Source organism: Salvelinus alpinus, chromosome 6, assembly GCF_045679555.1.
Source record: "Salvelinus alpinus chromosome 6, SLU_Salpinus.1, whole genome shotgun sequence".
Taxonomy (NCBI): domain Eukaryota; kingdom Metazoa; phylum Chordata; class Actinopteri; order Salmoniformes; family Salmonidae; genus Salvelinus; species Salvelinus alpinus.
The window spans coordinates 36,514,465-36,802,822 of NC_092091.1; the positions used below are offsets into that span (position 1 = coordinate 36,514,465).

Sequence of the window (288,358 nt, forward strand, 5' to 3'; positions counted from 1 at the left end):
CACCAAGGCACCTGCAAGTTCCTGGACATTTCTGGGGGGAATGGCCCTAGACCCTCACCCTCTGATACAACAGGTCCCAGACGTGCTCAATGGGATTGAGATCCGGGATCTTCGCTGGCCATGGCAAAACACTGACATTCCTGTCTTGCAGGAAATCATGCACAGAACGAGCAGTGTAGCTGGTTGCATTGTCATGCTGGAGTGTCCAGAAACGGTGGGTTTGAGGCGACGTTGTTGCCAGTGATGTCTGCTGAGGACCTGCCTAACAATAGGCCTACAAGCCCTTAATCCTGCTTCTCTGCGCCTATTGCGGACAGTCTGAGCACTGATGGAGGGATTGTGCGTTCCTGGTGTAACTCGGGCAGTTGTAGTTGTCATCCTGTACCTGTGTGATGTTCGAATGTACCGATCCTGTGCAGGTGTTGTTACACGTGGTCTGCCACTGCGAGGACGATCGGCTGTCCGTCCTGTCTCCCTGTAGTGCTGTCTTAGGCATCTCACAGTACGGAGATTGCAATGTATTGCCCTGGCCACATCTGCAGTCTTCATGCCTTCTTGCAGTATGCCTAAGGCATGTTCACGCAGATGAGCAGGGACACTGGGCATCTTTCTTTTGGTGTTTTTCAGAGTCAGTAGAAAGGCCTCTTTAGTGTCCTAAGATTTCAGAACTGTGACCTTAATTGCCTACTGTCTGCAAGTTTTCTTAACAACCGTTCCACAGGTGCATGTTCATTAATTGTTTATGGTTCATTGAACAAGCATGGGAAACAGTGTTTAAACCCTTTACAATGAAGATCTGTGAAGTCATTTGGATTTTTATGAATTATCTTTGAAAGACAGGGTCCTGAAAAAGATACATTTATTTTTTTGCTGAGTTTATCTGTGGTAGAACTGCAAAAGTTTTGCTCTCCACTTTCTGAAGGACCGAGTTTTGAAATCAGTGGAATGACCGGTAGAATTAAAGTATGATATCTAAGGAGATGGAGAAAATGTAGACATTTGATTGCAAATATGCAGAGGGAGTCAAAAAGAGAACAAACCCGAATGCTGTTGTATATAACACGTCTCTGGATTACATCTTCAAACTAAGGGCAACTATGGCATTCGTGACATAGAGGGAGGTCCATCCATGTATATGGGTAAGATAGTCTAGCTAACTACATTTTCAGATATTATACGTTTCTAATTTTGTCAGAAAGTCATTTTCATTTAAAGTTAAAGCATACTGTTAGCTAGCTAATGTTAGCTGGCTGGCTCGCTAGTTAACTTTACATGTATGATCTGTGTAGTAATATTATTTGTATCTCAGAGCCATTTGCATTGCTAGTTATATCCTAATGTTAGCTAGGTAGCTAACATTGAACCTGGTTGGTTAGCTACCTGCAGATTCATGTAGGGTGGTAACGTTATGAGTTGTCATTATGGTTCATTGTTTAGCTAGCTACATGTCTAAACAAAAGACTCCACTATGCAAGTAACCATTTCACTACACCTTCTGTGTCCTGTGCATGTGACAAATAAACTTTGATTTTATTTGATATAGTATGTGTTTACCAGAGACGGTAATGTGAAGACCATGCCCTGCACTAAAGTCAGACTAGGATATGACTTTAGGCCAACGAGAAAGTATACAAGTTTGAAAATTATCCGGTAGAATGCCCTGCTTTTATTTCATCACTCTCACAACCCTAAGTTATTTTCTGTAATTGGCTTGACATTAACTTGTAAATAATGATCTTGCTGGGAATTTATTTTGCTCTAATAATGAAGACAAATTAGCTAAAGTGAAGACATTCTCAGCTACATGATATGGTCATTATTTGAACTGGCTAGCCAGTGAACTGGTAATTATTTCGCCACTATGGCCTATTTATTGCCTTAACTCCCTAATCTTACTACATTTGCACACACTGTATATAGATTTTTCTATTGTGTTATTGACTGTACGTTTGTTTATCCCATGTGTAACTCTGTGTTTGTGTCGCACTGCTTTGCTTTATCTTGGCCAGGTCGCAGTTGTAAATGAGAACTTGTTCTCAACTGGCCTACCTGGTTAAATAAAGGTGAAATATATATATATATATTTTTTTTTACGGATGCGCTTATTGGTGTTAATACCCCACAATAGAATGTTCCTGACGTCACTGCAACAACTGTCGATAGAAATATTATAAACCAGCATTTAGTCTTGAAATCTTTGGTTGTTTAGTACATGGCCTCACATGTGAATCCTAAAAGAGATGGGTGGGGCTAAGGCTTAAGAGGGTGTGAACGATGCTGAATGGGTGTAGACACGGAAGAGCTCTCCAGTAGGTGTACCAAAACATTCAAGGTCCCTTTTCTCAAAAGTGAGGTTAAAAGTTGATAAACTTTCAAAGCAGAATTACTTTCCCATTGTTCTTCAACTGTAGTGTATGATATACTATTTTCTAGCCCTTAGTCTCTACTTTTATCCAATGTAAAAAACACAATTTCAAATTTTGCTACATGAGACCAAATCGAGCCGGTCAGTCACATATGACAACATGTAAAAGCAACATGAAACGACACGTGAAAACATTTGAGCACATGTGAAAACATGTTGTGTGTTTAGTTCTATTCCATAAATTTTTTCCTAAAAATCTCCCTAGTCCTTGCCGATGACAAGCATACCCTTACTTAACATGATGCTTGAAAATATGTGAAGTGGTATTCAGTGATGTGTCATTAAGCTTCATTAATTAGTACCCACAAAACACCAGTATCAACGTCAACAGTGAAGAGGCGACTCCGGGATGCTGGCCTTCTAGGCAGAGTTGCAAAGCAAAAAACACATCTCAGACTGGCCAATAAAAAAGAAAAGATTAAGATGTGCAAAAGAACACAGACACAGGACAGAGGAACGCTGCCTAGAAGGCCAGCATCCCGGAGTCGCCTCTTCACTGTTGACGTTGAGACTGGTGTTTTGCGGGTACTATTTAATGAAGCTGCCAGTTGAGGACTTGTGAGGTGTCTGTTTCTCAAACTAGACACTCTAATGTACTTGTCCTCTTGAACAGTTGTGCACCGGGGCCTCTCACTCCTCTTTCTATTCTGGTTAGAGCCTGTTTGCGCTGTTCTGTGAAGTGAGTAGTACACAGCGTTGTACCAGATCTTCAGTTTCTTGGCAATTTCTCACAAGGAATAGCCTTAATTTCACAGACAAGAATAGACTGACGAGTTTCAGAAGAAAGGTCTTTGTTTCTGGCCATTTTTAGCCTGAAATCGAACCCACAAATGCTGATGCTCCAGATACTCAACTAGTCTAAAGAAGGCCAGTTTTATTGCTTCTTTAATCAGAACAACAGTTTTCAGCTGTACTAACATAATTGCAAAAGGGTTTTCTTATGATCAATTAACCTTTTAAAAGGATAAACTTGGATTAGCTGACACAACGTGCCATTGGGCTGGCGTGATGGTTGCTGATAATGGGCCTCTGTACGCCTATAAATATTCCATAAAAAATCTGCCGTTTCCAGCTCAATAGTCATTTACAACATTAACATTGTCTACACTGTATTTCTGATCAATTTGATGTTATATTAATGGTAAAATGTTTTGCTTTTCTTTCAAAAACAAAGACATTTCTAAGTGACCCCAAACTTTTGAACTGTAGTGTATATTGTAACCACAGATTACATAAATTAAGTAAAGTATGATGAGAGAGAAAGGGGGAGAATGGGTTGATGAGTTGATGAGTGAGGGGAAGCAAACAATGCATTATAATGTAATCATCGATTGTGAATGAAGAACATGGTGGGCCATTCTATTGTATTGATATATTCTAATTATAATGTGAAAATGGTATGTACCCCATATCAGTCCACCAAATCAGTCTACTCTGGCCTACTTGGAGGACACAGTGAGAGTGTACATAATTTACAATGGCAAGAAGACCAAGACTTATGGATGCACACAAGACGCAACAAGATCTGAATGAAAATTACTCAGATGGTGGGGAAGAAATTAATCATGACATCTCTGATGTTTATTCTTCTGATTCTGAGCCTCAGCCTGAACCTACACCTCCGAGGCCATGGTCATTGGCGAACAAGTAGCTTACAAATAAAACAAGTCTGGCCGGCACCATGAACAAAGTGAGATGGGAGCTCCCTCCGCGCAATATAAGGCACCTGCACAGCCATTGTATTGACGAATGACAAGACAAAAACCGGATACTATTACGCACTACAATCAAACAAAGTTTTGTCAAAGTAAAGCTCATAAAGTGTATGAGCATCTACAATGATTCATACTGGACACACTCCACCCTCCCCCCTCATCATGCCTTACTCCTGCCTCAGAGGGGTGATTATGAGGGGCCACAATGTATAGGATGGAATCCTTTTAAATCCTGAGAAATCAAATTTTCTTTATCATTTCTACATGATAGTATGTAAATGACAGAGGGCTAATCCTGCTTGCTATATTTCTAAATTTCTATGTTCCTATCTTTCCTTGTCTCTTGTCTCTGCTCTTTACAGTGCATTCAGGAAAGTACTGAGACCCCTTCTCTTTCTCCACATTTTGTTACGTTACAGCCTTATTCTAAAATGGATTAAATAAATAAAAATCCTCATCAATCTACACACCATACCCCAAAATGACAAAGCAAAAATAGGTTTTTAGAACTCTTTGCACATTTATTAAAAATGAAAAAACAGAAATACCATATTTACATAAGTATTCAGACCCTTTGCTATAAGACTTGAAATTGAGCTCAGGTGCATCCTGTTTCCATTGATCATCCTTGAGATGTTTCTACAACTTGATTTGAGTCCACATGTGGTAAATTCAATTGATTAGACTTCATTTGGAAAGGCATTACCTGTCAATATAAGGTCCCACAGTTGACAGTGCATGTCAGAGCAAAAGCCAAGCCATGAGGTGGAAGAAATTGTCCATAGAGCTCCGAGAAAGGATTGTGTCGAGGCACCTATCTGGGGAAGGGTACCAAAACATTTTTGCAGCATTGAAGGTCCACAAGAACACAGTGGACTCCATCATTCTTAAATGGAAGAAGATTGGAACCACCAAGACTCTTCCTAGAGCTGGCCACACGACCAAACTGAGCAATCGGGGAAGAAGGGCCTTGGTCAGGGAGGTGACCAAGAACCTGATGGTCACTCTGACAGAGCTCCAGAGTTCCTCTGTGGAGATGGGAGAACCTTCCAGAAGGACAACCATCTCTGCAGCACTCCACCAATCAGGCCTTTATGGTAGAGTGGCCAGACGGAAGCCAGTCCTCAGTAGAAGGCACATGACAGCCCGCTTGGAGTTTCCCAAAAGGCACCTAAAGGACTCTCGGACCATGAGAAACAAGATTCTCTTGTCTGATGAAACCAAGACTGAACTCTCACATCTGGAGGAAATCGGGAGGAAATCATCATGCTCTGGGGATCTTTTTCAGAGTCAGGGACTGGGAGACTGGTTCGGATCGAGGGAAAGATGAACGGAGCAAAGAACAGAGAGATCCTTGATGAAAACCTGTTCCAGAGTGCTCAGGACCTCAGACTGGGGTGAAGGTTCACCTTCCAACAGGACAATGACCCTAAGCACACAGCCAGGATAACGCAGGAGTGGCTTCGGGACAAGTCTCTGAATGTTATTGAGCGGCCCAGCCAAAGCCCGGACATGAATCCGATCTAACATCTCTGGATAGACCTCAAAATAGCTGTGCATTGACCCTCCCATCCAACCTGACAGAGCTTGAGAGGATCTGCAGAGAAGAATGTGAGAAACTCCCCAAATACATATGTGCCTAGCTTGTAGCATCATCGCTGCCAAAGGTGCTTTAAGAAAGTACTGAGTAAAGTTTCTGAATACTTATGTAAATGTCCTATTTCAGTTTTTTTTATTTTATACATTTGCAAAATATTCTAAAAACCTGTTTTTGCTTTGTCATTATTGGGTATTGTGTGTAGATTGATGAGGGGTAAAAAACGATTTATTCAATTTTAGATTAAGGCTTTAACGTAACAAAATATGGAAAAAGTCAAGGGGTCTGTATACTTTCCGAATGCAGTGTATATGGGAAACTTTTATAACGACTACTGATATTTGGGTCGTTCCACGAAATGAGTGCTGATATTTTTTGTAGACATTTTAAAAGCCTGTTATATTTAATGAAGTGTCCTTTAAATTAACACTCAGTGGTATAAAATAACCCCATTATTAGTATTAATAACCTGAGTTGAACCAAAACCATGCCCATCATTATCATATTTCCCAGCATGCTCTATTGCTGGTTGATTTTTAGAATTGTTTGTTTCAATATCTATGTTTTTGCATGTACATTGATTGATTCATTAATCGTTTGCTACTCAAATGTAAATAACATACAATTTTTGTAAACTATTCCAATCTGTTACTTGGACATTTTGCTCATGTTACTGAAATGGTTGTGCCAGTTAACATGGTTAAGGTAGTCTCATAGTCTTCCTAACACTGGTAGTCATTATTAATGCAGGTTGAGGATGAGTAAATGTTGGCTAACCCCACTGTCTGGATTCCATTAGGAAATACACATCACCTTGCAAGCAAGCATAATGTGCCATATAAATCATGAGTTTCAAACTGTATTGGGATAAAATAAAACCCCAAAAGAAGGATTTATTTAATAAGTATTGTTGTAAAGAACATAATATAATGACAACATTTTCACAATCATGTCTCTGTCACTAGCAAACACAGTAATGGGTGGTACTGGTAACTAAAACATTTACTTGAAAAGGACCCTGGGAAATATGCAAATAAGGCTTAAAACCCTACAGCAGGGCTATTCAATTCCAGTCCTGAAGAACCATCCCACTTATGATTCTTCAGAGACCGCTCTCAATAACCTTATTTGCTTCCAACTTGCACCTTTATTTTCAATCTGTCCTTCAACACATTCTAATGAAACAGTGTACATGTATTGACATGTTTTTTATTATCCGTCTGTCATAAATGGTGGGCAAGAGTTTGTTTGGAGACTATCTATCGATCCATTGCTAAACACTTGACTTTTAATCAATCCATTTTTATTTAATACAATGCCGTTTAGCATTTTAGATACAGTAGATCATGTTAGAATCTGATATGAGATCAGAGTGGTGATTATATTGATGTTGAGGTATATGACAATGTGATGCAACACATTTGACAGGGTATTCATGTATATTCATTTTCTTATAAGCCCTCATTACCGGAGCGCCAAGTCTAGTTCCAAGAGACATCTAAACAGCTTCTACCCCGAAGCCATAAGACTCCTGAACATCTAATCAAATGGCTACCCAGACTGTTTGCATTGCCCCCCCTTTTACACCGCTGCTACTCTCTGTTGTTATAATCTATGCGTAGTCACTTTAATAACTCTACCTACATGTACATATTACCTCGACTAACCGGTGCCCCCGCACACTGACTCTGTACCGGTACCTCCCTGTATATAGTCTCGCTGTTGTTATTTTACTGCTGCTCTTTAATTACTTGTTACTTTTATTTCTTATTCTTATTCATATTTTTTTTTCAACTGCATTGTTGGTTAGGGGCTCGTGAGTAAGCATTTCACTGTAAGGTTTACTACACCTGTCGTATTCGGCGCATGTGACTAATAACATTTGATTTGATTATATAAATATGTAATACAGCTTATATCTGCCACTGTGTATTGTACATTTTTATTGTGGTAATTTTAGTAGTCGTAGAATCATAACTGCAGTCATTACAATTTTAACCGTTTTTTTTTTTAGTATAGCACTAAATTGCCGATTCTGTTTATGCAAGCCCATTTTCAAATGTGTAGGACACACACACACACACACACACACACACACACAGACACAGACACAGACACAGACACAGACACAGACACCCACACCCACACCCACACCCACACCCACACCCACACACACACACACACACACACACACACACACACACACACACACACACGCACACACACACACGCACGCACGCACACACACGCACGGGCCTCTACAGCACATCACAAACACACAGCTGAAGCCCAGGTGGATTGGGGAACAAGCTGTTTTCACCAGCATCCTTCCCCTCCTCCTCCCCTCCCTCCCCCTCCCCCAGTCAGCAGAGCTGTCAGACAGGCAGCACTTATAACGAAGGATAAAATATTTTATTCAGATTTATTAATTTGAAAATAAAGCATGCCTGTCGACAGAGGGACAGTTCTTCTCAATCTGTCATCGTGGAGCCACTCGGCACTGACACCGGGATTCATTTGTCTTGTCGGCTCTGACAGTCGGATTCTCCCGGCGGTCCGAGGAGAGGGATCGCCCAGGGATTGTGTGAGCCGGATAAAACACATTCCGACAAGGAACAGCCTCTTCATTAATGCAAATGAGACCAGAAAAATGCTGGCTACTCCAGCTCCTGCAACAGTTACTTGGCTGCACACTCCTGGATCCGTCTCTGTTATTTTGGGTGGGTATGGAGAGTGGCTCTGGGTATGTAAGGGCCTAGAGCTGTGACACTCAAACACTCTGCAGCTGTGACACTCAAACACAGAAATGGACATCAGGACAAACTTCTGGATCTCTTACTTCACTTTTACTAGTCCTTTCCAGGTAGGCTAGTGTTATTTGCGTATTTAGGAAAATATGACACGAAAAACCTCTGTTCTTTCGTGAGATTTAAAAAAAGAATGAATATTAGAAAAAAGCTCACAGAGACATGCCAACTCCACAATATAACACCTAAGAGTATGCACACATTTTCTCATGTCTCCCCATTCTCCCTAACTGGATACAGACCCATTTCAATTGACGGGTTCCTCTTGATCCTTGTTTACACTGTGATTGAATATCATATATTGTGTAACATGTCAAGGGTTTTCATGTTGCTGTGACTGTGTCTCCATTTTAAAAAAGGGCAGGGGACTCAGAGGCTGTGGTTGCGTGGTGCCTCGCTGTAAAGGGCTGGATGAGCAGAGAGCAGGAGGAGTTGTATTTTATTTTGCCGAGAGTCCTTTGACATTTATCTCTCTCCACCTGCTCTGTGACGCTGATTCCAAGTGACAGGCTCTCCTTTCTCACCCTCTCTGTCTTTCTCTCCATCCTCTCTGTCTCTCTGTCCTGCTGTCTCTCTTCCTCTCTGTTTCTCTCCATCCATCCTCTCTCTCGCCCTCTCTTACTGTCTTTCTCTCTATCATCTCTGTCTTTCATTCTCTCGCTCTCTTTTTCTCTCCATCCTCTGCTTGTCCTCCCTGTCTTCAGTATCTCTCATTGCCCCTCTTCCGCATCACTTTTTCTCTACCCCCCGCCCCCCATGGCTCAGGTAGTTTGTACTTCTCAACCCCCTCATGCCCCCTCCACTCCAACTAGCCACTCAAATCACAATAACATAAATATAACCCAGTGGGGATGTGGGAGGATAGTTAAAAATAAATAGCTGTCAATCAAATATCATGTGACAGGAGAAAGAGAAAGTCTGCATCCCGAACGGCATTCTATTCCCTATATAGTGCACTACTTTGGGTCAAAAGTAGTGCACTTTATAGGGAATAGGGTGTCATTTAGGACACATCCTCAGAGAAAGTTGGGGATGGTCATGGCGAAGACATGCGTGATGGGATTGCTTGCTCCTCTCCATTCCTAAGGTTTAAAGTGGGATAGCTTTTCCAATCCTTCAATTATCTAAATGGAGGAGATGGGGATAGAGCAGGCCTTGCCACTGTAGCTATCCTATAATGCTCAGATTGGTTAATTGGTTATCTGCTGAAACAAGGGCTGAGTCCCAAATGGCACCTTATTCCCTATATAGTGCACTACTTTTGACCAGAGAGCTTGGTCGAAAGTAGTGCACTACATATGGAATAGGGTGCCATTTGGGGCACAATCGAGGTAGCAGCAGTATTTCACTCAGAGGCCTCTCCTTGTCAATAACACAGACAGGAGGAGAGTGCAGGGGGCCTCTCAACACAATCTCTCTGTATCTCTGGGTGACCTGTATGTACAGTTGGTTTCATAAGTATTCACCACAATCTGATTTATTTTTACCTGTTGTTGCATTAAAAAGTGGGATTGAAATAGATTTAAAGGTTTTTGTTTTTTTGTCATTGATCTACACAAGATACTCCATAATGTCAGAGTGAAAATAAAATTATACACATTTTTACACATTAATACAAATGCAATAACTCAAATATAGTTGTTGCATAAGTATTCAACCATTTTGTTTAGGCAAGGAGTAAAATGTGGCTTAACAAATCACATAATAAGTTAGATGTAAAAGGGGTGACAATAATAGGGTTTGACATGATTTTTTAATAACTACCTCTTCCTTTGTCCCCCATACATACAACATCTGTAAGGTCCCTAAAGACCAGGGAGCTTTTCGAAAGCCTAATAAAGAAAAGCAGTGTGTCACGCCCTGACCTTAGAGAGCCTTTTTTATGTCTCTTTTTGGTTTGGTCAGGGTGTGATTTAGGTGGGCATTCTATGTCCTTTACTTCTATGATTTTGTGTTTCTATGTTTTGGCCGGGTATGGTTCTCAATCAGGGACAGCTGTCTATTGTTGTCTCTGATTGGGAACCATACTTAGGTAGCCCTTTTTCCCTCCTTTCGAGGTGGGTAGTTGTCTTTGTTTGTGGCACTATAGCCCTTAAGCTTCACGGTCGTTTTTGTATTGTTTTTGTTGGTGTCATACCAAAATAAAAGGAATATGTACGCTGACCACGCTGCACCTTGGTCCGCTTCTTACGACGGCCGTGACACAGTGATTGGTAGTTGGGTTACAATAACAAATCAGACATTGAATATCTCTTTAAGCACGGTCACGTTAATTATGCTGCGGATTATGTATAAATTGAGGTTTTACGGTAATCAAAATCATGGACAATATCATGTCTGCTGGGGTTATTTTTTCTACAATGATTCACAGTGGGTATGTACAGTGGGTATCATAAGTGTTCACCCCCTTGGATTTCTTCACATTTTATTGTTACAAAGTGGGATTAAAAGTTATTTAATTGTCATTTTATGTCGACGATCTACACACAAAATATTCCAATGTCAAAGTGGAAGACACTAATATATCTTGATTAGATAATTATTCACCCCCTGAGTCAAAACACCTTTGGAAGCTATTACAGACGTGAGTCTTCTTGGGTCTCTACGAGCTTTGCACACCTGAATTGTACAATATTTGCGTATTATTATTTTCAAAATTCTTCAAGGTCTCTGAAAATGTGAAGTTATCATAGCTAGACAGCAATGTTCAAGTCTTGCCAAAGAAATTCAAGCAGATTTAAGTCAAAACTGAAACTTGGGCACTCAGGAACATTCACTATGTACTTGGTAAGCAACTCCAGTGTAGATTTGGCTTTGTAGGTTATTGTCCTGCTGAAAGGTGAATTCCTCTCCCAGTTTCTGATGTAAACCAGACTGAAGCAGGTTTTCCTCTAGGATTTGGCTGTGCTTAGCTCCATCCCATTTATTTTTATCCTAAAAACTTCTCAGTCTTTGCCAATGTCAATCATACCCATACCATGATGCAGCCACCACCATGCTTTAAAATGAGGCAGTTACTCAGTGATGTGTTTTGTTGGATTTGCCCCAGTTATTAGGTTTCGTATATAGGTGAATTTCTTTGCTGTCTTTTTTTGCAGTATTACTTTAGTGCCTTGTTGCATACAGATGCATGTTTTGGAAAATTTTTATTCTGTATATTTGTATTCTTGTTTTTACTATGTAATTTATTGTGTAATCACCACAATTTTGTCGATCCATCCTCAGTTTTCTCCATCACAGCCCTTGAATTTAAAATCACCAATGGCCTTATGGTGACATCCTTGAGCAGTTTCATTTCTTTCCCGCAACTCCGTTCAGAAGGACGACTGTATCTTTGATGTGTCTGGGTGTCCCGCAAGATGATCAGGGTGAACGCGAAAGGAGATCTACTCCACCGTGAGTGACAGTGGGGCCTCTGTAACGGCAGCCTTCCTCCTCTTCGTCCGAAGAGGAGGTGTAGCAAGGATCGGACCAAGACGCAGCGTAGTTCGTGTTCAACATGTTTAATAAAAGATGATAAACGTGAACACTACACAAATACAAAATAACAAACGTGGCAAAACCGAAACAGTCCTATCTGGTGCAGAGAACACAAAGACAGAAGACAACCACCCACAAACCCCAACACAAAACAAGCTACCTAAATATGGTTCCCAATCAGAGACAATGACTAACACCTGCCTCTGATTGAGAACCATATCAGGCCATACATAGAAACGGACAAACTAGACACACAACATAGAATGCCCACCCAGCTCACGTCCTGACCAACACTAAAACAAAGAAAACACAAAAGAACTATGGTCAGAACGTGACAGCCTCTGACTTTGCTGCTAGCGCAGGCTGGCTTGACAAATTCCTAGAGCGCAATGGGTTTTCAGTATGATGGCACACTACTGTTAGAAATAGACACTGGCTCAAATTGAAGCCTGTTTCTAATAAGCGTCAGTTGTGTTCAGTGATCGAAGCAAATAAACGGCAGGCTATTAATTGAAGTTTTACGGTGTGTCAACATTTTGTTCAGATACCTTTTTCAATACAGCGGCCGTATGAACATCCTGTGCACACAGTACACCTAGGTTACATGCCAATGTCCAAAAATGTATCAACATGTGCAAATTATTAAAACACGTGAAATTAAACATATTTTCCAACAGGGTGTTTTTCACCCTGTGTTCATTGTGATTTGAACGTAGCTACCTTGAAGAGTCATCTTAATTGCAAAGGCTTCAACACTTGACCCTCCCCATCAGTTCATTAACCTGACAATAAAATAAGTTCTCATGCTTCCAAAACGGCATCCAGTCTGCCCATTCAAAAACCATCTAATACCCTCCTCCTCCTCCTTACACATTCCCCTATTGAGCAAATGACTCCACCGGCCACTTACTTCATCAATTGCCTTCATAATTTTAAAAGCCTTTTTTATGTTGTTGTTTTTCCTCTCGTATAGTAAATGGTGCCATAATTTAACATTTTTAACGCATGTTAATGTGTTGTTTAACCTTCTAGCAACAATCAGGCGTCTCTAAAAGGTTAACCTTGAACGTGAGCCAGTGCAGGCAGCGGTACAATAATGCGTCAATCTTTGAAAAACATCTCTGTCTAATGGATTGGTGGTTGATTGCCCGGCCCCATCTCGAGGTAGATGCCGTATATATTGGATAGGCATTAAAACCAGCATTTCTCAATTTTCTCCCTGCCACCCCTCAGGGTCAATGGATCGCTGGGGAGACGAAAGGCTGAGTCAGCTGTACTGTTCTGTTGCCTCTGAATTTATCTCCGGGTTAGATTAGAGCTTCATTTAAGGCTCCACCACTCTACTACCACCACAGGCGGGAAATGAAAGAAGATTTGTTTTTGAACTAAGAGACATTTTGCAATGTTTGGGATGCATGCAAGCAGTGTTAAGATGTGCGTCAAATGGAGCTCAAGTCGACATATTATTTCATTAAAGGTCTTTCTACAGGGAAAGGGAAAGGGGGATACCTAGTCAGTTGTACAACTGAATACATTCAACTGAAATGTGTCTTCCGCATTTAACCCAACCCCTTTGTGATATAGATTACTTTCTATTGCTTAAGTCAACAACAAAAATAGTAGCTACCATACAAGAAAATATATCCTTTGTGTCTATCAGCAACATGAATGCTATGTGTTGCTGGAAGCTACAGAATGTGAATGGACGCTATGTCACACACACTTTGTGCAAAGCCTTCTCTGCAACTGGGGAAACACTATCAACACTGCAAATAAACAACGTCATGATGTATGTCACAGGCAGCTTGTACAGACACCCTCAGACTTCAATGGCTAAACGAAAGAAAGTAAAGGCTCTCCCTGTGTATAACTGGTTTCTAATGGTACATAACAACACATACAGTATCTGACAGAGAATGTCGCTCAATGGTTAAGTTATTAGAAGTCACAATGATGCCCCATTTCAGCTACGTTAACAAGCTTTAACCACCAAGCCACAGCATCAATCGTCCATCCCCAGGTTTCCTGGTGTGTTCCACAGCTCGTTCACTCATACAGTTGTCTGTCTTCATCCTAGACTATTTACTGAGACCCAAATGACACCATAAAGTGCACTTTATATAGAATAGGGTGCCATTTGGGACACAGGTTGTGTGTAACAGGGGCCTCTAAGCTGTGAAAGGTACATGTGAGATGCCTGTGATACACTACTGTGACAGTGGTTGAGCTGGTTGAGAAATGGGGCCTGTCGTGTTCTGGAGCCCCTGTCCAAATACAGTTCCCTTTTGTTCCATGATGTATCGATCCTTTCAGACCTCCCTTCCGCAATGTACTCCACACTCTGGTTCTCTCTCTCTCTCATTCTCTCACTCTGCTCCAATTCCAGCTTCTGTCGTGTCTCCCATTTTAGACCTCCCTTATATACTCCTCTCGTTCTCGCTCATTCTCTCTCTGGTTCTCTCACTCCGTTCCAACCAGTTTTTAAATTCCTCCTTCATTTTCATTCACAGTTCACACCTCAGCAGCCTTCCCCACAAAACAGACCCCACGTGGCTTAACTTCCTCAACGGGAGATCCCCTGCTTCCTTTGTTTTTCTGCTCCACTATGTGACCGATGGGCTGTATCTCCCAAGACTCCTGGCAGTATGGTTGTGGAATGGTGGGTCTTTTTGCTTTTATCAAAAGCAATTAATGCACAGAAACTATTACATAACATAAAGGTGAATCTAGTTGTCCTGATGACTCATAGGCTACAGTTTTTATATTTGTTCTGTGTGATGTCCAATATTAGTCTCTGGTGACAGACTGTTAGATTTGTTTCTGGGTTCCAGTATTTGTCCGATATCTATAGTTCTATCTTGAACATACAGTAGTTTCAGTAGCTGCAGGGATATAGATCTGTCTCCCCGATACTGACTGTAGATGACACTGTTCCTATTTCTTGTTATCATTGATGGATGAATTACTCCATTATTTGCTCATCGATTGATAGGCTCAGCCCCATCCCTGTCTTGTAAAAGAATGTACCATGTACCAATGTATATATATCTGTTACTGCCTCAGGGGAGGGTTAGGGGAGGGCAGACATCAATGTGTTCACCTCGCCATCTTTTGTTTTGAGAAATAAGGACAGTATGTTATGTTTTTCTGTAGTCAACTCCAGACAAGAAAAGTCAAACGTCAGAAAGATGAAGAAGATGACTTTGAGAGTCAGCCGTCCGTCGTCTTAGTTAACATAGAAGCAGTGAATAGATGAGGCCTCATTCTCACACTGTGTCACACGGACTCTCTCTCTCCTATCCCATGTCAATAGAAGGACCGATCAGTCTGAAGAATTGTAAAGTGACTGTTCTGCAGTGCTGTCTGATAAAATGTTCTTCCATACTTTGGGGTAGATCTCAATCCTTTTATTTCCTTTTTCACCTTACAATATCCTACATGGCATGCCACAAGAATCAAAGACAAACATGAAAATGCAGGGAAGGGAAGTCCTAAAGCCTTTCGGAGTGAGACAGAGAGATGTATCTACATAACCTCATCACATGAGTTGACCTGAAGCCAAGAGTAGAGGGGAAAGAACAGCACTGTGTCTCAGCTACTATGCACTAGGCCAGGGTTTCCCAACTGGCGGTCCGTGGGTGGTTTTATTTGCCCCACGCATAATAGAGAGACAAATGATCATATACAAATGTAAGCAAGGTTTAAAATGATTATGTTTTAGTCAAATATTATTATTACGATCAATTTGTAGTCTATAGAATTATTTGTAATTATGTTCTAGCCCCTCGACCATCTGCTCCAGAATCTAGTTGATGAGCCCTGCACTAGGCACTAGCTTGGGGACCTACACTACACTAGCTAGGGGAACTAGGGCAGCAGGTAGCCTAGTGTTTAGGGCATTGGGCTAGTAACCGAAAGGTTGCTGGTTCGAATGCCCAAGCTGACAAAGTGAAAAATCTGTCGATGTTCTCTTGAGCAACCCTAATTTGTTCCAGGAGCACTTTACTACTATGGCTGACCCTGTTAAAAAAAACACATTTCACTGCACCTATACGTTATATGTGACAATAAAATGATTGAACTTACACTGCAGCACTGTGAGCTCCCATTTGCTTCAGCCATATTTGAGCCTAACAAACAGGGGTGAGCACGGCACACACACACAATATGTGGCTGATAATGGTAGAGAGTGTGTTTGCTGTTGCATTGTGTTGTCTCCCTGGCGTGATTAACATTGAGGCTCTTTCATAGACGAGAAACGTGATATAAGGCATGTCATGAATTATTGTCTACTGAAATGCAGCGATAGTACTGTTAAAGTCAATATTTTTCAAATGCTACCTGTCAGGTGTCTCTCTTCATGTTTTATCAGAGAGAACTGATACCACATAATACCTCATTTGTTTAATTTTATTCATTTTATATAATTTCAGCCAGTAGTTTAAAAACTGGTGGTCACGAGCATAAATGGGTCCCTGTTTTTTTGTGTTCGAATTTCTTGTGCTTATTATCCCGAAGTGCATCTTTAAGTAATCTGAGAGTGATACACTATAGGTAATGGTACAAGTCAAATAAATCTACAGAATGCGAATTAATTTCATAGAGTCTTTGGATTACACTTTCTACATAGAAAATACATTATGTTATGTTCTTCTAAACACAATCTAGAGATAAAAAGTCAACTCTCTTGCAAAAGAGATTAAAAAAAAATGTATGTTATCGACAGAAGAAGCAAAGCAAAGTCACTGAAGTTCTATATGTACTTGTGAGGGGCTAGGGTTGCTGCTCCCCCCATGCTGTTATATTTGACAGGACTGTTAGAAGCTGCTGCCGTCGTAATTTATAATAACTGGGATTATATTACAGAGAATCATATTAGCCAGGGCAATATTGTCTCATATGAAATGAACAAATACATTGCAAAGACAATCCTTATTATACAACTGATCACTGCTGCAATTAATGTCGCCATTTTGGTTTATTAGCATTTTATTTCAATTGGTTTGTGCATGAATGATCACGTGTTCTTCCTTATGGTTTCGAGATTGTGGTTTTACCTATACTACCGTTCAAAAGTTTGGGGTCACTTAGAAATGTCCTTGTTTTTTAAAGATAAGTACATTTTTGGTCCATTAAATTAACATTACAACACCAGTTTCAACGTCAACAGTGAAGAAGCGACTCCGGGACGCTGGCCTTCCAGGCAGAGTTGCAAAGAAAAAGCCATATCTCAGACTGGCCAATAAAAATAAAAGATTAAGATGTGCAAACGAACACAGACACTGGACAGAGGAACTCTGCCTAGAAGGCCAGCATCCCGGAGTTGCCTCTTCACTGTTGACGTTGAGACTGGTATTGTGCGGGTACTATTTAATGAAGCTGCCAGTTGAGGACTTGTGAGGCGCCTGTTTCTCAATCTAGACACTCTAATGTACTTGTCCTCTTGCTCAGTTGTGCACCGGGGCCTCCCACTCCTCTTTCTATTCTGGTTAGAGCCTGTTTGCGCTGTTCTGTGAAGGGAGTAGTACACAGCGTTGTACGAGATCTTCAGTTTCTTGGCAATTTCTCGCATGGAATAGCCTTCATTTCTCAGAACAAGAATAGATGGCCGAGTTTCGGAAGAAAGGTCTTTGTTTCTGCCCATTTTGAGCCTGTAATCGAAACCACAAATGCTGATGCTCCAGATACTCAACTAGTCTAAAGAAGGCCAGTTTTATTGCTTCTTTAATCAGAACTGTCATGACTTCCACCGAAGTCGGCTTCTCTCCTTGTTCGGGCGGCGTTCGGCGATCGACGTCACCGGCTTTCTAGCCACCGCCACTCCATTTTTCATCTTTACATTTGTTTTCTCTTGTTCCATACAAACCTGGTTTTCATTCCCTAATCATACTGAATGTATTTAGTCCTCTGTTCCCCTACTTGTCTTCGTGTGTAATTGTTTATTGTTAGATGGTGTTTTTATCTGGCGCTATACTTTATTATTGTTTCCGTGTTATTTGCCACGTTGATTTTTCATGTATGTCATTTGTGGAACGCAATTAAAGTGCGCCTATTTATTTCACTCTGCTCTCCTGCACCTGACTTTGCCTCCCTTATACACACCTAACAAGAACAATGGTTTTCAGCTGTGCTAACATAATTGCAAAATGATTTTCTAATGATCAATTATCCTTTTAAAATTATTAACTTGGATTAGCTAACACAACGTTCCATTGGAACACAGGAGTGATGGTTGCTGATAATGGGCCTTTGGTTTGGACAACAATGGAGGCCAAAATTGGGCAGAGAGTAAGAGGGGTGAGAACTAGAGGAGGGCGAGGAGGACGAGGAGGAGGACGAAGAGGTGAAGAAATAAGAGGAGGAAGAGGTGAAGTAGGACGGGGGAGAAGGAGAGGACGGGGAAGAGGAAGAGGAAGGCGAGTCAGGAACACAATAACTGATGAAATCAGAGCTACTGTGGTTGACCATGTTGTCAACCATGGGATGAGCATGAGGGAGGCTGGCCAACGGGTTCAACCAAATCTGAGCCGCTATACTGTTGCAGGTATCAACCGGATATTTCGAAATGAGAACTGGCAAGCAACTGTAAGTGCTGTAGTCTTACTGGTACAGTAATATGTACTGTACTTTCATAATGAGAAGGATCTATCACTAAAACCACTCAAATGTTTTTACAGAACTGCAAGAAAACCAGTATCTGGTGGAAGAGGTCGACTGTTCACCCCAGAGCAGGAGACCCACATTGTAAATATGGTCATTGCAAATCATTGCATCAGACTCAGAGACCTGCAGGCCCACATAATGGCAGATAACACCATGTTCCAAAACGTCAACAGAGTGAGTCTCTCTGCACTGTGTCGTCTACTGAAACGCAAAAGAATTAGGATGAAGCAGCTGTACAGATTCCCTTTCAAAAGAAACTCAGACTGTGTAAAACAACTGAGATATGAATATGTGCAGGTAAGCTATACTATCCTATCATTGGTACTGGATCTGGAAGTGTATGGTGCTACATCATATTGACTGATCCCTGTCTTTTCGTACTGTGTTACATTGTTTTGTCTTGTCTCTTTCAGAGAGTCATGGAGCTAGAAGCAGATGCAGTGCATCATGAGCTAATATATGTGGACGAGGCAGGTTTCAACCCTGCAAAAACAGCAGAAATATCATCAGACACCGTGCCATCATCAACGTCCCGGGACAACACGGTGGCAACATAACAATGTATTAGTAAAAACGGCGTCCTTCACCATCATGCCATCCTAGACCCATACAACACTGCACACATGACCACATTTCTGGACACCCTCCACAACAGACTAATCCCTAATGACCAGGGGCCAGAGCAGCCCAGCTACGTTATCATCTGAGACAATGTTAGTTTCTACCGGGCTGCTGTGGTTCGCAATTGGTTCACAGGTCACCCACTTTTCATCGCACTCAATCTCCCCCATACTCTTTGTTCTTGAATCCTATTGAAGAATTCTTCTCTGCATGGCGTTGGAAGGTGTATGATCGCCAGCCCCACGGACTCTCTCGCCAGCCCCTTCTACAGGCAATGGAGGAGGCTTGTGGAGACATGGATCAGGGGTCATGCCAGGCCTGGATACGGCACTCCAGGCGATACTTCCCACGATGCCTAGCTCAAGACAACATCGCATGTGATGTGGATTAAGTATTATGGACAGACCCACAAAGAAGAAGAGATGTAGCCTCATTTTTTTCTGTTCTATTTTTTCTAGTCAAATGTTTTTGTTTTCTTCTACTGCACTGTTGTTTGAGGAGTGTTAGAACATTTTGAGAGAAAAAATATCTAACTTTTCCCCCTTATTTGTATTGACAGTGTGTGACGTTCGGTATACACATCCGTACTTTACACACTCGGATACGTTTGTGTATGTGTGTTTACTACATGTATGACAAAACCTTATTGCAAACAGCCATTCCCTGCACACAGAAAAAGCAAAAGTCACAAGTTATTAATTTATACTATCAGTATGTAGTTGGTGCTTTGTGTGCTTATTCAAATTATGGTTTGTGTGTACTGTATTGACGCAACAACACCATTTATTTAAAGAGTTTGAAGAGTTTTTCAAGAATTTTTGCTTTTGCAAGAGATGTATAATGTTTTGCTGGTTTGAGTGTGTAGAGTTTTGTAAAAATAGCCTATAGTTTCAAAGATAGTGCCTAAGCACTCAGAAAAAACTGTAAATAAGAATGTATTATTGGTTAATGTGTCTTGTGGCCATGCATAGAACAGAATAGAATAACATCAGCATATGTTTAGCTAGCTAAATGTCTTGGCTGATAAGAGAGCTCGGCAGATGTTACTTAGTGTAAGGATGTCTGGTGCTGCAACAACATACACCCCCTCAGGTATTCTCATTTTTCTCTCACTTAGCAGATGGCAGGAAAACTTGCTACACTTACCACTTCTACATCATACATATTCTGACTTCTATTTACATAGCCACTGACTCAGAGGCAGCTGAGGCGAGTAAGAGAGAGAGAGAGAGAGAGTGTGTGTGTGTGTGTGTGTGTGTGTGTGTGTGTGTGTGTGTGTGTGTGTGTGTGTGTGTGTGTGTGTGTGTGTGTGTGTGTGTGTGTGTGTGTGTGTGTGTGTGTGTGTGTGTGTGTGTGTGTGTGTGTGTGTGTGTGTGTGTGTGTGTGTGGTTGTTTGTGTGTTGTGTGTGCACACAGCAAGAGACAGTACCAAGCTCAAGGATACAACTGCAGCTTGCTGGCTTCACCTGGGACTGTGGGAGAAGAGAGTCTGACATGTCACTGTCAGTACAGCTCAAACTTGATATGCTAAACAGCTGTATTCCAATGGGCTCAGCTCATTTGTATATTTTTGATTGTACTGTATATGTTATTCTTGTTATAAAAACAACCCCCTGACCCGATGATAGTCAAGAAAAATATTTGACACAGCACATTCAGCTTAGAACACTGTTGGGTTCTAGGGAACATGTCGGATTTTATTGAAAAATGAAGTGGTTTGTTACTCTAGACAATTTTCGCCTACCTGAGTATTCTATTCCATTCTATTCAATTCCTAAAAATCTCCCTTTTTAACCTGAGTGCAAATCTAGCTTTCTGAATAGTACAGCATTGTTCATACTTTACTTCCACACTAGAGAGCTTTGGCTCTCCCCCTAGCATCCTCCCTTAGCTGTGTATGCCCACTACAGCAGCAGGAGGAGTGGTACTAAAGGACTGAGGGCTGTGCTGTGGGTTGCGTCCCAAATGCCCCCCATTCCCCATAGGGCTCTGGTCAAAAGTAGTGTACTATATAGGGAATAGGGTGTCATTTGGGACAAACCCCTGTGCTGTGCAGCCTGGGCCTTAAGGGCACTTTTCAGCCGGGCCAGACGCACGCGGGCCTTACTGCTTGGCTGCGCACCATGGGTCACCGGCTTACATTAGGAGCACCCAGCCAAACCCAGCCATGCGGGGCCCTCCAACATACAGACAGCACTGTAGACCTACCTACCTGAAATACTAACAAACAATGTGAGAGCAGTGTGTAGTCTCAGTGCACCAAAATGCAAGTGTAAATTTGCACAGATACAAGCATGGTTATAGGCTATTCTAAATAAAATGTTACATTGTATCAAAATAAATATAAATAACATATGGTAATGTTGTTATTAAAATGTTGCCTCCAATGTATTTCAGTGTGATCATTCTACTTAGTAGGTGGATTCTTCTTCTCTGGTGTTAATCTTTAAATAAGTAGGCCTACCTTATCTATCTAATCATTTTCCTAAATGAAGGGGATTGTCAATTGTTTTAATTCATGTAGGCTACCTTGGCAACAGGCAGGGGAAATGAAATGGACTGGTGTGGAGAGAAAATGGAGACACGTCTGTGGTCAGAGGGGAAAAATACAGCCAACCTCTTGTGTCAACCACTATTATTTATTTGTAGTTCAGGTTCTATCCATCACATGGTTGCCACTCTGAACAGCCTAGTCTCATAGACTAGACGTAACATAACAAAAGTATATCCAGGACACTCGAATTAGCATGACATGTTACATTTGGTATGGTTACATAAGACAGAAGATTACTTAAGTCAAAAACTAAAGGAGGTTGGTTGGTCGGGTGTATAACGAGAAAGTCTAGTAACCGAAAGGTTGTGTGTTGGAATCTCATCACGGAGAACTTTAGCATTTTAGAAACTTCGTAACGACTTACTACTTTTTTAGCTACTTTGCAACTACATAGCATGTTAGCTAACCCTTCCCCTAACCTTAAACGTTTCACACGCGAGTCCAAATATCTCTAACGGTCGCCCCAGCGTGAGTTGTTTTATGCACGTGAAGTAAGAATGCAGTCACTGTCCAAAATTTGATTGTTACGCAACAGGACAGTTAACACGGGCTACCTATTAATTATCTATAGGCTATGTTTCAACTTGTCAATTTACAATTATTTTCAAACAAGTTGTATTTTCTAACAACAGTTTGAATTGAGGTGTGTTCTGCCTCCTCATTAATTCACATAGAAGTATCCCATTTCAGTGTTGAGGACAATTTATGTTTGAGGCTTTACTGAGTCAGACAAACTTCCCTCTTCTAGAAGAGTCCTTTCCCATTTTTTCTGCACATCAAGTATGCAGACATTTGCGCAGTCTTGCACGAACTGGCACATTTTCTGGCTGACGCTCGCATTGTTGCATTGTTGTTTTCTTTACAAATAAAAGCTTTGGACATGTGTGCGTTCCTATCAAAATAAGTGCCTTATTTTCTGTATATCGTGTTGTCGTTTGTACTGTAGCATACAGTATGTATGTATGTATGTATGTATGTATGTATGTATGTATGTATGTATGTATGTATGGAGCATAATGTATTTATAGTTTTATTCACATTTTCAAGTACTGGTGACAAATAATGCATTCTGAATATTGCATAGATTGGAATGGACACCTATGGTCTGTGTAAAATACTTTTGGGGTATTTTGTTGCACTGATTATAATGAGCTAATGCTAAGCTATTTGCCAGCTATGTGTAGCGCCATGTTTATTGACATGATACAATGCATTCTGGGTGTCACTTAAACATATGTCAGACCAAAGATGTTATAATGAGGTGAAGGAATGGTTCACTTATCTTTTGAGTAAACTTCCGGAAGTGAATGAAGGAAAGAGAAGTATTGTAGACGACACAACCCCCTTCAACATGCATACTGCAAACTGACCAAAATCATCTTGTCTCATCTTATTATCTTTGGTTGAAGCGGGAAAAAAACATGGCGGTGCGCACAAACTACCATTGTCAGATTACTTTTGATTTTTTAGAAAGTGTTTATTTCGATCAATGTTGAGCTCACCCGTGATGTTATGAATTATAAATATGAATTGCTATTAGCTATTTCATATTGTGGTTTCTGTCAGACCAGGGTTCTCTAAATATGACCGCTTATGTTACGGCAATCTTTCTTCAGTTAGCGGTAGACCTAATGTAGACTACATTTTCCAGTTTGGATGATTGTGTATGCTGTAGCTACTTCTGTGAATGTCTGAACATTCCCAGCTAGCACAGTGGATCTGGGGCAATTCCGGCTGAGAGTCGGGGCACTCAGCTGAGTGTCAGACTCGGCCGAAGTCATGTGGCCCGAGTCTGGGCCGCCTTAAGCAGTATTACTTATGGCTAGGATGTGGGGATTGAGTTCGGGCTGATTCCGGTGTGAGTTATCTGGCCCAAATGTATTCCTTGGGGCTCGGAACAATTCCAGAGTGAGTTATCTGGCCCAAATGTATTACTAGGGTCCCGGGCTGATTTGGGCTACTCTCTGGTAGATGATTACACGGACCGCTTTATATAACATTTCATTCCCCCCCCCCACATTTTCTCATTGTTTCTGTGATCAAAAAATACAATTAACATTTAAATTCAATTCTTTAAGAGTCCTGTTTAAGTAGTATTTTAGTATTTTGATACTTCGTACAAGGCAATTGATAAACATTCAAAACTTTGTGGATGGAGCCTCCCGAGTGGCGGAGCCGTCTAAGACACTGCATCGCGGTGCAAACTGCGTTGCTACAGATGCTAGTGTGATACCCATGTCGGCAGCGACCCGGGAGAACCATGAGGCGACGCACAATTGGCCCAGCGTCATCGAGTAAGGTCAAGGTTTGGCCGGCCGGGATGTCCTTGTCCCATCGCACTGTAGCAACTCCTGTGGCGGGCCAGGAGCATTCAGGCTGACACGGTCACCAGGTGTACAGTGTTTCCATTTTTTGGGGGGGTGGATGGGTATAATTTGTATGCATAAAATGTATAATAGCAATATTTACAATTTCTAAATCTGGTAATTTTGTATACATTTATTTACATTTGCATCGGGCTGCTTCTGGGGGGATTCTGGTAAGATGCTGGCAAAGTCGACTGAATTCCTGTAGACGGAAACGGCCCGATGTACTTGGGCCGATTCTGGGCAGTCATTCATTTTGATCCCGGGCCGAGTCTGACACCCAATTCCGGGGCCGATTCAATCAATTCCGGCCCCCTGGAATAGAGCTGCTTCTGGGCCGATTCCTCATTGCTAGCTGGGTTGCATCCAAAAATAAACTGGTCATATTCAGGACATAACTTTGTAAGGACTGTGATTGTGCAAAATGTTTCTGTGTGGCTAGCTCAAATGCTCACTGCTGCGTCAATCGAAACTGGACGTTCTAAATAAGCATTTTAATCATACCCGGTTTGAGCGTAAGCTGCAGGGACCACTGTAGAATGATCACACCCGTTTGTTGGTACATGTGAAAAGGTTAACCCTTTTAGCTAACCCTTCCCCTAACCTTAACCTTTTAACCTAACTCCTAACCTTAACCCTAATCCTTAACCATAACCCCTAGCTTAGCTAACATTAGCCGGCTAGCTAACGTGTTCCACCTAGCCACCTAGCTAATGTTAGACACAACACTTTGTAGGATTTGCAATGCGTAACAAATCATACGATTTACATATCTTGGTTTAACGTACATAATAATACGAAATGCTCTGAAACCAGGTTGCTCCCAGTGCTTGCATGTGGCAACATCTGTGGCAACATCTCCTGCATCCCTCCTTCACACAGCGCTATGATTGAAGTTTCACGAGAGGCACCTCAAGGTGGGGCTAAATGGTCTCTATTCCCAATAATTTCGCGTAGGCGGAGTCTCACTTTCATACTCTAGCTATGTGCTGCCTTTCAGTGACTACCGTGTCGTACTGTAGGCTACTCAGCAAAAGCAGGCGGATGGAATAAGTCGAAATAGCTTGCACTTCAGGTTTCCAAAACCCTCCTTCGATACCGCCCAGTCTCTCGGAGAAAAAGTGATTGTGTTTCGGGAAGACACAGGCTCTGATACATGAAAGGAAGACGCATACAGATTCCAATGTTGTAGTTGAAGACAGTTTATCTTTTCCACGCACAGTCTGATCTGCTAAAGGGAGTATTTCATATCAGATTTCACGTTCAGTTCTGACCAGCTGGGAGAGCAGAGAGAGGGAGAGAGAGGGCTTGTTTCTCTTCCCCTCCGACTCTGGGTCTTGGAACTCAGGAGCGCAGGAACGCGAACCACGGCGTGGAACCCTAAACCTGTGTAGGCAAGATAAAACGTCCGTCGGAATTTGTTAAGGATTCTCTTTTGCGAGATTGACACATAGGTGAGAGCAAATAGATCGTAAGAGATGGACGAGCAGCCGCGGTTGATGCACTCTCATGCGGGAGTAGGGATGGCAGGGCATCCCGGCTTGTCTCAACATATGGAAGGCACCGGAGGGACGGACGGCGATGGGAGAAAACAGGACATTGGAGACATTTTACAGCAAATAATGACCATCACAGATCAAAGTCTGGACGAAGCTCAAGCTAGGTAAGGTGCTCGGGACCTACCTGGTCAAAATGCACAGCGAATCGTTATGGCAAACTACTCTATGCATTCAATAACGATGGATAATAAGACATTTCAAGAAAGTCAGATTTCTAGTGAAAAATATTATATTGATGAATTGAAAATAATTCGGTTTTCGCGCCCAACAGCCTACAATAATGATACGCGGGCAAGCGGGCATTTGGAAAAATGATGACATCCAAAGTGCACCAGTTACTAAATGTACACTTTGAAGTTCTATTATTATTAATATTTAGAAAACAGATCATTTTCCTCCTGACTTTCCAGAAATTATACACAGTAGAATTGCAGCAGTTTAGTCTACAGGCTGCAACTATAGATTCAAAGTGTTTTCACACTACTGACAAATCAATAAAGACTCGCAAATTTGACATCTCAAGTTTGTGCATGCGATTTGTCATCAAAATAACAAGCATCACATTGATTGACAACATCATCATTTTGATGAACTTTTGTGCAAACACAGCTCTCTGTGTCACTCCAGGCAAAATATAACTGATAAGGCATAGCCTTAAATCTAATATAAATCGAGACTAAACTATTAGGTTATCATTTGTTATTTACATGGTAAATACAATGGGCTATTGATAGTAATTGCAGAAAATAATTTGCATTCTGTTATTACATATTTTGTTGACTCAGACGCTAAAGAGAAGTGCTCAGACGGGCACGGTGCGCGTGTTTAGCCTACATCGTCGAGAACGAGGAGCAGAGAGGAATCTGTTAAAATGCTATTAAACTCTTTGGACAACCTTTTCCGCTGTCGCCTGTTTCACTGCAATATACATGACTGTAATTTATACAAAGTCAACAACAAACAAGACATATAATAATTGTTGATAAAACTTTACCTTTCTAAACAACAAAAATACATCTTCAAAGCTGTTGTATAAATTGTTGTTGGTATTGTTGCTCAATCAGTCCATAACTCAGCATGATTTTTTTTGCATGATATTTTTAGGCAGTAACAAGTAGCCATATATTCTAGTTTACTTTCTTTACTTGCGTCCAGTAATAATAATAATATCATTATTAATAATAATAGGCCTATACATATTAACTTGTCATTTTTAAATAGTACATATGCTATTTTACTTTTGAAATTAAGCATGCATATAAAAAACACATCAGGCTATCAAAAAAAGGTTGATGCGATGCGCAATTGTATCACACAATTGCCAGTCTCCATAATTTGCGGCCCATGCTTCAATAAACCCGTTATAGCATACATATGTTTTTAAGATATAACACTTTTGTGATTTACGATCATTTTTTAATTGACTTTGTTTTGTTTTAGGAAACACGCCTTGAATTGCCACAGGATGAAGCCTGCTCTCTTCAACGTCTTGTGTGAAATCAAAGAAAAGACAGGTAGGCCCAATGCGTTTAATAAAGTTATCTACTGGTAAGATATTGATTGCACATCAAATATAGACCTAGCCTGCACAATTTGAAGGGAAACTATTTATACTATTGGCTACAGAAGCCCACGTAAAGGGGATATATTGTATGCGCTCTGATGCGCGCATAGGACTCAGAAATGTCTTCACCGAAAGCGCGTTTTTCAATTCACAGCCATTCCTATCCACAAACTTGTTGCAGGACATGAATGATCGTTTTTCGATGTGCTTTGAATTACATATGAGGTGTACAAATGGTTTATTATACTTGTGTTTTTGCCTTGTGTTGTCGTGTAATCCATTTTATGCTGTTACACACTATGTAGGCCTACAGTCAGTGCTACTACATTGGAAATCCTTATCAATTATTGTGTCAAACATCTGAGCGCTAAATTACCATCTGCATCATCATTTTCCCCCCTTGTGTGTTAGCTGTCAAGTCTCTCTGCTGAGTGTGTCTCATTTAATTCACTTGTGTCTGTTTTTTCATTTGTCTGTGCTGTTGTGAGAGACCTTGTCGCTAGAATAATTTCACCAAGAGCAGATGCAGTGACATTAGGCTTAGGGAGAGGCATAACATACGTCCTCTTTCCAGAATACAATCCCCTTTTCCCTTGACATTTCTGAAATTGGCACAGATAGAATTCAGCGTTGTTTAGTGTGTATATAAAGTACGGTGCCTATAGAAAGTATACACCCTCTTGAACTTTTTTCACATTTTGTTGTGTTACAAAGTGGGATTGAAATATATTTAATTGTACATCTTTGTCATTGATCTGCACAAAATACTCCATAATGTCGAAGTGAAAATAAAATTCCACAAATGTTCACACACTTATAAACATGTAATGACTAAAATATAGTTGTTGCATAAGTATTCACCCCCTGTGTTTAGGCAAGCTGAAATTAGTTCAAAAGTCAAATTTGGCTTAACAAATTACATAATAAGGTAGATGGACTCACTCTGTGTGAAATAATAAGGGTTGACATCGGTGGCAGTCAGTGCCGTTTTAGATTAGGAGGCCAATTTTTTTACGAGCATAGTCTTATTTCTATTACATCATATTGGATCACTGTCATTCATATTCCATTCACCCAGCTCAATGTAACACCGATAGGTTTAGGTTACTATATGATACTCGAATTTGCCCTATACCCATCATGTGGTTGCTACAACCTAGCCTACAAATGGAAGTTTATAACGTAGGTGCAGAGGTCCCAAACCAAATTGGATGAGTCAAGGTGACTGACAATGGGGCCTTCTGAGTGGCGCAGCGGTCTAAGGCAATGCATCGCAGTGCTTGAGGAGACCCATGAGGCGGTGCACAATCTGCCCAGCGTCGTCCGGGTTAGGGGAGGGTTTGCCCGGAAGAGATGGCCTTGTCCCATCACGCTCTACCTTCTCCTGTGGCGGGCCGTGCGCATGCACGCTGACACAGCCGCCAGTTGTACGGTGTTTCCTCCGACACATTGGTGCGGCTGGCTTCCGAGTTAAGCGAGCAGTGTGTCAAGAAGCAGTGCAACTTGGCAGGGTCGTGTTTCGGAGAACGCATGGCTCTCGACCTTCGCTTCTCCCGAGTCCGTATGGGAGTTGCAGCGATGGGACAAGACTGTACTACCAATTGGGGTGAAAAAGGGGTAAAAAAAAAAACTGCACTGACTATTTGTGATGTAAATTGAGTATATAGTATGCTTATTGGTCATAGTATGGATATAGTTTGTATGCCAAAAATTCCCGGATGTCATACATACTACATTCTCCAAAATACGAAGTATACCAACTATGGACACTATTTCAGTGCTTTTAGGGCCCATAATGCAATTCTTCAGACAATGGGCGTGGCTTCACATCGTTTTCAAATTTGAAGAAAATGGCAGAAAATATGCAGCCGAAGTATGAGTGCGGATACAAATTAATTGCTTTAACTAATTATGACAAATGTTAAGAAAATGTTGAGCAATGTAATAAAGTAATGACTTTTCAAATAAGTTACCTTACACGTTATGTTGGCTAACAATTTGTTTGCTACTCTATCCTTACGAACCACATAATATATCATTACAGCAGTATGTACCGATATGTTAGCTAGCTGCCTAACGTTATTTAGCTACTAATACATCAACTTACCAGCATATTAACTATATGCTATCTAACTACCCAATGTTTATTGACGTGATTATTCCCGTCATTCTTAGCTTAGCTGTGTGGTATAGTCGTTGTGTGTTCTCAATGGACATTCGGGTGCTTTCGTATATTCACTCTGGCTATCTACTCTGATTTCAGAGCACTCTCATTCATCTGAGTGTACCAGGGCGCAGAATAACTGATGATGACTTTACAAGCGCTCAACACCCGTTGAACATGCCCGGTGTCAAAAAAGCGTAATTAAATTGTTGCCAGCAGCACAGTTACAGTCACCAACACTCTGGATCAGTGGTGTAAAGCACTTAAGAAAAATACTTTAAAGTACTACTTATTTCGTTTTTTGGGGTATCTGTACTTTACTATTTATATTTTTGGCAACTTTTACTTTTACTCCACTACATTCCTAAAGAAAATAATGTACTTTTTACTCCACACATTTTCCCTGACACCCAAAAGTACTAGTTACAATTTGACAGGAAAATGGTCCAATTCACACACTTATCAAGAGAACATCCCTGGTCATCCCTACTGCCTCTGATCTGGCAGACTCACTAAACACAAATGCTTCGTTTGTAAATTATGTCTGAGTGTTGGAGTGTGCCCCTGTCTATCCATCAATTTAAAAGAAACAATTAGAAAATTGTGCCGTATGGTTTGCTTTATATAAGGAATTGGAAATGATTTATACTTTTACGTTAACTTTTGATAAGTACATTTTAGCAAATTAATTTACTTTTGATACTTAAGTATATTTACAACCAACTACTTAGACTTAGACTTTTACTCAAGTAGGATTTTACTGCATGACTTTCACTTTTACTTGAGTCATTTTCTATTAAGATATATTTACTTTTACTCAAGTATGACAATTTAGTACTTTTTCTACCACTGATCTGGATAACATGAAAACTGCCTTACCAGCTCTGCTAGGGCGAGTAAAATGGTCAGAGTGAGGTCATTTGTGTCTGGAAGTAGCTAGAAAGCTAGCCAACGTTAGCTTGGGTGCTTGACTGCCATTGTAAGGCCAGAATGCTCGAATCAACCCTACTGCTAGGCCCGAGCATCTAGTGTGCGCTCCGAGAGCGCACTGCTAGTGTGTTTTAATCAGTTATTTGGTGACGTGAATATATTTTGTATAGTTTTATCTAAAAAGGATAACTTTTTAAATGTTTCACTATTTATATTTTTATAAAATTCACTGAGTAAGATGGTCCCCCACTTCCTCCTCTGAGGAGCCACCCCTGGTTGATCTGATTTTTGAATGACTACCCCTTCCTCTGTTCCCAATACATATAGCATCTGTAAGGTCCCTCAGTCAAGTATTGAAATTCAAACACAGAGACAACTACAAAGACCAGGGAGCTTTTCAAAAGCCTTAAAGAAGGGCTGTGATTGGTAGATGGGTAACAATAACAAATCAGACATTGAATATATATTTAAGCATGGTCAAGTTAATTATTATGCTGTGGATGATGTATTAAACCACCAAGACACATCAAAGATGCAGTCGTACTTCTGAACTGAGCTGCAGGACAGGAAGGAAACTGCTTAGGGATGTCACCATGAGGCCATTGGTGATTTTAAAACAGCTACAGAGTTCAATGGCTGTAATGGAAGAAAAATGACGTTGTAGTGTCTCCACAATAATGACCTAAATGACAGAGGGAAAATAAGAATAAAAATATACAGAATATTCCAAAAAATGCTTATACTGGATGTATGCAACAAGGCACTAAAGTAATACTGCAAAAAACATGGCAAAATAGTGCACTTTTTGGCCTATATGCAAAGGCTTATCTTTGGGGCAAACTCAACACAACACATCACTGAGTAACTGCCTCCTTATGGTGAATGAAGCATGGTGGTGGCTGCATCATGTTATGTGTATGGTTGACATCAGCAAAGACTGGGGAGTTTTTTGGGATGAAAAGAAACAGAATGGAGCTAAGCGCAGGCAAAATCCTGGAGGAAACCCTGCTTCAGTCTGCTCTACACCAGACACTGGGAGAGGATTTGACCTTTCAGCAGGACAATAACCTACAACACAAAGCCAGATCTACACTGGAGTTGCTTACCAAGAAGACAGTGAAAGTTTCTGAGTGGCCAAGTTAAAGTTTTGACTTAAATCTGCTTGACAATCTAAGGCAAGACTTGAAAATTGCTGTCTAGCCATGATCCCCAACACCTTGACAGAGCTTGAAGAATTCTGAAAAGAATAATGGGCAAATATTGCACATTCCAGGTGTGCAAGGCTCGTATGAGACTTACCCCAGAAGATTCACAGCTGTAATCGCTGCCAGAGGTGTTTCTAGCATGTACTATATTGGGGTTATATTTTTCATTAATCGTACCAACAAAAAGAAAATCACTTTGACATTACATTTTGTGTAAATCGTTGACAAAAAATTGCAATTAAATCCATTTGAATCCCACTTTGTAACACAATACAATGTTAATGAATACAAGGGGCCTTGTAGACTTTCTATAGGCACTGTGTCTTGTCCAATGTTTTCCCTTTCTAAGACATGGCGTGGAATAGGGACTCATTTCAATTTATTGAGATTCTATCGCTGTGTGCGTTTAATATGGAAGCATGTCCACTGTGTTTCATTGTCATTAGTGCATTAAATAAAATTGGATAGATAGATAGATAGATAGGTAGATAGATAGAGGCCACCACCTTCCACCTCCACCCTCCCACCAACCCAGTCCTTCTGCCCCATGTAGCTCACTCTCAATCTGGCCAGTGTCTCAGGAGAGCAGGGGGGCTTTTGAGGCCTGCTGGCTCTCTCTCCTTTCTCTGTTCTCTCGGTAGGGTTTTGGAGGGGGAGTGAGTGGCACAAGTTATGCATAGTGTTTTACTCCCTGGCGTTTCTCTGAGTTCATCCAAAGTTCGTCTCTGCATGGAGCACAAAGTAACTTGGATCTGGTCCTGGCTGGGAGTGCTGTGCACCCTGTGCTTATTTTCTCTCAGTCTCGCTCTAAGCCGGCTACGACCCCAACAACCCAATAGCCCAGGTTTCTGTTTCTCCTGAAGGAGAATACTCTGACTCTGACCTCCTCTTCTCAGAGGAGGTTTAGTTACACATACCCACTCTGGGTGGAGAACATTAGGGTTCATTACATCAAGTGAATATAGATATATGGATGTACAAGATAGATGGTTTTGTACATCTCTACTCTTTTATATACTGTGTGAGATACTGTGTTATATACTGTGTGCTGTATAAGGTGTTAGAATTAAATTGTCACCAGTAGTTTTGATAATATTTTGGGGAAATGTCTTCTGCTGAAACCTGGAGTATATCTCTGTCGAGTAAACCTCGACTGGGTCCTCTTGGCTGGGTGCCAAAGTATTAAAAACGTTATGATGATTCTCCATGTAAAAAGAGCCTACCTGTTTTTAAAAACATTATTACGACTCTACCTGCCACAGTACAGACTACAGACTAGCCCTAGTGAGGCTGTGTAGGGTTGAGCCGGTTTGTCGGTGAGCACGGTTACTGTTAGGTCTTAAAGTAAATAAAGCTCAGCGCAGGACCTACTGACTGCACAGACCTCTGCTGCTGCAGCTCTGGAATCTGTCTTGTTTTTAACCATTAAATATGTATGAATGCACCAGATGCATTAGAAAGGCTATTTTGTAGTCTGGTTTTTACACCACATGATTTTCACTTAGGATAACTGTGTTGTTAATATCTTATTGTAACATTTATTTATTTGTATAATTTTGTCATAGCAAAATTTGAGTGCTAAGAATTGATATAAGTGCATATAGCACATTACATTATATTTGTTTTTATTAAATGAAAAGTGGCCTAGTTTTTAGTCAGAACCTTCATTCACAGTTTTTTGATTTTGTGAATATATCAATATTCGTGGAATTTAGTTTCAGCAAATGGAAATCTTTCCCCTCAATGTCCACTACGCGTTTTACGTCTCTGACTGTCCCCAGTACAAGAGCAACTCACCTGCAGGAGTCAGGACAGGATATAATGCCATGCTCAGGGAGGCAGGACAGGCAGGCAGCGCTGATTAAGCCAGTGCCTGAACTCCTGACCGACTCTATGTATTTGTACTTGGATATTGCGGTGTGGTGTGGTTAGCGAACGGTGCCTAGCAGAATGACTGCTCACTATAAACAAGCACAATCCTGTGCTCAGCTCACACCCCACAGGAAAGGAGAAGAAGATTGAACAGTTGATTTTTTTTCCCCCTGCCAGGCATTTTTCTTTTTCTTTTTTAAAATTCTCACAGACACTGGTTTATTTTTTCCCTCCTTGACTGCATGTTTTGGTTGTCTTTCTCTACTGAAAGGAATGCTGCTGTTCACTAAAAGGCCTACCGTGTGTGCATGTGTGGGTCTGTGTGTGTGTGTGTCTCTGTCTGTAATACGTTATAAAAAGAGACAAGAAAATGTCTAATTTACTTCCATAGATTCTTAGAACTAAACATTGTTTGACCACTTACCCCCAAGGTCACTTTGAAGTACAGTCAGACTAAGGAAGATAAGTTAAAATTAGTCTTAGTGTCTTGTCTATGACAGTAGGCTACATGTCCCAGCAATACCCACCCAGAACCATGTAATAAGAGGTTTTGGCACAGGGTACTTTCCACAAATATACCCAAACAATTTGACTCCAATGCTATTGTGCCATGAAACCTTAACCTTCTGCAAACTCAACGCATTATAACATATACAAATGTAACACAACTCAATCTAACATCAGGGTTTTTAAAAGAAATAACATATTTTAAGTGTCATTCATTTCCTATCTTAAACACAAAATTAATGAATCACAAAACCTGAATGTAGAAGATTGCAAAAATATATGTTTCAATCATGTTTGAAAAACATTTCCACAGTTTGTTTTTAGAATGATCTAAAGAACTGTCCTTCTCTTTTTGATAAGCAAACAGTTGACATCGAAAATTGTGCTTTAGAACATTTTAGAAAACTAATTGACTTCTGTAAACACCTCAGCAACGTCATAAATCTCCACCAGTGTCAAACAACCTCTCTGTGACTGAGATGCTCGCTCAGTAAATCTAGTGTGTGTCCCAAATGGCACGCCCAACATTTGTTCCCGACTACTAAAAGTAGTGCACTATATATGGAGTAGGGTGCCATTTGAGACTCATCCCTACTGCTCTGACTGGCTGTTTAGTTTTTTTCCCTCTCAACCTCAACAAAAGGCTAGTTTTCTGGTGGCCCGTGTTTGAATAGTGTAAGGTTTCACGCCTGGGGGATGCTCCATTTATAAAAATGTCTAGTGGAATGATGTAATGTTATTTTTTGAAGGGTGAAAATGGGGTGTTTTACAGAGGGCAGCGGAGTAATATTTGACGTGGGTGAAATGAGCCAGAGATCTGATTATAGATAGGTGTATTGTACAGTACATTACATTGAGTTGTCAGTCCATTCAGATGGCTTGGCATCTGCCTATTTTTACTAGAGAATGTAGAGTCCATTCAGAACCCTACACACTATAGCACACCATCGTCATATAAACAATTTATGTCAGCCGTCATGATCCACAGAAGAAAATATCATATTTATTTTACCTTCGAAAACCAATGTGGTATAGAAACTCATAGGAATTAACAATTTGACTGTATATACAGTATTTTGTGTTTTTTTTAAGATTAGCACAATGGTGTATTTTGAGTGTGTATCTAAGTGTATTGCCAATGCCAAACTGATGGTAGTCGAAAGATTAATGTTGACATATCAGTTCGCTCTCTATCTAAATCCCCCTGGTGTCACTTTGGTATGGTGGTTCCTTCTATAGTGCACTACTTGACCAGGGCCCCAGCATTTGGGATGCTGACATAGGCTAAGCTGGGGCCTGTTCAGAGTTAATGTTAACTAGCAGCCTGTAACAGTTTATTTTCCTTCCTATCAATGCAGGAGGATGTAAATGTCTACTCAGAGTGTTGTGTCACGGTGATATGCATCCCCCTCCCATCACTAGCTGGGATTGTTGCTAATACAGCAGCTTTTGTCGTTCCTTTTATCCAGCCTACTCTTCTATGCTGATGCTGCAGCATTCCGTGTGTGTGTGTGTGTGTGCTTGCAGCACTCACAGGAGAAACAGAAACACAAAGCTGTACTCTCCTCCACAGCTGTTTCCCTCCTATCCCTCTGTTTAATCATCCATCCAGCTGAAGCTCTACTTCTACTGCTCACAGAGTCACAGAAACACAGGCAGTGGCAAAGTAGGAAAATGTGACTGTGCGTTCTTTGAGAAGCCTTCAAAAAGCTTTGCTCTTCACCTCTTTTTGTTAGTAGCGTTATTATGAACACAGTATGAAGGGATTCGTCGTATTATTGAGTCCCATGCTATGTTAGGTTTGTGTTTTTTTCCTCCAATCTTACAGGATCATTTAGTTACCTTATCAATTATGGAAATGACCAGAGGCCTAACTGATACATGTTAATCACATTAAGGGGCTTAATCATAGAATTATTAGTGTGATGTGATTGGGTCATTAACAATGGCATCACAATGGTGGTGACTGTGAAATTGATCTTGCTGTTTCGCGTTGATCTGTTGTTTTTCCCCTCGTTGTTTTTTTGTGATATTATCCCAGTGATGATAACAGGGAGCAACCTTCTATGTTGTGTGTGAACGTGAGTAGCGAAGACAGAAAGACAGAGAGGCCTGAGAAAAAATAAACACAAGTGGAATGACTAACATAAGTCGAACTCCTATTTCATAGGCTGGTGACCTAGCTACTAAAAGCACTGTAATTTGTTCCTATTATAGCATCAGCGGCAATGCTAAATGCTATTCATTAAAAATGCAGATTATGTGCTTGTGATCTCCAAAATAAAGCATATTCCAGTCGGGGTAGTGAATGAAATTGATCAAATGGATAGCTGTTTGGTTGGATTTAGCCCTCATGCCTCACCAGACTGAATTAACAGACCACAGTATCCACTGCTTTTAAGATGGGGATATGGTAGCTTAAATCTGACTCTGCTTGCTTTTAAAAGAGCTCTGTTTGCAATAAGGTTTGGTCTGCCATAGCTTCCTCTAATATGTTCTGAATTTAATCAAATCTGCAAATTTGTTATGTACATTAAATTGAACATGCAATGGCACTTTCGAATGCGGTTGCCATACCAACCCCCCAGGAGTTCATTTTTCTTAATGCAGGGCTCGGAATCTCATTTCATACACTCTCCCCTGCTGCTAGGAGCTGCTCCGAGCAGGCGCTAGCTCAAGGCTTCCACGGTACCACTGACAGAGCCTCGGTCTACTATCACAGCCTTCAAACACTGGAGCTGTTATAGAGAGAGATGGTGAGAGGGGGGGGGGGAGAAAGGGGGGGGTGAGAGAGGGAGAGAGATAGAGAGCAAGAGCGAGGGAGAGGGAGAGCAGAGAGAGAGAGTGACAGAGCAAAGAGAGCGAGAGAGAGAGGAAGATGTCTCTCTCCACGTAGTGGAAATGACACAAATTAATATACACTACTTAAACCAGACTAAGATTAATGGTTGCCTTTCGCGGCAGCTTAGTCCCACTGTCAGTTGCAGAGTGCTCGTTGGACAAAATCAACACTAATCAACATTTATTCCACTTTTGCCCTGGGCCCTCAGGAGTCTTGCAGGCAGCAGGACTGTGTTACTCCTCTCCCCCCCTCGCCTTCCCCCGTCCGTCTTGCTACGCTTTTCACCTCCAATCCAGCTCCTTCATACATCACCCTGCTCCCTCCCTCCTTCCCGCCCCCCGGCCTGGCTCCTCGCAGGGGAGATCGCCCCCTCCCATCAGGACACATTACAGTCATGATAGATTTTCTCTTTTCATTTGCCTCTGATATTTAACACTTTAAAGCAGTTGCTCTGGCACTTTACATTGCAGGAGGTGTGTGTGTGTGTGTGTGTGTGTGTGTGTGTGTGTGTGTGTGTGTGTGTGTGTGTGTGTGTGTGTGTGTGTGTGTGTGTGTGTGTGTGTGTGTGTGTGTGTGTGTGTGTGTGTGTGTGTGTGTGTGTGTGTGTGTGTGTGTGTGTGTGTGTGTGTGCATCTGAGTATATTTTGTAATCAGAGTGATCTGTGACATTATCTGTCCTCAATCTCACATTGAATTATCACTAGCAAGATGTGTGTTGTGTTGTGTGTATGCATTATGTACATATTTGAGTGGGTTTTTCTGAAAGTAACAAACATTATGTATGTGTATGGCCCATGACTAGGAAACTGAGCACCTCTTTCTCTCCCAATAGGGCTTGTATTTCCTTCAGAGTGAAAGACAAGGCAATCTCCCGTGTATATTTGTGTCCTCATTTCAAAGAAACATAATATCCATTTCTGTGAAGTCATCAGATTGCCTTGCTGTCTTTCATTCTAGTGTTGCCCTCAATTTTGTTGTACTACATATTATATACACTATGCAGACCTAGACCAACTATCTATCCGTGTTTGACTAAAATTGAATTATTGTAAGGATATGGATTTTTTTTCAGCATTCATTAGATTAAACAGACTACCTTTCACATCACTTGTGACATTGATCATTGTACAGATAACATTGCTACTGTTTCATCTGTGTTCATGCAGAGTAGGGATGTGACAAATTGAACATTTTCTTCATGTTTTAAAGTTTTTGGGTTTTCCGTTAAAACGATACAAAATATTGATAAAATTCCATGTGAATTCACAATGCATAAAAAAGTCCTATTGCGCAATCACAGATATATACCGCAGTTCTATATAGTCATAGATAGATACATTAGGCTTTCTGTAATCAGCGCTGTGATTTTCTTACGCCGTCTCTTATTGCACATAGCCTACAATGCATCATCTAAAAAGTAACATATGCCTACACATAGTGGCTCCATTTTTTTTATCCTAAAACACCAAACTAGGCCTACATTATTATAAATTAGGCCATCATCACTTCCAAACGTGAATGATAATTCTTCACGTTTTATGTGTGAAACGTTCATGCATCGGCATGCCAACCATTTGATCCCAATCAGTTTCATGGGAATATGCATTTTGATCTTATTCTGCTTGAATGATGTAAGTAGCCTAACTATTGTATAATCAACGTTTAAAGCAGAGGGAGTTAAGAAGTTACACTTCCACCTGTATTTTGTTTCAATCAAATCATAGGGTACTAGGGGGTATCTAGCCCCCCCCCCCTAAGGACTAGTTGTCTAATTGCTGACACAAAAAAAGCTACATTTGGGAAATAATTGGTATGTGGATGAAGGTCATGCTTAGGTGAATAATCTATAAAGGGAAATAAATGGTTACAGTTTACACTTTTTTAGTTATTTCATTAAATGTTGTTTTTAGAAAAGGGGAGGTTTTTTTTACCCCCGGGGGTGCCAGTTACCCCAGTAGAATATATATATATTTTTTTATTTCACCTTTATTTAACCAGGTAGGCCAGTTGAAAACAACTTCTCATTTACAACTGCGACCTGGCCAAGATAAAGCAAAGCAGTGCAACAAAAACAACAACACAGAGTAACACATGGGATAAACAATTTGCTGAGTAGAGTGTTGGAGGCTATTTTGTAAATGACACCGCCGAAGTCAAGGATCGGTAGGATAGTCAGTTTTACGAGGGTATGTTTGGCAGAAAGAGTGAAGGAGGTTTTGTTGCAAAATAGGAAGCCGATTCTGGATTTAACTTTGAATTGGAGATGCTTAATGTGAGTCTGGAAGGAGAGTTTAAAGTCTAGCCAGACACCTAGGTATTTATAGTTGTCCACATATTCTAAGTCAGAACCATCCAGAGTAGTGATACTAGTCGGGCGGGCGGGTGCAGGAAGCGATCGGTTGAAGAGCATGCATTTAGTTTTACTAGCATTTAAGAGCAGTTGGAGGCCACGGAAGGAGTGTTGTATGGCGTTGAAGCTCGTTTGGAGGTTTGTTAACACGGTGTCCAAAGAAGGGCCAGATGTATACAGAATGGTGTCGTCTGCGTAGAGGTGGATCAAAGAATCACCATCAGCAAGAGTGACATCAGTGATATATACAGAAAAAAGAGTCGGCCCGAGAATTGAACCCTGTGGCAACCCCATAGAGACTGCCAGAGGTCCGGACAACAGGCCATCCGATTTGACACACTGAACTCTATCTGAGAAGTAGTTAGTGAACCAGGCGAGGCAGTCATTAGAGAAAGCAAGGCTGTTGAGTCTGCCGGTAAAAATACGGTGATTGTCAGAGTCGAAAGCCTTGGCCAGTTCGATGAAGACGGCTGCACAGTACTGTCTTTTATCGATGGCGGTTATGATATCGTTTAGGACCTTGAGCGTGGCTGAGGTGCACCCGTGACCAGCTCAGAAACCAGATTGCATAGCGGAGAAGGTACGGTGGGATTCGAAATGGTCGGTGATCTGTTTGTTCACTTGGCGTTCGAAGACTTTAGAAAGGCAGGGCAGAATGGATATAGGTCTGTAACAGTTTCGGTCTAGAGTGTCTCCCCCTTTGAAGAGGGGGGTGACTGCGGTCACTTTCCAATCTTTGGGAATCTCAGACGATACGAAAGAGAGGTTGAACAGATTAGTAATAGGGGTTGCAACAATGGCGGCAGATCATTTTAGGAAGAGAGGGTCCAGATTGTCTTGCCCAGCTGATTCGTAGGGATCCAGAATTTGCAGCTCTTTCAGAACATCAGCTGTCTGGAATTGGATGAAGGAGAAGAGGGAGGCGCTTGGGCCAGTTGCTGCGGGCGGTGCAGAGCTGTTGGCCGGGGTTGGGATAGCCAGGTGGAAAGCATGGCCAGCCGTAGAGAAATGCTTATTGAAATTCTCGATTATCGTCGATTTATCAGTGGTGACAGTGTTTCCTACTCTCAGTGCAGTGGGCAGCTGGGAGGAGGTGCTCTTATTCTCCATGGACTTTACAGTGTCCCAAAACCTTTTGGAATTAGTGCTGCAGGATGCAATTTTCTGTTTGAAAAAGCTAACCTTTGCTTTCTAACTGACTCTGTGTATTGGTTCCTGACTTCCCTGAAAAGTTGCATTCGCGGGGACTATTCGATGCTCGTGCAGTACGCCACAGGGTGTTTTTGTGCTGAAAGGGGCATGCTTATTGAAGATGGTGAGGAAAGCACTTTCAAAGAACAACCAGGCATCCTCTACTGACGGGATGAGGTCAATATCCTTCCAGGATACCTGGGCCAGGTCGATGCTCGCAGAAGTGTTTTTGTGGGCGTTTGACAGTGATGAGGAGTGGTCGTTTGACCGCGGACCCATAACGGACGCGGTCAGGATGATATCTATGAGAGTGCCCATGTTTACGGATTTGGGGTTGTACCTGGTAGGTTCCTTGATAATTTGTGGGAGATTGAGGGCATCTAGCTTAGATTGTAGGACGGCCGCGGTGTTAAGCATATTCCAGTTTAGGTCACCTAACAGTACGAACTCTGAAAATAGATGGGGGGGAAATCAATTCACATATGGTGTCCAGGGCACAGCTGGGAGCTGAGGGGGGTCTATAACAAGCGGCAACAGTGAGGGACTTATTTCTGGAGAGATGGATCTTTAAAAGTAGAAGCTCAAACTGTTTGGGCATAGACCTGGATAGTATGACAGAACTCTGCAGGTTATCTCTACAGTAGATTGCAATTCCGCCCCCTTTAGCAATTCTGTCTTGACCAAAAATGTTGTAATTGGGGATGGAAATGTCTGAATTTTTGGTGGCCTGCCTAAGCCAGGATTCAGACACGGCTAGGACATCAGGGTTGGCGTAGTGTGCTAAAGCAGTGAATAAAGCAAATTTAGGGAGGAGGCTTCTGATGTTAACATGCATGAACCCAAGGCTTTTACAGTTGCAGAAGTCAACAAATGAGAGTGCCTTGGGACACACAGGGCCTCTACATCACCAGAGAAATAGAGGAGGAGTAGGATGAGGCTACGGCTAAAGGCTATAAGAACTGGTCGTCTAGTGCTTTGGGAACAGAGAATAAAAGGAGCAGATTTCTGGGCGTGGTAGGATAGATTCAGGGCATAGTATACAGACAAGGGTATGGTAGGGTGCAAGTACAGTGGGGGTAAACCTAGGCATTGAGTGACGATGAGAGAGGTTGCATCTCTGTTAAGCTAGCTGCAGTCTCCGCATGTGTGGGGGAGGTACAAGCGGGCTTTCTGAGGCATGTTGAGCAGGACTAAGGGCTCCGCAGTAAAATAAAACAATGAGAGCTGCCCTTAACAACAGTATTCAAGGCATATTGACATTAGAGAGAGGCATAAAGCAATCACAGGTGTTGATTGGGAGAGCTAAGACAACAATGGGTGAGACAGCAACGGGTAAACAGCTAGGACAACAACAACAGGTAAATGGCGATGAATGGGCAGAGAGGGTCAGTTTGCTACACACAGGGCCTGAGTTTGAGGCTGGGGCCGACAGATAAACACAATTAATTACTGTGTTAATGAACAGTCCAGCATGCATCAGCTGTGTAGCCGAGTGAGCATAGGGTCCAATGAGCAGCAATAGATGAAACAGGGAGCCGTTCGGTAGTCGATTACTATGATAGGCGAGCAGGAGACACGGCGTTCAGGAAGCTAGCAGGCCGGGGCTAGCAGATGGATCATCACCAACATCCACGATGCAGAGGCCGGTTGAGAGCACATCGGACGAATTATGTCAGCAGACCAGCAGGCCAGTCGTGATGGATCGGCGAGGCATTTCACACAAGTGTGTTAAAATCCATTTAATCGGTTTTATTTAGAAATTCTTTAGTAACTAATACTTAAAAGCTAAGTCTAGTTGTCTTATTTTAATTATTTAAATAAAATATGGGGGGAAATGGTGTTGCACATATCACCATTAATATCCGCACTATGAGGAGATTTGATCTAAAGTCCCGCTTTTTAACTCACCTGCACATTAATTTTATTTGTTCTTTCTTTGTTGTTCTTTTCCATATAATACATTATGTTCAATTGCACTCAATATCTTTTGAAAAATGCAACATTTTAAATCCCAGCAGTCTTTAAAATGACATTCAGGAGCAAAATGTTTTCAATAGTTGTTTTTAATGAATTAAAAACATATTAATTGGAATATATATTGGAATGGAATATAACTAATAACATTAAATAACATTGAAATATAACATTTAATAACAACAACTTAACTAATTAATTCAGTGTAACATTGATGTGGTAACTCTCTTAAGCGCTGATATTGTATGATTCTAATTTGTACATAGGTTACAAATAAAGCTATCCCCAGTACAATTGGAGCACAACTCTTGAGCCCACCTCCAGCACTGCTCGCACCTAATCCAGTCCCCACCTGTGACTGAAAACAGAGGGAGGGATGCCAATTGAAAAGCTCTCTCTTAAAAACGTAGCCAGCTATTGAGCTATATGACATAAAATGCTGTGTAAAATAGCTAAAAGGCTATAAAGTAACATTAACTGTAACGCTATCAGTCACTAGTAGAAACATTTACAACTGCATTTAAGTTACGTAAACTTTTTAAAATGTATTTTACCTCAGACGATCTGATAGTAAGGTTGCTAGCTAGCACTCCTAGCAGCTTATGCTAACTAGATAGCTAGCTAGCATTTACTGCTAGTGAAGTTGCTAGCTAGCAAGTTAGTATAATAAACTAGCACTAACTGGGCTAGTCATTGTCTTAATGGCAGGAAGAAACACATTCATAACCATAAAGGTAAACTAGCCCCCAGGGGCCAGTTACCCCCTAAACACACTCATCCAACATATTACTACTTTTCTCAAAAACTATATAACATTTTCTCTCTAAACAAGTGGATTTTTTTTAATCTTAAGGCTTTCCTACTTGTATATCTAAAAAACAATTATAGATCTAACTTCATTTAAATATATCTTCAACTTTTTCTGAATTTAACATAGTTACCCCCTACAGTATTTAGCCTAGTGGCTGTTGAGTTATGGCCACATGAGAAATAAAATGTCATAAGTAGCCTAATTGTGTGGTGTTTTTTGTTTAACAATAGAGCCTAACATTGTACTAGGTTATTTATTCTATTTGGTTTGTTATGTAGAATACTGATAAATCATTAAGTGATCTTGTAAGACATTAAACAAGCACCATTCTGAGAAGTGGCGGGGACAGAATCGGTTTGGGTCTCACGTTACGTCCTTTCAGATGGTTTTTGCATTGCGCCTGTACTACCATTACTGTACCTCAATTCCACCTCACAAAGTTTGCATTTCACCACCTTCTCATTTAACTTCTCAAAGTGTTGTCATACAGGACTTCACTGCTATTGCTTGCCTTTCCATTTCTCCAACTGTTAACGACGATAACGTGTGGAGTGCTCTATATCCGTGGCAAATAATATGAAAGATACATACAGTGTACTAACGTTAATGCATTGTTGCGTTAGGTATTTGTTTATTTAAAAATGTTCCATTTACGATGATGATCGGGACCTGTTAGTGGTAGTTTTGTGATAACTGCACTGTGGTTTAAATTTTGTGGGAAAAAACATGTTTTTCAGTCAGGGATTTTTTCTTAACGTTAACACTACCAATTTAGTATAAACGTTTAAACGTTCACACCCCTAATGCAGAGCAAAGATGAAGAGATTCCTCTGTTTCACAGAACAGCCTAAATATCCTTGGTAGAAACCACCCGTCTAACGTTATGCAAATCTTTTATAATTAGACAGTCTAATGCATGGCAGTAATCAGCTGCTGGTGCTCATTATATCTTCCTGTCTCCCCACTGTGTCACTGGGAAACATGCTCTGGAGGAACATTTTATCTCTACCTTTAAGTCTCTAAATATGCTGGATTCCCAATACAACAGAAATGAATCAAAATCATTTAAGGCTAATAGTACACCAGAGTTCCATTTTATTTTCCTACACATCCTTTGATTACAAAATAAGTTTAACAAAACAATTATATCTGCGCCGCTGAGCACAGATACCCGTGCTGGTATCTATCCTTTACATAATGTATTCCACCCACCATACACCCCACGCCCTCTCACCAAACTATCTTTATAGGATTGAATAGTCATTGTTGTGCCACCAACTGGCATCCTCGAAGCGACACCAACCAAGAGCTTTGTCAGCTCTCTATGACTGACGTCACAAATGGCAACCCTATTTGCTATATAGTGCATTACTTTTGACCAGCACCTTATGTGCCCTGGTCAGAAGTAGTGCACTACTGTATATAGGGAATAGGGTACCAATTGGGACAGGCACTATCTCAGGTGCCAATCGGAATAGATCAGCCAGCTTCATGGCATGGCCGCTTGGCAGGGGAGTGTGTGTGTCTGTGTCTGTGTGTGTGTAAATGTAGAAGGAGTGTGTTGGGCCTCGTGCCCCCTGAAAGGAAACAAATGTTCCGTAGCAGAAACGCAGCTCTGCGGTGGTTTTGGACAGTTTCCTGGTACACAGACACAAGAGACATTTCGGGTAACTTTTAGCACGGGAAGAAGGGGGGGGGGGAAGGGAGGAGGGGGGAGGAAGAGAGGGGGGGATGCTGCTGTATCAGTGGAGGACAGGGTAGTGTGGTAAAGGAGGTTGGTGAGTTAGGAGTGTGTTATGATATGTAGCTAATGTAACAATAATGTAATCAAAAGCTCACTGATGAGTGGAAGTGTTTTGGGTATTTCAGATGGCTTCACAATTTTATTTTGAATAACTTATGCATGTCATGGAAATATATACCAACACACAGAATTGTACTAAATATAAATTCTGCGTATGGATTTTATCCTAAAACCTTTTAAAATACTCTTACATTAGCTACATTACAACCCATCCAATGCTTTGTTTCCTGTACCTTTCTACAGAATATTTCTCCCAGTGCTGAGAAGTAATGATTGCTTCCTAAACCGATATTGCATTTTATGTCAGAATCCCCATACATTTAATGACAAAACAAACAACAGCAAAGCAATTTTCTGCAATATAGAATTTCTCAATTTTACTTAGGGCTATGATTAGGGTTGGTGTAAACTCTGCTTAGTGTAGAAAAGCTTTTGTCGTGTTGCATTTTTCTGAGCATGAGATGTTATTATAAGCCAACCTTGGCCTTGTTAGATTAATTGACAGGTCTTTGTTATCCATAGAGGGCCTTGTACAGTAGTAGTTATTCTTACTGAAGTCCAGTTTGTGTTCTATAAATGGCTATCGTTTCCATTCTGTGATGCTGTGCAGTAATACACACCAGCACCTTTGGCTTGGAAGGAGAAAGCAAAAAAGTGGATGTATGATTCAATTGATGACTGAAGTCACATTCAGTGTTTTTCTCTATAGGCCTTGGATAAAAATAGTGCAATATAGGGAATAGGGTGCCATTTGGGAAACACGCTAGGACTTTCTTGTGGGAAGAGTTGGGATGGTGTGACTGTGACGATAGACGGGTTTATATACAGACAATTGGCACATCTCCAAATTGCGACCTTCTCGGCCTCACCTCTTTTCCCCGGGCATGTGCCCTTGAGCGTGTGATTCCTGTTAGAACTCAGTCTGCATCCCAAATAGAACATTATTCCCTATGGGCCCTGTTCATACGTAGTGCACTATATAGGGAATAGGTTGCAATTTGGGATCTATTCTCACTCCTGTGGCCCTCGCTCCTTTGTTCCAGAGCTATAGCTGGCATGGCATTTTTATGACTGGTACTGTGGTGCTGCCTGAACTAAAGGTGGAAGTGCAGGCAGAGGATCTACTCTGAAATGGAGGAAGTGTACGCTATAGCTATAACTATGCCACATGCAATGGCAGAAGGTCTAATCACACACACAATGGAAAATACTGCTCTCTGTCCTTGGGGACAGTGTGGACTGTCTAAATACTGTACTGTATGCAACTGCTGCAGAACATATGACAGAATGGGAAGTGTGTACACTAAACATTTCGTTTTACATACATGTGAACTAGAGTAGGTCAAGAATGTAGATTTGGTGTTGGTGAGTGATGTTTTTATAGGTTTTGTATGTAAGATGTTGCGGATTTTGCTGTTAGAGGTAGGATCCTTGGAATTTGATTGTATGTAAGATGTTGCGGATTTTGCTGTTAGAGGTAGGATCCTTGGAATTTGATTGTATGATACAATCACCCCTGTCCTGTTTGTATCAATGTTGTTTCACTCAATTGTATGCAAGTGTCCATTGATAACATTGTCATTGGTCGCTTGCTCCTCTGAAATTCACATCACCGCTCCAGTGTTTTCTTATTTCCCTCTGCCATGAAGAGATTGCGTTGATAGCTTTATATTCTGTCAACAGAGGCAAGATAAAGAGGGGTTTAGGAGTTTGGAGGATAGGATAACCTTGATAAAACGTTCATCTCAATGACACTGATTTTCTCCATCTATCTTCATCCATTATGAAATATGCAAATGGAACTGTGGGATGGGAACGGATGGGAGTACAATACAGTGCTGTTAAATGGGCCATTTCAAATGTTCTGTGTACCATGCTGACTTCCAAATTTACCACCATCCAATTCAGTGCATGCTCAAGTGTTTTTTTTTTTTTCTCTCTCTCTCTCTCTCTCTCTCTCTCTCTCTCTCTCTCTCTCTCTCTCTCTCTCTCTCTCTCTCTCTCTCTCTCTCTCTCTCTCTCTCTCTCTCTCTCTCTCTCTCTCTCTCTCTCTCTCTCTCTCTCTCTCTCTCTCTCTCTCTCTCTCTCTCTCTCTCTCTCCATCTCTCTAGATTTGGTCATGTCTTCTTTTCCCTTTTTTCTCCCTCCTCCCCCACTCTGTCTTTCTCTTCCCTTGCTCCCTTTCTTTTTCTATCCTGCCTTGCCTTACACATTACAGATATACTGCACAGTGTCAGAGTGGCTACTTATAAAATATTAACAGCATGTAGAGAATTTTACATCGACACATTGCTTTTCATTTTTAACTACAGTACCAGTCAAAAGTTTGGACACACCTACTCATTCAAGGGTTTTTCTTTATTTTTACTATTTTCTACATTGTTGAATAATAGTGAAGACATCAAAACTATGAAATAACACATATGGAATCATGTAGTAACCCAAAAAGTGTTAAACAAATCAAAATATATTTTAGATTTTAGATTCTTCAAAGTAGCCACCCTTTGCCTTGATGATAGCTTTGCACACTCTTGGCATTCTCTCAACCAGCTTCATGAGGAATGCTTTTCAGTCTTGAAGGAGTTCGCACACATGCTGAGCACTTGTGTCATGCATAAAGTAGATGTCCTAACCGACTTGCCAAAACTATAGTTTGTTCACAAGAAATTTGTGGAGTGGTTGAAAAACGAGTTTTAATGACTCCAACCTAAGTGTATGTAAACTTCCGACTTCAACTATAGTACTGTAGTGTTTTTTTCCCCATTAAAAAAAATATATACAGTATGTAAACAAAAAAATCCAGTTTGACGTTACAGAGTATTTTGTGTATTAAATCCATTTGAATCCCACTTTGTAACACAACAAATTCTGGGAAAAAGTCAAGGGGTGTGAATACTTTCTGAAGGCACTCTAAAGGCATCTTTTTCTACATAGTATCTGCTCAGTGGTAAGACGTTGCATATTATGTATCCTTTTGTGATTTAGGATAGGTGTTTATTGGGACTTTTATCATCTCAGTTTTGAAGTTTTTATGAGAGAGGACCAGACCCTTTTAGAAACACCACTGCTCACATTTGGGATAGTGTTTAACAGATGGTATTTGACAGATTATTAATATACACATAACTTTTAATAGCCAAGATAAACAAATATATAGGCCCAATTAAAATTTGAGCGTGCGCGATAGGCAACAAGCTTATAACGAGGATCACAAAATAAAGGATGGTGGTGGTGCTCAATGCTTGTGGATTAAGAATTGTATTGTACTAAGCGTCAGTTTAAACTGAGTGTGCGTCCCAAATGACACCCTATTCCCAGACACCCTATTTATACAGTGCACTACTTCTGACTAGAGACCCTTATGGGCCCTCTGGGCCCAAATAGGGAATAGGGTGTAATTTTGTATAGGGAATATGGTGCCATTTTGGACGCACAATAGGATTTGGGAAGCCCATCATTTGATTGACAGCTCCCTCTTTATAGGAGGCCATCATCCAACAAAACAGTAGACACCAAAGGCCATCCCCTAAACCCGCCCACAGGGCCCAAAGTGCTCTGGGAGGCCAGTTGTGAACCAGAGAGATAAAATAGAGGCACTGAATCAATCATCAGCATGAGCAGATACTGTAAATCTACAAAAGTCCAACCTCCCTCACAGACACTCAGGATACATCCCAAATGGCACCCTATTCCCTATATAGTCCGCTAATTTTGACCAGGGCCTGTAGTGCACTTTGTCGGGAATAGGGTGCCATTTGGGACTCTGCCCTAAAGAGGAGCGTTGGTTTGTTCTGAGGCTGTTCTGCTATTAGAGCAGGGACTGGAACAGAACAATGACTTTTGTTGCCACAAGTGCATATCTGTATCTGTCTGCTGGCCTGGCTATATGGCCAAACCAGAGGTTGCCATCCTAATCCCATGAATGTATAATTTCAATTTGAATATACATAATATCACAAAGACAGGCACAAAGGTTGAGAGATACAGTTCTATGGATGAAGGTGATATAGTGATGCAGTTTCAGTCAGTACTGCCATCCATTTGGTTTTTCATTGATGCGTTTTGACAGAGGAAAAGGAATGATGTTTTGTTTTTAGCAAAGGTGTGGTTAAAAATTCATAATAACGCTCGATGCTTGGTAATCCACAAGTTGTGTTTGTGCCGTAAAATGGCATGAATTATGTAGCCACTCCTAGTGAATTGGATGCCTGTTAACACTTGAATGGATTGCATGGAGGACATTTGATTATGGCACACAGTATTGCAATGGGAATACACTTCTTCAGAAGTAGTGCACAATATCGGGAATATGTTTGGGTGGCGTAGAGATATCGGCAGCGCGGTGCAGAGGGGAGGCGCTGCCACTTGTCTTACTCTCTGACCGGCCACACAGAGTCACAGGAAGATGACAAAGTGGCCCAGTTTTCCTTTTAATTAATCCTAGCTTGCTGACAGCTACCTGTGCTACACATCATCATTAGCAGACAGGAGAGAGAGGAAGACCCGTCCACACATTAACGATAAGAGAGGAGGATACACCTCGTTAACTCATTTTTCTTCCTCCGTTTATTGGCTTTATTTATTGTTTTACAGCAACACAGTCATCCCACATACAATATTTCCTTGGAACACTCTGACGCTGTTGCCTTCTCCCAGACATAGAATCGGCACCCTATTTTCTACATAGTGCACTACACCTCTATGGGTCCTGGTCAAAAATAGTGCACTAAATAGGGAATTGGGTGCAATTAGGGACACATACAGAGACTGCCAGTGGAGATCAGCACTGTGGGAAAGGGCCAACAAATGACACCGGAGGCTCAGGAGGCAGTAATAGCAAAGACAGTACAGTATGAAGATATGCAGAAACTGCTTCTCCTATAGAAATCCCCGATCACGCTTGCAGGCGATGTCATGGCGACGTTGGCTAGCTATGCTCATTCACAGAAAACATAAATCGGGTCTGACGGTCATCTCGCACCGATCTTCGCTTGTGCAGACCGTCAAATCAAAGGCACTCCTTCAATATAAAGTTGTTTTTTGACGAAAATGAAAACGTGTCAGTTTGTCACTTTCACGAGGTTGTAGTAATAACATGTTCAACTACTTAAGACATTGTTTTGAATGTAGGTTGTGCCTTTAGATTTCTAGAAAATGAACAGCTAAGGAAGAATTGTTCTCTTCTCTCATTGATTTCTCAAACCCCAAACCACGGCCTGGTCTGCTTGGTCTGCTTTGCAAGCATTCCCGGAAGTCTCGCAATGTTGCGCCTCTGGGTTTAGAAATTCTTCGGTAATAGATTGCAGAATCTGACAAACTCCTAGACCTAGTGCTTAGATGTAGATTATTTTATTTATTTACTTTGCCTGTGACCTGCCTTTTTGCGAGGAAGGGAAAAAACACCCCAAAAAGGGTCCAGCATTTTAGAGGCAATTTCATCCACATCTTCCTGCTGTTCCACCTGCCAGTACCTGACAAATTTATTCAAAGAAGTGACATGAAATACTGGAAGCCAAAACGACTAATGCTATTCCCCTCCTCCACCCATTTCTCACAAACTGCGTCCCAAATTGCCCCCTATTCCATATATAGCGCATCATTTACCAGAGCTATGGGCTCTGGTCAAAAGTAGTACACTGTATGGGAAAAGGGTGCCATTTAGGACGCAGCCTCACATCTCCTTATTTTGTGGCTAGCTGTCCCATTACCTCTCCACGTATTATTTTTGTAGTCATTTGAATTGATCTGCGGTGAAGCCAGACAAAGATTGCTACATATTTAATGCCTTTCACCAGGTAGGCACGTTGAGGCTGTCGGTTGAATAGGAATGCTGTGACATTAATCATTTAATTGCAGCTGTGTATCTGAATGCTACTGCACTGTTAAAATGAAGTGCTTTGCAACACCAAAACTAGTGGCAACTGAGCTGCCACCAACTTGAAGGAGACAAAACCTAAACTTTTCTGGAGTATTGAAACACATCATCCTGAGATGTTTTGAAACATTACATGGTGTGTTGTAACACCACTTAATCAAGTGTTGTGCAATACCTTGCACTATCGAAAATGGTTGAAAACACTATTTTGGTGTTCCGAGTTCCGTTTATTGCAGAATTAGATACCTTCTCTTTTGGTGTCATTTCCTCTCTCTATAGTGTCAAAACACTATTATGGTGTTTCAAATCCTGTCTATTGCAGAATTAGATCACTTCTTCTGGAGTATTTTAATGTTTAACATAGATTTATCTATATGATCATTTGCCAGTTTAACCCATTTTGGCAGACATTGTTGAGCACAGTGCTCAATCTACCAGCAGTAACTAGAGATTTTACAGCAAGCATTGCAGGATACTGAACTTGGAAATGTACATCATTGAACGTAATTTTGCCTAAAGTTTTGATATCCGTTCATCATGATCCATTACACAACAAGCTGATTAATACTAAAATAAATTTACTTTTCTTTCTTTAAACATGCATACAACATTGTGTATAAGAAAGTCACAATTTTTTGATTTACCCACAATCCTCTAAAAACAGAGCCATTTGGCAAAATAGGAAGTGCAAGGAGATTAAAGCCAGTTGTCCAATGGGTTCTGTCACGATCGTTATAAGGAGTGGACCAAGATGCAGCGTGGTATGTTTCCATCCTCTTTATTAGGAAAAGAAACTCAATGAAAAAACAATAAAGCGTTAACCGAACCGTGAAGCTCAATGTAGTGCTCGCAGGCAACTAATCCTAGACAAGATCCCACAAAGCACAATGGGGAAAATGGCTGACTAAATATGATCCCCAATCAGAGACAATGATAAACAGCTGCCTCTGATTGGGGACCATACCAGGCCAACATAGATCATTAATCACCTAGATAACCCACCCTAGTCACTGTGACAAGTTCAATCACTCAATCTTCTCTATCTTTGGTTATCCTCATAAAAGATACTTACATTTTGAGAAACATAATAAATTAGATTTTCTTCTTAAATGTTTTGGTAAAATGAAATAATAATAATTGAAATGACTTGCATTCATTTATATTTTTTAATCAGTTTCAATTTGCCCTCTATTATCCCCTTCTGTTTTTCTAATCTGTATAAATAAATAATTGAAAAAAGTGTGATTCCACCAAAAATATTCTCCATAGGCCCTTATCATCAATCAATATTTAGGCTATAAACCATTTCCATTTCTAAACCACTGATTGCATGAGAGATACAGTCTGCAAATAGTTTTTTGTATGTGTGTTTTGATGCTGCCTTTTACATGCACTGAAACGCCCAAAAGTTTTTTCTCTTAAAAACACCAATATTCAGATGGAAGAACCACTTTGGGTGTTTCAGAGTACTTCTATTCTGTTTTAAAACACTTTCTATGTATCAGAACACTTACGTACGTTGGGTTTACATTCAAACACCCTCCAGATCTCAGGCTCGGTGCACTACTTTTCATGGTTTCATTATACAACGTGGTGTTTTTAGTCTTTCTATTTTTACAGTGTGGAGTTCAAAGTGATATTTTTTGATGATGTAAATGAAGAGTGAAGGCTAGGTGGATCAACGACCGCGTGTCAACACAAACACACATGCATGCACACACAAACAAATATAAACTCAGCAAAAAAAGAAACGTCCTCTCACTGTCAACTTCGTTTATTTTCAGCAAACATAACATGTGGAAATATTTGTATGAACATAACAAGATTCAAAAACTGAGACATAAACTGAACAAGTTCCACAGACATGTGACTAACAGAAATGGAATAATGTGTCCCTGAAAAAGGGGGGGGGGTTCAAAATCAAAAGTAACAGTAACAGTCTCTGGTGTGGACACCAGCTGCATTAAGTACTGCAGTGCATCTCCTCCTCATGGACTGCACCAGATTTGCCAGTTCTTGCTGTGAGATGTTACCCCACTCTTCCACCAAGGCACCTGCAATTTCCCTGACATTTCTGGGGGGAATGGCCCTAGCCCTCACCCTCCAATCCAACAGGTCCAACAGCTCAATGGGATTTTGATCCGGGCTCCTCGCTGGCCATGGCAGAACACTGACATTCCTGTCTTGCAGGAAATCATGCACAAAACGAGTAGTATGGCTGGTGGCATTGACATGCTGGAGGGTCATGTCAGGATGAGTCTGCAGGAAGGGTACTACATGAGGGAGGAGGATGTGTTCTCTGTAACGCACAGCAAGCTCAGTCCGATGATGCTGTGACACACCGCCCCAGACCACGAAGGACCCTCCACCTCCAAAGCGATCCCGCTCCAGAGTACAGGCCTCGGTGTAATGCTCATTCCTTCCACCATAAACGCAAATCCGACAACACCGTGACTCGTCAGTGAAGAGCACTTTTTGCCAGTCCTGTCTGGTCCAGCGACGGTGGGTTTGTGCCCATTGGCGACGTTGTTGCCGGTGATGTCTGGTGAGGACCTGCCTTTTAACAGGCCTACAACCCCTCAGTCCAGCCTCTCTCAGCCTATTGCGGACAGTCTGAGCACTGATGGAGGGATTGTGCGTTCCTGGTGTAACTCGGGCAGTTGTTGTTGCCATCCTGTACCTGTCCCGCAGGTGTGATGTTCGGATGTACCGATTCTGTGCAGGTGTTGTTACACTTGGTCTGCCACTGCGAGGACGATCAGCTGTCCGCCCTGTCTCCCTGTAGCGCTGTCTTAGGCGTCTCACAGTGTACAGACATTGCAATGTATTGCCCTGGCCACATCTGTAGTCCTCATGCCTCCTTGCAGCATGCCTAAGGCACGTTCACGCAGATGAGCAGGGACCCTGGGCGTCTTTCTTTTTGGTGTTTTTCAGAGTCAGTAGAAAGGCCTCTTTAGGGTCCTAAGTTTTCATAACTGTGACCTTAATTGCCTACCGTCTCTAAGCTGTTAGTGTCTTAATGACCGTTCCACAGGTGCATGTTCATTAATTGTTTATGGTTCATTGAACAAGCATGGGAAACAGTGTTTAAACCCTTTACAATGAAGATCTGTGAAGTCATTTGGATTTTTACGAATGATCTTTGAAAGACAGGGTCCTCTAAAAGGGCCGTTTCTTTTTTTGCTGAGTTTACATAAAGTGATCTCTCCAGTGATGTTAGATCGGGTCAAGTTCGATCTCTGGCTGGGCCACTCAAGAACGTTCAGAGACTTGTCCCGAAGCCACTCCTGCGTTGTCTTGGCTGTGTGCTTATGGGTTGTGGTCCTGTTGGAAGGTGAACCTTCGCCCCAGTCTGAGGTCCTGAGCGCTCTGGAGCAGGTTTTCATCAAGGATCTCTCTGTACTTTGCTCCATTCATCTTTCCCTCGATCCTGACAAGTCTCCCAGATCCTGCCTCTGAAAAACTTCCCTGTATTATGATCTTGCCACCACCATGCTTCACCGTAGGGATTGTGTCAGTTTTCCTCCAGATGTGAACCTTGGCATTCATGCCAAAGAGTTCAATCTTGGTTTAATCAGACCAGAGAATCTTGATTCTCATGGTCTGAGAGTCCTTTAGGTGCCTTTTGGCAAACTCCAAGTGGGCTGTCGTGCTTTTTACTGAGTAGATTCCGTCTGGCCACTCTACCATAAAAGCCTGATTGGTGGAGTGCTGCAGAGATGGTGGTCCTTCTGGAATGTTCTCCCATCTCCCCAGAGGAACTCTGGATCTCTGTCAGAGTGACCATCGGGTTCTTGGTCACCTCTCTTTTTTGGTACCCTTCCCCAGATCTTTGCCTCATCACAATCCTGTCTTGGAGCTCTACGGACAATTCCTTCGACCTCATGGCTTTGTTTTCTCTGACATGCACTGTCAATTGTGGGACCTTATATAGGCAGGCGTGTGCCTTACAAATCATGTCCAATCAATTGAATCCTCCTCAAGGAGGATCAATGGAAATAGAATGCACCTGAGCTCAGTTTTGAATCTCATAGCACAGGGTCTGAATACTTACAGTTGATGTCGGAAGTTTACATAAACTTATCTTGGAGTCATTAAAACAAAATGATCAACCACTCCACAAATTTCTGGTTAACAAACTATAGTTTAGGCAAGATGTTTATCTTCTTACCACAGGTACTTTTTCCAACAATTGTTTACAGACAGATTATTTCACTTACAATTCACTGTATCACAATTCCAGTGGGTAAGAAGTTTACATACACTAAGTTGACTGTGCCTTTAAACAGCTTGGAAAATTCCAGAAAATGATGTCATGGCTTTAGAGACTTCTGATAGGCTGATTGACATCATTTGAGTCAGTTGGAGGTGTACCTGTGGATGTATTTCAAGGCCTACCTTCAAACTCAGTGCCTTTTTGCTTGACATCATGGGGAAATCAAAATAAATCTTATTGTGCTCCAAAACCACCATAAAAAAGCCAGACTACGGTTTGCAACTGCACATGGGGAAAAAGATCGTACTTTTTTGGAGAAATGTCCTCTGGTCTGATGAAACAGAAATAGAACTGTTTGGCCATAATGACCATCGTTCTGTTTGGAGGAAAAAGGGGGAGGCTTGCAAGCCAAAGAACACCATCCCAACCGTGTAGCACGGGGGTAGCAGCATCATGTTGTTGGGGTGCTTTTGCTGCAGGAGGGACTGGTGCCCTTCACAAAATAGATGGCATCATGAGGCTGGAAAATGATGTGGATTTATTGAAGTAACATCTCAAGACATCAGTCAGGAAGTTAAAGCTTGGTCGCAAATGGACAATGATCCCAGCATACTTCTAAAGTTGTGGCAAAATGGCTTAAGGACAACAAAGTCAAGGTATTGGAGTGGCCATCACAAAGCCCTGACCTCAATCCTATAGAGAATTTGTGGGCAGAACTGCAAAAGCGTGTGCGAGCAAGGAGGCTTACAAACCTGACTCAGTTACACCAGCTCTGTCAGGAGGAATGGGGCAAAAGTTACCCAACTTATTGTGGGAAGATTGTGGAAGGCTACCCGGAACGTTTGACCCAAGTTAAACAATTTAAAGGCAATGCTACCAAATACTAATTGAGTGTATGTGAACTTCTGACCCACTGGGAATGTGATGAAAGAAATACAAGCTGAAATAAATCATTCTCTCTACTATTATTCTGACATTTCACATTCTTAAAACAAAGTGGTGATCCTAACTGACCTAAGACAGGGAATCTTTACTACGATTAAATGTCAGGAATTGTGAAAAACTGAGTTGAAATGTATTTGGCTAAGGTGTATGTAAACTTCCGACTTCAACTGTATGTAAATAATATACGTATATATATATATATATACATTTGTAAAAAACTATTAAAATGCAGTTTTTGCTTTGTCATTATGGGGTAGATTGATGAGGGAAAAAAAATATTTAATCGATTTTAGAATAAGACTGTAATGTAACAAAATGTGGAGAAAGGGAAGGGGTCTGAATACTTTCCGAGTGCACTGTACATGCATAAATGCAAACACACACACACACACACACATGCCATCATCTCACACACACCACCACTATCTGTACCTCTTGAACATTAGGTGAATTTTTTTATTTCCAACTAAATAGATTTCCACCCATAAGTCATTATTTTTCATGAGATGGCTATCTCAATAATTGGAAATGCTGCATGGTTTTAGAAAGGTCCTGAACTCACCTTTCTGGTAAAAAAATACTCATAAATTACTGAGATGTACTCACGTTTGAGGACACCAGATCAAGTACATATTACAAATATAAAGATTTATATTTAGTTATATTTAGTGGGCCAATGGGGCTTGAAATGATTGAAATGCTTTCTAAATATAGTAACAATTCAATTATAAATGACTTACTTTAAGATTCTACCGTCCTAAAACTGTAAAATAAATACAATCATACTTAGTGACAGTACAATATTGGCACCATCTCATATAATTGACAACAGAGACTTCACTGCCAAGCGTCCTCTGAGCTATGCAGAAACACCATTCAAATGTGTACAGACTCGTTACAACTTCAGCTTTAAGCTATGTGACCAAGAGAAAGTTTAGGTCTGGGAATTGCTAGGTAACTCACGATACGATATTATCACAATACTTAGGTGCCGATACGATATGTATTGAGATTCTCAGGATTCTATATGTATTGCGATTAGATACTGCTATTTTATTGAGATTTTGATGTTCCAAACATATTGCTCAGCTATGTCTGCTGTAGAAAGACAAGAGAGAGCATGAGAAAATGAGTTTTGATCAGTCATGGAAATAAAAGTGCTAAAAACATGTTGGCTCACTATTCAAAAAGAAGATGGATAACAAGCTATAGGATGAAAAATGCAGGAGTTTTGGTGCTGGTATTGCTGTGAAGCGCTAGCTAACGCGATCTAGATATTTCTAAATATTTTACAAATCGATACTTGGAGTCAAAGAATGAATATAAAATTGTCCCAAATTTCCCCCCCGTCACTAATTTTTAAGGGCCTAAGAAGATAAAAATCCACCAAGAATGTGTTGTTTCGGTCCTAATGCTGTTTGCTTTGATCTTTGGGACCTAAGGTCTGAAGGTCTTCGGCCCAAATGACTCTGTCCCCTTAGCTGCTGCTGTCAGGGACTGACAGACCTCATGTTTATTTCATCCTGCGTCTTCCTGGGCTGTCTCATTTCCATATTTTCCCATGTCATTAACGTGGGGAGCGAGGAGGAGCGGTGGGAGGGGGAGTGAAGAGGAGCGGTGGGGGAGTGAGGAGGAGCAGGTACCCTGTAGTGGCTGCTCCTAATGAATTCCACTGTGGCTGCTCCCCTCCACCATCCCGCCAGCTTGTTACACAGGCTCAAGGTGATAAATTAAAACAGCATGAGAGAGAGAGAGAGAGAGAGAGAGAGAGAGAGAGAGAGAGAGAGAGAGAGAGAGAGAGAGAGAGAGAGAGAGAGAGAGAGAGAGAGAGAGAGAGAGAGAGAGAGAGAGAGAGAGAGAGAGAGAGAGAGAGAGAGAGAGAGAGAGAGAGAGAGTGTGAGTTCACATGTGTATGTTAGCATGTGTATACACCCACATTTGTTGAACCAACTCGTGTCCAGGGGTTAGGATTTGGACTAATGAATGAATGGTTGAAGCCTGAGAGATTCAAATATACTGTATGTGTACAGTGGTCAGGAAGACAGCTGAAATGAAAGATTATAGCTGTGTACTTAGACCAAGACAAAAAATCTCACAGCAGAAGTTGAACGACGTGAGTGAATTCATCTACATCAATGAAAGCACGCGTCTGTTGTCAGAGGCTCCTGCCATAGCATACGGTTCAGATATTGACTTTCGGGTTGAACTTTCCCTTCATTTCTCCCTCTGTGCTCACCATCAGTTATATGATGATGAAAGCAGGGAGTTGCACACAACAGTTGTGTCTCTCGGATAACCCCGTATATGAAATCGTCAGCATCGAGAGCGTCTTGGTGATCTGCTAATTGTGCTCATTTAAGTTGTCAATGTTATAAGGGTAACGAGAGTAGACGGGCTATTGAGCTGCGAGGTGCCTGGGACAGGCATAGCGATAGCATTGCTTCTCTGACTGCGACTGACTACAGAACAGGGTTACATACTGGAAGGTTGCAAGTGCTTTCGGGCAGTACATGAGGGTAGTCTGTTTGGGAGAGGGCTAGCTATTGTTACAATACCAGGTAGCGCTTGCTAGTCACGATATCAGTAGTGTTCGGCGTGCACCAGGCTTGTGCTACTCTATAAACATATCTGGTAGCTAAGTGAGGCTAGCTCTGTGACGTCTACTTATGTGCATTTCCCAGTGGACTGAGTAACCATCAGAAATGACCGCTACTGGGCCATCTGAGGAGGAGGAGGCATCCCTATGTGTCTCTCTCTCGCTGACAGCGTCAGCAGATGGAAAATTGTGTCTATCAATTCACCATAGCAGCGTGTCTCTGTTTCTACTGGGACTGGGACTGGGACTGGGACTGGGACTGGGAGGAGAGCTGGGGGCGTGGTGAAGATAACGTATCTGTGCTGTGTGGAGATGGTCATAGGAGGTGCCGATGGAGACTGCCTGGTCTGCATGGGAGAGACCATGGGAAAGACCACCCCAAATATCACCTCAAAGACCAATCCATCATCTAAGACTGATGATAAATGTGGGACTGGGGAAATAACTGTTTCCCCATGTAAGTGATAATGATTTAGAGTAAGGCTCTCCAACCCTGTTTCTGGAGAGACACCCTCCGTTGTAACTAACCTGACTCAGCTTATCAACCAGCTAATTATTAGAATCAGGTGCGCTAGATTAGGGTTGGAGTGAAAACCGACAGGAGGGTAGCTCTCCAGGAACAGGGTGGGAGAGCCCAGATTTAGAGTGATTCATTGCGTTGTTGTGACTGTGATCATCACTGTTGTGACTTCACCAGTTGTATCTGATCTGAAGATGGGTCGGCCATGTCTTTGAGGGGAAGATAAAACACAGAGCTTAGATGACATGACCATTATATTGTCCTCCCCCTATGTGAGTAGGTCCCGCCCCTGTCCTCAATGAGGTACCCCTCTGCACTGCAACACTTGATACTCAAGAAGCACAGTCAGTAGCACTGACCCACAGAAGCCATTGGCTACACACCTGCTGAGCTTTCCAGAATGATGCTCCAGTATAGGTGGGAGTGATTTTGAAAGTCCAGTGTCTCTGACTCTGACGGCGATCCCCTCCCCATATTACCCAGAGTACATTGGTGCCATGGTGGATCACCTTGGCCCTCCCATCAGCTTGTTAGACTGAAAGAATGCGCAGCTTTAATTAAAGATATGTAAATATCCTTCAATGAGCTGCATTTGCACATTAAGAGAGATTTGCGGAATCAGCGGCATAATACATTTTAATTAAGGATTAATTAAAAAATAATGGGGATTTCAGTTTGCCTGGCTGGCGTACTGGGCCGGGTGTGTAGAGCAGTAGATGGGATGCTGCCTAGCGTCTGCTGTGAGATCATCAGAGACATTTTGAGCACCGTGGGTTTCTGCTTGATGCATGCTGCTTCGCTTTGACAGGAGCTGGGGGAGCATCTCAAGGTCTCCCTAAATACAAAAGCTCTCCCAGTCCCTCTCTCCCACTCCGATCGGGAAAAAAAGAGACAGTGTTACGGGTGGTGGGAGGGTCTCTCCCCTTGCTTTGGCTTAATTAAATTTTCTCTCCCCCTCCTCCCCCCATCCTCCCTCTCTCCTCATCCCCCCCCTTCCCTCTCTCCACATTCTCGTTCGCCTGGTGGAGCAGCAGAGTGGCTCTGAGACACGGAACACTAGTTGTGCTGGCAATTATGTTAATGGGTTGCTATTAGGCCATGATTCCGTGTGAGCGATCGGGGAGAGGAAGAGCCCCGGCGGCAGAAAGCGATAACAGAGCGTGCGCCTCGTTGATACCGCTCCAGCAGCACCATTTGCATAATGAACCCTCCCCACTAACGAGGGGTGTGGCTTTAGCGGCAGCAGCAGCAACAAGCTCGTCAGGAAACTCAGGAGTCTCGTAGCAGCGTGAGGCGAGGATAGTAGAGGAACTGAGGAAGCACAACGTGACAAACAAGATGCATCGTGAAGCATCAAATCTTCATTACAACTGTATAATTATTCAGTTGGTACCTCCACACATCTCATTTGTGTTTGGGATATACAGGACACATTTGTGAAGTATCCAGCCATAGGTTCTGACACCTCTCACTCACACTTGCGTTGGGGTCTCCTATGTTAAAGTCTTCTCAACGAGAGAGAGTCAGACAGAGAGAGAGTCAGACAGAGAGAGAGTCAGACAGAGAGAGAGTCAGACAGAGAGAGAGTCAGACAGAGAGAGACTCAGACAGAGAGAGAGAGTCAGACAGAGAGAGAGTCAGACAGAAAGAGAGTCAGACAGAGAGAGAGTCAGAGAGCGAGACAGAGGGAGGAGAAAGAGAGAGAGACAGAAAGAGGGTAAGAGAAACAGAGAAAGAGAGTAGCGAGAGAGCGAGAGAGAGAAACAGAGGGAGAGACATAAATACACACATGCATATTAATAACTATAGCTCCCATGGTGCTGCAGTGATGTTCCTCTTCAATCCCACCTCTGAATTCCAGGTATATATCTGATCCAGCTGATACATCCACAAAGCATTGTGCATCTGACTGGTATCACCCTGGGACTATGAGGCCCCATGTGGATGCCTGCCTGGCAGAAGTAAAAGGGAGATGAGCAGGGAATGCTCTAATTCACGCTGCTATGTTTATTTTTGATATATTTGGAGGAGCTCCTTTTCTCCCATCATATTAATACTCTCCAAGGCTATGTGCTGATGTTATTGATCCCAACCTTCACAATTCATTACTAATCTGCTGGAGCCGAACTACATCTTTGTTTATGCATCGTCTACTGTCTCTCCCTCTCTCACTTTCTCTCCGTCTCTCCCTCTCTCTGTTTTGATGTATTATTTGTGCATAGCTGTGTGTCCATGGCCAAAATGTGTGTGTGTGTGTGTGTGTCTGTGTTTGTGGTATGTGTGTCAGCAGCGCTCTGTGTGCGTTTGTGTTTCTGCGGTTCGTAAGGCCTGTCATCTTTAGACCCAGCCTCAGGCTTTGATCAGAACGATCCTGGCTTTGTGCGTGCGGGCATTAGTGCGTGCGTGCGTACGTGTGTGTGTGCGTGTGTCTGTGTGCGTGCCTGTGTGTGTGGAGCTGGATCCCTAGTGCTCCCTCCTCTCCCTTCGCTCGGACGTGACTGCTATGCGGATGAAGGCGCGGAATCAATAATTTAGGCCCGAGCCTTAATGGTGGGGTGAGGAAAACCGATACATCTGAGTCAGAGATTACATTTGAAAGGCACAGCCTGGCAGCCAAGATCAAGTGAAACACTAACAGGAGGCTGAAAGGATAGTTAACTGCAAAAGTAAGCGTCTTACTTTGTTTTCCCTTAAATGTGCCGGGCACGTTTAGTGTTTTCTGGAACTCCTATCACAGTAAATGCTGAGTCGGTATCTATATACACTGCTCTTTCCATGACATAGACTGACCAGGTGAATCCAGGTGAACGCTATGATCCCTTATTGATGTCACTTGTTAAATCCACTTCAAAATCAGTGTCGATGAAGGGGAGGAGACAGGTTAAAGAAGGACTTTTTTGAGACATTTGAGACAATTGTGTATGTGTGCCATTCAGAGGGTGAATGGGCAACACAATAGGTTGAGATGCCGTTGAACGGGGTATGGTAGTAGGTGCAATGCTGCTGGGTTTTTCACGCTCAACAGTTTCCCAGGTGTATCACGAAGGGTCAATTCAATTCAATTTTATTTTATATAGCCCTTCGTACATCAGCTAATATCTCGAAGTGCTGTACAGACACCCAGCCTAAAACCCCAAACAGCTAGTAATGCAGGTGTAGAAGCACGGGTCCACCACTCAAAGGACATCCAGCCAACTTGACACAACTGTGGGAAGAATTGGAGTCAGCATGGGCCAGCATCCCTGTGGAATGCTTTCGACACCTTGTAGATGTCCATGCCCCCACGATTGAAAGCTGTTCTGAGGGCAAAAAGGGGTGCAACTCAATATTATGCAGGTGTTCCTAATGTTTTGTATAGCCTGTGTATGTTCTTGTTTACCTATCCTCTTTCTATGGCCTGCACTCAGTAGATTGCGTGAGGCCATGCCAGTCTTGGAAGTCACTCTGAATAAGACCATCATGCAGCCAAATGATTTGCATTAGAAGTAAATCTAATTGACTATGGGAAAAGTAATATTGACTATCTGTAGACGATCACAATCATGGCTAACTCAAGCGCACTCTGTAGTAGAATAATGGTCCACAGAGCCTTTTTCAGGTCATCTTCCTTTAGAGAGCCTTAGCTCTGAGCGTTGTGCAGCCCTCCACACGTCCCCCCAGGGAAACATCCATGCATCTATTAAAGGTTTCCTCCACATTGCATCAACAAGGCCTAAGCAGAGAACCTTGCTCTCCTCTCTGCAGCAGTCACTCCCTCAATTATTAAAGAAAGCCTGGGTTCTGACACTCTGTTTTAACGTTGCCCTGAATTAGAGGGCAGAGGAGAAAGGAGACACATGCATAGGACAGTATCCCCAGCCAAGCCTCAGTTTTATCCCCCTCTCCCCAGAACCTGAGAGAAAAGACAAAGAGACATGGTGACAGTTTTACTTTCACTCAGTTTCTGTCTATTAGGAAATGATATTTTTGTTGGAAACTTGGAGCGGGTTGTGCAACATTCATAGGGATTTCATATTTCAGACGTTTCCCTCTTCAAACAGAATTATGTATTGTTGGTTGCGTTGCAATTTTCCATCACTGCATGCAGTGTCACTGTCAATGACAAAAGGGCTGTATGCAAACAATTATAGCAGGAACACATTTGGTCAGGACTTGTTCTGTGATTGATGTGTGAGGGCTGTGGTTTTAACCCTAATGAAGTCCAAATGGTCGAGATAACAACGTTTGTTATTGACTTCTCTCTGACAAACACAAATAACAGACCTCATTGTATCCTCAGTACAAACGGCACCCTATTCCCTCTTGGGGCTCAGGTTAAAGTAGTGCACTATATAGGGAATATGAGTCATTTAGGATACAGACTATGGTAGTGAGAGAAATGAGAAAAATGAACAATGAACAAACAGAACATGAGACACGATTCCACATTATTCCAGTCATCATTTGTAATATGAGGAGGATTCAGTTATTTCTTGGCTGTGTTAGAGTCTTGATGTGATCGTTTACTTTTTCATTCAAGTATTGAAGTAGACCTGATGGAAAAGTCTTCTGGCTTTAGGCAACAACATTATTTTATATAAACTCCATCCATTGTCTGTCTGAATTGTTGCTGTCTCAAAACTACAATTAAATATTGATATCCATGTAAACACACGTCCCATATTCAGCAGTTTATTCAGTCACAGCCATCAGACTCCCAAATGGCACCCTATTCCCTATAGTGCACTCCTTTTGACCAGTGCTCAGGGTTAGCCCATAGTGTTCTGGTCAAAAGTAGTGCACTATAGGGAATGGACTACATTTAGGACGCATCCTGAGCTGGAGTCAGAAAGGAATAAGCGGCTATTAGCTTGAATAATAGTCCCATCGTTTTCTCTTGACTTGTCATTTACGGTGACAAACCAAAGTGTTCAAACGCCAAATTGAAATTCATGTTCCTTCGTTGTTCCACCAAGCTGTCAATAAATTTGAATCCTTCTGTAAGTAAGAGCGAACATGCATGTGGATGTTTGGAGACGCATATAGGAATCAATTGTTCAGTGCCGTGAAAGTGGGAGTAATTTCCTCGTCCCAACAGACATAAATAATATTCCCCTCGTTCAGACAAAAGACAGACACAGGATTAGCAGTGGATAATTGATTCACAGACACAGTTAGATTTATTCAGCTTCATCCACAATCAATCAACACAGGACTCTGAAGAGGTTTTGTTGTTTGAAAGAAACATATGTCTTTGATTGTCATACATTGTCCACATTGGTGTCATCCAAAATAATATGTTCTAGATTCTGATTCCACAGTTCTGGAATTCTGCTATAAGATTCTATGTGCTGTCTGTGAGTCCAGTATTCTTTATCTGTCTTGCCTCCATCAGTTTTATGAGAATGGCTATTCTCTTTGTTGAATGTATTGTTGTTGCATAGGCCTCGGCTTGTGAGATCCCTCAAGAATGCATGAACATCTGCCACATGGAGCATTGACAGTCAGTAGCTGCATGCTAAAATAGATGAAGGAATTTCGGAGGAAATTCTTTGCTCAAAAGGAGAGGCGTCAATTTTTTTCTTCTCTCTTTCGCCTCTCTCTCTCTCTCTCTCTCACTCTCTCTGCTTCTCTCTGAATTATATATCTCCCACCGGCAGCCAGGGTTGTTTTTTAAAAATGTTCCTCCATCTTAGCGTGATATCTCAGGGTCGACTCGATGGCTTTGTGGAATAGAAACATTATAGACTCTTACTGTCAGAGTGTTAACTGTGATCTATAGAACAACCGAGGGGGAGGGGAGGTGTGTGTGTGTTTCTATGTGTTTCTGTGTGTGTGTGTGTGTGTGTGTGTGTGCCTGCCCACCTGCGTGTATTTGTGCGTGTGTGTACCATGAGCCGTGTCTTGAAGCTTCCATAACAGCCTCTGTCCTGGGAGAGGGGGAGCCATCCACATATACAAAATGAATGAGGTAATGTGCAGGGAGGTAATGTGAAGGGAGGTAATGGGTTTATGCAACATACTGGAACAGAGGAGCTCATTAGATACCGCGGATACCCCTAAGGGCCCTGGTCAAAATTAGTGCACTATGTAGGGCATAGGGTACCATTTGGCACGCAGCCATAGACTGGGATGACTGTGGTCCTCTGTGGCCCAGTTGGTAAGTGTGTGGTGCAACACCAACGGTTGTAGGTTCAGTTCCTCCAGGGGTCACATTCACTGTACTGCTTCCGAATATAAGGCATGGGATTTAGGATGGAGTAGATGGGAAGTCAGTGTATTCAATGTGTGTCGGATAAGTACATTAAAGTACAGGTGTGTAGTTCATGTCAGAAAAATTATAGTTACCAGTATATCTGCACTGTACATGTTTTATACATTCATGGGGAAATATAATCAATATGAAAACATTAAATGATTAGTGTATGTTGTGCCAGTGACCAAGTTGTCATATTACATATTTGCAATAAGAATAGTGTGTAGTTATTACTCCACATGCAACATGTCTGTGTTTACCCCTGTGTATAGAGCCCACAGTGCTAGCTGCTGCGTTACTATGATTCCTGTGACTCTCTCCCTGTACCTGTCTTGGTTTGCCAAGGGCACTAGAAAGGTCACTGCCTACGCACAACTTATAGGAATGAGGTGGTGTGTACATGAGGGAGGCATGGGTGAGTGACAGTACTGTTGATATGTATGTGTAGGAGTCTGTGTGTGTTATACATACAGTATATCTATGAATCCTGTGAGCCCCAATGTAATCTGGTCGCATATGTGAGAGTAGACTGAACCCTCTAAATGTATAGATTTTACTGAGTGGAAAAGCCTGGAATGGGCATTTTGCCATGCACTGTGCTCTCACATAGCTGGCCACTAAGCTTAATATAGTTGGCCTACAGTCTCACTCGATGTAACCATGCACAAATATAGTATAGTACTGTAGATGAGGTGATATTTACACTATATAAGTATGATACACTATGTTATGATAGCATTTTGTTCACGTGATGTCTATTGGCTTAGTATCTCTCTATTATCCCTTTGTGAGAGGGAGGCAGGCAGGCAGGCAGGCAGACAGACAGACAGACAGACAGACAGACAGACAGACAGACAGACAGACAGACAGACAGACAGACAGACAGACAGACAGACAGACAGACAGACAGGCAGGCAGGCAGGCAGGCAGGCAGACAGACAGACAGACAGGCAGGCAGACAGACAGACAGACAGACAGACAGACAGACAGACAGACAGACAGACAGACAGGCAGGGAGGGAGGCAGGCAGGGAGGGAGGCAGGGAGGGAGGCAGGCAGGGAGGCAGGCAGGGAGGGAGGCAGACAGACAGGGAGGGAGGGAGGGAGGGAGGGAGGGAGGGAGTTAGTTAGTTGTTGCTGGATTGGTTTCTAGGCTGAGAGGAGGCAGTGGGGAGGCTGGCAGAGTTTCTGGTCTATTTCCAGCTCTGCTTCTCATTCTAGGTGACTGGGGGGACAGTGTGTCATTAAAGGGCCGTCCTCTGCCTCTACCCAAGTGTGAAATGCAGCGCCTTAGAGATGCTGGTCTGCTTTTGTTTGTTCCATCAGAGTGTTGCAACATGGAAATCCTGGACAGAGGGATAGTGCTGCTTTTTAGGGTCAAGGATAACCATGGCGGAATGTTTTTTGTCATGCTTTGTTCATATTAAACCAGCCTTTTCTTGACTGCACCTGACTGAACCCTAGTCTACATTTTTCATTGATCATAAATCAATAACCTTTCTTTAAGGTATTGCTTGGTAAATGTCTGAAACATCAGCTTTATCCGAAATCTATGTTATAATGATAAATTGTGCTCCCAGTTCCCACAGTGTGGATTGCAGTGTAGATTCTGAGGGAAAAGTGTAGAACAGTAATATATCACAATGTATCTTATTTAGATAGTGACACTACATCTTTGGCGTTTCCTCGAAGGTAAATGTCAGAATGTCAGACTGAGCCAGATCGGAGCATAGAGAACAGTCTCCTGAGACCTATAATGATAACAGTAAAACAGCCCCAATTATTCCTTAGTCGACCGTTTTCAAACAATTTCATAGTTGATTCAAAGATATAAAACTTTATTGGGTAAAAGGAGGAGGGACAGGTGACAGTGTGCAGTGTGGTTTTCCAGGCGCAGATTTACACTGTCTATGTTACAACCCCTCTGTGACATTTAAAACTTTATTGGACAATACTTTGAAATCTGGAGGAAGTATATGAAGTGAGGAATTTATTTGATTTTGTTCCCTGTATGTGTAGACTGCATGGTGATTGAAAGATTGTGTTGTAGACGCAACCAGCTGAACTCAGTATGCGTCCCAAATGGTACCCTATTCCCTACATAGTACACTAGTTTTGACCAAGACCCATAGGGTAGTGCACTAAATGTGGAAAATGGTGCCATTTGTGTTGCAGCCACAGTCTGTGTGTCTATCTAATGTTCTAATGAGTAATTCATTCAGAACTACAGGCAGTAAATATAAATAGTATTTCCCAGACAGCTGCTGAAACAAACCAACCATGTTATAGTGTAAAAAACATTAAGAACACCTGCTCTTTCCATGACATAGATTGAACAGGTGAATCCAGGTGAAAGCTATGATCCCTTATTGATGTCACTTGTGTACATGGGACTATTAAACACTAAATCTCTGAGTCTCTGAATATGAAATCCACTTCAATCAGTGTAGATGAAGCGGAGGAGACAGGTTAAAGAATGATTTTTAAGTCTTGGGACACTTGAGACATGGATTGTGTATGTGTGCCATTCAGAGGATGAATGGGCAAGGCAATAGATTGAAGTGCCTTTGCACGGGGTATGGTAGTAGGTGCCAGGCGCACTGGTTTGTGTCAAGAACTGCAACGCTGCTGGGGTTTCCACCCTCAGTTCAATATTAGGAAGGTGTTCTTAATGTTTTGTACACTGAGTTTATAAATATTTAGCACCACAGATTTTGCTTGGTTTTTACAATGCCAATAATCTCCCGATCGACCCCTCTAAGTAGCAAACAGAGTGATATCTTCCAGTTAATTACCAACAACACAATAAACAAACAGTGAATATCAAGATGTCTGATTATAACTCTTCTAATTGGTCAGCCTCTTTAGTTTTTAAAATGTCCTGTGTGATTTACTGTAATGGAACATTTCTTATACTGTAGTATTCAACATTGTTGAAATAAAATCTACTTCATTTCATCTTTTGGGTGATCTAATGATACATACCATACAGTGCATCCGGAAAGTATTCAGACCCATTGACTTTTTCCACATTTTGTTACATTACAGCTTTAACAGCTTTTTACAGCTTTGGGCTCCCGAGTGGTGCAGCGGTCTAAGGCTCAGTGCAAGAGGTGTAACTACAGTCCCTGGTTAGAATCCAGGCTGTATCACATCCGGCCGTGATTGGGAGTCCCATAGGGCGGCGCACAGTTGGTCCACCGTCTACCTCGGCCCAGGTTTGGCCGGGGTAGACCATCAATGTAAATAAGAATTTGTTCTTAACTGACTTGCCTAGTTAAATAAAGGTTACATTTTTTTTATCCCTACACACAATTCCCCCATAATGACAAAGCGAAAAACAGGTTTTTCGAAATGTTTGCAAATGTCTTAAAAATAACAAACTGAAATACCTTATTTACATAAGTATCCAGACCCTTTGCTATGAGACTCGAAATTGGGCTCAGGTGCATCCTGTTTCCATTGATCATCTTTGAGGTGGACTTGATTGGAATCCACCTGTGGTAAATTCAATTGATTAGACATGATTTGGAAAGGCACACACCTCTGTATATAAGATCCCACAGTTGACAGCGCATGTCAGAGCAAAAATCAAGCCATGAGGTTGAAGGAATTGTCCATAGAGCTCCGAGACAGGATTGTGTCGAGGCACAGATCTGGGGAAGGGTACCAAAACAATTCTGCAGTATTGAAGGTCCCCAACAACACTGTGGACTCCATCATTCTTAAATGGAAGAATTTTGGAACCACCAAGACTCTTCCTAGAGCTGTCCACCTGGCAAAACTGAGCAATCTGGGGAGAAGGGCCTTGGTCAGGGTGGTGACCAAGACCCTGATGGTCACTCTGACAGAGCTCCAGGGTTCCTCTGTGGAGATGGGATAACCTTCCAGAAGGACAACCATATCTGCAGCACTCCACCAATCAGGCCTTTATGGCAAAGTGGCCAGACGCAAGCCACTCCTCAGTAAAAGGCACATGACAGCCCGCTTGGAGTTTGCCAAAAGGCACCTCAGACCAGACTCTCAGACCATGAAAAACAAGATTCTCAGGCAGCTGGGAGGAGCAGGTATAGAATCCCTTTGCTAAGACGGCTGTGTGATCGTGAGGCATGTGTGCATCTGCCTCAGCCGCGGTCGAGAGGAGAATTTCAAAAGAGCTTGGTATATAGGTAGATAGGCTGAGGCTCTGTGGGGAAAGCAAGGTAGGAGGAAGTCAATAAGGTGAGAGAGAGAGAGAGAGAGACAGAGGCCTGCTGATTACAGGTATATAAGGAGATTGGGAGAGGGCCTATATCTACCTCAGATTTACCTCAGGACTCATTAACGTACCAGTCCCTTTCTACTGCCGAGCTCGTCTTGAGTCTGTGTGAATTTCAGATGAATTTTCATACCTTTCTGAGGGTTCGCAAAAATATAAATCAGGCAGGTATGTTGAAGTGCAACCAAACGTCTCATTAAACACGTGACTTATGTGGACTATGACACATAACGTAGGATCGTTATTTTACGTTTTTAGAAACCAGAATGATAATGCTTAAACTTGACTGTCTCACTGTCAAAGTATATTACATTTGTGTGCAGCTGACCTCTAGTCTTGTGTGTAATGTGCTGCTCTCAGGTAAAGTCTGTTTTCCCCCAATATCATTCATCTTTGGGAAGAGGCTTTTATTACAGGATCCTATTGAAGCCCAGAGCCTACACCAGGCCATGAATCTAGTGCAGGGCAGTTGCAACCACAGCTACACTCACCTCCGGTTCTGTCAAAGAAATCTTTGATCAAGGTTTTTTTGTTTTTTTTAAAGTCAAAACTCCACAGTGTTTTCACAGGCTCGGAAATAGGTTTTCGACAACATGCAGTATGTGTGTTTTTTCACTGATGCATCTCCCAGATGTGAATTACAGATTCATTTTCTCCAAATCATTTCACAGATGTTTGGTATTTTGCAGACCTTACATGAATGAATACTGTACATCTTGACAACATTGTTTTTGTGCCTCTTTGCTATGTTCACCCTTGGGAGTGTTGTCAAGTCACCCGCTATGCTACGCAGACATTGTTTATGCATGCAAGAGTCTGAACCTGTTCACTTTATGGGAGCCCTGTACCTCTCTACCTGTCTACCTCTCACTTCAGCAAGATTTTTAATGCGTCTGTCTCAGAATCTCAAAGTCGTTTTTGTTTTGAGAGTGTGTCTGGGAGTGTGTCTGAGTTACTGTTGTTTACCCAGCCTGGCTCTGCGGACGTTAGAGTTGGTATTGATTAGCGAGACAGAGAGCGCGTCTGAGAGAGAATCCTAGCCGTTGTTGTCGGTGAAGTGAGGCATCTGAGTAAGAGGCATCTGTCTAGACGCAGCTCTGCTAACAGCCAAACATCTCCCGTCACATCATCGCCTGATGTAAGCCATGCCTACTCACAGTGGCCTCCCCATCTAATTGACCATGCAGATAACAAAACAAACAGACAGACATGAAACTGACACCAGATGAAATGCAGACAAGAACTAAAGAACCCATGGTACTATAATTGGTGCCAGGAGGAGGTGTAACGTTGAAGTGGTTCTGCTCTGCTCAGTCATGATATCTAGGAGGAGCAGGTGGAGGACAGCTGAAAGGTGAGCATTGTGAGCCTGGGCTGGTTTGAACCAGGGCTGCATTTCCTCTCTCTTTTGGGGGGTGTTTTTCTTTCTTTTTTTACCCAGGATGCTCTGCTCTGGTGGCTCTTGTTGCAATTAAAAGGAAGTGTCCGCCAGAGGCTATCTGTGCTGTGCTGTGTGTGTGGGTGTGTGTGTGTGTCCGTCAGAGGGCTATCTGTGCTCTGTGTGGCCCATATGTTTGGCTGCTGATAGAGCGTGGATTACTGTGTTAGGGCCTGAGATAACAGGCTGTTTATAACCTTGGCAGAGTCTGGGGCTTAATCTGGCAGCAGCATATTTCCCCTCAGCTCCCCGATAAAGGCCTGTTAGCAGCTTTATCACACGGCCAGATAAAGGCAGAGCCAGAGCGAGACGAGCAGGGCAGAGTACAACACAGAGCCCCAATCTGGCACCGCACACATACTCACTCACGCATGCACACACACACGCACGTATGCACACGCGGTTCTGCTGCACGGTTATTTTTAGAAGCCCTGTCCCCCTTAGACACACTGCCGGAAAGAGCAATCAATTTCTACATCTGCCTTTAGAGGCAACATGGACACCAGCAGACTAAATTAAAAGGACCATGTCCTCATTCGTCATTGGGGCTTTTGTTTACAAGTTGGTAAATAATGAATGGTGGGAGTGCAGCAGTACAGGTTTGTCTGAAACTAAAGACTAGGAAGTTTGAGGTTATATAAGACCGGCAGTGAAGAACAATGAAATGGTTACTGTGCCATATTTAAAGGCCCAGTGCAGTCAAAATAAAAATGTTCCTGTGTTTTGTATCATATTGTACAACAGCTGATGAAACTAACACTGTAAAAGTGTGAAAAGATGTGTTCATTGTTATTTCCTGATAGTTTCTTCTTGAAAATACGATCTACACAGGACCTTCTATTCAGCAGGTTTGCATGGGATGGAGTTTCGGCTTTCCATGGTGACATAACAAATTGGTTAATAGACTAATAACAAAGAGAGTTCCAAACCTCTCTGCCAAATACAGCTAGTTTTCAGTTGTCCCCTCCCCACTCAGACCACTCCCAGTCAGCCCTAGCAAAATTCTTGCCTGAGAAATATTTTTTGTTTTTCCTAAAAAGCAATTGTTGCCCATTTTTAAATGAAATCTATCACAGTAAAGTACAGTACCTAATTGTTCCCCAATTTTGGGGGGATATTGATATAAAAACATCTGCATTAGGCCTTTAAGTATGCTTTTAAGCAATGTGACGTATTACTACTTACTGGGCGATACAAAACTATTGAGTTAGCATATCTCATATCCCAAAGCCAACACCTCCTTTGGCCGCATTTCCTTCCAGTTATCTGCTGCCAATGACTGGAACGAATTGCAAAAATCGCTGAAGCTGGAGACTTATATTTCCCTCACTAACTTTAAACATCGGCTATCTGAGCAACTGATCGCTGCAGCTGTACATAGCCCATCTGTAAATAGCCCACCCAATCTACCTACCTCATCCCAAAATAGTTTTTATTTACTTTTCTGCTCTTTTGCATACCAGTATTTCTACTTGCACATCACTATCTGCTCATCTATCACTCCAGTGTTAATTTGCTAAATTGTAATTACTTCGCTACTATAGCCTATTTATTGCCTTACCTCCTCATGCCATTTGCACACACTGTATATAGACTTTCTTTTTTTTCTATTGTGTAAACTTGTTTATTCCATGTGTAACTCTGTGTTGTTGTTTGTGTCCCCACTGCTTTGCTTTATCTTGGCCAGGTCGCAGTTGTAAATGAGAACTTGTTCTCAACTATCTTACCAGTTTAAATAAAGGTGAAATAAAATAAAATAAAAAACAATTGAGATGCAGTGGAGATTCATTTCCTTGGTTAACTTTAACAGAGAGTAGAGATTATTTTCCTTGGTTAATTTACTATCCTTACTATACTATCAATTTCATGTGAGTCTTTGTGTTTGTATTTCTTCTGAGGCTGCTAGACATTATGGGTAAAGTGTATCTGCCTGGTATACTAGTCCCCTCCACCCAAAACCCAACTCTACCCCCATCCCCGTCATGGCGGCTCTGCCTCAGCACAATTATAAAGCCCTCCTTTCAGAGGCAGGGAAGGAAAATTGTCATCCTCTATAAATTGCCTGTACTTTTCCTGTAGCTTAAAGAAGACCTTTCGTTCGTTCCGCTCTCGTTCAATCGCTCTTTCCTGCCTGCTCTCTCTCTCCGCTTTCCCTCTTTCAGGAAAATTGCTTTCCCGCAATCAACAGAGTTTTTTCTGCACTTAGGGGTAAATACAGGTAGCCTGAAGCATTAGCATACCATTATTCAGGTAAGTGTCAAGCCTTTAGCAGTTCCCTCTGCGTCAGAGCACAGTGTGAGCTAGCAGGGTTATCAGGAGTGGGAGGACAAGGGGGATAAAGACTGGGCCTTCAGTCAAGACTAGGAAGTTGGTGAAGAGTTTGAATTGCCTAAAAATGCTGAACTGCTAAACATATGCGCCTGTCATTTATATTTTAGATTTTTTTTACATCTAGCATGTGATTTTTCACTTAAAGTCCATTGAAATAAACAATTAGGTGCCTCATTCCTCAGAAATATATGAATAATTCAAGATGATTCCAACTATTGGTAAGGGCACATGACAACAGCTGCTCCTTTTGCAGGGTGAAGTCATTCTCAGCTAGATGTGGTGTCCAAGACAGGCCTGTGTAGTGCAGCGTAGAAGAGAGGATGACAAAGAGGAGTAGAGAGGAGACGAGAGAGAGGAGACGAGAGAGAAAGGAGCGGAGAGAGAAAGGAGCGGAGAGAGAAAGGAGCGGAGAGAGAGAGGAGCGGAGAGAGAGAGGAGCCAAGAGAGAGAGGAGCCGAGAGAGAGAGGAGCCGAGAGAGAGAGGAGCCGAGAGAGAGAGGAGCCGAGAGAGAGGAGCCGAGAGAGAGGAGCCGAGAGAGAGAGGAGCCGAGAGAGAGAGGAGCCGAGAGAGAGGAGCCGAGAGAGAGGAGCTGGATGCAGGCAGGAGGGTATGTAGCATCTAGGTCAGATTACTGCTTTTATCATCCAGCCAGCACACTACAGTATGCCGAGGAGAGGAAAGGACTCAACAAACCAAAAGTGAAAAGCAAACTTGATTGTGAAAACAGTATGATAAAGCATATCTCAAAATACCAGCATTAGCTGGACGTTATTCTGAACCATGTTAGATTCTGAGAGCTTAGGGTCACAGAGAGTAAACAAAATGTCTCCTCTTAAAAACCCATCAGGGTCTGTTATATATGTTTACCCAATATTAGCCAATAATTACTGAAAATATAAAATCCTAGTTTTAACACTTACTATAATAATAATAATTAAAACAAATATTTTCACTCACTAAAGGGTAATGGAAGTCAAAGCCCCACAAAGCATGAGTCACATGCTGTGTTAGGGACGGTTCACCAGGTTGAATGAGGAAGCCTATCACTACCCTCCTAACCCACCTCTCACTCTGCTTTCATTTAATATTCTTTTGTACACCTCTCCTCTGGGAGGGACGGGCTGTGATGTGCAGCAGGCCTGATCTCTCACCCTTTCCAGGGAGTCTCTTTCTTTCTCACTCTCTTTTCTCCCTCCTCGGACCCCCCTCCCTCCCTCCCCCGCTATCTAACTTTCTCCACCCCCCTCACCCCTCTGCTACTCCTCTCTTCCACTCCGTTCTTTTTTGTCTCTTGATTGACAACAGGGCTTCGTCTAGACCTAAATTTGCATCCGCTCCGTGACCCAGATTTGGGCTCTCCTGTCCTCGTCTCCCTTAGCCCTTCCTTACCCTCCCCTCCTCTCCCTTTTTCTACCCTCCTGTAATGAGCCAGTCCACTCAGTCACTCACAGTAAATCTTCACTACTTGTGGTTCATCTTATAATACAGGGTGGGTCTGGTGTCTTAGAGCTGGATAGTACTAGTGTCACCAAGTGTACAAAACCCTATAACTTTAATCATTAAACCCTCACTGAACTCTCTCTCTCTCTCTCTCTCTCTCTCTCTCTCTCTCTCTCTCTCTCTCTCTCTCTCTCTCTCTCTCTCTCTCTCTCTCTCTCTCTCTCTCTCTCTCTCTCTCTCTCTCTCTCTCTCTCTCTCTCTCTCTCTCTCTCTCTCTCTCTCTCTCTCTCTCTCTCTCTCTCTCTGGGATTTAAACAAATGCAGACAGACAATCGGTGCACTGCAAATGGCTAACCTCTCCGCCTTTATTACAAGCTTTAAACTAATAATACACTGTAACACTGCAAATAATTGCTTTTAACACTGCCACATTCTCCTTGAAATTATTGTTTATTTTCATTCATCCATTTTCTAGTCCACTCCATTTCATACGATATGTTCCTATCTGCTATGAACCGTCAGCTGGGGAGCATTTTCCAGCGGCTATACTGAATGCGCTTTCATTTTCCCAGGCTGAATGGGCCTGCAATCATAATGACATTGTCTGCATTCCACATGGCTCCTTATTCCCTCTATACTGCACTGGGCTCTGGTCAAAAGTAGTGCACTATATAAGGAATAGAGTGCCATTTGGGATGCAGGCCATGTCATGAACAGTCCCCTATGGTATAAAATAACATTATCTACTCACGTTCGCATATGCCAATTCATGGACCGTCTATAACCAGGTTGCATCCGGTTTACACGGCACAACTTCACATGCGCTTTAGCACTCAGTGCGCACAGGAAGCAACGTGAGCAGTGTCGACGTCATCACGTCTTCCAAAAACATGGCAGACATTGGGCGAATATAAAATGTTCATATCTTCGGCTGTGAGTGATGAAAAACTAAATTGGGCCTCAGTGACAATTATTTGAATAATTCAGTGGACATTTTGTGCACAAATGTGATGAGTAAAGTGTCTTATTAGGAATAGTCAGATTATTCTAATCTGACTTCTCTATGTGGCCGTCTATGGCACTTGTCTTTCTGGGCCGGGCGTCAGTTAAATTGCAGTACCGAGCAAAACTGTAGGAGCAGTCGAAACCATGCTTCTAGACCAGAACCCTGGCCCCTTGTGTGTAACAGGGATAGACTGGGGCGCACCATAAGGGGAGTAGGAGGAGAGGAAATGGGGGAGAGAAATACAACACCCCCCACTATGAGGGAGCCAGCCTCCACAGCAACACGACCATGCCTGATGCATCATTAATGTCTCAATGGAAGAATATAAATAGATAGGATGAGAGAGAGAGAGAGTGTGTGTGTGTGTGTGTGTGTGAGCGAGAAACAGAGGGAGAGAAACAGAGGGAGAGACAAATACACACACATGCATATTAATAACTATAGCTCCCATGTTGTTATTTTGGGGACTTTGGGGACACAGAGACATCAGAGACATCTTCAGGCATCAAAGACAATCAAGAATGCAGCATGTGTACTAGAGTGCAGAGGGTGAGGGGTGTGTTTAAAAGTCTATGTGTGTGAATGCATGCTTGTGCACAGGTGTGTGTGTGTGTTTGTGCTTGTCCTTGTTCAATAATGAATGTGGGGAACATGCTTTGATGTGTCTGTTTGTAATACATGCTGAGGTCAGTATATCTCGGATAATATTTATATTGTGGATATGGATTTAACGTGGAAGTGACAGCATTTAACTACTTTGCAGATATGAAACAAACAGAAAATCATATCAGTCAAAAATATCAAATTCCCAGTTTATGCTACAAAATCAACTTTATAAGAGGTTTTAAAAATAGGTTATATTTGACTTAACATTCCATGATGTACAATAAGGCATTATTAGCAGAATAGATGGATGCAGTACAATGCATGATTGATATATAGCTTCCCTTCGGGATGCACTGTTTCAGTTTCAATTACTCAATATTTTGGACAAAACGAACGAATGTAACTAAGTCTGGGAATGTCAATACAATCAAACTAGCAAGGGCAATGATCATGAGTCAGTAATAATGTGGATAATATGCTAGCGTATCTATTTATGTTGCAAGCTACAAACAGAGCCTAACGTTAGCTAGCTAGCTGCTAGGAGGGCGTCATGTCATTGGAGGACTGGGTGAGTGACTGACTTTTTCCCCTCATATTGTTTTTCGGTGGCTACACAGCTAGAGATGAACGTGTAATTTGGTTAGCTAGCAAGACATTTGAATCGCTTTGCCAGCTATGTTAAATTACTGTTATCCAGTTAGCATATCTCTTGCCTTTGCAAACTAACTATTGCTAGCTATCACACTCGTACTCTTGTCCGAGTGTGCCAGAGCGCAGAATAACTGATGAATTTACCAACGCGCAAAATAGTTGGTCACGAACGCTCTACATGTTACATGCAAACAGCCTAACCTGCTCTACTAGGGTGAGTAAAATTGTCAGTGAGGTGTTCTCTCATTTGTGTCTGGAAGTAGCTAGCTAGCAAGATAGCCAACTTTACCCAGTTAGCGTGTTTGGGACGTATGCATTGGCAGGCAAGCCTCAGAAGGGCGAGCAGGATATTAGCAGTGCAATTTTGACAGCCAACTAGCTGATAAAGTTTGAGAGGGTTTATCTGATGTTCCTTCATTAGATTTTAGTTCATCTTGCTTTGGCTAGTCTTAGTTGTTGATCTTGTTGTTGTTGATGTGCATATAGGAAAAGATAGCCAACTGTTGTATGGTTGTTTGATCAATAGAACTGTAAAGTTCCCAAATGTAAGAGGACTCCCGTGGTATTTAGCTACATATTTGCAGAAATCCAAAATCCTAGTGTATTTTATGGCTTTTCCCGATGCGTTCTAGTGATCTAAAGTTGCGCTATTGCAACTGCCTGTAAATACACAGTCCAGTTCAAAGTGAATGATGACAGGCCCTTGTGGCAAATGGCTTGTTTGCATATAGGCCTACTGTAACTCTGATTGGATTGGCTATGGCGCACCGGTCTGCGCAGACTCCGGTCCTGGACGAGACAGGTGTTTTTATTAGGTTTTATTTACTGCAGTTTCTATTAATTGTCCAAACACTCGGCCACTTTACCACTATATTGCTATAGAATTAGTATAAGTATATAGTATACGTAAAACGTGAAAAAACTCTCACTTGTCAGAAAATGTTAAAAAGTGTCATTCTTCCTGGGGCTGTATATTAACAGATACGATTTTACGTTGCTAAAATGCTGTCAGTTCCACTTTAAAAGAAGGTTTTACTTGTTGGGTAAGGTTGAGAAAAGATGACAATCTCTGGAGTGTTCTCACTTTTGAATCTCTAGAGATATGCTCTCTTAGCATACAATTTTATCATGTGATGTATGTACAGCCTTAATATAGCTAGCAAGAGGAGGAGATGACCTAATGCCAAAGCAATGTGTGATCTGTTTGTGTTTGAACATATAGCTTAAAGGACTTTTCTCCAGCTAAGTGAGTAAAGACATTACACCCCCCATTTACAGTAAAAAAAACATTATATGCACACAACTCTGCACAGTAGTGCGTCCAAACACAGCAACACTTCCAGTACAAGTTAGGCTTCAGTTCAGTAAAGGCTGCAGGCTAGCCGAACTCAGACACTATCCCAGCCTCTACTCTCTCAGTCTACTTCAATCACAGGCCCTCATCTGCTCCAGATGTGGACTAATTTACTGCGACTTGGCTAATCATGGTGATTAAGGATTAATTACTGTTAATCACTTTTACATAAGCTGGTTGGCAGTAGGAGAGCTGTGCTGAATGAGAAATAACCCCCCAAGTTAAAACAGTTAGATAGATTGGGGGATGGAGTGGAAAGGGAGGAACAGAGGCAGCCGTGCTCTCCATTCTGCTGGGGTTTACAGAGAGTCAGCTTGGGATATCGTCTATCACCTTGACCAATGAGCACTCCTCTCACACTCCAGTGACATCTAAAAGACCCTACCCTACACTCGCTCCACACAATACCATTGTAAACTTCATAAGAACACCCCCCCCCCCCCCCCCCCCCCTTACTTTATGCAGTAGCACCGTCAGTCTGTAAAATATTGGTTATTAATTCTGAAGCATGAATTGCCTTTAATCCATCTATGGTGTCCTTCCTATTCAGGGAGGTTGGTAGCCTAGCAGTTAGAACGTTGGGCAAGTTACCGAAAGTTGGTTTGAATAACTGAGCTGACAAAATGAAAAATCTGTCGATATGCCCTTGAGCAAGGCACTTAACCCTTGTTTTCTCCAGGGGTGCAGTACTACTATGGCTGACTCTGTAAAATAACACATTTCACTGCACCTATCAGGTGTACGTAACAATATATATGCTGATCTCATAAGCATATTTGTCTCTGCCCTTCAGTCTGTCATTCTGGGCGGCCCATGGTGGGCGCGTACAGTGAGAGGTTGTTTGACCGTCCACTCACCCTTCAGAAGGACAGAGAGGACAAAGAACCACTTGAACGCCATTAACTCACACTGACAAGAGAATCACAGAGATCTGGTAGTGACCAAACATTGGCTGAGTGAGTGCTCATCTCTGCTTGGTCTCGGTGCTCATGATTGCAGTGTGCACAGTCACCTTTAGCTCTCTGGCCTGGTTTGAGGCATCGGTGACATGTTCATCTGATCTCCTGAAGGAATGGCTTTAATAAGGGGAGGAGGAGTGGGAGGCCAATGTTAATGACATGGCCCAGTCCCAGTCAACACACCCCCTCAGGCACTTAGATCAGGACAGGCACCCCAGTCTGGTGCCTGCTGCCTTGATGCTAACTTAGACAACACTACAGTTGAGTGACTGTCTCCTCTATTGTTTTATATATGTTTTTATTTAACCTTTATTTAACTATTGACTGGCAACTGGGTTATGTTCACATATAGAAGAGATTTGCAGCAATTGTATCATATCAGCAGTCATCGTCGTCATAGTTCGGCTCACCAACAGTCAATATCAGCTCTAGTGACTAATGAAAGATATTTTCCTTGATGTTTTAAACAGCCCTTATTAAAGTCTACTGATCAGACTTTATTTTTTACTCATTCAAAATCTGTCAATCGGATGGGTGGAATAGAGTTGCTATTCCGTTGTTTCCTGGAAAACATTGTCACTCTTTAACATTGCTTCATAGATGTTAATATAGCACGACTTTCCATGAAGCCTCAGGCTTCTTTTTATTGCATTAATGGTATCCTACACCATGACCTCAAATGTGATCAGATCAAGCATCTCAAATTACATATTTAAAGCGTCTTCATAAAAGAAAGAGGAGTTTGACAGAAGAAATGTATTTGAGAAAATGTATTTGACCCGAGGCCCAATATATTGTCTCTCCCTTGAATAATGAACAGAATCTTTCTTATGAATACCTTTCACTTAAGATCCCAGCTCGTAGGAGTGGTGGGACGGGTGTCTCTCCACTGCAGCAGGGACTGCATCATAACTACCCGCCCCTAGGCCTGGCTACGGCTTGTACTGATTATAATTGCCATTGTTAGAGGTGGCTGCAGTGAAAGAGGGTGAGAGGACACAGCAAACAAAAAATGTAGTCCTTCGTCCCAAATGGCACCCTATTCCCTATATAGTGCCTGACTTTTGTCCAGAGCCCTCTGGTGCCATTTGGGACGCACGCCAAAGGGTAGCTAGCACTCGCTGCGATCTGCTCACTTTGGAACTGCTGGTCACAAACTCGTGGGACCGCGTAAACGACAAGAAGCCACCAAAGCAAGCTAATGTTTAATGCAACGTATGTCAGCTCCTCTCCCGCCCCCTGTCACCTTCTGAAGAGCACGGGGGATTATTCTCTTAATTGACATTTTATCTTATTGTTAATATCTCCTTTAGCTTAATAGCCTTCATCTATTGTACCTTTCGTGTGTCTGCTCTAGTATCTTCCTCGATGTGACTAATGGGCATTTAAATGGTATGAGTAGGCTCCCTCTCTCACTGCTGTTACACTTGGCCTACTCTACAGTATTTACATTTAAAAAAAATGATAGGCCTTTATCAATTTGAAATCTTCCTTACGAAATAAAATATTGGACCAGTAAAAACAAAATGCTATTGACTGTAAACATAATTGATCACGATCATAAATGTTTTATATGTCTGTACATTTATATTCTGTCTTAATTATATGTTTTATAGATTATTTTCAACATTACCCATGAGCTGCAGCTTCACCTCTGATAACAGGCTCAGTATACATTTTATAAAGGCACAGAGAGGGAACAGACAACACTACTAAAGGACTGACCTGGCCTGGTTTTAACAATTTGATGCCTGTCGTTATCCTCCCGGTGTGTGTTGGTTCCCTTTCCGTTCCACTACCCTCGTGACTGTATAATGAATTATGCCGATGTTGAATTAGCATGTAGCTGTCGCTTCGGCTCTGCTGCCTGCCTTGTGACAGGACCACCGCGGCACACGCTCCTCACTGGCGTTGGGAGAGAGGGGGCCGCTGTGATTTATTAACTTCTAAAGCCACAATGAAGTGTGCCCACTGAATCACCAATGCAAACAAATAGGGCCAGTGCTGTCACTATAAATTAATCTAGACAAGCCCACCACAACCCCCCCAACCAGAAAGGGTTTTTAATTATGCAAAGGACTTTGGCTCAGCCACACACACACCACAATGTTCCCAGCAAGCACATTTGGTTTCTTGGAAGTTGTGGGAATGTACGTTTTTGTTTTCCCATTGGTTCTGGGAATAAAGTCATAAGTTTATTTTTGTGTTCTGAGAACAGAAGTGAACTTTCCCCTGTTCTGGGAACTTTAGTTTAAAGGTTGCAGGGAGGTTCTGAGAACGTTTTACTATGGTTCCCTGAATGTTTTCTTGGAAGGTTTATTAACGTTCTGAGAACGGAAATGTTGGTAATTAAATAATGTTCTGAGAACATGGTCCAATAAGACTTAATAACACTGCTAGCTTAGGTTAACTGTTTTGAACTCCAAGCTCAGATAGAACTGTCACGTGTGCTTCCTCTCTGGCCTCTAGGTCACCAGGCTGCTCGTTAGGGCGCACACCTGTCACCAGCATTACGCGCATAATGACACTCACCTGGACTTCATCACCTCCTTGATTACCTGCCCTATATGTCACTCCCTTTGGTTTCTTCTCCAGTCGTCATTATTCCTGTTCCATGACAGTGTGTTGTTCGTGTTTCTTATTATGTTGCGTTTATTTATTAAAACACTCACTCCCTGAACTTGCTTCCCGACTCTCAGTGCATATCGTTATAGAATGACGCTTCACCAAAGGGAAGCATCAGGGGGGGATTTTACATTTTTTTTGTGTTGGAGGTGATGATGGGTCCGGGTGGCCTCAACCGGTTCGTCGGGTTTTCCTGCCTCAGCTGACTCGACGGGTTTCCATACCTCAACGGGATCGATAGGCTCCCTTGCCTCAGCTGGTGAACAGCTTCCCATGCCTCGACCGGGGTAACTGGGGAGGTCTCACCCAGCTCATCAGGCTCTCACGCCTCAGCCGGTTCGTCAGGTTTCTGCGCCTTAGCGGAGGCGACCGGTCCACTCCTGATCCCTGGGATCGTCCCTTTGGTTGGCATCCTGCGGCTGGAGCCGAATGCACCGGGGAGGGGTTACCGTCACGTATGCTCTCTCTCCGGCGCTCTATGTTGCCATGCTCAGCCGGATTGACAGGTTTCCCGCGCCTCAGCAGAGGTGACCGGTCCACTCCTGATCCCTGGGATCGTCCCTTTGGTTGGCATCCTGCGGCTGGAGCCGAATGCACCGGGGAGGGGTTACCGTCACGTATGCTCTCTCTCTGGCTCTCTAGGTTGCCATGCTCCCGTGTCTCAGCCGGATTGACAGGTCTCCCACACCTCAGCAGAGGTGACCGGTCCACTCCTGATCCCCGGGATAGTCATTTTGGTCTGCATCCTGCGGCTGGAGCCGCGTGTCGGGGAGGGGGTACTGTCACATGTGCTCCCTCTCCGGCTTCTAGGTCACCAGGCTGCTCGTTATGGTCCACACCTGTCACCATCATGACACACACCTGCGTGTCATCAGACTCACATGGACTCCATCACCTCCTTGATTACCTGCCCTATACTGTATATGTCACTCCATTTGGTTCCTTCCCCAGGCGTCATTGTTTCTGTGTCATGTCTGTGCGATGTTCGTGTTTCTTGTTTTATATTATGTTACACTCACTCCCTGAATTTGCTTCCCGACTCTCAGCGCACATTGTTATAAGAACACATGGAAATTAATTTGCTTCGGCGTTAATCATGCAAAAACATTTTGTTTTATTGTGGCATGGCATCAGTGAGATTTGATCATACTGTATGATTCTCTTTCCATGGAATTAGTCCACTGCGCCGCCAGGATGGAGCTAGCGTGCCATGATTTTTTTAGCTCACATTGTTCATTTTTGTTTATTCAAACAGACCCCATTTCAAAGGAAACAAGCACTCATTAAGAGCAGGTGTGGCCAATTAGTGGGCACGGCCAACACACCTGAACACACTAACAAGATGGAGGCTAGAGAATTTTGTTGATTCTGAGAATGGAATGTATATGTTGTCATTCCAGAATGTTCTTAGAATGTTCTCTGAACATTACTACAGTTTTCTTGTAGTTTTTATGAAAAGTTTTCTTAACGTTCACGGAACAATTTGAGAACATGAATTGAAATAGAACTATGGAAACCTGTAAGGAAGCATTATGCTGAAGTGCTGAAATTCCCACAAGAATGTTGTTTCTTAACGTTCTCTGAACTATTTGATAACATTCCCAATGTCAAACCAGTTGGAGAACATTCCTAAAATATTAACAAAATTGAAATGAAATGTAACCATCTTCGAACTTTAAGGAAACGTTCTGTTATTAAAGTAATGAAATAAAGTTCCTTAATTGTGTTGAGGATGTTTCAAAGTCAAGCAACTATCCTGCATCATTCCAGAATGTTGTTGGAAGGTTGTATGCAAAATAACAATAGGACAACTACGCTTTCACCAAGCTCTAAGAAACGTATGGTTCTCAGAACTTGTGCTAGCTGGGTTGATGTTGGTTCTTTATAGTTGAGTTTTCTTCAGCTGGGAGAACAACATTAGAAACCATATACATTATGCCTTTCAATAGAGTTATTTGAATTCTAAAATGTTTTCATCTGTTCCTGCATATGTTTCTTTCTAAATTACGCAGAGATATTTCATATTTTTGATCTTCTCTTTTTCCACTTAAAAAAATATTTACTCAATCACTTTGTGTATTACTCTAGTGAGCATGACCACCATCCCTTTTCCCTAACTGCTAGTTTAACACAACTAACCTCACCCTGTTTTCATAATGCTACCCTTAGCACTACAGTACGTATGCCAACTATAATGCCAGACGCTGTGCCCTACTCAGTCCTAATCAATATTCAGACCAGACTAGTGTGTGTGTCCTGTGCATGGTGTCTAGTAGGGGACTCGCCCGGCCCTGCTGACCCTGACGTAACACAGCAGATCACGTTACAGCATCGCTATGCAAAACGGAGAGGCTCCAAAGGTGTCTGTTGTCTGTCTGTCAGCCCACGCAGTTTGAGACCGCAGCACAGTGACCCGTCATCTCTGTCAGAGGCTGTCACATGCACATGCACACACGCGTGCGCACACACGCACACACACATGCGCGCGCACGCATACACACACACACACACACACACACACACACACACACACACACACACACACACACACACACACACACACACACACACACACACACACACACACACACACACACACACACACACACACACACACACACACACCAGTGTACAGTGGTTCCTCCTTTAAAAGTTGCGTCATACTGCGGCACACCTTGCGGGCTGCTGCAGCATTCTGTGGCACGTTATCTATTTGTCAGACATTTCTTCTTTTAATGCAAGTTATTGCTAGTTTGACCACCAGAGGGCATCTTTGAGAAGCGATTTCATATTGGCATTCAACAGAGAATTTAAAACCTTGTTTGTAATAACATAGTATATGGGATTGATTTTAAGAAATGTGGCTTAATTAATTTTATTAATATTATGGTGTTTCTATTCAGAGAAAAACGAAGGGGGGGGGGGGGGGGGGGGTCACACCTAGCTCGGCTATTAGACAATTCTTTAGTAAAGGTTGAATAGTCTATTGTTCAGCTAATAGCCCATCCTGCTAAGCTTGTGAAAAACTAATAATAATACATTTTCCCCTTTCCACGTTAAAGATTCCAAATGATAAAGTGTTTTTAGCCACAATCGGCCCCAACACCAATTAAAACATTTGGGCACAGTCGATAGCATGCTGGACTTCGGGCTAGAATGTTGAGGGTTCGAAACCTGCTCCCTGCTTGTTTCATTACATTATTATGCCGGTCTCAGAGCAAATAGCCTGGATTGTTATTCCCATCTCGTTCCTCGCTCTCTTCCATGCTTCATTCTCCGCCCGAGGGGCTCGCTTGTGGGCGTGCTGGCAGGATGTACTGTTTTTTATTCTGTATATATGAATTACAAATCAGCCTTTACTTAAATCACGTTTCTAGTCTATTGCATAATTACAATGTGTAATCATTGATGTCCCAGGAGCAGGAGTGGTAAACACTGTTGAAGTTTATAATTGTAATACATCATTCAAGGAATGGAGTTTGATACACCTGGTATTGGATATGACTGGAAAAAAACTTGCTAAATAGCGATTGTCGTAAATTAACTTTATGACAAAAAAATATGCACAATCGTTTGTCTCTACGTTAACTAACATATTCCTCTCAATTGCACATTTTTTGCTTGACTCGTTATGACGTTATAATTACTTCAATTTGCTTCCACCATAATGTTTTGTCAGCCATCTTTGCTGAAGAAAGTCACCAGAGACATGTGGCTCGCGTCAAATTCGCCATTGGAACCACTCGATATGATTGGTCCTATAAAAACCTTGGTACCCAAATGCATAATGAGTGCTCTAACGCCCCCTTGCGGAGGTCTGGAGCAATGAAGCCATGACGCTGGGTACCTCTAAGTCCCGCGGTGTAAACTCACAACTTTTAAAGGAGGAACCACTGTACGCATCCCAGACATTACAATGAGCCCTTCCTCCTATAGCTCCTACCACCAGCCTCCCCTGACACACACAGACACACACATACACCTTGACCATACATGTCTCTAACTGTGACAGAACGACCGAACATCATTAATTAAACATCAGGGTTTCCCCTATCATCAGACAGTCATGGCGAGCTTCCACAGAAATTCCCTGTCGACATGTCAGAGAAATCTAGTTTGGGATTACATTTTGTAATAGCTTTTGACAGCCCCGTTCGTTGTCGTTGGTGTTGGTTCGCCTCCCTCCCCTAATCCTATAGGATAAGATATCTGGACCGCGGACTGCGGTGGGTACGGGGTGTACTGTGCTGTAACTATCAGGGCCTGATATTGTTATGCCATTTAAATTACCTGTCCAGTGAAAATCTCACTTTAAAAGGTTAATATTCTGTTAAATCATACCCAGATAATGTTGTTGACTCATCCTATACACATGTTTGTGGCCAAAGCATAAATTTGAGAAAAAACATTTAAAAAACCCAACCTCAAACTTGAATCTCATACAGACCATTTAAAAAATGCTTGCTATTTTTGAGGATGAGCTTGCCAATCATTGGTCTACTCGTGTTAATATTTTTAATGACTGGTATATACCCACACCATTCTGTTGTTGGGGTACGCCCACACCATTTCAACACATAACATTTTATACTTAGTTTTCCTTCCAAAAAATTTAAATTATTTAACTTCTTACGGCTGAGATCGGCTGAGATCCCGTTAATGGGATCAACTTGTCAACAGCCAGTGAATGTGCAGGGCGCCAAATTCAAACAACAGAAATCTCATAATTAAAATTCCTCAAACATACAAGTATTTTACACCATTTTAAAGATAAACTTGTTGTTAATCCCACCACAGTGTTCGATTTCAAAAAGGCTTTACGACGAAAGCACACCATCTGATTATGTTAGGTCAGTACCTAGTCACAGAAAAACACAGCCATTTTTCCAGCCAAAACATGTCAAACGAAGTATAGAATCAATCTTCAGGATGTTTTTATCATAAATCTTCAATAATGTTTCAACCGGAGAATTCCTTTGTCTGTAGAAATGCAATGGAACGCAGCTAACTCTCACGGGAGCGCGTGAGACTGAGCTCGTGGCACTCTGCCAGACCTCTGACTCAAACAGCTCTCATTCCCCCCTCCTCCACAGCAGAAGTATCAAACAAGGTTCTAAAGACTGTTGACATCTAGTGGAAGCCTTAGGAAGTGCAATATGACCCCATAGACACTGTATATTCGATAGGCAATGACTTGAAAAACTACAAACCTCAGATTTCCCACTTCCTGGTTGGATTTTTTCTCAGGTTTTTGCCTGCCATATGAGTTCTGTTATACTCACATACATCATTCAAACAGTTTTAGAAACTTCAGAGTGTTTTCTATCCAAATCTACTAATAATATGCATATATTAGCTTCTGGGCCTGAGTAGCAGGCAGTTTACTCTGGGCACCTTATTCATCCAAGCTACTCAATACTGTCCCCAGCCATAAGAAGTTTAACTCATATTGTAATTAATTATAGGTCATATTTGATTGAAATCTTGAAACACTGGACAGTTACTTTAAAAATAGCTGAATCACTTGGATAAGGCACACAGGCAGACAGACAGGCGGGCAGGCAGTGTCCTGGAAGAGAGCTAGCTATAGCTGAATCCCCCTTCCCCAAGGCTTTGAACAGAATGGCACCGGAGGGGATGGCTACCGTTTTACGTTTTACGTGCATCGGCAAGACAGAACAGTTACCTCCGGTAAGACGATGGGTGGTGGTCTGTGTCTATTTGTCAATAACAGCTGGTGCGTGTATTCTAATATTAAAGAAGTCTCAAGGTTTTGCTTGCCTGAGGTAGAGTACCACATGATAAACTGTAGACCACACTATTTACCAAGATAGTTTTCATCTGTATTTATTGTAGCTGTCTGTTTACCACCACAAACTAATACAGGCACTACGGCCGTACTCAACGAGCTGTATAAGGCCATAAGCAAACAAGAAAATGCTTATCCAGAGGCGGCGCTCCTAGTGGCTGGGGACTTTGATGCAGGAAATCTTAAATCCATTTTACCAAATTTCGACCAGCATGTCACATGCAACCAGAGGAAAAACAACTCTAGACCACCTTCACTCCACACACAGAGACGTGTACAAAGCTCTCCCTCGCCCTTCATTTGGCAAATCTGACCATAATTCTGTCCTCCTCATTCCTGCTTACAAGCAAAAACTAAAGCAGGAAGAACCAGTGACTAGCTCAATACGGAAGTGGTCAGATGACGCAGATACTAAGCTACAGAACTGTTTTGCTAGCACAGACTGGAATATGTTCTGGGATTCATCTGATGGCATTTAGGAGTATACCACATCAGTCATCGGCTTCATCAACAAGTGCATCGATGACGTCGCCCCCACAGTGACCGTACGTACATACCCCAAACAGAAGCCATGGATTACAGGCAACATCCACACTGAGCTAAAGGGTAGAGCTGCTGCTTTCAAGGAGAGGGACACTAACACTGATAAGAAATCCCGCTATGCCCTTCGACGAACCATCAAACAGGCAAAGTGTCAATACAGGACAAAGATTGAATCCTACTACGCTAGCTCTGATGCTCGTCGGATGTGGCAGAGCTTGCAAACTATTATGGACTACAAAGGGAAACCCAGCCACGAGCTGCCCAATGACACAAGCCTACCAGGCGAGCTAAATGACTTCTATATGCGCTTCGAGGCAAGCAACACTGAAGCATGCATGACAGCACCAGATGTTCCGGACGACTGTGTGATCACGCTCTCCATAGCTGATGTGAGTAAGACCTTTAAATAGGTCAACATTTACAAGGCCCCAGGGCCATATGGATTACCAGGACATGTACTCAGAGCATGCGCTGACCAACTGGCACGTGTCTTCACTGGCATTTTCAACCTGTTCCTGACTGAGTCTGTAATATCAACATGTTTCAAGCAGACCACCATAGTCCCTGTGCCCAAAAATGGCAAGGCAACCTGCCTAAATGACCACCGACCCATAGCGCTTCCTTCTGTAGCCATGAAGTGCTTTGAAAGCATGGTCATGGCTCACATCAACACCATCATCCCAGAAACCCTAGACCCACTCCAATTTTCATACCGCCCCAACAGATCCACAGATGCAATCTCTATTGCACTCCACACTGCCCTTTCCCACCTGAACAAAAGGAACAGCTACATGAGAATGCTGTTCATTGACTACAGCTCATCGGTCAACACCATAGTGCCTTCAAATCTCATCACTAAGCTAAGGACCCTGGGACTAAACACCTACCTCTGTAATTAGAACCTGGACTTCCTGACGTGCCGCCCCAGGTGGTAAGGGTAGGCAACAACACATCACATAGGGTTGCATGCTTAGTCCCCTCCTTTACTCCCTCTTCATCCACGACTGTGTGGCCAAGCACAACTCCTACACTATCATTAAGTTTGCTGATGACACAACGTTAGTAGGCCTGATCACAGACTATGATGAGACAGCAATTAGGGAGGAGGTCAGAGACCTGGCAGTGTGGTGCCAGGACAACAACCTCTCCCTCAACAATCGTGGACTACATGAAAAGGAGGGCCGATCACGCCCCTATTCACATCGACTGGGCTGTAGTGGAGCAGGTCGAGAGCTTCAAGTTCCTTGGTGTCCACATCACCAACAAACTATCATGGTCCAAAATCACCAAGACAGTTGTGAAGAGGGCACGACAACGCTTTTTCCCCCCCAGGAGACTGAAAAGATTTGGCAAGGGTCCTCAGATCCTCAAAATGTTCTAAAGCTTCACCATTGCGAGCATCCTGACTGGTTGAATCACCACCTGGTATGGCAACTGCTCATCATCCGACCGCAAGGCGCTACAAAGAGTACTGCGGCCCAGTACTTCACTGGGGCCAAGCTTCCTGCCATCCAGGGCCTTCATACCAGGCGGTGTCAGAGAAAGGCCCTACAAATGTCATGTTTTGTCATTGATCATCATGTCTTGTCCCTGTGCTTCCCTCTGCTGGTCTTATTAGGTTCTTTCCCTCTTTCTATCCCTCTCTCTCCCCCTCCCTCTCTCCCTCTCTCGCTCTCTCTCTCTATCGTTCCGTTCCTGCTCCCAGCTGTTTCTCATTCTCCTAACTACCTCATTTACTCTTTCACACCTGTCCCCTATTTTGCCCTCTGATTAGAGTCCCTATTTCTCCCTCTGTTTTCCGCTTCTGTCCTTGTCGGATTCTTGTTTGATGTTTGCTGTTCTGTGTCCTTGTTCCGCCCTGTCGTGTTTTTGCCTTCTTCAGATGCTGCGTGTGAGCAGGTGTCTATGTCAGCTACGGCCTGTGCCTTCCTGAAGCGACCTGCAGTCTGTGGTCGCGTCTCCAGTCGTTCCTCTCTACTGACGAGAGGATTTCAGTTTCCTGTTTTGGATTTTCCTATGATAATATCCAGGAGTATCATTGTTTGTTTAAGACTGGATTAAAGACTCTGTTTCTCTTAAGTCGCTTTTGGGTCCTCATTCACCAGCATAACAACAAAATTGTCAAAAATTCCAGCCACCCTAGTTATAGACTGTTCTCTCTTCTACTGCACAGCAAGCGGTACCAGAGCACCAAGTCTAGGTCCAAAAGGCTCCTTAACAGCTTCTACCCCAAGCCATAAGACTGCTGAACAGTTAATCAAATGTCTACACGGACAATTTGCATTGACCCCCCCCTACCTCCTCGCCGTCTTTTTCACGCTGCTGCTACTTGCTGTTTATTATCTATGCACAGTCACTTTACCCCTACCTAAATGTACATATTACCTCAATTACCTCGACTAAACTGTACCCCCGCATATTGACTCGGGTACTGGTACACCCTGTATATAGCCTCGTTATTGTTATTATATTGGTTAAGGGCTTGTAAGTAAACATTTCACGGTAATGTTTACACCTGTTGTATTCGGCGCATGTGACAAATACAATTTGATTTGATATACTTCCAAATATTGTCACTGCTGTCCAAACACTGACATACAGACACAAAGCTGGTATATTTTGGGAGGGTGGGAGATAGATCCTCTTATGCTGTTGTATTGTTTATTATATTTCTCCAGTTTGTTTATGTTTTTCAATAAAACAGTGTGGTATTCCAGTGCCTGTGGAGGATATTCCTTTATTTTGTCAATTACTACCGTGGTCTATAGAGTCAAGTGAATATTTCCCTTCCTATACTAGCTGGTTATAACCTGCCTCTGTCTGCATATGGTGTCTCCCATAGCCGATCCCCTCCTCTCCTCTTCTCCTCCTCTCTGACAGGCTTCAGTCTGTCTCAGAGAGAGGAGTGAGATTTGTCCCTTGACCTTGTTCAATTAAGGCTCGCTCCAAACTCAGGGTTAAGCTGAAATTATCTACCGCTCGGTTCTAGCAGTTCAATTCATATTTCAACATCCAATGATGTTCCCCCCCACAGAGAGCCACGAGCCTGTAGCTGGGTGATTGGTAAATGGAAAATACAGGGAGATGGAGAGAGTGTTACACATCCTGAGAGAGAGAGAGAGCTCTCCAAATAGAGGTGTAAATCATCACCATGCCTAATATTCCCAGTTTATCCTCAAAGAACACGGCTGTTTCCTGAGCGGCTTCTTGGAAAGGAAATAAATATTCTCCTATAAACGACCAGACAGTCAGAAATTCAGCTATCCAAAAGCCATGTGCCCCCAGGTTTTTTATTTTATTTAATATAGATTTGATTTGTAAAAGGCCAGAGTTGAATTAATGTCATGGTCTCCCATTGGTTTAGTTTAAATTTATTTTCAGTGGTTGACATTTTTCCTGGATGCCTGGACTGTGTGTTTGCAGTGACGACGAAACTGACCAATGGTTGTCATCCGTCTGTCCTTTGTTGCTCGATCCAGTGACCCTCCACTGCGAACAGTATGCATCCATCCACACTGATGCCTGCCTGCTCACTGTCTATATAGGCAAACAAAGAGACTACCTGCCAAGAGGGAGTCGATTAGGCCTAAACAATGCTCTCACTGTTTTCAAAGACACTTTTCTATCTCCAGAAAGAGAGCGAGAGAGATGCTGGGGGGTAACAATAAATGTATCAGCCTGCTATGGCACAATAATATACAGTATTGTGCAGGAATAAAGTTTGGCTTCGCGCCTATACCTAGTGGGAATAACATGTCAGGGACGCCTGGGGAGTTGAAGAATAAGGCATTACGCACACACACACATACACACAGACACAGACAGACAACAAGCCATCAATGAAAGGGAAAGGGAGTCCATTAGAGACTTACAGCAAACGTGATATTCTCTGGTGAGGGGAGAGATGGAGGAGAAGGGGGAGATAAAAGGAGGAGGAGGAGGGAGGGGAGAAAGGAGGAGGAGGAAGGGAGATGGGAGATAGGAGGGGAAGGAGTTAAAATCCCACACGGATAATTGTTTATCCCTGGGAGAACCCTCAATGTTTGTCTGAGGGTGGCTAAGTAAATTCAGCAGCACTATTGGACAGGGAGAGCAGAGCAGAGCAGACCTGGGTTCAAACGCTATTTGAAGTCTGTCAAATACTTTAAGTGTTTGCTTTAGCCTGCCTGGAGTGCCAGATGGGCAGAGTTTTGTGACTATTCTATTGGTCCATTGCGACAGGCAAGCTCAATCAAGCCCAGCTAAAGTATTTGAAATAATTTCAAATAGTGTTTGAACCCAGGTCTGGAGCAACACAACACAAACCCAAGGCTGGGAAACATTAGGATGAATCAATTAGCCTGCCATTAGCCACTAAAGTGGCCCTCAATGACTCGTGTAATTATGACCCACAGCAAAGATCGTTTTTCCGAGGCACATTGTTCCCCCCTTTCTTTCTTTTCTTTATTTATTGTATTTGTTTAAGATAATCCGTTCTGTGGTTTTAATTATGTGCTTTAGGTTCAGGGCGGAATAAATAAATCATAATTTGCCTCCATCAGGGCAGAATCGCCTCCAGACCAGGCAGAGGCAGCCAGACACACTGCAGGTCCCAGATCCCTGGTTCAGCCGACTGCTGCTATGGGGTTCCTGTCTGCGGAAACCCCAAATACCCAAATAACTCCAATATTTTACATATCAATTATATTATACAATATACATACCTAAATAATATACTCCAATATCCTCGGAGGCAAACACACACTGCAGCAGGTTCTTTGGTTCTGTCTCTCATACGACCTGATAATGCTCCTTTCGGGGTCTCGTCTGTCTCATACGACCTGATAATTCAACTCTGGGGGTCCTGTCTGTCTCTCATAAGACCTGATAATTCTCCTCTGGGGGTCCCATCTGTGTAAACCAAATGCCCAAATAACTCCAGGGTGAAACCAGGATACAGGGAGGATGAAGGGATTGAACAGTGACAGTTTCTTGTAGCTATTGTATTGCTCAGAAAACAATTCTGTCTTTGCATCACATGTGTGAAAACACAGGGAAACGCTGGGAATGTTCAGATTATGCTAACTAAATGATAGTATTATTCATGTCCCTAGCCTATAGCCTTCCACAAATAACTACTCTCTATTAACTACAGTATCACGTAAATCTTTCATTTTTTCTGGTGCATTTTGTTGCTGAACTTTGTTCTTAGTTCACTATCTAAATGTGGATCAAATATTTTCCTTCTCTGTTTTTCTCTACGAGAAAGATTTTATAAGCTCTGACCTGCAGAAGAACGGTCGCTCACTTATAAGACTGATGGGGGAGGTACTTCAGGCCAAGTAAAATAAACACTTTGTGAATGTTAAAGACATACTCCAGCAATTTCTTTCCTTTTCTTTTTTCCTCTTCCAAGACTTGGCAGACGAGAATCGAATCATTGCATGAATGCAGGAGGGTTTTTTGGGAGCATCCCAAATGGCGTCCTATTCCGTATCTAGTACACAGCTTTTGCACTACAAAAGTACTGCATTATAAAGGGAATAGACTGCCATTTGGGACATACCCTTTATGTTCCGTTTTCATTTGACAGTCTAGACATTTTATGACTTTGGGAAGAAATCTGTGAGCCTCAGTTTTCAGCTGCAAACAGCTGTGAAGAGGAGAAGAGCATCCTCCCTAGCTTTCGTGTGCTCTTTGAGTCCCAAAATTCTGTTAACTGTGCGACTTAGTTGGAAGTCTTTATCCCTGCCCTTTAACCAATGGACAGGAAAGATCGTGTGAACTTGCAGTAAACAATAAACTTGGTTTAGTCATCCAGGTTTACTCAAAGTCCAAAATGTAGTATAACTTGCATACAGTATCAGTAAGTATTTCATTCCCACTATTCTAGAAATGTATTCCTGTGGTATTATCCTATGAGGAATTAAAGGTGATAACAATATTGTTCAACACATTTTTACACAGGGTTATATTACTTTCGAATCAAAGTTTATTGGCCGGGCACACAGATTTGCAGATGTTATCGCAGATGCAGCGAAGTGCTTGTGTTTCTAGCTCCAACATTACAGTATAAGACCTAGCAATTAAAATAACAATACACACATAATATAGTATGAGCCATGACTAGAGTACAATATATAGTAAGTCCCATTAAGGGTCCCAATATGCCTGGCAAAAACCAAACACTGCATTCCACATTAAGAACCTCATACCAACAGTTAAGCACGTGGTGGTTGTGTGATAGTTTGGGGATGCTTTGCCGCCTCATGACCTGGATGACTTGCCAAAAGGAACCATGAATTCTGCTCTGTATCAGAGAATTCTACAGGAGAATGTCAGGCCATCTGTCTGTGAGCTGCGGCTGGAGCGCAGCTGGGTCATGCAGCAAGACAATGATCCAAAACACACAATCAAGTCTACATGAAAAGTTTTGGAATGGCCTCGTCAAAGTCCAGACCGAATCCAAATGTAGATGTTTTTGCGAACTTGAAACGAGCAGTTCATACTTGAAAACCCACAAATGGCGCTGAGTTAAAGCAGCTCTGCATGGAATAGTGGGCCAAAATTCCTCCACGGCGACGTGAGTGAAGCGTTTCGTTGGAGTCTTTGCAACTAAAGGTGGGGCAATGCATTTTTCACACAGGGGCATTGGGTGTTGCAGAACTGTTGTGTTATTTGTTCACTCAGGTTCCCTTTATCTAATATTAGGTTTTGGTTGAAGATCTGATAGCATTTAGTATCAAAAATGTGCAAAAGTAAAGAAAATCTTTTTTCACAGCACTGTATATGTTGTACTGTTTACAACATCCCGCTAAACCCCCACCCAGCTAAACCCCCACCCAGCCCACACACCCCCACCCTAACCACCTCAGCCATCCCATCCTATGGCTGGGGCAGCGATCTAATCTGGGTCTAATGCTACAAACTACTCCCATTGTCTCTGGATTAATGAAGTATTCCCTGCCTGTTCCATTTTGTTCTGAGACAATGAGACATGTGAGGAGGGTTAATGTTTTAAATAGCAATTCTCAAACATTGGCTTTAAAGTCAGTAAGTCATACGGTGCCTTCGGAAAGTATTCAGACTCCTTGACTTTTTCCACATGTTGTTACGTTACAGCCTTATTCTAAAATTGATTTAAAAAAAATGATAATTCTCAGCCATCTATACACAATACTTCATAAGTAAAAAGCAAAAACTGATTTTTAGAAATGTTTGCAAATTTATTATAAAAAAAAACTGAAATACCTTATTTACATAAGTATTCAGACCCTTTGCTATGAGACTCGAAATTAAGCTCAGGTGCATCCTATTTCCATTGATCATCCTTGAGATGTTTCTACAACTTGATTGGAGGCCAACTGTGGTAAATTAAATTTATTTGACATGATTTGGAAAGGCATACACCTGTCTATATAAGGTCCTGCAGTTGACAGTGCATGTCAGAGCAAAAACCAAGTCATGAGGTTGAAGGAATTGTCTGTAGATCTCAGAGATAGGATTGTGTCAAGGCACAGATCTGGGGAAGGGCACCAAAACATTTCTGCAGCATTGAAGGTCCCCAAGAACACAGTGGCCTCCATCATTCTTCAATGGAAGACGTTTGGAACCACCAAGACTCTTCCTAGAGCTGGCCTCCCTGCCAAACTGAGCAATCGGGGGAGAAGGGCCTTGGTCAGCGAGGTGACCAATAACCTGATGGTCACTGACAGAGCTATAGAGTTCCTCTGTGGAGATGGGAGAATCTTCCAGAATGACTACCATCTCTGCAGCACTCCACCAATTAGGCCTTTATGGTAGAGTGGCCAGACGGAAGCCACTCCTCAGTAAAAGGCACATGACAGCCCGCTTGGAGTTTGCCAAAAGGGACCTGAAGACTCTCAGACCACAAGATTCTCTGGTCTGATGAAACCAAGATTGAACTCTTTGGCCTGAATGCGAAGCGTCACATCTGGAGGAAACCTGGCACCATCCCTACGTTGAAGCATGGTGGTGGCAGCATCATGCTGTGGGGATGTTTTTCAGATGCAGGGACTGGGAGACTAGTTAGGATCGAGGGAAAGATGAATGGAACCAAGTACAGAGATCCTTGATGAAAACCTGCTCAAGAGCGCTCAGACTGAACTGAAGGTTCACCTTCCAACAGGACAACGACCATAAGCACACAGCCAAGACAACGCAGGAGTGGCTTTTTGGGACAAGTCTCTGAATGTCCTTGAGTGGCCCAGCCAGAGCCCGGACTTGAACCCGATCAAACATCTCTGGAGAGACCTGAAAATAGCTGTGCAGCAACGCTCCCCATCCAACCTGACAGAGCTTGAGAGAAACTGCAGAGAAGAATGGAAGAAACTCCCCAAATACAGGTGTGGCAAGCTTGTAGCGTCATATCCAAGAAGACTCAATGCTGTAATCACTGCCAAAGGTGCTTCAACAAAGTACTGAGTAAAGGGTCTGAATTCTTATGTAAATATGATATTTCAGTTGATTTTATTTTATAAATTAGCAATCATTTCTAAAAACCATTTTTTTTTGTCATTAAGGGGTATTGTGTGTAGATTGATGAGAAAAAATAATTATTTAATCAATTTTAGAATAAGGCTGTAACATAACAAAATGTGGAAAAAGTCAAGGGGTCTGAATACTTTCCAAAGGCACCGTATATAGACACTGCATATTTTACATTTTAAATTGAACCTTTATTTAACTAGGCAAGACAGTTAAGAACAAATTCTTATTTACAATGACGGCCTACCCCGGCCAAATCCGAGCGACGCTGGGCCAATTGTGCTTCGCCCTATGGGACTCCCAATCACGGCAGGATGTGATGCAGCCTGGATAAGTGGCTGTAGCCTTTAAAGTAATGACATTGTGTATGCTACATTTGATGCACTTGCCTTCCCTGTTATCAGTTTGAATTCATAGACAGTGGGAGAAGGTGTTTGTAATTGGAATGGATAGTGTGAGTGTGTGTTATTTCAGAAAGTGGAAGGTCGGCCTTGTCTACGCTAATGAACAGCGAGGGAGACCTCTAGAGGAAGGAAAGGGAACAGCATGAATACCTTCGCTCTGCCACTCCACACGCACTGCCAAGTCCAGTGCTTGGCCTCACAATGTGCACTATCGCTCAATGACAGACTTCCGTTGTCGCCCAGATCCTTACGCTTTAAGAACCAGCACTGTTAGGGCATTGTAAGAATAGTAACCAAGCACCACGGTAAGAGCATCAATCAGTGTATTTTCTGTGTGAATGCATGGAGGTCACATTTACACACTGAACTGGTAATCAGTGAAGTACAAAACCACCATTATCCACAGTTCAATGTGTCCCAATACTAATATAAGGCACCTAAGACACCAGTGATGTCACCGACGTGATGTCCCCACATGGCACACTATTCCCTGTATAGTGCACTACTTTTGACCAAAACCCTGTGGGCACTTGTCAAAAGTAGTGCACTATAAAGTGAATAGGGTGCCATTTGGGAAGCCATAACTGACTCCTCAGAGACGATGCCTCATTCATTATCAGAGCGTAAACCCCATTTATAGTATTTGTTTATTTATTCCTCCAATATCATAAATTGCTTTATGACATATGTATTGAATACCAAACAGTCCTGGCCAATGCTCTGGTAGTTATTATTGAAGTTGCATTTTAAGTTAATGAAATTATATAAATTGAGTTTTATTATAGTGTAGTCTTGCCAGAGTCTAGCGCCGTAGCCTTTATTCTGGCACAGAGATGAACCATAAAGAGGCAGGTGATTTATCAACTGGATGAACCCTGTCCAGACAGGAATGTCCTACTGCCAGCTACACTACACTATGTACTTCTACTGCCATTTACACTACACACTGTACTCGAGTAGTCTGAGTCTCAGTCTGAGCCTGCTGGCTTTTACAGTCCACATGGATGCACCACCAAGCGTTACCGCTGTGAAAAGAAAACAATTCTGCCGCGCCGTTGCTCTCCAGACCAGAGGAGGAGGATGTGTCAGGCATGGTGTGTGTGTGTTCTGTGTGTCAGGCAGGGTGTGTGTGTGTTCTGTGTGTCAGGCATGGTGTGTGTGTGTTCTGTGTGTCAGGCATGGTGTGTGTGTGTTCTGTGTGTCAGGCAGGGTGTGCAGCGCTGCCTACAGCCGACAGCTTGTTATGGTGTCACAGCGCTGTGTGTGAGTGACCTATGGCGTCACGACGCTGTGATTGGTGACCTGTGTGACCTCTAACCTTTGACCCTTCCTGTTGTTTGCAGTGCTGAGTATCCGTGGCGCCCAGGAGGAGGAGCCTCCAGATGCCCAGCTCATGCGATTGGACAACATGTTGCTGGCGGAGGGCGTGTCTGGACCTGAGAAAGGGGGCGGTTCTGCAGCGGCCGCGGCTGCGGCTGCAGCCTCAGGAGGCGGGGCAGGAGCGGATAACTCAGCGGAACACTCGGACTACAGAGCCAAGCTCTCTCAGATCAGACAGATCTACCACACAGAGCTGGAGAAATACGAACAGGTAAGGATGGACGGGATACACTCACCCCTCAGAGAACTACTGTCTTAGGTGTCTTTTCCCATAATCACATACTCTAACCCTGTAACCCAAACGCACCAGCTCCACCCATCACCATTCCCATCACAGTGATTATTTGTTAACCTATGACTACCTGAAGAATGATGAGTGATAAAGTTAGAGACGCACAAATATCATACCACCAAAGACATGTTAAACCTCTCACCATTTGGAGGAGAATTACAATAACAGGGGAGGTCAGCATTTTCGGGGGGTATGATGTTTGTGCGCCTGTAACTTTCTCACTCATCATTATTCACGATTTATTCAGAATTGATCTGTAATCATGATAGCATCCACATTCATGTATAAGTGTTCAGAAACATATTCTATTCTTATTTACAATAAAAGGGACTCCAAAATGACACAATACATTATTTACCATTTAATTTCTATTGGGCTCAAAATAATCTGAAACAACCAAGACAAACAACAAAAGCATCCAACAAATTTGTAGAGTCACAAGCTTGATGTAATCATTGTGTGCTAGGAATATGGGACCAAATACATAACTTTTGACTACTTTAATACACATATAAGTGAATTTGTCCCAATACTTTTGGTCCTCTAAAATGGGGGGTCTATGTACAAAAAGGGCTGTTATTTCCCAACGGTTCACCTGATATGGATGAAAATACCCTCAAATTAAAGCTGACAGTCTGGATTTGAAATTATACAATGACTATGAGGTCAAAGTGCAAAGTGCTGGAATACAGAGCCAAAAACAATAATAAAGTCTCACTGTCACAATACTTTTGGAGCTCACTGTATACGCCATTTAGCAGATGTTTTTATCCAAAGCAACTTACAGTCATGTATGCATACAATTTACATATGGGTGGTCCCGGGAATCGAACCCACGATCCTGGCATGCAAGCATCATGCTCTACCAAATGAGCCATTCATCTTTTTATATTTACATCCCAATTTAAGGAGACTTTCTACATTTATGGCATCCATCTAAAGATGTGACAGATTTTCTCTCATCTCCATTGCATCCCTATGTAATGTGCAGTTTCCTTCTCTTCTCCTCCATGTCATTATCCACCATGCCAATAAATCAGAGTGGATTTTACTGCATAACGTTGTCTACTTCCTAACCAATATACACACAGTCAAATGTTAAGCCCCTGACTGGCTGGAATGAATGCATGCCCTGTTTGATTAAATGCAAATGTATTTTCCGTATAGTCCCAGACACTGCTTATATTTATATAAAAAAGCAAAGTCAGTGTTGTGATGTTAATCTAGTCTATAGACAGGGTTTAGTGTTGTGATGTTAGTCTAGTCTGTAAACAGGATTCAGTGTTGTGATGTTAGTCTAGTCTGTAGACAGGGTTGCCATCCTGAAACACACATACAGTGGAGTAGGGTAAAGTTGCCTCTAGACGCTGATCTTGGATCGGTTTTGCATTGTCCCCACTAATGGTTAAGTTTAGGATTGGAGAAGGGGAAGCTGATCCTAGATCTGTACCTAGGGGGAACTTCACCCCGGAGCCACATACAATAGGCAGGACTGTAGCAGTCGGAAGTAGTGTGGAAAACAGTCCTGCGACTATGCCACCATTACATGCTGACAATGTGCTATATAATTATATATAATATGTAATATATCTGTAATATACTGTATTTAAGATGGTATCCCAGTGCGGATGGAGGGGGGAGAGTTACACAGGGAGTCATGGCAACGGAAACAAGGTACTCCTCCACTGCAGACCACTGCCCAACCATACACTATATAGAGAGATAATATATTTTATAGATAATATCATTAGTTAATAACATTATTTTACTTTGGTTAGGTTGTTTACCAAATAGACACCCTTCGGGAGGAGTTGAATCAAGTACATTTTTCCACATCTGACTAGTATTTATAAAGCTGGGTTAGTAACTAAATCTATTCGCGAATCCAATGTGAACTTGGCTCCAGTGTTTTTATTTACAACCCAGAGCTTTCTAAACCCAGCATTTTATACCACGCTTCCCTCCCTTACAATCTCAGTGATAGGGAACAGACCTTCACTGTCAGGATCACGATTAGGAACTGGATGGCAACCCAGTCTTTTAAAGCCGTAGTGTTGCTTACGGAGAAAAAAAATACTATAACTCACTTATCATTTATCACCACAATTTATTCGTGGTTTAACAGTTTTTTTTTTCTTTATTATTTTTCTATATATGTATTTATTTCTATACGTTTATTTGTAATTGATGCTATGTCTGCTTGCTTTGGATGCTTCCAGTAGCATCATAATCAGTACATTGCACTATACCATGTTTGCATGTATTTTGTTTCAGACAAGGCCCACATACACATGAACCAGGATATACATTTCTCTCTGTGTGTGTGTGTGTGTGTGTGTGTGTGTGTGTGTGTGTGTGTGTGTGTGTGTGTGTGTGTGTGTGTGTGTGTGTGTGTGTGTGTGTGTGTGTGTGTGTGTGTGTGTTAACCAATGTTGTCATGATGACATTATGTCTATAGTCTATCTGGGGCTGTGCCAGATGGCTTCACTGTCATCCACATGCATCACTGTATGACACCAACCGCATGACTACTCTACACCTTACCTCTCATATCATCACCACCTATTCACTGTCATTTACATCCGTTGTACAGACATTTTTGTATTGTTGTACTTTGTCTTGTTACTGTCTCTCTTCATTCACATCCTTCTGCTTTGATAACTATTGCTTTCATGTCAATAAAGGCCCTTTGAGATGAGTGTGAATATGACAGACATATTGTAGAGTGACAGAGAGAGAGAGAGAGAGAGAAAGTGAGGGGAGAATTAGAAGGAGAAAGAGAACAAGACACGACAGGGAAAGAGGGAGAGGGAGAACAAGAAAGAGTTATAGAGAAAGAGAAAAAGACAGGGAGAGAGACAGAGAGGGAGAGAGACAGAGAGGGAGAGAGACAGAGAGGGAGAGAGACAGAGAGGGAGAGAGACAGAGAGGGAGAGAGACAGAGGCATACTGTAATATCATGTCAGGCTCACGCCTAGTGCCACACAGGAGGGTGAGTGTATCATCATGGCATGTTAATCTCTCAACCCGCTCAGCTGCGACTCGACTGCGGTAAGAAGAGAAGGTTTGCTGCTCGTCAGCAGGGACCAGCAGCTGTCATTTCTCCATGTCTCCTTTCTGAAAAACGAGACTTACAGTTGCCATTGCCACTTCTGTTTAATATGAAAAATATCACCACTTATATTCCCTCTTGGCTTCACAACATGGAAGCATTCCCCAGAACTACATACATTAAACACCTCTTAATTTGCATCAAATTTTTCCTTTCTGTCTTTGTGCATGACCTTGACTGATGTAGAATACCATACAGTATATTTTTGCACTGTATGCAAACACTGCATTAATCCAATGCTAGAGGACACCACCCAGCCCGTCAATAGCCATATAGTATATCACCATCATCATGGTGAGTGAGGCTATGAAAACTCTCACCAACAACATTTCTTTTGACAGTCTAGATAGAAGAAACTGATGTCACCCGGGACAAGAGTGTCTGCTAAATGACTCAAATGTAAATGTAACAAACCCGATTGCTCTATCTATCTGATCACCTCTCTCTGTCTGTTTCCCCCCCTCTGCAGGCTTGTAACGAGTTTACTACCCATGTGATGAACCTGCTGAGGGAGCAGAGTCGCACACGGCCCATCTCTCCCAAGGAGATAGAGCGCATGGTGGGGATCATCCACCGCAAGTTCAGCTCCATCCAGATGCAGCTCAAACAGAGCACCTGCGAAGCCGTCATGATCCTGCGCTCACGCTTCCTCGACGCCAGGTGTGTGTCTGTGTGTGTGCCTACAGCTGTACAAATTACCGTGTGCAAAGTCACTGTACCACTGCAATGTTTTTGTTGACTTGCATAGCTAGCTACAGTATTTCCATACATGTAACTGCATTATTCACATCAGGTGCTTTTACAGTCATGTTGACAGCATGTTATTCTAGTTTTGAGCCTACCTACGGCACATCTATTGGTGCCATTTCAACCAGCACATACAGCCTTGCTGCTTGGCCACTGACAATTATCTCCTCTCTCCAGGCTCCATAACGCTAAATATTTCCCTTTTTTTAATATAATCCCTTGTTCCTTTTGATGCATGTTTTGGATTTGCATACATTTCTCTGAGGATAAATCTCACTCTGAGTCGGAGTCGGAAGCATAACATTTAAATTAGGCTTGGGCTCGTCTTACAAAGCTCCCCCCCTATTCTTCTGCAAATGATTGTGGCCGTGGTGCAGGGAGGGAGGCAGGGGAAGAAGGGAAGGGCTTTCAGTTAGAGAGTGAGTGAGAGAGAGAGAGAGAGAGAGTCACTGCCTCCCTACCATTCTCATCTTTACTGATTAATCTGCAGCCTGCCCTAGCACCATGCTGTGCACATTTACATATTCTCAAGCAGGCTTTTGGAGTGCGGGACGAAGATTTCAGCACAAATCTCTTTCACCAGTCAATCGATGCGATGCATGGAGGCACGCATTTTACAGGGTTCCCGACCTAGCTTATGTAAAGCCCTCTCATGAGATGTGGCACATGCAGACATAACCTGATAGAGGGTGGAGATGGAGAAGGAGGAAGAGATGGAGGGGTCAGTGAACTGAACCGGCATCGGCGCGTGCTTACGGCACGTTTTCTAGCCTTTAATAAGGAAGGCCAGTGTTCTGTTGTTTGTCAGGATTTGCAGGCGTTTGCAGGCATTTCTATTAGTGAACCTCCGCAAAGAAAACATATTTCGTACCAGCTTAGGCAGCTGTATTGAAATGGGGTGGAAGTTGTATGGAAGGTATTGGATCGAATTGGGTGGTAGTTGTGTTGATACTGTATGAGGTGCCCCAGTTTTGCCTGTTTTACCACAAGTGGCTTTGACACATTTCCTCTATGTAGGCTTCAGATTTGTATATGCTTTGACCGGACGGTATTAACTGTATCTATTTTACATAGTGTTTATTCCGGTCCTAACTAACCAATTTCTATCATTCTCCTTGTAGACGGAAAAGACGGAACTTCAACAAACAGGCGACAGAGATCCTGAATGAGTACTTCTACTCGCACCTGTCTAACCCCTACCCTAGTGAAGAGGCCAAGGAAGAGCTGGCCAAGAAGTGCTCCATCACAGTTTCACAGGTACAGTACAGTGCCACCTGTCTTCAGGAAGGCCACAGTACACGTAGAACAGGACTAGAGGCAGTAGTGGATCATGTGGAAGGCCATTATAATCATTTTCACAATTTCACAGTATTATTCCAACCTCATTGTGTGGAAATATACATACAAAACTGAAAAATCTGTTTTTTGACTGCACTGGGCCTTTAAGATGTGAGCATTACATTATTTTCTTAATTCATAGGCTTCATCACAGGGACTAAATTGATAGTGTAATATGATGATTGATAATGTAATTAAGAATGCACCAACAATACCAAGGTGAACAGCAGTTATGTTATGTGTTTCTCATCCATCATCTCCTCAAACGGTTTCATTAAGTTTATGCAGAATTATTTTGAGGATGCATCTGGGCGTTGTTTGATGAAAACAACGTGCTTCAGGGTCTGAATGATTAGTTGAGCATCTGTCTATGCCCCAAATGGCACCCTTTTCCTTATGTAGTCCACTACTTTTGACCAGAGCCCTTTTTGACCAGGTCCCATAGAGAATAGAGTTCCATTTGGGACTCGACCTCTGTGTTCCTGGGTCTATGATAAAATAATATGTTTACCTACCTTCTCTCTGCATTCGTTCAAACTCAGCAACAGGATTGATTTCGTTTTTGATTTTAATGTTGTTTATCATTAGCGCTACCTGGCTTATCCTGGTAGCTTCATCGGGGAGTCCATTAGCTGTAATGGGTGTTAGATAGTGGATGTTGACTGATTGGTGCTAGCGTGAGCTCTGATGATAGCTGCAGTCATACTGACATAATGAGACTGTTACTGGCAATCATTCCCTTCTGCCACTAATGTGGATTCACAGTACTGGTCTACGTAGCGAGTGGTAGTACTCACTAATACCTCAAAAGGCTGTGTTCCAAGTGGCACCCTATTCCCTATATACTGCACTACCTTTGACCAGGGCCTATAGGGCTCCGGTTAAAAGTAGTGCACTATAAAGGGTATAGTCTTTCTTCAGTGTCGGATAGGATATGCCAGACAGTGGAGGGCCATGCATGCAGTGCTCATTCTGATTCTGATTTCACACTCAGAATTTGCTCAGTAAAAAAGTGGGACATTTATTTGTGTAACATTAACATTGTGTAAGCATTTACAAGTTGCATGTTGTTTGTACAGGTTTCCAACTGGTTCGGAAATAAAAGAATCAGATACAAGAAAAACATTGGAAAGTTCCAGGAAGAAGCCAACATGTACGCTGCCAAAACTGCTGTGAACGCGACCAACGTATCCTCACACGGGAGCCAGGCTAACTCGCCCTCCACTCCAAATTCTGCAGGTGAGACTAAAGAATAATACCAATGGGTTATTTGGAAGGCTCTGAATGCACTCTATATCAGTCAAGGGCATTTTTCCATGCTCAAGTCAAAAGAAAAAAAGGAAAAATGGCTTTGTCCAAGAGTAGGATACCAGGGCCCCATGTCAAGTCTCCCAATACTTTCTTAGCTGTTGTCTTCTTTTCAATTAACACACCTTTTATTGTACTTTATCTCAATACAGAACATTTACATTTTCTTGTACCAATTGAATTTACTGAATTCATTTAATCTTGTTGACCATGAATAACAGTTTTACAGAAACACATAACATATCATTCATGATACTTTGACTCTAGAGTCCTACTACCATTCTACTTTCTTGTTGACAAATAGTCACAACAACAACACATCTGACGACTGTATTCGACTCACCGTTCCCTCAGCTCTATGCTGCCACTCTCTAATCTGTCTGCTCGCTCTGGCCCTAACCCTAACACTAGCTCTATTTCTAACTTTTTCTCTCGCAGGGGTGGGCAACTCCAGTCCTCGAGGGCCTGATTGGTGTCACACTTTCCCTCCATCCCTAGCAAACACAGCTGATTTAATCAAATTGCATTCTAAACTGAAGCTCATGATTAGGTGATTATTGGAGTCAGGTGTGTTAGCTGGGGCTAGGGGCAAAACTGTGACACCAATCAGGCCCTTGAGGACTGGAATTGCCCACCCCTGCGTCCAGCGCTAACTGCATTTGTTTGCCTGCTGACACTTTGCATGGTGCTTCTCCGGGTCTAACCCTGGACGGGGCCAAGTGGCTGAATTCTGCTCTGCTTGCTCCTCTTTCTCGCTGCTCTGTGATTCCAGTGCTCCCTCTCTCCTCTTCCAGGTTCTGCTGGATCTTTTAACATGTCAAACTCCGGTGACTTGTTCATGAGCGTGCAGTCTCTCAATGGGGACTCGTACCAAGGGGCTCAGGTGGGAGCCAACGTGCAGTCACAGGTAGGGCCCTATAACTAAGCAGTGCAGAAGATACTACTATAGGAACAGATCCACCTCCCTAAGAATAGGCCTTGTAAGCTATCCTAAACGCACCACAGGCATCTCAGTACTCCTCCAGTGTCTACATCACTATGGGCTCCTAATAGCGCCACACCATAGGGTTTTCAAGGTATCTTCTTCTACCATACTAAAACATTACAGCGAGTGTAACAGTGAAAATAATTCAGTGCTCTCTGCAGCTCTCACTAATTTCATCCTTTCGACAGTCTTCTGAACACATTTTTGGGTTATCTTGCTTCATATTGTCCATGGCTGGATGTATTTCCTGTGTGTTGTCTCTGCCTGTACTGTGTATCACACTTCTTCTTGTCTTTGTCTTACAGTGTTAGTCTTGTTTATCTTCTGTGCTCTGACCTTGCTTTGTTTGTGTTCCTCTGTTGTGTTTCAGGTGGATACCCTTCGCCATGTTATCAGTCAGACAGGCGGATACAGTGAGGGCCTCACAGCCAGCCAGATGTACAGTCCGCAGGGCATCAATGTAAGGAGAAAAAAAAACACACGTTTTTTCCCCGCTTTCTCTTCCCCCTACCAATTATTTTAAAGCCATAGGGCTCAGAATGCCACTTAGTAGGACTTGTCTCAGCTCCACCACAGTCACCTAGTTGATTGCTTCTGTATCGGTCACGCCACGGGCAGAACGCCAGAACGGCGTGGGGCCGGCCACACACACACACACTCGGAGCGGCCGCCTGAGCCTGTCACGTCCAATCAGCTCTCCCGTAGCACCTGCAGCCAATCGCGGCCGTGCAGGAATGGCACAAACAGGTGACACATCCTTTGACGCGTGGATCGGAAGCCCCCCAACGCCCTCACCGACCACCTGATCCTAATCATCACTGCGGATCCAGAGGCCCCGTTAAAACCCTATCAGAACAACCCCAGAGTAGAGTCACACTAAAAATAAAACTAGCCAAACTGCTAGCCCCTCGACAGAGCACTGAGGGGCATAACATGGGGGCGTATTTCCACCATGTTATATTTTTTTCTTATTTTTTAGGGGATGGGGGGGTTTGGGTTTGGGGGAGTGTGTGTGTTTTGGGTGAGGGCAGAGGAGAGGAGGGGAGGAAGGGGGGAGGTTAGCTGGCGGCTGCAAACAGCAGGGAAATTCACAGCGACAAGCCGTGTCGTAAAAGGGAAAATCAATAAGACAGACACAAGGAGAGCGGAGTGTGGACTTGGGACAGCAATCCAAGCGCATTGCTCAGATCATGCTCCCGCCACACTAATGGCCCTGACAGCGAGCCGCGGCAGTGTGGGTCGGTGAGAGCTACGACGAGAGAGAGGACGGTCACAGGCACACACAGCCACGCGGCTAGGCTTCTGGCTTCCTCTCCCGTCGTGCCTCAATGGCCATATGATAATGAGATGAAATGCCTCCTGTAAAACAAAAGTGGGGTATGTAGTGTGTATTCAAATCCCCCCTCCTTTCCTGGCTTGCTCTCCACTCTACGCTCATCTCCCTCCCACAGAACAGGCTGTGATAACCCTGAGAGAGCACTACTAATGTGTTCAAGCCTTGTTCTCAGACAGCACTCTGACCTCATGGATATCGTTATCCTTGGACCCCTGCTTGCTGTACCATGTCCTAAAATGCCACAATATTCTATTTTTTCCACACACTTTCATAGCTTTTAAAGAACACTCTTACTGCGTAATACGAGAAGGATATCGTGTTATCTGATTTTTGAAATAAAAATGTAACAGCAGACTAGGCCTACGTTGTTATCCTTTCATTTTTTTCGAACAAAAATATCACATACAAATATGGTTCCCCATTTTTAATGTAGGATTTGGGGAGATATAATAACTGTAATCATATCTTACAGAAATGATTTATACATTTTAGAATTCTAGAGTGGGGTTGACTAGTTTTATTTCCTTGCCTCTCTGCAGCATTTTACGAAAATAGTATTTGTGTCAAAGGGAAATTTCACAATTAGCTTATGTTCATCATCTCCAGCACCACCCCAACATCAACATATGTGAAAATGACGCGTTTCTATGTTTTGTAGTAAAAGAGAGAGGAAGATAAGTGTTTCCAATTATATCATCAACCAATTGGTAGGCAATGCCTACTCATAATTGTCTAAAATCACACGATGCACACCGATGATGTCATTGGAAACACTTATCTTCCACCATCTTTTTTAATACAAAACTTAGAAACGTGCCATTTTCACATATGTTGATGTTGGGGTGGTGCTGGAGATGAATAGATGAATATGAAGTTGAAAATTACACATTTACCTCAGTATCGAACCTAGAAACAGTGTATCAAACTTTATGCTCGTCCAGCTTTACAGATGGATAAGGAGAGAGAGAGAGAGAGAGAGAGAGAGGAGAGAGAGAGATCGGCAGTATGTTCTATCTGTGAACGGAGAAAAGACTCCCCTCTCTCTGTGTTGATAATGACTGAGCAGTTACATAATGGGTTTTGTGGTAGACAAGAACAGTAATTACAGTTTGGAAATAGACAGAGAGAGTGTCACCAAAGTCAGACATTTGAAGACATTTCTTTTTCCTCCATTTTTGATTACAGACTTTCTTCTGGCTAAAATAACAGGCTTTGAAATGAAAGGCTGTCAAGGACCATTTCCAGTTTTTCTGATGGCATGAAATTTGCTATTAATATCTCAATGCTCTTTAGCAGGACTGTCTCCGGGATTGGAAATGGCTTACGCGTCCCTCATTGTGTTTTCATTCAATGTCACAATTGGCGACCATTGATTCCTCTTAAGACTGTTTTGTGACTTTTGTTTTAAGGTCCTTTTCAGACATTGTCACTGTTATTATTATGTGTGTCGTTGAATGTAACAGGCATTTATCTCAACCCCAGTGATACAAGAATGCAGTATTGGTTTTGAAGTGAAGACAAAATTGTCTTCATTATAGAAATTTGAGCACACTGCATGTGATCTGAGAGGTACATATATGTGATTTACATAATTTTCAGTTGCTTTAAACAAGTACAATTTTTGTGACAATTCTGTTCTGAAATATGAGGTCTAGGTTACTGTAATTTGAGTGAATCAGATCTTCGTCCAATACAGATTTGGCTTGAGGCTTTAGTGGAATGTTGGTTGTTGTTGTTTTGAGGTCGTTCTAGCATTAGTAAAGCTCATACCGTACCTACTACACGTGTCCCCAGGACTTCACAGATATGGCATTCAGTACTGCAGATAAGATGATATTATAAACTAATTGAACTGTATAATGAATATGTACTCTGAAAGAGAAGAGAAAAAATAAGAAGCAAAGACATAGGGTATAATTAGTGTCTTTTATGCCTGGGCTCATACTTCCTCCCTCCATTCTGTCTCTCCTGTCTCTCTCTCAGGCAAACGGAGGCTGGCAGGATGCTACCACCCCCTCATCAGTGACATCACCCACAGAAGGACCCGGAAGTGTTCACTCGGACACGTCCAACTGAACCCTCCACCCTTCTCCTCCACCACCGTCCAGACAGCCCTAACCTCCACCCTCGATCATCCAGCCAGCTTCCCAGCCAGCTTCCCAGCCAGCCCCCCCCCCCCCCCCCCCCCCCATCAGGACTGGAGGTGACACACTAGACTCGTCACAGGGCAGGAGACCTCTCTCTACGGGGGGGGACTACAGAATGAAACACCATCACCACCACCAGACAGTTCTTTACAACCAACCATGACACAGTCAGTCAGTCAGTAGCCTGAGTAGGGCTCTTTTCCTCCACCTATCTACAACCCCCTCACTGTCTGTTTGTACAGTTTTCTTCGCCATTTATCCATGTTGCCTCATTGTGTGATCATCTGACTTATAACACAGTAGGCAAACAGTTACAACACGTATATACAGTATGGCCCGTATCTTGTAGATTTAAATGCTTTTCACACTACCTCTATTGAAAATAACAAGAAAACAACAACAACAATGGGACATCTTCTAAATAAGCTTTGTTTTTTGTTGTTGTAATTACTGGTATCGACAGTAGCTCTCAATCTCCTCTTGTCCTGTCTCAAGGCTTGTTTTTAAGGACAGTTTTGCCTTTGTGACAAGTTTCACCCTACATAATTACTTAATTCACAACATAAAATAAATTCTATTAAAATTGTCCAGTGCCAAAGTTCAACACAGGAGATGAATTTGTATAATATGAATTGTGCTTGTAAATAAAACATCCCTCTGACATTTCATATCGAAAAAGGGTTCATCACTGTATTTAATTACATTTCATGTTAGCAGAGTATCAACAGGGTGCTTTGAAAAGGAGATTCAACCTTTCCTCCTCATTTTAAGCATTCCGTTTCAGAGCTTCTACATTGGCCAATAAGACGTTAAACATTTTTACTGCAAGAATGGTAGCCTATGTTTTCTGCTCATACTGAATGCAGCATAGCATGAGTGATAACCAATGCATAAGCAAACATTATGAGAGTAACAGTGTGCTCCAGAATAAATGGAAGAGACAGTCTGGAAGGTCAGAAGGGAATGGATCGTGGGGATTCTAGCTACTGGAATTCTAATAAATTCACCGCTCTTGAAATATTGTTTGTAGTGTGCACTGCATCCAGAGACCATTGACCTGCAGTTTAAAATCTACCCAGAACACTTAATCAATGAGTACATTAGCATCAATTATAATAAGCCAATATGTCTTTAAGCACAGTGACTTACAGTGATTACCCTGGGTAACACTTATATTTGTCAAAGAGAAGAACACAGTACAGAGAACACACATGAATGATAGTTGTACTCTATTCTATACAGTCTACATATACGGAACATATGGTGTGTATACATACTGTACACAAACATACACTACCATTATCACCATCACTGTGCATCAGTGTTATCGTAATAGCCAAATACTGCTGGTAACCAAAATCACTTGTTTAAGTGCAAAAAAAGGCATTTTAATGTAGATTTTAATTCTGATTTTGTGGTATAATGTTGTAGTAATTGAAGACACGACTACACATGATGAAATATCTCTCAAAATTACAGTCTTTGTTTGGTGTTTTTGGTGCTAGTTAGCTCTTTTATTTCCTATTTCTCAGTAGTATATTTCTGTCCATTTATTATTGTCACCCAGTTTGAATTTCTCCATTCAACCTCATCACTCATATCATCCTGTTTTTACATTTTGGTTATCAAGGTTGGTCTCTATTCACTCTTATGTTTCAGCATCCTCCTAGCATATGGCGTCAGTCTAAATTACGCAAATAAAAAATAAATAATTTGAAATTAGATGTATAATTTTGTTGTATTAGATTTTAGCTACAGTATTTTTGTACACACAAATACACATTGCTTTCTTGGGCATTTCAACATATCGACCATACTATTACGTAGATACCAAAAAATAACTGCAGAAACTTCAGCTCTATACATTGGGATCAGCTTGACCAACTCGACTTTGTTTGTTTTGTAAAATTGTGTATTAACTGAAGTACTCCACGAACATCTCATAGGAATGTTCAGGTACTCTTTCTGTACTCAACACCAAAATGCAGTCCGAACACGGTAGTGTTTGTTAATAGGAATGAAATGGAAAAGACTAACCCTGATGGCACACAGACAGATACAGATGTTTGGATATATTTTTATGTCCTCATGTTGTGAATAAATACATTTGGCTACTGTTTTACTTTTCTTTTGCTTGGTTACAGGACTTACAGTACGTTCTATTTTATTTTCTTGCTAGCATAATGTGAATTAGCCCAAGAATACTCTATGTATGTAGATGTACACCTTTATTCTTGTTTAGCGTTTTTTGGGGAATTGGACAGTATCCATTTTAAAACAAAGCAGCTACAGTAAATGTTTGACCGAGACAGACAGACAGTAGGACAGAGTTCCTTTCACATTACGGATATAATCCACTCACTGGTTCACTTTGTACTTTCTAAAGCATCGACACAAAGGCTTGCTTCTAAAATGGGTACTGTCTTGTTAATTAAAGGTGATGTGAAAAGTTTGTATGAACACTGTCTCACGACAGTGTTTTTAGCCCAACTAAATCCATGGTAATAGATATACATTATATAGTATTTAAAATCATAACCAACATCTGTATAGATAACTACAGTACCACACAGCTGAATCCACCATAGACTGCATATCACAGAACTAAGCTCTTCTTTCACAAACTACATTTTATATTTGATGTACTTTTTGGAGACGTGGAAGTGTACTATGATGAGTGAAGCAAAATCTTGTTATTTTTTTGATAACTACAAATGGCTTAATTTGCTCCCACATCTGACAGTCCAGTTGACGGAAAACACATAGGTACACTATGAGTGGAGTATGTTTGAGTGGTGTCCTGGCCTTTCGATACAGATTTTAGCCATGTGGCAAGCAGAACAATAGCTTTTGTGATGCGTTGGCCGTAAAATAAGTAAAAGTTACTCTACTTTTCACATTGACTTTCCAGTATCATCATTATTATTGAAAGCTTCATGTAATGATGCTTTTAGTTTTTGGATATAAAAGGGAGAGAAAAAATAACTATAAAAAAGAAAGAAGAAACTGAACAATTTGTAAAACATCAAATGTTTTCTTTGTGGCATGTCTTTTGTTCTTTAATAAAATACCGTACTGCAGTGTTTTTGAATGTTACTTATTTTTTATAAAGATTTCAGAGTGAAATCATGGATCCTTTTCTTGACAGGTTTGACATTTTAAGATCTCTCTGCATATGTAAAAAAAAAAAAAAAAAAAAAAAAGTATAACATTGGAAACCGCAAAACTATTGTCTTTTTAATTCCGATTTAAAACCTGTTTTCTGTGGAGAAAAAAATAGCTAACAAGGTGTAGGTTTTATGGTCTCTTTCTTTGTACTGGTAATGCATATTCCAAATAAATTGTTTCTTTTGTTGCATACTTTTGTATTGTCCTCATTGGTTTTCCTTGTCACACACATACTATGGAGATTTCCATACATTAAATTAATTTATTCAGCCCCGTCCCTTAGCTTTATAACAAAACCAAGTAGTGGGGATGCAGTTGACTGAAAAACAAATCAAAGATTGTGAATTTAAGACATAAGACTTCAGTAACAGGGTCAGGGTCATAAGTTACTGTAGGACACAAGTTTACACGTCTCAGACTTGTCAGTCCTTCACCTCTGGATAGGATCGCACATCACACTTCAAAAACATGCTTAAGCATTGGGGGCATTTTCTCACTGTTGACATAACGTCAGAGCTGGGGTGAGCTGGAGAGGGTGTGAAGGGGACATTTTCTCAGTTTTCTAAGTGAGTGAAAGCTGTGTGCTTACAGCAAGCAGACAGACGCCCCCGGTTCCCCCTCCTACCTCCTACCTCCCACACATAGCAGAGGGGAGGAGGGGGGGATAAGGAACAAGGAAGGGTTTCCAAAACGATCAGAGAGCAGCCAAATCACAGAGCGTGACAGAGACTGTGGGAGTGACATATGCAAACATGATCAAATATAATTACATGGGGATGTCTCCTTGTTTCTATCAAAGGGTTTCTTCTAGGCTCTGTTAGGAGGATGAAAGAGAGGAACTGTTGGATGTGTACTGTATGCTTTAATATATTCACCATGGCTTTACAAACCAAAAAGGTATTGTGAGTTTAATTACTGTACGCTGCTCTCTTGAAAAGGCATAAATCCCATACTGAGTAGAAAATCAGTTGCACTTACTATTCAAGTGCTTTAATCATCAGCAAAACAACCTGGTTAATGAGTTTCGCCTGTACCTTGCTGCCCATTCAAACACTTGTTGTGAATTCACTGTACTGTAAGCTATCCTACTGAATGCACAGAGCAATTGGGGATGCACAGCACTCTACACAGTGTATGTAACAATATTATATATTCTGTGGTAATGGGTTATATTTTTCTTATAAATATGCAATAAGCATAATCCCTTTAACATGCTTTGGTTTTTAGGTGGTATTTAGTATGTCAATATTGATCTACAAGGGGAAGCCGCTTGTTCTATGTCTTGTAGTTGGGCAAATTAAAGGGACATATATTTTAAAAAGCTCTGGCATTTCTCTAGTTCTATCAATACATACTCCTTTTTCCAGCTGCACTTCATGAATAAATGACTTCTCAAACTTAAATAGTTTTTGTCATATTGGCTGTTTTAGAAGTGTCTTTTTGAAAGGTCAGCAGCCAGGGACCGGTGTCTGAGAAACAAATTAAGTTAGGAAGAAGACCGATGCCAACCAAAGTGGTGGTGTTTATTGCTGGCCACTATTTGTAGTCCCTCACAATCCATATTTTTCATTTGTGCTTGATTTTGTGTTTGTTTTCTGCTATAGTATCCAATAACACACATGTGTTGAGCATAAACTGTCTCAGTACTAATACATAGCTTATGTCATATCTATACTTTCAACCTAATGCATGTTGCACACAAATCCCTTGCCAATGCCCACACCATATCAATGGCAACACAATGCACAATGTACACCCCCCATATCAAGTTTAGTGTTATTCAGTGTTCATAAAGAAAACCAATACCTGCCAGCACAATACACATACACTGTAGGAGTACAATAACCATCATACACCGTATAAAGGGCTGCAATGCAAGCCCGAGGGAATGGCTATGGAAGCAGAGACATGGCAGGGTCTGAGGGGCTGTGGTCTGATTGCAGGGGCAGAAGGGTTGTGGTCTTGGGGGGCAGGAGATTATGGAGGTCCCTCATTCCCTCATTCGAAGAGATCGCTAAGGGAAGGACCTCTCTCTGGGTCCTACTGGGCAGGGAATGATGATGGGCAGTTGGAGATGGAGGATCGACACCTCATGGTGAGGGAGATACTGCAGTCTCGACTGAGGGAGGGTTGGGGTCAATGCCACTTCAATTCAGGAAGTAAAGTGAAATTCAAATGTTTACCTCTTGAATAGACTGGACTGAAATGGATGGAACTCTGGTCTAAGTGTGTGTCTATCTGTATTGGTTTTCAGTGTGGCAAAGTCACTTGAGCAAAATGTTGTTGGAAGGAATGCTTGCGTTTCTTCTTACCTTTGCATTGCCACCCACAGATCTGTAATGAATTCTTCTGATCCTCTGGTGCTGGAAGTTTCATAAAGGAGACATGTTCGAAACGATTTTACAAATCAGTGTGTCATCATGGTCTTTCATGTCTTAAACCGTGTAATAATTTTACATTTGGGAGATATGGTCCATTTTCTAGTGTGGGAGTTTGATGTTGTAGGCTAAAATGTTGCTTTATAATGTTAGCCTAAAGCTTTCTTAATGAGCCAGATATGGACCTTATCATCTTCTTCCAAAAAATGTAGCCTATATTTCCCTCAAAAACTGTGCCCAAAGACATTCTTTCAAGAGAATTCAAAGCCAAAGACAACCCATCTTGGAATATAAATCCAAAACAAACTGAGAAATGCTAAACATTATCCTCTCTAGATGATCAGGGACATATATATACTGGTATTACAATCACTTTGCATTCAAAGCCAGAACCAAGACTATCGTGCTTGGCTACACACAGTGCCTTGCAAAAGTATTCACCCCCTGGGCATTTTTCCTATTTTGTTGCATTACAACCTGTAATTTAAATTGATTTTATTTGGATTTCATGCAATGGACATACACAAAATAGTCCAAATTGGTGAAGTGAAATGAAAAAAATTACTTGTTTAAAAGAATTCTAAAAAATAAAAAACGGAAAAGAGGTGCGTGCATATGTATTCACCCCCTTTGCTATGAATCCCCTAAATAAGACCTGGTGCAACCAATTACCTTCAGAAGTCACATCATTAGTTGAATAAAGTCCACCTGTGTGCAATCTAAGTGTCACATGAACTCAGTATATATACTCCTGTTCTGAAAGGCCCCAGAGTCTGCAACACCACTAAGCAAGGGGCATCACCAAGAATGCGACACCTTGAACACCAAGGAGCTCTCCGAACAGGTCAGGGACAAAGTTGTGGAGAAGTACTGATCAGGGTTGGGTTATAAAAATATCTGAAACTTTGAACATCCCACGGAGCACCATTAAATCCATTATTAAAAAATGGAAAGAATATGGCACCACAACAAACCTGCCAATAGAGGGCCGCCCACCAAAACTCATGGACCAGGCAAGGAGGGCATTAATCAGAGAGGCAACAAAGAGACCAAAGATAACCCTGAAGGATCTTCATAGTCCACAGCGGAGATTGGAGTAACTGTCTATGGAACCACTTTAAGCCGTACACTCCACAGAGCTTGGCTTTACGGAAAAGTGGCCAGAAAAAAGCCACTGCTTAAAGACAAAAAATAAGCAAACACGTTTGGTGTTTGCCAAAAGGCATGTGTGAGACTCCCCAAATATATGGAAGATGGTACTCTGGTCAGATGAGACTAAAATTGAGCTTTTTGGCCATCAAGGAAAATGCTATGTCTGGCGTAAACCCAACACCTCTCATCACCCCGAGAACACCATCCCGACAGTGAAGCACGGTGGTGGCAGCATCATGCTGTGGGTATGTTTTTCAACGGCAGGGACTGGGAAACTGGTCAGAATTAAAGGAATGATGGATGGCGCTAAATACAGGGAAATTCTTGAGGGAAACCTGTTTCAGTCGTTCAGAGATTTTAGACCGGGACGGAGGTTCACCTTCCAGCAGGACAATGACCCTAAGCATACTGCTAAAGCAACACTTGAGTGGTTTAAGGGAAACATTTAAATGTCTTGGAATGGCCTAGTCAAAGCCCAGACCTCAATCCAATTGAGAATCTGTGGTATTACTTAAAGATTGCTGTACACCAGCGGAACCCATCCAACTTGAAGGAGCTGGAGCAGTTTTGCCTTGAAGAATGGGCAAAAATCCCAGTGGCTGGATGTGCCAATCTTATAGAGACATACCCCAAGAGACTTGCAGCTGTAATTGCTCTCAAAGGTGGCACTACAAAGTATTGACTTTGGGGGGGATGAAAAGTTATGCACTCTCAAGTTTTCTGTTTTTTTTGGGGTCTTATTTCTTGTTTGTTTCACAATAAAAAATAGGTAGGCATGTTGTGTAAATCAAATGATACAAACCCCCAAAAATCTATTTTAATTCCAGGTTGTAAGGCAACAAAAATGCCTTCGTATCTACAAAGGTGTTTTCGGGGGAAACTGATTTTTAGAGAGGAACTTGGATGGGTAGGAAGCTGTCACATTGAGTTTCCCTGCCGTCCCAAGTATCATACCACAGAATGTCTCCTACCCCTCATTGACTCTGTAGGAGAGATGCTCTATTTGTGTCTGTATGTATTTATGCACAAAACTCAGTGAGAAAAAATATGTAATTATCACCTAAGTAAAATATGTAAGTGTCATGATAATTGTCAGAGAAAAGGCAACACGACCTCTAAAATATCTCTATCAGAGAGTGTACATCTGGACCATGAACTTGCACCCTAAAGACTGAAGGAGCTACTGTAGGTTGTAGAACGTTGCCCGATTCTGTTGTGAAACACCGCTGACCCCTTATGGTCAGTTAGGGCAGACTAATCCAAAGGGATACGGCCTGACTGATTTACATAAGCTCTACAGTACTAGAGAGAACAGGCTACTGTTAAGTGGCATTCAGTCATGTCCTGAAGCTCATTGTATCCTAGAAAAGGTAAAACACTTAAACAGAAATTCCAGATCTCACCTTATCATTTTAGATAAGCTGTAAAACGTGTTCTGATGATGAACCTGAATCACATGGAGTATGTGAATGAGAGGAAACATAATGGATCCCCAAACAATTAATAGGAGAATGATAAGAACAATGCAGCCTCTCTCTAAATTCACCACAAGACCAGTTCACTGCTTATTTATCAAATTAAGGCACTTCTGGTACACCTTGCAATTCGTCTCGTGACAAATTTTCTGTACACATTATTAATTAAATATTTAGTAGGACAATTAATCTATTCACATAATATTATCTTCCAGTAAGTGCTAATTTAATGTGCATAGAGGTCAGTCCAACCCCCAACCTGCTTCATTATCACCACCCTTCCCAAGGATTAAAAAAGGGGGGAGGGATAAAGAAAATAAGAGAAAGTGCAACATACAGTGCCTTCAGAAAGTATTCATACCTTTGTCAAGTTGGTTGTTGTACAATGCTATAAAGCCATTTTTAAGTCATGCCATAGATTTTCAAGCTGATTTAACTCAAAACGGTAACTAGGCCAATCAGGAACATTCAACGTCGCCTTGGTAAGCAACTTTAGTGTATATTTGGCCTTGTATTTTGGGTTATTGTCCTGTTGAAAAGTGAATTTGTCTCCCAGTGTCTGTTGGAAAGCAGACTGAACCATGTTTTCCTCTAGGATTTTGTCTGTGCTTAGCCTTATTCAGTTACTTTTTTACCCTAAAAGACTCCCTACTCCTTGCCAATGACAGGCATACCCATAGTCATCATTAGCCTCATGGTGAAATCTCTGAGTGGTTTCCTTCCTCTCCAGCAACTGAGTTAGGAAGGATGCCTGCATATTTGTAGTGACTGGGTGTATTGATACACCACCCAGTGTAATTAATAACTTCACCATGCTCAAAGGGATATTCAATGTCTGTTATTTTTAAAATGTTAACCATCTACCAATAGGTGCCCTTCTTTCCGAGGCTTTGCAAAACCTCACTGTTCTTTGTGGTTGAATCTGTGTTTGAAATTCACTGCTTGACTGAGGGAGCTTAAATATAATTGTATGTGTAGGGCAGAGATGAGGTAGTTATTCAAAAATCATGTTAAACAATTATTGCACACAGAGAGTCCATGCAACATATGTGACTTGTTAATCACATTTTTTTACTCATGAACTTACGTAAGCTTGCCATAACAAAGGTGTTGAATATTTATTGACTCAAGAAATTTCAGCTTTTCATTTTTATTAATTTGTAAACATTTCTAAAAACATAATTCCACTTTGACATTTTGGGATATTGTGTGTAGGCCAGTGACACATTTCAATTTAATCAATCTTAAACTCAAGCTGTAACACAAATTCTGGGAAAAAGTCAAGGGGTGTGAATACTTTCTGAAGGCACTGTATGTCATTTTACAAGGGCCTCACGTCAACCGAAAACATTTTCTTTATTGAATCAAGAGTTGCAGCCCTAATTTTTCTTAATATAAAAAGGAAGCTGCAGTAGCAAAATAAGCCTGTTCAGAGGTCTTTCTCAGAGGTAGGTCAATAGGACATAGGCAGATGGACATTCTACTGGCTATGAAGTCGATTGTTTTCTAAGACATCTATAGACAGTCTGAACCTGTGCATCTTCTAGCTGTCTCAGCAGACTCTCCTCTCATAACAGGGCATGAAGGCTGACCCAGCGAGACGTCGGCCCGGCAGAGGACAGAAGGCGTGTGTGTGTGTAGGACAGAGGGTGTATGTGTGTGTATGTCACTGTGTGTTTGTATGTAGGTCACCCAGCGACCTGTGTCGTATCTGGTGACAGCCACAGCGGTCATTGTGCCTGTGCCGTGGTGTCGCCCGCCCAGCGGGATAGGGATTAGAGTGGACAGACCACGGTGGGGCAGAGGCCTCCCCCACACGTCAGCGTCAACTTTCTCATCTCCTCCCTTAACGACTTTGACGTTATCAGGCCAGGCAGTGCAATGTCCAGCTGCATTACTCTCACCGGTCCTACATTATTCATAGCGGCCACAATGTAGGCAGAGTGTAGGGAGGGATAGGAAGCGGTGTGAGGGTTCAAAAGACTGGACAGACAACATGGTGAAGCAGTTCAAATATAAGGTCTGAAATATAATGCCTGTTCTCTGACTCACTGACACTAAACTCCACACTTGTGTTATATATTTTGAAAGACATAGCTCAACATGTCTGTGATAACACATTTTCTTTGTGTGATAACTTAACACATTGTGGGTTATCTGGATAAAGGTACATTGAAAAATAAAGTGCTAATATTCCCTTCATTCAATATTAATATCAAATCTCATTTAGATTCTCCTGCAGCAATTACCAAGTTCTCAAAATGTCTTGTCCCTCGAATATAAATGGGAAGACCGTGCCATCTAGTGTTCACAAATTGAAGCACAAATATCCGTTTCACTACATTCACCGACACTGTATGACACCTCCTTTTCAAATGGATTTATTTAATCAAAAGATAAAAGATAACACAGCATATATGAATATTTTCATTGCTTTACATCACTCTCTCAGCATCCTGAACACTTTCTCAGTATGGGATAGAGAGAGAATCTTATCGGTTGTAAGGATGCATTGAGGAGGCAGCCTTGATGTTTGTCTTGATGTTGCTTGGCATTTTCCCTGAAAATCCAAAAAATGTAATAATAATAAAAAGGTCAGTTACAGAGCAGTCCTTTGATCAATACCTTTAGGGCCGGGTCCCCAGATACACATTAAGCCAAGTTCTCTATTTAGTTATTTTTAGTCCAGGACTCGGTATAATCTGTGTCTGAACAACCAACTGCCTTTAGTATACAAGTCTATAGAACCTTGATTTAGGGCCTTCAAATAAATACAAGACTTCAAAGTATAGCAAAGCCAGATAATGATATTCAGGCGCATCATACCTGGCTGTCCCTGTTGCTGAGGAGCACCAGGCCCCATGCCTTGCTGCTGGCCTGAACCCCCACCAATGGTAACTTGCTGTAAGGTGGGACCTCCACTCATCATGGGTCCTTGTCCTGGGTGACCAGGGGCAACTGGCCCAGGGGGCCTGCACTTAGAAAGCCCCTTGCCAAAGCCCACCGCTGCCACCAGTGCATTGGTGTCAGCGGTGTTGAATGATGGTTTGTTCTGCCGTATAGCTGAAACAGAGTAGAGTGCATAAGTATCAACTCCATAACATGGATCTTAGGTTAGACAGTGTGTACATTGAGTAAATAAGCATCAATAGCAACTCCATAACGCAGTTCTTAGGTTAGCTTGTTTAAATGTTCAGGTAAAAAACATTATTGGTTCAAACAGTGTACCTGTACTTTCTGCATCCCTATCATCGCGAGGATTGTTCAGTTTCTCCAGTAGATTTGAGCAAAGCTTATTCAGTGTCTGGATTTGTTTCTGTTGTGGGAAAAACAAGGGATTCTTTTGTTACTCATTGCTTCCAAATATAGTTGTGGGATAAAAAGACTTCAATGTGCGTTACATGACAAGTACCATTTACTTAGAATTGTGTCTTCCCACCACACACCATGGTCATGTTCATTACGTAATAAAGGTATTGTACTGTAAGCTTACTCCACAGCTTGAAATGTATCCACTCGCTTCGCCAAATTGGTACCTTTTCAGTGGCACAACTGGCTAACGGCGTTGTCAAGCGGGCAGATGACTCTGGTATGAGCTGTTGTACAGCACTGTACCGAGACCGGGAGGAAGTGAAGCTGCTAAGCAAGCATATTGAGGTCCGTCACACTTGCTTGAAGTGGCCTCAATATTTTCTTGTCGTATTGTCCTTTCCAACAAATGGTGGATGTACAACTTCACTCAGTAGTATGAAAAGGATACAGGTTGCCTTATGTGAACCAGGGACCTACTCTCCTCACACACCTACCATAAAGGACTTTTATGTTTAGATAAAGACCATGTCTGTTTACCTGTGCCACCTCAGGTCCTATCCGGGCAGCTTCTGCACTCAGCTGTTTCTCCTGCTCCTCCACCTCAGGATCAGGCTTGGTGCGCAGGTGATCTGGCACAATCTCATGGCTGAACACAGGCACACGCTGCTCTGTCAGTTTCTGGAGAGTGGGCGCAGTATGTATGGATGTAAGCAAAGACTAGGGTAACGGTATCTGTAAATCCATCCTCCTCTAGCCTAGTTAAATCAGAATCAAAGCTATTCTCACCATTGTTTCACTTAGTGAGCACAGTCTGGTTTAACCAGGCTAATCCATATCCACAGAAAATATACTTACAGCTAGTTCCTCATCCCTGTCTGGAGACAGCAGAAGGGGGATGATGACCTGCTGACGGAAAGATGGCGTCTTCTCATTCCTCAACAGTTTATTGATGGTATTCAACTGACCGGACAGGAGGGCAAAGTTGTCCAACACTGAGGGCCTGTTGTCCAAGTTGTTCAATTACAGAGACACAACAACTTCATTAGCTAGTAGAGTATATTCATTTTCAGACAATCATATGCATTTATCCAAATAGCTCGTTAGCTAGCCAAGTCTTACATATTGGTTTACGTGATGTTTTTCTAAAAGCAACACTAGGACCTTAGTTCGCTTTCTCCAAACTCAGAATTATACACGCCACGCTGTGGTAATTTGTTTGAATGAGAACCCAATGGCTGTACGGGCTTGGGTTCTCGAGAGTTGGCTAACTAACTCATAATTTCAAAGTGTTGCATGCGCAATGCTGTCTAAAGTTAGCTCGTCACTTAAGTTACCATGTCAGTCGTTCATACTCGTTTTCCAACTTGTAGATGAAACTGTGAAGAGCGTTTTTGAGATGAGCCACGCGGGAAATAAGGGATTCCACGGAGGCGTCCAGTAGTTTTTCTTCCCGTTGCTTGATATAAACAATTAAATAGACATTTGATTAGCTAAATAACGTTAGTTTTTTAGCTATCGTTGGTTAGCTAAAGTAGCAGAGTGACATGGGGTAATGTGTGCTGAATCAAACGAAATATTTAACCTGCGATGGTGATTTTTTTATTCAATGGATGGAATTTCAAACAACTGACTGCTTAGGAATTTAACATTTGTAGAAAACGCACCTTACCTGCATTTTTATCAGCCTCTCTTTATGGTAACTGGCTAGCTAGATAAAAAAATAAAAAATCTTAACCGGAAGTAAACAATGAGCGCAACAGTGCGCATGCCCCGTTGAGAATCATTTTGCTGTATGTTCCACATCTTTATACTGAAGTCGCCACATAATCGTGTCTTTGAGTCATCATGCCGTGAAATATTTTATAATATATGCTATATCGCTTATCTGCACGCATTATTTTTCAGAAAGCTGGTCATATCGGAATCAAAATAAATTAGAACTACAAAACCGTCCAAGCCTAGCTTTTTTTGTTGTTGTTGCGTTGTCTAAGCCTAGCTGTGTTGTTCCGGCGGAAAGACTAGGACGCGAGCATCCAGATCACGTGCTTCTTAACTAAATAAACAATACAACGATAGCCAGCAATCGTGCATGAAAACGAACTAAACAAATCGTTATATGTCAGCCAGGTCCTGAAAATATCCTCGGAGCTTTCACAGAACCTGCTAGTTATGCCATACAAGGCATGGCAGAGAGACAGGACAACGAGGTAATTTACTGAGGTTCATGTTTTTGTAGCCCTGACCTGTCACTAGCGCTAGCTATAGCTTGTTATGCTAGCTATAGCTAACTTCTCCAAGTAAAACAGCTAGCAGAGCAACGCTAACTTTAGTTGGCGTGTTGCAAAGCGCTCGCGCCTGAACTGAGCATACCAAAGATACTGTAACGTTACACATGCTGTAAAATACAGGGACAATTACAGTAGCTTGACAGGCCATATTTAGCTATAGCCAAGTTGTTTGGCCAGTGTCATGCCGTGCATCCCATGAGTCAAATTGGGATCAGATTGCTGCTCATTAAGCTTTGCAATGATGTCACACAGCGTAATGGCATATGATACTATTTGGAAAACCTTACACCCAGAATATGCTAAATGTTTAATGTTGTCAATGTATTGTGGTAAAGCCTTCATACTGACATAAATAAAGTGTATCTTCTTCCTAAGACAATATTGAACAAAAGGTACAGTGTCAGGATAGTCCTTCCTTTGCAGATGCAGTCTGCGACCTCAGTACCCATTAGAAAAGTTCATCAAGGTGTCAAACTTCACCAAGATATTTGCAGAAACATGCATGGGTGATCAGGCTCTGTCATTCTTTTCAGGAGAATACTATATGTTTAGATATTCTCTTTCTTCAGGTGGAGGAGGCAGACCAGGTGTACCTGCTGATGAAGGAGGAGTACCGTATCTCACGGAATGTACGTCTGGCCTGGTTCCTGGGCAAGCTCAACCAGGTCATCTGGCCGGTCCCAAAGTCTGAACTGGTGGGTTAATTAGCTCTACTGGAGGAGATGTAGCATGCTCCTAGATCTGTTGTGCTGTCTCGTCGATGACAACGACCATAGGGGTTGGAAAAACAGCATAAATAGATCTGGGACCAGCCCAGAGGAGATGGTTCAATCACTATTTTTATGATTATGATGTACTGATGTTCCCGCATGGTCCATATATACTGAATTGATGTGTCACTTCAAGTTGCTTTGAATGAAACTTAGCGTCTGCTAAATGATCATATTTACGTTGGGTTGTTGTTGATGATGATTGTTGTGGTTCCACCTACTGTGCAGCTGAACTCTGAGAATGAGCTGGATCTGCTCAGCATCTTGCCGAAGGGATGGCAGCCAGACTTTTCCCCCTCCACCATACCCTACCTGCTGGTACCTTCCACTCGGGTCACCTTCCTGGCCCGCAGGTACCGCTTCATCATCGAGCTGGACCTCAGCCCCTCCACTGGGATCGTGGTGAGTAAAGAGGCTTCTTCAACAAGTTACAAACTAGGCTACTAAACACAATCTAGGCTACTTGGGTTAAAACAGATACCTAATGGAGCAGGTTTTCCATTAGCCCGCAATTGCCGGCTTTTGCACCCCCCCAAAAAAAATGAAAAGCAGATTTATAAAACTGTGGTTGGCCAAAATGACCAGGAGAAAAAGCATCCCATTGTAAAATAATACTTTTTATTCATAGATGGAAATACCAGTTGACGGAAATACATCAATACCGTCATGACGGAAATACCGTCATGATTATCTGTCTGGGTTAATTTGCATAATATAGTGGAATTAAGTAGCTGTGTGTGTATTTTCGTTAATCATCATGTAGCCTATCTTAATTATCCAACACAACTATCACAAACATACAACATACAGAGAGGGATTTCTCCTGCAGCTGGCTTTTGTAATAAGCCCATTCATTGCGCAACAATTCTACATGCAATCGTGTGTTAAAATCTGTTTGTGCACGATTAAAAAAAGCTAGGCCTACTATTTTTAGCCTAATTGAAGGGCGCCTCACATTCAAGTGCAGGCAACAGACTATCAGCGCGTCACCACCACTTTACAATATGAGCTGGAGGCAGTATGCATTTTGAAAACATAGACCTACTTAATTGTTTGAAACCTGAATGTTTTACACCATATTATGAGGCGTGTCTTACCTTGCTTCAAAGTAGCCTATAGACAAATCCAACCATGGAAACGTGGAGGCAATTATTTTATAAAGACTTCATAGGTGCGTGAGTTTCAAGTTTGTGGTAGCTTACAATTTATCCAACCATTTGTACCCATCTGTGTGCCAGTTATGATTTTCAAATGTGCATTTCCATGGAAGAGTTTTTAATTTTAATAAAAACATTTTTGTTTCTTAAAATCGTCACGTGGTTAATCATAAAAATAAAAATTGTATAGATCTAAAAGTTCAAATTCAACTATTGCGAGAGCACCAGCCTCTGCCATATGGACACATTGACACACCGTGATCCATTGGCGGCTAAAGAAATTAGCGCATGGAACTCATAGCCTATAGGCTAATGCAGCCGTAGGCATGTAACTTAATTGTCAATTAAGTCCAAATACATAAAGCTGACAAAAACAGAAAATATGATACATTCAGGTTCTTTCAATTGCATTCCTCTCTAATCAGTCTGTCTGCCTCCCTTTCTGTAGGTGTTGAGCTACTCTATTTATCAATTCCCAATTACATATATTTACTGCTGGTGACATACAGTACCAGTCAAAAGTTTGGACACAGCTGCTCATTCCAGGGTTTGTCTTTATTTGTTTGTACTATTTTCTACATTTGTAGAATAATAGTTAATACAGTAAAACTATGAAATAACACATATGGAATTATGTAGTACACAAAAAGTGTTAAACAAATCAAAATATATTTTATATTTTATATTTTTCAAAGTAGCCACTCTTTGCCTTGATGACAGCTTTGCACACTTGGCATTCTCTCAACCAGCTTCATCTGGAATGCTTTTCCAATTAACAGGTGTGCCTTGTTAAAAGTTAATATGTGGAATTTCTTTCCTTCTTAATGAGTTTGAGCCAATCAGTTGTGTTGTGACAAGGTAGTGGTGGTATACAGAAGAAAGCCCTATTTGGTAAAAGACCCAGTCCATATTATGGCAAGAACAGCTCAAATAAGCAAAGAGAAATGACAGTCCATCATTACTTTAAGACATGAAGGTCAGTCAATCTGAAAAATTTCGAGAACTTTGAAGGTTTCTTCAGGTGCAGTCTCAAAAACCATCAAGCGCTATGATGAAACTGGCTCTCATGAGGACAGCCACAGGAAAGGAAGACCCAGGTTTACCTCTGCTACAGAGGATAAGTTCATTAGAGTTACCTGCACCTCAGATTTCAGACCAAATAAATGCGTCACTGAGTTCAAGTAACAAACACATCTCAACATCAACTTTTCAGAGGAGACTGTGTGAATCAGGCCTACATGGTTAAATTGCTGCAAATAAACCACTCACTACTAAAGGACACCAATAACAAGAAGAGACTTGCTTGGGCCAAGAAACCCAAGCGATGGACATTAGACCGGTGGAAATCTGTCCTTTCGTCTGATGAGTCCAAATTTGAGATTTTTGGTTCCAACTGCTTTGTCTTTGTGAGACGCAGAGTAGGTGAACGGATGATCGCTGCATGTGTGGTTCCCACCGTGAAGCATGGAGGAGGAGGTGTGATAGTGTCACCAGAAAAGCAACCCCACAACGTCTGTGATTTATTTAGAATTCAAGGCACACTTAACCAGTATGACTACCACAGCATTCTACAGCGATACGCAATCCCATCTGACCCAAAACACACCTCCAGGCTGTGTAAGGGATATTTGACCATGAAGGAGCGTGATTGAGTGCTGCCTCAGATGACCTGGCATCTATAGCCAGCAGCATACCGCCCTGCATACCACTGCTGGCTTGCTTCTGAAGCTAAACAGGGTTGGTCCTGGTCAGTCCCTGGATGGGAGACCAGATGCTGCTGGAAGTGGTGTTGGAGGGCCAGTAGGAGGCACTCTTTCCTCTGAAAAATATCCCAATATCCCAGGACACTGCCCTGTGTAGGGTGCCGTCTTTCGGGTGGGATGTTAAATGGGTGTCCTGACTCTCTGATGTCATTGAAGAGCCCATGGAACTTATCGTAGGAGTGTTAAACCCGGAGTCCTGGCTAACTTCCCAATCTGGCCCTCAAACCATCACGGTCACCTAATAATCCCCGCTTACGATTAGTTCATTCACCCCCCTCCTCTCCCATGTAACTATTCCCCAGGCCGTTGCTGTAAATGAGAAGGTGTTCTCAGTCAAATTACCTGGTAAAATAACAGATAAATAAAACATTAAATAAAGCTACAATCACCCAACCTCAACCCGTTTGGGTTGAGTTGGACCGCAGAGTGAAGGAAAAGCCAACAAGTGCTCAGCATATGTGGGAACTCCTTCAAGACTGTTGGATAAGCATTCCAGGTGAAGCTGGTCGAAAGAATTCCAAGATTGTTCAAAGCTGTCATCAAGGCAAAGGGTGGCTACTTTGAAGAATCTCAAATAAAAAAAGATATATGTTTAGATTTGTTTAACACTTTTTTGCTCACTACATGATTCCATACATGTTATTTCATAGTTTTGACATCTTCACTATTATTCTACAATGTAGAAAATAGTCCAAATAAAATAAAAACACTTGAATGAATAGGTGTGTCCAAACTTTTGACTGGTACTGTATGTAATGGGGAATTGATCAAAATGAACAATCAAAGGGCAAACAGTTCACAAAGTTAAACAATGAATGCTAAGAATTGGCGGGAGACTGCTGAGCCATTCTGGAGAGAGACTAGCCTATATATTTGCCACACACCCCTCCCCTTCTTCTTGTCTCAACATGTTATGTTATTCACAAGACACATTATGTTCACACACATTTGAATTACTTTTCACTGACAGCCGCGGGCCACGCACTCTGCCCAAATTGCGAATTTGAATTACCATAATCTAAATGTGATTTCTGAGCGTCGTAGGTGGATGCCCTAATGGGTTATGCAGCCAATGCATATGGTTCCGGTAAATTTCTCAAATGGCCAGTAAATTAAAATATTCCTGGTCATGTTGTCCGGCGCTACAATTTCCTAACGGAAAACCTATAATGGAGGTGGTTCTCTGAACCGCTGAGCTCCATTAGAAAACAAGCACGCCGTTATAAGCAATGGCATGCAGGAGACCTGGATTTGAACCCTACAATGTGTGCAATATAACTATTTTACAAGCATCTATGGGAATCTATGAAAGGATGCTTTTCTTTTTGACGGCAGGAGGAAGTTTACAATCCTTTATGAAAATCGTGCTACATATCACACTTTCATGCTATAGCTATTTTGGTCGACTGCCAAGAGCAGATCCTCCTCATGATGTGTTGTTTGGTGTGTTAGGTACATCATGTTAGTTTTGCCTTCTGTTCACAGGATGACAGCACGGGGGAGATGATATTTGATGAGGTATTCCATGCCTTGTCACGATGCTTAGCTGGACTGGTCCGACCCTTCAATGTTCCAGGCACAGATCTTGTTTTCCAGCCGGAAATCTTTGTCACTATCCTGGCTTATTCCTCCATTATTGGGCTCAATACACACCAGGTGATCATATTATTCATATCAAAATGATATACTACTTGGTGATTGAACGAGAGACAGATGAAATCATTATTTTGCTGGTGCAGGTAGATGTGCTACCCAAGGGGACGGGAACTATAGTAATACATTCTATTCATGTGAGCCAATGTAGCTGATTGTTAAGTGTATCCCTACTGAAAACTAGAAGCACTCTCCATCACACCTATAAGGAAACTGTGTTGTGTCTGCTTTGACTGTAGGTGTTGGTGCAGGGTTGTCAGCTGAATCGTACAGACCTGGTTCAGTTCCTACACCAGGTTTACCAGCAGCTGCGATCAGTGGAGAACAACATTGCAGAGGTCCTACAACAGCAGCACAGCCATCTTCAACAGCAGCACGACCAGGCAAGAGGACACATGGTTATTACAGTACTATATGGTTATTACAATACCTTTTAGGTCATCCGTCAATCTTTTTACTCTAGAACAGAACCATATAATTACATATGTATAATACAGTCAGGTCCAAAATTATTGGCACCCTTGATAAAGATGAGCAAAAAAGAGTGTATAAAATAAATTATTCAAATACAGAGCTATATGGTATGCTCAAAAAGAGGGGGAAATGATATTATTTTATTATATATATGCTAAGAGAAAGAGATTTGGTTAAAAAAAGTAGAAATCTCAAAAAGATAGGGGTCAAAATGATTGCCAACCCTAAAGATTCTTATAAATATAAACAAACAAAATTACATCTACATTAAGATTCTACTTTTAATTTTTATTAGTCGTATTTTAAGGAATTGTATTATGGCCTTCCATGGCTTTCTGTTTCACTGGGGTATAAAAATTAGGTAATACACATGTAAAATCACTTTGATAATCATCACCATGGGAAAAGGCAAAGAACTCACAATTGAAAGAGACAAATGGTCTCCATTGAAAGAACCCCATTGAAAACCTGTGGTTTGAATTTGAAGAGGGCAGTCCTTAAGTGCAGACGAAGGATAGCATCTGGAAAGGTTCTGTATGGTGTAAGGTCCCTCCCAATGTGGTCTCCAACACATAAAACATTTTAGAAAAAGGCTCAGTGTCGTTATCATCACAAGGGTTGTTTTGCGGAGTATTGAAAACGGGTCCAATCATTTTTACCTTAGATTTGAGATTTTTTAAATTATTACTTGTTTAACAAAATATATTTCTCTGAGGAATTGTATTAGTACAAAATAATATAATTTCAAAATTTTTGGGAGCAAAAATTTACAGTAGTTCAGTATTTGCATTATTTATTTTATACAGTTCTTTTGCTAATCTTTATCATGGGTGCCAATAATTTTGTACCTGACTGTACAGTATATGGCTCTGGAGTAGAGTATGACTATGAAAATGTTGTTAGAAGATGTTTGATATAATTTCCAGGTTGATCTCAGTTGATTATTATTCAATTTGTCTCTGATAGTCTGATGGGCCAATCCCGTGCTCCGGGCTTGGCAGTGACATCACCATGGAGGAGGTGCCTGTGAGGAAACATGGCGTTTCCATGGTGACTGCAGACGTCGGGCTGGTCAGCATGGTGCGACAGGGCATCCTAGCTCTACAGCTGCTGCCCCCCAACTCCTCCGCAGGTTGGTTAAGTCTGTCAATACCTTCACTGTTAAAGTTGAGCTTCTCAAGGCTGGTTCCATAGGGAGAAATGACACTTTGAGTCAGACTTATAAGGTCCTCCTTTATTACAGCCTATTGAGTGATCTAGCCAGGTCTGAAAGGGCACTATCGGAGTAATTGTCTAAAGGCACCATTCGAAGGGAGATCTGATTTATTTATATATGATTGATTATTTTAGACCTATGACACAGCTCCTGTCACCTCTCCCAGGTATAATCATCATCACAGATGGGGTGACCAGTGTGCCTGATGTGGCTGTGTGTGAGACCCTTCTGAACCAGCTCAGGAGTGGAACCATCGCTTGCTCCTTCGTCCAGGTACTGAAACATGCCACAACATATCCCAGTGGGTCAAACTGCTATTTGTATTCAGTCTACATTACAACATGACACACCATGAGAATTGCTGTCTGTCATCTACTGCATAGATTGTTGTATCTTCTCAACAGAGGCAGGCAACTAGCCTGGAATCCAAACTGAATCCATGCTCTGTTTAACTAAGTGAATCAAAGTGAAACGCAGCATGGATTCAGTTTGGATTCCAGACTAGCAGGCAACTGCCCTTTACAAAAGTCCATTTACTAATTACTGTCTAATATCTATCATTCAATGAAAGTACTTTTGTAATCAAATATATATGAATATATTTTTATGTACAGTGGGTATCGTAAGTGGGTATCATAAGTATTCACCCCCATTTTGTGTTACAAAGTGGGAATAAAATTTATTTAATTGAATTTTTGGTGTACACAAAATATTCTAATGTCAAAGGGGTTTTCCTTTCTAACATTTCTTAAAAAGTAATAAAAGTGTATGAAAACACGAATATACCTTGATTAGATAAGTATTTACCTCAGTCAATACATGTCAGAAAGAACTTTGGCAGTGATTATAGCTGTGAGTCTTCTAGGGTTAGTCTCTAAGAGCTTTGCACACCTGGATTGTGCAATGTTTGCCCATTATTCTTAAAACAAAATGTATGCTCTGTCAAGGAGTTGAGGGTCATGGCTACACAGCAAATTTCTAATCTTGCCATAGATAATCAAGCAGATTTAAGTCAAAACGGTAACTTGAAAATGCTCATCCAGAAGCGGCACACCTAGTGGCTGGGGACTTTAATGCAGGCAAACTGAAATCCGTTTTACCTAATTTTTACCAGCATGTCACGTGCAACCAGAGGAAAAAAACATTTGACCACATTTACTCCACACACAGAGACGCATACAAAGCTTTGGCAAATCTGGCCATAATTCTATCCTCCTGATTCCTGTTTACAAGCAACAACTAAAGCAGGAAGTACCAGTGACTCGCTCAATACGGAAGTGGTCAGATGACGCGGATGCTACACCACAGGACTGTTTTGTTAGCACAGACTGGAATATGTTCCGGGATTCTTCCAAAAGCATTGAGGAGTACACCACATCAGTCACCGGCTTCATCAATAAGTGCATTGACGACGTCGTACCCACAATAACCGCATATACATATCCCGACCAGAAGCCGTGGATTACAGGCAACATCCGCACCGAGCTAAAAGCTAAAACTGCCGCTTTCAAGGAGCGGGACACTAAACCGTACACTTATAAGAAATCCAGCTATGCCCTCAGACGAACCATCAAACAGCTAAAGCGTCAATAAAGGACTACGATTGAATCCTACTACTCCGGCTCTGATGCTCGTCAGATGTGACAGGGCTTGAAAACTATTATAGACTATAAAGGGAAACTGGATCCTGCAACTGGATCCTGGACTTCCTGACGGGCTGGCCCCAGGTGGTAAGGGTAGGCAACAACACATCTGCCTTGCTGATCCTCAACACTGGGGATCCTCAGGAGTGCGTGCTTAGTTCCCTCCTGTACTCACTGTTCACCCACGACTGCGTGGCCAAGCACGACTCCAACACCATCATTAAGTTGGCTGACGACTCGGTGGTAGGCCTGATCACTGACAACGATGAGACAGCCTGTAGGGAGGAGGTCAGAAACAAGACAACAACTTCAACCTCAATGTGAGCAAGACAAAGGATCTGATCATGGACTATAGGAAAAGGAGAGCTGAACTGGCCCCCATTTACATCGACAATGCTGAAGTGGAGCGGGTCGAGAGTTTCAAGTTCCTTGATGTCCACATCACCAACGAACTATCATGATCCAATCACACCAAGACAGTTGTGAAGAGGGCATGACAACATCTTTTTCCCCTCAGGATACTGAAAAGATTTTGCATGGGTTCCCAAATCCTCAAAAAGTGCTCCAGCTGCACCATCAAACATCCTGACCGGTTGCATCTTTGTCTGGTATGGCACCTGCTCGGCATCTGACCGTAAGGCGTTACAGAGGGTAGTGCATATGGCCCAGTACATCACTGGGGCCAAGCTTCCTGACATCCAGGACCTATATACTAGGCTGTGTCAGAGCAAGGCCCAAAACATTGTCTGAGACTCCAGTCCAGTCTTAGACTGTTTTCTCTGCTACCGAACGGCAAGCGGTACCGGAGCGCCAAGTGGTACCGGAGCGCCAAGTCTAGGACCAAAAGGCTCCTTAACAAAAGCTACCCCGAAGCCATAAGACTACTAAACAATTAATCAAATGGACACCCGGACTATTTACATTGACACCCCACCACCCCTTTGTTTTTACACTGCTGCTACTCGCTCTTTATTATCTATGCATAGTTAGTTTACAAATTACCTTGACTAACCTGTACCCCCGCAAATTGATATTGGTACCGCTACCCCCTGTATATAGCCTCTTTATTGTTATGTAATTTTCTTGTTAGTTTTATATTTTTATTTTTTATTTTATTTTATTTAGTAAATATTTTCTTAATCAACAACACAGTTCAAGAAATGGAGTTAAGGGCTTGTAAGTAAGCATTGCACGGTAAGGTGTTCTGTTCGGTGCATGTGACAAATAATACAATTTGATTTGATTTGGCCACTGTCTTCTTGGAAGCAACGCCAGTGTAGATTTGGCCTTGTGTTGTAAACTCAGCAAAAAAAGAAACCTCCCTTTTTCAGGACCCTGTCTTTCAAAGATAATTTGTAAAAATCCAAATAACTTCACAGATTTTCATTGTAAATGGTTTAAACACTGTTTCCCATGCTTGTTCAAAGAACCATAAACAATTAATGAACACGCACCTGTGGAACGGTCGTTAAGACTAACAGCTTACAGACGGTAGGCAATTACAGTCACAGTTATGAAAACTTAGGACACTGAAGAGGCCTTTCTACTGACTCTGAAAATCACCAAAAGAAAGATGCCCAGTGTCCCTGCTCATCTGCGTGAACGTGCCTTAGGCATGCTGCAAGGATTCATGAGGACTACAAATGTGGCCAGGGCAATAAATTGCAATGTCCGTACTGTGAGACAGGATGGACAGCTGATCGTCCTCGCAGTGGCAGACCACGTGTAACAACACCTGCACAGGATCGGTAAATCTGAATATCACACCTGCGGGACAGGTACAGGATGGCAACAACAACTGCCCAAGTTACACCAGGAATGCACAATCCCTCCATCAGTGCTCAGACTGTCCGCAATAGGCTGAGAGAGGCTGGACTGCGGGCTTGTAGGCCTGTTGAAAGGCAGATCCTCACCAGACATCACCGGAAACAACGTCGCCTATGGGCACAAACCCACCGTCGTACACAAACCCACCGTCGTAATCTGGAGCGGGATCGATTTGGAGGTGGAGTGTCCGTCATGGTTTGTGGCGGTGTGTCACAGCATCATCGGACTGAGCTTGTTGTCCTTGCAGGCAATCTCAACGCTGTGCGTTACAGGGAAGACATCCTCATCCCTCATGTGGTACCTTTCCTTCAGGCTCATCCTGACATGACCCTCCAGCATGATAATGCCACCAGCCATACTGCTCGTTCTGTGCGTGATTTCCTGCAAAACAGGAATGTCAGTGTTATGCCATGGCCAGCTATGAGCCCAGATCTCAATCCCATTGAGCACGTCTGGGACCTGTTGGATCGGAGCGCTAGGGCCATTCCCCCCAAAAATGTCCGGGAACTTGCAGGTGCCTTGGTGGAAGAGTAGGGTAACATCTCACAGCAAGAACTGGCAAATCTGGTGCAGTCCATGAGGAGGAGATGCACTGCAGTACTTAATGCAGCTGGTGGCCACACCAGAGACTGACTGTTACTTTTGATTTTGACCCCTCCCTTTGTTCAGAGACACATTATTCAATTTCTGTTAGTCACATGTCTTTGGAACTTGTTCAGTTTATGTCTCAGTTGTTGAATCTTGTTATGTTCATACAAATATTTACACATGTTAAGTTTGCTGAAAATAAATGCAGTTGACAGTGAGATGACGTTTCTTTTTTTGCCGAGTTTAGTTTAATGTCCTGCTAAAAGGTGAATTCCTCTCCCAGTGTCTGGTTGAAAGCAGACTGAAGCAGGTTTTCCTCTAGGATTTTGCCTGTGCTTATCTCCATCCCGTTTCTTGATGCAGCTACCACTACGCTTGAAAATAAGCAAGCACTTACTCAGTGATGTGTTTTGTTGAACGTATGTGATTTGGTAGCGCTTAACACTCGTAACCTAGCGTGGCTGACACGCGACCCACATGACTACACAGCAGGGATGTAGAGAGGCTAGTGTTAGCAAGACTATAACTCATACCTGTCCTACCCCACATTTTTCAGGAATATTCTTATGTTACTGAATGTATCTAGAGTATTTTCAGATTTCGTTATCAACAAGTATGGTAAATGTAACTTAAAATCAACAGTGTAATGTTTGGATTCAGTTCTGTCAGGTGAACTGTTGTGTCCTCAACTTTGGTCTAATAATTGTCCCATATTCTCCAACGGTTCCCTTTCAATTGCTACCATGCTTATGCTTTTCATATTTATTCTGTCACAAATATTTAAATTTAGCCCTATCCATATTGGCCAATTCCCATGTGTAAACCCACATTTTAGTTTCAACTTCCTTGATGTCCACATCACCAACGAACTTTCATGGTCCATACACACGCAAGCCTAAATGACTCCTGAACTAGTTCAGGCTTGCGTCAACAAAGGGGGTGAATACTTATGCAACGACTATATTTTAGTTATTTAATTTATATTAACTTATAATTGTTTGTAGAATTTTCTTTTCACTTTGACATTATGGAATATCTTCTGTAGATCAATGACAAATGTACAATTAAATGCATTTCAATCCCACTTTGTAACGCAACAAAATGCGAAAAAATATCCAAGTGGTATGAATACTTATGTACCCGCTGTAATTTACATATTGTGGAGAGTCTGTAGTTGTGATTTGTTTCATATTTTGTTGCTATTCTCTGTGTCTGTCTGTTAGGTGGGTGGGGCCTACTCCTACAATTGTAGTTTTGGGTACATCCCTAATGTTGAGTTGATGAAGTTTATCTCCCTGGCGACCTTTGGCTCCTACCTGTCCAGCTGCCCTGAGCCTGATCTGGCCAGTCAGGATATGAACACCTACCACAAGGCCTTCCTCACATACTCCTTCCTCAAGACCAGCGAATCCATGAACCCTGAGTACTACTGTGGTAAGAAAGAGCATGGCATTCGTTAAGGGTTGGGCCGATTTATATGATTAAGTTGAATATTGTGATATTTGACATTGACAATGTTTCAAGTTTCAATGTGTATTCGCCACGAGCCTAGGATACAACAGGTGTAAAACAGTACAGTGAAATTCTTAACTTGAGAGCTCTTTCCAACAGTTCAGTGATGATGATGATAATAATAGAAAATAGAACAGTTTCTATCCCCAAGCCATAAGACTGCTAAATAGCTAACAAAATGGCTACACCCTTGTATTTTATTTATAGTTTCTAAGCACACTCACAGGACTTTACACACTCACTCACTCACTCACTCACTCACTCACTCACTCACTCACTCACTCACTCACTCACTCACTCACCGACTCACTTTATTTGCTTACGCACACACAACATGCACACACATTTACACTGACTCCACACGCACGGACACACACTCACATACCATCATCATATACACTGCTGCTAAACGGTTTATAATATATCCTGATGTCTAGTCACCTTACCCCAAAATATACAGTACCAGTCAAAAGTTTGAACACACCTACTCATTCCAGGGTTTTTCTTTATTTGTACTATTTTCTACATTGTTGAATAATAGTGAACACATCAAAACTATGAAATAACACATATGGAATCATGTAGTAACCAAAAAAGTGTTAAACAAATCAAAATATATTTTATATTTGAGATTCTTCAAAGTAGCCACCCTTTGCCTTGATGACAGCTTTGCACACTCTTGGCATTCTCTCAACCAGCTTAATCTGGAATGCTTTTCCAACAGTCTTGAAGGAGTTTGCACATATGCTGGGCATTTGATGTTTTTCCTTCACTCTGCGGTACAACTTATCCCAAACTCAACTCATTGGGTTGAGGTCGGGTGATTGTGGGGGCCAGGTCATCTGATGCAGCGCTCCATCACTCTCCTTGGTCAAATAGCCCTTACACAGCCTGGAGGTGTTTTGGGGGTCATTGTCCTGTTGAAAAACAAATGATAGTCCCACTAAGCACAAACGAGAGGGGATTGCATATTGCTGCAGAATGCTGTGGTAGCCATGTTGGTTAAGTGTTCCTTAAATTCTAAATAAATCACACAGTGTCACCAGCAAAGCACCCCCACACCATCACACCTCCGCCACGCTTCACGGTGGGAACCACACATGTGGAGATTATCCGTTCACCTACTCTGCGTCTAACAAAGACAGCGGTTGGAACCAAAAAATCTCAAATTTGAACTCATCAGACCAAAGGACAGATTTCCACCGGTCTGATGTCCATCGCTCGGGTTTCTTGGCCCAAGCAAGTCTCTTCTTGTTATTGGTGTCCTTTAGTAGTGGGTGGTTTCTTTGCAGCAATTCGACCATGAAGGCTTGATTCACGCAGTCTCCTCTGAACAGTTGATGTTGAGATGTGTCTGTTACTTGAACTCGGTGAAGCATTTATTTGGGCTGCAATCTGAGGTGCTGTTAACTCTAATGAACTTATCCTCTGCAGCAGAGGTAACTCGGGGTCTTCCTTTCCTGTGGCGGTCCTCATGTGAGACAGTTTCATCATAGCGCTTGATGGTTTTTGAGACTGCACCTGAAGAAACCTTCAAAGTTCTTGAAATTTTCCAGATTGACTGACCTTCATGTCTTAAAGTAATGATGGACTGTCGTTTCTCTTTGCTTATTTGAGCTGTTGTTGCCATAATATGGACTTTGTCTTTTACCAAATAAGGCTCTCTACTGTATTCCACCCCTTCCTTGTCACAACACAACTGATTGACTCAAACTCATTAAGAAGGAAAGAAATTCCACAAATTAACTTTTAGCAAGGCACACCTGTTAATTGAAATACATTCATGAAGCTGGTTGAGAGAATGCCAAGAGTGTGCAAAGCTGTCAAAGGCAAATGGTGGCTACTTTGTAGAATCTCAAATCTATTTTGATTTGTTTAAGTCCTCAACTGGCAGCTTCATTAAACAGTACCCGCAAACACCAGTCTCAACGCCAACAGTGAAGAGGCGACTCCAGTATGCTGTTTAATGAAGCTGCCATTTGAGGACTTGTGAGGCGTCTGTTTCTCAAGTAGACACTCTAATGTACTTGTCCTCTTGCTCAGTTGTGCATCGGGGCCTCCCACTCCTCTTTCTTTTCTGGTTAGAGCCAGTTTGCGTTGTTCTGTGAAGGGAGTAGTACACAGCGTTGTACGAGATCTTCAGTTTCTTGGCAATTTCTCGCATGTAATACCCTTCATTTCTCAGAACAAGAATAGACTGACAAGTTTCAGAAAAAAGTGATTTGTTTCTGGCCATTTTGAGCCTGTAATTGAACCCACAAATGCTGATGCTCCAGATACTCAACTAGTCTAAAGAAGGCCAGTTATATTGCTTCTTTAATCAGAACAGCAGTTTTCAGCTGTACTAACAGCGAGTAGCAGCAGTGTACAAAACAAATGGGGGGGGGGGGTCAATGTAATAGTCCAGTATCCATTTGATTAATTGTTCAGCAGTCTTATGGCTTGGGGGGTAGAAGCTGTTAAGGAGACTTCTTGTCCTAGACTTGGCGCTCTGGTACCGCTTGCCGTGCGGTAACAGAGAAAACAGTCTATGTCTTGGGTGACTGGAGTCTCTGACAGTTTTATGGGCTTTCCTCTGACACAGCCTATTATATAGGTTCTGGATGGCAGGAAGCTTGGCCCCAGTGATGTACTGGGCCGTACGCACTACCCTCTGTATAGCCTTACGGTCAGATGCCGAGCAGTTGCCATACCAGGCAGTGATGCAACCAGTCAGGATGCTTTCGATGGTGCAGCTGTAGAACTTTTTGAGCATCTGGGGACCCATGCCAAATGTTTTCGGTCTGCTGAGGGGGAAAAGGTGTGGCCGTGCTCTCTTCACGACTGTCTTGGTGTGTTTGGACCATGGTAGTTCATTGGTGAACTTGAAACTTGAAACTCTCCACCCGCTCCACTACAGCCCAGTTGATGTTAATGGGGGCCTATTCGGCTCGCTTTTTCCTGTAGTCCACGATCAGCTCCTTTGTCTTGCTCACATTGAGGGAGAGGTTGTTGTCCTGGCACCACATGACCAGTTCTCTGACCTTCTCCCTATTCAGACCCTTTACTCAGTACTTTGTTGAACCACCTTTGGCTGCGACTTCAACCTCGAGTCTTCTTGGGTATGACGCTGCAAGCTTTGCACACCTGTATTTGGGAAGTTTCTCCCATTCTTCTCTGCAGATCCTCTCAACCTCTGTCGGGTTGGATGGGGAGCGTCACTGCAAAGCTATTTTCAGGTCTCTCCAGAGATGTTTGATCAGGATCCCTGTCGCTGAAAATCATCCTCACAGCATGATGCTGCCACCACCATGCTTCGCCGTACGGATGTTGCCAGGTTTCCCCCAGACGCGATACTTGGCATTCATGGCCAAAGAGTTCAATCTTGGTTTCATCAGACCATAGAATCTTGTTTCTCATGGTCTGAGAGTCCTTTAGGTGCCTTTTGGCAAACTCCAACCACACTGCCATATGCCTTTTACTGAAGAGTGGCTTCTGTCTGGCCACTCTACCATAAAGGCCTGATTTGGTGGAGTGCTGCAGAGATGGCAATCAATAATCAATCGACAGCATATTAATGGAATAATACATCTAATCAATCATGATTTTAGCAGTAGCATATGTTGTGTCTGAGTGGGTGGATAGTCTGTGGGAGTTGTTGTGAGCCTTTCACAGTCTTATGGCCAGGGGATAGAAGCTGTTTAGGATTCTGTTTGTCAGTGATGCACTGGGCCGTCCTCACCACCCTCTGTAGGGCCTTCCCGTTGCGGGCAGTGCAGTTGCCATACCAGACCGTACGCACTACCCTCTGTATAGCCTTACGGTCAGATGCCGAGCAGTTGCCATACCAGGCAGTGATGCATCCAGTCAGGATGCTCTCAATGATGCAGCAGTAAAAGTTGCTAAGGATCTGAGGGGCCATGCCAAATCATTTCATCCTCCTGAGGGAGAAGAGGCATTGCCGTACCTTCTTCACAACAGCTCTGGTGTGAGAGGACCATGCTAAGTCCTCGGTGATGTGGACACTGAGGAACTTGATCATCTCTACCGCGCTCGTTGATGTGAATGGGGGTGTGGACCCCCCCTGTTTCCTGTAGCCCACAATCAGCTCATTGGTCTTGTGGCGGGATAGGTTTTTGTCCTGGTACCACACTGCCAGTTATCTGACCTGCAGGCTGTCTTATCACCGTTGGTGATCAGGCCTTCCACCGTCGTGTCATTAGCAAACTTGATGATGGTGTCGTGCGTGTTGGTAAACAGGGAGTACATGATGGAGCTGAGCACACACCCCTGGGTGTCCCCGTGTTGAGTGTCACTGTGGCAGAGGTGTTGTTGCCTACTCTCACCACCTGGGGTCGGCCCGTCAGGAAGTCCAGGATCCAGTTGTAGAGGGAGGTGTTCAGTTCCAGGATCCCAAGCTTGGTGACGAGTTTGGAGGGCACTATGGTTTTGAATGCTGAGCTGTAGTCGATGAACAGCTTCCTCACATAGGTATTCCTTTTGTCCAGGTGGGAGAAGGCAGTGTGGAGTGCATCGCCTGAGGATCTGTTGGGGCGGTATGCAAATTGGAGTGGGTCTGGGATGATGGAGGTGATGTGTGCCATGACCAGCCTTTCAGAGTACTTCATGATTACAGATGTTAGTGCTGCGGGGCGGCATCCATTGTAGCAGGTAGCCTCCTAAAGCATGAAAGACAAAGAGAATCTAACTGCCGATAGTCTTCCTATCGGTGCTTATCACAGTGGGAGGCTGTTCCTTCTCTTGTTAGAACAAAAGCGATACCTGCTGCTTGCTGACCCAGTAGCGACAAACCTACCGTTTCTACTTGTAGAATTGCACTGCTCGTCATTGGCCAACAACTTGGAGCCAATCAGAGAGCACGTTCGTGGGGGAGCCAACAGGAGTGACAACAAAATGCAATGTAGGCAATGGGATGGTAGCTAGCAAAGTGCACAGACACAATGCACACAACACTAAATACTTCTTCCAAGCTAGCTAACCACTGTAGCTAGTATTGACATTATAATTAAAGGTGCAATATGCAGACTTTGTCTACTTTTTGTAATCCGTAATGGACTGTGTCCCCTTCCACATGCGTTGACCATCAGTGCAATAGCATTCCACCTGGTTTCTATATTGTCCTTTTGCCTGTTTGACGGCTCTGCGGCGGTCGTAGCGGGACGTCCTGTACATGTTAGTGTCCTCATCCATAGCCTCGGGGTTGGCTGCGATAGCCCTGTGTGCAGTATCTCTCTGCTTTAGTGTATACCTCAGTGTTAATCTAGGGCTTTTGTTGGGGAAGCAGCGAAACATCACTGTGGGGACAACGTCAGCGATGCATTTCCTGATGAAGCGCCATACAGGTGCAAGATGCCCGAGATGTGAAGTGCAAGACGATATATCATGATGTGAAAGACTATACTCTATTTGAACTTTACAAATCAAAACTGTACAGTTTTAGCACTTAGGCTGTATCAATATGTTGAAAATGAAGTTGTCTTTCTGCTGCTGTGTCCCCGATCCCATCAGAGTGCAATTTTGGCTGAAACAAGTTTGTTTTAAATATAGTGTTCTTGATTGTACTCGTTAGTGCTCTCTGTGACAGCCCAAACACAGTGGCTTTTAAGCAAGGCTCTTGTCATTTCCAAACACCCTGCCATTATCTCTGAATCGTGTTGGAGACACCCACAGTGATGGCTGCTCACTGAATAGAAGTCTGTTTTCATAGTGAGAGGTTTAGCATAAAGAGATGCAGATGAAAGTACAATGTTTAATGGCTGGGTCTGACTTAGACATAATGAAATGGGTTGTCTTTTTTTTCCTGCTGCTTTTTAGAGTACTTCCTTCCCAATATATCTCTTTACGTTAGCTAGTATACCTACCGGTAAATTATTTTACTGGGCGAGAGCTTGTCACAGTGGAGATATCAACAGAGGAAGTGAAAATGCATGATGTTGATAATCGTACTTTCATTTCATATATGCTTTTTTTTTCTCTCACATCCCTTCACTGCTTCTAAAATATAGCATTGAGGTAGAGAAATGATCCAGTGCTCCCAGGCAGTTCAGCAGACATTATTTTCATTAAAAGGCAGACTAATTGCCTAATTATACGCTGTTGTAAACGTTGAACATCTTGTTGGCATGTTCCAAATTCTGTTTTCCAGTGTCTCAGCACAAGCTGTTCAACGAGCACCTGGTGTCGGCCAGTGGGAACCCTGCGCTAGTGATGAGGAGGAAGAAGCACACAGAGAAGGAAGTGCACGCCCACCTGGTCAGTGTGGTGTCGGTCAGACTGAGAGAGGGATACACCATCAGGGAGATCAACCTCACTAAAGGTACCGGCTCACACCAGCCTCAAGCCTTACCTCGTCCCAGGCTAAATTGCTAACAAAGATAGAGGCTGGAAACACTTTGCAACAAAGTGGCAGTGAAAGGGGTGCGGGTTAAAATTGAGATGGGAGAGAAAGAGAGCCTATTACAGCTCTGTTAGATGGGACTTGCAGAAAATCACAACAAAAAAAGAAATGTTCTATCACAGCGACCATGTTATTTGTTTCCGATCCAGTTGCACTGCTCACACTTTGAAAGTCCACAATCTAGAGAGGAGGTTCTAAGGGTTGTGCTAGGTGGTGATTGGCTGAGAGATCAGCCAATTCGTCCGCTGACTGCCATAGACTTCCAGTCAAGTCCGCTCGGAAAGTAGACGTCTCGACAGTGAGAGAGCAGGAAGGTGGGATTAGACTCTGTGGACTTTCTACTGTCCACAGAAGACCCACGATATAGAACATCTGTTTTACTGCAAGTGCATCCACAAGGCCAACTTTCTTCCTCTTTTCCAGACTCTATACAGTGTTAAATAAATCAAACTACAAAAATGTTTCAATTTGTGTTTTGGTCCCTCCCGTAGGTGGCACCCAGCTGGAGGTGAAGCTGGTGTTGCTGTGGAAACACAACATGCGTATAGAGTACCTGGCAGTGGCCCAGTGGCCCCTGGATCCTGCCAAGAGGACCACCTGGGTAGAGGTCACCATGGAGGGAAGCTACGACATCCTCCATGATATCAGCTGTACCATGAGGAAACCCATCACCTCAACCTACCGTACCTCCGTCATCAGGCGATTCTGGAACACACTGCAGAGGTGACCTTTGACTCACCTGTATTTACCTGGCTAGGGAAACTGCTAGGGAAACACCGATACAGCTCATTGTCAAGGATACCTTTCTATTTAAAAATATATATACTCCTATAATGGATAATCATAGAACCTACTTTAAAACTGTTTTAAAGCAATTCTACACATTTTGCCTTGTCTTATGCCGTGTTCTTATGCTATCTGAGTGACTCAAACATATCAAAATCAATGGGGTCCACATACCATTTTTTTAAATGTTAGATTCTCTCTAACTGTCTAGTTTTTATTTTGGTGATTGTTAGTTCTCAACGATGATCTTATTTAAACATATATACTGTAGCTACATTATCAATTGTATATACTTTGTCTCTGGTTTTATTCATTTAAGTTTACACTGAAAACATTTTATTATACCGGAAATTATTAAAACAAATAATTATAATAATAATAATAATTTGGAGTGGCGTCAGTAAATATAGGGGAAACACTGAATTGAATTCGAAGTGCAAGATTTTGAACGTGTATACTGTGAATTTGTCCTGATCAGACACATGTTATTATGCTCTTTGTCTTCACAGTATAAACCAGACAGATCAGATGCTGGTCCACCTGCAATCCTTTAACTCTCTCCCAGAGAACTACACAATCCCTGAGAGCACCAAGAACGGAGTTCCTCTCTTCTACATCCCGCCTGGATCCACCACGCCTGTATGTACTTTGTCTGCTCTGGTGTCTCCTTTACACTTACTAACACTGATTTTTCAAATTCATTATTACATTGACCTATATTCATAAAGCTGATCTAGGATCAGGTCCCCACTTTATGTAGTTTGTATTCATGATGCTCTAGACAAAACTCATCTTATAATCACAAAGGAAAAACTGATCCTATATATCCTACTGTTCTGAGAGACACTTTATGAATATGGGCCATTGGTCCTAGTGACCTAAGGACAGGTAGTCACAGTGTTCCTCTGCTGTTTCCTTCAGGTTCTCTCCCTCCAGCACAGCGGCTCTAAGGACTCCTCCCAGTCCCAGTTTGCCTTCTACTGGAAGCCCATCCTGTCCATGGACGCCAACTTCTGGCAGAGATGGCTTCACATGCACCGCATTGCTATCATCCTGGAGCACGACATGTGAGAGATGGTTTATAGATACGACACCAACTTCTGGTGTCAATTTCTTAAATTACAATGTTGTGTCAATTCATATTGATTTCATTTCTCCTTTTAGATGTCATGTAAAGTGATGCATCACTGAGAGCAGTCATTTAGTATAATTAGTCAAATCTAAGTAGAATCTACAAGTGTGCAGGTTTCATTTTAAAAGTATTTTCCCAGTCATTGTAATGGTGATCTCCTGTCTTCTCTTCTCTGCAGGCCTGTGCCCAAGCACCTCCACACGGCTGGTAGTAACGGGCGTTTCAGCACCATCCAGTGTCGTATCTCCCACTCAGCCCTCACCTCTTTACTGAGGGACTGGAGCAGCTTTGTACTGGTGGAGGGATACTCATATGTCAAGCTCATATACAGGTAGAGGCAGAGAGACTCATGGGAAATGTTGTTCACATTGTGGAGTGAGATAGAACTGTGTTAAAATAATATTTGTTTTTTCTTTCAAATGCTTAAGCTGTTATTCAATGAACCAATGGAATAGTCTCAAAATATACTAAAACACATACTATTTTAACCCAGGTCTGGATTGAGCTACAGTAAATGACTGGAGTAAGGTTTTAATGAATGTCCTGTTCTCTCCCCAGTGCCTCTGACCAGCCCCCCAACTCATTCTACCTGGTGCGTCTGATCTCCAAGGCTCCCTGCATGGTGCTGAGGCTGGGCTTCCCTATCGGCACCCTGGCCCACACCAGGAACAAGGTATTGGACATGGTCCACACCGAAAACACTTAACAATTTTTGAAAAAAATATATATTTTGAATCTCAAGAGCTGTGTCTATTTCTCCTCACTAAATGGATCTAACAAGCAGAAAGATGTCAGTCGCTAGGTGAAACATCACTTTTTTATACTCAGAATGTTGCAACCCTCTGTTGGTGTGACCTTTTGTTGCCGTTTATGTAAATCCTGAACAAGGCCGAAAAAGGCAAGTGAACTGAACTGTTTGTGAGGGAACCAACACATCCTATTCTTCAGCTTAACCTTTTCTCTGGCCCACTTCCAGATAGTGGATGAGCTGCGGGAGCAGATCCTGAGGCTTCGCTTCCCTCACCGCGTCCAGAACAAGGAGGCTACACCCAAGACCAAGAGGAAGATTCTGGGGCACGCATCCCCCTCCAAGTCTCCTCCTCTCCCTGCTCCCAAACCTGCGCTGTCTGACCGGCCATGTGTGGTGGTCCTCAACAAACCTCTGGAGAAACTACTCATCAGGTCAGTGGAATGTTGTCAGATTTGTGCCTTGGGCATGGCCGTTTTTTTCAGCTACGTGGCTTATTACTGTAGATTTACAATTATTGAGGTCATAACACAAAGTATCAGACCTAAGTTTGGATTATGAAGATATTTTACCCAATTATGAACACTCTAATGGTGTCCAATATCCTCCTGTAGGTACGAGAAGCTCCCGTCCGACTTCCGGACCCCGTTTATTCTGAACATGGAGAACTTCACCCAGCCCACCAACATGACCGTGCCCCTTAGCATGGCAGCCAATCGGACGGCCTCGTCCACGCTGGCGTCTCTGTCCCGCTACTTCCTCCACCAGCGCTGGGTGTGGACGGTGCAGAGCGGCCTGGGTGCTACCGTACCGCTGCAGGCTGTGGTTCATATACTGTCCATGCTGTCTGAGTGAGTCCCACTGGCATGTCTAATGTTACCTGACTCGTGCACTATGTATGTCATGTTTGTGAAGACTCTCCTTACGAATATAAATGAAGTCGTCATTATCATAGCAGAGAGTTGTTAGGGAGGTCTTAGGAGTGCTAACATCTTCTGACTTGTTGCCTGAAAATGTTTTTGAATGTTTCCCAAGGATTCGCCTCTCTGAGGGCTTTCATTTTGCTGCCAGTGGAGAGGGCATAGTCAACATGGTGACTGAACTGCCAATGAAGGTGAGAGTAGCATGCTGGGGCACTTAGGGACAGCAAATATTTACTAAACCCATATGAACTCAATAGAAAAACCCTCTCACTAAACCTTTGAGTACTAATGTAGCGTTGTCTACATTAACACTGAAAGGAAGATTAGGCTACACAATACACACATACATATGTTCTAATCTGGACATATTGAGGCCAGACAATTTATTGCTGTATAGTGTTTGCATTGAATTCCTATAAAAATCCCATTGTAATGATGCCTTGTGATGGTGTGCTCGTAGGGGATGCCAGAGGCGGTGGACAGAGAAAGTCACACCTGTATCGTCCAGTATATCCTGTTTCCACCTCACTCCACCTCTACCAAGGACAGGTGAGACTGAATTCCATTTAATATTTGGCCATTGTTTCTATTGCTTTAGTCCACCAGTTCTACACATTCTCCAACCGTATCTTCAAATATTATCAAATTATTTTATTTAGAGGAACAGTTACATTTCGAATTACTTTTTTAATTTTTTAATTTTTTTTTTTACCTTTTGAACACTTTGGTATATGCATCTGCTTGTCTCCTCCTGTCCTGACCCCTTGTCTTCCATCATGGGTCTCCAGTTTCTCCACAGACGATGACAACGACACAGAGGTGGAGGCCATTGATGTGGACACAGAGCTCAACCTGGTGACAGAGTGTTGGGTAGAGCCTCAGAGTGGGACAGTATGGAGCCCTAGAGACCAACACAGACACTTCCAGGAGCTCACCTACCAGGAGATACCACAGGCGGTCAGTATCAATCGCTTCATCGCTTAATCAAATTGATCTTCTTACATTCTCAGCTGTTGTCAAAGGTACTGTCGCTATTCAGTAGTACAATCACCGATTAATCCAATTCACCAATTTGTATAGTATTACAATACTGATAGAGATGAAGTTGAAGCGTGTGTACATATGCAGCCAGAGGATGGACTAAGTCTGGATGGACTAAGTCTGGTTTCTTTAAGTCCGGTTCCTTTCTCTTCATTTGATTGATTGTAATAGTGAGTTTACTTGAATAACTGCCTATGGAAGCACTTCTCTCAGTGAGAAGTGTATTACATGTTTGCGTGAGCTACACACGCTACCTTTAGATTCTTGATCCTAATGATATAGGCCTAAGTGTAAAACGGACGAGGTGATAGAGCAACAGCCCTGGAGTAAAAACCAAATGCGTGTGGTTGGAGAGAGGGTTGGTTTTACAGGTTTACTCGTTCTAGATTGTCAGTACTGCATGTCTTCTTTGCTGTCGTGCCATGGCTGTGTCAGAGTCGATTGTAAGTTAAACTTATGTATCCCTTCATGGGTAGTGTGATGCGTAAGACACATTTTTACAGACAATCATTAGCGGCTATTAAAATGCAAGTTCCTTTCTCTTTCTTTCTTCTTGTTGGAATATAACAGGATATAATAAGGAGTACATTAAATATGTCTCTCTGCCGATAGGCTGTGTGCATGTACTGGGCATAAAGAACTGGTCTTGTGATATTTCTAGGTATTTTTCTTTCTTTTTTCTAACAATTGGATCCAATGAACTGAGCAGGCTGGGCTGACATGCTTATAGCCTTTTCTAGGACTTTCTTAATATGAGCATGAATCTATATTAATAATCTATTGAGCTCACAAGTAACGAATTAATCTGTTATTATGGTGGGAGATTACAATATGATTATAAGTACCTCAATGGATCGTGAAGGAAATCACACTACAAACTATCACCTTCATGCACTTAAAGAGATCACAAATATCATGGATACATTAGAACTAGTTGATATATGGAGGCTGAAAATCTCTGACCTAGTGAGATATACATGGAGGAGGCTTAATCAAGCTAGCCGACTTGACTACTTCCTGGTCTCATTCTCATCAAACGATTAAAAAGTATTAATAGGAGACAGAATGTAATTGAACCTTCATCTAATTGGCCTCCACATAACTCACAGAATTTCCACGTGGATATTGGAAATGTGATCAAAGCCTACTGGATGACAATTTGTTCTTAACTAAGAGAAGATAATTCGTCATTAACTTTTTTTTGCACAACATAGGTACAGCAGATCCCCTTATTGTATGAGACACCTTTAGATGTACCTTTTAGAGGCCATTCAATACAATACTTGTCATTAAAACTAAAGCAGTTTCGGTCAAAAGAGATTAGACTAATAAAGGAAGTAACAGCGCAGGTAGATAGTAATGGAATCTGTATTATATATGCACAAAATAAGTTAGTGGAAAAACAAAAAGAATTGGAAGAACTTATTCAAGAACAATCAAGTGTAATTTATTACAAAAATAAAGCGAATTGGATGGAAAATTGCGAAAAATGCGCTACGTTTTTCTTGAATCCAAAAATAATTTACAGAAACTTGTTAGAAATGACAGTCATCCATGATTCAGCAAATTATATTTTGAAAGAGGAAGAAAAATATTTGAAGCATGTTTTCTTTTCAGTCTCCTCCATCTCCACTGAATGATTTTAACTGTAAAGATTTATCTCCTAATAATAATATTTTTTTATAAAATGACAAATTTACAGAAATACCTGTGTAAAGGCCATATTACAGAGAAGGAACTTCTTGAGGCAATTCAATATTTTCAGTCTGGAAAACATCCAGGACTTGATGCTGTATCATACATTTTTTATGTACTCAAAGATCCCTTATGCGTATGTTTTAATTACTCCTTTAAAAATGGTAGACTTTCAGGTACTCAATAAGAAGATATGATTTTCATTACTACTGAAACAGGACCCAGGTGGTAAGTATAAAGATCCAGTCCATTTAAAAAAAACTGGAGGCCTCTTACACTTCAATGTTGTGATGCAAAAATCCTGGCGAAATGCATAGCACATAGAATAAAAAAAGGTTTTACCAGATATTGTTCATCCTGATCAGACAGGTTTTTTACATGGACGATATATTGGAGATAATATACAACAATTACTTGAAACAGTGGAACATTATGAAACGTCAAAGATACCAGGCCTGGTCTTCATAGCAGATTTTGAAAAGGCGTTTGATAAAGTACGACTACAATTTATATATAAATGCCTGGGCTACTTTAATTTTGGTGAATCTTTTATACAATGGGTTATTGTTATGTAAGCAACCCCAGGTGCAAAATAGTAAATCATGGTTACTTCTCAGAAAGTATTGAGCTTTTAAGAGGAGTAAAACAAGACTGTCCATTGTCTCCGTATCTATTTATTTTGGCCATTGAAATGCTAGCTATTAAAATTATATCCAACAAGAACATCAATGGGTTAGAAATCCAGGGGTTAAAAACAAAAGTGTCAATGTATGCCGATGACTCTAGTTTTTTCTTAAGTCCGCAATCTGCATCCTTGCACTGTCACATTGAAGATCTTGATCCCTTTTCTAGCCTACCTGGACTAAAACCTAATTATGACAAGTGTACCATATTACGTATTGGATCGTTAAAAGAAACAATGTTAACACTACCTAGTAGTTTACTAATGAAATGGGTGGATGGTGAAGTAGACATACTTGGTATTCACATCTCAAAAAATATAAATGAACTTACCACAAACAATTTCAGTAGGTTTGCAAAAATAGATTATATTCTGCAACCATTGAGAGGTAAATACTTGTCTTTTATGGAAAAATCACATTGATTTAACTCTGGTCCTATCAAAGTTTACTTACTAATGGTGCTGCCTACTCTAGATAACTCGTTTTTTTTAATCATATGGCAAAAAATGTCACTTTATTTGTAATGCTAAGACAGCCACATTTAATTTTGTCTATATAATGAATATGAGTTTGGTGGGGCTAAAATGATTAAATATTAAAGCTTTAAACCTCTTACTAAAAGCTTCACTAATACATAGATTATACTTCAACCCAAAATGGTTCTCCAGTAGATTATTAAGAAAGGCTCATCCTTTGTTCAAAATGGCCTTTTTGCCTTTATACAGATTACAACTTCTCATTTCCGACTAATTGAAAGTATCACCCTTTCTTAAACAAGCCACACAAAGCTGGTTACAAGTAACATTTTATCCTCCAGAAAAAAGAGAAGGAATATTACAACAAATATTATGGTTAAAATCAAAACCATTCTTTATGGATTTTTTGGGTTGAAAAGGATTGGAATAAAAAAAAATATATACCAGTTTCATTTGAGGACAAAAATGTTGACAGCTGAGCCATACAGGTTGCAAAATAAATGGGAAGATATGTTCAATGTACCGATTCCATGGCACATGGTACAGTACATGAATGGATACAAAAAACAACACTTGAGTCAACACATTTCAATTTACATTTTTATCCAAAATTATTGCCACCAACAGAATGTTATATTTATGGGGCATACAACAATCTTAGCTCTGTAGATTTTGCCTGCGAAGAGACAGAATCACTAGATCATTTATTCTGGTATTGTCCCTATCTAGCTTGTTTCTGGTCACAGGTTGAGGAATTGTTAACAAAAAAAAATCTCAACATTGACTTAAAATGAACCTTACAAATAGCAGTGTTGGGTGATTTGGAAAGCCATAGTCAATGAATCAGCAATATAATAATACTTGTAGGAAAGATTTTCATATTTTGCTCACAATCTGTGGATGAAATGCGATTAGAAAGGGCAAACATTAATGTAAACATCACAGCACATTTGAAAAATATATGGCACATGGAAACCAAATGAGGTGGGTCTATGGTGATAAGTGGGATGGGCTGAGTGGTGGGATTAAAGCGCTTATGTTCAGTAATGTATTATTGTTATGCGATTGCTCTATATAAAAGTACCACCTATCTAAAATGTATATGTAAAATGCAGAAAATATGTAGCAGAAAAGCTGTAAAAACAGTGTGTCCTCCGAAGAGTGGTGCTGGTGGATGGGCTAATAGAAAAAAATAAACGAATGTGAATTTACGTTATCCACAGATCTTCCCCCGGGATCTGACCTGTATGTCCACCATTATGACGTTTGAGTACCTTAGCCAGCTGTGCCAGAACAAGGAGCAGGTGTACCCTCCAATTGGGACCGCTGCAGCAGAACCCCCTGCCTCTGAGGACTGCATCCACACTGTTCCCTTCCAGTTTGACCTCATCGAGCTGCTGCCCAAGTGCCAACAGATAGAAATCTTCTTCCTCACTCTCAGCAGAGGTGAATTTTATCATGTTATTATGTCCTCAAGTATCTTATTGTTATCAAACATGAATTTATACATTTTTGCTAAATCAAGGATTCCCTGCGACTGTTAGTCCAACACCTTAGCCATTACACCAAAAAGTCCAAACCTCTTGACATGGTCACTAGGTGTTGTCGCTGCAATATTATGAAGGTGGTGGATGAATTAATGAATACTTATTTGTGTGTATTGCAGTGGAGAACGAGGAGGTGTCCCAGAGCACCCCCTATATTCCCAACGAGCTCCTGCTGAGCCTGTTCCACAGCAGCTTGCAACAGGAGCTCAGTGACCGGGAGATCCCATTGGCTGACCAGGACAACGTCACCTTCATGCATCACATCCTAGACAGGGAACGAGACGGACATGTTGCACCCTTCTCTCTACCGGTCATCAGAGGTAGGCTTTGTGAATGTGTGCCTCTGCTATGCATCTGCTTGCTCTTTGGGGTCTAGGCTGGGTGAATGTAAAACACTTTGTGACAACTGTTGATGTAGAAATGGCTTTATGAATACATGTTGACTGACGGAAAAGAACAGAATCCTGCTAATGATCGTATTCATTATGTAACAACATCCTATACTCCTGCACACATTTTTTAAATGTTATTTGCCTTGCCATGTGGTTACTTTCCCTTCACAGAAGAGTGCCTGAAACCCCCAGAGAGACAGGACACAGTGATGTCCTTCCACACTACAGGGAGCAGTAAGGAGGTGACAGGATCAACCAGTACCCTTCAGGTAAACCTTTTAACCAGTCTGCATTCTCTCTTCAGGGAAATAAATCCAGAATGTTCCTCCTTGACATTGATATCGGTTTTATGCGGTGTAAAAACAATGTAAAACCACCAGTGGGCCCGAGGTTCTGTTTTGGATGTCCGGACATGGTTTACACGACCCTCTTCTTCGTCTCATTGAAACTCTGTCCACCTTGGGGAAAACATTATGTTTAGTCTATTTTGTAGCACTTGTCCTCTCAGTTATGCCCGGTGAGTTTGTCCCCTCTTTCTCTCAGAGTTTCAGCAATGCAGACCTGGTGGATGAGGAGCCAGTCCCAGTGGAGAGGGATGGGTCTACCCCTCAGTGGAAGTGTTACGCCAAGTACATCAGCCCCCAACAGATCCTACTGACCTTCCTCCCTGCCACCTTCACAGGTAGGTACCCCGCTACTGCTCCCTGTGCTCTGCTGTAGTTGTGTCATGTGCGTGTATGAATAGGACAGAGCTACAGATCTTTTCTACTCATTAATCAAGTGGGGGCTCCACTCTAGTTATAGGAATCCTATGTATTTAGGCTAGCCACCAGCCTGGCATTGTGCTAGTTTTAACTGATTGTAATCGACATGCTTATCATCATAAAGTGGTACAGCAACAGTGCTGTGTGTTCGTAGATGTTGGTAACCCCCCCCAAATATATAATAAATAACCAGCAATTGCACTTGACCTATCCCCCCCCCCCCCCCCCCCCCACCTTCTTGCTCGGACTCCACTGATAGCTACGTTTATTGAGGAAAAATTTACGTTCTATGCCTGTGACGTGGTTGTAGCACCGAGCTATCTTAAGACGAATGCACTGACTGTAAGTCGCTCTGCAAAATGTTTGAGTTCAACATTGTTGTGTTTTCTCTGCAGATGTCCAGATGTTGATGTTGTCTGGGCTGGAGACCGAGCCCCAGGATAACGGAGATGATGACGACACCCTGACTTCTGGCAACAAATCACAGGTTGATTCTCACTCTGGCTCCACCAATGTGCTGAATGGTGGGTTGAGTAGCGGGTTGAGGTCCCCCATGCTCTCCCCTGGTGGTGGTGGTTCTGTGGGACCCAGGTCACCCCTGCTCTCCCCTGGATCTGGGAGCTCCACGGTGGAGCAGGACAACTGGGAGAGCCGTCTCTCTGAGCCTGAAAATGGCACCAAAGGTGCAGGTAAGTACTGTAGGATTATTGCATCATTAGTCCTTTGCTACTAACATACTGTACCTTCTCAGTAACCCAACCCTCTCTCTTTCTATCCCCCTCTCTCTGCAATAACATAATGTTACTGTTGTGAAAGGGAAGGGATGGGATGGGGCTCCCTGAGCAAATTGGAAATTACTCTCTCTCTCTCAGGTGTGGAGGAGAGGGACGGGGTGCAGTTCGCTGAGCCCCAGAAGAGAGACTTCCACATCACGTTCAGTCGCCAGGCGTCCCAGCAGAGCTCAGGGGACCTGTCCCGTCCGCGCTGCCCTGTATATGTCTATAACTGTTCCCTGGACTCTCTGAAGGATCAGCTACTCAATCCCCACTCTAACAGACAGCCAAGGGACATCTTCTTCAGGTACCCAGTAAAACACACACACACACACACACACACACACACACACACACACACACACACACACACACACACACACACACACACACACACACACACACACACACACACACACTGATGGGGAGCACATCTGGGTTCAAATAGGATTTGTTTTCTTTCAAATACTTTAGCTGCACTTGATTGAGGATGGATCGTTCCACATGCAATGTTATCACTTGAATATTCTCAGAAGTGGAAAATCCAGCCGTCTGGGACTGAGGAGTATTGAGGAGGAAACAATTTCAATTTGAACCCAGGTCTTGGGAGGGGAATACAGCAGTTCCAAGGCTCCATGTATTCAGCACTTTACTTTTCATCAGTTTAATCACCTTACCATCCATCATATGTGACTGACTCTTGAAACGCTCTCAGTCAGAAGTCCTACCATGCCATACCCGATTATACCCTTCATAAGTCTACCCTTCACTCAACATTGGCTGCCAGCAAGCTCATTGTTGTTGGTTGAGTACCATGCTAACGTTGTGCACCTCTGATTGTTTTCCTATACTACGGTGATAAATAGACCTCAAGACGCTGACTCCTGGGAGATGCATCAGCAGATGAAGTTCAGGTAGCACAGCACAGCTAGCTTACTGCTGCTTCCATCATCCTGCCGCGCACCTCGCCCCCCCGATCCTCCTCTTCCACCTCCCCCCATCCTCCTCCCCTCCGTCCCTTCCTGGTGTAGAGCTGTGGTGAGATCAATCTCAATGAATCTCTCCTCAATTCCTTGCATCTTATCTCCTTGCGTCCTTCTCAAAAGACATAGGAGAAGAAAGTCTGAAGGGGGGGGACCTTGGACCTTCTCCTCCAATACAGTTGAGCAGGAGGTGAGGAGAAAGGATGCAAGGGCTCATGGAAAGATGAATTGATGGGGTTTGGAGGGACTTAGGCCTGGCCATATGCTCCTAGCTCCTCCTTTTCCAGGGAGAGGTTTCTCCTCCTCTAAGTGGGTGAGGCTGAGGCCATCACTCTCACTCAATCCAGGCCTGTGTTGCTATTGGGAGGTTGGTATCTGCCTCCAGATAAGACTGTTGCCTCTAGATATTTTGTCTTTATATTCATTTACATAACTGAAGGCTTGACTTCACAACGCAAGGCACTTATGTTTGCTGGAGCTCAAACTTCTTGTAGGAGGCTGTCTCTCTCTCTGCAGTCAGATACCAATGGGTGGAACTGTCCAAAATCAACATGTCTGCTGTGTAAACTGACAATATCTAACTTATTGCATGTTCCCAGAAAATCTAATTTGGTTCATGCAGTTGCAGTATTTTTTTTTTTCAAGCGTCTCTGGGGGGGTGTGGTGACTTTTTACAGACGCTCCTTGATGCCATGGGCGTGGTGCTTTGGAAATCTCTCCTCTAAGCCTGTGATTAAACAATTCATGTGTTTTTAATGAATAAACAAGTTCCTTTGTACTCTTTTTCTTTTTCACCTGCAAGTTCCAAGTCAAATATGGGAATTATACACTTGTGTATCATGGTACAGGACTGGCCATGTGTTGATCTCCAGATTAACATTAGACACATAGTATTGACATATTGGATACATTTTCGGAGGGGTTTATTTCCCCCCGTTAAAAAGCACGCTTCGGAGCTCTGTTGTTCAGTGACCGCTCAAGCTAATAGACTTTTAACAGCATCCTCCTCAATGCATAATGCAACATTACATGGAGCTGGACAGTGTGTTTCTTTTCTAATGGAGATTAAATGTCATCAGAGATTTGTGTTTTTTTTTGTGGCGTGAGATTAGAGACTGTGCGTTTGCGAAGGAGACATGCGGCATGTTAATTGGGGGGTGAGATGAGATTTTGTGTTTTCAAAGGGGTGTGTAAAATAACCGTGTTATATCTGATGATGAGGCTATGCTCCCTCCTTTTCTGTGGCTTGTATGTTTCTCCCACAGATCTACTATTGGGCTTCCTGATTCTGAGCTTGCTCCTCTTCTTCTCTAATGGTGTTTGGGGTGTTTGTGTGTGTGTCCCCGGTGTGTGTCTGTCCTCTTCCTCCTGCAGGTCTCTATCTCAGGAACGCAGCAGCACTTCCTCCTGGACAGACCTGATGTCGCAGCCTCATAAACACAAGGAGCTGGCCAACTACTGCAGCCTGCTACAGGAGCACTACCACCAGTGTTACGTCACAGGTAATACACTGCTGACAGACGTGAACATTTACGGGTAACGGCCTGTCATGAGAGACCAGGTCAAAGGTGACTAGTCCAGTCTGACTGCTTAAGCTGTCTGTGTAGCTTGCATTTGACCACTGCGACAGCCAGACGTCATAAAACACCCCTTAAATAAACTGCTCAGGAAATGGGATAGTGCACCTCTACCTTCTGACTCGCAAATGACTGACGCAGAGAGGAGCCCAATGGTAATGTACCCGGCTTTATGGCACTAAAGGGACAAGAGATGGGCTACTGGTGCTGGGGACAGCAGATGGGAGGAGAAGTTTATTATTGACCACAGTATCAGCTTGTAGCTGATTCTCTTCCTATTCCCTATATAGTACACTACTTTTGATCAGGGCATTGCACCCTATTCCCTATTTAGTGCACTACTGTTGAACAGAGTCCTTTAGGCCTGTGACTCGCCACACACACACACACATACCCGAAGATAGCGCCTCCAATACTACAGAAGCAAGCACAGGGTAAAGCCGTCACCTGCGTCATCCTAGTGACGGAGAAATCTATTAGAGGAGTGTTTTAAGCTGTCATCTCAGGAATTGTTTTTATGCTGCTTTGCAGCAGGATCTGTAAACCTCAATCAGGAAGAGAGCGACTAGACAACGCACGCACACTCACACACACTAGACACAACTCTGCTTCGGCGAAATATCCGCTTCTCTCTGAAAAGCCTGATGGAATTAAATTAGTCTGGCATGCCAATTTAAATATAAATATATTCACACCACGGCAGCATCTTTTCTCTCACTGCTCACTGAGTCAAGAGGTTAACACAAAATGTAAACCTTGTGGTACTGGAAAAAAAAACTGTGGTACTAATTTTAAACCTGTTTTCTCAAGATGAATTTGATATTAACAACATCCAGATAAAAGTATTGACTAATTTGTTAGGGTATATTACAGTGCTTCAGAAAGTATTACTTTTGTTGATTACAGTGTGAAAATTGATTTTTTTTAAACAAAAGTATTTTCACCCATCTACACACAATAACCATAATGACAAAGTGAAAAAAATGCTTTTAGAGTTGTTTGCAAATTTATTGAAAATTAAACGCAGAAATATCTCATTTGCATAAGTATTCACACCCCTGAGTCACTACATGTTAAAATCAGCTTTGGCAGCGATTACAGCTGGATCTATCTGGGTGAGTCTCTAAGAGCTTTGCACACCTGGATTGTACAATATTTGCACATTATTATTTTTTTCAAGCTCTCTCAAGTTGGTTATTGATCGTTGCTAGACAGACATTTTCAAGTCTTGCCATATATTTTCAAGGAAATGTAAGTCCAAACTGTAACTTGGCCACTCAGGAACAATCAAAACTTCCTAGTCCTTGCCGATGACAAGCATACCCATAACATATGAAGAGTGGTACTCAGTGATGTGTTGGATTTTCCTCAAACATAATGCTTTGTATTCAGGACATAAAGTTAATTTCTTTGCCAATCTTTTTGCAGTTTTACTTTAGTGCTTTATTGCAAACAGGATGTATGTTTTGGAATATTTTTATTCTGTACAGGCTTCCTTCTTTTCACTTTGTCATTTAGGTTAGTTTTGTGGAGTAACTACAATGTTGATCCATCCTATCACAGCAATTAAACTCTAAATGTTTTAAGTCCCCATTGGCCTCATGGTGAAATCCCTGAGCGGTTTTCTTTCTCTCCGGCAGCTGAGTTAGGAAGGACGCCTGTATCTTTTTAGTGACTGGGTGTATTAATACACCACCCAAAGTGTAATTAATAACTTCACCATGCTCAAAGGGATATTCAATGTCTGCTTCTTTGAGGCATTGTGGTTGAAACTGTTTTTGAAATTCACTGCTCGACTGAGGGAAATTCACTGCTCGACTATGGTGTACAGAGATGAGGTAGTCATTAAACAATCATGTACATTTTTATGTGACTTGTTAAGCTACTTTTTACTCCTGAACTTATTTAGGCTTGCCATAACAAAGGGGTTTTATACTTATTGACTCAAGACATTTCAGCATTGTTTGTAAACATTTCTAAAACCATAATTCCACTTTGACATTATCAGGTATTGTAGGCCAGTGACACAAAATATCAATGTAATCAATTTTAAATTCAGGCTGTAACACAACACAATTTGGAAAATGCTCATGGGGTGTGAGTGCTTTCTGAAGGCACTGTTTTTTTATGTGGATTTATGTGCTGACCTTGACTGAACTTAACATGGAATAGTTGGCCAGATTTGTATTTGAGAGTATAGTGTAAGGTTTTTGACGATGTAGCTTAGATATTCCTTGCATCCTCTCCCCTCCCCTCATTTTCAGATTACATTGGAGAAGGTCCACTTTTACGTTCTCCTTTAACCTTTCTGCAGTTGAGAAGGAGGCGAGGAGATAAAGACTTGAGGAATCGTGGAAAGATGAATTAAGACAGAGCAGGCATGGATCTGAAATGCGTGCGTGTGCATGATCGTGTTCTCTCCCCCTAGGTGTGTACCGCAGCCTGCAGCAGTCCCACAGCATCAGTTCCCAGGACTTGCTGACAGCCATGGACTACTGTGAGGAGTCTCTCCAGGAGATAGACATCACTTCCTTCCTCCAGACGCTCTGTGGACACATCCGGGTGTTCCGAGAGCGCCATGGAGACGGAGGGGTCAGGGGTCACAGCATCACCCCCGCCACCTTCACCATCGGAGAGGCTGAGGAAGACGGGCCGGTCAAGAGAGGACCTATGGCCTCCTCATCCAGGTACTACTGAGACCTAGAGAGCAGTTACCCATTTTGTGTTACCCATTCAGGGTGTGTTTGACTGGTCTGTTGTCTCTGGCTGGAGCAGCCTTCTACTTTTAATGATCAAATAAATCAAATCTAGCAATCTGGAGTTTGCACTTTAGCGACTATCCCACGTCCCTGACAAACTAAATCAAGGGCACCTGAAGTATATTACATATTTTATATACATATTTGACCCAGGTCGGCTACAGAATGATCCTCAGAATGTTATCTGACCTTGGTTCAGAACTTAATTTGCAAAGAGTGGATACATACAGTACATTTGTTTGGTTTGTTTTGGTACTTGTTTGGTTCAGACTATTGATTGACGGTGCTGAATGGTGCTCTATGAGTAAACATGACGACCTTGTGTCTGCAAGTATTGAGATGGAGGACGTGAGTGAGGCAGAGAACAGGGGGAAGGCCTCGGCCCCTAACTCCCCCCTCGGCCTGGACGAACCCCCCGGGACCATCAGGATACCAGAGTTCCCTCTGTCCCTCCTCCGCCTTCAGCAGAAGTGTGAGGTCTACCCTGACCTGCACAAAATCATACAGGTAAACAACTGAAGGATAGATAATGGTAGAATGGAAAGAAATGAGATGGATTATGTTACAATTTGATGCTCTTGTTAAAGAACAGTTTTAAAGCTAGCTAATGCCTGCATTCAACAGGACAAATTCATGGACATTGGTGCTCAGTTCTTCAAGACCGTGCCTTCCAATCCCCACTACTTCTACTACTGCCCACCATCATCTAAGAAAGAGATATGTGTATGTTATTTCCTATCCATTGTTCTCGGTTGGTATCCACCCCCAGGACACTGAAGAAGGCACTGGGGGCCGGAACATTGGTTCAGTTTTAACCTATATAGCGTTCTTCTTCTGATTTTTTTTTTGTTCTCCTCCTAAGGACTCTGATAGGGAAGAGGAGAGACGACTTAGTGAAGAGGTTGTCTCAGAGGCTGAGCCTGCTACAGAGGACGGTGGGGATCCTTGTATTTTAGTTGCTTTGATTGCTTGGTGTAACCCCCGCCTAAGATTTTATTTTATTTTTTTATTTATTTTTTTTCACCTTTATTTAACCAGGTAGGCTAGTTGAGAACAAGTTCTCATTTGCAACTGCGACCTGGCCAAGATAAAGCATAGCAGTGTGAACAGACAACACAGAGTTACACATGGAGTAAACAATAAACAAGTCAATAACATGGTAGAAAAAAAGAGAATCTATATACAATGTGTGCAAAAGGCATGAGGTAGGCAATAAATCGAATAATTACAATTTAGCAGATTAACACTGGAGTGATAAATCATCAGATGATCATGTGCAAGAAGAGATACTGGTGTGCAAAAGAGCAGAAAAGTAAATAAATAAAAGCAGTATGGGGGGTGAGGTAGGTAAATTGGGTGGGTAGTTTACAGATGGACTATGTACAGCTGCAGCGATCGGTTAGCTGCTTGGATAGCAGATTTTTAAAGTTGTTGAGGGAGATAAAAGTCTCCAACTTCAGAGATTTTTGCAATTCGTTCCAGTCGCAGGCAGCAGAGAACTGGAAGGAAAGGCGTCCAAATGAGGTTTTAGCTTTAGGGATGATCAGTGAGATACACCTGCTGGAGCGCGTGCTGCGGGTGGGTGTAGCCATCGTGACCAGTGAACTGAGATAAGGCGGCACTTTACCTAGCATAGCCTTGTAGATGACCTGGAGCCAGTGGGTCTGACGACGAACATGTAGCGAGGGCCAGCCGACTAGGGCATACAGGTCGCAGTGGTGGGTCGTATAAGGTGCTTTAGTAACAAAACGAATGGCACTGTGATAAACTGCATCCAGTTTGCTGAGTAGAGTGTTGGAAGCTATTTTGTAGATGACATCGCCGAAGTCGAGGATCGGTAGGATAGTCAGTTTTACTAGGGTAAGTTTGGCGGCGTGAGTGAAGGAGGCTTTGTTGCGGAATAGAAAGCCGATTCTTGATTTGATTTTGGATTGGAGATGTTTGATATGAGTCTGGAAGGAGAGTTTGCAGTCTAGCCAGACACCTAGGTACTTATAGATGTCCACATATTCTAGGTCAGAACCGTCCAGGGTGGTGATGCTAGTCGGGCGTGCGGGTGCAGGCAGCGAACGGTTGAAAAGCATGCATTTGGTTTTACTAGCGTTTAAGAGCAGTTGGAGGCCACGGAAGTAGTGTTGTATGGCATTGAAGCTCGTTTGGAGGTTAGATAGCACAGTGTCCAAGGAAGGGCCGGAAGTATATAGAATGGTGTCGTCTGCGTAGAGGTGGATCAGGGAATCGCCCGCAGCAAGAGCAACATCATTGATGTATACAGAGAAAAGAGTCGGCCCGAGAATTGAACCCTGTGGTACCCCCATAGAGACTGCCAGAGGACCGGACAACATGCCCTCCGATTTGACACACTGAACTCTGTCTGCAAAGTAGTTGGTGAACCAGGCAAGGCAGTCATTAGAAAAACCGAGGCTACTGAGTCTGCCGATAAGAATATGGTGATTGACAGAGTCGAAAGCCTTGGCCAGGTCGATGAAGACGGCTGCACAGTAATGTCTTTTATCGATGGCGGTTATGATGTCGTTTAGTACCTTGAGCGTGGCTGAGGTGCACCCGTGACCGGCTCGGAAACCGGATTGCACAGCGGAGAAGGTACGGTGGGATTTGAGATGGTCAGTGATCTGTTTGTTGACTTGGCTTTCGAAGACCTTAGATAGGCAGGGCAGGATGGATATAGGTCTGTAACAGTTTGGGTCCAGGGTGTCTCCCCCGTTTGAAGAGGGGGATGACCGCGGCAGCTTCTAGATAACAGTACATCAGATACTCTATACTCATCCTGTGCACCACAGAGAACATGTAGTTAAGGATACGTCATAAATCCTGTGTACTATGTCATAATGCTGTGTACTATGTCATCCTAATGTGCACCTCAGAGAACATGTCGGGCTGTTGCATCATGATGGAGAGCGACACAGACCTGGAGGTGGAGTACCAGGAGAGGGCTGGGGGCCGGAGATCCCTAGGGGCAGACGGAGAGGGGGAAGCAGGGGGAGAGGGGGAGGATGAGTCCCTGTCTGACTCCAACACCGTGAACCAGGATGAGGACTCCTTCAGCATCCTAGAGGGAGACAGCCTGTTGGAGCCAGAGGGGCCTCAGCCTGAGATGCCTCCGCTGTTCGTCCACCTCACCTGCTCTGTTAACATAAAGAGCTGCCACGGATCCATGCCCATAACCACGCTACCCACCTGCCTGGGTGAGTACACACTGTACCTGACAACCGTCACAGAAGAGACACAAGCCAATAGACAGTGTGTGACTCAGACCTGGTGTTTATCTCAAGGCCATCAGACTGTTAAATAGCCATCACTAACCGGCTACCACCCGGTTACTCAACCTTGCACCTTAGAGGCTGCTGCCCTATGTACATAGACATGGAATCACTGGTCACTTGAATCATGTTTACATACTGCTTTACTCATTTCATATGTGTGTTTACTGTATTCTACAGTATTTTAGTCAATGCCATTCTGACATAGCTCATCCTAATATTTATAAGTTTCTTAATTTCATTATTTTACTTTTAGATTTGTGTGTTGTTGTGAATTGTTAGATACTACTGCACTGTTGGCTCTAGGAACACAAGCATTTCGCTACACCCGCAATAACATCTGCTAAATATGTGTTTGTGACCAATAAAAGGTTATTTGATAGCTTCACTTTATTGAGTTTGTCCGGCACAATGGAACCAGTGGACTAGTTCCAAAAGTGCTAAACTTTCCCATCTGGCACTCCAAGCAGGCTCACTCCGACAGTCAAAGTATTTGAAACACAACAAATACTATTTGACCCCAGTTCTGCTGTGAATTTTCATAATGCTATTAAATGCCCTGCTGTTTGTGTTGACGTGTACTGTTTTGTTACAGGTGAGGTGATCACATGTCTGGAGAATGCAGAGGCCCTGCAGGCTCTTGATCTGAATGATCTGTCTGTCACATTGGACATCTTTGTCCTCACCTTACCCCTAGAGATCGAGGGTATGCAGTCTGACTTGAGGCACAACAGGTGAGAATTTTAGATCCTACTTGAGAAATATGTGGAACAAAATTAAATAACAAAAAAAAATGCATCTGTTTGTTCTTGGATTCATTTGTGTTCGTATGGTAAGGTGCCCTTTGTTAAACCAGGTTTGTAAAAACATTGAAAGAACTTGGAGCTTAAACTAGGATATTAGTCATTAGGATAGGCACTCTTACCAGATACGTTGTCATTGGAATGATAATGACAATAATGACTCTTACAATGTGTAAGAGCATAACCCTGTGCTGTATACTTTCGTCATTTCCACATACAGTAGGATCTTTCACTAAAAGATGATCACGTTAACTAACGGGCTGCACTCTCTCCAGGTACACGTCAGAGAGCAGTGTGTCTCTGAACCGTTCTCCAGGCCAGCCCTCCTCCTACCGCTCTGATGAGGAGCTGATGGGCAACTTGGACAGCCTGAGAGGAGTAGGGGTCGACGGGTGAGTCATTAGGAAGAATGGTGAAAATAGTAGCCTGGTTCTATATCTGTTTGTGCTGTATAGCTGTTGTCATTTGGCTCTACAGCACACACACATCTGGTACCAGGCTAGAGGAGTAGTGGTTGACGGGTGAGTGGTCTGAAGGGTAGGGATACATTGGGCTAAGAAAGCATGTTGAGCAGTCCTTGGCTGCCTGCATGATCATTTCACGGAGGCTAAACAGAGATTCTCTTTGGCAGCATAACCTCTTATCCATCCATTCTTCGTAGTGCCGTTATTTGTTTCGCAGATAAATTGTCCTGATACGACCCATACCAGCTCACTGTCTGTCAACTGATTTAACTTGTAATATATGCTGGCTACTTTCCTGTTTCAAATTTGTTACGTGGAACGTATATATTTCCCAAATTGACCTTCTCCTGTAACATACTGTATATATATGTAACACATGTAAGCCCTTTACTATTGCCTTTGTTACATTACTTCTTTATTTCAACAGGGTTGGAGGAGACCCCTTGGCCAAACTCCCAATTCCCCACAAACTAGCAGTGTTAGCCACCATGGATGAGGTAAGTTCAGTCTTTTTTATTTTATTTTTATTTAACCTTTATTTAACTAGGCAAGTCAGTTAAGAACAAATTCTTATTTACAAAGACGGCCTACCAAAAGGCAAAAGGCCTCCTGCGGGGACGAGGGCCTGGGATTAAAAATAAAAAATAAATATAGGACAAACGCACATCACAACAAGAGAGACAACACAACACTACATAAAGAGAGACTTAAGACAACAACATAGCAAAGCAACAACACATGACAACACAGCATGGTAGCAACGCAACATAACAACAACATGGTAGCAACACAACATGGTAGCAGCACAAAACATGGTACAAACATTATTGGGCACAGACAACAGCACAAAGGGCAAGAAGGTAGAGGCAACAATGCATCCACAATTGTCAGTAAGAGTGTTCACGATTGAGTCTTTGAATGAAGAAATTGCGATAAAACTGTCCAGTTTGAATGGTTGTTGCAGCTCGTTCCAGTCACTATCTACAGCGAACTGAAAAGAGGAGCAACCCTTATATGTGTGTGCTTTGGGGACCTTTAACAGAATGTGACTGGCAGAACGGGTGTTGTATGTGGAGGATGAGGGCTGCAGTAGATATCTCAGACAGGGTGGAGTGAGGCCTAAGAGGGTTTTATAAATACGCACCAACCAGTGGGTCTTGTGACGGGTATGCAGAGATGACCAGTTTACAGAGGAGTATAGAGTGCAGTGATGTCCTATAAGGAGCATTGGTGGCAAATCTGATGGCCGAATGGTGAAGAACATCTAGCCCCTCGAGTGCACCCTCACCTGCCGATCTATAAATTATGTCTCCGTAATCTAGCATGGGTAGGATGGTCATCTGAATCAGGGTAAATTTGGCAGCTGGGGTGAAAGAGGAAACCAAGTCTAGATGTAACTTTAGCCTGCAGCTTTGATATGTGCTGAGAGAAGGACAGTGCTCCGTCTAGCCATACTCACAAGTACTTGTATGAGGTGACTACCTCAAGCTCTAAACCCTCAGAGGTAGTAATAACACCTGTGGGAAGAGGGGCATTCTTTTTACCAGACTACATGACCTTTGCTTTGGAGGTGTTCAGAACAAGGTTAAGGGCCGAGAAAGCTTGTTGGACACTAGAAAGCTTTGTTGTAGAGCGTTTAACACAAAATCCAGCGAGGGGCCAGCTGAGTATAAGACTGTATCATCTGCATATAAATGGATGAGAGAGCTTCCTACTGCCTGAGCTATGTTGTTGATGTAAATTGAGAAGAGCGTGGGGCCTAGGATCAAGCCTTGTGGTATTCCCATGGTGACAGGCAGTGGCTGAGATAGCAGATGTTCTGACTTTATACACTGCACTCTTTGAGAGAGGTAGCTAGCAAACCAGGCCAAAGACCCCTCAGAGATACCAATACTCCTTAGCTGGCCCACTAGAATGGAATGGTCTACCATATCAAAAGTTTTGGCCAAGTCAATAAAAATAGCAGTACAATATTGCTTCGAATCAAGGGCAATGGTGACATCATTGAGGACCTTTTAGGTTGCAGTGACACATCCATAACCTGAGCGGAAACCAGATTGCATGCCAGAGGGAAAACTATAGACATCAAGAAAGCCAGGCAGTTGATTATTGACAAGTTTTTCCAACACTTTTGATAAACAGGGCAAAATAGAAATAGGCCTATAACAGTTAGGATCAGCTTGATTTCCCCCTTTAAATAAAGGACGAACTGTGGCTGCCTTCCAAGCAATGGGAACCTCCCCAGAAAGGAGAGACAGGTTAAAAAGGTCAGAGACAGGCTTGGCGATGATAGGGGCAGCAACCTTAAAGAAGAAAGGGTCTAAACCATCTGACCCAGATGTTTTTTTTTAGGTCAAGTTTAAGGAGCTCCTTTAGCACCTCGGACTCGTTGACTGCCTGCAGGGAGAAACTTTGTAGCGGGGCAGGGGAAAAAGAGGGAGAAGTATCGGGGATAGTCTCATTAGAAGGGGTGGGAGATGAGGACATGTTGGACGGGCAAGCAGGCATGGCTGAGTCAAATAGGAATCCTGACGTGGTGATTAAAGAGCTCAGCCATGTGCTTCTTGTCAGTAACAACCACATCATCAACATTAACGGACATGTGCAGCTGTGAGGAGGAGGGTTTATTCTCCAGGTCTTTAACCGTTTTCCAGAACATCTTGGGGTTAGACCCACAGAGAGAGAACTGCTCCTTAAAGTAACTCACTTTGGCCTTCCGGATAGCCTGAGTGCACTTATTTCTCATTTGCCTGAACGATAGCCGTTCAGCCTGAGTATGCGTGTGCCAAGCCTTTCACCAAATACAGTTCTTGAGGTGGATTAACTCTGCCAGATCACGGTCGAACCAAGGGCTGAACCTGTTTTTAATTCTCATTTTCTTTATGGGGGCGTGTTTGTTAACAATATCACTGAAATATCAAAAAATAAGGTCCAAGCGTCTTTGACAGAGGGGATCAAGCTGATTCTATACCATTTTACAGAGGCCAGTTCATGAAGGAAGGCTTGCTCATTACAAGTCAGGACAGGTCATTTCACTAAGCAGCTGTACAACAGTGATCACTAAGGTCATTACAGAAAACACCAGACTGATACCTATCAGGATTATTTGTGAGGATAACATCAAGGAGAGTAGCCTTTTCTGGGTGTTTGGAGTCATACCTTGTGGGGTTGGTAATAATCTGAGAAAGATTTAGGGAGTCTCATTGAATCCAAGATGGCGTAGCAGTCGGATGTGTCTTTGTCCTGTCTGTCCCGTGTAAATAGTATTCGTATTTTTCGTATACATTTCGTATATATTTTAATTTCACTTTCCATCTAGGAACTGAATATACATTCCTACATTCCGCCTCACCCAATGTGGTACGGACCTGCTATTTTTTTTTATACTTTAGAACCGTAACCCCAATCAGAAGCTAGCCAGATAACTAGCTACTAGCTAGTAGTCAGTTAGCCACTGCTGCGGTCTTCGCCCTTAACTCGGACACAGCCAGCTTCAATACCGGGCCAATACCTGCCAGTCTGCAAGCGCGATATCAACCCAGAGCATATAGGACTGCTTTTTCTCTACCACATCACCGGATTCCTGACGCAAGCTCTGGACAATTACACCGTATTATCACAGCTAGCTAGCTGCAACCGAGTGGCTACTACTGGCTAACACCTCTGTCCCGAAGCAAGCACCAGTTAGCCTTGAGCTAGCCTCGAGCTAGGCCCATCTGCCGGCTAGCCGAAGAGGTCTACCAGCGAATTCTTGGGCTACAATACCTCTTTTGCCAATTGGACTGGACCTTTTGTTTGCCGACACAGAGCCCTGCCAATCCATCACAACTGGTCTAAATCAGCTACAAGCTAATTTAGCCATTTTTTTGCCGCTGCTAGTAGCTTTTACCTTCAGCACAGACACCAGCCCTGTTATTAGCCTGGATATTACTCACCAATTTACCAGCATCGGACTGTCTCTCGACAACAACGCCGGATTCCTGCCGTAATCCCTGAGCCACTACTTCTGATCCTCACAGCTAGCTTGCCGCTAGCGCAGTTAGCGCCACTGCCACGAAGCTAGCACCAGTTAGCAAACACAATTCTACAATTCACAACCTCTCTTTCGCCATTCGGCTTGGATTCTCTGGATTCTCTGTCGACACGACCACGTCTGAGCAGACCCCCTCCGTCTGAGCAGACCACCCCCCGGGCTACTAACTTTAAACGCCGCGTGCTAGCTTAGTGGAGGCCTCCCTGCTCCATCTACGGCTGCCCCCTGGACACTATGATCACTTGGCTACATAGCTGATGCATGCTTGACTGTCCATTAATTCACGGTACTCCATTCTGTTTATTTGTGTTTTATCTGTCGGCTCTGTGCTTTAACTCAGGATCTGTGTGTAGTTAATCCGACCCTCTCTGCCTAGGCGTCGCCATTTTTACCTGTTGTTGCTGTGTTAGACTAGCACCCTGTTATTGCTGCTGTTATCTTACCTGTTGTTTTAGCTAGCTCTCCCAATCAAGACCTGCAATCACTTTATGCCTTATTGTATGTCTCTCTCAAATATCAATATGCCTTGCATACTGTTGTTCAGGCTAGTTTTCATTATCATTGTTTTGGTTTGCAATGGACCCTGTAGTTCCACTCTCCGTACCTCTGATACCCCCTTTGTCCCACCCCCCACACATGCGGTGACCTCACCCATTGAGACCAGCATGTCCAGAGATACAACCTCTCTTATCATCACCCAGTGCCTGGGCTTGCCTCCGCTGTACCCGCGCCCCTCCATACCCCTGTCTGCACATTATGCCCAGAATCTATTCTACCACGCCCATAAATCTGCTCCTTTTATTCTTTGTCCCCAACGCTCTAGGCGACCAGTTTTGATAGCCTTTAGCCGCACCCTCATCCTACTACTCCTCTGTTCCTCGGGTGATGTGGAGGTAAACCCAGGCCCTGCATGTCCCCAGTCACCCTCATTTGTTGACTTCTGTGATCGAAAAAGCCTTGGCCTCATGCATGTCAACATCAGAAGCCTCCTCCCTAAGTTTGCCTTACTCACCGCTTTAGCACACTCTACCAATCCTGATGTCCTTGCCGTGTCCGAATCCTGGCTTAGGAAGGCCACCAAAAATTCTGAGATTTCCATACCCAACTATAACACTTTCCGTCAAGATAGAACTGCCAAAGGGGGAGGAGTTGCAATCTACTGCAGAGATAGCCTGCAAAGTTCTGTCATACTTTCCAGGTCTATGCCCAAACAGTTCGAACTTCTAATTTTAAAAATTAATCTCTCCAGAAATAAGTCTCTCACTGTTGCCGCCTGCTACCGACCCCCCTCAGCTCCCAGCTGTGCCCTGGACACCATCTGTGAATTGATCGCTCCCCATCTAGCTTCAGAGTTTGTTCTGTTAGGTGACCTAAACTGGGATATGCTTAACACCCCGGCAGTCCTACAATCCAAGCTTGATGCCCTCAATCTCACACAAATCATCAAGGAACCCACCAGGTACAACCCTAAATCCGTAAACATGGGCACCCTAATAGACATTATCCTGACCAACCTGCCCTCCAAATACACCTCTGCTGTCTTCAATCAAGATCTCAGCGATCACTGCCTCATTGCCTGTATCCGCCACGGGTCCGCGGTCAAACGACCACCCCTCATCACTGTCAAACGCTCCCTAAAACACTTCTGCGAGCAGGCCTTTCTAATCGACCTGGCCCGGGTACCCTGGAAGGATATTGACCTCATCCCGTCAGTTGAGGATGCCTGGTCATTCTTTAAATGTTACTTCCTCACCATATTAGACAAGCATGCTCCGTTCAAAAAATGCAGAACCAAGAACAGATATAGCCCTTGGTTCACTCCAGACCTGACTGCCCTCGACCAGCACAAAAACATCCTGTGGCGAACTGCAATAGCATCGAAGAGCCCCCGCGATATGCAACTGTTCAGGGAAGTCAGGAACCAATACACGCAGTCAGTCAGGAAAGCAAAGGCCAGCTTTTTCAAGCAGAAATTCGCATCCTGTAGCTCTAACTCCAAAAAGTTCTGGGATACTGTAAAGTCCATGGAGAACAAGAGCACCTCCTCCCAGCTGCCCACTGCACTGAGGCTAGGTAACACGGTCACCACCGATAAATCCGTGATAATCGAAGACTTCAACAAGCATTTCTCAATGGCTGGCCATGCCTTCCTCCTGGCGACTCCAACCTTGGCCAACAGCCCCGCCCCCGCTGCTACTCGCCCAAGCCTCCCCAGCTTCTCCTTTACCCAAATCCAGATAGCAGATGTTCTGAAAGAGCTGGAAAACCTGGACCCATACAAATCAGCTGGGCTTGACAATCTGGACCCCCTATTTCTGAAACTGTCCGCCGCCATTGTCGCACCCCCTATTACCAGCCTGTTCAACCTCTCCTTCGTATCATCTGAGATCCCCAAGGATTGGAAAGCTGCCGCGGTCATCCCCCTCTTCAAAGGGGGAGACACCCTGGACCCAAACTGTTACAGACCTATATCCATCCTGCCCTGCCTATCTAAGGTCTTCGAAAGCCAAGTCAACAAACAGATCACTGACCATCTCGAATCCCACCGTACCTTCTCCGCTGTGCAATCCGGTTTCCGAGCCGGTCACGGGTGCACCTCAGCCACGCTCAAGGTACTAAACGATATCATAACCGCCATCGATAAAAGACATTACTGTGCAGCCGTCTTCATCGACCTGGCCAAGGCTTTCGACTCTGTCAATCACCATATTCTTATCGGCAGACTCAGTAGCCTCGGTTTTTCTAATGACTGCCTTGCCTGGTTCACCAACTACTTTGCAGACAGAGTTCAGTGTGTCAAATCGGAGGGCATGTTGTCCGGTCCTCTGGCAGTCTCTATGGGGGTACCACAGGGTTCAATTCTCGGGCCGACTCTTTTCTCTGTATACATCAATGATGTTGCTCTTGCTGCGGGCGATTCCCTGATCCACCTCTACGCAGACGACACCATTCTATATACTTCCGGCCCTTCCTTGGACACTGTGCTATCTAACCTCCAAACGAGCTTCAATGCCATACAACACTCCTTCCGTGGCCTCCAACTGCTCTTAAACGCTAGTAAAACCAAATGCATGCTTTTCAACCGTTCGCTGCCTGCACCCGCACGCCCGACTAGCATCACCACCCTGGACGGTTCCGACCTAGAATATGTGGACATCTATAAGTACCTAGGTGTCTGGCTAGACTGCAAACTCTCCTTCCAGACTCATATCAAACATCTCCAATCCAAAATCAAATCAAGAATCGGCTTTCTATTCCGCAACAAAGCCTCCTTCACTCACGCCGCCAAACTTACCCTAGTAAAACTGACTATCCTACCGATCCTCGACTTCGGCGATGTCATCTACAAAATAGCTTCCAACACTCTACTCAGCAAACTGGATGCAGTTTATCACAGTGCCATTCGTTTTGTTACTAAAGCACCTTATACGACCCACCACTGCGACCTGTATGCCCTAGTCGGCTGGCCCTCGCTACATGTTCGTCGTCAGACCCACTGGCTCCAGGTCATCTACAAGGCTATGCTAGGTAAAGTGCCGCCTTATCTCAGTTCACTGGTCACGATGGCTACACCCACCCGCAGCACGCGCTCCAGCAGGTGTATCTCACTGATCATCCCTAAAGCTAAAACCTAATTTGGACGCCTTTCCTTCCAGTTCTCTGCTGCCTGCGACTGGAACGAATTGCAAAAATGTCTGAAGTTGGAGACTTTTATCTCCCTCAACAACTTTAAAAATCTGCTATCCGAGCAGCTAACCGATCGCTGCAGCTGTACATAGTCCATCTGTAAACTACCCACCCAATTTACCTACCTCACCCCCCATACTGCTTTTATTTATTTACTTTTCTGCTCTTTTGCACACCAGTATTTCTTCTTGCACATGATCATCTGATGATTTATCACTCCAGTGTTAATCTGCTAAATTGTAATTATTCGATTTATTGCCTACCTCATGCCTTTTGCACACATTGTATATAGATTCTCTTTTTTTCTACCATGTTATTGACTTGTTTATTGTTTACTCCATGTGTAACTCTGTGTTGTCTGTTCACACTGCTATGCTTTATCTTGGCCAGGTCGCAGTTGCAAATGAGAACTTGTTCTCAACTAGCCTACCTGGTTAAATAAAGGTGAAAAAAGAAAAAAAAAAAAAAAAAATTGCGTTTGGACTTGGTCAAGTGGTTTAAGCATGTCCCAGTTTAGGTCACCTATTAGGACAAATTCAGACTTAGCGTAAGGGGCCAGGAGAGAGCTTAGGGCAGGTAGAGTACAGGGCGGTGCTGATGGAGGACGATAGCACCCAACAACAGTCAACAAAGAGCTATTTGAAAGTTTCATGTTTAAAACCAGCAAATCAAATTGTTTGGGGACAGACTTGGCGGAGACAACCGACCACTGAAGGTGATTCTTGGTAAAGATTGCCACTCCCCCAACTTTGGAAGATCTGTCTTGCCGAAAAAGCTTATAACCAGAAAGGTTAACATCAGTATTCAAAACACTCTTACTTAACCACGTCTCAGTAATGAATTGGGGCTAGCAACAGTAGATGGGCCAGGGTGATCAGGCACATTTTCAGATATCATCAACAGTAATACAGTCAAGGCACAGCATAGGACAGGGAGAGCTCTGCAGTGCTGATTTATATAATCTGAATGTGCATCAGATGGAAACAAGATCATATTGTACAGCAATTTCATCAGGTAACATGAAAATAAAGCCGGCGAGAGGTGGTTAGAATAGGATGGGAGGCCAAAAGTCTGTATAACCAATAGAGAGTCAAGAGTCCCGAGTGTGGGAACAAACAGTCTGTCCCATGCTTGGGTAAAGAAAGTTTGTAGTCAACAAAGTATGCAGGAGTCATGAGGCAAATAGCAAAATGCACAATAATTTTTTAAAATATATAACGACTTGGGGCTAGCCATTGTAAGTTCAGAGTCACTCTTTGCTCAGAGTCACACAGTGCGTGTGTGCTGGAGGCGAGCGAAAGCTCGGGAGAGAGGGTTGAGTGTGGTGGCGGTACTTGTACCAGACGTGGAGACAAGCCAGGGCAGACGCTGAACAGATTTCCAGGTGGAATCCAAGTTGCAGTGCAGCAGGCGACGGGAGTAGGTGTCACACGCTTTTATTTATTTCTGGAGGCAGATTTCTTGTAGAAAATGCCAGTGAATGGTCTTTGAACAGCAGGAGGGGTCTTCAGAGGACGCTTCAAAGACTGCTGCCACTTGTTGGGCCAAAAGGCCTCGACACCTTTTACTTCACACCGTAGTGCTAATTGAATTTGTATCTGGTCTGTCCTTGCAAGCTTGGGAGCCTTAACTCAGCATTCAGTCCCCATAATGTAAAATATATCCTTGTAATGTACTTTATTTTTTTTTATTTTTTTTACTTCTTGGCTTTCAAAATAGCATCATACCAAACACTACTCACTCAGTTCCAGGTTGGAATGGTGTCCTCTGGTCTCTGCTGTTTGTTTGCTAGAGCACCCTTCGTATAGCTTTAATTTGTCAAAATTAGGTTGTAGGTTTGACGTTTTGATCTGGAGCGAAGGCCATGCTGTGGAGGGTAGCATCCTGCATATTTACCTGCCGAAAAATCCAAATGTATCTATCCTTTTGTAAAAAACATGTTGAAAAATGTGAGAGCTCACATGTGTTGAATTACTTTTGATTTTGATCTCGATCTTGGAACTTCATATTGATATTGATTTGACTTTGAGCTAGTCGACCACTAAATAGCAGGAATTCACCCTGTCACTGAGCTACAGATTTCAGGCCCATTCACTCACCTCTCCCTCTCCTCTCGCTGTAGATCCGTTGGCTCTTGGAGGACGAGATTGTGTCAGCGCTGCGTCTCTCCCGGGTTATCCACTCGTCCATGCTACAGAAGGTGGCGGATCACGTGTTTCGCTCAGGCGGGCGACCACGGTGCCACTGTGAGGTCGTTCCTCTGCAGTTTGTCTTTGGCCCAGAGCAGTCCCTGGAGAAGTTCAAAGAGGTATGGTGGGAGGGTGACCAGAAGCGGTGACAGGGAGAACTGTTTTTCTTTCATAGCAAAGATGAATTTTGGCCCTTTTTTCTAGTGTGGTCAATTCGTTTTTCACATTGTCAGGAACCTTACATGTTGCATACCCAAGTGCTACTCTGACGATTTGCTTTTCAATGAGGAAAATTTATACTGACCCTCACCCTTGAATCTTCCCATCCACAGGAGTTCCGTAGGATGTCATTCTCAGGTTATCTTCTGAATGGAGAGCAAGACAACTTCTACTACATGTCTCTGAGTAGACTCCACCCCCAGAGGATCCAGGCTGCTAAGAGGCTGTCTGAGAGCACTGTCAACCCTGGGGAGGAGGGATGGAACTCCATGATTGGACGGAACTCACAGCCAACCAATCACTGTCCTGATGTGGACGACAGCGCCAGGGCTCCGTCCATTCATGGCACACGAGGAAGAAGACCTGACCACGAAGCAGAGGTGGCGAGGGTGGAGCCAGACAGTGAGGTTTGTCAAACTTTTGGGGGGAGTTTCAACCTGACCAACTAGTTTATTTCCAAGCATCCTCTTTCATGGTCCTTCCAGCCGGATTAAGGTCTCTTATATTTCAATTTATTTTTATGAATAAATGAAATATTTATGAATGTATGAATAAATTAATGGATTAATAAATGGAGGAATGTGTATGAATTTAAACTGAATTAATTATTTTATGTACCTTAAGGTTCAGGGAGAAGAGAAGAAGTCTACTGTCGGGGCTGTTAGTGAATCTGCGAGTTACCCAGCCCAGGAGCGCAGCGACACCCCAATCAAACCATCCCGAGCTGACTCAGAGGAGGGCCCTAGACCCCGCTTGAGTTCAGTTGGTGCTACCTCCCTTGTCGCGGGTGACAGCCCCCGGTTGAGTTCTGTTGGTGCCTCCACCAGTCGACCCCGACTGAGCTCTGTGGGCAGAGGAGGAGAGGAGATAAGACCTCGGCTGAGCTCCGTGGGCTCCACCTCCACCTCTACCTCTACCGCTACAGGGGACGGCGGCCAGACCAGCACCCCTCAGCTCCAGCCCAGCACTAGCACCGACCGTTCCTCAGAATACACCTCGCCCCCCAAGACCCCCTCCACAGTCAGCCTGGCCGAGTCGGTGCAGTCCACCACCCACAGTGAGTGTCCCTTTCTCTAGACCCAGACTATATCAAGTACCTTTAGTTCCAGCTGCATTGTTGGGTGGTGTTCAGTAGGGATCTTTTTTTTTTAACAAAGTGCAACAGGGGGGGTGTTCATAGACAAAACAAAGGCCTTAAAATGTCCAAAGTCTTCTCGGCCACATGTCAATAGTACCACCCCACATCAATACAGTTCAAATAGCAATTCACAATAAGCGAAACACAGGAAGATGCTGATCCCACATTGTGTGCTGATCCCCCACAAATGAAGCAATCATCCCCTTCAGGTTTCGGTTTACCCTCTCGGTCAGATTGGTCTGAGGATGGTAGGCCGTGGTCAGCTTGGCAACTACACCCCAGTAGGTACAGAGCTCTTTGTAGATTCCTGATATGAACTGCAGACCTCGGGTCAGAGAGAATTTGGTCTGGAGTCCCGAATCTGGTAAAGAACTCCCTTCGCATAATTAGAGCAATGGCAGATGCAGTGGCTCTGCGGAGTGGAAACAACTCCACCCAATCCACGGAGTCAATCACCACCTTCCGGAGACACCTGAAACCCCACCTCTTTAAGGAATACCTAGGATAGGATAAAGTAATCCTTCTAACCCCCCCCCCCCCCCCTTAAAAGAGTTAGATGCACTATTGTAAAGTGGTTGTTCCACTGGATATCATAAGGTGAATGCACCAATTTGTAAGTCGCTCTGGATAAGAGCGTCTGCTAAATGACTTAAATGCAATAAAATTAAATGCAGTGTGTGTAGTAGTCCACTACCACCAGTAAAAATTCATTCCGGGTCCCCCGGCTGGGAGGAAAATATCCCATGAGGTCAATTCCCAGCATTTCATTGGGATGGTTCACCACGGTCTGCTGCAGTTTCTCAGCAGGTCTGCCAATGTCTGGTTTGTATTTCTGCCAGACTTCACACAGTTGTACAAACTTCTTGGTATCAACCCACATGCCTGGCCAGTAAGCCACCTCCTGTAATCTTCGGTAAGTCTTAAAAACTCCAAGATGGCCACTCATGGGGTTGGCATGATAAGCTTGGATCATCTGGTCACTCAATGTAGAGGGGATAAAGATGCGGTAATGGGTGTTGTGTGTTCCATCTCCTCTTGGAGTTTTGATACACTTTATCCTGAATTATGCTGAACTTCTCATTGAAGCGACTCTTCAAGTCTTCTTCAGACAGGCTCTTGTGAATCGCCATTATGGCGGCGTCATTCTGCTGTGCTCTCCACACATACTCATCATCCAGAGGGAAGGAATCATCCAGACACTTAGCGGTTGACAACGGTGGGTGTAGTTAGTGCATGGAAGTCAGGCGCACGAGAGCAGAGATGAATGGACAATGCACTTTACTTAGGCAATCATAATACAGAACGCAACCGCGTCACAAAACAAATACCCACAGAACAAGTGAGGCAGCTAAAGTACAAAACCCAAGAACAAAGTACCGGCTGCCACAGCACTGGTAAAACAAAACCCGGCACAAACCAGCCGGAAGCGTGCCAACTTAGACAATAAACAATACCCCACACAGACATGGAGGGAACAGAGGGTTAAATACACATGTTAACTAGTAGGAGATGTAAACCAGGTGTGCAGGAAGACAAGACAAAACAAATGGAAAATGAAAGGTGGATCGGCGATGGCTAGAAGACCGGCGACGTCGACTGCCGAACGCCGCCCAAACAAGGAGAGAAACCGACTTCGGCGAAGTGGTGACAGCGGTAGTGTAAGTGCTGCACAATGGAGAACAAACATTGGCAGTCTCTATAATCTGAGAAAGGGCATCTGGTACAACATTCTATTTTCCTTTGCGATACTCAATGATGAAGTCAAACCTCTGAAGTCTGCTAGACCAGCGAATAAGACAGCTGTTGGTCTTGCCTGATGCTAGAACCCACTGCAGAGCAGAGTGGTCTGTGACAATGGTGAAGACCTTCACCTCCAAGTAGTAGCTCCATTTCTCCAAATCCCAGACCACCGCAAGGCACTCCCTTTCAGTCGTTGAATAATTCCTCTCGGCTGAATTAAGGGTGAGACTTGCATAGGCAAGAACTTCTTCTGTTCCAGGACCTGTTTGTTGAGCCAAGACTGCTCCAAATCCTGTTTGACTTGCATCCATGTACACTATGAAATCAGCATTCAGATTAGGATGTCCAAGCACTGGAGGAGTGATGAGACTGTTTTTAAGTGCTTCAAATGTGCTTTGGCATGCAGGGGTCCATTGGAATTTCACCCCATTCTTCTTAAGGTGGTTGAGTTGTTCGGCGACCATTTGAAAAGTCAGTCACAAATTTGTGGTACCATCCAGCCATACCCAGGAAGCACTGAACAGCCTTGAGGGATGTGGGAATTAGGAATTCCTGCACTGATGCAACTTTGGCTGGATCTGCATGGATACCTTCAGCATTAACCCAATGACCAAGGAACTTGAGTTCTGGCAAACAGAAATGACACTTCTTCAAGGTCTAACCTGCAGCCTTTAGTCTGTCAAAGATGGACTGTATGTCTTGCAGATGATCCACGACAGAGTAGGAGTAGAGTATGATGTCATCCAGATACACAAGACAATTTCTTCCCCTCAGATCTCCCAGGACAGTCTCCATCAACCTTTGGAAGGTTGCTGGAGCATTCTTCGAATCAAAATGCATGACTTTGAAGGAGTACAAACCAGCAAAGGTGACAAAGGCAGTCATGTCCTGACTGGCGGGATCCATTGCCACCTGCCAATATACGCTGTTCAGATCCAGATTACTGAAAATAGATGCTCCTACCAGAGAATGTTTGGTAGAGGGTAGGCTTTGCTTTCTGTTATGGCATTCGGCTTCCTGTAGTCTACACAGAATCGATATCCACCATCTGTCTTTGGAATCAGGACAACCGGAGAAACCCATCCGGAAAAAGAAGGTTCCACAATTCCATTCTCCACCATGCTTTTGAGCTGTTCATTGAGAATTGGCAGTTTGGCAGGGGACAGCCTGTAGGGACGCTGCTTAATGGGGACTTCATGCCGGGTATAGATTTCGTGTTTAAAGACGGTTGTAAGAGTACAGAGCTCACTGTTCATCTCCAACATCTGGGAGAGCTGCCACCTCTCGTCCTGACAGACATGCCTGTTCCACTGCTTGTTTGATGTAGAAATCAGCGTCAGGTTTGCTTTTGCTCTCGAATAGTAGGGGGGGTACGGCTGTACTGGTGGAACTTGTTTTTGTATTTGTCTCTTCTTTGTATTTTCTCTGTTTTTGTCATTGTCTTCAACTTGACCTAGCCAGGACTCTGAATAAGGTAGCAGGCTCCAGCCTGAAATCAGTGCATTTCCAGGTTGAAATGGATGAGGCTGGGAATGGTCAGAGCGCAGCCGATAGGATGGTTCGGACATCGAGATGGTCAGTCCACTGAAGGACAGGACGTCCAGGCCAAGGACTAGAGCAAATGCAAGGCTCGGATCTGAAAGAATAGCCACAGGAATGTTAATAGTCTCATCATGCAGCTTTATTGTCGTATAAATCCAGCCCAAGGGAGTGGTAGGTTCTCCATTGGCCAAGTACAATGGTCCTTCCTCCCAGGTTCAAAGCTCCTCATGAGGTAATGCTATGTTTCGCACAGGGCTTCTAGCATCAGGGTGTAAGTTGCTCCTGTGTCGATTATGGCCTTCCTTCACCAGTTCCTAACAGTCAGAGGAACCAATAGTTGTTGCGGAATAGGAATAAGACAGCCAGTTGTGCTGTCTAAAGGCTTCACGGTGGGCATTAAGGCTGACCAGATTGTATGCAAGCCACCACTCCTGTCTAGACTGTCGGTCTTCTGTCATTTTCTGACCTTTTCCTGAATCCTGACGCTGGCCATAGAGGGGTCAACCTCCAGCACATCACTGAACTTTTGTCTTGGATCTTGGGCACAAATAGCTGAGACGGTTAAGCCCCAGGAGAGTTATGGGGATACCGGGATGAGTTTGGAGTTTGGAGGTGGTGCTTCCAGTCCTTCTCAAACTGAGTCCCAAGACGCACCAGATCATCCACATTCTGCACATGTTCCCGAAAGTTGACTGGCAAAACGGGGAACCATGTTCTTAAGAATGAGTTTGACCATCTCTTGCTCAGTAATGTCAGTCTTCCATCTCTTCCATAGAACTCGATAGAAGGCAAAGTCCCGTATTGGCTCTGCTTCACCCTGGACTCTGTTACGAACCCGTTCTGCCAGTTCATCCTCATAGTCCTCTGAGAGGAAGGCTGAGAGGAATTGTTTTTTGAAACTCCTCCCAGGATGACACATGTTCACGGGCTATATCCCACCAGGCTCTTGCTGTACCATGGAGAACACTGCGGAGGGTGGCAAGAACCTCCAAGTCAGTAAGGGGCCGGATAGAAAGGAAATCATTACACTTAGATAAGAAAAACAGTGGATCTGTGCTGCCAAAAGTGGGGAAAAGTAGTTTGATAGGGAGGGAGCTCTCTAGAGGAGGCATGATAGTGGCAAGGGGTCTTGGGGAAACCGGAGTTCTGTTTAACAGTTTCTTAAGAGGGGTTTTTGTAGTGCTACCTGTTCCTATTCTCTTAATGGCAGAGCCTGAGGGAAGTGCAGAGGATTTGTCCAGAAGGGAAAAACACTGCATTACCTCCTGGTGTAGCTCTTCCAGTTGAAGATCTGTGACCTTCTGTGCTTTTTCCATCTCATTAAATGTATCCTTTTTGAGTCTGTTCAATCAGAAATCGTAGTTCCCCTGTGAGAGAATTGTCCGCCATAATCTCTTTCAGATAAGAACACACTCCCTTCACAACAGAGGCTGACTCCTCTGCTTTCTGTTTTTGTTCCTCCTCAAGATAGGTAATGACTAGATGATGGTTAGTTTCTATTAGTGTTTTGAAACTTTGCATTTTTCCTTGAATATCCTGTTTCAGAGAATCTTGTAAATATTTCTGTATCTGAATAGTTTGTTGTTGGTTTTCCTCCATTTGACGGGGGAGGTGAGCCATCCACTGCACATCTTTCTGATGAGCCTCCACACTTTCACTTAGTTTGCGAATGGCATTTTCCTGCATTGTCAAACTATGATTGGTGTGTGTCCATTGTTGTTCCATTTGTCCAGTGAGCACAGAGACACCTCTCCCAGTCTGTCTGGGCAGGGTAACAGGAAGAGGTTGAGGGGAGGGTAATGGTGGAGAAGTTATAGGTGAGCCAGAAGCCTGAGGATAAGGGCCAGTGCTTTCCAACTCCATTACACCATCGACTCCTTTCCCGGTCATGATTACCATTAGGTGTGTCCACATTGGCACAGTATGGGGTGCCAACAAAAGACATGATACAACTTTGTGTGGGTGGTGTCATGGGTGCTTCTCTTCAAGTCCCTGTTTGGGCGCCAATTCTGTATCGGTATTGTTAGAGAGGGGTGAAGATAAAGATTTTGTTCGGGCACAAGGCAGGTATTAATCCTGCCGAAAGAAAAATGGTAGGATAGAGAGAGTACTACTACCAGACGCACACATCAGCAGAAAAGACTGCCTAGAGTGTAGCCTGTTTGCCAGATAGCCAGTGGAGAGAAAAGATAAGACACACCATATAAAACACACATCACAGCACAGGGGTAACCCAACCAATAATAACTCATATAATAATAATAATAATAATAATAATGGCAGAGCAATTTAACGGCAACTTCGTAGAAGCAATTTACAAGAAAGAACCCAGTCATCAACATTAGAGGATTTGCAATAATCTGTATTACCTCCCAGTGGAGGAGTGCAGAGGGTATGGAAGGGGGGAGTGTGGGGGAGTGGGGGGGGGTTCATAGACAAAACAAAGGCCTTAATGTCCAAAATATTCTCGGCCACATGTCAATAGTACCACCCTACATCAATACAGTTCAAATAGCAATACACAATAAACTTACACTGTCTTTCGCCAAAAAGTATTCAACCCCTTTGTTATGACAAGCCTAAATAAGTTCAAGAGGGAAAATGTGCTTAACAAGTCATGTAATAAGTTGGATTGACTCACTTTGTGTTTAACATGATTTTTTATTTGTTTTATACTTTGTTTTTATTGTAGGAACACAAAGAAAGTACAAATAAAGTAAAATAAAAGAACAAAAATGATCTGGCAGTTACAGTGCACTTCATACCTTCATCATCATATCATCATATTAGTTACATTAGCATCTTTGAATTAGACCTTTTCCAAGTATGAAACCCATTTCTCCCAGTATTCCTGACCTCTCTCCTGTTGAGTTCTTAAAGCAAAGGTCATACGCTCCATGTGGTGTATTTCTTCTACAATGTCTATCCATTGTGTCACTGTGGGAGGGTCTTTTTGTAGCCATTTCCTAGTGATAGCCTTTTTACTGGCTGCCAGTAGGACCTTCAAGAGGTACTTTTCTCTATTGTGTAAGTTATCTGGTATTTCACTCAAGTACAAAGAAATGAATGTTTGTTCTATGTCAAATCCAATTATTTTTCCAATGTTAGATCTTATTTCTCCCCAGTAAGTTTCGATTGCGGGGCAGGACCAAAAGATATGAGAGTGGTCCGCCCTCAATAGACCGCATGCTCTCCAACAAGGGTGTGGTGAGCCAGTCTGTTTTGATTTCAGTTTAGGTGTTATGAAGAAACGTATAACATTCTTCCAACAGAATTCTCTCCATGACCTTGAGTTGGTGGAGCTTTGTTGAGTCTCTAATATGTTCAACCATGTTTCATCAGTTATTTCAATGTTAAGTTCCTCCTCCCATTTCTTTTTAATATAGTTTGTAGAATGTTTCTTTGAGGATTGAATACCCAAGTAGAGATTTGAAATCGTTTTTTTGTTACTCCCCAAGTTGTATGCGTTAGTGAATACTTGGATTAATTTTGGAGGTGCTCGAGGGTCAGTCACTTTTATCTCCCTTAAGAAATAGTGTCGGACTTGTAGGTATCTGTAAAAATCTTGTTTATCCAAGCCATGTTTTTTACTTAAGTCCTGGAAGTTATCTAGGTTCCCATTCCTTATAATTGTACTGAATGATGTGATGCCTTTCTGCGTCCATTGTTTAAATCTGCTGTCCTGAGTTGCAGGGATGAAGCTGGGGTCGTATGCGGGCCAACTCAGCAGTTTGATCTCTCTGTCTAAATTATTTTGCTTAACTACCCTAAACCATGTCTTCAGAGAGAAATTAATCCACTGATTTTGTCTATTGTATATTTCTTTTACCATGTCCTTATTTCCCAAAACTGACTGTATGGGTATCCCTGTCAAAGTAGTCTCGATGTCTTTCCATTTGAATTCGTATTCTGAATTGCACCAACAAACCAGGGGTCTCAATTGGGCTGACAGTTTAACATGATTTTTGAATGACTACCTACACGTTTAAAAAAATATATTTCACCTTTATTTAACCAGGTAGGCCAGTTGAGAACAAGTTCTCATTTACAACTGCGACCTGGCCAAGATAAAGCAAAGCAGTGCGACACAAACAACTACGCAGAGTTACACATGGCATAAACAAACGTACAGACAATAACAGAATAAAAAAATCTATATACAGTGTGTGAAAATGTAGTAAGATTAGAGTGGTAAAACAATAAATTGGCCATAGTGGCAACATAATTACAATTTAGCATCAACACTGGAGTGATAGATGTGCAGATGATGATGTGCAAGTAGAGATACTGGGGTGCAAAAAAGCAATATGGGGATGAGGTAGTTGGGTGGGTTATTTACAGATGGGCTGTGTACAGGTGCAGTGATTGGTAAGCTGCTCTGACAGCTGATGCTTAAAGTTATAGAGGGAGATCTAAGTCTCCAGCCTCAGTGATTTTTGCAATTCGTTCCAGTTATTGGCAGCAGAGAACTGGAAGGAAATGCGGCCAAAGCAGGTGTTGGCTTTGGGGATGACCAGTGAAATATGCCTGCTGGAGCGTGTGCTACGGGTGGGTGTTGCTATGGTGACCAGTGAGCTGAGATAAGGTGGGGCTTTACCTAGCAAAGACTTATAGATGACCTGGAGCCAGTTGGTTTGGCAACGAATATGTAGCGGGTACTTGCCAACGAGAGCATACCGGTCGCAGTGGTGGGTAGTATATGGGGCTTTGGTGACAAAACAGATGGCACTGTGATAGACTGCATCCAATTTGCTGAATAGAGTGTTGGAAGCTATTTTGTAAATGACATTGCCGAAGTCAAGGATCGGTAGGATAGTCAGTTTTACGAGGGTTTGCTTGGCAGCATGAGTGAAGGAGGCTTTGTTGCGAAATAGGAAGCCGTTTCCAGATTTATTTATTTATTTTTAATATTTTTTAAAGGGGTGGATCAGCTTAATATTGCGGAAAGAATGTTGCTTCCAATGTAATTGTCTGCATCATTTCCAATCCCCCATATTTTTGGGGTAAATATATATATCCATACACGTATGCATACATATACACATATATACATATACATACACATACCTATATAGACATACATACTTTTTAAAAGAATATACCTTTATTATTATTCCCCGCAAACCCTACCACCAATCCCCCAATTGGAGTAAACTAATAAACACTTCTGCTTTTACCTTAAATTTATACATCTTATACACATTTTACAGACACAGTCTACTTTACAATTGTTCTCTCTTGTTTGTTCTTAGTCCTTCCTCTATTTCTGATGTCCATCCAGGTTGATTTCTATTTGTAACTGTGCTATTTCACAAAAGTTCCGAACCTATATACATTTTACAGATCCCGTATGCTTTACATTGTTTATCTTGTTATTAGTCCCACCCTTCAGCTCCATTCAACCCTTCCCATCTATCTTCCAACATCATCCATTTTGGATTTTTATTTGCCATATATTTTTCAACTGTGCTGTGATGCTTCACAAAAGATTTGAACCTTCCTATTCTCATAGCTTCTACAGATTGTAAATTTAAAAATAAACATTTTTGCTAAAATAATTATTATATTATTGATTGATTGACTATGGCTTTTCAAATCCCCCAGTATTGCTATCTGTAGCGTTAGTTCTAGGCAAATGTTACAATTCTTCAGCCATTCCTGGACCAAAAACGAGCTACATATGGACAATACCAAAATAAATGATCTAATGACTCTGCCTCCTCACAGCAGAATCTGCAGAGCTGGGAAGATTGTATCCCCCATATATATAACATTCTATTAGTTGCAAGAATTTTGTATAGTAATTTAAATTAAAAGTTTTGAATCCGGCGTTGTTTTGCGTATCAATTCATAAACCATGTGCCATGGAATGGGTACATCGAAAATCTCTTCCCAACTACTCCCCAACTAGGTCGCAGTGGTGGGTAGTATATGGGGCTTTGGAGACAAAACAGATGGCACTGTGATAGACTGCATCCAATTTGCTGAATAGAGTGTTGGAAGCTATTTTGTAAATGACATTGCCGAAGTCAAGGATCGGTAGGATAGTCAGTTTTACGAGGGTTTGCTTGGCAGCATGAGTGAAGGAGGCTTTGTTGCGAAATAGGAAGCCGTTTCTAGATTTAATTTTGGATTGGAGATGCTTAAGGACATCAGGGTTGGCGGAGTGTGCTACAGCAGTGGAAAAAAAAACTTGGGGAGGAGGCTTCTGATGTTAACATGCATGAAACTAAGGCTTTTACGGTTATAGAAGTCAACAAATGAGAGCGCCTGGGGAATAGGTGTAGTACTGGTGGCTACAGGGCCTGGGTTAACCTCTACATCACCAGAGGAGGAGTAGGAGAAGGGCACGGCTAAAGGCTATAAGAACTGGTCGTCTAGTGCATACCTACACATACCGTACACACATCTGTAAGGTCCCTCTGTCGAGTGGTTTATTTCAAACACAGATTCAACCACAACGACCAGGGAGGTTTTCCAATGCCTCACAAAGAAGGGCACCAGATGAGTCAAAATAAAAAAGCAGATATTGAATATTCCTTTGAGCATGGTGCAGTTGTTACTTACACTTTGGATGGTGTATCACTACACCCAGCTACTACAAAGCTGCAGGCATCCTTCCCAACTCAGTTGCCGGAAAGGAAAGAAACCGCTCAGGGATTTCACCATAAGGCTAATGAGGACTGTCAAACAGTTAGAGTTTAATGGCTGTGATAGGAGAAAACTGAGGATGGATCAACAACATTGTAGTCCTCCACAACACTAACCTAAATGACAGAGTGAAAAGAAGGAAGCCTGTACATAATATAAATATTCCAAAACATGCATCCTCTTTGCAATAAAGCACTAAAGTGAAACTGCAAAAAAATTGGCTAAGAAATATACTTAATGTCCTGTACACAAATGTTTTATTTGGGGCAAACGCATCACTGAGTACAGGTTTTTTTCCTGGATTAAAAAGGGGCTTATGTGGTGGGCGGAGAAATGAGCACGGTCGGCACGGCTCCATTTTAGAGATCCCCCATCTTGGTGCTGTCGAGAAATTGTAGCATTTGTAAGCCAATTTCTTGCAATTCTACAGATTTCTCCATGGAGCTGAGAGACATTTTTGTTGTTTAATGCTTGCCATGTATAATGCTGTGTTTTGCTCAAACACAATAACAAAATGAATGATGCTAATTTTATTGTTGTAATTTTCTATTCTGTTTAGCTTTTATTTTGGTGATTTGTTAGTTCTTAAAGATTATATTATAAAAAAATATATATAGGTTCATTATCTTTTCGACATACTTTAGTGCCTTATTCAGACCCCTTGACCTTTTCCACATTTTATTAGGTTACAGACTTTTTCAAAAATTGTTTCGTTTTTTTCCCACTCATCAATCTAATAATTTTTATGAAATATCACATTTACATAAGTATTCAGACCCTTTACTCAATACTTTGTTGAAACACCTTTAACAGCGATTACAGCCTAGAGTCTTCTTGGGTATGACGCTACAAGCTTGACACACCTGTATTTTGGGAGTTTCTCCCATTCTTCTCTGCAGATCCTCTGAAGCGCTGTCAGGTTGGATATCAGGTTGGATGGGGAGCGTTGCTGCACAGCTATTTTTAGGTCTCTCCAGAGATGTTAGATCGGGTTCAAGTCTGGGCTCTGGCTGGGCCACAACTGCGTATTTTTGGCCTTGTGCTTAGGGTCCTTGTCCTGTTGGAAGGTGAACCTTCACCCCAGTCTGAGGTCCTGAGTGCTCTGGAGCAGGTTTTCATCAAGGATCTCTCGGTACTTTGCTCCGTTCATCTTTCCCTCGATCCTGACTAGTCTCCCAGTCCCTGAAAAACATCTCCACAGCATGATGCTGTCACCACCATGCTTCACCGTAGGGATGGTGCCAGGTTTCCTCCAGACGTGACGCTTGGCATTAAAGCCAAAGAGTTCAGTCTTGGTTTCATTAGACCAAAGAATCTTGTTTCTCATGCTCTGAGAGTCTTTAGGTGCCTTTTGGCAAACTCCAGGTGGGATTTCATGTGCCTTTTACTGGCTTCCGTCCGGCCACTCTACCATAAAGGCCTGATTGGTGGAGTGCTGCAGGGATGGTTTTCCTTCTGGAAGGGTTTCCCATCTCCACATAGCAACTCTAGAGCTCTGTCAGAGTGACCATCGAGTTCTTGCTCACTTCCCAGACCAAGGCCCTTCTCCCCAAATTGCTTAGTTTGGCCAGGCACAGCTCTAGGAAGTGAATGGGGTTTCCTGAAGTCCACGATCAGCTCCTTTGTCTTGCTGACGTTGAGGAGAGCTTGTTGTCCTCACACCACACTACCAGGTCTCTGACCTCCTCCCTATAGGCTGTCTCATCGTCGTCGGTGATCAGGCCTACCACCGTCGTGTCGTCTGCAAAATGAATGATGGTGTTAGTCGTGCGCGGCCACTCAGTTGTGGGTGAACAGGAAGTACAGGAGGGGACTTAGGTGCCAGTGTGGCGGATGTGTTGTCGTCTACCCTCTGTGTGGAGTGTCTCTTGCAAGGCTAGCTGTGTGTAGCAGATACTGACAAACCAATGATACACCATTGAGAAGTGAGCGAGTGCTGTGTGAGTGAGTGAATCATCAGCAGCACTAACATCACAAGTCTCTTGGCTTAGCTTGCAGCTTTACTGAGTGTCTACCTCCAGGCTGTTTTCTCCCTCTCCTCACCAAATCAACAGGGAGCAGCACACAGCTCAGCTCAGAGCTGACAGACAGACAGAATAATACATGTGATGACCTCCCCCCTCCCCGTACTCTCTTCTCTCTGGGGTACTTGTTCCAACACTGATTTGGGGAGACTCATAGGCCCTGCCAGGATAGGGGAGAAGGGAGGAGGAGAAAGCCTTGGGGGTCTCAGTCATGTCTCGGAGAGTCTAGGATAGTGGAGCTCTTGAGAGTGGTCAGTGCTAGGGAGGGTTGTTTAGATTGGGCCTGGGTTGTGTTCAGTAGGCACAAACCTGAAGAATGCTCCGTGAAACAGTTGGGTACTGTCTGTACATTCAATAATACATTTTTTTGTTTTCATTTTACATGTGCCCTAGCGAACATGCCCTTGGGCTGTGCTGACTCAGGTGAATGTGTTGTGGCGTGAGACTATAGAACTCATCTCCTTCTTTCCTCAGGCAGCGGGAAGCTGAGGCCCAGTCGAGTCCAGAGTGTGGTCTCCAGTCAAGGCAGCCTGGACTCTGACATGCTGGGTAAGAGTGACATGCTGGGTGATGATGACAAAGATGATGATTATAGTGTTGATTATCACAATGACAATCATAATGATGATGACGATGATAAGGATTATGATCTTCATCACAATGATGATAATGATGATGACGATGATAATGCTGATGGTAATGCCCATGATGATAATAATGATTATGATACCAATTCTAATGATTACTGATCTCTGGGACATAAAAAAAAACACACATCTACCCGTATATTTTCAGGTTATGACGGTGGCAGCAGTGACTCTGAGTGTGAGAGCCCCACTGTGGATGAGCAGGAGTCCCAGGCCCCTCTGATGCCTGACTTCTGGCTCATCGTTAAGATCCACCAGGACAGAGTGGAGGTGTACTCTCAGTCTAGGTGAGGGAGGGGCTTAGGCAGGACACTTATCCAGCTCATAACTGGTTCTCATCTTCATCTATTTGAACTTTTCAGAATGCCATCTGACATGACATATTTGTTCCATAATGTTTCCATTATTTAGCTCCTGAGAACCCTTTTGGAAATACATTTCATAAATACAATATTATTCTTACTAACCACGTTTCCATGCGAGTAAAGTCATACGGTGTATAAAAAAAAAAAATCACAACAGCTTTGACTGACAGGAAGTGTCGTTTAACTTTCAGAAATGTCAACAGATAATGTGTTCGTTCGATATGGTGGGATCTTTTTATGTCGGTTTAATGAATTATGCAACAAATTGTGGCTCAAGCGATTTCTTGCGCAGTTGTTGATAGAATAACCATGTCTGTCAAAGTAGATTTGCAGTCACCCTCTGCTGCTATGTTGTGTTTTCCTCCAACTATGACTTGAAAAAGCTGTCAATTAACATATAAGAATGATCTTGCTCTTATCCATCTCATCATATAACCTAACCTGTCCACTTTATGAACAAACTGTTGTCTAGAGAGGATGCGCGAAAACCAGATTGGGCAAGTTTGCCATTTATCACAACCATTTCTGTGACAAAATCATTGAGAGAGTGGAAAATGCCATGGAAACACACATCTTTTTTTTATTCGCTACATTAGAACTTTAGCGCAATTTTCTTTTTATGTGCGCAACCTCTTCACGCATCTTGCACATTTTTTTATGCGGATAATATTTGCATGGAAATCTGTCGCAAATTGGATGGAAAGCTAGCTACTGAGATAAAATATATTTAGCAAGACAGACCTGTAAGATACAAATCCATCATGGCATATTGTGTACAGGAGCTTCAATGAAGCTAAGGAGGGCAGAGTAGAGGAGAAGGAGGAGGAGGAAGAAGAGGAGGTTCCAGAGTACTTACGGCTGCATCAGTTGGTGGTGAGGAAGATTGGGGAGATCTGCCGTATAGTCAATCAGGTAGGTTACACCCCTTTATATGACTGTGATCCTCTGACCTTAATTAACACTTTTCCATTAAGAAATAGTTTGTAAAAGGTAGGTTACGCTCTCGCCCTTCAAGACACATCTGCCACTTTATTGCTTGTATAGCAAGTAGCAACATTAAAGTGCAGTCCTAGCCTTTAACCCTCCCTCCCTCCCTCCCTCTGTCGGTCTGGTTGGTGCTGTTCAACCTCTAACGCTACATTCAAATGTCCACAGTAGCATACCTCTTATAACTAAGCAGCGTATTACGCTTGCATTCTAAGTAGTGTGCTAGTGTGGATATTGGAACAGGCACTAACTCTCCTCTCTCGCCTCTCTTCTGTCTCTTCTGTCTCTTCTGTCTCTCCACAGCGTCTACTACTCCAGGACCTCCACGACAGCCATGTGTGTAACTCGCTCCTGGTGGCAGAGAGCGAAGAGGACATCTGGAAGAATGAGTCCCTGTACAGACAGAGACTGGCCAACTCCGATGGTCAGTCAGTCAGCGACGCTCACAACCACACACTAATACAAACAGCCATGATGCATGCTTTTATGACTTTCTAAACCTGCTTTACATAAATATCCAACAACTGTTTTGGGGTATCGACTACAGCCAAGGTAAAAGGATGTACAGTCGTAGTTTGTGTGGAACATCCCTATTCTAGTACCTAAGGCTATTTTAAGACATTTTTGCAAGTATAAACTTCATGTGCATCATATGCACGCCTTTGGTGGCACCAGGTTTGTTGTTGTACAGTGCACAAGTTAGTAATGCATTGCACTTTCTTGGCCCCACAAGCTCCCAACTGTCATAGTGATAGTAGAGCTCAATCCAATACAGGTCCACGGAGAAGGAAACACACAAACACACCCACTCTCTCTAATGTATTCAAGGTTACAGGTAGGAGCATTAGTGACAGGCCAGTGAAGTATGCTCGGAGACGGGAGCAGTGTGAAACGCTCATTAGATTCATTTTCTATTTTATGGCAGCCGTTAAGCCAGAATTACCAACTGTTATTTTCTAATATCGCAGATTTTCTTCCGCTCCGGTGTGTGTAAATGAATTGGATCCTGTAGAGGGGATTGGCATCAGAGAGAAGGCTTGTTGTTTGCGACTGCAGTGCAGTAACATAATGTTAGTGTGGAAGGGAAGTGGCTCCCAGAGCAAATTGTGTGTCTTTTCTCGGCTGGCGTCATGCTGAAATGCGCCCCCCCACTTTCCTCTCAGCAACTGTTGGTACATTTATTTGTAAATTATTTTATTTTCCTTTTTTAATCTTCTCATGTCTCTTTCTTTCTTGTCTCTTTCTCTCGCTCTCTCACTCACTCACTCACTCACTCTCACACACACACACGTACACACAACAGATTACAATGCAGAGGAGAGCTACCAGCCACGGGACTACCTAGCGGCCACAATGCAGTTCATCCCGGGTCACTTTGCCTGTGAGGTGGTGTGGAGCACCGTCATCCACATCCACCCTCGCCTCAAGATGGGGCCTAACATGGGGGTGTCCAGGGGTGAGTCCGTGACACTCGCAAAATACAGAACAAGAATGTGTTTGGGCATGCAGAAAAATAAAGACCACCCACAGAGCAGGACTTCATATCTTCATGACCATTAACAATAACCCCTTGATCCTGAAATGTACTTTTGAATATGCCAATATGAATATACATATGAAAATATGTGGAAATGATCATGAATAGGTCTTCCTTTACTTAAAATACATTTTAATATGATGGATTCAGTACAATCAGTGTGAGTATAATTGAGATCATTTTCCCAGTATCTTTATTTGTGTTGAATGACTCTCTTCTCATCTCCATATCCCAGCTATCCAGGCTCTGCGGTCAGTGCTCAACGCCATGTGTGTGGTCAACAGGAAGAGCATGTTTGTCTATCAGGAGCGCTCCACTAAATCAGTCTTCTACCTCAGGTTAGCACCTGGTGCCCCCCTCGTTCTAACTACGCTGCCTCCCCTCTCATTGTACAACAGTCCCACCTCTTCATAGGCTCTCCTCTCTCCTGCATCCAACCCTGCACCTAAAAACTTTCATTGAAGGAATTGAATTGAGCAGGCCAATTCTTGCTTATGAATAATCCCATGATCTGTGTTCTTCCCAGACTTTCTGAGACGTCCCAAACAGGGAAATACTCTGACCTGGATGGCAACCTGCACCCCATGTCTCGCTGCGTCGGCCTCGCCCGGAGCCAGGAGCCGCTCTACTCTGAGGACCTCACGGTACAGTAGCACACTTTCTCATATGAACAGCAAGCATCTTTGGTCCTGAAGAACCATTAGGGCTCTACTCTGAGGACCTCACGGTACAGTAGCACACTATCTCATATAAACAGCAAGCATCTTTGGTCTTGAAGAACCATTAGGGCTCTACTCTGAGGACCTCACGGTACAGTAGCACACTTTCTCATATGAACAGCAAGCATCTTTGGTCCTGAAGAACCATTAGGGCTCTACTCTGAGGACCTCACGGTACAGTAGCACACTTTCTCATATAAACAGCAAGCATCTTTGGTCTTGAAGAACCATTAGGGCTCTACTCTGAGGACCTCACGGTACAGTAGCACACTTTCTCATATGAACAGCAAGCAACTTGAAGAACCATTAGGGCTCTACTCTTGTCGTCTCATAGTAAACTCATACCACACTCATAGTGTATTTCTCTATAAAGAGCAGACAGCTTTGGCACTGAGAAACCATTAGGACTCTGAGATGGTGTCACTGCTAGATGATTGATCTGCTGTTCCCAGAACTGTGGTATCCTGCTCTTGGGTTAGAGAGGATTGTGCGATGTCACTGTCAAATATCTACAGTGGTCTGACGTGGGTTCGTGTGTCTGCATGTTGTGCGTGTGTCTGTGTTTTCTTCCTATCCCCAGGGCTCCCGGTCATCTCTGGAAGGTGCTCGGCCGTCTCTGGAAGGTGCTCGGCCAGTGGGACAGGTGGACAAACACATCTTGTTGCTGGTGCATGGAGTGGGAAGTGCTGGTAAGACAGGGGTTTGAAGAGCAAGGGGAAGAAAGGGGCTCACATGGCTAGGGGACGATTCTAGGAAAGAGTGTAATTGACAGTGATTATGACTGCATACTTTTGGTACTGATAGCAGAGAATCCTACGTTGTATGGATTGTGAGAAGAGTTCTCCTAATGAGGGATTAACTGCATATGTAAAGGTCTGATGCAGGAGTTAGGTGTAAAACACGACCTGTTTGTCTCCTCTCTGTGCATTTCCTCTCTGAGTTTAAATGTATCCCTGTTTACTGTCCTCTTGGCAAACAGATGAAACATGAAACTGCTGATTCATTCTGTAGTCTGTGATGCAGTACCTTCTAATGGCCTGCTAGATGGCACTGTTGCTCCTGCTCCATCTAGCTCTTCCCAGGCTTCATCCATGACGTCAGCTCTTTTCCTCTGAAAATGTTTCTTAACAAGAGGGACATATTAAATTCGTACATGTTTTTTTCTCTCCCCCACAACTGTTCAACTTATTTATTGATGAATTCCTTTGTTTACAGAGAGGTGACATTTTCTTGAAGTGTGTGCATTTGTTTCAATGCAGCGTTTGTTTCTAAGGCTCCAGACCATGGGCCTCATTTATAAACCTTGTGTATGCACAAAATATGTATGCTCCAGTTTTCACACAGAAGTTGGCATTCATAAAAACTGCCCCTTTACCTGTGAATGTGCTTATCCTCCTGCAAACTTTAGACCATGCGTACGCATAGTTTCTAGTGGTTGAAGTATTGCATTGCCACAAGGCAAAAGTAGCCTAGTAACATTGTGCAAATAGGGAATGTAAGGGTGGATGGTAGGCCTCTTACTTGCCCTGGTTGGTGTTGGTGAGCAAGGAAAGGGAGGATGCAGAAGATCTAGTGCATGGTTTTTATTTTAAGGCTCTTGGAGCAGGTATTTATAAAATATACAAATCATCCAACAAGATGCTGGACCAGGCTCAGTGTATAATAAACCATTTTTTTTCTTTTTTCAAAACTAGTCAAATGAATAGAAAGACTGAAGAGCAGTCTGACTAGCCCCTCGGGCTCAGAACAGATGGCCAAGCCAGGCGGCCATCTTCAACTACCATAAAGCTCTACACCTGAGCATATATACCCTGGCAGAGACCAGGTGACAGGAAGCACTTGTATTTGAATACACTTTGTCAAACTAAGCCTATAAACACTTAGCAAAATAAACAACTCTACAATAACAGTTTAGATACTGTAACCTGTACGATACAGAAATTTACAGAATACTTTTAAAGAGCTGGACTAGAGCAGAAACTCTTTCCCCCCAATTAGTAACATAGTGTCCCTTAATTAATTGTCACCTGAATGCATGGTGGCCATGCCCCTCCACATGCCACAAGACCAATCTCACACAAACATTTGTTAGTACTGCTTTAGACTGGCAAATAGTACAGATTTAGACTAGCAACATAACTAACACACTTTCTGATTTACTTCTCATCTCTTCTGTAATTTATATTTAATGTTTAGAAATTATTTAGAATTGATCAATCACAGGTAACGTGACCAAGCAGTTATATCGCTATGTATACTGTGAAATGGGTCTAGTGAGGAGGCACAGAGTTAGCTTTCTCACAAGGAATGTATGATGATTTATTCATGAAAAAAACAGGTAGCTAAATATGAAGATGCAATCATTGGCTGTTGGTGAGAAGAGCGAAAATCTATTAATTTGATAGTTACATTGTAAAATAATTAGAAATCTATTTCTGATTATTTATTTCATTTCCATGATCATTGCAAAATAAGTTCCTGACTGATGGTTTCATTCTTGTAAATTAGCCTACAACAAGTTAGGATACAGTGGCTTGCGAAAGTATTCACTCTCTTAGCATTTTTCCTATTTTGTTGCCTTACAACCTGGAATAAAAATGTATTTTGGGGGGATTTGTATCATTTGATTTACACAACATGCCTACCAATTTGAAAAAAAACAAGAAATAAGACAAAAAAACTGAACTTGAGCGTGTACATCTATTCACCCTCCCAAAGTCAATACTTTGTAGAGCCCCCTTTTGCAGCAATTACAGCTGCAAGTCTCTTGGGGTATGTCTCTATAAACTTGGCACATCTAGCCACTGGGATTTGACTAAAAACTGCTCCAGCTCCTTCAAGTTGAATGGGTTCCGCTGGTGGCCAGCAATCTTTAAATCATACCACATATTCAAATTGGATGGAGGTCTGGGCTTTGACTAGGCCATTCCAAGACATTTAAATGTTTCCTCTTAAACCACTCGAGTGTTGCTTTAGGGTCATTGTTCTACTGGAAGGTGAACCTCCGTCGCAGTCTCAAATCTCTGGAAGACTGAAACAGGTTTCCCTCAAGAATTTCCCTGTATTTAGCACCATCCATTATTCTTTCAATTTACGCCAGACATAGCGTTTTCCTTGATGGCCAAAAAGCTACATTTTAGTCTCATCTGACCAGAGTACCTTCTTCCATATGTTTGGGGAGTCTCCCACATGCCTTTTGGCGAACACCAAACGTGTTTACTTATTTTTTTCTTAAAGCAATGACTTTTTTTCTGGCCACTCTTCCATAAAGCCCAGCTCTGTGGACTGTATGGCTTAAAGTATTCTTATGGACAGATACTCCAATCTCCGCTGTGGAGCTTTGCAGCTCCCTCAGGGTTATCTTTGGTCTCTTTGTTGTCTCTGATTAATGCCCCCCTTGCATGATCTGTGAGTTTTGGTGGGCAGCCCTCTCTTAGCAGGTTTGTTGTGGTATTCTTTCCATATTCTTTCCATTTTTTTTATAATGGATTTAATGGTGCTCCGTGGGATGTTCAAAGTTTCAGATATGTTTTTATACCCCAACCCTGATCTGTACTTCTCCACAACTTTGTCCCTGTTTGGGGAGCTCCTTGGTCTTCATGGTGCCGCTTGCTTGGTGGTGCCCCTTGCTTAGTGGTGTTGCAGACTCTGGGGCCTTTTAAGAACAGGGCTGTATAAATACTGAGATCATGTGACAGATCATGTGACACTTAGATTGCACACAGATTACTAATTATGTGACTTCTGAAGGTAATTGGTTGCACCAGATCTTATTTAGGGGATTCATAGTAAAGGGGGTGAATACATATGCACGCACCTCTTTTCCGTTTTTTTTAATTTATTTATTTTTAATTATTTTATTTATTTTTTAAATTTCACTTCACCAATTTGGACTATTTTGTGTATGTCCATTGCATGAAATCCAAATAAAATCAATTTAAATTACAGGTTGTAAGGTAACAAAATAGGAAAAACGCCAAGGGGAATAAATACTTTTGCAAGGCACTGTAGGCTTCCATTTGTCCCATCTCTCATTTAATTGGACCCACTTCACAGTAGTAAATACTGTTGATAAGCTACCGGTATTTTGCTCTACGCGATCTGATCCGAAGAACAGTTTAACGGTAGAACAGACAGTTCACCTTTTCCATTGATGTTTGTAGGCTACGTCTGAATACTGTAATGTCAAATTTCTTGAGTAGCCTAGACAATATTTCATTTATAAACATAATATATACAGTATATATACAAAAGTGTGTGAACACCCCTTTAAATTTGTGGATTCAGCTATTTCAGCCACACCCGTTGCTGACAGGTGTATAACGCACACCGCCATGCAATCTACATAGACAAACACTGGCAGTAGAATGGCCTTACTGAAAAGCTCAGTGACTTTCAACGTGGCACTGTCATAGGGTGCCACCTTTCCAACAAGTCAGTTCGTCAAATTTCTGCCCTGCTAGAACTCCCCCGGTCAACTGTAAGTGTTGTTATTGTGAAGTGGAAACATCTATGAGCAACAAAGGGAAAGGGGAATACCTAGTCACTTGTACAACTGAATGCATTCAACTGAAATGGGTCTTCCGCATTTAACTCAACCCCTCTGAATCGGAGAGGTGCGGGAGGCTGCCTTAATCGACATCCATGTCATTGGCGCCCGGGGAACAGTGGGTTAACTGCCTTGCACGTGGGCAGAAGTTTTACCTTGTCAGCTCAGGGATTCGATTGCACAGATGCGAAATGGTAGGCCACACAAGCTCACAGAACGGGACCGCCAAGTGCTGAAGCGCGTAGAGCATATAAATGGTCTGTCCACGGTTGCAACACGACGACGAGCACCACCGTGTTAAAAAGTCCTGGGGAGAACCTTGGCAGTTATTAAGATAATTAAGTTGCTAATGGCAGCCTGCAGTACCCTGGTCGGCCTTCAACTTTAGTTACTCAATGAGAGAGGGCGGCATGAGCTAGCCTGAAATGTCATTATCTGGAGTAGCTCAAACTGTGCATGTTATGGCATGCCATCTTAACCGACTTCGTTTGGCTTCAATGCGCTGTTGAGTCTTCACATAGGAATTGATGGCTTTGTCCATTCATAAATACAGTCATTGCTCCAGACTCCTTACTGAGCATTGATTTGCATAAATATGTCAGAGAGAAACACCTCTAAGGTATCCTCTCAACAGTAAAGGAAGTCAGCAATACACAATTTGAAGTAGAGAAGCAGCTGTTATACACTGAACAAAAATATAAACGCATCATTTAAAGTGTTGGTCCTATGTTTCACGAGCTGAAATGAAAGATCCCAGAAATGTTCCATACGCACAAAAAGCTTACTTCTCTTAAAATTTGTGGGTACATTTGCTTACATCCCTGTTAGTGAGCATTTCTCCTTTGCCAAGATAATCCGTCCACCTGACAGGTGTGGCATATGAAGAAGCTGATTAAACAGCATGATCATTACTCAGCTGCACCTTGTGCTGGGGACAATAAAAGGCTACTCTAAAATGGGCAGTTTTGTCACACAACACAATGTCACATATGTGAAGTTTTGAGGGTGCGTGCAATTGGCATGCAGACTGCAGGAATGTCCACCAGAGCTGTTGGCAGAGAATGTAATGTCAATTTCTTTACCAATGTCGTTTTAGAGATGTTGGCAGTACGTCCAACTGGCCTCACATCCACAGACCACGTGTAACCACCCCAGCCACCCGGACAGTTGATGAAACTGTGGGTTTACACAACTGAAGAATTTCTGCACAAACTGTCAAACAGTCTCAGCTCATCTGCGAGCTCGTTGTCCTCATCAGGGTCTTGACCTGACTGCAGTTCGGCGTCGTAACTGACTTCAGTTGGCAAATGCTCACCTTTGATGCCCACTGACATGCTGGAGAAGTGTGCTTTTCACTGATATTTCAGCTTTCAGCTTTACCAGTTTCAGCTTTACCAAGACAGATGGCAGACAGCGTGTAAGGTGTTCAGTGGGCGAGCGGTTTGCTGATGTCAACATTGTGAACAGAGTGCCCGACGGTGGCTGTGGGGTTATGATATGGGCAGGCATAAGCATACGGACAACGAACAGAATTGTATTTTATCAATGGCAATTTGAATGCACAGAGATACCGTGACGAGATCCTGAGGCCCATTGTCATGCCATTCATCTGCCGCCATCACCTCATGTTTCAACATGATAATGCACGGCCCCATGTCGCAAGGATCTGTACACAATTCCTGGAAGCTGAAAATGTCCCAGTTCTTTCATGGACTGCGTACTCACCAGACATGTCACCCATCGAGCACGTTTGGGATGCTCTGGATTAGGGCGGACCCCAATTAGTCAACTGGCCAATTCTTTGGTCGATAGGCTGTTGGTCGACCAAGATTTTTTTTAGTTGAGCAGTAGCGAAGATATATATATCTTTTTTTATGGCACAAGAGACTTCTTATTCCTGCCCAGCTCAGTGAACTAATCCAGTGCAGAGGCAGCAGGGATGACACTGTCCAAGAAGAAGGGGAGTGTGGCTAAAATGGACAATGCATGTCTCTCTCCAGGATACAATCTCTCCCGCCAATTTATGTACATTCATTGTTTCATAACTTAATTGTGTGAATTGTTTGCATTTGATAGTTAGTGTATATGAATTCCCGATTACATATATCACCAGTAGTACATTCCTATAATTTGGAATCTACAATGTTTGTTTGGTTACGGTCATTTCTGTTAATGGATTCAATATATTATTATTCCAGTCTTTTACCATTCTCATTGTCGGAGTGGACATGCTATTTGCAGAAAAGCACAACCTATGTTTATTTCATTCCGTTTATGAGTTTGGTCAATTTAGTAATTGTATTTTGTTTAGAGCGCTCCAGTCAATGTTGAGTAAGGACGGGCACCTGATTACGCATAGAAGTAGGCCTATAGGCCACCTGGCCTACGCACAAATGTACACTACTGTGTACAACTGGCAGCTTCATTAAATAGTACCCGCAAAACACCAGTCTCAACGTCAACAGTGAAGCGCCAACTCCGGGATGCTGGCCTTCCTAAGCAGAAAAAAAAGCAATATCTGACTGGCCAACAAAAGTAAAAGATTAAGATGGGCAAAAGAACACGGACACTGGACAGAGGAACTCTGCCTAGAAGGCCAGAATCCCGGAGTCGCCTCTTCACTGTTGACGTTGAGACTGGTGTTTTGTGGGTACTATTTAATGAAGCTGCCAGTTGAGGACTTATGAGGCGTCTGTTTCTCAAACTAGACACACTAATGTACTTGTCCTCTTGCTCAGTTGTGCACTGGGGCCTCCCACTCCTCTTTCTATTCTGGTTAGAGCCAGTTTGCGCTGTTCTGTGAAGGGAGTAGTACACAGTGTTGTACGAGAACTTCAGTTTCTTGGCAATTTCTCGCAAGGAATAGCCTTCATTTCTCAGAACAAGAATAGACTGACGAGTTTCAGAAGAAAGTTCTTTGTTTCTGGCCATTTTGAGCCTGTAATCGAACCCACAAATGCTGATGCTCCAGATACTCAACTAGTCTAAAGAAGGCCAGTTTTATTGCTTCTTTAATCAGAATAACAGTTTTCAGCTGTGCTAACATAATTGCAAAAATGTTTTCTAATGATCAATTAGCCTTTTAAAATGATCAACTTGGATTAGCTAACACAACGTGCCATTGGAATACAGGAGTGATGGTTGCTGATTATGGGCCTCTGTATACCTATGTAGATATTCCATAAAAAATCTGCCTTTTCCAGCTACAATGGTCATTTACAACATTAACAATGTCTACACTGTATTTCTGATCAATGTGATGTTATTTTAATGGACAAAAAATGTGCTTTTCTTTCAAAAACAAGGACATTTCTAAGTGACCCCAAACTTTTGAAAGGTAGTGTAGGTATATAAATGTGCACATTTGGGGATCTGATAAGATTCCTGATTTGGCTGAACGCACCACCACTAATGAGCTGTGGAGCTTCTCAAAGTAATTTTTTCTTATGTCTTTGTTAATTGAAGAACTGGAAAGACAAAGCCAAGTCAGGTCTGAGGCAAGGGTCATTTTGACATGGTCTCTATTTTAATTGCTTAATCTGTCATCTCCCCTTCATATGCACTGATGGGAAAAATACTTACCCGATTAAAACAATATGGTGGACACTCATCATTAGCCTGGCTTTCACCTGGTCAGTTCTTTCTGGTCAAAGCGATGGAGAGGAGGCGAGGAGATGACAGATTCTTTTTTGTAATTGTTGTATTTATTTACAATAAAAAAAGCTATGGTTTGAGGTCTTCTCCTGACCCTTGTCCTCTGCCTGGTCTCCAACACAGGTCCAGAGATCACAGATGAGCTGGTGAAGGTTTTGAGGAAGCGTCTAGATGAGACCACCCTGGACATCATCACCATCATGCTGGGCAGGAACTGCAAACTCACCCCTGCTGACGTGGAGGTAAATGATTAGGTGCATTAGTGTCATGTTCTTTTGATGAATCGTGATTTAATGGAGGCAGAGATTTTAACCGAACCGTTCGGTTTGTTCTGTGGTGGAAGGGGCTAAATATGCTATTTTTTTATGCTACTTTCACCCCCAGAAGTAGTGTTGAGATTTGCTTCTGAATCTCTTGTGGAAAAGACAAAATATTCAGTCATGGGTTTCAGAGAACTTATAATTTAGTAGGAATGGGAGAGACATTGATGTGTTGCTTGATTAAGTGTTGATGTTCTCCCCTCAGTTTATCCAGCCGTCAGGCTCTCCAGCCACTGAGGTGATGGAGTTTACTCTGCCGCAGTGCTTCATGCCCTGGACCCCTGCTGTGGCCCACTACCTCAGGCAGAACCTGCTCATCTTCCTCCACATCCCCAAGTACACAGACAGCTACGTAGAACACCACTTCAAGGTATGCAACACCACTAGTACACAACACTGGTACCACTACACGAGTACACAGACGGCTACAGTACATCGAGCACCACTTCGAGGTAGACTACAGCCCAGCCTCATCCTGCATACAGACATTAGGGGCAAAATCAGCTTCTGCAAGTAAAAGCGTGTATATAATGTTCCACCTCTCCCCCTCTCAAATGTGGAAGAATTTAAACCAATATAAACCGACCTCTGTCCCACCAACATTTTCCGGTGTGATGCCGCTTTAATAAGCGTTTTCTGTCGCAAGTGTCTGAATGCCGGGTAACATTACTCCCAGCACTCGGGCTGCCCAATTCAGATCTCTTTTCCACTCTCTCTTGACCCATCTCATCAGATCTTTGTCAGAGCTCTAATTGGTCAAAGTGTTTTTCAGCGACGTACTTGTCAGTTTTATAGGATGATAGAAGGGGACCATTCAATTGATGCAAGTGTGGTGTATACAGTTCCCTATGAAGGGGTGTAGGCTAGATGTATAAAAAAATAGGACCAATCCGCTGATGGATAGAGTAGTGACTACATTTATTTTGACAAGTTTCATTTTTGTGTGGGAAATCACAAATCTCTTCTCTCTCTCTCTCTCTCTCTCTCTCTCTCTCTCTCTCTCTCTCTCTCTCTCTCTCTCTCTCTCTCTCTCTCTCTCTCTCTCTCTCTCTCTCTCTCTCTCTCTCTCAGCACTACTTCCATCAGAGCAGTGAACTACCTGACTCTGATGTCTACCTCTACAATAAGCCTGGGGGCCAGGGGACTGGAGGGAAAGGTAATGAAGTTCTTTCTCTCTTCTCTCAGCTGTCCCTGCACACACACCGTCCTCTCACTCCGTCCCTGCAAAATGTCTATCTCTCTGTCTCTGTCTTGCACTGTCCCTCTTTCTATCTCTCGCGCGCGTGCACATACACACGTATCCCATTGCAGTTGGCATAGCGCACCCTACACCTAATTCACCACCTGATATTGTATTTCTTTATAATTAGGTAGCCTTCGCTTGTTTTCTCAAATTATTTAGCGGAGGCTGTATTTTCTCTCCTCTACTTGACGGTTTTTGCTCAGCGGAGTCGTGTGTGTGTGTGTGTGTGTGTGTGTGTGTGTGTGTGTGTGTGTGTGTGTGTGTGTGTGTGTGTGTGTGTGTGTGTGTGTGTGTGTGTGTGTGTGTGTGTGTGTGTGTGTGTGTGTGTGTGTGTGTGTGTGTGTGTGTGTGTTTATAAGCTGCTGACTTCGAGGGAGTGATATCACAGGTTGTGCTGACAGCCTCTTTCCCTATTTATACCTCTCACCACATTAAATAATCGCACGGCAAATTATCACAGCACTGCCTTGCATAGCTAATACCCACTAAGCTGACTTTTGTTCTGCTATGGCACTTCTGGTATAGAATGTCCGTTTCTCTGATTAGTGTTACACTCGTTCTCCCAAGGTGACTGGCCCATCAGACTCTCCAACTTCCATATGTGAAGTGTGCTTTGGTGGATAACTTGCCAAAAAATGAAACGAGACTGAATAATGGCCTGTTTTGTTGTGTATTCCCCTGTTTGAGGATCAGCTTTCTCTGGGGACAGCACATGCTATTGCCGTGCGCCCGGGTGTGAGCGTGCACGTGTGTGATATGGCCTCCTGTCCTTTGGGATTAGCCTATAGTAAGACATTTCTCCACCTATCCTGTTCATTATATAGTGTGTTGACAGCTATAATGATTAACACACGGCTCCTATATTATCCCCACTGCCTGTCGTCATAAATATTGTTTCAAAACAGGCTGATATCTCACTTAAACTGACTTCTCTGCAGTGTCCTACTCAAAGTACCAAGGGTGATGCTTATTCGGGGGGGGGGGTGTTCCCTCCAGGTTGCTTCCCTCCAGGTTGCTTCCCTCCAGGTTGCTTCCCAAATGGCACCCTATTCCTCATATAGTACACTAGTTTTAACCAAAGCCCTATTGGCCCGGGTGCACTATAAAGGGAATAGGGTGCCATTTTAGATGCACACACAGCCCAGGCTTTTGCATTCATTTCCCATGCAGTCTCACTACTTTTTATTTGCTGTGTGTGCATCTAAAGGGAAGGGAAGCTCTGACAGCATCTTATTAATTTTAAGTATTGCACAACAAGGTGCTTAAGTGATTTGATTTGACTTGATCCCTGCCTGGCGTGAGAATGTGTCAGGTTCAGACTGCCACTCTGGCAGAGATGGAAGGTTTAGCCTTGCACTGTTGTATTCCACGGACAGCTTATTAAGAAACTGTTTTCCAATGGTTACCACATTAATCTTGTAGAAAAGTCACAACCTAAACCACACGCCTACTGTGCTTGAATACCATGGAAGGCATTTTAGCATGGGCTGCTGCTTCAGTGATTCCATCTCAGAGAGCTTATAGACCGTGTTTCATTGCAGAATTCAGACAGAGATATTTTCCTCTTACTAATAACTGTGTACGAAGGCCCTGCAACAAATAACTCCTATAATAACTCATGTATGTTATTGTATGTGTGATAGAATAGTAGCAATGTGCATAAAGGAAGTGAAAGACTGTAGTGCCAGGCTAGTGGAGGCCTAGCTCTGGTCCAGGGCATTAGTGGGGCTTGTTAACACTGAGCCTTCTTTAAAGCTGCACTAACGCCCTGTACCAGAGCTAGTAGAGGCCCAGGCCCAGGTCTCCTGGACATTTGCATTCAATTGGTAGATCAATCAGAGATGGGGTTGCAAAATTCCGGAAACTATCCACAAATGTACAGGTTTTCTAGAAACCCGGTTGGAAGTTCGCAGAACCAGGAGGGAATAAGCATGAAATCCTTAATCCTCCGAACAGGATTTCTGGAAAACCTGTGGATTTTGGGAAAGGTAGCGGAACCATTGGCGACCCCAATTAGAGATGATCTGAAGATGCTGTTCCACTGACTCTGCCGATTCCTCATCAGTTTATCAGTTTGCACTACTTAGTAGACAGTTCGCAACATACCATCCGTTACATTAGTAACTGATGCACCATCTGGCCTTCAGAAAGGAGCTGATGAGAGACACCTCTCATATCATATCTGATGATACTAGAAGGTAATGTATTGAGGGTATGTCTGTCTGTCTGTCTGTCTGTTGACTCAGGTACCATGTCGGACCTCGTTCAACACCTCTTCCCACCCTCTCAGTTCCAAGGTATCATGTTTTATGAACCCCTAGCTACCTTGGCTCTACTGGCCTAGCTGGCTGGGGGTGCTTCTGCTCTTGCTTCATTTTCCATATGGCTTTATTTTGCTGTGTTTTACTCTTAAGGGAGATTGGCTCTTTGGAAGTAAATTGGCTGCACTTCAACAGCAGTAGTCTTTAATGTGGACCGGATTGCTTATTTGAGTTGCCCATTGCTCTCTGCATTAATTTTTAAGTGGCATGCAGAGTGACCTGACTGTTCTTTCTTTCTTTTAATGTAGTCTGGTGGTACTTTTGCCGCCTTTTAAAGCTTCAATGTGTTCTTGACTGGCTTTGGTCTCGGTTATAATGGCTTCTGCAGTCTATCAAGAGATGCTTCTCAATGAGAAATTGAATGGAAAATAATCAGGCATAGGAATATGTTTGCGTTTTAAGTTTAATAGTATCCAGCTTTTAAACGAAATTGAATGTTTTTTTTTCCAATTACGCAATTATATTTACGGCTATTGAGATATATAGGCTGGTTAAACACAGGGCTACTGCAATGTACTCATTGATACTGGAATAATTATTTTGAGCAGAATGAAACAATGTTTTACTACAATTGTAGTATTTTATTCACCCTCTTTCCTATAGAAATGTTATCTTTGGATCTGTGGCGCTCTTTTCATTCCAAGAAAGGCTATGCTATGTAGCCTAACATGTGCATTTTTGGTGTTCTTTAAAAAAAAATTGAATTAAGGCTGAGACAGTTTGAAAATGTCATCGCGGTCCTGTCTTGTTTGTCTAGTGGATGTCAGTGTGACTTCTTCAAAGGCTGTGGAAAGGATCCGCAGTCCAGACTAACTGTAGTGTAATTGACTGAATGACTGTCTGGCTCAGGGCCTTACAGGATAACGGCGTGGCCTTGTCTTGCAGATAGATAGAGCCCCATCAGCTCTAAATCCTGTTTTCTGGCTGCCACCATTACTGATGTGCTGTAGCAATCCGTTGGCTCATTGCCCTGGCTGACACGGGCAGCCGTCACAGAACCTGGACAGCCTGTCAGAGGCTGCATCCCAAATTCTGTAGCACCTTATTCCCTGTATAGTGCACAACTTTTGACCAGAGCCATAAGGGACCTGGTCAAAAGTAGTGCACTAAATAGGGAATAGGGTACCAATTGTTTGGGATACACCCTCTCACGTTAAAGCCACTATGGAGGGAGTGCTGAACACAAAACGACGCCTGCTGCATTGTGTTTCTGTGTGCCGTTTGCGTTTGCGACTCGCAGGTGACGGCCCGGTCAGTCCGTCAGACCTCATAAACCACCCTGCTAAAGTAGCCAAAGAGAAATGGACCGGAGTCCCCGCAAAACTCAAAGTACAAAAACATCAAGTCACTTGCTCCGACTGACCTGTGCAGTCATCAGAATGCGCAAGTATGTAGTAGTAGTAGCAGCAGCAGTAGTAGTAGTAGTAGTGGTGACATGTGACTGCTTTGCTGACTAGCTGGCTGCAATAGGCAGATACGCACGCACACACAACATGCACGCGGTGTAGCATGACCGTCCGCAGTCGAGTGTAAAGCCCATGTGTGTGTTGCTGTTTTATTCCAGGTGATGAATGTAATGCATCTATGTCTCCCGCCAGCCTGCCAGGTACATCAGCCCATCAATCACTACTCCACGCCTGCCTCTACCCACTAACGGTGCAAGCTAATAGCCATAGTCGTATCAAACCAAACATGGCCCGGGCAGATCGGCAGTAATATTATTTAGCGCAGGTGTCATGCATGGGTGAGGAATCCCTGTATGATGCAGGGTTTTATGAGGTGAATAGAAGATGCAGGGCGACGGGGTGAGAATCCGAAGACGACGCTGTCTGGGTTTGTGTTGGGATGGAACATCAACTGTGTTGTAGTAGAAAGGTCATGGTTTATACATTGATGCTGTAGTTCCTCTGATGTTTTAGGCAGGAGAATATCAGACCGAATCAATGGTGAATCTCTGTAGTTTATAATGGCCCACAAAGTCGTTGTTTATTGCATTCAAACTATTTATTATATTGCATTCATATTGCACTTCATTTCACTTGAAAAATATGTTTAGCGTTTAGATATGAACAACATGCACAATAGTCAAGGTTATTGTTAATAATGTACAAAAAACACTAACCGGCTCAAAGGACCATTAAAAAGAGCACCACCTTTATTCATCCTCTAATTAGTCTATCAGTGTAACTCTGGGTCACCCTGTCCTCCACATTTCACCTGTTCCCTTCAGGTATCGCCTGTATCGCCCTGTCGTTCGTTGACGCTCAAGGCTGCCCCCTGCAGGTTCCAGCCCAGTACTGCACCACACCACCCAGAGGGGATGCATCTACCATCCTCCTACAGCCAGACCAGTTTGACACCCTGACAACTGTCATCAAGGTGGACTCCAACAACCTCAGCTCAGGTAAAGCCTGGCAGGGTTTCTTTTAGAGATCAGTGTCCTGTTTATTAGGGCACATGGTAGCCCTTTTTGGCATCGGAAAACAAAAACGAATCATTCTTAATGGACAGGTTCAGATAGTACCCCTTCATTTAGTGCGTGATGACAAAGCCTGAGTAGCCAGGACAACCATTGGCGGAGTTGTTGCCCTGTCTTTTTCTTCTCAACGAGTGTCATGAAATATGTTTTCTATTATGTGCTGCGTTGTCTATCTGTATTAAGTGATTGAATTATATATATATAATTTTTGCACTGGGGAAGTATTTGAGAATCGTAAAATTCTAGCTTCTTACAGTACCATTTCACAAGATAGATTAATTTATAAACAGAGCAATAAGTCATACATAGTGGTCTCACTCTGGAATTAAATGCCAAGTCACCTTGAATAGGACTGGTAAAGCTGCTTGCATAATGATGGTCATTGCATCATTTTACAAGGAGTTTTTATTCCCTCTTTCTTAGATACAGGGATTGTATTTGTCAATGTGACATTGAGTTAAATTGAATAAAATGATGATGAACTTTTATGTTTTTGTTGTTTAAAAAAAATCCAAAACCTCATCCAAACAATGACATGCATAAAAACGTATATATATTATTCGCATATAGCTAAGATCTTTAATTGGCAAATATGATTTATGCTTCCTAGTTTGTTTGAGAAAATGCAATTAGTTTCGAAGAGTAAAAATAACCTCCTCTCATGTGGTAATCTACTGCGTTGCCATGTGTTTGTGTAAGATTATTAATTAGAAGCCTACTACCTGAGCTGCTTAAACTCTGCTGGGCTCTGCTCTACTGGGCCGTCTATAACACCATCATTAATCAGGTGTGCTCTGCACTAGCCTGATCACAGATGTGTGTGTATGTGTGCGCTGTATAGCCAACTCCTATGCTCATAGTCACAGTGTGATCATTGCCAAGACCTGGGACCAGGCTACAGTAGTTCTGCTCATGCTCAGTGCAATTCTCATTAGTCATGAATCTGCCCTTCCTTCTTCCTGACAGGGTCAGAGATGAGGGTGCGTTTTGACATCTGGGAGCAAGGTAACGTCTCCCCCCTCCAGCTGACTGACAAGCTGCGAGGGGCTCTGCGCCACGCCCTCTGTGATGTCATCATGGAACTCCGGGTCCTGCCGAATCCCCTGTGTCTGGAGACGTTCTGCACTACACCGGGGAGAGGGCAGAGAGAGGACTCCACTAACGGTGAGGAACTACAACTACCTTTACAGTACCTGCTTGGTAAAGCTGGGACAATCAACAGAAAAAGGATCGACACCGACCGTACCTATCACTTATCACAGGCATTTTGCTGATATCATTCGTTTGCAATAACTAGCCTCTAGAGAAATGTGAAGTTTGAAATGAAAGTTTTGCTGATATGGTGGTTGTTAAAGGGACAATTGATGGCTACAACCATCAAACTATTTGTTTAAAGGGTAAGAAAAAAAATGATGCAGATTGTTATGAACGTGTCATTCTATTTATCGTTATCGCATCAATTCAGGCAATTTATCGCGATACGGTTTTTTGTCCATATCGCCCAGCTCTACTGCTTAGTACATATTGTTTCCTTTGGCCCGCACAACGAATACAAATGCTTTATTGGTCTTCTTGGAAAGTTATTTCAGTCTAATGTTATCAGGTTCATCCCTTGTCTATCTCCACATCTTTTCCATAGGTCTTTTAAGTCCTCCATGGGAAGCAAAGGAGGGGAATGAACTGGAGGTTAGGGAAGTGAAGGAATTTAAGGACAGCTTCCGGCCTCGTAGTGGCTCTAGGAGGGTTAAGAACAGCCCCTCCCCTATCACCCTGATTCCTGCCCCCCTTGTGACCACCCCCAACACCGGACCAAGCACCCCTGAGTCCACTACACCCACCGGCAAGACCACTCGCCGAAGCTTCTGGGAAATACTGGTGAGTGAAGTTCTCTTTCATTGGGTTTGTGATGTGTTGTAAGAGAGGATTTTGTCCAAAATGGCACCCTATTCCCTAATGCAATACTTGTCTATTTCTGCTATAGTGGCCAAAACTAGTTTACTTGATAGGGAATAGTGCCATTTCAGAATCTTTCATAAAACATTTCTGTGTGTCTCATCTGAGTTTAGTTCTGTCAGTGCTACATCCATCCGAGATCAACATTATATCTATATTTGGATTATGAACCACCATGTTGCTGTTTTATTCAGTGAGGAAATTATTATCCTCCCTACAGAGCAAGCCAGACTCATCTGAGCTGGGGAGCCCTAAGACGACAGACGACATCGTGCAGGAGAAGGGAGAGGAGGGTCGGACACGCAGGAGACACAAGACGGAGAATGTGAAGCAGCAGTGGAGCCAGGAGAAGGCCATGGCTGTAGAACTGGAGCAGGCCCAGAGGTTAGAAGATACACAGGCTGGATTTATTTATTTTTTCCTGTCTGGATTTACAGATGGGCAGAGTTAGAACTATTTCATTGATTTCATTGTGACAGGCAAACTCAATCAGGTACTTTTCTGTCAAGTAGACAGAGAAAATACCACTTGAACCTAGGTCTGGTCTCCGCTGTTTAATGTGTCTGGGTTCAATATCTCATTAAGCCAAGGAGAAGGCATTGAGCTACACTCACTGGACCGTTTATTAAGTACACCCATCTAGTACCGGGTCGGACTCCCCTGTGCCTCCAGAACAGCCTGAATTATTCGGGGCATTCTACAAGGTGTCGGAAACGTTCCACAGGGTGGGGGTCCATGCTGACGCGATGGCATCACGCCGTTACTGCAGATTGGACGGCGGTACATTCATGCTGCGAACAGCCCGTTCCATCTCATCCCAAATATGCTCTATTGGGTTGAGGTCTGGGGACTGCGTAGGCCACTCAAGTAAACTGAACTCGCCGTACCTAATAAACTGGTCAGTGAGTGTATGGAGAAAGGCAGGATCCATGATTGGCTGAGATAATGGAGGGGGATAAAAATAGACTACAATGCCATGCCATACTGACTCGTGTGTTTAGGTGTTCATTCTTAAAGAGATGGGTGGGGCTAAGGCTTAAGAGGGTGTGACTGATGCTGAATGGGGGTAAACGAAGAAGAGCTCTTTAGAAAGTGTGGAAATCATTCAAGGGCATTTTTTTTTTTATCCTACTTGTCTCCAAAGGATACGTTTATACAATAAAAAAACATAACTTTCCCATGTTTCCCCCAACTGCAGTGTATGATATAGAAGTTTTGGGGGGACATAAGCTCTCCTTCCTGAATTCAGTCACAAAGGTGGAGTTTCCGTCAGTAGTATTGCACTGTTTAATGGGTGTGTGTATTTTCCAACAGGAGACATGTGTCCCAGCTAGAGGAGGGTGACATTGGGACCCTGCACCCTCTATACCAGGTCACCTGTCAGCCCTGGATCACCTTCATGGCTAAACTTGGTGAGTGGCTCCTCTGCCCTCTCCTCTGCCCTCTCCTTTGCACTTCCCTTACCCCTCTCCTTATTTCTGCTGGAGTGGAGAGGAGAGAGAAGATGGGAGGGAGGGTTATAGAAAATATTGGTTGCATCCCAAATTGCACTCTATTCCCTCTGTATAACCTCTCTGGTCAAAGTAGTGCACTATACAGAGACTAGGGTGCTATTTGGGACGATACCATTGTCTCCTATCTATTTTCTGCGAGAGGCTTTCAATTTGAAGGTTAACTCTCATTTTCTCTATTTCTTCTCCTTTTCTCTCTCATTCTTTCCTCTGGTGTAAACAGGATGCCCGTCGATTCAGCAGTGCACAGCTGAGATTGCCTCCCAGTTTCTGCTCCCACCCATCCTGACAGAGATTGTCAATCTGGTCAGCTCCCTGGCCAGTGACACTGCAGTTAAGGTGTTTGAGAGGACAAGGTGGGTCATTTGAAATGATCACGCGTACAAATATGTGTACATTATTTGAATCTCTTCCAGCTAGTTTGGAAAGAGGTGTAAGGAAAGCATCTATATACACTTTTCTAGGACCATTAACACATTTTTCAAGCGAGTGTTGTATGGATATTGTTTTGATATAAACTTACTTTATCATGGTTTTGTGTTTTTTGTTTGGTCCCCTAGTTGTCCCCAAGGAGACATGTTTGTTCCCCTGCCTTTGATCCACCACCTCAGCCAACCGCCTACCACCTCTAGAACCTTCATCCTCATTGGACGGAACTTCCACCAATGGCATTGCAGCACAGAGCAAGGTACCTGCACAAGCCAGAGTTCTATTATCCCTGTGCTTTTGAAAGTAGTCACTGTTCACTGTTTGCTTCACCTAATGTAGCAGGTGTAAAAAGACGCCTGAGCAGAGGTCCCGCATCCGGTTTCCAGCGGAAAAGGAAGCTAGGTTGAATGAACTGTATCCCTGAAAACCGGATGCATCCGGCTCTTAGCAATTCTGCTAAGGGTGCTGTTTGCTTGACCTTTGATTTTATTGACTTATTAGATTCCTGGAGTTAAACATAATCATTGCCCTTTGCTAGTATTTGATGATCATTTTATACCTCAAATGATGCCTCATTTCCTTATTTCGTTTTGGGAAAGGAAAAAAATGACGAGGTACTTTTTTCTCCTCTGTAACTTTGGGATTCTGTGGTCAACCATGCTTTACTAACTGACTTTATGGAAGCACCAAATTGAGAAATGAAAACGTGGGAAATACTACATCAGCATATATTGAGAGATATTATTACGCTGCTCAGCCACCCAGCTAGCAGGCACACCGTAGCAGAACTGGGCCCAAACCCAAATACTCCATCCTAACCCAACCTGGAACATTTTGCAGCTAATTTACTTCTAAATTACTCATTGCATCAAATCTGTTAGATAGATTCTCTCGCTTCCATAACAACACTGCAATGCCATGTTACTATTAGCCATTACTAATGATCAACTGTAGATGGGCGTAGAAGACTAAGTGCATGATGTGCACGGAGGCGTTATTTCTAAGCTTACCCTGTCATGACATGCTCTGTCTGCTACTGCGCTTTGGGTTCTCTTCTCTCTCCTCTGTCCCTGCTCTGACAATCACCGCTGTTGCTGTTATTTCTTCTTTCTTTCTTTCTTTTGCAAGCACGTCTGTCTGTAGTGTTAGCGGAGTATCTCTGTGTAGCTACTGTAGAACTGTCTGTTGTCAGTGCCTGCACTCTGCCAATATCATGCTGTTTGTTTGTGCTCATCTCCGTTTGCCCACAGAAGACAGTTCAGATGATGAAAACATCCCTGAGATTAGTAGGTTCACACGTAAGTCTCACTCTGCCCCCTCCTCATAGTAGGTTCACACGTAAGTCTCACTCTGCTCCCTCATAGTAGGTTCACACGTAAGTCTCACTCTGCTCCCTCCTCATAGTAGGTTCACACGTAAGTCTCACTCTGCCCCCTCCTCATAGTAGGTTCACACGTAAGTCTCACTCTGCTCCCTCCTCATAGTAGGTTCACACGTAAGTCTCACTCTGCTCCCTCCTCATAATAGGTTCACACGTAAGTCTCACTCTGCTCCCTCCTCATAGTAGGTTCACACGTAAGTCTCACTCTGCTCCCTCCTCATAGTAGGTTCACACGTAAGTCTCACTCTGCTCCCTCCTCATAGTAGGTTCACACGTAAGTCTCACTCTGCTCCCTCCTCATAGTAGGTTCATACGTAAGTCTCACTCTGCTCCCTCATAGTAGGTTCACACGTAAGTCTCACTCTGCTCCCTCCTCATAGTAGGTTCACACGTAAGTCTCACTCTGCCCCCTCCTCATAGTAGGTTCACACGTAAGTCTCACTCTGCTCCCTCCTCATAGTAGGTTCACACGTAAGTCTCACTCTGCTCCCTCCTCATAGTAGGTTCATACGTAAGTCTCACTCTGCTCCCTCATAGTAGATTCACACGTAAGTCTCACTCTGCTCCCTCCTCATAGTAGGTTCACACGTAAGTCTCACTCTGCTCCCTCCTCATAGTAGGTTCACACGTAAGTCTCACTCTGCCCTCTCCTCATAGTAGGTTCACACGTAAGTCTCACTCTGCCCTCTCCTCATAGTAGGTTCACACGTAAGTCTCACTCTGCTCCCTCCTCATAGTAGGTTCATACGTAAGTCTCACTCTGCTCCCTCATAGTAGGTTCACACGTAAGTCTCACTCTGCTCCCTCCTCATAGTAGGTTCACACGTAAGTCTCACTCTGCTCCCTCCTCATAGTAGGTTCACACGTAAGTCTCACTCTGCCCTCTCCTCATAGTAGGTTCACACGTAAGTCTCACTCTGCCCTCTCCTCATAGTAGGTTCACACGTAAGTCTCACTCTGCCCTCTCCTCATAGTAGGTTCACACGTAAGTCTCACTCTGCCCTCTCCTCATAGTAGGTTCACACGTAAGTCTCACTCTGCCCTCTCCTCATAGTAGGTTCACACGTAAGTCTCACTCTGCCCTCTCCTCATAGTAGGTTCACACGTAAGTCTCACTCTGCTCCCTCCTCATAGTAGGTTCACACGTAAGTCTCACTCTGCCCTCTCCTCATAGTAGGTTCACACACAAGTTTACCCCCAGCCAGCCCCAACCAAGCAACGCTGGCTCTTGGCTATTCTGGTTTTATGTATATGTTTTAAATTCATATAGAATTTTCTAAGACATTATTAGTGGTTCTATTTACCCATTTAAGCCTCAAAGAATGTGTTCAAAAAAAGAACGGGGAGAAGAAAAAAAAGGATTTGTACCGAATGCTTCACTGAATGCATGTGGTGAGCTGTGCATCATGTAATCATGTTGCTTACGTAGCTTCATACAGATGACCTTATACCTGTGGAATAGGAAGAGTTCACACAGTTTCTTCTGTCTCGTCTCCCTCCAAACTTTTATATTTAAATTCCAAATGTCAACTCAAATCTCACAATTTCTACTCTCATAAAGGGCTACAATTTCTCTTCAAGCTTAACTCTCTGGCCGTCTGGCAAAATAATAGTCAATTTCTTAGAAAGGAAAGTTTTTTTTTTTTTTTCTGCCTGCTCTAAAGGCAGCAGTGGAGTAGCCCCTTGCATGCCTCTCAAAGAATGGATCTGTGAATAATTGTACGCAACTGGCCCTGGGGGCTTAGAAAACCCTGCTGAGATGTTCTCTGTCTGATTGGACGTAATGAGAACCGTTTATTATTTCATCTTAATAGCACCGTGTTCAGAAATCACTTTCCCACCATAGGGTGACTTACTGTCCGTTTAGTCATATACTTGATGTTCAGATGGTAATATACTTGATGGTAATCATATACTTGATGATCATAAGAGATGCAAGATTCTCAGCCTGGGACATTATTAAGGTCCCCTTGTTAATTTGATTGTCGGCCTGAGTCCATTCTACCGTACCATCCTTATCTTAGAGACTGCGCTAGACTCTGGTTCAGCTCCGCTTCTCTCCTGTCTGTCCTCTGTCTGCTGTGTCAGTTTGGGGTCAATTCCATTACATTTCAGTCAATCCAGGAACTAAAATTCCAATTCCAATGCGCCTCATTGCTTGTCAATAAAGACAAAATGGAATTGGAATTTCAGTTTACTTTCGGTATTGACTGAAATAAATGGTATTGACCCCAAACCTGGTCTGCATCCGTCCCACTCTCACTGTCTTCTCTCTCCCTGTTGGTCCAGCTCATAAGGGCTTCCAGCGCTTCGAGGCCTTGGAGCAGTCTGATTGTTTCAGCCCAGGGCAGGCCTCGAGGGGCGTGGCCCCAAGACAGAGGTTCCTCCTCATACACATCCTGGATAAGAAGGTGAGGAGAGGAGGAGGTGGGGGAGTGAGTTGTTGGTGGGTGGGGGTATGTATGCACAATTTGGCCCATTTATTTCCACCCGTAGGCTATGTGAGGGGGGTTGATCTCAATCTCAATGTTGATCTATGTCTCTCTCCATCTCCCGTCCTCTCCCTCTTCAGGTGACCCTGTACACCTATAACTGGTCGCTGGACCTTGGTGTGTCTCTGAACCGGGGACTGGTCAGGCTGGTCCAGTGGCAGAATGCCAGGTCCCACGTTATCCACTGTCTCCTCAACCAGAAGATGGGCCTCTTCCACCACTACTGCTTCTCAGACACACCTGCCCACGAAGACCTCAAACAGGTAAACCGTTTCTCAGAATCACCTTCACTCGCCGAGTACATTTACATGTACCAGGAATTTGACCTGGTGAAGTGGTGCTGACGTCGCCTTACGACACTGTCAATCTCACACGGGGCCATCATACTTCCAGTAACCACAGTCGAACACTCATACACACACCAACGCTATCACTGAGGTACCGTATCTAAATCACACACACCTGCCCACCAAGACCTGATCAGGTAAACGCTCAATCTCACGCACGGCACAGCCATCTGCTTGAATTTGTCGCGGTCTACTACTCTTTCGTGCACCATAACTGTGGCCTATAAGTATTAAACATATGCCCACACACAATACACAGATGGTGCGATGTTAGGATTGGGGACAATGTCCTGGTGGTTTAAATGGGGGTTCAGTCAGGTGGAATCAGTCTGTTGGTTAGTGTAACGGCAGTGTCTGGTGGTACAGCAGGGTACACACAACTTCACTCTAGTGGGTAGGCTACCTGCTCATTGCCTTTCTTTGATGTCCCCCTCCCACTCTCTCCTCTGCTTTCTTGCTTCTCTTCTTAGCAAAAGCTGGGAGGGGGTCTTGTCACTAAATCCACTCCCACGTCTCTTTTCCCATCGGAGTTTTAAATGGCAGCAGTTTTAATATTCCTATTGCGCTTGTTTTGATCGGAGCTCTATTGGGACCTGGTCAAGAGTAGAGCACTACATGGGGGGATAGGGCGCCATTTGGTGTACTTAGTAGATTCTCCTTGGTCTTTAATACGGAACATCAACATGACCTAGTTTTCTCCCCCTCTCTGATCATCCCTCCCTCTTCCTCCCTACCTACCTTGGTATGACATGTCAGCACCGAGGCCTCCCTTCCTCATTCCTTCTGTTCCTCTTTTTTCCCCTCCTTTTCAGTCAACATCCCCGTCAGCGTCCTTGTATCTCTCACTCCTTTTGATATGCGCGAGGAGAGGAGCAGAGAGAATGGCTGTGTGCTAATTCTCACCCTATTCCCCTTGTAGTGCACTGCTTTTGACCAGGGCCCACAGTGCTCTGTAGGGAATGGGATGCCATTTGGGACCACAGCGAAGAGAATCGCTCAGTTCTCTGACTTCACAGCCCCGTGTTTTTAGTTCCGTAGCTCTGGGGGTCAAAAACAAAGAATGCCTATCATTTCTGAGCAGTCTGCACGAGTGCCGATACACGGGAGATGGAAGAAAGGCGAGACTTATTTTTAGGGCTTTGAGATGATTTTGCAAAAATAACATTCTGTATTTAATCTGTCATAGAAACAGTTTTTCTCTGCCACTTTTCTTTTTACTGAGAACATAAGAGGAAACACGCATTGCATTTTGTTTTACAACACTTTTTTTGGAGGGGGGGGGGATCACATGATTTAAACATCCTTCTAACATTTTGCCACCGCCGCGCAACAACCAATTGGAGTGCAAAAATGTCAAATTAAAAGAAAAGAAAATCTCCCAAAGTTTCCCCTGTTTCTCCCTCGATGCCCTCACTCTTAATCGCCTCTCCACTAACGAATGCTGACAGAAGGCGGAATCAGAGCGACGGAAAATTTGCCCCCGCAGACTGTCATCTGTCACTGTCCTGATGAGGAGCACAGTGGGCACCAGTGCCCAGTTCAACCCCCCCCCCCCCCCCCTTGCCCAGCGGGCACAAGACAGACACTGGACAGAGGGTTCTGCCACCCTGGGGCATCTGGGCCCTCCTCTTCCTCGTCCGTTGCCTTGGTCCTGCCCAGCAGCCGTTAAGCTGCTCCGTTGAGCTAACTTGCTCATAAGTTCCCCTGAGCAGAGGGGAGAGGGGGGGTGGGGGGGTGCGGACATATTAGCTGTGCAGTGTCAGTCAGGACATGCTGTCCATGAGTCTCTGTGCCATCTCTAGAGCTTCACCAATCCCTGCCACAGTTTGAGTCAAGGGCTCTGTCCTAGTTCTGTTAGGCATTTCAACTAGATCTTGGTTTCAGCCCTACCAGAGTTGCTCTGTACATTTTGATGTTTATGAACAGATACTGCACTCTATAAAGGGATAGGTTTCTACCTTTTTTAGGTTTATCTAAAATGTGTGTGTACAACTTGTGTCCTGGTAGTTTGTTTATTACACAGTGGCATTTGGAGTTGGAATTCAGATTTGTCAGATATGAGTTGCATTTTTGTTGTTGTTGATAACAACCTATGGTTTAGCCTTGTTTCATGTGTATTTAATAACATAATCATTGTCATGGCATGCTCATATACCAGAAAGTTACTTGTTCAATAACTTGGAGAACGCCTCACAGCTTCTATGCCCACCTCGCACTCACTCCATCGTTCTCATTCTGCCTCTCATCTTCTTCTTTCACTCTCTCCATCTCTCTCGCTCCCCCTCTATTCTCCTCCTTATTTTTGCTCTATTTCTCTGTCCCTCCCTCGATTCATCTCTCTCGCTCCCTCTTACCTTCTACTTTCTGTCTCTTTCTCGCCATCTCTGTCCATCTACCTCACTCTCCCTCCTATCATCTACTTTCTCTCTCCCCTTTATCTCTCTTGCTCCCCCTCTCATCATCTCCTGCTTCCTCTCTCTCCCTCTCATCCTCTCTCAATCGCTCTCGCTCTGACTCATCTTCTTCTCTCAAGGAGCCCAACCCGTTCCTGAACCCAACCTTGGAGGCTGATGCCCTGCTGAGGAGCCCAGTGCCCCCCGTACCCAGCAAGGACCAGGGCAGGCTGGCTAGCTCCGTCCGCTCCCTGGCCCCCCTCCACTTCCCCTCAGAGCTGGTGCCCTTTGACGAAGCCCTCCGGGACATCGGGATGGGCCGCCCCCTGGCCAGCGCTCAGGACGGGGCCGACGTGGTGGCTCGGCACGGGGCCCAGCTACTAGAGGTCAAGGCTGCAGAGAGGAGAGGTCAGATATGAGCCCAATGATGTGTATAAACACTGTATATGTTCTAAGATAATGTGAGGTTTATATTTCAGATTTAATGGGCAGAGGTCAGATATGGTCACTCCGCTCCTCACCCACCTTCGCCATATAACTAATACATACTGTGCTATCTACTTTCCTACAGTTTAACTAATGCAATATTACTTAGGTTGAGAATGACGTGGATATTTAAAGCATTTTTTTAAATAACACAACCAATGTTAATGTGTTGTAAAAGGTTTAATGGGGGGGGCTTAGAGTACAGGATTCTCTAGTTATGTTTGTTTGATACAATGTGAGCCACACCAGGCCATCCAGCAGCCAGGCAGACAGGAGCAAAGATGAAGTAGACAGCTAGGCTGATTGAGGAGATGGCGATAGTTAGTTCTTGGCCCTAACAGAGACAGGCAGAAGGCTTTTAGCTCTGAGGGATGGCTACATGACCCTGGGAACTGTAAGGCACCCTATTCCCCTTTATAGTGCACTACGTTTGACCAGAGCCCTATGGGTAGTGCACTAAATGGAATAGGGTGCCATTCTGGACCCGCCGCGGGGCTGTGTGACCAACGAGTGTTTTGTGTGGATTTATCTCCACGTTGACAGAGATGGAGAAGCAGATGAAGATTGAGAACCTGTTTGTGACTTGGCAGCAGAGGTCAGCGCAGTCCAACATGCCCATCTCTGTAAGTACCGATCTACCGCAACCATTTTACGTCACATTTGACACTTGAGTCGTTTAGCAGACGCTCTTATCCAGAGTTACTTGTGAGGGTGTACATTTTCATTCATTTTTCTTACTCATGTCTCGTGGGAGTCGGAACACACAACCCCGGCGTCGCAAGCGCCATGCTTTACCAACTGAGCCACGCGGGACCCTCCATTTTAGCCATTTCCCTCCCCATGAAACGCCAATGGACACAAACACGCACACGCAGCACTGTAAACGGCTCTACTGTGGAGAAATATCCGCTCCCCTCTGTCTGACAATCGGCGCTATCTACACTATATATACACCAAAGTATGTGGACACCCCTTCAAATGAGTGGATTCTGCTACTTCAGCAACACCCGCTGCTGACTGGTCTATACAATCGAGCACACAGCCATGCAATCTCCATAGACAAACATTGGCAGTAGAATGGTCTTACTGAAGAGCTCAGTGACTTTCAGCGTGGCACCGTCATACGATACCACCTTTCCAACAAGTCAGTTTGTTAAATGTCTGCCCTGCTAGAGCTGCCCCGGGTCAACTGTAAGTGTTGTTATTGTGAAGTGGAAATGTCCTCATACTCTCGGTCATGTAGTGTATCTTGCGAATGCATTGAGTTCACGCGGGCTGGCAGATTACGCACACAGCGACTCTCATCCAAAACTCAGCAAATGGCCTCTCTCCATCTCAAATACATTTACATCTGAACTTTTTTTATGCACTGTAGCTAATTGATGTGTATTTAACTATTGCCATGTTTTAGTATTCTGGGACTTTGGCACGGAGAAATAAATACGAGATTATTTTTAAGTAGTCCCCATTTTCAATAGTGCAACTAATTTACAAAGTTTGCAAGCTGGAGCATTTGAGCAGCTCTTAACGAGAGACGGTAACTCTTAAGTTGATATTCTAGCAAGCATTGTGTGACAGTAGACTTCATATTATTGTAGGTTTCCTGGGACTCACGAGCACAAGCTCACCAGTGCTTTCATCAGAGGCACTGCAAGATCTTGACAGGCAGCTAGGGCTGGCACAATAATCATATAATCACGACAATTATGGACAATAACCTGTAACAAAAAGAACATGTGATAATTGTCTTAATACATTCGTTTTAGGTGAAGGGGGGATTTAGCTTTATATTCAATTAGATAGACTTACGTTTTTGACATGAATAGGGTCAAGTTTTAAGAGCAGAACAGCACGGTTAGGAAGAGAGGCTTAGTTGAGACGGGTGTCACCTAAGCTGTGTTGTATTCATTAGGTAAATCGCAGCGAATTTTTGAAGACACATTACAATTATGACAATGCCGTGATCATTTGCGTGACAATTAATCGTTACCCCTAAAATGACGTCATCGTCACAGACGGCGCATCTCTGGAACACACCGGCGCAGCGTACATTATCAATGGGAAAAAATCAAGTCTGTTTTGACATTCGTTCATGTTTCTGAAACACTCATTTCACAAAAATGCAATGTGGTGCGGGTGTTTCCCCCAGCTACCTTCATCATTAAAGGAAGATGGATGAAAACAAAAGTGTGAATAACTGTTGGTTACAGTATAAACAGTAACACAACAAACGCCACCAGTAGTCAGTCCCAATTAGACTCTTGTCTATTGAGCCTGGTGATTGTCTGTGTTCCCTGTGTCTCAGTATGTTACCCCTCACCAGAGCAGGCTCATCCATTACCGCCCAGTCAGATGGCTGGCTGGCTGCCTGACTTGGTCCATCCACAGTGGGGGACCCATCTCCCTTCACTGGCCCCTTAGGTCACCTCAGATCTGCCTGCCGGCCCGCCCGTGGATTCCCGACTCTATCGCTGACGTGAAGGATTAGATATGAGAGGAGATCACATCAGCTCAACAGACGGTGTTGTCTTCTGTCTGTCTCCCCTTCCCTCCTATATCACACACACGTGTGTGTGTGACTGTCTTCCTGTCTCCTTCCTGATACCTGCTCAGGCCAGACTACAATGGAGCCCCCAGAATGCCTTGGGGCAGGGTTAATGGCCCTGTTTATTTGGCCCGTTGCTGACGTCATCAGGACACACGCAGGACAGAAGGGACTTTTACTAAAGACAATGGAGGAGCTTGCGCGCGCGCGCGCACACACACACACACACACACACACAGTCCTATCTTCATCTCCATCTTCAGAAGATAAATGATAGACGTGTCAATGAGTGATTTATGAGAAGGCAACAAATGAATTACTGGATAAGATGAGCCGTAACGTTTAAACAGTCAGATTCCTCTGTACTACGCCCATTAGCTGCATTGTCGGCGTAACGTTTAGTAGACTGTTTTGATTGTGTCATTAGAAAAACCGGACGTTGATCTCAGTGGTTGTGACGGTGGGTAGGTGGCTGTGTGTGTATTGTAAAAATATATATATTTTTAAATAAATAAATAATGTATTTAACCATTTATTTAACTAGGCAAGTCAGTTAAGAACACATTCTTTACAATGACGGTCTACCCCCCGGGCCAAACCCTCCCCTGACCCGGACGACGCTGAGCCAATTGTGCGCCGCCCTATGGGACTCCCGATCACGGCCGGTTGTGATAACGGCCTGGGATCGAACCCGGATCTGTAGTGACACCTCTAGCACTGCGAAGCAGTGCCTTAGACCGCTGCGCCACTTAGGATCTGTCGTGTGTGTGTGCATGCGCATTCTGGGGCTTTTGGTATATATACTAGGAAGAATTCACATCTGACTCGAAGGACCACAAAGAGATGTTTCCTTACTTTCCACAGGTGGTGGACTTGGACACTCTGAAGCAGTCGTCCAGGCTAGTGCACTACTGCGCCACCCCTCTGCTCTTTGACCCCGTGTTCAGGAAGCAGATCCAAGAAGAGCAGATTGTCCAACCTCAACAGGTCAAGGTACAGCAATCATGGCTGCTTTCCCTTGGGGCCTAACTCCAACACACAATCTCCTCATATGGTTTTTCACTTCTTTCTTACTTTTGAAAGATGCCCTTTTAGTTATAAAATCTTGGAAACCATCCCAAACTTGGAGAATTTCTGAGAACAGGAGGGAACAAGCAGCAATCATCCAACAATCTTTCAACCAGAAACCTCTGAAATCTTTCAACCAGAAACCTCTATTTTCACCCCTCCGCTCCCCCTCTTCCCTCTCTTCTCCTCCCCCTCTCTTCTCCTCCCCCTCTTCAGAAGCGCCACTGCTCCAGTGACTCCACGGCGTCTGGCAGGGACCGTAGCTACAGTACGGACTCAGCTGATATGCTGCCTAGCCGGCTGAGAGAGGAGCCCTGGCTGCAGGACATCTCTAACACCTTCCTCCAGCAGTATGTCCAGTACCTCCAGAGCATGGGCTTCATCCTGGTCCAGGTCCGGCCACAGTCCCCCGCACGCAGGTACGTCTTGTCTCAGTGGGAGCCCAGTGGTCCTCAAATCGCTACACACTAATATATATATATATAATCAAACACTCCTTCTGCACCATACTAGCTCAAGTTTCAAGTTTATTTACCATGTGTAATGAATACATTGGAAATCTAACTCACCCGATCTCTCACAATAAAAACACAATTGAAAACGCAATAAAACTCAGGGCAAATGTCCTCTTTCTCTGAGTTTCCCTCCCACGATCCTCTCTGTGACAGTGAGCCGAACTGTGAGCAGTGTTCATTCATCCATTAGTCATCAGATGTGTTGTGATCACATCCTAGCCCCCAATAGCCACATCCCTCTGGCCACAGATGTGATATAACTGTAGCAGCCACTGGGCAGATGCTGTTTCTGCTTCTCTCGGTCTCTGTCATCCTCTGGCCCAGTACTGGGTGATTCACTCTTTTGTGTTGCCAGTCTCTGGGACCCCTGCTTAAAGGAGCACACACACACACACACACACACACACACACACACACACACACACACACACACACACACACTCTCTCTCTCTCGTTGGTCTCTCCAGCTCTGCCTCACCCCTAACCCTACTTGTCTCGCCCTCCGCTCCTCCCTGCAGCATCGCCAGGGCCCGGGCAGCCATGCTCAGCTCACTCTCGTCAGAGAGGCAGTCCTTCTCCTATAACAAGGCCAGGAGTGAGGACAGTCCAAAGGTAAGTAGTGTTGATGCAAGAGATGAGGCTATTCACACACACACTCACACACACTTTTTGTGACTGAAAGGCATACCGGGATATATTGACACTCACTCACTCACTCACTCACTCACTCACTCACTCACTCACTCACTCACTCACTCACTCACTCACACACACACACACACACACACACACACACACACACACACACACACACACACACACACACACACACACACACACACACACACACACACACACACACACACACACACACACACACACACACAAAATTCCCTCCATCATCACCCTCATCAACTCTTGAGATACTGTTGTATTTCTCTGCAGAGCACAGGGTCAGGCACCACCGCGTACCACCTCCAGAGGGCGCTCCCAGGGGGCATCGTACTGATGGAGCTGGCCTTCCAGGTGAGACGGCTGCCTACCGACCACCTCCACCCCTCTCTATATATTAAACATCCACCTCTCTCTCTCTCTCCCTCTAGCCCTTTCTCTGTCACTCCATATTACACCCCCCCCTTCTCACAGTGTCAGGAGATGAATTTAGAACCGTTGTCGTCATTGTAACCACACCACACAATATGCACTTCAAAAATCTCTCTCTCTTTCTTCTCCCCTTGTGTTTCGCTCTCTCCCTCTATAATTGTCTTGTCTTTCTCGGTCTCTCTTTCCCTCTCCCTCTCTCTTTCTCTCAGGGTTGTTACTTCTGTGTGAAGCAGTATGCTCTGGAGTGTTCCCGCATCCCCATGGGTCAGACCGTCAACTCTCAGGTAACATCACGACGGCGTCTCTTATCGCTGGTGCTGTGAGTTAGACCACAGAGCCAGGGCCAAATTAACCAGACCATAGTCTCTTCTAGGTATGCCTGAGGCTGGGTAAAGAGAGGGATGAATAGAGAGGGAGGGAGTGCGAGATGAGATCTTGTAAACAGCTTGATTTCACATCTCTGGAATCATCGTCATGACTTTATACCCCTCCCCCCTGGCTATTAGGGGTCTATTGGTACACATATTAGGAGGCCTATAGTCTATGCCTGCACTGTGTTGTACGCCTGCCTCTAAAAAAAAAAAATGGCGCATTTCAAACAGTCTTTTTGTGAGGGGCAACCGGGAACTAGTTCTGTACGATGGCGAGTGGTGGGGGGGATCCAGAATTGGAGGATCCTCCATCACGGTTTCAATCTTCAGTTTGGCAACATTTTGGCTTCCCAGTAGATCACGACGGCGATGGACAGAGAGTTGTGGATAAAACGTTAACAGTATGTCGCAACGCTCAACGAGAACAGGCTACGCATCTGCAAACGCCTCAAATATGTTGACACGTTTATGCCGACATCACACCGGTATACCAGAGCAAGACGGAAACGCAAAGAAACAACGGCAGCTGATTCTGACTGGGCCAAATAAATGATAAGAGCGATATTTTTTTCGTTTTTTGTTTATAGCCGTGGATATGCACCCATTCTCGGTGGTTGAGAATAGGGGGTTTCAGCGCCTTGTGAGAATGCCCGAGACATGTTACTAACGTTCTTTTTGCATCCATTTCAGCAAACAAGTATTATACACTCTATATAAGCAAGCCAAAGTTTTTAATGAATTTCACAGTGAGAGCCCATCAGATTACCCCGGAGTGGGAGCTGTACCTTGCTACAGACACCCCCCCCCCCCTTAGTACTCATCTGGCACTGAAGGAAGCTGTGTTGGGGTGCGTTCGCATCCAAATGGGAACTGGGGATTTACAGCATACGACTGGGAAAAACCCACTTGAACGGCCCTCAAACTGGTAATTACAAGTGGGAAACTCATTTATCATCCTGAACACCCACTTCTATATAACAGCATTTTCATCAGTTAAATGCAACTACAAAACATTATTTATAAAAAGCAATGTATTAATGGGTTTTATAAAGTAGTTTTTTACAAGCATGATAGCTGTACTTTTAATTTATTGTTGGCAGCTTGTTGGCCATCAGCCAATCGCCATTTCTCAATGAGTTCAAATCACATGAATGAATCCAACTGGTATTTACGACTTCAGGACTGGTAAATTCCACCTCCCACATGGTTAAAAACGCAGCATCCGAGTGGAAACTTGAGAGGCCCAGCATAACAATCCGGTCACAACAGACAATGCAAGGAACATTGTGAATGCTGAATGAACATTGTGAATGGCATTACATTTTTCCAGTGTACCAAAACTGAACCGAACCATGACGCAAAACCGCAACACTTACCGAACCGTAGGTTTGGTGAACAGTTACACCCCTACAGGCTATGGTGTGATTCGTGTGAGTACCTCTTCCCCCCCCTCCCTCCCTCCCTCTTTCTCTCTCCCTCTTTCTCCACCCTCCCTCCTTCCCTCTCTCAACCCTCCCCCCTCTGTTCCTCCCTCCTTTTATCTGGAGTGTATCCAGGTTTTGCTCTAAACTCGGTGTAATTCAATGTAAAGGTGTGTAAATGACTGCTGTGTGTTTGCTGAGCGTCTCCAGATGTCGCTCTGCTGGTAGTGAGGGAAAGCCCCGACAGGTGTTTCTCTCCAGCAGCTGGTCATCTACAACTATTAAGACATCTGAAGTTTTTTTTTTTTGTTACTTTTTTGTTTGTTTGTTTCTAAATGTGTGCGTGCTCAAAGCCCGGAAGCTATGAAATAATGAAGGACTGGTGTAGTACTAAAACCACAGTGGGAAACTCGGTGAAGCATTTATGTTTGTTGAAATGACCTACAACTATATTAACAAGAGAGGTGATTTGAAACATTCTGTCCTCCATTTCCTTTTTAAGTCAAACTGGAAAAAATGAGTGAACTCACTTCGCAAAATATCATTTTCTGCTCTTTTATTAAATTCTTCATAATGATTGCCTGCCGTGTATGGTATTCTGATCTCAGAAATATTCCGGTGCTCAAATATAACCAGTATATTTCAGACTGGTAATTGCTTTGCCGTGTAAACTAATGGGCAGAGTGGAGTGTGTGTCTAGCTACTGCAGCAGCCCACCTACTTTAAACAGAGCTAATGGACTGTCGTGTCTGTGGACTAGGGAGATATGGAGATGGACTTAGCAGCGGTAGGTCTGTTCTGGACTTTATGTACTAGACTACTGGCTGTGATCAGCTCGGCACGGCATGCTGAGTACAGACTGACTGGATCTCCTGTGTTGTTAGGCTTTTTGTGAAAAGCTCTTTTTCTCTCTCTATATCTATCTATCCTTCTTGTGACTAATCAGTTTTCAGGTCGTGAGTTGACCGTTGTTTAATGTGATACAGACAGAGGACCGTGTGTCAATGTCCTCCACGCCGTTCTTTCTCCAGACTAGTGTTACTAAATGGCTCAAAGTGATGCATGTTAGTCTGAGTAAACAAAGAGAGAAGGGCTTTCTCTTTTAGTCGCGGTAAATAGTTTGTGAAGAGCCATCGCGGTTCCAGAGTCTCGGTGCACAGCAGGGTGGCCGACATGTTAGTTAAGCACTGGAGTGGATGAGTGAGAGATTCATGGGCAGCTGTGTTTGCCTTTGTGTGTGTCTGTGTGGTTTATAATTGGACGCAGTCACCAGTTACCCTCAGTTCCCATCAGTGTTGACTGTTGTATTTGTGGCCTGTCTGACCTGCTCGTGCTTGGTGCTCACACACACCCACTAATTTGTCACCTCTTGTCACGTCACCTCTCTCTTCCATGTCACTGTAATCTTATTAATGTGAGTGTGTAGCAACACATTTGTCTTTGCATGTGTAATACATCTCAGTATTGTGACGGTTGTCTTTTGTATTTTGCTCTGTTTGTGTTTCTGTCTGTCTTGTTCTGTGTTTGTCCATTTCTTTTCCTTTTGTGCGTGTATGTTTCTGTGTTTGTCTAGTCCCATCTCATATCCTCTCTCCATCAGGGCTCCCTCCTCACCAAACCTCCCCGTCTCAAGCCGTTCCCTGACGCCACACCGGTCTCTGACTCTTCGGTATGTCCCAGAACCCTTAGGGGCGGGGTGTCTTCCACCAATCAGGCTCCACCCCCTCCTCTTACCTCTGCTTGCTGCCATGGCCCCTGATCTCTCTCTCTCAATCTACAGTATCCCTCTTTCTTTCTCTCTCTTCCTCTCTCTTTCCCTTTCCCTATTGTGCTATTTCTCTCTCCCTCTCTCTCTCTCTCTCTCTCTCTGTCTCTGTCTCTGTCTCTGTGTGTGTGGAATTATGATGGCTTCATCTGTCTGATAGAATAGATTCAATCATCAGTGCAGCCTGGTGGAGCTTTTGACTTCCCTACGTGTCTGTTCTGTTGTGACTCTTGGGTTTATCTCAGTCCTCTAGACTCTGTTGTCTTTGGGGTTGCCTGACTCCTGTCTCAATCTACATCTCCATTTTACTGCTGGGGCAAACAGTCCTGGGCGATGCTGCGCTGTGATTCACTGTCTGTCTGTGGGTCATTTTGCCCCTCCCTCCGAGCTACTTCTGTATCAGTCTGTGTTTTTCTTGCAGCTGGTGAATAAACTAGCCTAAATGCTGCTTGTTCTGCAGAATGCCTACTGTTACTGTTGTCCTTGTGTCTTTTTTTTGTGCAGCTGAAATCTGGACTGAGCAATCTTCTGACTTCCATGAAGTCTTCAAGCATCTGTTTATGATTTCTTTTAGCACATTTAGTAGTTGGAACTTCATGTCACCTGGTGTGGGGTCTTGCGGCTTGGTGACCCATCGGTCCAAGGATCTGGGATCTTCTTCTTCAAGCCTTCTGATGGGCTCGAATCATGTCCCTGTCTGGCCCTGCCTTCCATTTCGCTCTTTCTCTGCTCCAATAAACTCTTATGTGATTTCTCTGCTTCCTGGATGGCCCTGATAATTAAGAATCCTCTCGGTATCTGTTTTTTTGCATCACTAATCCACTGTCATCCTCTGTCGTTGTAATGTAAAGTGTCTCTTTGTATTAGAAAAGAGCTTTGATATATATACCGAAAATTGACTTTTCAACTGAGTTATATACTTTCACCTCAACTAAGGTATATACTTTCACCTCTTTGCTAGCACATATGACAGGTGTGTTTGACAGGTGTGTAGCATTAACACTAAGTTAAAGATACAAGCAAGTTTCAAAGGTATACCCAAAATACTTTTTAGATATGATTGGCTGAGCAATTAATGCATGAAATGCCTGAGAATTTAATCCACGGTGTTGATGTTAAAAGGTCCCTAATAAACGTGTTGTTCCACTCACAGAATTAAACAGTGTTATATTGTGTCCCTGTGGTTTCACTGCTAAAGGGAAGTTTGCACTCCTAATAGCTTCCGCTGCCCTGTGGACACAGGGGTCAGAGGTTCCAGGTAATTCGGCTCCAGATCTCTCCAGCTACAATTGGGGAACACTGACCAACAGAACCATTTAACTACTAAACTGATCTGTACCGTCCCGTTCCGAACTTCTGACATTAGCCTACGACTTCTAGCCTTCAATCTCTTCCACCGTCTGTACAGAAATGTTTTTTTATTTTTTATTATTGAAGGCGTCTGCCCGAACACAAAATAACATGGCAAAGCCAGGTTCAAAGTGTTCACTTTATCAGAGAGATTGTGAAAGGTTCAACTGTTACGTTGACTTAAAAAGGAGAGGAAAAATAACTTTATCTTGATGTGTAATGTACTATATGCATCTAGACTAGTGCTGGCATTAAATGAAAACGGAGTGTTATTATTTTTCCCCTGACTCTTGGATTTGACAAGACCTGTTCCAGGCATTGGGTCAAGATGAAAGCAGCAGCAGTAATAGCATTTACCCCCCCTTCCCCAACACCCCTCCCGGAACCCTAGCTCCTGTTATTGTGTAGTAATTACTGCATGCTCCAGCCTCTCACCACAATCATTTGCATTTTGCCATTAATGCTTTTGTAAGCCTCCGCTTTGATGTTGGATTTAATTAAATAAGATATACAATTGTGAAGTTGATTGATATCACAGTTGCTTACAAAAGGCTCTCACAAAGGAGGGTTGGGAGGAGCGTTGCAGTATAAGCACTTTAAGTGCATGCTGCCACAGATTGGATGGATACAACACAGACAGACAATGGCTGTAGACAACAGTTTAATGGGGCTGCTATAACTATTAGACACTAGACAGATAGCAATGCAGAGAGAGAGAGAGGCGCTGGGCCTAACTTTAGAGACGCTATTATAAAACATTGAATTGTGCATATGATACTGCCAATGCTGGCTTGATTTTAATCCAGGAGAATTCAGATGGTTTTGTGAATGTATCGACCTGAAAAAAGGGGTTTGGGGTTTAAGGTCATGATCTGAGGATGCTAAGGATGCTGGGTAGGGTAGGTCATGGGAATCTTCTTCCTCTGGACTAGGTGATTGTTAGGTTCCATTGTGTGTGTGCGTGCGTGCGTGCGTGCGTGCGTGCGTGCGTGCGTGCGTGCGTGCGTGCGGTGTATCCCATTCAATCCCATCCCCGCAGCCCGTAAAGAACTCGGTAGTGAGTGTCTACACTGTGTCGCCCCCTCTCTCTCTCTCTCACCTCCAGCTCTCCATGCTGTTCACAGAGGAGTGTGATAAGGTGCGTGACCTGATGCACGTGCACTCGTTCAGCTATGACTTCCACCTGCGGGTGGTGCACCAGTACCTGGTGGGCTGTCACATGACCCTGCGGCAGGGATACCAGCTGACCGGCTTCCTGGAGGACTTCATAGCTCATCACCCTGACATCCCCAAGTTCGGACGCAATCACGTCTTCCAGGGTGAGTCTGACCCAGCCCACCTAAACAAGTAGACCCTGATGTTGCTGCGACAATGAGTCCCAGCAGTAGGAACATGGTTAAGACTGTGCTTTAACATAAACCACCTGTGCTTTGCGCTTTCACATGTGATCTCTGCTTGAGCCTAACAGTGAACATGATCTCCGTGAACATCTGGGAAATTGCCTTTGAAAGTATGTCGCTGTGCGCGGGTTACTAATCTGTGTTGGGTTGAATCTAGGCCGATGTCCTGTCAGTGAGCGCATGCTTTCTACCTGTCTGTCTGTCAGGGAGTTTCTCTATCTCTACGGGGATGATCACAGCCCACCAGCTGTATAACTACATCACTGACCACGCTGGCACCTACGGCATGAAGCCCCTTCGCATGTCCAAGGTTGCAATGACCAGCGAAGGCAAGAAGGGAGCGCCACCCAGCTCCGACCTGCATGAGTACGCTCTGGTGGCTCTTTGGAACAGGTAGGTTTATGGACACACACACTCACACACACACACACACACCTCTGTGACTTTAAAATACATTATTCATGACCTATTCTTCTCCTCCAGCTCGGGCTCTTACAAGGACCTGGAAGGCCTGCGTCACCATGACGATTTTGACGTGTCCCTGCTGGTGTGTCACAATGCCGCTCCATTTGAGGAGCAGTCAGAGGGAGAGAGACATCTGCTGAGGTCCAGTGTAGATCTAGTTTATAAATTGCCTGGCTGTGCTGATGAGACAGTGGATTGCGCAGTCAGATGGAACAGAGTGAATGGGCATTTTAACGTCGTAGATTTAGCCGGTGCTAGCTTGTGGAATAGACACCGGCTATAATGCGGTTTTAACCAATCAGCATCCGTGATTAGACCCACCCGTTGTATAAATATGGATGGGGGAATGGGGGAAGTAATGACTCCTAGTCAGACGGGTTAGACCAGGGTATACATGTGGTGAAAACCATGTTGCTCTCTTTTGTCCTTGAGCAAGGCAGTTAACCCCCAACAACGGGCGCCGATGACGTGGTCGTCGATTTAAGGCAGCCACCCGCACCTCTCTGGTTCAGAGGGTATGGGTTAAATGAGGAAGACGTGTTGGTTGAATATCATTCAGTTGTGCAACTGACTAGGTATCCCATTCCCCCTTTTTCAATCCTCTGAAATCCTGTGGGGAAATGGTTTCTTTTGAAAATTGGGGAAAGGTTACAATTTTGTAGGTTACAATTTCGTACAGTAGGTTGCTATTGAAAACAGTAGGTTAGTATTCTTTACAGTAGGTTACACAACATGAAGCAGTGTATTGTACCAATATCTCTGTGTATGTAAGAGGTTTATTGCACTGCATTGACAGTGACTTGTCTGTCTTTTCAATCTGTGTGTGTGTCCATGCGTGTGTTTAATGGTTCAGGCTGCGTTACTACGTGATCATGACCAGTCAGCGAGAGCTGTTCCCCCGGCTGACTGCTGACATGCGGCGCTTCAAAAAGCTTCCCCAGATACACCGAGAGGCCCGTGACCTGGGAGGAAAGGTTCCCCCTGAGAGAGGGACAGAACCGGGCGGGGCACGGGACCCTGAGCCAGACCTCTGGGAGGAGACCCCACCTGCAGCCTCAGCCCCAGACACCGCCATCTCTACCCCCAGCGATGGGAACGAGTTTTACCCCCTGACTGGCCGCCGGAGGTCTGGGTCTGGGGCCCAGGGACTCCTCTACCCCTCTCCTCTGTTCCCTCTACTCAATCAGGAGGTAGGGTTCTCCAGGACTGCTAGAACTTAATTGTGTTTTTAATCTTGAACTATTTAATATGTGTAACATTGTACTCGCATGGATGAAGAAACTGTAGGTTACTATTTCATACTAGGTTTATTTCCAAAAATAAAGGAATAGGTTACTATGTTAGTATAACTAAATAAATCAGTGTACCAATATATTTACGTATTAGTTATTGCCAATGTGGCATGTACATGAAATTATAAGCAATGTATTTTAAATGAGTCAAATAAATTGACTCCGTCATCCATCCAGGTGGGCTGTGCACGGAGGCAGATCCAGGCGAGCGTGGAGCAGGCCATGGGCCACTGTCGCAGGGATAATCTGTGGAGGAGGCTGTTCCATGGTGAACACCATCACCTGGCCATGGACAAGCTCAAGCTGAGCAAACTGTCCTTCAGCGAACTGGAGGAGCTCCTCAACGCCGTGCAGAGTCGATCTGTAGAGGAGATCGACCCACAGCTGGTAAAGAACACACTGTACCTCACTCCACTACAGACCACGCCACCTCACCTCACCGCCATACTTCATATTGTTCATGTCTTTCCTGCGGGGTCGGGGTCCATTCCATTTCTATTCAGTCAATTTAGGAAATCAGCTGAAATTCCAGTACTCAATTTTCCTCATTTACTTTTCAATGCTTGACCCTGACCTTGCTTTCCTGTTTACACACAAACCCTCCTCCCTCGCGGACTCACTCAGATGTGCAGTGCTGTATGATGAAACGTGTCTTTCTCAGGTCTTGTTTGTATCGCCTCTATTCGCTTATTGCTTTAGCAGTAGCTGCTGTGTTGATTTGACAGCATCTGTTTGCTGCTCTTCCTGTTTAGGAAACATCTCAGACGCCCATCAGCACCCTACTGCACACATACAGCAAGAGGCATAATTATTATAGAGCCATCTACACCCATCATTAAAACGCATCCGGTCACTGATTGGATTGTGCAGCCGTTCAGAGTGATTGGTTGGTTCCAGTCAGCTGTACATATGTATTCTTTTCAATAGCCTAATTTCCAGTATCACGTCATGTCCATATTAGGCTATTGCGTTCCAGTGATGATTTGGATTTGGCTAAGTACCTCTGGAGGTAGATAAGCATGTGTTGTGTCAGTGTTGTAGAGTTTCCTGTTAGCCTCTTGTGCTTGTTAGATGGACACATTTAATTTAGTTGCCTGTAAATTACTGCGAACAGATTATCTTCTGCAATAACAAAACAACAAAAAACACTTTAACCCAGAAGTTTGTTATTGATGTTAACGATATAGCCTTCCTTCACCTGTTGGCTTTGTAAAATAAAGGCCTTTCTTCAGAGCTCCAATAATTAAAATTATTCATCCGTTATACTTAGTTTCAAGTACCCAGTTTCAAGTACCCTGCTCCAATTACACAATGGTTTTGAGCAACTACAGACACAGGTAGACAAATGTGTCTTTCAGCAGGAAAATGACCTAAAACACAAAACCAAATATACACTTGAGTTGCTTACCAAGACGACATGAAGTAATCCTGAGTGGCCTAGTTACAGTTTTGATTTAAATCGGCTTGAAAATCTATGGCAAGTCTTGAAAATGGCTGTCTAGCAATGATCAACCAACTTGACACAGCTTGAAGAATTTTTTTAACAATAATGGGCAAATATTGTGCAATCCAGGTGTGCAAAGCTCTTAGAGACTTACCCAGAAAGACTCACAGCTGTAATCACTGCCAAAGGTGATTCTAACATGTATTGACTCAGGGGGTTGAATAGTTATTAGTTAATAGTGTGATTTTTTAAATATATTTTTTTATGATATAATTTTTCTTCCACTGACATTACAGAGTATTTTATGTAGATTGTTGACAAAAAAATGACAAATCCATTTTAATCCCACTTTGTAACACAACTAAATGTGGAAAAAGTCAAGGGGTGTGAATTCTTTCTGGAAGGACTGCATGTATTGTGATTAGTGGAATTTTACCATTAAACCCATGCAACCCAATAACCATTACAATAGCAAAACACTATCATATTTTTTTGATCTCCTTCCTATTGTTATTTTTACAATTATTATGTTCATCGTTAGAATAATAAGTAATGTCGATACCATTAGTGCTCTTTGTATAGTAGCCGTGTATAACCACCATCGAGCTGCATTTTAGTTTTAAAGTGAAATAACAAAGGGAGCTTTGAATAATTTGCCTAAACAATAAATAAACCGCAATTCACATTTGCATGCTACTGTTTTTAGTCTGCTGAAATTTTGGATTTACAGACTCCCTGGTACACTTATTTATTTAGTGTTTACACTGTTCCAAAGGGTCCGAAAAAATAATAATATTGCACACAATACTCATGCAACGCTTGTTCCTATACCCTCCTTTTTCTTGATCTCCAGTAGTTTCCACAACTAAGTCAAATGTCTTCCACAGATCTGACTTCCCCTTTCCCTCCTGAGCAACCAGTAAACATTCACCCGTTTCGAGTTTATTTGTCCACATCCATTGTGCTGTCATGTGTTACTGTATTTGGAGTTTGTTATAACCCATTTATTGATATGATTATGATAGGCTATAGGTCAGGCCCTATTGGCATGCCATGCTTATATGTTTCACGTAAAGAGAGCAAGGGTTGAGGGAATAGGGAATGTTTTTCCTAAACAAATTTGGGTTTTCGGAAACAGAACTTTTCAGTCAGAAACAAGTAAGAAACTAAATGGCTGAAATAATGTTGTAGCTTCAGCACGGACAGCGCAATAAACACTTGCTGTGCTGTGGTGCCTTTCCGCTGCAGTAGGGAGGAGAGCGAGACAACGTGCGCCAGTCACACAGGAACTCGCTGTCATTTTTTTTAACACAGTGTGACCATCGGACTCTTTCTTGAGTCATTTTTGTGTCTTAATTATGTCATCAAACAGTATTCGTTTAAGCATCACACAAGCTCGCTGCATATGTCGTTTATTTTATTCAAACACATAGGGGTGTGTCTGCCTATATATGGGCCAATCGGTTGGTCGAAAGAACAGGATGACTCTCGGTCGACCAAGATTTTTTTTTTTTCGGGGACAGCCCTAATTGGTTTTCTACCCAAAGTTGTAAAGGAAATGTTGTCATCTATTTAATAAAGACAAGAGACCAGCACAATGGATGAGTATGGCGGTATAACAGGTACTTTCGCACTACTTTATGGTAAATAATGCAAGCGACTTCAATTACTAATTTCTCTGAAAAGAGGAAAAACGCATCACCAGATTCAGGGTGAGGGAAGGGAATACATTACATAGTATGGAGAAGCAATACTCCTCGCCGCAGCTTCATACTACTTGTCAAACATAAAGAATTGATACGGGTTGTTAGGGTGGGATTGGCATGGGGTGTGGGGGGATTCCTCATGTCTTACTCATTGATAGGACAAAGTTTGGTACAAATCGGATGTTGGGTACCATATTTATGGGATATTATCTGAATCTTAGAAATAAAAGTGGCCAATTTGAGTGCAATCAATTCGCTTAATGTCACTGAGATGAAATAAAATGTTTAAAAGAAAATGCAGAAATGCCAATCTTAGCTGTTTCTAACTACAGAAAGAATTTCAGAACAATCTGAGATGGTGGGTGTCATGGCTTGCTGAAATGACAAGGAACGACTCCACAGCATCCTTGGATGAATAGTCATAATCACAGAGAGAGAGGTGTGTGTGTGTGTGTGTGTGTGTGTGTGTGTGTGTGTGTGTGTGTGTGTGTGTGTGTGTGTGTGTGTGTGTGTGTGTGTGTGTGTGTGTGTGTGTGTGTGTGTGTGTGTGTGTGTGTTTGTGTGCACGTGTGTGTGCACGTGTACGTGCGCGCATGCGTGCACACATGTTTCTTGTGCGTGTCGAACAGGAGAGAAACACGGTACGTAATCCATGGAGAAAGGAATCCTGATAATCACAGGCTCCCTCTAAAAGCCCCCATACTTTTCCTGATCCAGTGGTTGTGGGCTACTGGGCTCCTCACTGTGTGACTGACAGTTCCTTCGAGTCTTAGAGCCTTCCCACAGTGCACCGCAGTAGCTCATCCCATCAGAGCTGAGACAGGGAGGCAGGTGGAGAATGGAGCCAAGACCAGGCCGTATCCTCCATATATTAACCACACAAGCTTTACAGTGACTGCAACATGAGGATAGTGCTGCCGTCGTATCCCCATGTGCAGTTGGAGAACAATATCAATGCGCTGAATGCAGATATGTGCATTGTGATTACATGTAGCTACTCCACTGTGCCAATGTCATATTTGATCTATTCTGTAGTTACATCCCGATTCCATATATAGTTACCTACTTTTGACCATGGACCGTGGGCTCTGGTCAACAGTAGTGCACCGTTTTAGGTAATAGGGTACCATTTGGGATGCAACCTGTGAGTTTGTTTTATACCCCCTGACCCTCTGGGCATGTCAGAAGTCTACATGCTGCTCACAACTAGGGGATAGCGCTCAGCTACCAGAGGTCTACTCTGGCTACATGTGATCCCCAGCTACAGAATAGTTTTTAAACCAAATTGAAATACATATGGAATGTGTCTGATGATACTCTTTGCTAGTAACAAATTAAATTTCATTTAAATGATGTCTCGTTAAAGATGAACTAAAACTATTATCAAATCCATCATGAGGTTGAAGCTTCTCGATGCTCAGAAGCCCAACGTGCAGAAGGTATTAATTCTGACTAGGATGTTAGCATGGGATGCTTCCCAAACCCTATTTCCTAGTATATAGGCAATTGGGTGCCATTTGGGACAGTTTTTATGTAGGAAAAGATGTACACTTCAATTTAGTGTGGAGGTATAGCTACAGTAAAGAGCTGCCCTCTTCCAAGATAATACACGCTCTGTCTTTCCCACAGGGATCTCAGCAATTATCAACAGGAAAGTCCTAATTTAAAAACCCAAACATACTATTTATATAAAGAAAAAATAAGTGGAATGGAAACTTCACTGCCAGCGAGCTGAGAGAACAGATTAAGAGTGTGTAGTAAAGTATGCACATTGTGAACTGAGTAGGCTCTACAGCATTGCAGGGGTCGCCGTTGAAAGGCTGCCTACAGCTCACCCCCCCCCACCCCGCTTTGCCTTCCCTCCCGATCCTCTACTCTGCCTGCATCAATTGCTGCTATTCATAATGTATGCCAGGGAATCACAGATTCTCAGCCAATAAATGTTTTATACATTTTAGATTCAAAGCCAGCTTAGTAATTGGATGTGTACTATTTCTGCATTTTTAATTTAGAAGGTAATATCGAGAACTTTGAAAGATCTTTACTTTTATTAATTCCTAATGTATCCTTTGTCAGTGTGTGTAGGCTAATTGTTCCTCCAGTTTCAGCAATAGTTCTTGTGTAGCTGAAGCGGTTTTGTATGTGGGTGGTAACTGGTAGGGTCAAGCCATTTCTTTATCTGTAGTTCAGAAGCCTGATGAATATTTTCGGGTCGAAATGTTGAACAATAACACTTTTTTAAAAGCTTTGTGTCCTCTCTCTCGGTTCCAGGACTGTTTCCTAACCATGAGTCCCAGCTGGTACCAGAGTCTGATCAAAGTGCTGCTGACTCGATTCCCTCAGAGCTGCCGACACTTTGATGACAGTGGCATTCAGTATCTGGTAAGAACAAATCAACTAATATAACGTATAAAATATAAACACTACAAGAACATGTAAAAACTACAACTCCACAATCACAGTAGAATTCAAATTGTTTGTCAAAATAGGTTCCAGAGTGCGGCCTTCAGAGCTCAACCACCACTAAATCAGCGTCATGTTCAGTAGGACACACGTAGCAAAATCTGCAATGGAAAACCTATCAACTTTTCTCCCCACTGAACACAGCCCATCACAGTATATTATGAGGTGCCCCCCCCCCCCTATTTCTGACAATATATAAATAGCTCTCTAAGTTCTGCAATGACTGACATGACAAGAGGAAACCTACTGATGCACTACCCAATTTCGAAATTGCACCTTGTGCATTCAACTATTACAACTGTCAAGAGTAAGAGTAAGAGTAAGTTGAAAGCCTGACTTTCAAAAAGAACAAAAACAATTGCATTTGTTCATCTCCCCCTACCTCTCCGCACCCAAAAGTTTGGGAACCACTGGACTATAGCACCACCAGCTACTGCACCTCCAGCTGATTCAATGTGACCCAGAATATAATGCAGATTAACAGGGGAAAGCACCCCACTAAGCAAATGAATTATCCCCTCTTCTCTACTCCACATTCAATGATTCCATCCGCCTCAAGCCAAACTGTATCGTGACACTGCATGCAACAACATCAAAACCACCGGGTGCCTCTATCAAAGTTCCCATAGCTCAGTCATTGGACTCCACTGTTTATTATATGCATTCAAGACAAATACTATATCAATCTATATGTGTAATATTCAATAATTAATTCCCTCCCTCTGTCCCCTATTTGATTTCAATGGATTTTGAAGGTCAACTTTTTATACTGAACAAAAATATAATCACAGCATGTAAAGTGTTGATCCCATGTTTCATAAACTGAAATAAAAGATCCCAGAAATGTTCCATACGCACAAAAAGCTTACTTCTCTTAAAATTTGTGGGTACATTTGCTTACATCCCTGTTAGTGAGCATTTCTCCTTTGCCAAGATAATCCGTCCACCTGACAGGTGTGGCATATCAAAAAGCTGATTAAACAGCATGATCATTAAACAGGTGCAACTTGTCCCGGGGACAATAAAAGGCCACTCTAAAATGGGCAGTTTTGTCACACAACACAATGCCACAGATGTCTCAAGTTTTAAAGGGAGAGTGCATTTGGCATGCTGACTGCAGGAATGTCCACCAGAGCTGTTCCCAGATAATTTAATGTTCATTTCTCTACCATAAGCTGCCTCCAATGTCGTTTTAATAGAATTTGGCAGTACGTCCAACCGGGCCTCACAACCGCAGACCACGTGTAACCACGCCAGCCTACATTCGGCTTCTTCACCTGCGGTATCGTCTGAGACCAGCCACCCGGACAGCTGATAAAACTGTGGGTTTGCACAATGAAGAATTTCTGCACAGCCTGCCAGAAACCGTCTCAGGGAAGCTCATCTGCGTGCTTGTCATCCTCACTGGGGTCTTGACCTGACTGCAGTTCGGCGTTGTAACCGACTTCAGTGGGAAAATGCCCCCCTTCGATGGACACTGTCATGCTGGAGAAGTGTGCTCTTCACTGATGAATCCCGGTTTCAACTGTACCGATGGCAGACTACACTACAAGAACATGTAAAAACTACAACTCCACAATCACAGTAGGAAGCTCATCTGGCGTCGTGTGGGCGAGTGGTTTGCTGATGTCAATGTTGTGAACAGAATGCCTCATGGTGGGGTTATGGTATGGGCAGGCATAAGCTACGGACAACCAACACAATTGCATTTTATCGATGGCAAGATCCTGAGGCCCATGGCTGTGCCTTTCATCTGCTTCCATCACCTCATATTTCAGCATGATACTGCACGGCTCCATGTTGCAAGGATCTGTACACAATTCCTGGAAGCTGAAAATGTCCCAGTTCTTCCGTGGCCTGCATACTCACCAGACATGTCACCCATTGAGCCTGTTTGGGATGTTCTGGATTGACTTGTAGACAGCGTGTTCCAGTTCCTGCCAATTTCCTGCAACTTCGCACAGCCATCGAAGAGGAGTGGGACAACATTCCACAGGCCAAAATCAACAGCCTGATCAACTCTATGTGAAGGAGATGTGTCGCGCTACATGAGGGAAATGGTGGTCACACCAGAAACTGACCGGTTTTCTGATCCATGCCCCTACCTTTTTATTTTGGGGGGTATTTGTGACCAACAGATGCATATCTGTATTCACAGTCATGTGAAATCCATAGATTAGGGCCTAAGGAATTTATTTCAATGGACTGATATCCTTATATGAACTGTAACTCAGTAAAATTGTTGAAATTGTTGCGTTTTATATTTTTGTTCAGTTCTACTGGACTAATCCGTTATAAGGAACTGCCTCAAGTCACCTTGAACTTTTCTAAATGAAACTCAGCTGTTTCTCTCAGGCTTCTAACTTTCATTGGTAACAGGGGAGAAAAATAACTATTGAGTGTGAAGAAGGCAGAAAGAAAGAAAATGGTCTGTTCAAACATGTAAAATTGTGAGACCTCTGCAGTTTGGAAGAAGGGTTTTGACATTGTGTAAAAATGTGAAGCGTGGCTCTCAAGGGGGATTATGGGAGTCTTGTGGGGAATTTTCATCTCTTCTTCTGTGTCAAGAGGTTATTCTCTACTTAATATGGTAATTGAGAGAGTTGAGATCAAAAGAACATCCCCCTGACTTTTTCTCTTCTGGAGATGTTCCGCCCTAGTACTGTAGTTGGTGACATAAACTCAACCTCTCCCTCCCTCCCTAGCAAACGACACACACACAATAACTTTTTGGTTCCAGAGGGAAAAAGACTAAAACAGCTCAAACACAAGATCCCATCCATCTATTAACTGTAGGCAGCCACCTATTTTTGTTCCAAGTTATATTGTGTGGAATAAGGGGGGATGGAATTTTAAGTAAGTCATTATAGCTTGAAATAAACAGTTGCCCTGCAATTCTCTTATTTTCTCTTTCAGGCTGTCCTAAACCAGAAATTCACTGACTGCTTTGTTCTGGTCTTCCTTGACACTAAGGCAGGAAAAACGGTGAGTAATTGTGATGCCTGCCCCTTGTTATGCTCTCACTCTTAAAATCCCATTTATATTATTATATAGCTTCTCCAATACTGTGTATGAATTCCTTATAAGCTATAACATGAGATGACATTTTCAATTTATCTTTGTTGCCTCCCACCAGAGCCTCAAGGTTGTGTTTAGGGAGCCGTTGCCATCCCAACCGCAGCCTAGCAGCAGCCCCCCACCCCAGCTGGTGTCCATGTACCATCATCTGGAGTCTGTGATCAACACAGCCTGCTACAACCTTTGGACCGGTTTGCTCTAGGGCTGGAGGGCCAATCAGGACCAGGCGTGCCTCAGAGAAACGGAGCTGCTGGGAGGTGTAGTTCCAGACAGGCGGCTTCCTTTATAGGCCGCCTTGGCTTGTGGGACACCAAAAAAGGATGTTATCGTTGAAAAGTGCTGAACCAGCGAATCAGAGAGAGAGTTCGCAGGTCAAAGCTTCCTGTACAATTAATCAGTAGTTTACTAATTCTACCACTGGGGGAAAAGATATTCGGAGGAACTATACACACTATTGCACACAAAGGTTCTTCTTTATCAGACAGTGTATGTGCGCTATAGTGACTGAAAATACATTTTTACTTTACTCTCAACACAGAATGTAAGTTGAGTTGAACCAGAGACAGGCTTTGGCTGAACTCTTTTCTGCCAGTTGTGGGTGTTGACATGCCCTCTGCAGTGGACGTTGGGCCTCACAGACAGAGGTCACTTTACAAACGCTTTGCTTTGAGGCTCAGGTGAACACTACCTCACAATGACAGAATCCGATTGAAGAAGATTTAGCTTTTTGCACTGAACAGTGCACCAGATCAAAGCAGGGAAGTTATGCAATTTGCCCCCATTTCAATGCCAACTTTCTGGGCCCATTCCTCATTGACTTGGAGGTCAGTGGTGGTAGGGTAGAATGAAAGGGGGATGAGACTTTCAGTCTAGTTTGATCTAAAGCCAAACTTCTGTATGTAATCTCAGCCATGTTCCCATTCAGCTTCTACTTCTAATGAGAGATCATCTACAATACATGTACAGCTAACCTGAAGTGGATCTCACTCCCCAACCAACTGAATTGGACTGTAAACAAGTCACTATTGTGCAACCAAGTGTTGGGAAATTAGATTCTATTCTCCAACTCGTAACCCATTTATCATTGTAGGTGTTCAAATCCTATGAACACGAATAGGTGAAGTTATTTCTCTCGGATACTGTGCCTTGCGAAGGTACAGGACGAGATGCTCAAGATCGCCACTGCACACAATCCAGTGAATCCGCAGTCTTGAGTCTTCTGCGGAGGTGAACGATTGCTGCCATTTCAGTCTGAAATATTGGGTAATAGATTTTTTTCCCCTCTTCCCATTGTATCCTAACTTTCAAACCTGCTACCCAATTTGCCCTACTGCCATTTCTTCATCCTAGAAGTGCCTTAGTTTTTTTATGTTTTATTTCTTAACAATGCTACCAGAGCAGTTTTATTGTTATTGCATCAATCGTGCAAGTGGAATTTCTGGAAAATGCAATTGGACTGCTAACTAGCTACATTCGGACAGGCTTGAGGGTATAGCTGGTCTCTGTTTACAAAGATATGGAGTGTTGGGTGGACATACTGTAGGAGCCAGCTTGTGTACAACATTGTAATATCACACACACACACATCAGTTCAGAGATGTCATTGCAATACATTATGACTTCAAGATGGCCTTAACGTTTGTACACATTTCGATGGAAGGAAACCAAATGTTTCAAGATTGTTTAAAGTTCCTTATTAAAAAGGAATGAAGGAAATTGGAATGTTAATAATAATAATAATGGATTTCTGAGTAAGGTGAATTGTGTCTGTAGAGATGTTTCTTTGTTTTGAAGGTAAGAACACTGGATTTGGAATAATTCAAGATAATGTTAACAGTTAGGCCAGCTATAGCAACAGTATAAGCATTCTGAAACTGTAATATAATCTGAAACTTGTATATGTACATTATGTATATACAGATGGATTTGTATGATATGCTACAATAAACCTTATGGTATATTCAAGTGTGTTTTAACAGTAACTTGACAGATGTAAGTATGGTACTACTGTATACATGTGTGCGTTGTGCAATGTTAGGGACTGAGAGTGGAGTGAAGAGAGAGTGTGGTACAAACACAGGACTTTATTGTACAAAAGTTAATTAAAAAGACAATGAAAAAATACATATTGGCTTACAAAGGATCTGATCATACTGCTTGCTGCTCAGCACACATTCAAAACATCAATAAGAGGACCTCCCGAGTGGCGCAGTGGTCTAAGGCACTGCATTGTAGTAGCTGTGCCACTAGAGATTCTGGGTTCGAGTCCAGGCTCTGTCACAGCCAGCTGCGACCGGAGACCCATGGGGCGGTGCACAATTGGCCCAGCATCGTCCGGGTTAGGGGAGAGTTTGGCCGGCAGGGATGTCCTTGGCCCATCGCGCTCTAGCGACTCCTGTGGCAGCCCGACGCATGCACGTGCTGGTCGCCAGGTGTACAGTGTTTCCTCCGACACGTTGGTGCGGCTGGCTTCCGGGTTAAGTGGGCATTGTGGCAAGAAGTCTTGGTCAGGTCAAGTTTTGGAGGACGCACGGCTCTCGACCTTCGCCTCTCCCGAGTCCGTACGGGAGTTGCAGCGATGGGACAAGACTGTAACTACCAATTGTATACCACAAAATTGGGGAGAAAAAGGGGTAAAATTCAATTAATAATAATAAACTAAGAAAAAAAACTATTTAAAAAAACATCAATAAGAGCTACACTACATGTCCAAAAATATGTGGACACCTGCTCGTCAAACATTTAATTCCAAAATCATGGGTATTAATATGGAGTTGGAGCCTTCTGGGAAGGCTTTCCACTAGATGTTGGAATATTGCTGCGGGGACTTTCTTTCATTCAGCCACGAGCGTTAGTGAGGTCGGGCACTGATGTTGGGCGATTAGGCCTGGCTTACAGTCGGCGTTCCAATTCATCCCGAAGGTGTTTGGGTTGAGGTCAGGGCTCTGTGCAGGCCAGTCAAGTTCTTCCACACCGATCTTGACAAGACACCGATCTTGACAACCCATTTCTCTATGGATCTCGCTTTGTGCACGGGGACATTGTCATGCTGAAACAAGCTGTTGCCACAAAGTTGGAAGTATAGAATCGTCTAGTATGCTGTAGCGTTAGGATTCCCCTTCACTGGAACTAGGGGGGCCTAGCCTGAACCATGAAAAACAGCCCCAGACCATTATTCCTCCTCCACCAAACTTTACAGTTGGCACTATGCATTCAGGCAAGTAGAGTTCTCCTCCTGACATTTGTCAAACCCACATTTCACATTGTTAGTTCATGATTTTGCCTATTCTACCAAATATAATATTCCGGTCTCTTGGTCCATCACTTGTAGTTCCTCTTCCAGTAATCTTTCACCCAACCCAGACCTTCATTTGTAGAACCTTGATTCAAAGTTGACAGTTTTACTTTATACAGTATACACACTAACATTATCATAACCTTACTACTACACTCTACATTAGAAATATGATGATTGAAGTGAGGAAACAGTTTAAATCCACAATGTCATAAGTGAGTTGAACTGTAGTCCAGTGCAATGAAAGGTAGTTTAGTTAAGACATCAATTAGTTCACCATTAAACCCATTAAATGTGAGGCCTCTGGCTAAAAGTAATGCGCTATATGAGGAATAGTTTGACATTTGGAATGCAGCTCAGTTCTCACCTAGTAGTTTGTATTCATAGCCAATTTATCCCTGGTAACCCAGCTACTCCAGTAGACTGAAGAGGTACATGTATGGGAATTTCAGCTCTTCTGCACTGTCTGGGGTCACGTCTACACTTGACACTTACATGCGACTTCTGCTATCTGAATACAAATATCGCATTGAAAAGACTGGTCCAGAGGTGGTCACAGATTTTTCCTCAGTCTGGACGCAATCAGGCTACCGAAAGAGCATACAGTGGGCGACGTCATCAGCACTCCGCCCACAAGTCTCCACAGCCCAAAAAATATTAGAATAGTGAAACATTAAAAAAGTTACCCTTTTTAGATAAAACTATACTAAATATATTCACGTCACCAAATAACTGATTAAAACACACTGTTTAGCAATGATCTACAGTACCCTCTAGAGTAGCACCATGGTGTAGCCGGAGGACAGAGAAAAAGAGAGCTAGCTATTTTGTTGTATATTTTTTACTTTTGACGTACTTAGCAACAATGTGACTCAAACCGAGAGGAATTATATTTATGTTTAGCGACCTGGCTAAAGGCATCCGAAAACATGGGTTCGGTTTGCTCCTAGCAGAACTCGGCTAGGGGAAATTAATATTTGTGTTCGCATACTCCCTTAAAATACCTTCCCTTAAAAAAGGCAAGGCAGGGTGGGAGGCATGGTTTGCGGTTAGGGAGAAAGATGATGGCTGTGGGTGGATGGGGACAAAGAAACCCTTAATAACGTTCAAAGAATGTTTTATGTTCTCAGACTCCACAAAACTCTATCCTCTATCTTGTTAAGTGTGTTCAGGTGTGTTGGCCGCTCCTACTAATTGGCCACACCTGATGTTGAGTGCTTGTTTCCTTTGAAATGGCGTATGTTTGAATAGACTAAAATTAACAGCTTTGTATGTTAAAAAAAACATGGCATGCTAGCTCCATCCTGGTGGTGGACTAATTCCATGGATAACAAACAGAACATCATAGGCTCGAATCTAACTGATCACCTTTTGCAGGATTCATGCAAAAGCAAATGCATTTCCATGTGTCCTATCTGTGCTTGGAGTTCAAAACAGTTAACTCAAACTAAGGTAGGAGTGTTATTAAAAAAAAACTTCTCAGAACCTCCCTGCAACCTAAACATTTACTTTACAAGAACAGGCGAAATTTCCACTTCCGTTCTCAGAACGTGAATGTAAAAAAATATATACATTGTTTTATCGATCAGGAAATGTATGGCTTCTTTCCCAGAACCAATGGAAAACCAACATTTTACGTTCATACAACTTCTAAGGAACCAAATGTGCTTACTAGGCATGCTCAATAGTTTTTTCCTCCCTAATCTTGAACGGGCCAGGCCGCCACTCAGGGCCAGCGGCAGAACAAATCAGTTGGATGGGCAATTGATTTCTATAGGCAGGCCAGTTTTTTTCATGGGAACTCCTGTGTGCATGTGCTTGTGTGTGCACAAATTTTGGTCATGCGTGTTATAATAAAGACCATAGGCAGCTCCTTGGGTGAAGCTTACAATTTATCTTACCACATATGATTATTTTATATGCACATTTCCATGGAACAGTTTAATTTTAATAATAACGTTTTCATTTCTCAAAATTATTGTCACAAGGTTAATCCTAAAAATTAAAATGATAAAAATCTAAAAGTAAAAATGTAATTAATGCAAGAGCACTAACGTTTGCTATAATGGACACATTGATACAATGTGATCCATTTGCGGGTAAATCAATTTGTGTATGGAACTGTGAGATAGCCTATAGGCCAATGCGACAGTAACCTATAACTTCCATCGCCGACTAAGTAAAATACATAAGCCTAAGGATGACAAATAAAAATCACATTACATTAATCTCTCTCCTCCTCCTGTTTCGTGATATCCAATTGCGATCCAATTACAATCTTGTCTCCTCTGCAACTCCCCAATGGGCTCGGGGGAGGCGAAGGTCGAGTCATGCGTCCCCCGAAACATGACCTGCCAAACCGCTCTTCTTAACACCCACCCGCATAACCCAGAAGCCAGCTGCATGAATGTGTTGGAGGAAAAACTGTTCAACTGACAACCGAAGTCAGCCTGCATGCGCCCAGCCCGCCACAAGGAGTTACTTGAGCACGATGAGCCAAGTAAAACCCTCTCGGCCAAACCCTCCCCTAACCCGGACGATGCTGGGCCAATTGTGCGCCGCCCAATGGGACTCCCGGTCACGGCCGGTTGTGACACAGCCTGGGATCGATCCCGGGTCTGTAGGGACGCGTCAAGCATGGCGATGCAGTACCTTAGAACGCTGCGCCACTCGGGAGGCCCGTATGCCACCCCCCTTTCTATCTGTCTTGACTTGAGCTATTCCTAGTGAAGTGCAACATTGTATCAACTCAGCAGATTGGCGTGCTCAGGTGTGCACGCTCCCTAAACATTATCAGGACAGAGAAATTAAAGTTATTCGCATAACCACGGTTCTATGAGCTAGGGACTATGCTAGTCACTCAATGTGGTATCTTTCTGCCTGGCGGCAGGATGAGTCGAGATATTAATATCAGAGTAATTCCGTGCCAGAGGTGTGATGCACGTGCACCCACCCCCTATAAATACATGGGCGCGTAGCTTCACTTCCCCAAGACTCTTCCTACAAGGGATCCAACATCTGGAATAGCATAGTCCCTAGCTCATAGAACCGTGTTTACGTGAGTAACCTTCAGTCTATTTTGCTTGAGGGACTATGCTAGTCACTCAATGGGATGACAATACCAGAATAAGTCAGTTTCCATAGGCCACAGCCTAGAGCAACACATCACCATAGGCGTTCGAGGCAGTACACATCCCAACCACAGGTTACTGTTGGGAGTCAAGGGTAGCACCAAGCATAGCTGAGCTCACACCATGAGGGTCAGCCACATTCAGCGGGTAAAACCTTGCAAAGGTACTTTTGGATGCCCAGCTGGTAGCCACGCATATGTTAGAGAGCGGGACTCCCTTAAGCAGTGCCCGGGAGGTGGCAACTCCCCTGGTGGAGTGTACTACCACAAAGGATGGCGCTGGGTGGCCAGCTAGGCTATACGCTTGCATAGTGTCTACAATCCAATGTGACAACTTATTTTTAGAGAGACTTACCCTGTAGTCTTCAAAGCACACAAACTGCTGATCAAAGCAACAGATCGCCCTAGTCCGCTCCAAGTATGCATTTAGGGATCTCACAGGACACAGAACGCGTACATCAACATAATGAGCCCCAGGAGGCATAGAGGTGGACAAGGCTGTTAGCACCATTTCCCTGTTCACGTGACCTGGGTGCAGGACCTTTGGTAGGAAGGCAGGATTAGGCCAGAGAGTAACACTCGCCTTACCCGGGCCTAGACAATCTCTAACAGATATAGCATGTAGCTCGCCAACCCTCTTGGTAGAGGTGATGGCCACCAGAAACGCAGTCTTAAGAGATAGATGTTTATAGAGAAGTCTATAGCGTCTAATGTTTCGAAGGGAGGTCTGGATAGTACTCCAAGAACCATATCCAAATCCCATTTGGGAACTGAGGGGGCTCTTGAGGGGCGTAATTGACAGATTACCTTAAGAAACATTGCCATGAGTGAATGGCTGCCAAGAAGACCATTCTGCTCTTCATCATGACATGCTGAAATGGATGCTGCGTATACCTTAAGTGTGGATGCAGCCCTGCATCGAATGAAGACATCAAGAACTGGAGCACAGTTTTTATGTCACAAGATTCTGGAGTACCTCCTGCTCTCCACACCACTAGCAAAACATGTGCCACCTCGTGTCATAGGTTGACGTGTTGGACGGGGCCCTGACACTCTGAACATGTTAACAACAGAGGGCTCAAGATCTAAACCAGACCGTTTTCGCTGTTCAACAGCCTGGCGCACAGCTGCAGGTAGGAGGGAGTCGGATGCCGCAATGTGCCCTCTGCCTTTGATAATAGGGCCAGCCTCCGAGGTAGTTTCCATGCTGTCCCCGCTAGGAGTTGACAGTATTGTGCTGAACCAGTGGCATCTCGGCCATCTTGGGGCAATCCAAAGGACCTGCTGGCCCGCTTCCCTGATTCTGTCCAGAGTCACTGGAATCAGCAGATCTGAGGGAATTCCCTGGACAGCTTGTCCATTGCAGTGTTCAGGATCCCTGGGAGGTGAACAGGTCTTAGTGAGGCCAGATTATTCTGTGAGGTGAGCCCTCATTAGAGACGAGTTGATCCGCATGCCGACGAATATCACAGTTTGTGTGGAGACCAGGGGGATTTTTTCATGTTCAACCTGAGGCCTAGCTCTGATATATGCTTCAGGAGAGATGTCGTATCTTCTGCTGCCTGTGATCCTGACAGACCACAGATTAGCCAATTGTCTAGGCAATTTAGTACTATTATCCCTTGTGATGTTAGTGGTGCTAGAGCGGCTCCAATTCATCTTGTGAATGCGCTTGGTTCCAGCGAGAGGCTGAAAGGTAACACTTGGTACTCGTATACTATGCCGTTGAATGCAAAGTGTGGGAACTTCCTGTGATCCAGGTGGATCCATAAATGGAAGTAGGAGAATAATTTAGATCGACAGTGGTGAATCACTGGCTTGGGCTGATAGCCTATAGGATGCTTAACTGAGAACATCTTGAAGGGGAGGGTTTTCAAGAACCAGTTGAGAGGCCTCAAGTGCAGGATGGGACAAAAGCTACCATCTCTCTTGGGGACTAGGAAATATACTGCATAGAACCCACTGTTCTGTTCTGATGGTTCGAGTTGTCTGATTGCATTCTTCCATGCCGTCCCTAGGAGGGGTGCGTCACTTGAGTGGGTTGCGTCACTGATGTGATCTTCCTGTCTGGGTTGGCGCCCACCCTTGGGTTGTGCCGTGGCGGAGATCTTTGTGGGCTATACTCGGCCTTGTCTCAGGATGGTAAGTTGGTGGTTGAAGATATCCCTCTAGTGGTGTGGGGGCTGTGCTTTGGCAAAGTGGGTGGGGTTATATTCTTCCTGTTTGGCCCTGTGCTGGGGTATCATCGGATGGGGCCACAGTGTCTCCTGACCCCTCCTGTCTCAGCCTCCAGTATTTATGCTGCAGTAGTTTATGTGTCGGGGGGCTAGGGTCAGTTTGTTATATCTGGCGTACTTCTCCTGTCTTATCCGGTGTCCTGTGTGAATTTACGTATGCTCTCTAATTCTCTCCTTCTCTCTTTCTTTCTCTCTCTCGGAGGACCTGATCCCTAGGACCATGCCTGATGACTCCTTGCTGTCCCCAGTCCACCTGGCCGTGCTGCTTCTCCAGTTTCAACTGTTCTGCCTGCGGCTATGGAACCCTGACCTGTTCACCGGATGTGCTACCTATCCCAGACCTGCTGTGTTCAACTCTCTAGAGACTGCAGGGGCGGTAGAGATACTCTTAATGATCGGCTATGAAAAGCCAACTGACATTTACTCCTGAGGTGCTGACTTGCTGCACCCTCGACAACTACTGTGATTTTTATTATTTGATCATGCTGGTAATTTATGAACATTTGAACATCTTGGCCATGTTCTGTTATAATCTCCACCCAGCACAGCCAGAAGAGGACTGGCCACCCCTCATAGCCTGGTTCCTCTCTAGGTTTCTTCCTAGGTTTTGGCCCTTCTAGGGAGTTTTTTCTAGCCACCGTGATTCTACACCTGCATTGCTTGCTGTTTGTGGTTTTAGGCTGGGTTTCTGTACAGCACTTTGAGATATCAGCTGATGTAAGAAGGGCTATATAAATACATTTGATTTGATTCTCCAGCAGAGAGGCAATCTCCAGTTAGAGAGCTTCTCTTTTCAGGGGGTCGGCTGTTGTAGTTGACCAAACCCTTCTGAAGGGTGGTGGCCGGCGTCTGAACTGGAGTTTGTACCCCTGTAGTATTGTATCCAGCACCCAGAGGGACTCCACAAGCTCCTCCCACTTTACCCGATGGGTGTGAGAGAAGAGGGCTGATCCCTGGGGCAACACCCATCAGGATGACTGAGGGGGCCCGTCCTCCTTCGGAGCAGAGGGACGGTGCTTGTTATGCCGCTGCCTGTTCTGGTGGTGGCACTGCTGACCTGGAGCCTGTTGATGTGGCTGGTTCAGGGGGGGAGGGCCCAGTGACCTTTCAAGACAGGGGAGAGCTGAAGTCTAGACTGCAATGGTCTCTGGGTAGGGTAATACAGGGCAGGGGGACCCATGAATGACTGCAGGGTCTATCTGTCCTTCTGCAGCTTTGCTGTTTGGTCCAAAATGGCATCCACACCAGGACCAAGAATTTGGCCTGGGGAAATGGGGAGCTCCATAAAGGGTCTCTTCACGGTGTGCGACATCTTTTGTCTGTGAGAGCCAAAGCTGTCTGCATGACTAGATGACCGTAGACAAGAGCTTTTCCATTAGCACATGACATATTAGAGGGAGAGGGAGACCATGGCCGCAACAATGGGGTCCATGATGGGGTACTGGTCCAGTCCCAATTCCTCGGGGTAAGCCATGAAGGTCCAAGGCTTGCACTGGCTTGAGACATGGAACCTTGAGTTCACCTTAGCCCAAGTTTGACACAGGTCATTGGAGAACTTGGGACACTGAGGAATGTACACACTGCTCTGGCTGCTGTTAAGGTCTGGCTCAATATCTAGAGTTTTCAGAACCCTAGAGAGGAGCTCCTGCATATCAACCGATGAACAGGGCACTTCCCTCTCAGCCCTCTCTGAGCCATCATTCGCTGACCCAGAAATGTCTCAGAGGTCTCTTCATCTAGGTCATTACCAGAAAAGATGGAGATGGCATTATGATCTTGTCTTCAATGGAGCCTGTCAGGCTGAGAGAGCAGAGCTGTGAAGAGTAGGTCCCCTGTTCTTCCTGGACTGCTTGGTGGGCAGGCACACTGCTGAGAAGGGCTGTTTATGCTTGAGGCCACCCGCGGAGCCTCTAGCATTTGTCTCCATCATAGCTAATCATGCTTCACATAGGCGTGGGCCGAGAGTAGCACAATAAATGCAGCTAAAGGGGGAATTCACAGCCTGAATGGCATGCTCTAAGCCTAGGCACATCATACAGGTGGGAATGGGCAACAGCCAAAGCCAGCATTGCATTTATCTCAGTTGTATGGCACGGATAATCTTCTGTCTAGACTGAAGCAGAAATACAGATATGTCTTATTTAAGCAATAAAACATGAGGCCATGTGTTATGACATTTCTATCATGTATGTGATGTGGTCATAGCTACGGGCGAAGCCAAGTGGCGTAGACCACCAAAGTCATGATAAAAATGTCATAACACATGGACTGGAGTGTATTATTGCTTTTATACAACTGGTTACCCTCATTAAAAATCAAGATTATTTCCCAAAACATAAACATTTTCAACAAAATGTGATGCTACATGCAGTAACACTGGTTGTTAAGTGACATTTTTGGCATTCTCTGGTCGTTCTATTTGTATTGGCTGCCATGTAAACTACCCAAGCGCTTGTTGATAGTTCCAGAACCTTGGTTTCTAGGGTCGCTGTCCATGGTGCTGAAAATAGAGCACGTCTGGTCTATGCTTAGGAAAATTGAATGCCAGATTGAAACATTGTATAAGGGCGCTGTCCATGGATCTAAAAACAGCGCTGCAACATTGAAGCAAAGACATTGATACAGCAGATAAGAATAGAAACCACAATGACATTTTTTTCCGGATGGTCACAGCATTGACAGTTATTTATTTATGGTACTGCAGAGCTCGTTCCCTAGGTTGTCATAAATGCAGCCGCGACGATTCTCTCTGTCTCTTTCCATATCTGTGGTTCTTGGTTTCTTCATCGAAACTCAGTGTTGCGAATCTCAAACCATTTTTGAGTCTGGCGATTTCCTTCATTGCCTCTTCGGCCAAAGTGCAACTGCAAATCAAACTACACCTTCTTCAGTAGGTGGCGTATAAACTCCGGAGAATGTTATCCATTTCCGGTTTTGAAACAGTTGCCCGATTGATGTTATCCCATTTTCTGACAGCCATTCCAGAAAGCACTTAAACTGCCCAGTTGGGTTGTCTTGATGTAGCTAGCTTCTTAGTTTCTCTCATGTTCTATGTCATCAATAGCAGCACTAACGTTACTGATTTCTCCATGTCTAACGTTAACGTTAGGCTCAGGTTGCTGGTTCACATGTTCTTCTTCTTGTTTAATTTCTTTCATCTCCTCCTCCTCCTTTTTGTTGGCACCATTTTCAAACGTTAGTGGATAAAACAAATCAAAAGTAACTTTAAAATGATGACGAGTTACAGGTGCTGAGACTATTAGTTGTAAAAGTAGTAGTGGTAGTGCGTTCTTAGGTAATTACGTAAACGACGCCACTTTACATGAACTTGGCCATGTGTATGTTGTCTCGTACTGATTAGTGTATTTCACAGCCTTTTACCAAACTATGCAGCCTATTACCAAACTTTTTAGGCCTTTAAATAATTTTGAAGCCTTTTACCAAACTTCGCAGCCTATTATTTTGAAAGCTGGTTTGCCCCTTAGGGCAACAGTACTACCTAGGGCTCCTAGTACCCCTGGTTGGGAGCCTCTGTCTTAAATTACTTGGTTTTCATGAATTTGATGATATAAGCATGAAACCCATTCAAAAACAGTATGTGTCTTGCAACAAGAAGTAGGCAGGACTTACATATAGTGTATAATGACAAATACTGTGACAGAAATTTACTTGAGTCTTGATCGATTTTGCATCAGCATCCCTTTTCCTCATCAAATAGTGGGATCCACTGTGGTTCATGAAGTGGCTAGGGATGCTGTAGTAGGCTATGCTTATAGATTTATGCTTGATCAGGCAATGCTGTCCGGAGGCTCCGTATGGAGGTTGTGATGCAATTGCGGAGCCTCCAGAAGCTTGCGGAGGCCAAATTGAGCTCTGCACCGCAACACGATGCACCTTCCAAATTGTGTAACAATGCAGAGGACTCCGTATAGTTCCGTAAAACTCACTTCCTTGACAACTTCCTTCACAACAGCTCTACTCTGCTCCGCAAAGCAAAGCACAAAAAGTATGAATGCCTTGATTTCTGCAGAGGCCGTATCACCGTAAATGCTGTACGGCCAATGCAGACGTCGGATTGAAAATGCAGCGCCTTTTAGAAGGATGCTGTGAAGTAGAGAGATCCTTGAGAAAATCTCTATTTTCAATTTATGTTGTGTGATGTGCTTTGTGTTAATTACCATGTCTAAGGAACTGCATCCCAGTGTTAGAGGTGTCACTACAGACCCTGGTTCGATCCTGGGCTGTATCACAACTGGCCGTGATTGGGAGTCCCATAGGGCGGCGCACAATTGTCCCTGCATCGTCCGGGTTAGGGTTTGGCCATCATTGTAAATGAGAATTTGTTCTTAACTGACTTGCCTAGTTAAATAAAGGTTAAATAAATAAAAAATAAAGATGCATATGGCCTCAAACACACATTGCATTGACCTATTATTTTTCTTAATTATACTGTACACAGTGACGGCAAAACATTTGATCAGCTTTTCCCAGTCATGTAACAAATTGTCCTCTTAGCCAGTGGCGTGTCCAGGGGATGAGTTAGGGTTAATCTGATTGGTCCCCAAAGAAATTCTGAGATCTGATAGGTAATCTCTGAATATATTGATAATTTTGACCAAGACGCACACTGACAGCAAGACTCAATCTCACTGGAGAAAATATCAGAGATAGTGAAACAGCGCCCCTCTGTCTTAGTATATGTAGCGCATGTATCTGATGCTGTTTGGCCAAAAATAGTATGACATTTCATATTATTTTTGGTCAGACAGCATCAGATACATCGGCTACAGATACTAAGAGAAAGGGTGAATGTTTGCTCGCTTGGAAGCTTTCTCTGATGGTGAAATAGACTCAGCCTCTTGCGAATTATGAAACGGATAGACACGAATGATAAATATTTTATTTAAAAAAAAAAAAATTATTGGGGAAGCCTGGCTTCCCTTGGCATCCATGAATACACAACACCTCGTAGGCTGAATGTCATTATACGTACGGTGTTCGTAATAGATTTCAAATGGCGGGTGCACAGTGCACTGTTTGGGTGCTGGACTTATTTTGGAGTAGGCAAAAGTGAGTAACACGTCGTCCTTATGTTAGGCCCATATGGCTGTGGGCTACACTAGTTAATTTAGCAGGCAAGATTTGCATATAATTCCTGTGGCATTATTTTATATTATTTTATAGTAAGAACAATACAATTAAACATAGCTGAATGAAATAGACAGGATATTTTCCCCAACGATTTCTGAGCGAGTGTGCACATGCGGCTATTCTGTGTTGAGTGGTTAACAAAGAAACAGGTCCTCCTATATGCTTAACTTAATTTTTTATGCAACTTTAGATGTGATACAAAAGTTAGGCTATATGTTTTGATTTCTAATACATTATAAGGCTGCGTGAGGCTACTCTAATGATGATTTGTGCAGGCTGCGCACACACACACTTCATCAGTCTCTCATTCACAATTTGACAAGCCCTTGATAATATTCTCACCCATCAGACTATGCTCAATTTAATCTGGTCTTTACATATAGCCTACTAACATATGTGGAATAATTTTTTATTTTGAATGGTCCACGAAAACCATAATCTGTAGCCTGCGCTCGAATAGCGAATGGAAGTGACTTTTTAATATACCATGTAGGCTACACTGTTTGTGAAGCGGATTAATGTGTCATCAAAACAATGTTTTCTCACACAATTGCATAGCCTATTGAAATGTTCCGCAACATGGGCTTATAGGAACATTTATTTAATTCCATGCATCAACCAGCAATGAGGAGCTGGCTCTTGCTGAGCAACAGCGGATCCTATTCCGCTCACACTCTGAATGCCAGGGCTCTCATGAAGTGTTTGATTTGATTTTCTATTACACTTGCACTGATGTCAGAGTGATTTAGAGGGACAATAAAGGGCTGAGTACCGGCCATTAGAGACGGCCATTAGCAAGTTTGGTAAGCTGCTAATGACCATCAGAGGCGTGAGAGTGCATTTTTGGAGTAGCCTGGTTACCGTAACTCAACTGTCACATATAATTTGACTGCGGTCATGACTTGTGACTGCCAGTGAGGCGGTAATACGGTCACCGTAACAGCCCTATTCATGACACATTAGAAGGTAATACATTTTTGCAGTTAAATTACGTCTTTACTATAAAGCCCATTAAAAAAAAATCCACATTGGATGTTCCATTAAAAACATAGCGACCTTCGAATGTCATGGTATAATTTGCACTATGGATGACACTTTCAAGTGAATTTACTGCTGTATGCTAATACCCTTACATAAAATCCTGATCTTGAATGCAAACACAGTAACAAGAATGTTGGAATTGATTTATGATTTATTTGAACAGGAAAATGTACCAAGCTTTAGCAATTAATGCATTGAACCATCATAATTACAGTACCAGTCAAACGTTTGCTCACACACCTATTCATTCAAGTTTATTTTTTTACTATTTTCTACATTGTAGAATAATAGTGAAGACCTCAAAGCTATGAAATAACACATATGGAATCATGTAGTAACTAAAAAAGTGTTCAATAAATCTAAATACATTTGAGATTCTTCAAAGTAGCCACCCTTTGCCTTCATGACAGCTTTGCACACTCTTGGCATTCTCGCAACTAGCTTCACCTGAAATGTTTTTCCAACAGTCTTGAAGGAGTTCCCACATATGCTGAGCACTTATTGGCTGCTTTTCCTACACTCTGTGGTCCAATTAATCACAAACCATCTCAATTGGGTTGAGGTCGGGTGATTGTGGAGGCCAGTTTATCTGATGCAGCACTCCATCACTCTCCTTCTTGGTCAAATAGCCCTTACACAGCCTGGAAGTGTGTTTTGGGTCATTCTGTTGAAAAACAAATGATAGTCCCACTAAGCGCAAACCAGATGGGATGGCGTATCGCTGCAGAATTCTATGGTAGACATGCTGGTTAAGTGTGCCTTGAATTATAAATAAATCACAGACAGTGTCACCAGCAAAGTACACCCCCACACCATCACACATCCTCCTCCATGCTTCATGGTGGGAACCACACATGCTGCAATTTCTGAGGCTGGTAACTCTAATGAACTTATCCTCTGCAGCAGAGGTCACACTGGGTCTTCCTTTCCTGTGGCGGTCCTCATGAGAGCCAGTTTCATCATAGCGCTTAATGGTTTTTGCACTTGAAGAAAGTTCTTGACATTTTCCGGATTGACTGACCTTCCTGTCTTAAAGTAATAATGGACTGTCATTTATCTTTACTTATTTGAGCAGTTCTTGCCATAATATGGACTTGGTCTTTTACCAAGTAGGGCTATCTTCTATATACCACCCCTACCTTGTCACAACACACAACTGATTGGCTCAAACGCTTTAAGAAGGAAAGAATTTCCACAAATAAATGTTTAACAAGGCACACATGTTAATTGAAATGCATTCCAGGTGACTGCCTCATGAAGCTGTTTGAGTGAATGCCAAGAGTGTACAAAGCTGTCATAAAGGCAAAGGGTGGCTACTTTCAAGAATCTCAAATATAAATATATTTTGATTTGTTTAACACTTTTGTGGTTACTACATGATTCCATATCTGTTATTAGTTTTGATGTCTTCACTATTATTCTACAATGTAGAAAATAGTAAAAAATTAAGAAAAACCCTGGGATGAGTACATGTGTCTAAACTTTTGACTGGTACTGTGTACCATATATATATATATATGAAAAAAACTTGCATCGATTAAGTTTCAAAATGTTATGGCCCCACTAAACTTGGTTTGTACCCCACCTTTGCAACCCCATTTAAAATGTTCTGGACACGCCACTGTTCTCAGGGTACCTGTGGTTCCATCAGTCAGTCCCTATCTGAGTGTTCTTGATTCTCTCTGTCATCCTATTTAGCTCTCTAGTGGCAGCAGGGCTTGTTGCTAGGCAATATAATATTTTACCTAAATGCAGATGTGGTTGTGCTCCATAAACTGAGCCTTTGTTTGTTTCTCCTCTCTAAAGGGTACACTAGTGGAATTGACAGAGGTGTTGACTTCTTCTGACATGGAAAATAATCATTTAAATTAAACATTGAATATCCCTTTGAGCATGGTGAAGTTATTAATTATACTTTGGATGGTGTATCAATACATCCAGTCATTACAAAGATACAGGCATCCTTCCTAACTCAGTTGCCCGAGAGGAAGGAAACTGCTCAGAGATTTCACCAGGAGGCCAATGGTGACTTAACCTCTAATTCCTCCCAAACCCGGATCCGGGAGCACCCCCCACAGTAAAAAAGCTGACTAGCATAGCCTAGCATAGCGTCACAAGTAAATACTAGCATCTAAATATCATTAAATCACAAGTCCAAGACACCAGATGAAAGATACACATTTTGTGAATCCAGCCATCATTTCTGATTTTTAAAATGTTTTACAGGGAAGACACAATATGTAAATCTATTAGCTAACCACGTTAGCAAAAGACACCACTTTTTTTCCTCCACCAGTTTTTTACTCCATCAGTAGCCATCACTAATTCGACCAAATAAAGATATAAATAGCCACTAACCAAGAAACAACTTCATAAGATGACAGTCTGATAACATATTTATTGTATAGCATATGTTTTTTTTAGAAAAATGTGCATATTTCAGGTATAAATCACAGTTCTACATTGCAGCTGCAATCTGAAATAGTGCCGAAGCTGCCAGAATAATTACAGAGACCAACGTCAAATACCTAATTACTCATCTTAAAACATTTCTGAAAAATACACAGCGTACAGCAAATGAAAGCCCAACATCTTGTGAATCCAGCCAATATGTCAGATTTTTTAAGTGTTTTACAGCGAAAACACAATATAGCATTATATTAGCTTAGCACAATAGCCAGAAACACAAGCAATTTACCAGCAGCACAGGTTAGCGATCGTAACAATACAGCAAAATATATATAATTTTTGACTAACCTTGATATACTTCGTCAGATGACAGTCCTGTAACATCATATTACACAATGCATATAGGTTTTGTTCGAAAATGTGCATATTTAGCAGCACAAATCGTGGTTATACAATGTGATCAGTGGCAACAGGTCATGCATTCTGGCCGGCGCCATCTTGGAAAGGCACCTAAGTTTACGATTATTTATCGATTAGATTGACTAAAAAATACAGGTTGGACAGCAAATGAAAGATGCATTAGTTATTAATGCAACCGCTGAGTTAGATTTTTAAAATTAACGTTACTAGACATACAGTGTGCGTTACAGCCAGACTAGTGCCGCAATAATGGCGGACAAATGCGTTTACATTTTTCCACATAAATACGGAATAACATCATAAATAGCTCTTACTTTTGGACGAGCTTCCATCAGAATCTTGGGCAAGGTGTCCTTTGTCCAAAAGAATCGTTGCTTGGTTGTAAAACGTCGTCTTCAACTTCGGAATTAGCAGCTAACAATAGCTATGTGGCCACAGCATGCCCAAATCCCCAAAACGCAATACTAAGGAAATTCCGAAAATAGCAATATACTCGCATAAACTGATATAACTCGGTTTAAAATAACTTTGTTATGATGTTTCTAACACCTATATCGAATTAAATTACAGACGGATATAGCTAAGGCCGATAACTGAGCGTTTCAAAATGCCATCTTGAGGTCTTGCTTTGCGCAATGACGAATGACGAAAAGAGAGCTCACTTCGTTCCTTGGCCTTTTATAAGCTCTGAGAACTACGTAGACACTCCATTCCACTTCTCATTGGTTACTGACATCCAGGGGAAGGCGGGTGCAGTTCATGTCGACCCATAGGATACATACAGAGCTTTAAACTGATCTGAGAACAGAGCCTCGTTTTCAGACCTTCGCAGTTCCTGTCATGGATTTCGCTGCAGAAAGAGTTCTGGTTCACCCACAGACATAATTCAAACGGTTTTAGAAACTAGAGATTGTTTTCTATCCAATAGTAATAATAATATGCATATTGTACGAGCAAGAATTGAGTACGAGGCAGTTTAATTTGGGAACGATAAATGTCCAAGTTGAAACAGCACCCCCTGTAGTGTCAAGAGGTTTTAAACAGTTACAGTTTAATCCTTAAGAGTTCATTGGCACCAGTGTGTCAATCTAAGTAACATAATTTAAAAAAATCCCCATCCAAATCCCCTCAGTTTAAAACTTATTTGGGATCAGTGTCCCTTCCACGGGACGGTTGAGCTAACGTAGGCTAATGCGATTAGTATGAGGTTGTAAGTAACAAGAACATTTCCCAGGAATTAGACATATCTGATATTGCCAGAAAGCTTAAATTATTTTTAATCTAACTGCACTGTTCAATTTATAGTAGCCATGCTATTGCTAAGAATACCATGCTATTGTTTGAGGAGAGTGCACAATTTTGAACATGAAAAGTTATTAATAAAGAAATTATGCACATTTGGGCAGTCTTGATACAACATTTTGAACAGAAATACAATGGTTCATTGGATCAGTCTAAAACGTTGCACATACACTGCTGTCATCTAGTGGCCAAAATCTAAATTGCACCTGGGCTGGAATAATATCTTAGGGCGTATCTCTTGCATTTCAAAGATGACGGTACAAAAAAAAAAGAATGTTTTTTTTTCTTTCTTTGTATTATCTTTTACCAGATCTATTGTGTTATATTCTCCTACATTCCTTTCACATTTCCACAAACCATTGTATTTCTGTTCAAATGGTACCAAGAATATGCATATCCTTGCTTCAGGGCCTGAGCTACAGGCAGTTAGATTTGGGTATGTCATTTTAGGTGAATTTATTTTAAAAAAGGGGTTGATCTTTAAGAGGTTTTTAAGCTAGAGATGTCTGCATGTTTTTTTTGCGTGTGCTGCATCTCAATCCGCCGCATCCGCCTATCTGCGGTGGAAGGTTGCCGAGCCACAGTGGTGTTTCATCCCCAAAATCGGTCTTTTCACAAAAACATCTGTAGCATCTGAACGGTTTAGCCTACAAACTAAAGTGGAAAGATGAGACTCGCACAAACACGGTGGTGTTCTCTGTTTTGCTGTACAACTCCCACAAGCCCAACGGGACTTGTATGATGGTAACACATGCAAATTATTGGAAGTATGGAGGTAATTTTGTGGCAACAAAAATAAAGGGTAAAATACGTTTCCCAAAAAAATACAATATTTCCTCATCTTTCTTACATCTCCTAGATATAGGACAGACACTTCAAAACCTCATTCTTATGATTTATTTTTTGAATGCCTTTTTTGTAATTTTCAATGTGTTATTCAATGCATTTCTATAATCTATAAAAGTATTCACACTTTTTCCCAAATAAATTGTGTTACAGCCTGAATTTAAAATGGATTGAGATTTTTTTGGTCACTGGCCTACATACACTACCCCATAACGTCAAAGTGGAATTATGTTTTTCTAAATGTTTACAAATTCATAAACAAAATGAAGAGCTGAAATGTCTTTAGTCAATAAGTATTAAACCCGTTTGTTATGGCAAGCTTAAATAAGTTCAGGAGTAAATATGTGCTTAACAAGTCACAAAATAAATTGCATGGACTGTACCCCACACATACAGTTCCATTTTCCTGTAAGGTCCCTCAGTCGAGCAGTGAATTTAAAACACAGATTCGACAACAAAGACTAGGGAGGTTTTCCAATGCCTCGCAAAAAAACGGCACCTATTGGTAGACGGATATAACAAAAAAGCAGACATTGAAAATCCCTTCGAGCATTGTGAAGTTGTTAATTACACTTTGGATGGTGTGATACACCCTGTCACTACAAAGATACAGCCGTCCTTCCTAACTCAGTTGCCAGAGAGGAAAGAAACTGCTCAGGGATTTCACCATGAGACCAATGGTGACTTTAAAGCAGTTGCAGAGTGATTGGAGAGAACTGAAGTTGGCTCAACAACATTGTAGTTACTCTATAATACTATCTAATTGACAGAATGAAAAGGAAGCCTGTACAGAATACACATACTCCAAAACATGCATCCTTTTTGCAACAAGGCATTAAAGTAATACTGCAAAAAATGTGGCAAAGCAATTCACTTTTTTTCCTGAATACAAAGTGTTATGTTTGGGGCAAATCCAATAATATTTTTATGAATTTGTAAACATTTTGAAAAACATAATTCCACTTTGACGTTATGGGATAGTGTGTGTAAGCCAGTGACAAAAATATAAGGTATTAGTGAGTAGCACTCTCCCTATTTTCAAGCATAGTGGTGGCTGCATCATGTTATGGGAATGCTTATATTTGTGAAGGACTGGGGAGTTTTTCAGGATAAAAAATAAACAGAATGGAGTTAAGCATAGGCAAAATCCGGAGGAAAGCCTGGTTCCGTCTGCTTTCCACCAGACACTGAGAGATGAATTCAACTTTCAGCACAACAATAACCTAAAACACAAGGACAAAAATACACTGGAGTTGCTTACCAAGAAGACAGTGAATCTTCCTGAGAGGCCGAATTACAGTTTTGATTTAAATCTACTTGAAAATCTATGGCAAGACCTGGAAATGCTTGTCTAGCAATGATAAACAATCAATTTGACAGATCTTGAAGAATTTAGAAAAGTATAATGGGTAAATGTTGCACAATCCAGGTTTGGAAAGCTCTTAGAGACTTACCCAGAAAGACTCACAGCTGTAATCTCTGCCAAAGGTGCATCTACAAAGTATTGACTCAGGGGTGTGAATACTTATGGAAATTATATATTTCTGTATTTAATTTTATAAATTAGTATACATTTCTAAAAACCATGTGTTCACTTTGTCATTCTGGGCTATTGTGTGTACGTGGGTGAGAAAAACATATATTTAATACATTTTGAATTAAGGCTGTAACACAACAAAATGTGGAATAAATCAAGGGGTATGAATACTTTCATATTTATGTATGAATACTCCCCCCCCCCCCCCCACAGATTGCCTGTCAGGCCTAACCGACAGACAATCTGGGCAGTATTCTACTGCCTGATTGCTCTGAAAGTCTAACTTGTAGGGTAGACTAATTTCCTATTGTGATGGCTGGCCCATATTACTACCCACTGGGCACAGATGTCTATTCAACTTAATTTAATTGAAATTACTTGGAAACAATGTTAATTCAACCAGTGTGTGCTCATTTGGATGACAGGTCAAATCTGGTAGATAGAACATTTGCAACGTTCTCCACTTGCATGTACAATGAAGACTTCATACATTTGAGGCCATCGAACCCATTGATGTTGTTGACTTGCAGATACCATGGCCTTAAAGAATTTGATTCATTTCTCACAGACCAGCTGAAGCAGTATTTTTTTTTTTTACCAATACGCCGCAGTGACAGTGTCATTCTATGGCCACTGTAGTCTAACTAACAGGCCTCCTCCAAAGACGGTGTAAACGAAACCACCTCCATCTACGTACAAATGGCACCCTATTCCCTATGTAGTGCACTACGGGTCAAAAGTAAAGCAGTATATATTTGGGATGCAGCCCCAGAGAAGAGGGCTAGCGCTGCCCCGGGCCCAGGGGAGGGCACTGGTGCAGGAAATTGAAAAGCGGACAACACAGACCTCATACGTCCTAGCACTAACAAGTCTACTTTGGGGTGACAAAAAGAAACCTAGGGCTTTTATTGATTTCATTGTTCAGGCTGATGTGTTAACTGACGGGCCATCTAACGGTGATAGATGTAACATTACTGCTGCAGGGAGGGAAGAGAGGAAAGTGTGGGAGGTTTTAGGGTTCAGATAAAGAGGAATGTACAGTTGTATTATGTTGATTAGTTCCAATATGTAGCTCACAATATCTTCTCTTGTCCCTTGCGTTTATAAGTTGGCCCTATGTTAAGCATAGGCTATTGTTCACATGTAAGACAAAATGCACTTGCGTTATTATTTGGAGTGTTCATAACAATCTCGGCTTGGATGACAATCTCACAGAGCTTATTTTGCACATCTGTGGCTCTTTTGTGTCTACATCAATGTCAAGTCAAGGTCATATACCTACCCACCACATGCTTAAGGAGTTTACAGTTGTACTTCTACGATACGATCCAGATTTCATCAATTCATGGATGTGTGGTTTTATAGATATAAAACCCTAGTAACATTTTGAGGGAACTGTATGACTTTTTCATCCAAAATAATACTGCTATTACACCTGTGGTCTGCTGTTCGCAATAGCACACCTGTTATGGGTTCATGTTTCACATTCATTGTTGTTCCATGGACGCCTTCTGTTGTTTGTAGTACAACAGTGCATTGTGGTTTGTAGTACAACAGTGCATTGTGGTTTGTAGTACAACAGTGCATTGTGGTTTGTAGTACAACAGTGCATTGTGGTTTGTAGTACAACAGTGCATTGTGGTTTGTAGTACAACAGTGCATTGTGGTTTGTAGTACAACAGTGCATTGTGGTTTGTAGTACAACGGTGCATTGTGGTTTGTAGTACAACAGTGCATTGTACTCCTAGTGAGCAGCTGATATTTCATATTGAGGCAACCCAAATGCAGCAGCTACTCTTCCTGGGGTCCACATAAAACACACAACAAGGTACAGAACCGTTGTAGACTGTGGCGCAGCGGTCTAAGGCACTGCATCTCAGTGCTAGAGGCATCACTACAGACCCTGGTTTGAGTCCAGGCTGTTTCACAACCGGTCGTGTTTGCGAGTCCCATAGGACGGTGCACAATTGGCCCAGCATCATAGGCCGTCATTGGAAATTTGTTCTCAACTGACTTGCCTAGTTAAATAAATGAATAAAAATAAGATATTACATTAAGTTAAAAATTACAATAAAATAAGAGTTATATATTGGAAAGACACTGAGAGACAACACATATACTATTTACACACCATTGATATACAGTACCAGTCAAAAGTTTGGACACACCTACTCATTCAAGGGCTTTTCTTTATTTGTACTATTTTCTACATTATCTACTTATTATACATACTGTTAAATTAAACTATGAAATAACACATATGGAATCATGTAGTAACCAAAAAAAGAGTGTTAAACAAATAAAAATATATTTTAGATTCTTCAAAGTAGCCCTTTACCCTTTGCCTTGATGACAGCTTTGCACCCTCTTGGCATTCTCTCGACCAGCTTCAATTGGAATGCTTTTCCAACAGCCTTGAAGGAGTTCCTTTTTCTTTACTCTGTGTTCCAACTCATCCCAAACCATCTCAATTGGGTTGAGGTTGGGTGATTGTGGAGGCCAGGTCATCTGATGCAGCACTCCATCACCCTCCTTGGTCTAATAACCGTTACACAGCCTGTAGGTGTGTTGTGCGTCATTGTCCTGTTGAAAAACAAATGTCACAACACAACTGATTCGCTCAAATGCATTAAGAAGGAAAGAAATTCCACAAAGTAACTTTTAACAAGGCACACCTTGTTGAAATTGAAATGCATTCCAGGTGATTGCCTCATGAAGCTGATTGAGAGAAAGCCAAGAGTGCGCAAAGCTGTCATCAAGGCAAAGGGTGGCAACTTTGAAGAATTTCAAATATAAAATATATTTTGATTTGTTTAACACTTTTCTGGTTACTACATGATTCCATTTGTGTTATTTATTCGTTTTGATGTCTTCACTATTATTCTACAATGTAGAAAATAGTACAAAGAAAGTAGGTAGGTAGGTGTCCAAACTTATTATGCATACAGTTAAATTAGATCTTTCGAAAGAGGAGAAGCGCTGTGATACAAGATGTTTTGAAAATCTTTTTTATGCTCAACTTGCTTTTTGCCTGAGTCACCTCTGGTGGCAGTACATTCCATGATGACATGGCTACATATAGTACATAACTGAGCAATTCATTAAATCTGTTTTTGGTTTGTGTACAGTGAAGAAACCCATAGTGGCGTGTCTGGTGGGGTATGTACATTGCCTTCAGAAAGTATTCATACCCCTTGACTTATTCCACATTTTTGGTGTTACAGCCTGAATTTTAAAAGAATATGCTCACACATCTACACACAATACACCATAATGACGAATTGAAAACATGTTTTTAGACATTTTTCAAATGTATTAAAAATGAAATACAGAAATAGCTAATTTACATTCACACCCCTCAGTAAATACTTTGCAGAAGCACCTTTGGCGGCGATCACAGCTTTTGAGTCGTCTTGGGTATGTCTGTATCAGCTTTGCACATCTTGATTTGGGGATTTTCTCCCATTCTTTCCTGCACATTTTCTCAAGCTCTGTGAAGTTAGATAGGGAGAGGCGGTGAACAGCAATCTTCAAGTCTTTCCACAGATTTTCAATGGGATTCAAACCTGGGCTTTGGCTGGGCCACTCAAGGACTTTCACATTCTTGTTCCGAAGCCATTCTAGCATTGCTTTGGCTGTATGCTTAGGGTCATTGTCCTGTTGGAATTTAAATCTTCACGCTAGTCAGTAGTTAACTTGTTCTTTGAAAAATAGCATTGTATTTGTTCAAACACAATTTTCTCCATCAGTATACTAAGAACAGGCAGCAAATGTATAGGTCAGCTGTTAGAGCCAGCATATGGTGCTTTACTATTTTTAGGTAGTGGTATAGGTCGCTATCAATAAAACGTCACGATAAGGTGCAGAGCTTTCGATTTGACTGCTGGGGGGCAAGGAGACCCCAGCTCTGCTAAAACCATTGACAACTTTTTATTTAACTCAGTTGACTGAGAACACATTCACATTTACAGCAATGACTTGTGGAATAGTTACAGGGGAGAGGAATGGGGATGAATGTGCCAATTGGAAGCTGGGGAGGAGTAGGTGGCCATGAAGGCCAGATTTGGAATTTAGCCTGGACACCCAAGTTAACACCCCTACTCTTGCAATAAGTGCCATGGGATATTTAGTGACCACAGAGAGCCAGGTCACCCATTTAACATCCCATCTGAAAGACAGCATGCTACACAGGGAAATGTACCCCAATCACTGCCCTGGGATAATTTTTTAGACCAGAGGGAGAAGAGCCTCCTACTAGCCCCACAACACCACTTCCAGCAGCATCTGGTCTCCCATCCAGGACCAACCCTGCTTAGCTTCAGAGGCAAGCCAGCAGTGGGCTGCAGGGTGGTATGCTGCATGCCATTGTTAAATAAATGTAAAATATTTGGTTGTAATATCATGACCTCTTAAAGAGCATAGATAACTATTCCACAAGTCATTTCCAATTATTCCATGCAAAACAATTGCACAGATGTAGCTCTATCATCAGAGTTATACAGCATGTAACTGCATGCTTTTCATGATCAGTAAACATCAATTGATCATGTCATTTTAGATATGTGAGGGTAGACTTACGCTATCTCTCAATATTGGTCACCATTAATTAAATATTTGAGTGAGCTAAAAATGAAATAGAACTATACATGACAAGAATGAGTGGTTTAGGTTCATTTCCCATCCTTTATGAGCTTTGCCTGTCAACGATCAGAAGGGGTATTTGCCGATGTACTGTACTGTTAGCTGGTTATGTTTACATTGCAAGCTACCGGTAGAAATGTTGTTCAGTTGGTAAGTAGACCTAATGTACATTTTTCTCCATTCACTGTAGGCCTACCTAGCGAAGTTAGCCAACATCCCCTTTTAAACATTGTTTTTAAGAGTGTTTAATCACAACTTCTGCCGACAGACATGTCGTGGAAATTCTAACCAGAAAGGAAGAAACTAGATTCTTCAAACAACAACTTTTTATTGTAAGATTTGCAAATCTGGAGCTGGTTAACAATCACTCAAAAGGTGCAAAGTTAAATACCCAATGAACAAGAGTTGGGTCTCAGCTTTTATAACCTTTGTCTACGTGGCAGTTTAGCTGGTGTGTGAGATCATGATGGGAACACAGCGTACAAACAAGTGATAACGCCAGTTTTGTTACTCCTTTCTGTTGACAGAACTGTTGCTGCTGCTCAAGCTAGCCTTTTCTCTTCATATCTCCACACAGCTGTGTCCTCTAAAGGTATGAAAAGAACAAGATGGACCAAAAACTGGTCACTCTCAGATGGCCCTTTGTCTTTTGCTGCATAACTAAGTTAGTCAGAAACAAGAGAGACAACTGGCTACTTCTTACTTACATCAGAGAAACAGACAGTGGAAATGTACAGGTTTAAGGCTCAAACAGCGCATGTGCATAACAAAGTTTGTAATTTGAACCCAAAGATAAGATAGGCTACATTGATTGAGGGACCAAATTGGCTAGCTAGCTAATAACAGATCACATCCATATGGCTAGTGGCTAGTTAACAAGCTAACTTACAGTTGATAAACTAGATGACTATATATATATATTGATAACAACCTATTACATTAGCTTCCTTTCACGCCTGTGGACACACTCCTTTAGGCTTTGGTTAAAGACATGGAAAATAGGGATGGCAATCCAGTCTGCTACCATTCTAAATAGTTTTCCATCTAGGTTGTCTACCTGGTGGCATATTATTCTTGATGGATAACAATAGTTTTTTTACCTCTTCCACACAAACTTGACCAAATTCAAAACAGCAATCCTTTTCTTTTATTATTAGATCTTCAATACACAAATATGATTGTTCACTGTTCAATGTTGTCATTTCACTTCTCAGTTTGTCCACTTTACCAGTAAAATAGTCATTGAAATGATTGGCCATATCAAAAAGCTTTGTTATAAATGACACATCAAGTTCAATGAACGATGGAGATGAATTGGGTTTTCTGTCCATAATATCATGTCATTTTTTTATGTAATTTATCTTGTTTTTGGTAATATATTTACTTATTTTTTTGTTAGGTTTAGTCACACCATTTTTCAATTGACAGTATGTGAACCAATCAGCTGAGCAGCCTGACTTGTTTGCCACCTTTTTTTGCATAATTTCTTTGAACCATCAATTCAATTCATCATCGATCCAGGGGGCTCTAACAGTTCTCAGTTTCTTTAACAGGTGCATCTTTGGCAAAAATTGGCAAGACTAATTTTACAAATTCTCAAAGTGCTGCATCTGGATTCTCCTCCTTATACACATCAGGCCAACATACATTTTTTACATCTTCAAAAATAAAAGTGTCCTAAGAAAACATTTTGAATGATTTCTTATAAATAACTTTAGGCCCTGCCTTTGGTACTTTAGCATTTTGTGTTATTGCCCCATTATGGTTGCTACAGCCAATGGGAATTGATATTGCTTTGCACCATTAGCGAAGATATTATCAATAATAGTGGATGTCACAGATCCAACGCTATCGGTATACACTTTAGTTGGCTGACTGATAACCTTGGTCATGTTACAGGCATTAGCAGCCTGATCTCATAGACTAGACGTAACATAGTAAATGTAAATCCGGGACACTCAAATTAGTATGATATTAGAATAGTATCTTTTGAGGCTCTTGTGATCTGGCCTTAATTAAAATGATATGTCAAGATGGCCTCTTCTTCTCGCCTGCTCCTCACCCCCCTCGCCAGTCACAGTTACTAGACACCATCATGTTGTGTCAAGACAGGGTGGACAGACAGAAGGGTTGTTGATGCCCACCCTGAGAGGAATGGCCACAGTGTAAGTAAAGTATTGACTTGAACCCGATTGAACATCTCTGGAGAGACCTGAAAATAGCTGTGCAGCGACGCTACCCATCCAACCTGACAGAGCTTGAGAGGATCTGCAGAGAAAAATGGGAGAAAATCCCCCAATACAGGTGTGCTAAGCTTGTAGCGTCATACCCAAGAAGACTCAAGGTTGTACTCACTGCCAAAGGTGCTTCAACAAAGTAAAGGGTCTGAAAACGTAAGTACATGTGATATTTCAGTTTTTTTATATACATTTGCAAACATTTCAAAACACCCGTTTTTGCTTTTCCATTATGGTGTATTGTGTGTAGATTGATGAGGATTCTTTATTTATTTAATACATTTTAGAATAAGGCTGTAGTCTACCAATATTTGGAAAAAGTAAAGGGGTCTGAATACTTTCCGAAGGCACTGTATTTTATATTCAGTAAAAGAGAGGATCTGTTCTTCTAAAGTGTGGCAGTGTTAACATGTTTCCCTCCTTGTATGCTATCCTCTGTCTGTCTGCACATCTGATGGGATTCAGTTAGAAATGGGATCAGCTACAAGGTGACATCTTGTTTTGCACTTATAATCGATACCAAGAGAGTAATGTTGTCTCCTCAAATCAGAATCACATTGGACATTTTGTCTGACAGTCTGCTTTTTGTTGTTGAAAACACAACACATATTACCCTTCACTTTGGACTAGAGAGGTCTGGGCAGCCAGGGTGTGTGTCTGTGTGTGTGTGTCGCCCGGCCAGATGTGCACTGTTTCTTAAATGAAGTGGCTAATGAGAATACAGCAGCTGCTTCCCTTTAACACTAGACCTACAGTATTGATCTGCAGTCTGCAACGCGCACGCGCACACACACACACACACACACACACACACACACACACACACACACACACACACACACACACACACACACACACACACACACACACACACACACACACACACACACACACACACACACACACACACACACACACACATCTGAAAGATCAAGTCGAATTCAAAGCAACCCATGAAAACATCACTCTGTTCTTTTCAGACACAGAAGACACCATTTTTTCCACCTACAGTGCACTCGGAAAGTATTCAGACCCCTTGACTTGTTCCACATTTTGTTAAGTTACAGTCTTATTCTAAAATGGATTAAATAGTTTTCCTCCTCCCATCAATCTACATGCAATACCCCATAATGACAAATCATTATTTTTCTCTTCTTCAAATGTATATAAAAACATATCGCATTTACATAAGTATTCAGACTTGTTACTCAATACTTTGTTGAAGCACCTTTGGCAGCAATTACAGCCTCGAGTCTTCTTGGGTATGACGCTACAAGCTTAGCACACCTGTATTGGGGCAATTTCTCCCATTCTTCTTTCCAGATCCTTTCAAGCTCTGTCAGGTTGGATGGGTAGTGTCGCTGAACAGCTATTTTTAGATCTCTCCAGAGATGTTCAATCGGGTTCAAGTCCGGGCTCTGGTGGGGCCACTCAAGGACATTCAGAGACTTGTCTTGAAGCCATTCCTGTGTTGTCTTGGCTGTGTGCTTAGGGTCGTTATCCTGTTGGAAGGTGAACTTTCGCCCCAGTCTGAGGTATTGAGTGCTCTGGAGCAGGTTTTCCTCAAGGATCTCTCTGTACTATGCTCCGTCCATCTTTTCTCGATCCTGACTAGTCTCTCAGTCCCTGCCCCTGAAAAACATCACCACAGCATGATGCTGCCACCACCATGCTTCAATGTAGGGATGGTGCCAGGTTTCCTCCACACGTGGCGCTTGGCATTCAGGGCAAAAAGTTCAATCTTGGTTTCCTCAGATCAGAGAATCTTGTTTCTAATGGTCTGAGAGTCCGTTATGTGCCTTTTGCTAAACTCCAAGCGGGCTGTCATGTGCATTTTACTAAGGAGAGGTTTCCGTTTGGCAACTCTACCATGAAGGCTTGATTGGTGGAGTGCTGCAGAGATATTTGTCCTTCTGGAAGGTTCTCCCGTCTCCACAGAGGAACTCTGGAGCTCTGTCAGAGAGACCGTCGGGTTCTTGGTCACCTCCCTGATCAAGGCCCTTCTCCCCCGATTGCTCAGTTTGGCCGGGCAGCCAGCTCTAGGAAGAGTCTTGGTGGTTCCAAACTTCTTCCATTTAAGAATGATGGAGGTCACTGTGTTCTTGGGGACCTTCCGGACCTTCCATGCTGAAGAAATATTTTGGTACCCTTCCCCAGGTCTGTGCCTCATCACAATCCTGTCTCTGAGCTCTATGGACAGTTCCTTCGACCTCATGGCTTGGTTTTGCTCTGACATGCACTGTCAACTCTGGGACAGTGCAGACAGGTGTGTGCCTTTCCAAATCATGTCCAATCAATTGAATTTACCACAGGTGGACTTCAATCAACTTCTAGAAGCAGCTCAACGATGATCAATGGAAACAGGATGCACCTGAGCTCAATTTCGAGTCTCTGTTTTTTAATTTCTACAAATTCTAAAAGCTTGTTTTCACTATTTCATTATGGGGTATTGTGTGTATATTGATGAGGAAAATGTTTAATTGAATCAATTTTAGAATAAGGCTCTAACGTAACAAAATGTGAAAAAAGTCAAGAGGTCTGAATACTTTCCGAATGCACTGTATGCTCAAAAAGTAATACAAACAATCCGAAGCAAATCGTTTGATGAATTTGGGTGTTGAATAGGAGGCAATAAATAAAGACATTCTTGACTGCTCAGGACAAATAAACCTGCAATTAGACAGAAGTGTAGGAATTAGGTCAGGATGGTTTCTAACATGCTTTTCTGTCGCCCCTTGATATAGGCTAACGACACAGCTATAATGATTTTGAACAACAGCAACAAAAAATAGAGCCCAGTAATGCTCAATTCATTTATTCCGATCTTTTTTGCAATACAATACACCACATGATAGTTACAAAAACAGAATGGGCATTGGAACAGAGAAACAACATCTCTAATCAGATATTAAGATAAGGCATGTTTCTCAGATCATGTTTGCTGTGAGAATCACATATGATTGCTCTCCCTTGTAAAAGCCAGTGGGTGACAGAGTGAGATGTAGGGGTTGTTTGGGGGCCACAACGACAACTTGGTGTGTCGCCAGAATACTTATCTCCCGAGCCAGTCTGGGTCTGGGTGGGATGGTTCCTCTGATCCGTGTGTGTGTGTGTGTGTGTGTGTGTGTGTGTGTGTGTGTGTGTGTGTGTGTGTGTGTGTGTGTGTGTGTGTGTGTGGGTGTGTGTGTGGGTGGGTGGGTGGGTGGGTGGGTGGGTGGGTGGGTGGGTGGGTGTGTGTGTCAGTCTAGGTGGGATGGTTCCTCTCTTATCCTAGGATGGATATTTTTTCCCTGTGATTTTGTCAGTTGGAAAAACAGGCCCTGTCAAAGAAGAGGTTAAAGGGTCTATCTGCCATTTGACACATTCATTAATCTACCACACATTACATACACTGTTCAGAAATGAGAACATAATTAACTTAGGTAGCACACTTTTTTAGCACACAAATGCACAGGGATAGCCTACTAAGAATGAAAAAAAATGAATATTAACATGGCAAAATATAGATGTCTTCAATTATATGTCTGTCTGCAGAGAGAGGCATACCTAAAGTAGTTCAGGGGATTTCTACCTCAGCTGCAGGTTCAGGTTGCCATGTAAATGCCACCACCCAGTGACAAGGCTATTGTCAGCTGTTGTCAGAGAGTTAGCCATGTTAGTATTAGCATATATTAGAATAACTCAGCACAGCTGTCCATCTCCTCAGAGATAATGAAGGCAGAAGGACCACGAGATCGGACTGAATGGGCACCTGTATAGATGGGGGGAAGAATTGAGTGTGTGTGTGACTATCAAGTGTGTGTGTGACTGTCGCCCCATTGCACTCACTTCTGTCATCATGAAGTGCTTTGAGAGACTAGTCAAGGATCATATCGCCTCCATCCTACCCGATACCCTAGACCCACTCCAATTTGCTTACCGCCCCAATAGGTCCATATACGATGCAATCGCCATCACACTGCACACTGCCCTAGCCCATCTGGACAAGAGGAATACCTATGTAAGAAGGCTATTCATTGACTACAGCTCAGCATGTAACACCATAGTACCCTCCAAACGTGTCATTAAGCTCGAGACCCTGGGTCTCAACCCCGCCCTGTGCAACTGGGTCCTGGACTTTCTGACGGGCCGCTCCCAGGTGGTGAAGGTAGGAAACAACATCTCCACCCCGCTGGTCCTCAACACTGGGGCCCCACAAGGGTGTGCGTTGTCAGCCCTCTCCTGTACTTCCTGTTCACCCATGACTGCGTGGCCATGCACGCTTCCAACTCAATCATCAAGTTTGCAGAAGACACTACAGTGGTAGGCCTGATTACCAACAACGACGAGACAGCCTACAGGGAGGAGGTGAGGGCCCTTGGAGTGTGGTCTCAGCAAAATAACCTCTCACTCAACGTCAACAAAAATAAAGGAGATGATCGTGGACTTCAGGAAACAGCAGAGGGAGCATCCACATCGACGGGACAGTAGTGGAGAAGGTGGAAAGTTTTAAGTTCCTCGGCGTACACATTAAGGACAAACTGAAATGGTCCACCCACACAAACAGCATGGTGAAGAAGGTCCAACGCGCTGTTGGACCTTCTTCACCATGCTGTTTGTGTGGGTGGACCACTTCAACCTCAGGAGGATATATCTACAGATGCACAATCGAGAGCATCCTGTTGGGCTATATCACCGCCTGGTACTGCATTTGCACCGCCCTCAACCGCAAGGCTCTCCAGAGGGTAGTGTGGTCTGCACAACGCATCACTGGAGGCAAACTACCTGCCCTCCAGGACACCTACAGCACCCGATGTCACAGGAAGGCCAAAAAGATCAGCAAGGACAACAACCACCCGAGCCACTGCCTGTTCACCCCGCTATCATCCAGAATGCGAGGCAAGTACAGGTGCATCAAAGCTGGGACCAAGAGACTGAAAAACAGCTTCTATCTCAAGGCCATCAGACTGTTAAACAGCCATCACTAACATAAAGAGGCTGCTGCCAACATACAGACTCAAATATCTGGCCACTTAAATAAATGAACTTAATAAAGGTATCACTAGTCACTTTAAATAACGCCACTTTAATAATGTTTACATATCCTACATTACTCATCTCATATGTATATACTGTACTCTACACCATCTACTGCAACTTGCCTATGCTGCACGCCATCGCTCATCCATATATTTATATGTACATATTCTTATTCATCCCTTTACATTTGGGTGTATAAGGTAGTTGTTGTGAATTTGTCAGATCACTTACTAGATATTACTGCATAGTCGGAACTAGAAGCACAAGCATTTAGCTACGCTCGCATTAACATCTGCTAACCATGTGTGTGATCAATACAATTCTATTTTATTTGTGTGTGTGTGTGTTTGTGAGTGTGCGTGGCGTCAATATACTTGTTTGTGTTTTGTGTGTGTGTGTGTGTGTGTGTGTGTGTGTGTGTGTGTGTGTGTGTGTGTGTGTGTGTGTGTGTGTGTGTGTGTGTGTGTGTGTGTGTGTGTGTGTGTGTGTGTGTGTGTGTGTGTGTGTGTGTGTGTGTGTGTGTGTGTGTGTGTGTGTGTGTGTGTCTGTGTTTGTGTGTGTGTGTAAAGGTGGGGCAGGAATTCTAAGAAACTTGAAAGTAGTCACCTTGCTGACATCAGTCTAACTCTTTAAACTCACATTTCCTTCAATCAACTTATTCAACAGTGTCAGCCTGAATCAATCATTTACCCTCCCTGACAGTTCCTGGAATTTAAACAACAGGTCACCTAGAAAGACCCAAACCACAGCAGACAGACATGCTATTGTCAACTCACATTTGTTAACATTGTGAATTAACATTGTGAAAGCATAAAATTACTTCAACAGAATGCTTTGGCAGGAATAACAAATGATGTTTACACTTTGCTTTATGCTAGGCTTTTATGCGTGTTTTAATTCAATAGTAAAGAAACAAACAAGTAATGTTATTACAGTCTAATCATTGTTGTACCATTCACTTTCTAAATTGTAATAAACACTCCTGGATAATGTGAAATCATCCAGTCATTCTCTTCAGGGATTTCTATGTTAGTCTCACTAATGAAAACACACTATGCTAAGACAGCCTTACCGTAGCCGGGTGTTCAGAGACACCAACAAGAACAGGAGGACCTGTGGTGGTTCAACCACAGCTCTACTCATTCTGAATCAAGTCATTGTGACTAATGAATCACAGATGAGACTGCATCCCAAATGGTACGCTATTCTGCATAGAGCACACTTATTTTGAACAGAGCCCTATGGCATAGAACAGTGGTTCTCAATCCTGGTCCTGGAGAAACAAACAAAACAGAAATGTGCACCCCTTTGGGTCCCCAAGACCAGGATTGAGAACCACTGCAATATAACGGAAAAACTGTAAATTATACAGTACATTTTTGTATTATCAACAGTAAAATACTCAAACATTTTGCTTCAGCATACTGTAAATGATGGTGCATTGTGGGAAGATGTTGTGGGAGGGGAAACAATTGCTGTATTTCAAATGGTACTTTAATTCCAACCCACAGAACACAGTACGGTACCGTATCATTGGAGCGCCAAAAACCTTTTGACCTCTAGTGAGTGCATGGCATTGTTGTTTTGAGGAGTGCCTTGTAAAGAGGCCATATTTGTTGCACCCAGGAGTGAGAATGCTGTACCAATTTAACTGATATGTGGTTATAGTGCCCTGTTAATCTCAAATGTTTAGGGGATATGAGGCTGCAAGTCTTAAACCTTAAATGATTTAGCATTTTGCCATATCCTTTTGGTCTGTTTTGCCTTGTAGTCACTGCCAGTTTGGAAGCCTTTGATAATTAAGGCCACTAGAAATGCAAATAATGTAAAACACCAAATATTCATTAATATGTTGTAATGTTTGTAAACACGTTACCTTGCAGCAAACCTGGAGGTATCCTACTAAGCAGGTTTGAGCCAGGTAACTTTGGTCAACTCAGGATAACCAGTCATGCGAAAGTGTCTCACTTTTAAGCCAGGTACATTTCTATGGCAACGAATCCTTCAGAACTAACCTGCTCCGTGGCAGGCTAACACACAGCTAACTCCACTAACCCTGAATGAAATGACTGAGCCACAAGTTGAGGACCAATGAAATCAGATTTCCTCCCTCTTGAAAATATTGCGTTATCATCCCCTTCATTTGAGGAAGAGACGGATTAAAAAATATATATTTTTCAAATGTTTTTATTTTATTTTTATACAAAAAAAAAAATGTAATCTTAAAATATATTACATTACACATTTAGTAATGACAGAATGCATTTTAAACTTCACACACAGTAACACTTTAGCATGACTTATTACAATCATTGTGGGGAAAAAGGTGATTGTGGTTGTGCACCAAAGCACAGCAAAGTTGACGTTCACGATAAGTAATAAAATAAAGACGGCACTTCTAAAAGCCTTGACCTCTAGAAGCCTGAGTTGGAATGTAAAGCCAACTGAAGCTGGTTAGCTTTAGAAAACACTGAGTAGATCTACCTTGCTTTGTAGGATACCTCTCTGCTTGCACCAATCCCTTGTAATTACAGTAAAATACTGTGAAATACAAACCCCTCACCTCAATGAATTTAATTCATTCATCCATTCGTTCATTTATTCCGATTGTGGTAGCATTTACTTTTTTACAATATAATACAGTACATTTACGGTATTGCACTATGTGGCATTAGATAGTTATTGCTTTGATACCGTATTTATATTACAGTAGGTGTAAAGAATTTTACTTGCCACCGAGCTGCTTGTAAGCTACTGTCAAATTCACGGTAACCCCTTTGGGGCCTGTGATGAGAGCCAAAATGGTTGATCTTCAAACGAGCTACTCACTGATTAATGCAATTTTGTCTAGTGTCTCACCTGCTATTACCACCTTCTGTCACCTCATCACTCTATCAATTACATCTGAGGGTTTTACAGTGTGGCGCATCAATAATTTAGGCTACTTCATCTGGTAAGTGCAGTGCTAAGAAAGTTTTAATTGGTAGAGATGGTGAAAAGATGGTAACGTGTAACAGGAGGAAAAAAAGATGTCTGTGTTGTACAAAATGAATCCCGATTGTACAAAATGTATTATAGTGCTGTATAAAATGTATTTTTTTTTATATATGTAATCTTACATACAGTTTCTTCAGAAAGTAAATTACTTTTTCAACATTTTGTTGTGTTACAGCTTGAAATGAAAATGTATTAAATTGAGATTATTTTGTCACTGGCCTACACACAATACTCCATAATGTCAAAATGGAGTTATGTTTTTTGACATTTTTACAAATTAATATAAAATGAAAAGATGAAATGTCATGAGTCAGTAAGTACTCATCCCCTTTGCTATGGCAAGCCTAAATAAGTTTATGGGTAAATATTTGCTTAACACGTCACATAATAAGTTGCATGGACTAACTGTGCAGTAATAGTGTTTAACATGGTTTTTGAATGACTACCTCATCTCTATACCCCACACATACAATTATCTTTAAGGTCCCTCATCAATCAGTGAATTTCAAACACACAAAGACCAGGGAGGTTTTACAATTCCTCGCAAAGAAGGGCACCTATTGGTAGATCATAAAATATCCCTTCGAGCATGGTGAAGTTAATAATTACACTTTGTATGGTGTATCAATACACCCAGTCATTACAAAGATACAGGCATGCCCCCTAAATCAGTTGCCAGAGAGGAAGGAAACTACTCAGGGATTTCACCATGAGGCCAATCGTAACTTTAATACAGTTACAAAGTTTAATGGCGGTGATAGGAGAAGACTTAGGATGGATCAACAACATTGTTGTTACTCCACAATACTATGCTAATTGACAGAATGAAAAGAATGAAGACTGTACAGAATACAAATATTCCAAAACATGCATCCTGTTTGCAACAAGTCACTAAAGTAATACTGCAATTTTTTTTAGTGAATGTCATGAATACAAAGTGTTAAGTTTGGGACAAATCCAATACAACACATTACCGAGTACCACTCTCCATATGTTCAACCATATTGGTGGCTGCATCATGTTATGTGTATGCTTGTAATCATTAAGGACTGGGGAGAAGACAGTGAATGTTCCCGAGTGTCCGAATTACAGTTTTGACTTAAATTTGCTTGAAAATCTATGGCAAGACCTGAAAATGGTTGTCTAGCAATGATCAACAAATCAATTTGACAGAGCTTGAAGAATTCTGAAAATAATAATGGAAAATGTTGCGCAATCCAGGTTTGGAAAGCTCTTAAAGACTTACCAAGAAAGACTTACAGGTGTAATTGCTGTCAAAGGTGCTATTACAAAGTATTGACTCAGGGGTGTGAATATATATGTAAATGAGATATTTTTGTATTTCATTTTCAAACAAATTGCTAACATTTCTAAAAACATGTTTTCACCTTGTGGTATTGTGTGTAGATGGGTGAGAGAAAAATCTATTTTGAATTCAGGCTGTAACTCAATAAAACGTGCAATATGTCTAGGGGTATGAATACTTTCTGAAGGCACTACACTTTGCAGAACAAGTGACCTAGGAAAATAGGGTATTTGCAGACACTTACATTGCAACAATCTGCACCTTGAATGACCTTGGGCAATAATAATCATCATTAGTAACCAAAATGAATATTAACACAGTGTTTTACATAACTGGCAAGGCACAGATTGTTCCCCTACCGAATGCAATAAGGAACAATTCTGTTGCTTCTCCTGTTCTCTCGCTTCTGGTGACATTTTCCATGTATAAAATATGGCCCAGGATTAGCATCCCCCCTCTCTCCCTCCCCTACAGGCCAAAGCCATTTCCTACCATGATTAATTTCATTGTTGCTTGGGATATTATTATTCAGTTATTTGGTTCGGCTGGTGGCTGAGTTCCATAGCAATTTTATAATTCAGGTTAGGTTGCAGCAGGGAGGATTGTTAGGTCTGTGTCATAATCCTATTCCCTACATAGTGTACTTTCTTTCACCATGCAGAGCCCTTATGTGCCCTGGTCAAAAGAAAGTAGTGGTGCCCAGCCTAGGAAGGGATGCCATATACACCATATCTTTTTTCTCTCTCTCTCTCTCTCTCTCTCTCTCTCTCTCTCTCTCTCTCTCTCTCTCTCTCTCTCTCTCTCTCTCTTCCCCCCACCCAACTGCCTCTCATGCAGACAGGACAGCACCCCACCATCCCATCCCATTACCTCCTAGCGAGACAGCTATGCAGAAGCCCACAAAGAATGATTCACCCTGCTTCAGCCGACCTGCTGAACATAATCTGTTGATGTCATCATCGTCTCCTGCATGGATGCATCCCAAATGGCTCCCTATATAGTGCACTACTCTTGACCAGTGCCCTAGGGAATAGGGTGACATTTTGGGATGCAACTATGTTATGAGAGTGCCCGTGCAACATTAGGCAAGTATTGTGTTATTTCACAGGCTCTCCTCTCTTATAATAGAAGGCACTGCACTGCCATGAGAATGGCAGGAAGAGTTTGAGAAAACATTAATTGGGAGCCTGTCACTGCAACCTGGAGAAAAAGTCAGGCTCCTATTCTATCACTGCCTTATCAGCCAGAAGGAAGAAAGATCTGTCTGAGGCCTGTCATTAAAATAGGCTCAGCTTTTTATTAAAGATTGTTGTGTGCTAAATTTCAAGGTCTAGTCAATGGCAGCAGACAAATTAAATGAAAATATCCTCCTGGCCCATCTTCAGTCAGTGGAGACTGGAGAGATAGTGTTCCTGTCGCTGCAGTACAGAAGGAGACTCTTTATAATGGGGACATCATGCATCATCTGTAGGCTTTACCTACTGAGTCCCAAGTTGCACCCTATTCCCTATATAGTCCATTACATTTGACCAGAGGCCACCTTTTGACCAGAGGCCACCTGGAGATAGAGTTCATGTCATCAGGAGAGCTGAGCTAGAATAATCTGGGTTTCACATCATTGGGTTTTTATTAGGGCTGTCAAACAACAAATATCTTGTTTAATTAAGTTAATTGCAGGATTTGCTGTGATTAATCACAATTAAACGCACATTCAGAAATTGCTCAAATTGAGACATATTTTAAGATTTTGTTTTACACAAAAAGCATTACAAGAATGTTGACTTCTTGATTTGGTCCAAAATAATGGTCAGCAATGTCAGGTCAATTCATAAAGCACACTATTTTTAGCCTCAATGTCAACTTGTTTTGACATTGTGTAGTTGTTTTTAGCTGTACAGATGATGTATTTTGTATGTTTTAAGTGTATTTTGAACGCATTCAGACAAATGCGATTGATCACGATATAAAATTACAAAAAGTCAACTTGAGTTAACGGATTAACTCTGACAGCCTTTGTTTAAAAAATTTTCCCCCCATGAAATCTCACACACAGTCCAGATGTTCTTATTCACCTTATGAAGCTTGGCAACAAGGACGAGTCCAATTTGTTGCGATTGTTTTCCTTATTGAGACTCACCTGATGATGTCATTAAATTTAAATTACATTTGTCAGGGCCTCCCGAGTGGCGCAGCGGTCTAAGGCACTGCATCGCAGTGTTAGCTGCGTCACTACAGATCCTGGTATGATACCGGTCTGTGTTGCAGCCAGCCACGACCATGAGGCGGCGCACAACTGGCCCAGCGTCGTCTGGGTTAGGGGAGGGTTTGGCCGGCCGGGATGTCCTTGTCCTATCGCGCTCTAGCGAATCCTGTGACGTGCCGAGCTCATGCACGCTGACATGGTCACAAGGTGTAAGGTGTTTCCTCCGACATATTGGTGCGGCTGGCTTCTGGGTTAAGCGAGCAATCCAGAATTTCGATTAAGACATTAATGAGCGAGTTAGGACGAACTTAGTCAATATAACTATTTGTTTAGCACTTTTGAAATGTACAGCGACATAATTCAGAACATGGGACGTTCTTACAGTGTTCTCCCTGTACACCAAGTCAGAACCATAGGATAAATAAAGGGGGCATATAAGCAGACAATGAAAGCTCTTGCAAAATGTTATGATACAATTTCTCTAGAACAGGTTATAGGCTACATGTGCACCACCAAGTCAGAACAGTAGGCGAAATTAAGAGGGGTAAATAGACCAAATGATTAAGGTAATGCACATGGGCTACTAACATCTTACTACACAGCATTCACTTAGTTTTACTTTCTTAGCTACAGTATACATATCTCCCTGGCATATTACATCGTTTATGCAGCAGCATACAATACATTTTTGGACATCTTGTGCTTTGCTCACTTGAACAGGAAGGTGGCACGGCGGTCCTTTTGTCATCAAAGTCTGGAATTCTCTGGATTTATTTTGCTTTCAAAACAAGTAGGAACTCGGGGAAAAAACAAGGTGGAGTCATGATGACGTCATTGATCTTCAGATCGTAGCTCAGAAAGCGTTCGGATTTACAATTCCGAGTTGGATGACCGTTCAAACCGTATTTTCCCAGTCTGAGCTTTTTTGTTCCCGACTTTCCAGTTGTCTTGAACTCACTGAAGTCAAGTTTTCACAGTTCCGAGTTAACAGTTGTTTTGAGCGCGGGACAAATCATGCTTCATTGACAGCATGGCCAATGTTGAATGTTTATAGTTTTAAACTTGGAAAAGAGCCCCATAATCCAAGATTTGGGACCAAACAGACACTCCACTGAATAGCAAGCTTGTGATTGTCACTGATGCCACTGTCACTGATTCCTTCCAAACCACTCATTGTTGAATTTGCGATTTCCAACTTGTTGTGTAATGTTTATGTCCAATGGCCGAAGAGCACCGATACATTTTATCTTTAATTTCTCTTCATTATTTCTCTTCAATTGACAAGGATTAAAATGTATTTTCCAGTAGGTTGTCAACTTGATTCATGATGATGACTGCTAGCTAAGATTTTGATGATGTATGATGTTGACATGATCAGTCCACTCAAAGCTACTGTACATATATCGTGATTTGGCGTTGTTTTATCTGTGGCCAATGACCTTGTGCCTTCTTGGATGGGCACTTCTAATGTAACTCTATGGCAGCACCAAAGGGGCTAGAATCTTCTAGCTCTACCCTTAGACATGGTGGTGATGTAGTGTCCACATGAGTTACAGAACACTGAGCCAATCACGGTGCACCGCTCCGTATATTCTGCTGCTTGCCCCACCACCACAGAAAGCACTCGGCTAGGCTGAAACAATGCCTTTCTTGAGCTGCCTTAATCAAGAAAATAAAAAAGAGACCATGTTTGTATGTGGCTTTATGAACTAAATGTTTTACATTGTTTGCAAACTAATATGTGACACTTATTAATGCCAAAATAAGGCTGTTATTTTGTTGCTAAAAATGTGGGGCTCAAAACAGGTGCACCTGCCCTGAATGACAGGTCGCCACTGGGTGGAACATAAGAAATTACAGTTTTTAATGTCTCGTTGGTAGGATAGTCTCGAACGGAGCTCATCCAGTTTATTCTCTGGTGATTGCAATTTGGCCAATTGAACAGACTAATTCTCACAAGTCACCCCGATCTCCGCCCCCTGTACCTCTGTCTTTTCTTCACACGAATGATAGGGATTTGGGCCTGGTCTCGGAGAAACAGTATATCCTTTGCGTCGGACTCATTAAAGAAAAAATCTTCATCCAGTTCGAGGTGAGTAATCGCTGTTCTGATATCCTGAAGCTCTTTTCGGTCATAAGAGATGGTAGCAGCAACATTATGTACAAAATAAGTCACAAACAATGCAAAAAAACACACAAAATAGCACAGTTGGTTAGTAGCCCGTAAAACGGCAGCCATCCCCTCCAGAGCCATTGTAGACCATTGACATTCGATGTCAATACAGCTTTCTGTTCCCAAAACTAAAATCTGTTACGTACAGAGTGCACTACGTTTTGTAGACTTGACCCTTTGCCAAAGTTCCCAGAATGTTATTGTTTAGATGTCAGATATAGGTATTCTTTAGAAAAGTTGACAGGTTTAGCATTTCTTAGTCTTCCTTTGAAACAATCTGAATCTACATTCCCGTACACACTGTACATACAGTACACATCCAGTACCTTGCTAGTCCTATCACCCTGCCTTGAAGATTATGGTTAGCAGTGGTCAGAGGACTGATTTAAACTGGGGAGGGTCACTCAGGGAGCATCCGTGTTTGATGCAGGCGAGACTGCTGACCTATGTGGTAAATTGGTTAAATTTTTTCTTAAGAGATACTTTGAAGTTGTCTGCAGAGGAAGTTGGTTTTATCAGTTTTTAACGATCATTCAGAGCCAGGGCTGAGAAACAAGTCGTCACGCCCTGACCATAGTTTGCTTTGTATGTTTTATGTTTTGTTTGGTCAGGGTGTGATCTGAGTGGGCATTCTATGTTGTATGTCTATTTCTATGTGTTTGGCCTGATATGGTTCTCAATCAGAGACAGGTGTTTTGCGTTGTCTCTGATTGGGAACCATATTTAGGTAGCCTGTTTTGTATTGTGGGTGGTGGGTGTTTGTCTTCCGTGTCAGTGTTTGTCGCCACACGGTACTGTTTCGTTTGTTCACATCGTTTATTGTTTTGTTTAGTGTTCTGAGTTTAATTAAAAATCATCATCATGAACACTTACCACGCTGCGCTTTGGTCCTCCTCTCTTTCTCCCGAAGACGATCGTTACACAAGTGAAGATCAGACGCGGCTCTTATGGCACAGGCTTTGAAATGTTAGTATCCTTGTAGCTGGAGAATACTTCTCAACATTGTTGTGGATGGGTTCTTATGTTATTACTTATGCTGTTACTTGAAGATTAGGTTTTATTCAGAATGATATTCTAGAACATGTATACATTCTGTATTTAATTAAGGGCCGTGTTCTGTTAAACAAATCTCTCATCACTGTGCAATTTTTAAGCTCCCAGAATCTTTGGGTGTGTCCCAAATTACACCATATTCTATCTCTCTAAAAGTTTGTCTTGTTTGTGCCGGTGACCATTGCAGATTATTATAATTTTTTTCTCATCTAGTTGTTTTGGGTCATTTTTGTTTACACATCTAGCATTTGTTTGGTGTTTTGTCTCAAGCCAAAGGGTGTAGTTAACAAGTTAACTCCTCTATTAACCTATTACTGTCATCTATAGATATTCAATGGGGAGGTAAAACAAAGTTTTGTTTGGTCATTGAATGTTTGGTCATTCACATAGATCTCAAAGGATTCAATAGTTAGCTCTGTTCGGCACCTTTGTTTGAAGTTGGCAACTTGACATCAGCAACAAAGGAGGGAGAGATACATTGAGCAGCTGTGTTTAAAGGTTGCAACTGCTCACTATCTGAATGTAGATATTTTTCTGTCATAATTTGGTGTTCCTACCATGCACCTCTCAATCCTATATCTCAATACAAAACATTTTTGCCTGTCGTCTGGTAAAAGATGGCTTGATGTCTAAGCTGTTACTCACTGGTAAGGCATTCAGCTATTGGTTGACTGATGGATGGATTTGGATTTGTTTTTATAATGCATTCACAACAGATTTCACAACATATTAAGTGTGTGCCTTCAGGCCTCTACTCTACTACCACATACAGTATCAACAACACAAAATACATGTGCACGTGTGTGTAGTGCCTATGTTTTGTGTTGCTTCACAGTCCCGCTGTATTTTTTATCTGTTTTTTTTAAAATCTAATTTTACTGCTTGCATGAGTTACTTGATGTGGAATAGAGTTCCATGTAGTCATGGTTCTATGTAGTACTGTGCGGCTCCCATTGTCTGTTCAGGACATGGGGAATTTGAAGAGACCTTTGGTGGCATGCTTTGTGGGGTATGCATGGGTGTTCAACATGTCAATACCTCTCACAAATACAAGTAGTGATGAAGTCAATCTCTCCTCCACTTTGAGCCAGGAGAGATTGACATGCATATTATTAATGTTAGCTCTCTGTGCACATCCAAGGGCCAGCTGTGCTGTCCTGTTCTGAGCCAATTGCAATTGTCCTAAGTGACACCTTGTTCCCTTTGTATTGCACTACTTTTGACCAGGGACAATAGGGCTCAGGTCAGAATAGTGCATTATGGAATAGAGTGCCATTTGGGATGGAGACAGACTGTATTAGAAACTTAGCATGACTCCACATGCAGAGTGAATGTGACTCTCAATAAAATGGTAATAGAAGTCACTGTCACTATGCTCATCGGAAGAGGGTGGTCAGTGTGGCAGTGGCTCTATATTTCTTCCAGCCAGTTCACCGATGAAACAAGTCAGTATTCAACATCCATCTACTGTATGTCTGAGGTTGTTGGGAGATTATGTGGAAACCAACCACTAGGGGCAACAATGAGCGCTTTTAGCTTCAAGTAGGTTTTAGTTTTGCTAAGGTGTTATGGCCGGGATAGTGGATGGGCATCAGCATCCATCTCTGATTCCAAAGGTTGCAAGTTCAAATATTTAAAAATATTTTTTAAGCATCTGCCTCTGTACGTATGATGGCGCTGGAGAGGATGGCTGCCGTTTTATTGGCTCCTAACCAACCATGCTTTTTTATTTTTTTTGCATAGTTTGTATCTTATTTTATATAAACTCAGCAAAAAAGAAACCTCTCTTTTTCAGGACCATGTTTTTGAAAGGTAAAGGGTTTAAACACTGTTTCCTATGCTTGTTCAATGAACCATTAACACTTAATGAACATGCACCTGTGGAACTGTCGTTAGGACACTAACAGCCTACAGACGGTAGGCTATTACGGTCACAGTTATGAAAACTTAGGACACGAAAGAGGCCTTTCTACTGACTCTGAAAAACACCAAAAGAAAGATGCCCAGGGTCCCTGCTCATCTGCGTGAACGTGCCTTAGGAATGCTGCAAGGAGGCATGAGGACTGCAGATGTGGACAGGGCAATAAATTGCAATGTCCGTACTGTGAGACGCCTAAGACAGCGCTACAGGGAGACAGGACGGACAGCTGATCATCCTTGCAGTGGCAGACCACGTGTAACAACACCTGCACAGGATAGGTACATCCGAACAGAGGCTGGACTGAGGGTTTGTAGGCCTGTTGTAAGGTAGGTCCTCACCAGACATCACCGGCAACAACGTCGCCTATGGGCACAAATCCACCGTTGCTGGACCAGACAAGACTGGCAAAAAGTGTTCTTCAAAAAAATAATCTTTAATGAGTCGGACGGGAAGGATATACTCCAAACACCAGAACAGGCCCTCACCCTCATCCTTCGCAGGAGAAAGAAACTGAGAGGATCAGGCGACAAGTGACTAATCTGCCTTTGCCATCCGTACTCTTAGCCAACGTTCAATCGCTGGAAAATAAATGGGACGAACTAAAAGCGCGTATATCCTACCAACGGGATATTAAAAACTGTAATATCTTATGTTTCACCGAGTCATGGCTGAACAACGACATTAATAACATACAGCTGGAGGGTTATACACTCTATTGGCAGGATAGAACAGCAGCCTCTGGTAAGACACAGGGTGGCGGCCTATGTATATTTATAAACAACAGCTGGTGCATGATATCTAAGGAAGTCTCAAGGTTTTGCTCGCCTGAGGTTGAGTATCTCATGCTAAGCTGTAGACCACACTATCTACCTAGAGAGTTTTCATCTGTATTTTTTGTAGCTGTCTACATACAGTACCACCACGGACCGATGCTGGCACTAAGACCGCACTCAATGAGCTGTATACCGCCACAAGCAAACAGGAAAACACTCGTCCAGAGGCGGCGCTCCTAGTGGCCGGGGACTTTAATGCAGGGAAACTTAAATCAGTTTAACCTAATTTCTATCAGCATGTTAAATTTGCAACCAGAGGGAAAACAACTCTAGACCACCTTTACTCCACACACAGAGACGCGTACAAAGCTCTCCCTCGCCCTCCATTTGGCAAATATGACCATAATTCTATCCTCCTTGTTCCTGCTTACAAGCAAAAATTAAAGCAGGAAGCACCAGTGACTCGGTCTATAAAAAAGTGGTGATATGAAGCAGATGCTAAACTACAGGACTGTTTTGCTAGCACAGACTGGAATATGTTCCGGGATTCTTCCGATGGCATTGAGGAGTAAACCACATCAGTCACTGGCTTCATTAATGTGACTGAACATACCTACCCCAACCAGAAGCCATGGATTACAGGCAACATTCGCACTGAGCTAAAGGGTAGAGCTGCCGCTTTCAAGGAGCGGGACTCTAACCCGGAAGCTTAAAAGAAATCCCACTATGCCCTCCGACGAACCATCAAACAGGCAAAGCATCAAGAAAGGACGAAGATCGAATCGTACTACACCGGCTCTGACGCTTGTCGGATGTGGCAGGGCTTGCAAACCATTACAGACAAAGGGAAAGGGAAGGACAGCCGAAAGCTGCCCAGTTACACAAGCCTACCAGAAGAGCTAAACTACTTCTATGCTCGCTTCGAGGCAAATATCACTAAACATGCATGAGAACACCAGCTGTTCTGGAAGACTGTGTGATCACGCTCTCCCACAGCCGATTTTCGTAAGACCTTTAAACAGGTCAACATTCACAAGGTCGCTGGGCCAGATGGATTACCAGGACGTGTACTGTAAGCATGCACTGACCAACTGGCAAGTGTCTTCACTGACATTTTCAACCTCTCCCTGTCCGAGTCTGTAATACCAACATGTTTCAAGCAGACCGCCATAGTCCCTGTGCCCAAGAACACTAAGGTAACCTGAAAAAATGACCACCGACCTGTAGCACTCACGTCTGTAGCCATGAAGTGCTTTGAATGGCTGGTCATGGCTCACATCACACCATTATCCTAGAAACCCTATACCCACTCCAATTTGCATACCGCCCAAACAGATCCACAGATGATGCAATCTCTATTGCACTCTACACTGCCCTTTCCCAGTTGGACAAAAGGGACACCTATATGAGAATGCTATTCATTGACTACAGCTCAACATCAAAGTGCCCTCAAAGCTCATCACTTAGCTATGGACCCTGGGACTAAACACCTCCCTCTGCAACTGGATCCTGAGCTTCCTGACGTGCCGCCACCAGGTGGTAAGGGTAGGTAACAACACATCCACCACGCTGATCCTCAACACAGGGGCCCCTCAGGGGTGCGTGCTCAGTCCCCTCCTGTACTCCCTGTTCACTCATGACTGCACGGCCAGGCATGACTCCAACACCATCATTAAGTTTGCCGATGACACAACAGTGGTAGGCCTGATCACCGACAACGATGAGACTGCCTATAGGGTGGAGGTCAGAGACCTGACTGTGTGGTGCAGGGACAACAACATCTCCCTCAACATGATCAAGACAAAGGAGATGATTGTGGACTACAGGAAAAGGAGGACCGAACATGCCCCCATTCTCATCGATGGGGCTTTAGTGGAGCAGGTTGAGAGCTTCAAGTTCCTTGGCGTCCACATCACCAACACACTAACATGGTGCAAGCACACCAAGACAGTCGTGAAGGGGGCACAACTAAACCTATTCCCCCTCAGGAGACTGAAAAGACTTGGCATTGGTCCTCAGATCCTCAAAAGGTTCTACAGCTGCACATTTACATTTAAGTCATTTAGCAGACGCTCTTATCCAGAGCGACTTACAAATTGGTGCATTCACCTTATGACATCCACCATAGAGAGCATCCTAACTGGTTGCATCAGTGCCTGGTATGGCAACTGCTCGGCCTCCGACCGCAAGGCACTACAGAGGGTAGTGCATATGGCCCAGTACGTCACAAGCTTCCTGCCATCCAGGACCTCTATACCAGGTGGTGTCAGAGGAAGGCCCTAAAAGGCCCGCCCACATTGACTCTGTACCAGTACCCCCTGTATATAGCCTCGCTATTGTTAATTTACTGCTGTTCTTTAATTATTTGTTACTTTTACTTTTATACATTTTGATTTGATTTGATTCCAAAGGTTGCAAGTTTCAATCCAGCTATAGATAGATTATTTTTAATAGTTATGTTTTAAGCCTTTCCCAAACCTTAACCTTTACCTGAACCATTCAGAGCTAAGGTCTAACCTTAAAAATTCAGAGTTAATGCCTAAACTTAACCTTAAACACTGGAGCTGGGAGATTTCTTCTCATGTGACAGTACACTTTATACAAAGTCAAATGATAAACGGATGCTCTCTCTCTGTCATGTTACAGTACAGCAGGCAGCTGAATGAGAAACCTGGGTATTGTTTGGCCATTCTTAGAACAAACACTGTGCTTGATGGATTTGACCTTGGTTGACCTTACAGAGTTATGTTGTGTTTTCCAACGAGTAGAAGAAAAGAAGAAAGTGTATTTGAACTCTGAAGCGGTCCTCTCTTCATCCCTTGTCATCCTGTGTGTGCAGACCCTAGTGTATATTCCTACCTAGTTGCTCTTTTACATGCATTTTACTGACAAAAGACCTAATTCAAAAGTGGTTACAGTACATGGCTCCTGGCAAGACTTATTTTCAATCAGCCTCCATTTGTCCCAACACCTAAGAACATTTAATCACGAACCACTTTGATTTGTGTGTGTATGTAAGGGGAGGGTAGCAGTTCTACATAATTTGCCTGGAGGGTAGACCAATGCACTTGAGTACTATTTTCACTAATAATAAAACAGCTTGTTACACTAAGACTACTTACAAAATGCTGATGAGATACATCCCCAGAGCTCACGCTCCTTCAGTTTAGTATGGATTGCTTGTGTTTGGAACCAGACTTGTGAGAGGTTTCGCTCCCAAGTGGTGCAGTGGTCTAAGGCACTGAATCTCAGCTAGAGGCGTCACTACAGACAACCTGGTTCGATTTCAGACTGTATCACAACCGGCCGTGATTGGGAGTCCCATAGGGCGGCGCACAATTGGCCCAGCGTCGTCTGAGTTTGGTCGGTGTAGGCCGTCATTGTAAATAAGAATTTGTTCTTAACTAGCTTGCCTAGTTCAATAAAGGTGAACAATGACACACTGTATGTCTCTCTCATACAGTATTGCATGTTATGTGCCAGCCAGTATCACAGGATAGCATTGAGGTGTTTAAAAAAATAATATTATCCACAATAAATGAAATTGACAACATTAAATCAATTGCATTTGTGACCAGATGCATTCTATGGAATGGAATTCCCACAATGTGCTTCCATGTTTTATTGAATATACCTTTTCCCTTTGTCAGCGAGCCAGCAAGATAAGTGACATATTTGTCATTGTTAAGTAGCCTGGCTCAGTCACTTATAAAGGAATACATCATGTTCTCTGTGCAAGCCCTGAGAGAGCAAAAAGTCACGAGGACGAGGAGCTCCACATCTGGGCTTGTCATGTGCTCACAATACATTACACCTATGTAATTAAAACTGTCATATGTGAAGCTGGGACAAACATATATACGTGTTACAACTTTCTAGGTCCCTGTGAATGCGTGGCCCCTTGACATAGGATCTCCTGAGATCACGTGATTTTATGTGAAGTTAGTGTGAGACAAAAGTTCAACATGTGATACCATGAAACTACACGTGACATTTGAAAACCCATTTGTTGTTGAGAACATTTTCAGAACGTTGTGTCATGGTCCCCTGGATTACTTGGGACCCAACCTCTCTTCAGATTAGAACTCACAGGTACCTGA

General features: G+C 42.9%; 3 protein-coding genes across 15 annotated transcripts; 2 read left to right on the plus strand and 1 right to left on the minus strand.

Annotated features, from left to right (window-relative positions):
* The first annotated feature begins 25,136 nt into the window (after positions 1-25,136).
* LOC139578644 (pre-B-cell leukemia transcription factor 1) lies at positions 25,137-113,302 on the plus strand. Of its 4 annotated transcripts, XM_071406514.1 has the most exons (10): positions 25,137-25,891; positions 27,228-27,301; positions 98,643-98,890; positions 100,583-100,645; positions 102,553-102,743; positions 103,952-104,087; positions 105,248-105,407; positions 106,271-106,383; positions 106,832-106,921; positions 109,781-113,302. In XM_071406514.1, the coding sequence occupies exons 1-10, from the start codon at positions 25,707-25,709 to the stop codon at positions 109,871-109,873; spliced, it is 1,353 nt and encodes a 450-aa protein (XP_071262615.1). In that variant the 5' UTR covers positions 25,137-25,706; the 3' UTR covers positions 109,874-113,302. The 4 variants fall into 4 exon arrangements, with proteins under 4 accessions (XP_071262615.1, XP_071262617.1, XP_071262616.1 ...); XM_071406516.1 differs by lacking the exon at positions 106,271-106,383 and having other exon boundaries at positions 25,139-25,891; XM_071406515.1 differs by lacking the exon at positions 100,583-100,645 and having other exon boundaries at positions 25,141-25,891.
* A 7,180-nt stretch (positions 113,303-120,482) lies between these two features.
* On the minus strand, positions 120,483-123,239 carry LOC139578646 (mediator of RNA polymerase II transcription subunit 8). Its single transcript, XM_071406530.1, has 7 exons — positions 123,099-123,239; positions 122,764-122,885; positions 122,285-122,429; positions 121,967-122,107; positions 121,346-121,433; positions 120,944-121,180; positions 120,483-120,677 (listed from the first exon to the last, which is right to left on the minus strand). The coding sequence occupies exons 1-7, from the start codon at positions 123,102-123,104 to the stop codon at positions 120,610-120,612; spliced, it is 807 nt and encodes a 268-aa protein (XP_071262631.1). The 5' UTR covers positions 123,105-123,239; the 3' UTR covers positions 120,483-120,609.
* Positions 123,240-123,499: 260 nt separating this feature from the next.
* On the plus strand, positions 123,500-240,532 carry LOC139578645 (KICSTOR complex protein SZT2-like). 10 transcript variants are annotated; one of them, XM_071406519.1, is made up of 75 exons: positions 123,500-123,636; positions 124,287-124,412; positions 124,716-124,889; positions 128,893-129,063; positions 129,300-129,443; positions 130,501-130,666; positions 130,917-131,023; positions 136,032-136,242; positions 142,466-142,636; positions 143,209-143,440; positions 144,013-144,142; positions 144,425-144,570; positions 144,814-144,966; positions 145,194-145,308; positions 145,612-145,817; positions 145,998-146,234; positions 146,419-146,497; positions 146,767-146,855; positions 147,095-147,263; positions 151,425-151,647; positions 151,868-152,068; positions 152,312-152,409; positions 152,684-152,822; positions 153,300-153,593; positions 153,777-153,984; positions 154,544-154,591; positions 156,035-156,162; positions 158,666-158,924; positions 159,329-159,503; positions 159,621-159,719; positions 159,859-159,931; positions 161,882-162,202; positions 162,873-163,011; positions 163,356-163,472; positions 163,972-164,041; positions 173,387-173,572; positions 173,786-174,079; positions 174,297-174,729; positions 187,242-187,316; positions 187,563-187,701; positions 188,559-188,691; positions 189,070-189,190; positions 190,070-190,222; positions 190,539-190,641; positions 190,830-190,947; positions 191,603-191,711; positions 199,349-199,467; positions 199,751-199,915; positions 200,617-200,701; positions 205,340-205,513; positions 206,555-206,752; positions 207,228-207,463; positions 207,762-207,925; positions 208,856-208,953; positions 209,276-209,408; positions 209,613-209,740; positions 210,732-210,779; positions 213,152-213,273; positions 213,435-213,617; positions 216,235-216,502; positions 217,124-217,203; positions 219,990-220,118; positions 220,410-220,612; positions 221,227-221,320; positions 221,654-221,734; positions 222,022-222,096; positions 225,178-225,273; positions 227,825-228,038; positions 228,326-228,512; positions 228,603-228,725; positions 229,438-229,774; positions 230,054-230,263; positions 235,298-235,408; positions 238,406-238,474; positions 238,626-240,532. In XM_071406519.1, exons 1-75 carry the CDS (start codon positions 123,613-123,615, stop codon positions 238,767-238,769), a joined length of 11,580 nt encoding a protein of 3,859 aa, XP_071262620.1. In that variant the 5' UTR covers positions 123,500-123,612; the 3' UTR covers positions 238,770-240,532. The 10 variants fall into 10 exon arrangements, with proteins under 10 accessions (XP_071262620.1, XP_071262621.1, XP_071262624.1 ...); XM_071406520.1 differs by having other exon boundaries at positions 225,205-225,273; XM_071406523.1 differs by lacking the exon at positions 225,178-225,273.
* The last annotated feature ends 47,826 nt before the right edge of the window (positions 240,533-288,358 follow it).

What these genes read in the sequence shown, in the direction of transcription:
- LOC139578644 (XM_071406514.1), top strand. Translation starts at nt 25,707, where the DNA reads ATGGACGAGCAGCCGCGGTTGATGCACTCTCATGCGGGAGTAGGGATG. An exon ending in AGCTGGAGAAATACGAACAG is followed by an intron (nt 98,891 to 100,582) that starts GTAAGGATGGAC and finishes ACTGTATTTAAG; the next exon opens with ATGGTATCCCAGTGCGGATG. An exon ending in GCTCCATCACAGTTTCACAG is followed by an intron (nt 104,088 to 105,247) that starts GTACAGTACAGT and finishes TTGTTTGTACAG; the next exon opens with GTTTCCAACTGGTTCGGAAA.
- LOC139578646 (XM_071406530.1), bottom strand. An exon ending in TAGGACCTGAGGTGGCACAG is followed by an intron (nt 121,434 to 121,966) that starts GTAAACAGACAT and finishes TTCCCACAACAG; the next exon opens with AAACAAATCCAGACACTGAA. An exon ending in TAGGGATGCAGAAAGTACAG is followed by an intron (nt 121,181 to 121,345) that starts GTACACTGTTTG and finishes ACTCTGTTTCAG; the next exon opens with CTATACGGCAGAACAAACCA.
- LOC139578645 (XM_071406519.1), top strand. Translation starts at nt 123,613, where the DNA reads ATGGCAGAGAGACAGGACAACGAG. An exon ending in CCTATGGCCTCCTCATCCAG is followed by an intron (nt 158,925 to 159,328) that starts GTACTACTGAGA and finishes TGTGTCTGCAAG; the next exon opens with TATTGAGATGGAGGACGTGA. An exon ending in TGTTAGCCACCATGGATGAG is followed by an intron (nt 164,042 to 173,386) that starts GTAAGTTCAGTC and finishes CTCTCGCTGTAG; the next exon opens with ATCCGTTGGCTCTTGGAGGA.